This window comes from Molossus molossus, unplaced genomic scaffold (assembly GCF_014108415.1).
Source record: "Molossus molossus isolate mMolMol1 unplaced genomic scaffold, mMolMol1.p scaffold_m16_p_13, whole genome shotgun sequence".
Classification (NCBI taxonomy): Eukaryota; Metazoa; Chordata; class Mammalia; order Chiroptera; family Molossidae; genus Molossus; species Molossus molossus.
The window spans coordinates 26731877-26981335 of NW_023425348.1; the positions used below are offsets into that span (position 1 = coordinate 26731877).

Genomic DNA, 249459 nt, shown 5'->3' on the forward strand with positions numbered 1-249459 from the left:
GCCGCGTGAGGACACAGTGAGAAGGCCTTCCACAGGCCAGGAGGATGGTCCGCACCAGGAACTAAACTGCCAGCCCCTTGATCTGGGTCTTCCCAGCCTCCAGAACGGTAAGAAAATAACTTTCTGTTGTTTAAGCCATCAGACTGTGGTCACTTGTTGTGGCAGCCTGAGCTGACTGCGACCAGGACAAAGGTGGGAGTGGAGCACCTGGCTGGGGACAGGGCCCAGCTCAGCCGCTGCCTTCCTCCTGGCCTGCGTGAGCCTGGCCTGGGTTTTCTTAGCAGCTGCAGGGACTGGTCACTATGGCAACAGCACTGCAGGCTGGGGCTGAGGCCTGGGTGCAGACTCCCCGATCCCTGCCAGGATCATCATGCACCAGGCAGACTGTGGCATTCAGGCCTGCAACCGATCTCAGGTGTCCTCCTGCTTCCTCACCAACCCATTCCAGACCCTTGCTATAGAACCACCCAGAGCCTCACTCTCTTGGGCTTTAGAGCCAAAGAGAAACAGTGTGTGTTTGGGATCAAAGCGGTTGCACGCCCAATCAGCAACTTTCAATCCCTGCCTTTTCTCCCCAGATCGAGCTGACAACCTTGAATGTGGGTTTGGCATGTTGCCAGATGACAACATCTGTTCCATGGAAAAGACAGTGTCCCTCTCTGTCACCACAAGGGCAAGCTTTGCTCCTCAGCCCTGCCAGTCAGGCAGATCCCCACACTAAGGCAGGGATGCAAGTGGGCCAGAAAGGTTGTTACCATATTTACTTTAAAGAGGAAAGGTTATGGGAACCTGGTAAAAACAGTTCTCATTCATAGTCAATGTTGAGTTCATGCAAAAAATATCAGAGAGGTTCCGTTGTCTCAGGTGCTCCTTGCAAAACAAGCAGAAGCTCATTTCCACCCCACTTCCCAGGGCTGGCCTGGCCCGTCCTGCGCTCTCCAGGGAGTCAAGGGTCATGGGGTCAAGGGAACAGATGGTGACACAGACTTGAGGTGCAGGAAAGGAATTTCTTGTCCCAAGGGCTTCTTCTTCCCCACCAACACCCGAGCCAGAGCCAATGAAGTCAAACCGCAGTAACAGAATTGATTCCCAGTAGAGAAAAGAGAAATTCAGACAAAAATGAGGTCTTTCTAGAGTTCCAGCCACGTAGTGTGGAGGAGCTTTTCTGTCCACTTTAAGAAGCCACGGGGTAGATTGGCAGGAGCACTAGTCTGGAGTTGGGGAAACTGGATTGTTCCAGATTGGTGCCACCTCAGGTGGGAACGTCACAGTCTCCTCATGTAGTAAATGGAGAAAATGTCCTGTTCTGCCTTTTTCACAGGGGCTAGGATGGTGATCCAAGTAGAGAATATGTATGCAGAGGGTCTCTGTGGGCAGGTGATAGAAACAAACGGGCTTTAAGCACGTTGAAAAACAGATGGTGGTAAATCTGGGAGCAGGAGGCGAAGCTCGCCCTGAGCAGGCAGCAGTTGGATCAGAGCACGCGATCTGCCCTCCACGTTCTCTCCTGTGGCTCACGGTTCCTGGAGTCAGCGCGGGCTTGCAGCCCCGCGGAGAATCTGAATCCGTCTCTTCACAGAACTAATTTACTGACCAGGTCGGACCAACCGCTCTCCGTTCTGTGAACTGAGTCAGTCAAGCTGGATTTGGGGCAGAATTGAATCGATGAGCCTGGGCTCATCTGACACAGCCCCAGGGGTAGAGAAAAGCCAGGAACCTGGTAGCTAAGCCAGATTTAAAGGCAGTCATTCTGCGTGCACAGTGCGGAAGGGACCACTAGCTACTACCAGCCTAATAATAATAGCTGTTTGCTATTGTTTGTTGCATCTCACATATGCCAGGTGCTGTGCAAAGTTCTTTGCAAATATTACTCCTTTTAACTTTCTGAACACCCTGTGAAGTAGCTATTGCCATTTTACCTATGAGAAAACCTGAGCTCAGAGAGGTGAGGTAACGTGTCCAGACTCACACAGGTGAGAGAGCTGGAACTCAAATCCAGGTACATTAGACTGAGTGCTTAACCACTGTGCAGCAATTCCCACCCTGGAGGGGCATCAGATTCACCTGTATGGCTTGTTGGAACATGAACTCTAGGCCCCATACCCACCGTGTCTGAGTCAGGAGGTCTGGGGAGGGTCTGAGAATTGGCATTTCTACCAGGTTCCTCGGGGATGCAGCTGGCCGTGGGGAGCGGCCTTGGAGAACTGCCTACTGCGGCTCCTCCAGCAAGCACCTGCGCAGCGGCATGCTGGCCAGCCAGGGGAAGCCCACCTGGTGTGCACACGGCTGCGGAGAGGCCACACCTGCCCTCAACACGCTTCCCGGCAGTGAATTTCCTCGTGCAGGAGCCTCAGCGAGACACGGGAAACAGGGGCTCTCGTCTAGAAAACTGTTTGCCAGTCTTCTCTCAGTTCCTCACCTACCTGACTCATGATCTGTTCGAAATAGTCATTAACTTTAGATGTGCCAGAATCTGGAAGGATCTCTTGCAGAATCTCAGAACCAGAAGGGACCGCAGGGGTCTTCGTGCCGAATCCTCTCTGGGGTGTCAATGGAGCCTGCACAGTAGGATGGCGTAGGAAGAGGCCAGGTGGTCGGCGTCATGGTAGAAGACAGTTCGGTGAGCTCTCCCGTTCCTCCCTGTGCAGACGAGCGGGCTGCTCCCGGCTGTTCCCACCACGCTCAGCCCTCTCCCGCAAAACGCTTGGATTCCCTTCTGTCTCCTGCGGTGGGTTAACTGTTGCCTACCTGCAAAGAAATATGTCCACAGTCTAACCCCTGCATTAAGGTCATAGATATAACACTGCAGTCAAAACCAACCCTGTCTAAAAACAGTGAGTACTCCAAACAACGGTTCCTCTACTTTGTGGTTTTCTGAAATACCAGCAGACATTAATAATATAATTTTTCCCTGAAAAGGACAAGAAACACTGTCAGTCTTTATATGGTCTTCAGACAGACAGACAGACAGACACACACACACACACACACACACATGCACACACACACACTCTGATCGAGGACTTTGCTTCTGTTCTGGGGTCTTCTTCATCCTGACACCACCAGGGAAGCTCACTGTCCCCGTGGGCAGGCCATCCGGCGCTGGCTCACATCTCTGTCACCTCACCGTTCACCTTCACCCCCTTCACTCCATGGCCACACCAAGACCTTGTTGCTACCTGGGACTCTTCTGCAACAGAAATGTAACAGCTTGTAGTTGTGAAATGCCACACAGTAATCTCTCACCCCAACCTCCATCCTTCCTGAATTTTCACTTTCTTGCCTGTAATCTCCCTGTCCACTATTCCTTCATTCTCCCCACCTCCATCTGTCAGCCTGTCTTCACCTCTTCCACTCCGTAGTGTTGGTCTGTGTGCCATCACTACTTTCTTGTTACATTTCCAACACTTTTACCCCACCGACACTGTTTTTGTACTCACCTGGCAAAACTTCATCTGGGCATGATTTCAGCCCATCTGATGTCTCTTCTTGCTCTTAGACTTCAAAAAGAATGCAATACAGCAGAAAAAGACAAATATCACATGATCTCACTTATTTGTGGAATATAATGAACTAAACAAACTGATGAGTAAAATTAACCCAGAGACATAGAGGTGGGGTACAGACTGACAAGCCTCAGAGGAGGGAGGGTTGGGGGAAGAAGAGATAAACCACAGGACTTACATGCATGTATGCATGACCAATGAACACAGACAACAAAGCTGGGGATAGGGTGGGGGGGAAAGGGGAGGAGGGTGTCAATGGGGGAAAAACGAGAAACACCTGTAACAAAAACAAATTAATAATACAAGTTAAAAAAAAAAAAGAATGGCAATAGACCATACAGTCAGGGGCCGACTGTGGTCACTGCCAGTGAATACAAGGTCTCCACATTCATAGGGTCTCTGCCATCTGGGAAGCCTTGAACAGGTCCCTCGTCAGCAGCTCCGTGCCGGGCCACAGCTATCACATCCAAAATCTTGGTGCAGATGACAAGGTCACCCCTTCCTCTGGGCTATGCAGAACTCAGAGCTGGGTGCAGGGCAGGGAGCGCTTTGGGAACATCTTTGTAAAATTCAAAACTACACAGACACACTTGCTCTGCCTTTTTGGTTCCTTCCAGTAGCTGTTCTAGAACTTTCCTCTGGCCATCACGCCCACTGGACACCTTGCCGTTACTTGAGAGAGAAAGTAAAGACCATCAAGGGGATCTCCATAAATCTCTGGTCCCCATTCTTTTCTTTTTTTTTAAAAAAAATATGTATTTTAATTTATATTTTAAAGGAGAGAGAGAGAGAGAGAGAGAAACATCAATTGGCTGCCTCCTGCATGCTTCCCACCGGGGATTGAGCCTGCAACCCAGGCATGTGCCCCAACCGGGAATCAAACTGGGACCCCTCAGTCTATGGGACGACGGTCAATCCACTGAGCCACACCAGCCAGGCTGGTCCCCATTCTTAACAAACTTGTCTATATATACATACATACACAACCCCTTCTTTTCCTTCCTCTGTTCTTTAAAGAAATTCCTCTCCTTCCTATTCCATAAGACAAATCCTTCTCATTGCGATTCCGTTCTCCCCCTTTTTCCTCTTAATACTCCTTCCACTTCTTGTCTCTCCCTCCCTGTACCTTCTGATCAGGACTGAAATATGTTCAAGCCTCTCTCATGAAAACAAACAAACCCTTGCCCAATAGTATAGTCAGCTTAGGTCCGGCTCTTCTGCTCTCCTTTTCTTTAGCCAATACAGTAAAATTAGTGTTATACATTGTTTGCAAACAAGAACAGAATAGTGCAATGCCCACCCATGTCCGTATTTACCCAGATTCAACATATCGCCGCATTTCCAGCCAGGTTTGTTGAATAAGTGGGGGGTACTGATATCCCTGTCCACCTGTGACCCCAAGGTCCGGGTTTCCCCCTTACCACCCCACTGAAATTGCTTCCAGGTATTTCTACTGACCTGACAGCCAAATCTAGTTGGTAGTTTTCAGTCTGTAGCTTCCTGTTGACCACTTTGCCCTTTGATTTTCTCTCCTTCCTGGCTTATACGTCCCATTTCCTCCTGGGTTTGCTGCTACTGCTCAGTTTCCTTTTAGCTCAGCTTGCTCCTTGAATGTCCCATTGGACCCTCTCTTCAGCTTCCTCTTCTCACTCTTCACTTATGCCTTTCCTGACACTCACCCCTATCCCTCGGAATTGCCTGGCTCATTATTGGCACTTGGAATAAACTATAAATTCCTTAAGGTAGGGGACTCTATTTTTATTGATGCATTACCAGGACCCACCTTAGTCTCTAGCTCAAAGATCCGACAAAGGGATGTTGAATGAATGCACTCTTGTCCTTTAATACAATGTCAAGAGAACCTCCAGCAGCGTCACCTCACTGACATGTCTGTGGTTCCTCCAGCCTGGCCACGAGGGGGTGCAAACAGAACAGCTCTTTATGCCCTGCTAATCGGGGCACGAATAGGGAAAATTCCAGGGAGTTCTGTAGCCTCAGTTCAGCCCAGTTTTCAGTCTCCCAAAATAGCAAAAGCCATGCATGCCAGTGGAATGGGTCTGTGTTTTAGACCCTTGGCCTATTCCTGTTCCCGAAGTCACAGAGGCCAAGGAGCCACAGTAAGGTCTGCAGGTGGGGAGGAAGAAGCAGCATTGAGGGCAGAGATTTCCCACAAATACCGAGTAACCGAATGGTACTGTTATTCCATCGGTGAATTTTCAGGCTCGGAGAACTCCCTGGGAACCCAGTTGGTCTGGTCCCAGGTCAGCTGGTCTCTCTGTAGAGCCAGAGGTATGGATCGCTGCCCCACCAACTATTAAATTGCCAGTTTTCCTGCAGACCTGCATTGTGAGGTCCAGACCAGTCGGTCTCCAGCTGATGACAGGGCTCCACATTTGGTCCTGGGACATAAAACTGGAAGTCAAGTGGGAAGTTACTAAGCTACAGCACATAATAAAAATAACTGCCATCCTGGTGGGGTTGGCTCAGCGGTTGGAGCGTCAGCTCACGGACCAGTGAGTTGTGGGTTCAATTCCAGTCAAGGGCATGTACCTGGGTTGAGGTTGGTCCTCAGCCCTGGTTGGGGTCGTGTGGGAGGCAACCAATCCATGTGTCTCTTTCATGTCGGTGCTTTTCTCTCTCTCTCTCTCTCTCCCCCTCCCTCCCTCCCTTCTACGCTATCTGAAGATAAATGGAAAAATATCCTTGGGTGAGGAATTAAAAAAATGACAAATTTGAAGCACCTCTGAAAAGTAAACATTTAAAACATTTTTTTAAAAAGAAAAGAAAAGAACTGCCACTTACCGAGTACCTACTGTGTGCCCGGCGCTGACCAGGCTCTTTGCCAGCACTCTCTTTGGCATCTCGTCGTTCCGCGGTCACGGGGCTCCACAGCGAGGCGCGGGCACTGTTCCCACTTCAGGAGAAAGCTCGGCCCAGAGAGCATTTTGTCGGGGGCCCACAGATTAGGGAGTCAGGTATGACCCTGCACTGTCTGCCTCTCACATCTGGGCTTCCTTTGTACTACAGCTGCCCCAACGGTGTTTGTCCCCCACGGCCACATGGCTCTGTGGCCCAGGTCCTGACTCTTTGGCGGGAAAGAGCTTTGACACGATCTCATGTCTGCCACCTCTGGAAACTACAAACACTCAGAGCTTTGGTTTCTTCATCTGTTGACCGGGGCCGGGGATACCTGCCCCTGATACTCTACGTAGTTTTGTGAGAATCCAAAGGCATTTTGAAAAGTACAACACGGAGCCCTGGCTGGTTTGGCCGGTTTGGCTCAGAGGTTGGAGCATCGGCCTGCAGTCCTGAGAGACCCGGGTTCGGTTCCCGCTAAGGGCATGTACCTCGGTTGCAGTTTGTCCCCGGCCCTGGTTGGTTGTGCGGGTAGCAGCCACTCGATGTGTCCCTTTCACGTCGATGTTTCTCTCTCTCTCTCTCTCTTTCTCTCTCTGTTTCTCTCTCTCCCTCCCACTCTACCTGTACAAAAAATGGAAAAACGTTTTCGGGTGAGGATTACAAAAAAAAAAAAAAAGAAAAGTAGGACACGGAGACACATGCCCAGGCCAGGGGTATTGTTAGCGACACGGTGCTCAGAGGAAAGCTGAATTTCTTTGCGTGGAAAGATTTTAAGGTGACCTTTAAGCACGGCTCTTAGTTCACAGTAGTTTCGAACGTTTTCATTCAGACGTTTGAAAGCACAGATGGATCCAGAGAGAAACATTTGCAGGCACAGTGCCCAGAAAGAGCCGAGGAGGAGGACTCCAAGCTCCCTTGAGTAGCGGGGTCGGGGTCAGAAAGTTGACCCCAATGTCCTTTGCCACCAGCTCCTCCCCAGACTCAGGAAATCCTTGCCATTCCTGGGGTCCTTTCCCACATCCCCTGGGTGGGGGCAGGGGCTCTCTTCTGGCCTCTTGAATTGGGGGGGAGAGATGGAGGGATGGAGGAGGCCCTGTGTGCGGAGAGCCTGCCTCCGGGGGAGCGGGGGAGCTGTGGGGGAGGAGAGCGAGGGGGCCCATCTGCTGCTCTTTTGCTGTATCGGGCTGGGTGCTCCATGTATCCTCTATCACATGCCATGTAGGAGGCCCCAGGAAGAACCTGTCCCTGTTTCCACTTCAGAACCGAGGAGGCTGGGAGCCGGGCGTAATTTGAGATGGATTACATAGCTTGGATGTGGGGGAGCTGGACTCAGAACCCAAGTCTGGTTGACTCCACAGTCACAGCACCTCTTTCTCCGGGGCTCTCTGCACGTTCATGGCGGGATGTGCGAACCAGCGCTGCCCGTGCTGCATGGCGCCCCCTCCTGGTAACACCCTGAACGCCAGGCGAACTCTCCATGCCCCACGCTCTGGCTCTGGACTCTTCAGTCTCGTTTTCTGTCTTTCCTCTTTTGAAGATCAGGCCCAGTCACACGGTTCCTGAACTCAGCAAGCTGTCTCCTCACCTTGGCTCAGAAGGCTCCCTCTGCTGGAATTCCCGTCCAGCCCCCCCCCCCACAGTGTTCCCCACTCCACCGCACCCCACATCCCAGTGGCCTGCCAACTATCTACTGTTGAAAGATGACCTGAGGCATGGTACATATTTAAGAGTCTATGTGAGCGTGTATGGATGTGAATCCAGAAGTGGTTTGGAATGCTCTGCCGACAGCAACTGGGGAGAGACTTTTGTAGAGAAAAGGTGGAAGCAAGTGAGGGAATTGGTGATGGACTGCAGCCCAAAGCCCAGTCCGCGTTTGAGCTTGGTTTCCGTAGGTGTCAATTTCATAACCTTGAGGCATTTACAGGCTTAGCTTTGGCTTACTTGCTCGGCTGCCACCGCATTGGAGCGACCTCAGTCTGAAGGCCTGTTACCATTTAACACTGCTCGTCTCTGAGGACTCATCCAAGGTTGCCACCTCCCTGATGCCTGCCCTGACCCCTACTATCCACCCAAGGTGGGATGTATCCTTTCCTCCTTTCAGCTCCCACTGTGACCTGTACAGATTTCCATTCTTCTTCTTTTTCTTTTTGTATGGGTTTTTCTTTCCCATCAGATTATAATCCCTTCAGGACAGGGACCATACCATGTATTATTCATTTTGGAATTTCCACAGTGCCTGGGACTTAGTAAGTGCCATTTTAATGTTAAAATATATCTGAGTGCCCAAATACTATAGTAATACATTTTCATGGTAAAAATTCCAAGCAATAAGGATAATGAAAAGGTCCTCTTTGACCTTAATGCAACTGCACTACCCTTCCCAGTAATCAGTTTGGTGTGCACACTTCCAGGCCTTCCCCTGGGTCCTCATATACCTATGAACACGGAGAAATATGTAATTTTGAAGAGGTAAATAGAAATAGGATTATGTTATTAATTGTTCTACAACTGGTGATTTTCCACTTAAAAATATCTTCCAAACATCTTAACAAGTCAGTATGTATAAATCTACCCAATTCATTTTATTTATTATTATTATTATTATTTTTAATCCTCACCCGATGATATGTTTTCATTTATTTTTAGAGAGAGAGATATGAGAGAGAAACAGACCAGTTGCCTTCTGTACACTCCCCAGCCTAGGATCAAACCCACAACCTAGGTATGTGCCCTGACTGGGAATCGAACCTGCAACCATTTTGGTGTACGGGAGGACGCTCCAGCTAGGGCCCAATCCATTTTCATTGCCAGTATTCCATAGCATAAAGGTACCATAGTTGATTTAGCTGGTTCTCTATTAATGGACATTGATGTGGTTTTCAATATTTTTCTATTATGAGGAATACTGCAATGAATATCCATACTGGGCATGCCTCTCAGAGTGCATGGTTGAGTATTTCTCTATGTCAGTGTATCTCAACCAAACTGTACATTGGGCTCACCTGGAGAGCTTTTAAAAAATAAACACAGGCCCTGGCCGGTTTGGCTCAGCGGTTAGAGCGTCGGCCTGCGGTCCAGAGAGACCCGGGTTCGGTTCCCGCTAAGGGCACATACCTCGGTTGCAGTTTGTCCCCGGCCCTGGTCGGTCATGCGGGTGGCAGCCACTCGATGTGTCCCTTCACGTTGATGTTTCTCTCTCTCTCTCTCTCTGTTCCTCTCTCTCCCTCCCACTCTACCTGAACAAAAAATGGAAAAATGTCCTCGGGTGAGGATTAAATAAATAAATAAATAAATAAAATAAACACAGATGCAAAAACCTCCAACAAAATATAAGCAAATCAAATCCAACACAATGTATCAGAAAAGTGATATACCACAACTAAGTAATATGCAAAGCTGGTTCAACATTCCAAAATCAATTCCTATAATCCATCACATCACAAGTGAAAGAAGAAAATCATATTAATAGTTGCAGAAAAAAAAATTGACAAAATCCAAGACCCATTCATGATTAAAAGGTCTCAGAAAATGGTTAGGGAGGGAGCCTCCTCAACCTGGCAAAGAATATCCACCAAAAACCTACAGCTAACATCACACTTAATAACGAGAAGCTATGATCAGAAACAAGGCAAGGATGTCCCCTCTGACTACTCCCTTTAACAATGTATGGGAAGTCCTAACTAATTCAATAAAGCAGGAAAAAATAATAAAAGCTATATAGACTGGCAAGGGAGAAATAAAACTGTCTTTGTTCACAGTTGACATAATTGTCTGCGTAGAAAATTCCAAAGAATCAACAACAAAACCTCCTGAAACTAATAAGTGATTATAGCAGGCTTGCAGAACACAAAGTCAGTTGCTTCTCTATATACCAGCAATGAACGGTTGGAATTTAAAATTAAAAACACATTGACCAAAAGAGATCCAGAGTCATGGAAGCAGGGAACAGACTAACAAACCTCAGGGGAAGGGAGGTGGGAGGGGTGGGAAGAGATAAACCAAAGAACTCGTCTGCATATATGCACAACCAATGACACAGACGTTAGTCTGGGGAGAGCAGGAGAAGGGGTGAGAGCGGAAAGGAGGAGGGTCAATGGGGGAAAAGAGGGGCATCTGTATTACTTTCAACAATAAAAATAAATAAACAAAAAAATAAATGAATTTTTTAAAAAAAACCATAACACTATTTACATTAGCAACAACAAAAAAAATGAAACAGTTACAAACCTTATAAAATTTGTATAAAGGTTGTATGAGGAGAACTACATATGATTTCTATGATAGAAGTCAAAGAACTAAATAAATGGAAGAACATTCCATATTTAAAGATAGGAAGACTCCATAATGTCAAAACAATGTCAGTACTTTCCAATTGGATCTATAGATTCAATGCAATTTCAATCAAAATTTTAGCAAGTTATTTGTGGATATCAACAAATTGCTTCTAAAGTTTACACTGAAAGGGGAAAGACTGAGACTAGTCAACACAGTGTTGAAGAACGAAGTTGAAGGACTCACACTACCCTACTTTAAGACTTAAAAGGTACAGTAAGCAAGACAGTGTGGTATTGGTGAAAGAATAGATGAATAGATCAATGGAACAAAATAGAGAGGCCAGAAATACAGCAACCTAAATATAGTCAAGTAACCTATCAGTGCCTCAGAAGAAAAAAAAACACATATAGCCCTGGCCAGTGTGGCTCAGTTGGCTGAGTGTCACCCCATGCATCGAGAGGTCACTGGTTCAATTCCTGGTCAGGGCACATGCCCAGTCTGTGGGCTCAAACCCCAGTAGGGAGCATGCAGGAGGCAGTCAATCGATGTTTCTCTCTCATTGATATTTTTCTCTCTCTCTATTTCTTCCTTTCTCTCCCTCTAAAATCAATAAAAACATATTTTAAAATACCTATACATATAAAAAGAAATAAATATATTCAACTAGCCTTTGAGAAAGAAGCCAGGGCAATTCAATAGAAAAAAGATAATCCTTTTAACAAATGGTGCTGAAAAAATTAGATACTCACATGCAAAAAAAAAAAAAAAGAAAGAAAGAAAGAAATGAATCTAGACATAGACTTTACATCTTTCACAAAAATTGACTCAAAATGGATCATAGAGCTAAATGTAAAATGCAAAACAATAGCCCGGCTAGTGTGGCTCAGTGGTTGAGCATCGACTCATGCACCAAGAGGTTACTGGTTTGATTCCTGGTCAGGGCACATGCCCAGGTTGTGGGCCTGATCCCCAGTGTGGGGCATGCAGGAGGCAGCCAGTCAATGTTCTCTCTCATCGATGTTTCTATCTTTCTCTCTTTCTTCCTCTCTCTCCAAAATCAATAAAGAAAAGATTTAAAAAATTCAAAACTATAAAACTTCTAGAAGATAACATAGGAGAAAATCTAGGTGATCTTGGGTTTGGCAATGGCTTTTAGATACAACACCACAATCCATGAAGCACAATCCACGAAGAAAAAAATTGATAAGTCGGACTTCACTGAAATTTAAAACTTCTGCTCTAAACACTATTAAGAGAATAAAAATACAAGAGCAGACTGGGAAAAAATTCTCTGCAAAACACACATCTGATAAAGAACTATTATCCAAAATACACAAAGAACTCTTAAAACTCAAAATTAAAAAATAATCTAATTTTAAAATGTCCAAAAAATTTAAACAGACACCTCACCAAAGAAGACATACAGATGGCAAATAAACATAAAAAAAATCCACAAAAAACAACAAAAATACCCCTCAATATCCTATGTCATTAGGGAATTGCATATTAAAACAACATAGCACTACAGACCTATTACAATGGCTAAAATCCAAAACACTGGCAACAGCAGATGCTTGTAAGGATGTGACACAGCAGAAACTCCTTCATGGCTGGCGCGCGTGCAAAATGGCAGAGCCGCTCCAGAAGAGAATTTGGCAGTTTTCTACAAAGCTAAATATAAGCTTACCATATGATCTGGCAACATCATCTCTAAATATTTACCCAAATAAGTTGGAAACATATCCACACAAAACCTGCACGTGAATGTTCATAGCAGCTTTAAGCTTGGAAGGAACCACGGTGTCCTTCAATAGATGTAACAAAGTGTGGTACATCCATACAATAGTATGATTCCAATTTTATGACTTTGTTGTTGTCGTCATTGTCCGATAGCCTGGGGACTGGGGCCCGGGCAAACTGCTCGACCATTATCTCGCTTACTCAACCTTAACCCCCCCCCCTCCCAGGAACTGTTTGCCCCAGGCTTATCCTCAGAACTATTTGCCCTCAAACCCATACCCAGATATAGACTCACATCCTGCTGCGATAAAGACCCTCATGCGTAAACCCGCAGGGCCAAACCCTAACGAAAAAATTCCAACCGCAACAGGCAGATACAAGAATCACAAACCCCAGTATCGGGCGCGGCTTCTAGGACTCAACCCCCGGAGTCTGTGAACCCGCCCGGAGTGTACCCAATAAAGCCTGATCTGGTTATTCGGCTGTTTGGCTCTCCAGTCTCCTCTCATCTTTTCGGAGGTGCCCCCGATTCCTTACAGTCATCGCCATCATCATTATCATCAACACATTTGCCGTCCCAGGCCGAGTTCACAGTGCACCTTCACACCAGTGATCTAATCTGATCCTCACAAGGATCCCACAGTGCAGGCTGGGCAGAGGTCTTGATCCCAGTTTACAGACAGGGAAGCTGTGATTGGGAGATTGCACTGCTGAGGTCACACAGCTGGTAACAAAAACACATCTTTCATCCTAGACCTTATACCTCACTGCCTTCAGTCCAGCCTCTTGGGCCTTGATTGGAGCTCAGACCATGGTGGCAGGGGTACAGGGCTCTGTGGTCATGGAACTTGTGTCGTCTTGGAAAGGAGTTCGGGAGAGAGTCTAGCAAGTGGACTCAGCAGCTCCTGTTCTCACTGGCCCTGGATCAGCTCTGTCCTCCCTGGACCCTTCCTTCCATCTGTCCGGGTTGCAGACATTGGTGCTCACAGCGTGCAGAGACAGGGCAGCAGGGTGCTTATTACATATTCACTGAGAGCACATCAGCAGATTCCTTCTTTGTTTGTCTGGAGGAGGCAGGTCAAGATGTGCCAACTTGTGCCCTATCAGTCCTCGGGGCTGGATTCACTGGCCACAGAGATACCTACTCCCAGAAAGCAGAAAGAGGATTTTCTTTAGGTAGGAGAATGCCCTTGAGATATCCACAAATGAATGCAAAGGCAATTTGCTAAGGAAATGTGCAGAGGGTGGCAAAGGAGAAAGAGGTGAGAGACTTGCTCTTGCTAGCCTCTGGTCACCTTGACAACAACAGCATCTTAAAAGAAGCATCCTTGATCATTTTAGGTCAGAGGGTTTTGTTTGTTTATTTGTTTGTTTTTGTCTTTAAAAAAAACCAAAAAACCCAACATATTAAGACATGCCAGATTCCAGCTTCATCTTTAGTTCTGGAATATATCAATGGAAGTGTGAGTCTGTACCCCAGCTCAGTGCCCTGGCATAGTCTTGGGGACAAAGGTGGATCTGAGCCTGGAAACCTGCTTTGCAAACAGTTGAGCATGTTGGCAGGAACTGAAGGAGCCATACCTTGAGAGCTCACGAAAGCGAGACGGGAGGGAGGGCCTGGCCTGTCCGGAAGAACTAGTTGGACTAAACCATCAGCAGGTGTGTGTGGGGGGGTCCTCACAGCAGTGGACAAGGATGCAGCAGCTGCAGGGGACCTGTGGTAGGCTGAATAATGCTCCCCTAAAGATGTTCATGCCCTAGTCCCTGGAATTTATGAATATGTTACCTTGGCCAAAGGGACTTTGCAGATGTGATTCGGTTAAGGATCTTGAGATAGGGGAGATTATCCCAGATTATCGTGGTGGCACAGTGTAGTCACCAGGGTCCTTGTAAGAGGACGGCAGGAGGACCAGAGTCAGAGAAGGTTGTGTGGCAATGGAAGCAGAGGAATATGAAGAAATATGACAACAAAAGCAGGGCCCTTGCGCCAAGGAAGTCAAGCAACTTCTATAAGATGGAAAAGACAAGAACGTGGATTCTTCCCTAGCGGCTCCAGGAGGAATGCAGCCCCGTCAGCACCTGGAGGTTAGACTTCTGACCTCCAGGCCTGTAAGAGAATAAACAGGTGATGTTCTTAAGCCATGAAATTGGTGGTCGTTTGTCACAGTGGCTTTGGGAAACCCATGAAGAACTGATTTTCAATAGTGGCACCAGCCATTCTCATGGAAGCAAAGGGACCAGAAAACAAGGGCTCACCAGTGAATGGCCAGCGTCACTAAACCTCAGTGCACTTGCCATTTCAGAGCAAGACAGGGACCTTAGAGTGAGTACCGTGTGCTGCTACCGGGAGAGAGCCAACGTGATGCAAACACTATAATACAAGGTCAGAGCAGTTCATATCCTGAGACAGGAACAACAGAGCATCATTGAGAGGATCCTGGACTTGATGGGCTGTTTCTTATTCTAATGAGTGAAATCATATGGTTTTCATCCTTTTCCATCTGATTTATTTCACCTAGCATGATCATCTCAAGATCTATCCATGTCGAAAACGGCAATATTTCATCTTTGTATAATTCTCAGGGCCAACAAACCACCATTAGTGGGAATGTATGGAGGGTGTACCAACAGCGTGCCAAATACCAAGCCTTAGGAACACCCTTCTCTACAACTGGTGAGGCAAGTGGCTGGAGCTGTGCACACCCACGTCTGCCCTTCGGTTGTCCTGTTCCTGGGTCACCTCACCAGTCCTGATCCCATTCTGGTACACTTCCGTCCGAGTGTGGAGGACTTCCGTGAGCCACAGGGGACCTGCTGATGCAGTTTGAGTCTCAGGATGCCCAACGATTTGCAGCTCTGCTGATGCTTTCAACGATAGTCGTCCCAAAATGAGTTCTTGTTTGCAACTGCACAGAGTTCTACATTAAAAGAGAATGTTGGAGATGTCTTTAATCATCCTAGTGCCTCGCCCGAAGCCTGGACCGGGATAGGCCCTCCATAAGTATTCACTGAATGGATGAACTATGCTTCTGAAAAACGCTGACAAATATTCTCACCAAAGTGTCTGCTGCAGTTAGCGTGGAAGTTTCCTGGACTTCTGGTCACTGCCCCGTTTCTCAGAAGCCTTTTTTCTTTTGGGGGGTGGGGGGCATCAAATGTTCTTAAATGCAGCAGCGGGAGTTAGAAAAACTGTTTTTTTTCCCACAAGATGTAGCTTTGTCTCCATTTTTCAGGCTCACTGTTTCATCTTCACTGCATGGGGATCTCAAATGTAGTTTAAACCTGGGAAGACCCTATAAAAACATAACTGTTTTTTGCAAGTTAACAAGCTGGTAGAGGTTTAAAGCAAAAGGAGCCCTGTTACTCTCTAGGCCTCATTTTCCATAAATATAACTTTTTAAATGAGTTCAATGTAACCAAATTGTGTTTGAAAGAAACAAAGAAAGCAGAAGCACAAGATCAAGAACGTTTTTGAACAATTCACTCAGCAGCTGTTGGATGCTAGGAGTCTCTTACTCCTGCGGGCGGCAGACCCCAGCTACCCCAGGGAAAGAGCCAGAGGTGGGTCACATAGGCTCAGCCTCCTTATTTGCTGTGGCTGAAGGATGTCACATTTAATTTTTTTTTTCTTTATTGCTTTTAGAGAGAGAAGGAGGGAAAGGGAGAGAGAGATAGACACATCGATGAGAGGGAACATTGATTGCCTGCTTCCTGCACACCCCCACTGGGGATCAGGCCCACAACCTGGGCATGTGCCCTGACCAGGAATCAAACCAGTGATCTCTTGGTGCATGGGTCGACGCTCAACCACTGAGCCACACCTGCCAGGCAGTATGTTAGTATTTAGCATATACAAAGCCTACCCAACCCATCTCCCTAACTGAAATCATCCACCATCCAGAGGCCACAGGGATCCTTCTAAAATATGGGTCTGATCTTGGGTCCCGAAACACCACTCTCTTCCAGTTTTCCTTCTCGTCTCCATCGAAGCCTCAACTTTCTCATTCAGTTCTTCCCATGGAGTTCCTTCTTTAATATTTACTCCACATGTTCTCCCCCAACTACCTCAAGCACACCTCAAGTTTTAATTCCCACCTACAAACAAACGAACAACATAGTTATGTCTCCAGCCCAGATGTCTCCTCTGATTTCTAGGTGTATTTATTCAATTGCTTCTTTGATGTCTTCACTTAAACATTTCAGTGGCATCTCAAACTCAACCTGGTCAAAATGAACACAAGTTCCCTTGTTTTTCTGCAGTGTTACTTGTCTCAGCAAATGCCCTGCCAACTGTCCAGCTGTGCAAGCCAGACCCAGCTGACATCTCCAACACGGTCCTCTCTTCCTCCAGCCCATGTCCATCTAGCACCAAGATTTCTCTCCATCTCTGTCACTGCTGTCTAGAGCAACCGTCCACAATCGGTCACCTGGACTACTACAATAGCCTTTCAACAGATTTCCTTGATCTCTTGGATTCTCCTTCCAAATCAGCCCCCTTCCCCTGTAAATTGCAGATCTGATTACGTCACCCCCTCCTAACAACCTAAAAACATCAATGGCGTTTTTCAGGATTCCCACACTCTTCTGAAGATAAAGATAACCTAGAAAATATTTTAAAACAGTTTCTGGGGGCCCAGTGCAGATCGATTGAGTTGGATTTTCCAGGGGAGATGCTCAGTAAGCTGTGTATCCAGTGAGCATTCCTGTGACGCCTACCCTCAGGCCAGTTGGAGAGAGGAGGCTGTAACAACCATGTGATCTGCAGTGCCCATGGCCCGTGTCATGCCCACCTCTTTGGAGAAGCCGGTGCCTTGGGCTACAACTAAACTGGACTTCCCCGGGTTCCCAGAACTCTCCAGAGAGCCTTCCTCCCTTCCCCCACTCTCTCTGATCAAGCTTAGGTAGGAAACCCAAATGAATGGCAGAGATGACTGTCCCACCAACTAGGACAGCATCTTGCCCCACCTGCCCCACCCCATCACCCTCTTTCTTTGTGGCCCAGAGAGCTCAGTTCAGATGCCCCTCTCCTTGCCTCCTGGTCGGCGGAACCTCAGTCACCCAGAGTGACTGTTGAAAGAGCTCTCTCATTTTTTCTTTCCTCCTGGGCACTGTTATGTGAGGAAACACAAGAGCCTTTTCCCTTGTTGGGGTAGGGCCCAAGGAATGGCTTCCCCCAGGAGAAGGCTCTCAGCAATGAAGATGACCAGACGGGGCTCGCTCTGGGGGCTGAGGGTTTGTGCAAGAAGAAAGCCACGTCTGCCGGACGTGAGAGTTGGTGAGATTCTAGCATCTTTGTAACTTCCCCGGGTTTGCTTGTCTAACAGCCAGCATGGTGTATAATGTGTGATTAAGCTCTGGATTCAGATCAACTGGGTTGGGAGCCCAGCTCTACCACTTACTAGCAGTGTGAGGTTCCCTACCTCTTCCATACCTCTGTTTCTGCAGCTGTAAAATGGGGGTGCTGGTGCGTTTAGCACATAGGGGTGTTATGAGGATGAGCTGTTTCACTTAGAACTCCTGAAACAGTGACTGGCTCAGAGTAAGTGCTGTTTAAATTTCATTATTACTACTATTGGGCCCTGTTTTCCCATGATTAGCATAACCATCAAGAGCATAAACAGCCTTGGCCAGTTTGGCTCAGCGGTTAGAGCGTCGGCCAATGGACCAGAGAGGCCCAGGTTCAGTTCCCGCTAAGGGCATGTATCTCAGTTGCAGTTTGTCCCCAGCCCCGGTTGGGGTTGCATGGGTGGCAACCAATCGGTGTGTATCTCTCACATCAATGTCAATGTTTCTCTCTCTCTCTCTCTTCCTCTCTCCCTCCCACTCTATCTGAAGATAAATGCAAAAATGTCCTCGGATGAAGATTTAAAAAAAAAAAAGCATGAACAAAGAGGGGAAACTGGGGTACACCGAGACTCGACAGAATCCACCTTGTCTGGTGGAGAAGAGAGTGAAGAGCAGAGGTGGTAGCCAGAGGATTGAAGAAGAAATGTGAGTTCCTGAAATGGCCAGGGAGTGGGGCCTGGGGCGGACTGGGGGTTCTGGGGGGCACTGGGGGAGCAGGCTAGGCAGCCGTCCTGGAGGGCTCAGAGCATCTGTCAGACTTGGATTTAAATGCCTGAGCAGATAAGTATAGACTGTGCTCAGTTTTATTTTATAAAACAGAAATAAGATTAATACATACCCCATTGGTAGCTGTTACGGAAAAAAGACCCCCAGACCGGAACATGCAGAGGCCATGTATTCAAGGGAGCCCGTCACCACCAGCTGAGCTTGGCGGAGACTCGAGGCAGGCGGGGAGCAGGAAAGCTCCAGCGTGGACGAAGGGGGCTCAGGTGTACCCCGACTGGAGGTCCTTGGCCTGGGCACGCTGGAGGTGGGCTAGCCAGAAGCAGGGCATCCTGTGCGGTCGGTTAGGGAAGCACACTTGGCTTTCTCTGGTTGGTTCTAGGTTGAGATGAGGGCAGAATGAGGGAGGCTGTCAGTTATTGACCAAGTCCAGACAGCGCTGGGCTGACTGCGCAGAGACTGGTTTGGCTTCCTGGGCCGACGCTGCAGGCGTGGGTCGCAGTCCTACTTTACAGATGTCTGCCATCATCCATTTGTATATTTAATCTCTCATTATTAATAGTAAATTGTAACAGAAGTTAAGATATATTTATAATTATCGACGACAACTTCTATTGCTATTAAAGTGCTCAACAGACTGCTTGGCACATTCGTGTGTACTAAATCTTGGAGAAAGAGATAAAACCAAGTGAAATAAGTTTTTGAGGATCTACAACTGCGAACCATATAAATCAAACATTAGTGAAATGGTGCTTAGTGGGTTTCATATCAGAGTAGGATGAGCTCCGAGATGCAAGGATGCCACAAGGAGTGTGGTGCCTCTGGTTGCACGAGCCTTTTATTTGATTGTCAGTGTTTCTCAGCGGGCGGAGCCCCGTCCCATCTGTCCTCACCCCGTCCCACAGCAGCCGGCCTAGCAGATGCTCAGGGAGCATGCCTCTGTGCCCTAACCCTTGGCCAGCAGGGGCTCTGCCCCACCCTGTCTTTCCACCTGCCGCGGGAGGCAGCGGGCCTGGTCCCTCCAGTTACAGCCCAAGTGACACTGCACAAACCATCTCACTCTGAGTTTCCTTCTCTGTGGGATCATGATTCTTGCTCAGCCCACTTCCCTGGCTTTGTAGTGAGGATAAAGCAAATTAATGTGCACGAGAGCACTTTGTAAACTACACATTACCTGACTTCCCTGTGCTTTCTGAGACTAAATGCCTAGCCTGCTGTGTCTCTGTCTAGGAAGCGAGATGTTGGGCCAGGGAGGGCCAATTCTGAGAATTACAGGAAAGGTATAAACGAGGTCGAGGTCACAGGTGAAATCGGCCCAGGCACCAGTGAACTCTCCAGGAATGGAACGTCAGCCATAGACCAACATGGTAGAATCTGGGAACTTTAGAGGTGGGCGGGACCTTCCTTGCAAGTCCTCCCGTGTACTCACTCTTTGGGCATTCCTGACAGGTGGCTGCAGACTTCCCTAGGGGCACCTCCCACGATGGAGAGCTCTTTCTCTTTAGGGGGTGCTCTGACTAGCAGAAAGCTCCTCTTTAGGGTGTAGCCAAATCTGTTTCTCTGTTAGTCCACGCTTGGGCCCCCAGGCTCCCTTCTGGAGTGGCCAAGGAGGGGTGGACATTCTTCACCACATGGCAGGTAGTTCAGCAAAGCGATTATGCTCAGGAAGGTGCGTGACCGGGAGGAGCAGCGACATGGTAACACCTGGAGCTGCTGTGGACAGAGGAATGCCTGGTAAGGCTGCCCCTGGGCCACAGTTGCCATGTTCCCCACAGGAGGGAATCCATTTCAAGCCCACAGCTGGCCCAGAACAATTACACTTCCCGACCAAAAACGAGGAGAACAGTCAGCGCATAACCAGAGCACAGGCTCAGGGAGAGACATCATTTGCCATGAGCAGAAATCAGGAGCTCTATGCCAAGGGGATCAGAGGGAAGAACATATCCTTATCGACACAGGTAATCTTTGCTACAAAAAATAAATTCTGACCAATAACAGATGCAAACTTACCAGAGTAACAGGGCTGTTACAGGGAGGGCAGCCCAGAGCACCCTGGGGTGGGGAGGGGCAGAACTCAGAGGGGAGGATCCACAGACCTGTCCAAAGAGTCAACGGGACCTGGAATGAACATGAGGGTGGTGTTCACAGTCGTTCCGTTGCTTGAGCAGCTGTACAGGACAGGGGCTGGTTTCAGCCTTCATGTTCCCTACGCTCTGCCTGCACCCATGCCCTGTGGACAGATTCTGGGCAGGTCCCCGGCCTGGCTGCTCATCTGAGGCATTAGCAGTCCAGCCTAGTCCTGTGGAAAACCCCATTCCATCAGATTTCAAAGGTTCCATCTGGTGATTTAGAGAAAATTCAGAGGAACGTGTTGAACACACACTTTGGGCACACAATCAGAAAAAATCTAGACTCCAAGGAAATGATATCGAACAAAAAGTAAATTGCAGGAGTGGGGGGTGGGTGGGTGGGGGGAAGGGATGGAAGGGGAACCTATAGATTAAAAGAGACTTAAAATACGTCAGCCTGTCACAGTGCATGGAGATCGCTCGGATCCTGATTCAAACCAACTGTAAAAAGTAAACATTTGTTACATTTCTGAGAGAAGCGGAAGTCTGACCACTGCCTGTTTGATAGCAAGAAACTGTGAAGTTTCTTTAGGTGACATTAGCACTGTGGCTGTATTTTTAAAAATATTTTTACCTTTTGCCCGGGGTGTGGCTCAGTGGATTGAGTGTTGTCTGGTGGACTGAGAGGCCACAGTTGGATTCCCAGTCAGGGCACAAGACAGATCCCCAGTAGGGGGCGTGCAGGAGGCAGCCGATCCATGTTTCTCACATCAATATTTCTATCTCTCTCTCCCTCCCCCTCTTTAAAAAAAAAATCAATAAAAACATATAAAATTTATAATTTTAGGGACACATTCTAAAATACTGTAGATTAAATGACATAATGTCTGGGATTTGCTCCAAAATAGAAGAGAAAAGGGAAACGGCTGAGGACGTGGATGAAGTACGATGGGTGGTGAGTGGTGAATGTGGGGCCCCGGGGGCCCTGCCCGCTCCCTCGGGGGGCCACCAGCCGGTCTACACTCCAGGTGGAGAGGCGTCGTCCTCGGGAGGCCCCTTCATCAAGGGCTCCCGGGAGACCCACACTCTGGGGGCACAGCGTCCTGTCCCCACCCCTCTGAGCCCTCCTGTCCTCACCTGCCACCCTGCTGTCGCACCTGGAGGCCGCCGCACACATTCTGTACCTTGTCTGTGAGGGCACCGTCCAGGCGCTCAGGATGAGTTCCAGACCCATTCGCGTGGCTCACAAGGCCCCTAAAACTTTTCCAATTTCAGCTCTGCGCAGGGCCCCCGCCCTCCCCCGAGCCCGGCCTGCGGCTCCTCCACCCGATCCCCCTGCTCACCAACCCCACCTCCCCGCAGTCTGTCCCGGGTGAGACGTTGCCCATTGTAGGGAGCAGCCCTCCGAGGTGACATGACACTGGGCGACTCCGATGCCCCTTCAAGGGAAGTCTGGCCCCTGGGGCGGGGGCGGGGGGATGATTTGGCCGCAGCTTCGGTCAGCTCCACACGCAGCATCTGAGCCAGGCAGGGGCAGGGAAGGCCCCGTGGTGTCGCCTGGGACAGTTGTCTTCTCTCCAGAGCCGCACGCCTGGGGGGCTGAGGCTCGGTAGGGACTGCATTACATTTCGATTTCTTCTGCGGTCTGATTCTGCCCCCACCTTCCTTTCACAGGTGTTGATCCTACTAAACATCTCACACCCCAAACTCCATCTCAGCATCTTCTTCTGAAAACCGGACCTGCAATCCCATCCTCTCCCACACCTCCTCTGCCGACTCTGGGTAAATGCCTCTACTCGACAATCGGACAGCACACCCCTTTTCCTCATGTCATCCCCCCGCTTTCTACTAGTCTAACAATTGTCTGCGGGCTCACTTTGGTGGGCTCGGGACCCAGTACGATTCCCGGCACATGACTGACATCCAGTTAGCAGAGACCCCAGGGAGCAGGGATTGGAACGCAGTACCAGAATCCTGCTGTTTATCAAGATTTACAAATGAATTAATGAGTGCCCCCTGCCCCTCTGAGATATTCCAAGGCTTGGCCTAGAAAGCCATTGTTAATGGAACGAAAGTATCAGTATTTCAGAACCACGCGAGACTTTATTATTATTTTTTAATTGAACTGATGGGGGTGATATAGGTTTCATGTGAGAAAGCACACTTCTTTAAATAGCTGGATTATTAAGATGACCATGCTAGAATGAGGTATACGATGGGTCTAGCCATTCACTGGATCTATTACTAAATAACTGTCACCTGTGAAAGACATTTGGGGACACCATCCTACAGATACATTCAAAGGAAAGTTTTTTAACTACTCACAAAAGCGGAATGCTGACTGGAAACTGGTGTTCCCTGGGGCGTGCAGGGCCTGGGGAATGGTATATATAGTAAGCCTTCCAGCTCTTACTGCCTTAAATAGCCACGGGCCTCTCTGGGGCCACGTCAGGCCCATTTTTCATAAGAAATCTGCAGCCAGAAAGAGGCTGCCTGGATTCTCTTTCTCAGTAGCTGTGAGATAATCAGCTCAGAGAGGAAAAACCTATTTCTCCATCTCTCTCTGCTCTCCTCTCTCTTTTCTATGTCATCCTCCCCCTACAGGCAGATTTGCCAAATCTCTATAGAGCAAAAATAATAATGCAACCAAGTCCAAGCTCACAGGCTCGCCACACCACAGTGCGCCGGGTGCCGAGGAGCTGGCCAGGAGGCGGCTTTATTTGGAAAGCCAGCAAAGCAGGAAGATGGCAGGCTAGTGTCCCAAAGAACTATCTTAAGAAAGTACAGAATCCAGCCTTCTTTTGTGTCAAGGGAAAGGGAAAAAGAGAGGGGCAAGAGATGAGTGATGACCACAGACATCTGGGCACCATCAGGGGTTCGAGGAAGATTGTAAAACTTCTGTGTTCTTAGTTTGTTGACCCTAGTTGATGTGAGTCTAGTCACAAGGTTTCTTTTCTGCAAATACCTAATAAACAGTCATTATTTTCATACATACTTCCCTTATCTCCTAAGGAGAGGCACTTTCTGCTAAGGGGCTATTTTTGTAAAACTCAGTCTGCAAGCAGAATTTCTCTAATGATTAGCATGTCTGTGTGCAAGACTGAGCAGAAGCTACTAACCTGAAGGCTATGGGAACAAAGCAGACTGAACAAGATGGGGTCAGAGAGGCCGAGCCTTCACTCTGTTACAGTGATAATCATACCTGACATTTATTGAGTACTCAGTATGGTCCAAGCCTGTGCCGGAAACTTGACGAGCCTCATCTGAGTAATCAGGTTGCAAGTTGCCAACAGCAACCCCAGGAGACAAATGTTATCCCCAAACAGATGCATGAGGCTGAAACTTGAGAGACTAAGTTGCCCAAAGCTTGTGGGAACATCAAAATCAAGGTCTAAATCCAGGTCTCTCTGACCCCATAGCCCACCCTCTGAGCCACAAATGACAGCACAGTACAAAGACAATGACTGACTGAGGCGATCTCAGGGTCTAGAGGGAAGGCCTGGAGCAGCCGTTCATGGCCTGTGCTCTGCTGTGTCAGCAAAGACCCAGCCATAAAGGTCAGGGAGCCTACCTCCTGTGACTTTCTGAAATGTGCTAAATGCATTAAAAGTTCCTGGATCCATTCCAATGTGGATGTGTTGGAGGGGAGGGTGTTTCTGCACCCACCAAGCAATTCTTGGAACACCAGCTGGGTGTCCTATAATTTAACTCAATTCTGACACTGCCTACCCAGAGAAAGCATCAGATTCTATCCAGTTTGAGGTCAGTGCTTTAAGACTGTCTTCCCCACCTGCCCTGCCTCACTTCAGACACGTGTCACTAGTCCAGGTTGTTACCTGCGCTTCTGACCAACTGGCTATAAATCAGAGGTTCCCACAAGCCCCTCCTTGGGTTTGATTAATTTATGAACAGTCCACAGAACTCAGGACACCTGTTTGATCACTAAATTACTGATGACCACAAAGGATTTTAAAGGATATGAATGAACAGCCAGATGAACAAAGGAGCACCTGTGCTCATGGAGCTGGGGGTCCAGCACGTGGAAGCATTCTCGTTCCCCAACGTGGACATTCTCTGAGCCGCCTCCTCTTGGGTTTTATGGAGGCTTCATTGCATACACATGATTAACTCATCAGCTGTGGGTGATCAATTCAACCTCCAGCCCCTCTCCCCTCCCTGGAGGTGGGGGTTGGGGGGGTTGGCGGTGGGACTGAAAGGTCCAATCCTCTATTCACGGTTGGTTTCCCTGGCAACCATCCCCACCCCCATCCTTAGGCACTTTCTAAGCCATAGCATTAACATAAACCCGTTTGTGGTAAAAAGGGGCTTGTTATGAATAACAAGACTCATTTCTTTTCTTTGGTTCTAATTTCAGGAATTGAGAAGAGACCAAGTATAGCAAAAGATGCTCCCATGGTTCCTTCCACTTAGGAAATTGCAAGCATTTTGGAAGCTGTGAGCCAGGAACAGTGGGAAAAAACTGAATATACATGAGAAATATATTTTGGTCATCCGAAATAGCAGTATCGCCTGCATCTAGGAGCAAGAGCAGCTCCATGAGAGTAGTGAGAGCTGGTACAACACAACGGAAAAGAGTTTCCGTTCCTAGTTCAAATTCTAGCTCAGCGTTCCTGGCTGTGTGTCCTCAGGTGAGTGAACTAAGCTCTCCGGTCTTGCCTCAGAGTAAGTGGAAAATGGTTTTGTAGGGCTGAGAGAATTAAATCATTTAGGTAATTAATTAATGCCTGTAAATTATACCCAGGTGATTGTGATCCAAGCATCTTCCTTCACTCAAATGTTTTCTTCCCCAAGGAGCAGAGAACTGGGAAATGTAAAGGTTAGTTTTCAAATCAACTTGCTGGATTTCAGGGCTGTCCGGTAGAACTTTCTATGATGAGAGAGATGTCGAGAGCCGAGCTCTCTCATATGGTAGCCACACGTGATGACTGAGCACTTGAAATGTGGCTAATGAGGCTGAGGAACTAAATTTTTAATTTAATTTAATTTAATAATTTTTTTTATCCTCCTCCGAGGATATTTTTCAATTTCTCTGTAGACAGATTAGGAGGGAGGGAAAGAGAGAGAGCAAGAGACAGAGAGAAACATTGATGCGAGAGGGACACATCAACTGGTTGCCTCCCGTGCAACCCCGACCAGGGCTGGGGACAAAACGTAACCTAGCTACGTGCCCTTGGCCAGAATTGAACCTGGGTCTCATTGGTCCGCAGGCCGACACTCTAACTGCTAAGCCAAACCAGCCAGGGCTTAATTTCATTTTAATTGATTTAAATGCAAATAGTCGCACATGGCTAGTGGCCTCTGTATTGGGTAGCCTATCAAAACCATCAATGTGTTCATTTATGGATGCAGTTTATAAAGAGCTTTCAGCTCTCTTGCTCCTTACTGTCTCTTTGATCCTGTGGGAGACAGGTACCACGCACTATTAATCTCATTTCACGGTAAGGAAACTGGTTCAGAGAGGTGCCCCAGCTAATGACTGGACCAGGCTCCTGGGCTCCTGAACAATCTGAGGAAGATGATGTTCTTGCCCTCCAGACATCAGGGGATGACTGCCAGGCCCAAACCATGCCTCACCTCATTGCCATGACTGTATAAAGGGTTAGACAGATGCCAGGAGCTGGCATTAGAGTAGCAGAATTTGCGAGTTGGGATCCAAGAGAGAGAAGGGTGGCCATTCCCTCGGTGGGCCGCTAGAGGGAGTTATTGACAGAGTAGCAAGCTCTGACACTAGGTCTTTTCCTTCAGTTAGATGCTGTTTGAAGGTGGAAGAAAACGGCCAACTTCTTGGTGATATTTCCATGTCATATACAGGCACTGGCTCCAAATATCTTTCCCTGAGGTCAGAGTGCACTAATTAGATTCCATGGTTTGGCAGTGGTGTGGGTTTTGTTTGTTTTTTACCTAGTTATTCAGAGGCAGATTTCCAAAGGCTCACTAGGCCTTGCCAGTCATTTTCTGCAAGTAGGCTTGAACAGGAGAAAGAAAGAATAGGTGTAATGGGAAGGGGAGAAGGTGGGGGTGCAGGAGGACTTGTAGAAGGTATAGGTCACTGAAAGGGAGGGGCAGAGGAAACTGAAGACACGACGCAATTCCCAGCCCAGTTCTTCTACTGTGACAAGAAAAACACATAGGACTTTAAACAGGTTCTTTGTCCTTCCTGTGGCCGAGTGGGAAGGCAGGAAGGGTTGCACATCCTCCTGGGACAAGGCCCTGGTCTCTGAGTGTTAATATTTCCATCGCATCCTAAGAGGAAAATCTCTCCCCCTTGGTCTTAAGTGAGATCTCTTTCCAACCTGTGAATAAGTTGGTCGGGGACAACACTGTCGCCATTCTATTGGAAGCTGAGCCTCGAAGAGCCTGGTGAGCTGCCCAGATCACTCAGCTAGATCACCCGAGAGGGCAGAACCAGTGTAGGGGCAGGGCTCTGCCACTTAGCCTGAACAGTACGGTTGCACACTATCTAGTTGCAGGAGGTTTACAATCAATTTGTCAGCAAATGGCAATGGCAAATGGTGACCAAATGTCTTGAGGGAGGGTTGCCTTTCTTCTGATTTGTGAAAGGTACCATCTGAGTCCTCAGACGCCCTGGCTGGCTGCAGCCCACTGTTCTGTCCACGAGGAGTTGGAGTTGTGATGGACTGATCAGCAGCCCAGAGGATCAGCCTTGAGGGCTGCTCCTACTCAGTTGGCCTCCTCATGTACTTTTGCTCAGGCTAATTCCAAAATCTACTGAACACCTACTAAATTCCAGCCTGGACCTGGGGTAGGGATAGAGGCTGGAGCTCGAGGGACATGACCATTAGTAAAGAAGAATTTGAAAAAAAGACAGAAAGTTAAAAGAAAAAAAAATGTATTCCCTATTGACCAGGAAAGGAGCAGAAGCAACAGATAAAAAAACATGGATTCTGGAGCCAGCCAGACAGGCTGCCAAAACCAGGCTCCATCATTTACTAGCTGGCTGACAGGCAGTACGTTCCTTGGCTTCTCTGAGCCTCGGTTTCTCCATCTGTAAGTGGTGGTGGAGGGTTACACTGGTTCACAGATTGTGAGGATTAAACAAAATAGCACACATAGAGGCTTGGCACGGTGCCAGGCAGTCAGGGTCCCACCAAGTGTACCTACCACACTGCTGTTGACATCAGGTCAGCAGTCAGAGAGATGGACCAGAGGGCTAGGCCAGGAATGTGGAAGTTGTAGGCCAGAAACCCTTTGCAGTCCTGGTTGCAGCCCTAGGAGCCTGGGCCACTGCAGAAAGTGAGCCTCGTTCTCACCAGGGCCCATGCAGCCATCCCGCCCAGATCCTGAACAGGAAGGATGCTGGGGGAGCCCCTCTGTCCTGAGCACCGGTGCCCTGCACATTCCTCTGAGCAAGCATGCCAGGCACTGACTGTTTTTCAAGGTTGTATTTGCAGCCCTGGCCGGTTTGGCTCAGCGGTTAGAGCATCGGCCTGCGGTCCGGAGAGACCCGGGTTCGGTTCCCGCTAAGGGCACGTACTTCGGTTGCAGTTTGTCCCCAGCCCTGGTTGGTCGTGCGGTGGCAGCCACTCGATGTGTCCCTTTCACATCGATGTTTCTCTCTCTCTGTCTCTTCCTCTCTCTCCCTCCCACTCTATCTGTACAAAAAAATGGAAAAATGTCCTCGGGTGAGGATAAAAAAAAAAAAAAAGGTTGTATTTGCAGTAAGCACCCTTGAGGGATGAGGTGACGTCTCAATGACCCAGAGCAGGCTTGCTTACTTGTCTATAAAAGGGGCGCTTCCTCCAGCCCGGTGAATCTCAGGTGTGACACAGACGCACTGCGCAGACAGCATCGCCCTGCCCCTTCGCCCTGTCCTGTGTGACTTGGGGGCAAGGGAAGCTGGTGCCCATAGGATGCTCACTGTACTTTCCGTGCTGTGAAGAACCAAGTCCTTCATCTCTGACCAGGAGTGTCCTGTCTTCTCCCAGCATCCACGAAACAGGACCAGGCCAGCTGAGTACTTTGGAAGCAGGTAAAACCCCTCATCCAGGCTTTGGGAGCCTTCTGGATGGAGGGAGGAGCTGTGGGGCTTTATCATTTAGAAATTTCTTATTCTTATTTATTATGTAATTAATTTATTTTTGTTACAGGTGTTTCTCCTTTCCCCCCCCACTGACACCCTCCTCCCATTTCCGCCCCCCACCCCTAGCATTACTGTCTTTGTCCATTGGTCATGCTTATATGCATAAGTTCTTTGGTTTATCTCTTCCCTCTAGACACTTCTTAGTTTTGAAGCTGCATCTGACTATCGAACACATTAGGGGCTAGGGAAGAGAAACAAAGCAAATAGAAATTTATCAACACACCTGTCCCCTTTGCCCTCAGCACGGTCTTGGATGGGCCTTATGAGTCCAGCAGGCAGATGAGTTGGATGGGGTGGCAACTGCCGGCTGTGTCCTGGAGGTGGGCGTGGGGGTGGGTTCTCGGAGAGGGAGTGGGCGAGGGCAGCACGGGCGAAGGCTTTCTTGACTGTGGAGGGTGGAGCCTCCTGCAGCCTCTCTGGCCTCCCAGGAACAGGGCTGAGGCCCAGTGACTCCAGTTTCAAGGGATTTGAAGATTGTCCTATGCCATCAATCTTCAGCATCACTGAAGAGCCGAAGCTGGGAATTTCAAGTCACAACGGTCAAGGTGTCTGGTTTTCATTTCCTGAGCCATTTGCCGTGTGTGGACGTGGCTGTCCGCCCCCTGGTGGAACGATGGGGAACGACAGGCAGTTGTCGGTGGACAGCCCCGCTCTGCTCCTGCGTGCAGGGGGCTAGCAGGGCCCACGGGCTTCTGAAGCGGGAGCCGTGTCTTCTGTGAGAGCGGAGTCGGCAGGAGGCGTGTGAAACCCCCACTTGAAATGCACTCTGAGGGGTAAGGGATGACTTCTTGTCACACAATTCCCACCAGGAAGGCTGTGTTTTATTTATTTATTTATTTATTTATTTTTATTATTATTATTATTATTATTATTATTATTTTTAATCCTCGCCCGAGGATATTTTTCCATGTATCTTAGAGTGTGAGGGGGAGAGAGAGACATTGATGCGGGGGGACACACTGACTGGTTGCCCCCCGCACCCCGGCTGAGCCGCAGCTGAGGCACGTGCCCTTGGCCGGATCAAGCCCACGACTCAGTGGTCTGCGGGCCGACGCTCTAACCGCTGGGCAAGCCGGCCAGGGCGGAAGGCTATTTTAAATCCAGCCATATCTTAGTCTTCGATGTTGAATTTTGTTTTCCAAAAAGGGAAGGAGCAAAACGCAGATTTAGCTGCCAGAACACGTGCGGAGTTGGTAATGGAGACAGAGCGAGGGCGTTCTCGAATTTGGGGCCATCGGAGGGTGCCAGCTGGCCTTCCAGTGGGGTCCACGGTGACCGCACATGACAGTCTGATTTGCAGACTTCGGAAGGAAGGCCTCAGGAAGCCACAGTCCGTGTTTTCTAACTGCCCTACGGTGGGACACGGGAGGCCAGCCCGGCTGAGCCGAAGCCTCTGGCGTTCCCATAACTCAGGACTCTGAGAGGTGAGGGGCCGGAAGAACCCAGATCTCCAGCTGTGGCCAGAGGAGAGATGTTTTGGCTCACATAACCAAACTGCCACCTCGCCAGGACAGGGGTGCCCTGGGCCAGGGGCACAAGGACCGTGCAGGAGCTCAGCCAGGGCACCTCCCCGCTCCTCTCTGCCCACTTCCGCCTCAACCCTGCTTCCCCAGCTCGGGCACCTGCCCAGCGGACCCCAGCTCTGCTCCAGAGCAGACTGCAGCCTGTGCAGGCCAAGGTCTGCCTGGAGGAGACGCAGGATGCCGGGCACCTGTGACTGGCGGTGCAACACCGACCCCTGCGCCATCTGAGGTGAAGAGGACCATCCCCGAGGAGCAAGCCTGGGTCTGTCAGGAGCAGACAGGATTGTGGCCTGTACATGGAGGGCAGCTCCCATCTAATCATGTGGTCGGAGTCCCAGAAGGAGGGCGGGGTGGCGGGGAGGTGCTGGGACGGTGGGTGTCCCCCGCAGTGTGTAAGCCAAGGAGCAGGGCTGTCCTGGAGCTCTGGGGTCTTGGCTCTCTCCATTCTTCCCCAAGTAGCCGAGGAAGCTTTTATGCAGCGTGCAAGTCCTGCTCGGAGCTCTGGCCCCCTTCATCCTGGGTGCGGCTGAGGCCTGGCCGTCACCTGCCTGCTGGTCTGAGGAGAAGCCTGTCTGTGCAGCTTTAGCAGCAGCAGGATGATACTCCACCCAGTGTGACAGAGACTGGAAAGGGCTGGGGAAAATGGGCCTCATTCACCGTTTAAGGCAGGTCCCTCCCCTTCTGTAAACCTGTAGGAGCCCCCCCCCTCACAGCACAGTGAGTTTGGTCAACAACCGCAGGTGGCTCCTCCTTTTTTGTCTGTGACCAAGCCTCCCACCCTCACCAGGGCACCCCTGGGTTTGGGGTCAGCTCCTGCACTTTCTAGCATCCGCGAAGTTGCACAGTGTCTGCAAACTCCCCCCTCCCCATTTCACTGGTTGGTTTATGCCTCGCAGGTGGCTGGGCAGATGAACCCCCCTCCACCCCAGCCAGGAACATGTAAACAGTTGCTCCCTGGCCCTCTGCGGAGAACAGCGCAAATCCCTGGACTGTGAGAACTCCGGGTCGTCTGCCAGCCAATCCCAAGGAGCCATGGGCAGCAGCCCCCGCTCATAACAACAGCGCTGGTCCATCAGGCCTTTCTCCGTGCCCGCCCTGAACACTGCCCAGGCTGTCTCGTACCCCCGCTGGGAACCTCTGCGAGACGGGGCTGTGCCCGCAGCGGGTAGGTAAGGGCACAGAGCCTGAAAGTGAAGTAACTGGCCCAAGCTCACACAGCTAGTAACAGTGGAGCTGCTTCCCCTCTCCATCGGTTTGACTCCAGAGGGAGGCCTTCCCAAGGACTCCATGGCCGGCGGTGCCCCTGAGAGGGGAGGCCATTGCCCATCTGTTCATGTGTCACGCTGCTGGATGCGACAAGATTCATGGCAGAGAGGAGGGGTCCCCTTGGGGGTGAGGTCCTCTCCTTGCGTTTGAGCCCAACAACAACAGCGACACCTGTCCCATAGGGTTGTTGTGAATACAAGTCACAGGTGCCCAGGAAGTGCTGGCACGTGGCGAGTGGTCAGTGACTGTGAGCTCTGACTCCCTGGTATTTGCAATGACGGTCACAGAAATGCTTGTTATATAGCGTCTATTACGTCGATACCACATGATCCAACTGGTCAGCAAGCTCTGTTGGTTCAGCCTCTTATTCAGCGCATAAACCGCCCGCCCCTTTTGGTGGTGACAACATTCTGGGGCAGAACAATGACCTTTGAATTCTCGGTCTCATCCTTTCCTTCCCATGGCTGGAGTGGAAGTGGGGAGCAGGAAAGTGGGTCCCAGGCCTGCACAGGGAACCCAGCTCTGTCTCTGGGTGGTGTGTCATTTTAGGGGACCCCTTGACATCTCCAAGCCTCAATTACCCGGCGTATAAAAGATGGGCACAATACTACCTACTTTATTTGACGTAGAGGGAGAATGAAATTAACAAGTGTCCGTTAAACTTTGGATACTGGGTTTGGCACATGCCCAGTGGGGCAGATCTTATTCTCCAAAGTGATCACAGCACTGGCAGTATTTCCGGTCCCTTGTGCTCTCTTCTAGAATCTTTCTGTTTCCCCTGGAAAGATCCTTGTAAACCTTGATGAATAGAGGCATAGTCCAGATGTGGCAGAAGTGACATTGCTGAGGCCAGGTCATCTAAAAGGTAACACATCTTTGGTGCGGCTCTCTCTCTCTCCCCCCCCCCCTCCCACTCTCCATGTGCCTTTGACACCCTGGAGCTGTCACGCTGGAGAGACCACACAAGTGGAGAGACTCGCTCCCCATTGTGGTAGCCCCTGGCCCCCCAGCTGAGCCAAGCAGAGATTAATTACCCCCACTGAGCTCTGCCCAAACTGCAGAATTCTGAGCAAAATAAATGGTCGCTTTGTGCTGCTAAGTTTCGGGGGGATCACTGTTACATGGCCAATGCCACGATGTCCCTTCCAAACAGTGCACACTCGGTGCAGCTCTCAGTTATCTTTCCAGAAACAGTACTGACCAGACCACATTCTCGCCTACTATACCTGTTCCAGCTCTCAGCATCCCGTGGCCCCAGGGCAAAGGCCGTGCTTTGCACAGCAGCGCAGGGACCCAGAGAGCCATGCAGCCTCCTCTCCACCTGCCCCTGCAGACCAGAGCCGGGGTCCTGAGCATGGCCTGGTCTGTGCCCGCTGTCCCCTTGGCCCTCCAACCTCAGTGCTGTCTCCCCTCTCAGTCATCAAGTTCAACTCACATGGCACCTGCTTTCTCCTTCCCCCCTCCTTTAGACTCACAGGACAATCTGTGCAACCCGTAATTTTGATTTATTATACATGGTATTGTGGGCCCTTCTGGTTTTTTCACCCAGAACATGAGCTTGGAGGGGAAGGGCAGGTACAGCATCTTATTTATCTTTACACCCCTCATTTAGCACAATACGAGTGTGCTGAACCAGTGTGTGTGTGTGTGTGTGTGTGTGTGTTACATTTAAGCGTGTCCTGGGTGTGAATTATTTACATCATGAGCTATTCGTGAGGCTGTGCCCGTTCTTCACATACTGAGAATCCTCAAGAACCAGCTGCTCTGTGTAGTCTCCACCAGACTGGTGAGTGGCATTTCTCCAACCCAGTATCTCAAGTGCAAGGGGACCTGTGTTTGCCACCAACCCTGTTAGCCCTGGGACAGGTCCCCGTGTCTGTGTTCACCTGCCATGCTGCTGCCATGGCCATTCTCACCTCCGCCCTGTGTAATGTCACAGGTCTGAGGCTATCAGAGGAAGAGTCCAGACACCTTCTGCCGCGACCTCACAGTACTGGGCCGACCCTCCTGGCTCTGCCGCTGGGAGGAACCCGGGCACCTCAGTCCAGGGCGGTGCTTTGTGGCATCTCTCGGCTTAGACACACAGGTCAGACGCGAGGCTGTGATCTGCATCACACCCACCACTTCTCAGTGTGCCACCCCCAAGCAGGGGAAGGTGAGGCGCTCTGGAACGACCCAGTGCCCACAGAGCATCAGTACAGATGCCGACTCTGCCCCAAGCACTTAAGAGGGCTGTGTGGCTCAGTGGTTGAGCGTCGACCCACGCACCAAGAGGTCGCCGGTTTGATTCCCAGTCAGGACACATGCCCAGGTTGTGGGCCAGATCCCAGTAGGGGGCATGCAGAGGCAGCAGAATGTTTCTCTCTCATCAATGTTTTTATCTCTCTCTCCCTCTTTCTTCCACTCTCCCTAAAAATCAATAAAGAAAAATAATTTTTTAAAATAATGCTTGCATAAACATTCTGTTTATCTTTTTTTTTTTTTTTTTTTTAAAGAGGGCTGCAGGACAGCCAGCTCCAATCCGGCTCTCCAGGCGTTTCCCCACAAGATGGGAAGGTGCCTCGGGTTTCCGTCCTGGTTGCTCCCACCTGCATGAAAACAATGGTAGCTGTCCCTAGTCCATGTCCACAGCGTTGGAGACATACTCAGGCTCTCTAGAAAAGAGGCACAGGGCGAGGGATGTTACTAAGCAGAGGTTTCACATTTATCGGCCCCTCACCGCGCACCCAGGATCCCTCTCCAGGAAATAGATGTGGTGGCATCTTTGGCTTGTTCGTTACAGAAGCCCCAACCCAGACAGCTTTCACCTGTCCCTTGGGGCAGAATGGCCCCCCCTGAGAGGCACCCAGGGCGCAGTGGCTGCCTCTGTGCCTGCTGCTGGTTGAGGATACCGCCCGGTGCACACGCCGCGAGCTGTGCCGGGTCCCTGCCCGAGTTTGTCAATTCGCTGGGAAAACGTGGGAAAGGGGATTTTTGTTTACTGAGATATAAATGATGATATAGTATATAAACTATTGACATCTGAGATTTTAAACTAACGTTTTTTAATTAAAACATTTTAATTGTTGACATTTAAAATTTTTAAATAAAGATACTTTAGTTTACTGATTCCAACTACCTTTCTTTGTAGTGAAATCATATTGATGAAGGAAATAGCCCCTCGAGAGAAGAGGGTAGGAGACTCCCGGGTCCGGTGCAGAGCCCGTCGGTGCCCTGGAGAGGCTGGGACCGGGCAACAGCTGGCCGCGGCAGGGGCAGGGCTCCCAGAGACAGTGGGCGGCGAAGTCACACTGCACTCTCTACAGGTGTCCCAACTGTAGGACTGCCCCCTGCAAACATGGGCGGAGCCTGTCTGTTCTCACCAGGGCTGGGTGTCAACACTGCCACCTTGGGGCTGGTGACTGCAGCACATGGCTGGGCACCACCAGCCAAACTGTCTCCAAATGCTGAGGGGTGGGGTCTTAGATCTGTCCAGGGACCCTGGTGTACATGCCCCAACAAGGACGAGACAGGAGCAAATTGTTTCCCGCACGCATCTTGTGACCTTGGTTTGTCCTAAACATGGAGGCTGCGTGGGAGAGTGGGAAACCCTGGCGTTTAGTCAGCTAAGCGTGGGCTCAAATAAGTGGGGACTGGGGATCATTTGCTTAATCTCTCTGCATCTCTGTGCACTTGCTGAGGACCAAATGCAGTGATTCATGTAAAATGCCCGGCACACAGTAGGTGTGCAGTTCCTCTCGGTCCCTCCTCCCCTTCTTTCAGGGCAGGAGTGACCCAAGCAATCTAACTGCTGGCTTCCCTCCAGCATCTAAAGTGTGCTGGGCACATAACTGATTTTCAGTAATAATCTGATAAGTGATTCACAAACTGGGCTTCTGTTTACGGGCTGTTCCTAAAGCTAAATATTTGTGAAAGTCCCATAGACACCCTGCAAAATGAAAGTGCTAGGGACGAGGGGAAGGTCAATGCCGTCAGCAGCCCGGACGGAGTCAGACTAGGACTGCGTTGGATTATGCCAGGAAAATGTGTTCTTCTCTGGGCCAAAGGCTAGGAGGTTGGATGGAAAATCAGCCCCTCAGTTAGGGAGCTGACAGGTTTTCTGGATAGACACAGGGCAGGCCAGGCCAGGCTGGGGCTGAGCCACCAGCTGGACCATGGCACTGTCAAGCCCTCAGGATCCCAATGCCACCATGACATTAATTACCAATTCGTGCTTGGACGGGCAGCTGGAAATGTCACGATGCACTGGAACAGCTTGGGAACAGCGCTCGGCCAAGCCTGACATGCACGACAACCTGTGGCCTCTTTCTGAGCAGAAAAACCCAACACCTCCCAGGCTCCCCATGGTCTTAGCTCTCAACTCCTGGGAAAATGCTGTGGAGAAGCACTTCACATCCTGGATCTCAACCAGCTCCCCTCCTCCGTACAAAGAAACACTTAGAGAAGACAAGACAGTAAGATAGATCCACCAGGAGAGAAAGCTCCCTAGGATCTATTGTTGACTGAAACACGCAGGTTGTATGAAATACCTTCTTTTTTAAACTAATATTCATGCATACACATCTGTATACCTATGTATTTGGTTATATACGCTTGGTAACAATTAATAGGGATTTAGAGGGAGCGGCTTCTATTTTGTACACTTCTTTATCATGTTTTTTGTTTTATAACAAATGTATATGACTTGCATGTTTTAAAATAAGATTTTATTTTAGCTTCCCTTAAAACAGCTTGGGATAAATCACATGTAGCTCAAATTTTAATGAGCATCTATTCTGGGTGCGAGACGGTGTTCCTTCCCCTGACAGATGAGCTGACAGACACGTGTGTGGAGTTCACTGTGACAGGAGGCAGCCCGAGGCAAGGTCAGGGATAGACAGCGTGATGCTCGGGGCTGTCACTGGCGGAGGGCCTACTATGTGCAGGCACATTACAAGTCTTCTGTCACTAAATCCCCAGGGTGACTCATTCAGTCATCAGGTACTCCAACCCCTTCGGTGTCGATCAGGTCCAATCAAGCTTTTCATTCGACTGAACACAAAGGCATCTCTGAACCACAGTTCTGTGGTCTTGTGTTGTGTCTGAGAAGCAAGAGGGGCCCAGCCTGAGAGCGGGCCCTGTGCCGCGGCCTGCCTGTCGGTGCCCTCGCCCTCCAGGTGCAGCCTGTGTCGATGCGCAGTCAAGCTGCCCTAAACTCCTCTCTATCGTACAAATAAACCAGAGCTGTCATCCGGTCTGTCCGTCCAGGACAGGCCTTCTGCTGGAACTACCCCATTTCCAAAAGAGCCTCAAAAATGTTATTTTTTTCCAATTAGCCATTTGCCTAGCAATTCTCTTTATAAGTATTAAAAACAAAAGCAAGCAAACGAGCCATTAAACATGAAAACTAAGGCGAGTCACAGGCCGCAGTAGAGCAGTGGAGCCCGGACCCAGAGCCGAGCTGGCCTGGGTGGGCGGAGCGGGGTGCACCGCTTCTCCTGAGGCTCTCCCCCTCACCTGAAACTCAGGGGGGAGCATGCACGGCAACACCCACCGAGGGCTGTTCCGGGAAGCATCATTCAAAGCCAGCTCAATAAAGGTGAGGCCCTGCCTTCCTCCAGCAGAGGGCAAAACCCATCTGGATGCCATGTCATGCAGTACCAGTTTCTAGCAATGGGCCCTGGCTCACATCAAGACCTTGGGAGGAGCCCGTTTGACAAATCCACACAGCCGGGAGGGCCTCCTTCCGGGCTCCATGCGGGGAGTTTTGAAGGTGGCAGACTGGTCAGGAGAGCGCCGGCTCACCTGGACATGGAATCGATGTCTGCTGGCCAGCAACACGGCAAGAAAGGAGGCACATGGGATACACCCGTCAAGCTTGATGAAAGGGCGACGGAAACAATGAGACAGCAACATTCTTTATTGACAGAGATATTTTATTTCGCCATCCTAGAGCATTTTATTTTTTAAAGACAGGAATTCCAGAGCGCCTCATTCATTTCTCGCTTGGACCTCACTGCCCCCGAGGAAGAGCCAGGCAATCCAAAAGGCACTGTCACCCTGTGGTTCACAGGCCTTGGGACAGAGGCCAGCATCCCTTCAGGGAACAACCACGTTACCACTTGGAAGAACTGCACTGAACGGCTGGGGCCTCGACTCCTCTCCCAGGGCGTCCAAGGAGCCAAGAGAAAGGCCAGAGCACAGGGCACCTCCCACAGCTCCAAGCGCTGGGTCAGGGCCGGGAGATGGCAGGGGCACCTGCTCGGAAGGGTCCTCAGCTGAGCCCGAAAGGCAGTGAGGTCTTCCTGGAGCAGTCCTGGGAGGAGGAGGCTGGGGAGCTGCAAAGTTCGTCCTTCATGCTACACGAGTCCCGTCTGCACGCGTGCAGAGGGCTGGGTCCCTGCCGAGAATCCTCTGGGGAGAAGGCAGGACAGGTAAGAACCCGAGCAGACAGGAGCGTGGGCTCTGCTCTCCCAGCGCCCTCCCACCCTTCACTGCAAGTGCACAGGCTCTGCGTCCTGGCTCAGACACCTCTTACATTGCTCTCTCCGCGGACAGGCATGCTCCGAGAATAAACAGGGCACCTCCTCCTCCCCGAGAGTCCCCTCGAGGGGTCACTGGCCCCCGAGGAGCCTTCCCTTGAAGCCTCTCACAGGGTTTATTCTGTTCTGCTGCTTCCGTTACTGAGGCTCCCGCCTGAATTTGATCAGTTTACTATGTGACTCCTTTCTGCTACCCCATTTCCTGTGACCCTAAGATGCTAACCAGCCAATTCAGCCTTCCATATCCACCTTGGGGTGCAGACAGGTCAGACTCCAGCCCAGACTCTGGGCCCAGGATGCTAAGGTTAATTCCTGAGTGACGTGGTCACCAGCAGGCTCTGAGCCCAGGAACCCCAAAAGAGGACGCTCAGGTGAGATTAACGGGACACATCTCCCCAGGCCCAGCCTCCCTCATTTCCTGCCCTTGTCTGTGGGGAGCCAGGAGTGGGTGGGCAGCAGGGTCCCGTGGCCTGGAAGACTCCTTCCTTCTGGGGATCAAGAGCATGTGTTGATGGAAGCGAGGCCCACAAGGGGGCGCTGGCTGCCTCTGGAAGCAACGCAGCAGGCGAGGCTGCCCACCCGCCAGTCACCGGATGAAATGCAAGTCGCAAACACAGAGCACCCAGCGTGCAAGTTCTTCGGAAAAGAAGAGAGCAGGCATGAGGGAGAAGAGTCACTTCACCCATTTATTATGTACAATAGTAAGGCACACGTTTAAGCAGCAAAGAATAGGAAAATCTTTGGCTGACCAACAGTATCAGTATTTTCTGGGGCACACACCATGTTCTTGGACTCCCCCACTCTGTACACAGACCCATCGGGCTGTGCAGCCCTGTACACCCACTTCAGTACAGACCAGCAGACTAACACGCCCAAGTGTCGCACCAGTCCCACCAGAGTCCGCTGCAGAGCACAGCACGCTGCCACCAAGCACAGCGGCGCTGCTGGTGGAAAGGGCGGGGCACCGGGCGGGGCACGGGGCAGCCCAGGTCCCCTCAGGCACCTGCCCTCTCCACAGAACTTCAGACTCTGTGAGCGCCTGTGGAGGGGAGGCGGTCCCACTGTCACTCCTCAGGAGGGAAAAAACACCTCGATTCAAAGAAAACCACCGTGGATAAATTTGCTTACATTCTGTTTTGTAATAAATACTTACAGGTAGGTGTCTATATGCGAACAGAATCTAGGCAAAATCACAGGTAAACACACCACTGGGCATCAAAACTTCTGGAGCTGATACAAGAAAATGCTGTATATGGGCTTCATTATATTGAGAACGATATTTTAATTCTGTAACAAAGCAAAGTTTCATAACAAGCACCTCACTCAGAGCATAACATGACACTAACATGCGCTAAGTATAACACAGCTTCACGGGGCACCTACTGGAGTTTAAACTAACGACTATGCACTTACATGTGTGTGTATGCAGAAGGGACACATGAGGCATGGCAAGAGTGAACCCGCTGGAGGTTACACGTACGGATGACACTGTCCAGCTTAGTGGTGGTCACTGTGAGAGGCTCATGGAGTCCAAAGATTTGCTCCAAGGAACATCTTAGGGTTCCGTTTCTTTTTTAAAGCTAAAATGGTGTGACTCACCCTAATCACACATCTTTATTTATCTAACTGAGCAAATGACTTGGGATTATTTCCAAACCAAAGTCCATCTTCAAAGGATGAAGATTCCTCCTGTCTAAGGATAGTCAGATGAACCTACCCGGCCCCAAAGGCCATTCCAGTACAGGTGTTTGCAAAAAGTCTCTACTTGGGCAGCGTGGCAGTGACCAGCACGGTCTCCCAGAGGGTCACCTTCTGAGGAAGGCGAGGTGAGATGAAGCACTTGGATGTTCTGGAGCTTAAGAAAAAAGCTCGACACACAACCTTATCGTCATGCCTCACACGTGTGCACCTACACAGACACATCTTTATATACCATCAAATTACTAAACGAGAATAGGGTTTGCTACTTAAGAGAAAAAAAACTGCTGATTAGTTCCAGAAGAAATCCATCGACTGAAATGCTGACCTCGACTGCATCCCAGCTAGTCAGCTTCTGACTTCTTAATTACTCTGCCCGTCTCCCGCGGAGCCACACATCAGAGACAAATCCATTAGACACTCCTCACACTGAGGGAAGACACTTTAAACACACTCATGAGTTAACCGGAAAAGAGAAAAGACCGACATTTCTCAAGCACAGACCAGGACTGCGTCAGGTTTGGGGAAGTGAGGAAGCCCACTGTGGGCCGGATGCTCGCGGATGGCTTGCAGCCTTTGCCATCTGAGAACAGTCACGGGCTCCCGCTGACCAGGACCACGGTGCTCTCGCTCAGGAGTGCATGGTGGCTCAGAGCACAGCAATGCACTCCGCTGTCGCCGGTGCCGACACGGAGCAGGAGCAGGAGCAGAGCAGGAGCAGGTTTTGGAAAACACACCTCTGCCCCGCAGAGCTCCTCACATATATAAGCTCTCTGCCGGGAAACCTTTTAAACCCCAATCTATTCTTCACTCTTTTTTTGTTTGGTACGTGCCCCTAGTGGGAAGCGAACCCGGGACCCTCTGGTCCGCAGGCTGACACTCCAACCGCTGAGCCAAACTTGCCAGGGCCTATTCTTCACTCTTCCTGGGAACCCAGCCTCACCTGCCATCTGTGTTCACATCAGTCTCCAGGGCTCAGACGGCTGCTGCCCAGGGAGAGCTCATCAGTCCATCAGCAAAGGTGCCTCAGCCGGGCGTCATGAGGATACGGGTGGCCGAGGGCAAAGCCAGGGAGAAGGAATAGGACCTATGGGCTTGACTGCAGGGGGCATCCTGACAGCCTCCCCGAGCAACAGAACCACCAGGCTGTTCAAGTTCACAGCTTATCTGCAACAACTGTCTGGTATCCGACCCAAGCCCTGTGCAGTCAAGTTCACACATGAGCCCGAAGAACGAGGCCCCACCCCTCTCTGGCCTCCGAGCAGAGCCTTGGGCGGGACGTGGCAGCCCTGTCCTGCGTGCCTGCTTGGAACAGGCTCGACTCAACGCCATCAATAGCTCCCAACCTCTGGGAAGCAGAAGAAAAGCAGAGAAGAAAACGCACATGCACTGAAATTAGTGGCTGGAATCCGGCAGCACCTCCTAGTCCATGGAACACCGGGGCAGCACACAGAAGCTGCCACAGCACACTCACTGAGGAAGCAGAATACTCTGGAGGTCTTCACCCCAAGCCAGAGCCTTTCCCCTGCGTGCTGAGAGGACCTGTGGGTTCCACCATCAGACTCCACCGGGAATCCCAAGGGCGGGCCTCTGGACAACGCACCAGTGTTTCTGAGATGGGCTCTGAGCCACACCTACAATGGAACACAAGGGTTTCCCCCACGCCCGGTGTTCATGGGTAATTCTAGGAGCTCTGGGCCTAGTCCTATTTCTTAGCTCCTGAGTGGGGCAGCTGTGCGTGCACACACACAAATCAGACAGGGAGAGTGTGTGCCAAGAGGCGGCACCGATCGCTATTATCCCCAACCAGAGGCGTCCACCCTGGCGAAGGCGCAGGTCCTCGCCAAACCCATGGTTCGGATCCCGGCTTCTCCTGCTGTGAGGCTTTGGAAAGGGACTTCATCTCCCCAAGGCTCCGTTTCCTCCTGCGAAGTTAGAATAGACCTGCTCCTGCTCTCGGGTGGATGAGTCCTCACTGCAAGGCACTTTCCATAGTGCCACCTACAGTCGACACTAAAAACCACAGCGACTGTTATTTCTCTGAAAATCAGATGAGATAATGTATTGCAAACTGCCCAAGATGCAGAGCGGGTGCTCAGGACAGGCAACCTCATTCTCTCACATGCAAGCAAGGCTTCGAGAAAGCTGCGAAGAGGAGGTGGCCGGGCCCTGGCTTGGCAGGAACTCGCCCATGAAAAAGTTTGCAAAGCTACAGATCCCTTTCCTTATGGAAGAGTCTTCACAGGCTAGAAGAAGGTCGATGAAGACCGTAGCAGGACCGGAACATGGTGATGACGTGGTTGCGGATGCAGTGAACACACCCGGCAACTCGGGGACGGAGGAGAGCCTGCCAGCCGGGAGCCAGGGCGCCAAGGAAGTGTGCTAGAGCACGAAGACGAGGTCGGGGGGGCTGCGCTGGGCTCCCTCCCACCCACTTCCAGGGGAGACAGCCCAAGCTTGGGGTGGCTCAGACATGGGAGGGTGTGGGGGGCTGGCAGAGGTGACTTGCTGTCCTATCTCTAGATACCCTTTCCTTCCCGGTGCGTCCCCAACATTAATCATGTTCAAAACATCATTAAGAGAGTTAGATGTCATCTACTGAATCTCAGCACCTTCAACAGTGATGAGAACAGAGAATGGAATGGGGACCCTCTGCCCCATGCCCAGCCACCCTTTCCTCCCTGCCCTCCCCCCATGCACCAGGGCCTGTGGCGTGCCCCTCGCCCCCAGAGCCTCCGGCTTCCCAGGCTGCACGATAGTCGGTGATGCTTAACCCGGGACCGAAGGAGGCAACAAGCGAGCACAAAGCTTGGAGTCCCCGCGGAGCAGCCTGGAGTCCCTTCCCGCTTCCTTCGTCACACTGGACAGCTGGGGCCCCTGGTTTCCTCCTCCCCTTCGGCCTACGTTTCTCTCACCCTTCAACCCGCTCAATTTGGGGAGGCTGTACCTCTACCCAGGTTACACTCTAAAGACCAATCCTAAAATAAGCAGCCGAGCAGAGTTCCCGAGTGGTGGTGTCCCCAGGCTTCCCTGAGGTGGTCTCAGAGCCAGGGCTCCCTGTCTTCCCTGCAGTGAGCGGGGAACGTGACCTGGAATAACAGCACCCAGCCGCGCTGGAGGGGAACACATCGCCCCAGCAGAGCAGCGGACAGGGAGCACCCAGCTCTGCGCAAGAGCTGATGTGCGAGAGCAGAGAGCCGGGGCCGCGATCGTGACGCGGACGTCACACCGACCGTGGACCTTCGCTCGTCAAAGCTGACCTAGTTCACAGTCAGAATGGGATTAGCAGCTTCCACCCAGCAACTCAGAGGGGCAGGCAGCCGGCAGCCGGCCTGTGGCTTTGCCCACTGGCCACGATGAAACAGCAGGAACGGTGACAGTCCAGACACTGCTCTCATACATCCCAGACCTACGCTGCCATGTTTTATGTAAAAATGAAAAAAGGAAAAAAAAGGAGTAAAACTAAAAAGAAGGAAGCAAAGACAGAGGTGAAGTCAGGGAAGTTAGGGAGGGTGAGCACCAAGATCATACTGCTCCCATTCCGTTTGGAAATACTGCCGAGTCCACAACAGCTAGGCAGCCCCAGAACCCCCTGGAAAATCCACAGCAAGCAGGTAATCAGATGAGGACATTTCAAATTCCATCACCCCAGACATCTCATCTCGTTGTCACACCCACACACATTCACAGGACACCCCCGATGGCACAGGTGGTTTTACATGATACCCAGACGGGCGATCAGATTTCTAGGAGCTTCTTCTTACACAAAAAGATGCTAAAAGGCAAGGAGAATGGGGGTATCGAAGGAAAATCCACGTTCAGGTTTATCTGTTTATAACTAGAAAATAGGTGTCCAGAGCCCCTCCCCATGAGATACAATTTCGGCACAATGAAAGAATTTCATTTCCCGTTTCTTCTGTTTCCAAGCCGACAAGCACCGTCTGTCTCTTTTCCACCACACGCGGTACAAATCCATAGCGTCCGCTTCCTCTTCATTCACGTAGGTCTCCTGATTTTTTAAAACATTTATAAAAAGTGTTCTCACTAATCTGAACTCTAGCAGTTCGAATCACTCCTGATTTTCCATCTACAACCTTCCCAATCGTTCTGCTCCCTCTCCGCCACCTCGTTCACTTGTCCTGCTGCACCTTCGAGAGGAACGCCGGTGTCAGATGAGAACTTCCATCATCTCCCCGTCGGGGAACTCGGGCTTGTGGAGCAAGCTGCTGACGCGGCCTTTGTGGTCAGGCGGCTTCCCATGGCCCGGAGAGTTCTCTGCAAACACAAGGCAGTGTCAGCAGCCCGCCCCCAGCAGGCGTCTCTCACACGGAACCGTTTCCAATACCCCACTCACACTGATGTGTGTACGAAAGGCCACCTAACCCGGCCTGCTGAGCCTAGCACATTCCCTGCCTCCTTGGAAAGTGCCTTCTGGAAATTAAATCTCAGAAAAAGACCCTTCTGTATATACTTGTCTGTTTTGTAGGATGAAAATAAAAAACTCCCTTGAAACAGTTAATTTATGCCCCCAACAACCCCAGCCCCTCCCAGGAATTCCTGGAGAGTGACCCCCACGACTAAGCTTAGTCCCCATGACAAAGCCAAGCCTGTCCCTTCCCCTGATGCTTCTGGACTCATCACAAGCTGTCTTCTCTTGCCCGTTTTCAAGTGACCCGTCAGTTCTGGCCTGAGCGAGGGGCCAGAGTCCCCTCCTCTGCAGTTAAACCTGCCTTCTCCTTAACAAATCCTTAAGAAGTGAGACCATGCCCTGGCTGGTTTGGCTCGGCGGTTGGAGCGTCGACCCGTGGACCAGAGAGTCCTGGGTTCGGTTCCCATTAAGAGCACGTACCTCATTTGCAGTTTGTCCCCAGCCCCAGTTGGGGTCGGGGGGGTGGGGTGGCGACCACTTGATGTGTCTCTCACATTGATGTTTCTCTCTCTCTCCCTCCCTCCACTCTATCTGAAGATAAATGTAAAAATGTCCTCAGGTGAGGATAAAAAAATTTTAAAAAAAAAGGAAGTAAGGCCATATCTGTGCGCTCCAGGCCTTGGTGCACCTGGTGCGGGGACCAGCTCCCCAACCTCCTCTGGAGCACACCCGTGGCCTCCCCTTGCAGGGAAGGGCTGGTCACAGAGCAGACTTTAGGAGGGGACCTCAGGGTGTGTACTCCTTCAAATGGAAATAAATTAGGAGTGTCTACACACATTTTACTCCTGTAAGAGCACACACAGCCTGCGTGCATTAGGGAAACCATAATCATAAAAACCCCACAAAGTGAGAGCTGACTGGTGATCCGCTCCCTCCGCAGCTCAGCAAAAGGCTCCCTCCCAGGCCAGACAGCTCCAGGGTGTTTTCTAGTGTAAAAGGAGATCCAGACGTACCCAGTTTCTCTGCTGTCCCTTTGGCCGCTGGGTGTTTCAGGACCGGGCTGTTGGAAGGGGTCGCGCTCAGCCGGCCACGACTGGGCAAGGAGGCCATGTTGGGCCAGAAGAGTTCAGTGCTCTTGTCCGTCTGGGTGCTGCTGTCCTTGCTGCCCGTCTTGGCGTGGGCGCTGCTGGCCGATGAGGCGGGCACCGGCGGGGCCAGGGCTGCGGCGGGAGCTGCGGGCAGGGCGGGGGTGGAGGTGTGCTCATGGTGCTCCTTCCCCAGCAGCAGCCCTGGGGAGGGAAGGGAGCTGTTTCAATGCCATTTTTTAAAACAAAACAACAAATCCGAGTCTTGGAGATAATTTCCTTCTTGAACTTTCAACAATAAAGATAATTTAAAAATATTTCCCTCTTGACTGAGGATTGTTTTATGCATTTACAAGCATTTATTATGTGCCTGATAGGTTGATAAGCACAGGAAGTTTAAACAAGGAAAATACCTCGTCCCCTCCCTGAACATTTCAGTTGTTTTTTAGGAGTTGTGAAGTAAACTTGTTATAATCGAATGTGATAAGTAGTAGGATAAATTATTCTCAAGTGGCATGAGGGGCGTAACGGCCAGTGTTGAGGGCTGGGGGCCCTCCTGCAAGACTTTCTAGAGTCGAAGCTTGCTCTTTCTAACATGCCGCGGGACGGCCGGCATTGGGCTGTGGTCGTGTGACGACCCCTGCACCAAGAGGTCGCCAGTTCGAGTCCTGGGCAGGGCACATGCCCCAGGTTTCGGGCCAATCCCCAGTGGGGGTATGTAGGAGGCAGCCGATCAATGTTCTCTCTCATCGATGTTTCTATCTCTCTCTCCCTCTCCCTTCCTCTCTCTCTAAAATCAATAAAGGAAACTATTTTTTTAAAAAGAAAAATTAAAGGTTTCCCTGGTTCTAGACATGGCCCTCCTGGCCTGCTGTGCTTCTGAATGGCCCACACTCCGATGGTCTCTCGCAGCGCCAGGCTCAAATACAACCTAGTTCCCAGGTGAGAATGACACCGAGGTGAGCACCTACTTCCTGCAAGAGCCCCCCCCCCCCCAGCGGAGAGCCACGCCCCGAGAAGTAGGGGACCAGCTGGGCTCCTGGAAGGAGCCACTGGGCAGGCAGGGGGCGGGGGAAGGGTGAGGGGGGCCTGCGGGGCGGGGCCTTCCCTCTTCCTCAGCGCCTTCCTGCAGAGCCAGACAGGAGAGCCACTTTTCATTTGTATTTATTTTTATTTTTTGCTAATCCTCACCTGAGGATATTTTTTCCATTGATTTTTAGAGAGAGTGGAATGGAGGGAGGGAAAGGGGAGAGAGAGAGAGAGAGAGAGAGAGAGAGAGAGAGAGAGAGAGAGAAACATCCACATAAGAGAGACAGACTGGTTGCCTCCCACACTTTCCCTGACCAGGGCTGGGGATCGAACCTGCAACCCTTTGGTGTGTGGGCCAATCCTCTAACCACCAGGCAACATCAGCCAGGGCACAACTTTTTAGCTTTAAATAATGAAATGTGGCGCCCATTCAGAAAAGCGTGAGCACTCAGAAACCATGGCCAGCACAATCCACTGTTCATGTATCTGAACCAGCCAGCAATTCATAAAGTATCCTCACCAGGGCTGTTGCAAGGTGCCCATTCATAACCCAACACAGAGCAATTCTGTTGGTCTGTAACTGCTTTTTAAATGTAATGTGCCTGTTGGTGACTTGGATGTAGTGTTAAAAGAAGATCTGGGCCTGAGACTCTGAGTCTCTGACGAGCTCCCAGGTAAGGCCGGCGATGTGGCTCACAGACCACAGTTCTAGTGGCCAGGCCCTCTGGCTGGGTGCTTTGCACACTATGCCACGGCTAAGAAGTGGTGGAAGTGGGATGCAAGCCCAGCTGTGCCTGACTTCAAGCCAACCTATGTTCTTCCCACCTAATCAGCTGCCTGTCAAAACGCTGCAGTCTGATAAGGATGTTGTGGAACTGTCGCCAGCCAGGCATCTCACTCTGGAGCCCCCAAGCCATCAGGAAGGTATACCCTGTCACTTCAACCTCCTTCCAGAGCCCGAGGCAGAGGGTGTGGGGACACGGTGGGAACTGGGCGCTGGCCCGTGAAGGTGCCTCTGCCTGGCCTCTCAGAGAGCCCCTCTGTTTTAGTGACACGTGGGCACCGATGACAATGCCTGTGGTGGGGGAATACAGTGCGGAGAACCCGGCGGTTTTTCCTGCAGCCTGGGTCTGGCTCCCAGGCGGTGTGGACATGCCAGATGCTAGGGGACACTGCCACAGACACCAGAAAAAGGGCTGAACGTCACAACCTGGCCGAGCACACTCAGACTCCTGGACTCCCAGGCGCTCTAACGGGGGAGTGGGGCTCAGCGTCCTGGGGAGGGCCTTTGATGATCCCAGCTGCTCTGCATGCACAGAGGCTTTGAAGTGCACTTCCTTGGAAGGCTGAGGCTGCCGAAGTGACCTGTGGAAGCACTTCAAACAGAGATTCGGGCTGGGTGCCTTTGATCCTCGACTCTGTCAGGTTCATACCGGAAGCTCTTATCCCCTTTGGCACGAAGCAGCCGGGCTCCTCTGGGGTTCTGTGCTGACAAAAACTGGCTCTTGGCTCTGGATAAGCAAAACACACTCTGACCCAGGGACATGCATCAAAGGCGGGCCAGATCCTGGAGCTGCCAGTGTGTGGGGAGAGGGGCCAGGGGAGGGGAGGGACGTGTGTCTGAGAACGCTGCCTGCTTCCTCTCCAGATTCAGTGAGCCGTCAGCAGGCCGGCCGCCCCAGGAGACCCATTCGGGGCTAACACCACATCTGCACAATTCTCCAAATTCTGTCTGTGCAACAAGACAAGAACCACGACCACCAACCTCTCACGCCCAAGCCACTTCTTCCAAAGTGAGTCCACCCCCCTCTCTCACCTCGCCCTCACCACGGCCCAGGGCCATGTGTCCGCCCCCCTCTCTCACCTGGCCTTGACCACGGCCCAGGGCCATGCGTCTGCCCCCTCTCTCACCTGGCCCTCACCACAGCCCAGGGCCATGCGTCTGCCCCCTCTCTCACCTGGCCTTGACCACGGCCCAGGGCCATGCGTCTGCCCCCTCTCTCACCTGGCCCTCACCACAGCCCAGGGCCATGCGTCTGCCCCCCTCTCTCACCTCGCCCTCACCACAGCCCAGGGCCATGCGTCTGCCCCCCTCTCTCACCTGGCCCTCACCACGGCCCAGGGCCATGCGTCCGCCCCCTCTCTCACCTCGCCCTCACCACGGCCCAGGGCCATGCGTCTGCCCCCTCTCTCACCTGGCCCTCACCACAGCCCAGGGCCATGCGTCTGCCCCCTCTCTCACCTGGCCCTCACCACGGCCCAGGGCCATGTGTCCGCCCCCCTCTCTCACCTGGCCCTGACCACGGCCCAGGGCCATGCGTCTGCCCCCTCTCTCACCTGGCCCTCACCACAGCCCAGGGCCATGCGTCTGCCCCCTCTCTCACCTGGCCCTCACCACGGCCCAGGGCCATGCGTCTGCCCCCTCTCTCACCTGGCCCTCACCACAGCCCAGGGCCATGCGTCTGCCCCCTCTCTCACCTGGCCCTCACCACAGCCCAGGGCCATGCGTCTGCCCCCCTCTCTCACCTGGCCCTCACCACGGCCCAGGGCCATGTGTCCGCCCCCCTCTCTCACCTGGCCCTGACCACGGCCCAGGGCCATGCGTCTGCCCCCTCTCTCACCTGGCCCTCACCACAGCCCAGGGCCATGCGTCTGCCCCCTCTCTCACCTGGCCCTCACCACGGCCCAGGGCCATGTGTCCGCCCCCCTCTCTCACCTGGCCCTGACCACGGCCAGGGCCATGCGTCTGCCCCCTCTCCTCACCTGGCCTCACCACAGCCCAGGGCCATGCGTCTGCCCCCTCTCTCACCTGGCCCTCACCACAGCCCAGGGCCATGCGTCTGCCCCCTCTCTCACCTGGCCCTCACCACGGCCCAGGGCCATGCGTCCGCCCCCTCTCTCACCTCGCCCTCACCACAGCCCAGGGCCATGCTCTGCCCCCTCTCTCACCTGGCCCTCACCACGGCCCAGGGCCATGTGTCCGCCCCCTCTCTCACCTGGCCCTGACCACGGCCCGGGCCATGCGTCTGCCCCCTCTCTCACCTGCCCTCACCACAGGCCCAGGGCCATGCGTCTGCCCCCTCTCTCACCTGGCCCTCACCACGGCCCAGGGCCATGCGTCTGCCCCCTCTCTCACCTGGCCCTCACCACGGCCCAGGGCCATGCGTCTGCCCCCTCTCTCACCTGGCCCTCACCACAGGCCCAGGGCCATGCGTCTGCCCCCTCTCTCACCTGGCCCTCACACAGGCCCAGGGCCATGCGTCTGCCCCCCTCTCTCACCTGGCCCTCACCGCGGCCCAGGGCCATGCGTCTGCCCCCCTCTCTCACCTCGCCCTCACCACGGCCCAGGGCCATGCGTCTGCCCCCTCTCTCACCTGACCCTCACCACAGCCCAGGGCCATGCGTCTGCCCCCCTCTCTCACCTGGCCCTCACCGCGGCCCAGGGCCATGCGTCTGCCCCCCTCTCTCACCTCGCCCTCACCGTGGCCCAGGGCCATGCGTCTGCCCCCCTCTCTCACCTCGCCCTCGCCACGGCCCAGGGCCATGTGTCCGCCCCCCTCTCTCACCTGGCCTTGACCACGGCCCAGGGCCATGCGTCTGCCCCCTCTCTCACCTGGCCCTCACCACAGCCCAGGGCCATGCGTCTGCCCCCTCTCTCACCTGGCCCTCACCACGGCCCAGGGCCATGTGTCCGCCCCCCTCTCTCACCTGGCCCTGACCACGGCCCAGGGCCATGCGTCTGCCCCCTCTCTCACCTGGCCCTCACCACAGCCCAGGGCCATGCGTCTGCCCCCTCTCTCACCTGGCCTTGACCACGGCCCAGGGCCATGCGTCTGCCCCCTCTCTCACCTGGCCCTCACCACAGCCCAGGGCCATGCGTCTGCCCCCTCTCTCACCTGGCCCTCACCACAGCCCAGGGCCATGCGTCTGCCCCCCTCTCTCACCTCGCCCTCACCGCGGCCCAGGGCCATGCGTCTGCCCCCTCTCTCACCTCGCCCTCACCGCGGCCCAGGGCCATGCGTCTGCCCCCCCTCTCTCACCTCGCCCTCACCACGGCCCAGGGCCATGCGTCTGCCCCCCTCTCTCACCTCGCCCTCACCGCGGCCCAGGGCCATGCGTCTGCCCCCCTCTCTCACCTCGCCCTCACCGCGGCCCAGGGCCATGCGTCTGCCCCCCTCTCTCACCTCGCCCTCACCGCGGCCCAGGGCCATGCGTCTGCCCCCCTCTCTCACCTCGCCCTCGCCACGGCCCAGGGCCATGCGTCTGCCCCCCTCTCTCACCTTGCCCTCGCCACGGCCCAGGGGCCACAGGACAGACACTGCCTTCATTTTGAGGCTCAGAAGCAGAGGTGGAACAGTCTTACGGCTGGTCTGGGGCAGGGCTTTTCCTATAAGAACACTTTATGTTGTCAGGGTCAGTCACTTTCACTTTCAACGATGATGATAATACATGAGTCAACCCATGGCTAATAGCCAACCTGGTGGTATAGCCTCTGTTTCCACATAGCTCGTTCAATTTTCACCACCCAAGTGTGATGACTGACCCTCCCCATTTCACCGAAGAGTAAACTGAGACGAGTCAGCAGCATGTCTGTGTCCCACGGGGGACAGAGCCAGACACCACAGAAGTGTCAGGACTGTCCACCAGATGAGGCTGCCTCTCAGTGCCTCCCAGACGCGACCCTGGAGGAGGCGTGGGCTCACCTATGCTCCCCTTCCAGGTCCTCTCTTCCTTCCTCTCCTCAGCCAGCTGGCTGCTGGTGAGCGAGGTCTGGCGGGAGTGTGTCCCGGTGGCCGCGGCAATGGAAGGGACGGAGCGGGCCGGCCGCAGGCTGGACGAGTCCGTCTTCCCGGCATCTTTACGGGATCGCTGCTGAAGGACCTTAATCATAGCATCCTTCTCTATGATTTTGGCATGGAGATTTTTAATGCTGTGTAACAAAACCAAACAAAACTCAGAATCATTCGCCATTTGACTAGGAAAACTCAAACTGTTTTTCTCTCAGGCTGCCCCAGGGACTTCGATTAGAATTCAGGATGGAGAATGAAGTGCGGTCAAGTCCTCAAACATCTGTAATCTGCAAACTGTGTAAGATGGGTCTTTTGGCCCTGGCCAGTGTGGTTCAGTGGTTAGAGCATCAGCCCATGGACTGAAGGGTCACAGGTTCGATCCCTGGCCCTGATTGAGGTCATGTGGGAGGCAACCAGTCAATGTGTCTCTCTCACATCAATGTTTCTCTCTCTCTTTCCCTCCCTCTCTTCCACTCTCTTAAAAATAAATGGAAAGCCCTGGCCAGTTTGGCTCAGCGGTTAGAGCGTCGGCCTGCGGTCCGGAGAGACCCGGGTTCGGTTCCCGCTAAGGGCACGTACCTCGGTTGCAGTTTGTCCCCGGCCCTGGTTGGTCGTGCGGGTGGCAGCCACTTGATGTGTCCCTTCACGTCGATGTTTCTCACTCTCTCTCCCTTCCTCTCTCTCCCTCCCACTCTATCTGTACAAAAAATGGAAAAATATCCTCGGGTGAGGAAAAAATAAATAAATAAATAAATAAATAAATGGAAAAATATCCTCCGGTGAGGATTAACAACAACAAAGATGGATCTTTTGTAGTAGATCGAAAGATCTACTGGCCCCTCGGAGACTCTGGGACTGCCTGGGAACCCGGGGACACAGGGTGGAATGACTGCAGCCCCGGAGCGGGGGCTCGGGGGCCAGCTCAGAGGCTCCAGGACCCCTGGCTCTCGGCGGGGGAGCAGCAGGAAGCACGGGAACTCTGGGCCCTCACGCAGGATCGGCTTTCCACAAAGTCAATTTCAATTAGAAGATGAACAGATTTTCTGGGAGAGGATAATTTTTCCATCCAAAGCCAAAAATAAGAATCAGAAAACACTTGAGTTTTCAGACTCGGAGAGTAACTCGCTGAGCCTCTCAGCTGTGCAGAGCAGGGAGCTGGAGTGAGCACATGCTGGTCTTTGGGGTCTTGAGCTGCGTGGCCAGGGCGGGGGCCGGTGTCGCAGCCGCACACACGGCTGTCCCTTACGTGTATTCCATGTCCTGACACCTCCTGGTGGCCTGCACCACCTCCTCCTCCTCCTGCCAGAGGTGGGCCTCCAGAGAGCCCTCGCCGTAGCTGCCGTTCCTCGAGTGGTTGATGATCGTGGTGTCCCTGGCAACACAGGACACACAGAGGGTGATGCGGACGCTCACGGGAGGCGTGCGAGGCACCACAGGAAACATCTCTCCACAAACGCCGTCACGCTCTTTCCCTCCTAAATCCCGGCCAATTCTCTCCCTCAACTTGATAGAATTAAGACTGTATCTAAGAAAAACAAAATAAAATCCAAAAGTAACAATTCCCTGCCCCTTCAACAAATGACACTGTATATTAAGCTATGTACACGCTATGAATACGGACACTGTGACTTGTAGATACTATTATTATATTTGTTAGTGTTTCTTTTTCACACTTACTTATCCTTTCTGACTTTCTCAGTCAGAGTTCAGGTTTCATTTCTACTCCTCACCTACAGAGCAGCTATTTCAGTACTTTACAGTAAAATGGAGAGTTAGTAAGTACTAGAAACTGATCCCGGTCCTCTGGGACACAGAGGTTCCAGCTGAATTCTTCCCTCATATTTGCATCCTAGCTCAGTCACTTCTCGTCTATGGGCCCCGGCCTGGGATTCAGGTCCACTCAGAGTGACGCCACCCTGCCCTTGGGAAGTCCAGTGCAGGGGGTGGTGTACAGGGAGCGACACACACAGGCAGACTGAGATGCAGCAGAGCTGCGAGCAGGGGTCTGATGGAGAACAACTGGTCAAGGAGAACTCTCCCTGCCACTGGCTGTGGCAGTGTAATCTCTCGTAGTTACAACGGCTGGTAAAAACAAGGCAACTGCACCATCTACGTGATCGAAGCAATGTTGGGCTGCAAGGCACTGATGTCTCTGATCAGTGAATACTACATGAATAAGTAATGGCCCTAGCCAGGGGGCTCGTTGGCTGGAGCATGGTCCTGTACACCAAAAGGTTATGGGTTTGATCCCCAGTCGGGGTGTGTAAGGAAGGCAACCAATCGATCTTTCTCTCACATTTATGTCTCTCTCTCCCCTCTCTCCATGTCCTCAGGTGAGGATTAAAAAAAAAAAGCTACTTCTTTAAAATAAAATCAATAAAAACATATCCTCAGGTGAGAATTAAAAATAATTACTAAGAAATGATCTAGCCAAATATTTCATATTCCATTGCTACAGTAATATTTAAAAGTGCACAGCTCTTTTCTAGAACACTCAAAAACAGCAAAAAAAAAAAGTTCTATTTTACCCTTTTTAACAATAGCTCTCAATGAAGGAGCATTTCTTTCATGCTGGTGACTGGTTAAAGCAGGTCACAATGGCATCCCGTTTAGTTCTCATAGCAACTTGTGCAGGTGACTTTGCAAGGACACCCAGTTAGCGAAGAGGGAAATGAACTCTAATCCAGATATTTATTAACTCCCCAATGTCCACAACCCTCATGCACACTCCGGAAGTTTCCTGCATTTTTATGAAGAAGGCCTTGGCAAAGATGCACATAGACAAAATAAACCAGCGGAGTGGGCACATGTGAGAACGTGGCTTAAGTGCAAGTTGTGGCTGAAAGTAAGTCCCGAAGCCCAGTAATGCAGAAAACAAGTAAAATGCTTTAAACATACTGGCAAAAAAACATAAATTCACTCTATGGAGCACAAAAAACATCAATACAGGAATTGGTGGCTGCAGAAACATTGTTCAACCCATTCACTTTTGGAGAATTCATGCATTTACAGAAACCAATTTAAAAAATCACGTTACACTGCCAAGTAAGGACAGCAGGCACAATAAGACAAAAACGACCTAGAAGGATAATACAAAAGGTTCTCAAAAAAAATATTACATTGCTTTGAAATCTGTAAAAAGTTTCAAAACCGTAAAAAATAGGCCAACCTCTCAAATTTCTGATCGATGGTGCCAAATGCACCAAGATGGCAAAATCAGCTGGTGTACAAAAATTGTTTCCTTTGTTTAAAAAGCACTGCTTATAAACATGAAGCATTCATCAGTGGCTGAAAAGACACAAAACGAATGACTAGAAATGCTCATTTTTACCAATACATATGCAGCCATTTAGCATCTAGACAAGAGCTCAGAATTTTGACCTTTCTCAAAAATCTTTCTTTCAACAGAAAAGCAATGTTGAAATTACAGAGGTTTTCTTTGAAAAGAACATTAAGATTGGAGCTAAAAACCTGATTTTTCATGAGACAGTGGGAAGGAGTAGTCAGAAGGGGGAGGGCAGTTTTCCACAGAATTATTAGATGCTCAATAAGCACTTGTGGAGCCCTAGCCAGCTTGGCTCAGCGGTTAGAACGTCGGCCCGCAGACCAGAGAGTCCCGGGTTCGGTTCCCGCTAAGGGCATGTACCTCGGTTGCAGTTTGTCCCTGGCCCCGGTTGGGGTCGTGTGGGTGGCAACCAGTCGATGTGTCTCTCTCACAGCGATGCCCCCCCACCCCCTTCCTGCTCTATCTGAAGATAAATGCAAAAAAATGTCCTCGGGTGAGAATAAAAAAATAAAATAAAATAAAATAAAAGTAAATAAATAAACACTCGTGGAAGCAAAGGGCGAGGGAGGAGTGGTGGACAGGGCCTCGTCCCACCCGTCCTGTTCTCTGAGGGCAGAAACGGTGCCCTCGCATGAAGGATGGCGAACAAGGCTGGCCTAGCAGAGTGTGAATGGCTGCTGGTCTGTCCGGTTCTACTCACGCCACCACCACCTCCCTCCCATGCCCCTCGCCCCTGCTCCCTGTCAAGCTCTCCTGCTGCAGACCTGTTCAATCCCCTACTTCTGATTTTACATTCCAGTCCCGCTGGTCCTCTCAGGGCCCAGGATCCCGAACATGCACCTGATCTGATAAACCAATAGCTGCCGACACAACAAGGACACACAGGCCCCTGGGTCGTGCTTCCAAAGTAGCACCTCTACACTGGGACTGGGCTTCTGTGTCCTCAGACAGTGAACCGGGTCTGGTTCTCTGCTTGCAACCAGCCAAGAATTCTAATTTCCACTTCAGAAATGACATTCCACTTCAGAGCGACATTCAGAAAGGCTTTTGCAGAATCAGAGAAGCTGGGAAGCCTTGAGTGTGGAAGTCCTGCGTCCGTCCCTCTGCAGTGTTCTCTCGTGACTCCTCACAGGGCCGCCCAATGCCACGCCCTTCCTAGACCAAAGCTGGCAAAGAAGGCCACCCCCTTTGTGACTTTACGATGGTTTGTTCTCGTCCTCAGGATAGACAGGTGATCTACTTTATCACCTTACAAAGCAAATAGTTGAAAATAAAAATGTTTCAATTATGTAAATATCCAGAAATAATTTCCAAGGGCTTCAGTGTTCTCACCCTTACGGTACAAAACTGAATGGAGGCTGCGACTTCTCCAGTGCTCCCACCACGACCGCAGCTGCCACACACAGTGCACGTCGCAAACATCACTCCCACTCCCAGAGGCTCTCTCGGATGGGTGCCGCGGGCGGTTTCCCCTCAGAGCACAGACGTGCAGAAACAACACCAAGCACGTCCCCAAATGGCCATCTGCGCAAGAGTCTGCAGGCCTCTCCCGGCGCAAGTGTGCCGTGGCACCCAGAGGAGGCTTCTACGCCCACATGGGTGGCACTGCTCGCTCCAAGTTCCCAGCAGCAGGGGAGCGTGCTGCTAGCGATTCTTCCAGGGCCCACCAATGGCTTGCAAAGCATCCCGTCTCTACCCCAATGGGCCTTCTCTTCCTCATTAAAGAAGTAACACACCCCAAGAGACGTGGGACTGTCTCGCCCAGTGTTGTGGATGCACCTTGGAAATTTGAGGATCGCCTCCAAACAGACTGACCCTGATCTTAGTGAATTCCAAACAACTCCGAATTAAATGCCCCATATAACTTACGGGCCCAAAGCAAGCTGGTGGGGGGGGGGGAGCGGCAGCGAGAGCCCGGCTGGGGGAACGCGCAGCCGCGCCAGCGATCAAGGGACGGCCTGCTCACTCAGACAACAGGAGAGTCACGGGATTCTTTTGTGAATTACTGAACACACTGAGCCAATTCTGAAAAGAAGAATAAGGTTGTGCAGCTACTAGAAGGAAAGAAAGCAGCAGAGGTCATAACAGACAGCAGCACAAAACAACGTCAAGCCAAGTGAACTCCGGCTTGAAGTCAGACAAGTTTCACTTCGACGCGCGGTCCCACCGCCGGTGAGCAGTGGGATCTGGAATAAACCGCGGCCCCTCTCTAAGCCTCATCTGTGCACCTGCCAAAATGAGGATAATATAGTTCCTCCTCTCAGGGCTGTTACGAGGATCAACCATTCATCCTGCCTGGCCTGTGCCATGCACCGCTGCTGAAGACCACTGTGCGGATGCACTTGACGTAACCGAATGAAACCCCCTTGCTGGCCTCCGGGCTGGTCTCACCTCTCGACTGCGGCGGTGGCTGCGGCGTTCATGGCGAAGTGCCGGATGGTGCTCTCCTCCAGATACTTCTGCTCCCACTTAGTCATGTCGGCCTCCAGGGCCAGGATGCGCTCCTCCTTCTCCCTCACGAGTTCCATGAGGGCCGGGGCGTTGTATTCCGGCATGCTGGCTGGCGGGCCGTTTCCATGTTTCTGGAGAAGTGGGAGAGAAAACATCTTGATGCTGAACGGGGGCTAAAAGTAGACCACACAAACCGTGTCTGCAGGGTTCCACCCGTGGCACACACGTGGTCCACCCAGACCCTCGGCACATTCACACATCATCATCACACTCCTGCCCTCTCCAGTATGGATGACCAAACCCAGAGGATCCTAACACCAAGCCACCCACCTACTGAATCCTCTAGTAGACAATATTATCCCAGTTTTATAGATGAAAATACTAAGCTCCTGCGAGGTTAAATGAGCTGCTCCGTGTCTCTGAGCTATAGCAGAGTCAGGATTCAAAGCCGGGTCTGTCTGTCCACACAGCTCTGAATGACAAGCAGCAGCTTGTCCCATGTCCTGCAGTTAACTCACACCAAAAGCAAGAACAGAGCTAAGTCTTGGCCTCCGGGTCTAGGCCACTTTCTCCAGAGTTCATGGAAATGATTCAGCTGTTTGTTTTCCCCGGGGCTGGGGGTTAAAATGCAAAGGGGCCAAGGAACTGGGAGTGAGAAGCCCTAACGTGTGCTCTTCTGGCTGCAATGGTCTCACTTGGGAAGCAGAGAAATTAATACCTGCCCCACTTAGAAGCCTGAGAATCAACTAAATTAAGCATATGAAAGCATTTAATAAACTTGAAAGAGCTTCACAAAGTAAAGTGCTACCAGAAATCCTCTCAGCCCTTTCTTTGCACCCGTGTCTGTAAGACAGGAAATAAAGCGAACGTGTTATCTGGACTGCTCACAAGTGGAAGACCTTCACATTTCAGACCCCCCAGCTCAGGCGTACCACCTCCTCTGAACAGCATGCCTGGGAGGATGATGGGGTTTGAAGAAGTTCTGACTTTAGGGAGAATGACTTCATCCCAGCTGTTCTATGTCCCCTCATATTCTCCAGTAGTCACAAATTTTAGATGCAGAATTGGTTGCAAGGTGAGAGGTTTACCCTGAACCACAGAAACTACCTAGGACAATAGCTGGGCATTTGAGCTGCCCTGATGGAAACTAATCCTACCAGAGGAAAGAGAGCAAATGGGCCCATGGGCTTTTGTAAACCATATGTTTGCATTCAATTTTTTAAAAAATTTTCTTTATTGATTTTAGAGAGAGAGACAGAAACATCGATGAGAGAGAACATCGACTGGCCGCCTCCTACATGCCCCCCACTGGGGATTGGGCCCACAACCTGGGCATGTGCCCTGACCAGGAATCGAACCGGTGACCTCTTGGTGCATGGGTCAACGCTCAATCACCAAGCCACACCAGCCGGGCTGCCTTCAATTTTTTTAAAGCTACAAATACAAATGATTCCAGGATCTTGCCAGTGACCAACATTTAATCAAGAATAGAGGGAAGGCACACACCTGTCCTCATCAACCTATACAGGAAGTTACTGACTCCCCGCTAGCACCTGGCCTCAGGCAGGAGGACGTCAGGTCCATCAAGATGGACTTAGAAACGGTCCAAGAAAAAGATCCCACAGCCTCGATAAGCTGCCATCCACACTGTTCGATTTCTATCTAAATCCTAACGTTGCCACCTCAGCTGGCTTATTTTTGCAGAATCCTTTTGACCTCACATGAAATCATGACAGTTCTTCATGGAGCACCCAGTTCAGGTCATTAAGAACTATTAAATAAAAGCATGAATTTCAACACTCCAGCACACAGACACAGCAAGCTCTAACAGGTAAGCATGCCAGCCAGAAAAGCAGGCTGGGGCCGGGCAGGCCAGCTTCTGCTGCCCGTTCAGTTGGTCAACAAATATTTACTGAACAGATACCATGTGCTGGGGTTAGCACAGTGAACACTTTTCTGTCACCTTTTTTTTTTTTAGTGGGACTGGAAAAGCTGGAGTAAGGAAGGAATTTAGGAGCGGGTACCAAGGACGCCCTAGGCCTTCAAGTGACTCTGAAGGTTATGATGATGATAAGAACAGCAATGATAGTTATTCTTTCTCAATCCATCACTAAGTGCCAGGCACTGTGTAAGCACTCTGTGCAGATTTTCTGGCTTGTAATTACAAGTATAAGGTAAGCATAATTTATTTGCCCCATTTTAGAGACAAGGAAGTTGAGGCTCAGAAAACGTACTTACCTAAGAGTACTTTTCTAGTAGGAGAAGCAGGCAGAAGGCAACCTTGGTCGGTCTAACCCCAGAGTCATGCTGTGAATCAAGTCACAATTCCATGCCACTCGGCTCGACTCCAACCTACCCCCCTGCGGGTTCCGGGGCACCTGGCAGGACGAACGCAGCTCGCTTGGGGCTCTGGGTTAGGGTCTGGCTGGAGAAGTCGGCTGTGTCCTGCGTCAGTCCAAGGGCAGAGCCCCTGCGTGGGGTGTTGATTGAGTAAGTGCCCTGAGCTACACTCTCAACAGCCTTCGCAAAGTGGCTTGCTGAGGGGATGTGACCAGGAGCTCTGCTACAGTGACCTCAGTGTGACCGTCCTGCAGGCACACGCACGCGCTGCTGCAGAGGGCACGGGAGGAGGCCGCCCGGAGCCCCCGGGGCACCCTGCCCGGAAAGGCTGAGCTTCTCAGGTGACCCACGCTCTCCAGGGGACCGGGGTGGACTCCGGTCCTCCTGCTGAGGGCCAGCAGGCCTGGGCTCCCCACATCAGTCCACGGGCTCCCGTAGGAGTCTGACCAAACTTCACAGCATCTATCACATGGAACCAGTGAGAAACTCAGGGTTCTTGGGTGAACGTATTTGTAAAATAATTTTACCTTTTTTGGTTAAAGAATGTACATCCACTGGCAAAATGATAGAATAAAGAGGTAATAAAGGAAAAAATAAAAAATAATACTCATCTTTTTAATGAGTAGGCAGAACAACAGGGAAATTCTTATCATAGGAGACAGATTAACACACTCATTTAGAAAAATTATAATATTATTTTTAGAGAGATGCCGAGTTAAACACTTCTGTGTAACTGTAAAGACTGTCTCCCCTCTTTTGGGTCTCATGTCAGCCATAAACAGCTGGGGTTCTGCTGTCGGCCCCCCAAACTAAGTCCAAAATGCAAGCGGAGTCCTTTCCCGGGAGGGCCTCAGTTCTGGGTCCTCGGGCCCCGAGGTACGCTAAGTCCGCCAGCCGCCTGTGTGCGCAGCAGGGACGTCGTTCCCGCCGCTGTGAGGACCTCAGGGCGTGAGTGTGAGGCTCTGAGTGTGCACACTGTGAATGGGCCCCTGTGGCGACAGATATTTCGAATAGTTCTAACTTAATATTTCTTCTCGGTACACAGCAAGGATAACGGAGTCTGGTTTCACAGCCCTTGAAACAGAAGGTCCCAGGGTAAGTCATCTCCCTGCGGGGGTGGTGACACAGGACTGGGAGCACACATCCTGTCCTGTGCTAGCACTGAGAGGGCCTGCTTTGTGAGCCGAGGTCCTATCACCAGTGCCAGGGCGGAGAAGCCTGGCCTCCAGCTGGGGAGGCTCCGCTCAGTCACGGACGGCAGGGAACAGCTGGAGGGCGGACCACAGTGCCAGGGAGGTGGCACAGGGTGGAAGGAGAAGTCCAGAGACGGACTCACCCTTCCTGACGAGCCATCAGCGCAGCCCCGAGGATGGGCGGCCCAGTGGATTTCCTACCGTTCTGGGCAATCTCACTGACACCTCCTTCTCCAGCCAGTCCACACGCCCGGCGGGGGCCGCGGGCGCCTGCCATGAGCAAGGCTGGGCTGGCCCGCGTGTACGCTTTCAAGTGTTTTCAAGTGTTTCAACCACAACCACTGTGCCCTCTCCAGCAGATAATTCCACGGAGCTGTCTCGCATTCCCCTGGTTCCCGACACAAGGCACACCCTTCATCAGCTGCAGAGAGGGCTCTGCCCACCACCCTGGCCGATGGCACACGAGCCGGGCGCTCTCTGGAGCCAGGAGTCTGACCGGCCAGGGTGGATCCCAGTCCGGCCACAGAGCCATCCTTGCTGAGGTGCGCGGGTCTGGGCTGGGTGTTCTACTCTGAGCTTATTCGTAGCTGAGTTACATTAACATCTGTTACCAGGATAAAGACGAGGCCGAAGGATTATGGCCGACATTGTCCTCCGGGACAGTCCTGAACGCCTTCCTCTCCTTCACCTCCGTAGACGCACTGATGATCAGTCCTACTATCTCACCTCCTGCGGGCTCCCCCACGGTCTCCACTGTCACTACAGCCTGCAGGACAGGAACAGCCTTCGGGCAGGCCTCCCTCACTTAGCCATCTGCCCCTCCAGACCGCCCCGCACCACCAGAGGGCTCTTTCCTCAACCCTTTGTACCATAGTCCTCTCCAGCTTGAAAACCCTAGTCGTTGGCTCAGTTGATTACAGCAAAAAGTCCAGTCTCTCAACCTGACCAAACGCCGTCCACAGCTGCCCCCCCCCCCACCAGGGCCTCACTGGGCACTCTCCCCAACCAGCTGCGCCCAGCGTCCCGCACCTGCCTCTCTCCTTTACACACACTTCCTCCACCTCAGGTGTTCTTCCCCAGAACTCCCAACAAGCTCATCTTCAAAGTCCACTCAGATGTCCTCCTTTGTGAAGCTGTTGAAAGCCACAGTCCCTGACACCCAGCCCCCAGGGTCACCACGTTCTGTAGGATGTCCAGGGGACTACCTGGTTCCTCCGGGGCCGCTGTTGGTCCTCTGGGACAGGAGTTTCCTTGTCCTCCCATCCTCAGTGCAGACAGCAGAGCCTGGTGCACTCTGCTGTCTGCGGCCCCTCCCCGCCCCTCACCTGCTGGGTTCTCAGGGCATCCAGCTCTCTCTCCAGCCAGGTCCGAAGTCTCCGCTCCATCTGCTCTCGCTTCTCACATGCGGACTGCAGCTGGGTCAGGGCCTGCTGCAGCTTCTCCACCTTCTCGACATAGGCTTGCTTCTCTCGCAACTGCGCAGAGGAGAGAGACGAGCGCAGAAGTGAGACCAGTGCTTCTCAACATGGGGTGGAGGTGGAGGCCAGATTACCTAGAGACTCGACTTACACTACCAGTGTATGTACCCTCCCCACTCCTGCCGCTCACGTGTGCTGGGACAGGCAGAAAGGGTTTGGACGCGGCCACCAGTCACACCTAACCTCGGGGATGCTGGGGATTGAAGACCCTACTGGAGCACCTGCCTTAGTTATTTGTAGTAGAGCTAAGCTCAATCCTTGGTTACTACTTAGTAATTACTGCATTTGCTGGGGTTGGAAATGGGGTTCGGAGTTTTTAGTGTCATGAGGAAATGCTTATTCTATAATGTTAACTGAAAAAATTCAGAATAAAAAAAATTATATAATTATCACAACTCTATCTATGAAAGAAAAAAGACTAAAAGGAAATACTTAAAAGCATTAACCATGTTGACCTATATGGCTGAAGAGTCATTTCTCATCTTTATTCTCTTCTGTATTTTTCAAATTTTCCATAATATTATAAATTACAATTACGAGAGAATTGTGCGTGTGTTTATATGCATGTGTAGCCATGTGTATGTGTAGGTTTCTTATTCTAGATATTTGTGGAGTAACTTTCTCTAAAGGTTTGAGCCTTTACAGACAAGCAGCCCTGAAGAGGCAGGAAGGGCACAGTGAACCCTCAACACGATCACCGAGGAGACGGAAATGAAGGTGAAAATGATTCATGTAAATGTCACTTCCAGTGTGGACCGAGAATCCCGAAGCACAACTCAAATTCCTACCCTCGGACTTCGCTTTCTACCAGCTGGGTGTCTGGGCCATGGTCATGAGTCCTAGGTACACTCCTAACTTTCTGGGAAGTGGCTGGTGCCCAAAATCAGGCCAAGGCACTTACTTATCTGGTCCTGAGTGGGAAGCCACTGGGTGCTTTTCCCTGTCATTCTGCGTCCGGGTGCGCACATGCCCTGGGGGTGGCTCGGATGCTGGGTCAACCCGTGACTCACTGGCAAGTGGGGACCTGCTCGTGAGCTGAGAGCCTGCCGTGCAGAATGGTGCTGCCTTAGCAGGCTGCACTGTCGTGGCTGTACCTGTACCCTAGCCAAAGCCACTGGAATAAAATGGGGGTGCTTCTGATCTTTGGCCGAGGGGTGGGAAAAACAGCAACATCACAGCCTTTTTTATACCCCATCTCGGGATTAATGTTCATCTGGCTCTTCCATGCATTGTGCTTTTGATGGCTTGATTCAATTTGATAGGCACCCGAGGACCCGCTAACTGCAGGCCTGTTCTAAGCACCTCTTCTGGTCGAATATCTCGTGAGCACTATTCATATACCACTTAACATGTCCTCGACTGTATGCAATGTTCTAAGTGTAGGCACTAAGAGAATTTTGGTCCCCGCTGGGCAGAGTGCACTGTGTGTCCCCAATGCCCGGGACAGTACCTAGCATCCAGTAGGTACTCAATAAATACTTAGTAAATGGTTGAATGAGCATTATACCTAATCAGCTGCAAGATTCTTCATTTATCTTTGTATCGCCCTTAAGTCTAGCAAGGAGTATATTATGATGAAGATTAATAATAATAATTATATCAGCCAACTGTCATGCCACGCTTTGTGCTTTATATGTAGTATATAAAGTATCGCACATATGTAGTATTGCATTTAATCCTCCCAATAACAGTGAAAGGCGAACTACTTTATTATCTCCATTTAAGAGATGAGGAAACTGAGGACTACGGAGGTTAAGTGACTGCTGAAGGTCACACAGCTGATACATCCGTCCTGGGGTCACAGTTCTAACTCACAGTGGTCTGGCTCCAGAGTCCAGACTCTTACCCATCCTGGGGAGTTATGGTAAACACATGACATGAGCCATCTGGACTGAATGAGGCCCTTCAAAAGGAACTTTTAATAAAAACAAGGACTGGAAGTCAGACACATGACACATTTCGGAGAGGCTCCACACAATCTAAGACCTTATAAAATATAATGACAAGAGAAGACCCACAATGGTGGTCACAGGAACCTGTCTCGAAGGAGTTCACAGCTTTTACTTTCATAGAAATATTACAACAAAAAGATTAAAAATCTTATAACTTTCCTTCCTTTTACACACAGAGAAAGGGCCTTGAAATAAGTGATTTCAGTTATAACAATAATACGGGGTCCTGGCCTCGAAGCAGATCCCCGTCCTGCAAGGGCAAAGGTCACTTTCTGTGGCACATGTCCTATGTGATGAGTTCCTCAGTGGTGACAAGGAGGACCCTCTGGGCTGTAGCCCCGCGACGGCTCATGTGCTCCTACACGGGACTTACGGTGTTTAAAAGACTTCTCAAGACAAGCCCTTGTAGACTGAAAAACTTCCCCTTTAGCTGCTTTAACCTGGAAGCTGAAGTTTGCTGAGACGCTGAGTCACCCGGCACCAGAGGTGTTTGCTGCAGGAACAGCTTTTCATTTCCAGCCACAGCAGCGACAGCTGGATCATAACAGGACTGATCTCTGCACGCAGGACACGGCGACGCGCTCTGCAGACCATCTGGGCCGTGCGTCTCCCAGACGTAGGGCTCCTTCCCACATGGCTCCGCCGGCCTGGCCAGCCCTCCCCTCCCTTCCTGACACTGCCTACAGCCTGAATCCCCTGCCTTGGCCTCAGAAGTGCTCATTCCACTTCCACACTCAGGCTTAAAGGAAAAATCTCCCTCACAGAACAATTTAAAGGGTTAACTGCGTCAGAAACTACTAAATCCATAATGCGTAAGTGGGACCAAACTTTCCTGGATTTGGGGGTGTGGCGGGGTTACCGCATGGCTGAGGCAACTTGCAAAAATTGGAGACAGGTTTGCTAAATGCCAACCCTACCCTACCCGCATCAGAGGACTTTTGCCATTTTTAATGCAATCAAGGTCCAGTCCAAAGACAGAGCAATGGAACTATTTTTAAAAAACGGTTGGTCTCTTTTCTGCACAGGCACCAGTGGTTGCCAGTTCCTTCCAGCCCTTCCAACCAGCGGGCTGCAGGCGGGGTGAGAGGTGAAGGTGTTCGTGTGTGCCTTTCATACTTGGCCTGGCTCGGGGTGGGATCGACTCTGTGTTCCTTCACTTTATTTGGGAGGTCTCCTACCATCCCTCCCCCTGCCTCGGCCCCTTGGAGTTGGCTCTGGTCAACGATGCTGGGTGAGAAATGGAAATGGAGCCCTCAGAGCTCTGCCCCCCCCTCCACTCACCAGCCCTCCCACCGCCTCACCTCCTCTTCCAGCTTGATGACCCTGGCCTGGGCATTGCTCAGAGCCTGGTCCAGGATTTCAATGTGCCTCCGGTGGTCCTCGCTCGCGGTCCTCACTGCCGCTAACTCCATTTCTAACTTCTCCTTTTCCTTCAAGAATTCTTTGTCTAGAAGGCAGACAAGAACAAAACTACACGTATCAGAAAATGTTCACCCTCTGGGCTCACTGCCAGTCTACATCTGGCAAAGATTAAAAGTAAAAAGCATGAACAGAGTAGAGGGTCGAATTACTGCTTTTGCTCCCTCTTAAGAGTTGTGGTGTGCGAGGTAAGGATTTTCTCAAAAAGCACTGTTACCTCCAGACACACTCAGTTCCAGAGAGGAGCCAGCGCCCCGCAGTCCCAACCACTCTCTTCTGCACGTTGACTCCGATGCTGCAAATGACCTTCTTCCACATGATTTCACTTTAAGCTCACAGCCTCCCCTGCTTCCATCCTCCAGACCAGCGATGAAAGGACAGGCGACACCAGCAACAGTACTAATGTTCTCATTCTCAGGAAAATGAACCAAGGTGCAGAAGGGTAAGCTCTTGGTCTGGGGCCACGCAGCAGAAGGGAGCTTCCACCCAGGTCCCCCATTCTGCCTGGATCCCCTTCCCATAGGACTTCGCCCCACATTTTCTCCTACCTCTGTTCAAGAAAGAAAAGAGACACTGCTTTGGATTTAGGAAAATGGCTTTCCCCTCGCTGACAGTGTCACTGCTGGTGAGCATGTCTCTGCACATGAAGCCAGGCCGCCCTGTGTCCCACCTCCGCATCACCTCCCCGGAGGCCACCATGCCCAGCACCTCCGCCTCACCCTCCCCGAGGGCGCCCTGTGCCCCACCTCCGTTATCACCTCCCAGAGGCCGCCCTGTACCCCACCTCTGTATCACCTCCCCAGAGGCCGCCCTGTGCCCCACCTCTGCCTGCCCCCCCCAGGCCGCCTGTGCCCCACCTCTGCATCACCCCCCCAGGCCGCCTGTGCCCCCACTCCGCATCACCCCCCCCCCCGTTCCCCGGAGGCGGCCTTTGCCCCACCTCCGCATCACCCCCCCCAGGCTGCCCTGTGCCCCACCTCCGCATCACCACCACCCCTCCGCATCACCCCCCCCTCCGCATCACCACCCCCTTTACCCCGGAGGCCGCCTGTGCCCGGCACCTCCGCATCACCCTCCCGGAGACGTCCTAGCTCCCACTTTACAAGGCAGGCGAGGCTGACAGTGTCACGGGGTCAGTATCATTTAGTGAGAACATTTTTCCTGTTACAAACTCAATAGGTTTTATTTTTTAAATAAATTAGAATAGTTAGACACACTGTTTATAAAACTTGAGTGGACTTCATGTCTAAGACTAGGGACTGGTTGAAGAAATCACCGTGAGCTCTATCATAAGACAGGCAGGATGCCACCATAAAATAAGTGAATCTCAGAAACATGAGAAAACCCTCTTCATCACTGAAAAAAGGTGGTTACAAATCCCGATGCACACTACTCCGTGTGCTTAGAAAACAGAGCATATAATGACAGCAGCGGCGGCGGCGGCAAGGGCCAGGCATGGATTTCTGTGTGCTCACACCACGTGAATGTCTCTACCGGTGACCTCCATCCTCCTATCACCCCACGCCGAGCGCCAGTCTGGAAGGACACCAGCGTGTGACAGTGGTTTCATTCACTCACGATTTCCCGCTACAGTCATTCATTAATTTAACAACAGACAACGACAGTAAGGACCAGCCCAGTGGGCACTGTCGCGTAGAAAAAAGCAGTGCTTTAGGGGCAGAAAATGTGAAAGCAGGACCGGAGAATGAAAAGGACGCTTCAAGGCTGCAAATGCCCTGTTCTCAAACACACAGTGTGAGCCGGAAGAGATCACAGGAAACATCACCACCCCCTATGCTTAGTGGGTAAGAAAAGGAAAGCCCAGGAGCGAAGGCACTTGTCCAAGGTCCCCCGCCAGCTGGGGCAGAGCCAAGGCAGAACCCAGGTCCTCCGACGTCCCCCTGCACCGCCCTTGCCCTGCGAGGCTGTCCGTGGGATCAGAGTGCAACGGGACAGCTTCGGAACGCACAGCGGCTGTGCTTCCTGAAACAGCAGCATCCCCGGGAAACAAAATCCTGACCCAGAACAGAGCATTGCCCTTGGGCTCTTCTTGCTCCGCTGCAATGTCCAACGACCCTCCCCACTTCTCCCTCTCGGTGGCATTTGAAATGCTGCCTCTGAAACTCCCTTCCCAGTCCATGGGGAACAGGCTCTGGGCCCCACCATCCACAGCCCCGAACAGCCCAGGGCACTTCTCTCTGTGCATCACTGACAGTCGAGCCCAGCTCCCTGGGCTTGGACAACATCTCAGTGGGCATGGTGCCCACTGGCACCCAGAAATTATTCAGCAGGCAGGCCTGGGAATGAGTCAGTGCATCTCAGAGCTTCTACCTGCCTATCAACGTGAGATAAGAGTTCTCTCTGTTGAGGGCAGCCAAGGACACACTGATTTTGACCAGAAGCAATAAAATGATAGACCGAGCCTAAGACTAGAAGCCACAACCAGGGCTTCTTGTAGTTTGCAAACTGATGATCACGATCAATACTGTGTCATGAAGAAGCTATTTTGATTTCTGAATTAACAAAGACCCCTCCCCTGCAACACAACACACACACACACACACACACACACACACACCCCAGCAGTTGCTATTTCCTCGATAGGCAGTATCACTTGTGGTTAAAGAGTGGACTGCAGCATCAGGAAGGACTGGATATCTAGGACTTCAGCTGTTGGGGTCATCATTGATTCCTTGAGCCTACAACATTGCCTGGCTCAACAAATATTGAATGAATGACTTTCTACCATGTGTCAAGTTCATGCCAACTGTACAATGGCAACTCTTGTCAGACGTTAAGGTTGGGCGTTCGGTGTCCAGCCTTTGTTATACCGCTGTCTACTCCACCTGTGAGGCCACCACGCACCGGGTGGCTGTACAGGCCATGGGCATGCCCCGTTCCCTTCTCTGCCCAGGCTACGGAACCTCGAGTGTACACTCCAGGACAAAGACGTGGGTAAGGGGTGAGGACTCCATAGGATCCGAGGCCTCTGGAATTCATGGATCAAAACACTAAATCTGGTGACTTCAGACTTCAGACTGAACAGTATCACTTTGTATCATTCACCCTGGCTCAGAACAACTTGTCCACTGACAGGAAGTAGTGTTCTCAGTAATAAAGTTTTAAAAACAAACATTCGTGATAATAATAACTAAACCCACTCATGTTTGTTGAATGACTGTATTCCAAAACGGTGACATATTATTCCCTTTGTATCATCATTTCCTTTAAGTTGGCTGTACGAGGTGGGCACGTTACTCTCTCATTCCCAGCCGAGGACAATGATGCTACGGATAAGTAACGTGCGCACAGGAGTGAGGCTCACCGATGGCAGCGCCAGAACCTGCACTGGCATCTCAGCGTGTCCACACGCCTGCCTCTGCACCGCCTCCCCAGCAAGAGCGCAGAGATGAAGAATTGCCCGACGGACGCAGACAGAACAGCAGAGCTCCATTGTCATGCAGCTCATTACTGCACGGAGTTCAGGATGTCACGGGCCACAGCATATTTCTCAAAATACAGCAATCATACCCACATGTGTATCCTTTTGCAAATGTCCATTAATTAAGCTTCCAGCACGTGGACACGTCACAGAGCACTGGTTAGAAGCACGGATCTAGAATCAAGCTGCCTGGTGCAGACCCAGCTCTACTACTTAGGTTTTGTGACTCTGGAAGTAAAAGCACTTGTTTGTGCTTCAGTTTCCTTGCCTTTATACTGAGGGTCACAACAGAACCTACTTCAAAATGCACACAGTAAGTGCCCAGTAAATGCCAACTATGATAACGCTGTGGTTACTGTTAGGAAGTGCGACAGTTTCTGGGACGACAGTTTCTGGGACGACCAGGGCACAGCATTCTGCACTCACCTGGGTGGGAAGCGAGGCAAGGACTAGGCAGAGGGAGTGTGACGAGTTGCTCTAAGAGGTGTTTGCACGGGATACTGTGAGAACACAGAGGGGGGGATATCAAGGCAGGGAGCCCACAGATGGGGTACCTGTGCCCCTTTGACTCCCTGGAGACTTGGGGCCTGAGTTATGTCAGAGCCATTTTAAAAAGTCATCTCTTTCCCTGGCCAGTTTGGCTCAGTGGTAAGAGCGTCTGCCCGCGGACCCATGAGTCTCAGATTCGGTTCCTCCGGTCAAGGGCATGTACCTCGTTTTCGATTCGTCCCCGGCCCTGGTTGGGGTCGTGTGGGAGGCAGCCACTTGACGTGTCCCTTGACATCAATGTTTCTCTCTCTCTCTCTCTCTCTCTGTTCCTCTCTCTCCCTCCCACTCCATCTGAACAAAAAAAGGAAAAATGTCCTCGGATGAGGATAAAAAAATAAATAAAAAGTCATCTCTTGGGAGATGCCAAGGGAGAATCCCATGAGTAAATCCACCTCATAGGACAGTCGTTTATTATTAGCTAAGCCCCTTGGGAGGGATCTCAAGAAAGACCAGCCTCACTCTGAAGTTTTGGTTGGGCTCCAATGTATATACTGAGAATTCCTAGGCCAGCTGACACAGGGAACTCTCGCCCAGCACGGTCTGTTTACTCAGATGGATTACCCCGGCCTGCGTGGAGCAGGGAGCAGTTCAGCCCGGTGGCTCTGGTCCGTTTACAGGGATGCCGCCTGCGCATACACTGGGTACTCTGGAAACCACAGCCATGGCACCGGCTCCGCACCAGGCCGCATGGCTCACCGTGGACACGTGGCTTCACCTCTGTGCTTCCAGCTCCTTGGGCGGAACCAGTGAGATGGACTTTGCAGGACTGTTGAGAGGATTCAAGGGACTCTGCAAAACACCTGCCACCGGGCGTGCTCAGTGGTTAGAACATCCGCCCGCGGACCAGTGAGTCACGGGTTCTGGTCAAGGGCACGTACCTCGGTTGTGGTTTGTCCCCGGCCCTGGTCAGGGTCATGCGGGAGGCAACCAGTCAATGTGTCTCTCTCGAATCAAGTTTCTCCCTCTCTCTCCCTCCCTCCCTCCCATTCTATCTGTACAAAGTTGGGAAAAAAAAAAGCGATACTTAAATAACAAGAGCTAACATATATTACTGGGGGCTTACTACGTCCCAGCACTGTGCCTTGAACTTTGCAACCAAACTGCATTTATTCCTCAGGACAACTCCATTCGACAACCGATAACGCTGAAGTGTAAGGAGCTACAACCCTGCACAAGGTCAAATGGTAGCGGTGCCTCTCCCCATAGGTTAGTCTCTTTGCCTGAGGAAAGAGCGAAATGGATGGAGACTAGAACTGGGCCCAGTAATTCAAAGGTGCTCCCTTTGCATTTGGCCTCCCCTTGGCCAGTTGTGGGTAAGGTCCAATGTGGACAGTCTGTTGAAACTGTTTCTGCAACTACTGACTGAGCACTGAGCCTAACTGCTGGCTGAAGACATGGGATGGGGGCCCTGGTAACCTCCAGGCATGTGTGGGGCTGACAAGGCACCAAATGCTGTGCTGCTAGGTTTTATTGATTGATTGATTTTAGAGAGGAAGGGAGAGGTGGAGAGAGAGAGAGAAACATTGATGAGAGAGAACACTGATCGGCCGCCTCCTGCATGCCCCACACTGGGGACCGGGCCCACCATCTGGACATGTGCCCTGACCGGGAATTGAACTAGTGACCTCTTGGTGCATTGGGTTGACGCTCAACCACTGAGCCACACTGGCCGGGCATCGCTGCAGGTTTTTAATTCAGTGTTCCAATTTACAGCTGGAGCTCATGAGCTGAGCAAAGCTTTAATCTGGCCCTTCTCAAGGAGAAATCAATTTCTAGGCCTTTCCTCCTATAACAGGCTTTTGATGAGTTTTCCCTGAAGCTGGAGAGACAGAGGAGCCCAGCTGCTGGGATTGACCAAACGGTGACTAATTCCCTGGAATGTTTGAAAGGTAAAAAAGATAGGTCTTCCTCTCCCTCTTCTGTTCTTTCAGCTGGAACCAAGGTTCGACCCTTTAACCGGCCAGTTCTTTGTGGGTTTATATCTATCCTGGATTGCGTGTGCCTGTGTGCACACACGCGCCTGTGTACACATAAACACAGACTAAGCTAATTCTGTTCAAGCTCTAACTCCCATATGCTCACACAGCATGGAACAAGTAGCCCATTTTGGCATCTGTTCTGCAGTTATTTCTCCGACACTTCTCAAGGAGGGTACTTGTTGGTCGGACACGGGGGAAAGGAGCCATGTGGCAGAATTAAGGGAAGAGGAGGCAGGTACGAGCTAACAAACCTCTAAAATGCCAATGACTAGACGTCTCACTTTGATGGATGAGACTGATATTAGGAGTATAATCTCTGGGCCTCTCTGAGTGAAGAGAGTTTAAAGGATGTAGCCAGAGAAGAGGGAGTCTGGAGAGTCTGAGGGGCTGACAGTGCCCGGGCCATCTGTGTGCAGCCGCAGAGTCCCCACTAGCCCTGGGGTTCCCTGGGAGAGGGCTTGCCAGAGACAACAGCTTCCAAGTCTGCAGATCTATACGGAGCAGATAGCGCTCACAATGTCTGCTCAGACAACACTTTTGAAGAGCTACCCACCGCAGCCCCCTTCCACAGGGCTGAGTCTGGCGGGCAGCCGTGTCTGCACTGCAAAGCCCTTCTCATCTGCCCCTGCCCAGGATTCCCTTTTAACAGCAGCAAACCTGAAGGGCCATGTGACCCCAGCCAGGCCGATCAGAGTCTCGTCTGAGACCGCAAGTAGGGGCCTGGGAGGGGCAGTGATGAAACAGGCACCTGCTCTCAGGCCAGCAGCCCTACCCCAGCATGTGCTTTGGAGAAACAGAGAAAGTGGTACCGGAGAACATGAAAACTCAAGCAGGTGGATGGAGAACAGTGCACGAGAGTCCATGGTTAGAAGGAGAGGGGAAAATAGAGACACACACAAATAGAACCCTAAATACAAACTGCACCTAGATTCTCAGACATGCCAACCCTGGCCCCCAGCCCTTGCGAGACCTGCCGGCCTGTGCAGCTGGGGACCCACCACACACCTGTGTACTGCTGCAAAAAGAGTCCTTATATTTGGGCTTAAGCTAGCTCAAGCGGGCTTCCCCTTTTGTAATGAAAACATTGGTAGGACACTCTTCATTTTTCTTTACACCTCTACTCACTTCCCCACCAAGAGGACTTGGTGGTTTGGTAAAGGCTTAACATGATGCTGACCAACACTGATAGCCTTGATTCTGGTAAGTAGAAACTTCTCCACAATGCTGATGAATGGATTCTCTAAACATGTCCGCATACTTATTTGCTATATTATCCCTCCCTACAGTTTCTCCTCCTGTTCCTTCTCCCCCAGGCTCCTTCGGCCCTGAGTCCCCTGGCACCGCACCTTGTAACAGGGAACAGATGCTGGCCCGGAGCCCATTCCCCGGGGCAGCTACAATCTACCGGGTGCCTGAGGAGCCAGGTCCAATTGGACAATCTTGTTGACACCAAAAGTAATTTCTTCTTTTCTGAGGTTGTGGGAAGTCAATAGGAAGGTATTTCATTTACTTCACTATTTGCGAAACTATTCTGGTTCGTTCTGCCTCAACGACATTCCACACTCGAGAGCTCATTCTTCACTTCTGCGCTCACCCCCCACCCCAGTTTGAGAGTCGAACCGATGAACCCAGAAAGAGAACCCCAAACTGTAACCCAAACCGAGCACTGTTGACGCGTGTAAGAGTGGTCTGCTCACGTGAGGCTTGTGATGCAATCGACGTGGAAGACGGCCGACCTTCAGAAGCCACGCTCGAACTCAGCAGTGAAGGTAATCGACACAAAGCCGACCCCTACGCCTCTCGCTTGGCTTTCTGTCTTTTTAACATTTGCTGATAAAGTTTCTCAGGTGAGGAACCTTGTTGTCTCCCGAAAGGGTCTTCAGCTCTACCCAGTCCCTGTGGCCACTGCAGGTTGCCATGGTTCTGCCAGGCGACTGGAATACAGGTTGAGAGTGGGTGGCTGCATGAGCTCAACAAACACAGGAGCACTCCGGGAAGGCCTGTCTTAGATGGCTGGGAGAGAGAACGGTTTGTAAGCGAATTCTGTAAGAAGCAAAATGAAGAAGAGGAGTTCGAACCAAACCGAGTCCTGCAGAGCCCTGGGGGAGAGAGAGAAGGAAGGGGAGAGGAAGAGATGCCAGGGCCAAGTATGAAGGAGGGGAGCTAAAAAATGCACCCATCTCAACCAAAACTGTTTTTCGGCTTTTGTGCATTTTACATTTTGGGCTTCCAAGTGAGCTTTCTTTCAAACAACCATTCTGAGTTTCAAAACCACTGGTCCAGACATAACAAAAAGACACAAAGATTTCTGGAGATGGCTGTTGTTAAAACGAAGGTGAGAAATCCCCTCTGGAGAGATGAACCCATATGGAAAGTAAGACAAGGTCTGAAATGTGAAAGATTTAATCAAACCTCGTTGCCCAAATTTAACAGGAAAACAGACAATTTCCCTTTTACATAGTATCATGGCAGCAAAACCACTCTAAAGAACTAATTCGTTTCCAAGGCCTGCCCCAATGGCTACACACTCATGAAGTTTTTCCGATTCCTCTAAAACAGATCTCTCCTGTGTGGGAGGAGCCGCACACAGACTTTGGGGTGGGGTGGGGGGCAGTACTTCTCTGACAAGTGCTGGCCATGCTCTGCCTTGTAGTCCAGGCACAGAGGCAGAGTGGGTGTCCCATCCTTCCTCACAGTGTCTACACCCTCCTCTCTCGGTAGGGCTGCAAAAATCTAAGATAGCAGAAGTGTTTCATATATGAAGAGATACAACAAGTTTAGGCAACAGCTTATGGAATAAGAGGATGCTACTGATACATGATCAAATGCTAACACAGTCTTTAAAATAAAAATTTTAAGTGACAGTTTTCAGATACTTATCATCAGAAAGTAACTAAGCCTAACCACCAAATCTTCTATTGATCTACCGGAAGAAAACAATACATTTTGGTCTTCACATACATATTATATTATATTATATTATATTATATTATATTATATTATATTCTTGTTACTTTATATAATTTACCTATTGCTTTTTAGTATCTAAAAGAGAGTTTGTTTGTAGCACCAAAAGCAAAATATTGGTACAATATTTATTTGAATATTAGTACAAGTTCTCTTGAATATAGTAATTTTTCTCTAATCTAGTCATGTCTCCTATTGCATTTTATTTCTAGAAACTGTACTCACACACTGAGGTACAGATGAGGTTTTTTTAACCTTCATAATTTTTTTACAGGTGCAGCTTGCAGATTTGATTGAATGAACATACACCCATTCATCCAGTTCAGGTTCTCCACGTACTGTTCAACTTTCCACTTTCTTTTCTTTTTTTACTTACAATAAAAATGTTCTGCTACTTCCATATCACTGCTGACAGCTTAATAACAAATTAGGCAATGAATTAATAGTGCTACGTAAACATGGGATGCACGGCAGACTTGGCTTTGACTACACACATTTTTGTGCATCAATCAGAAACCAAACCTGAGCCCTGGCCAGTTTGGCTCAGCGGATAGAGCGTCGGCCTGTGGTCCGGAGAGACCCGGGATCGGTTCCCGCTAAGGGCACGTACTTCGGTTGCAGTTTGTCCCCGGCCCTGGTTGGTCGTGCGGGTGGCAGCCACTCGATGTGTCCCTTCACGTCGATGTTTCTCTCTCTCTCCCTTCCTCTCTCTCCCTCCCACTCTATCTGTACAAAAAATGGAAAAATATCCTCGGGTGAGGATAAAAAATAAATAAAATAAAATAAAAGAAACCAAACCTGAAGACTTTGTAAATTTTCTGTAAAGTCCTTGTTTGCCTTCTCTTTTCTATAGAAAGATGTACCACAGACATGTCTACTTCCAGGAATGACAAAGTTAGACCCTACCAGGCGATTCAGTTCCCCATGCAGACAAGAGGTATAAAATCTAGACAAAATACAAACAGCGACGACCTGAAGGCAGCGACAAGTGACCCTGGGCTGACAGATGCAGGTCAGAGCCAGCTCCCGTGGAGAGAACGCCACAGCTCTGCAGGTGTCCGCCTTGTCCGCGGTGGCTGTTCCATGTCATCACACTGCACACTGACAACGTGGACCTTTATTTTATTGTATGTAAATGCAGGTATACATATTATTTTAGGTATTTATACCTAAATAAATATCTAGATGTTTATAGGCATATATTACTAGTGGTATATTATATACCTAGATTTGTTTTAATTAGGGCGTTATTGTAATATGTATATGTAAAACTGTGATTTTTAAATGGATGGCTTAACACCAAAACCTGGCCTACAGATAAAAGTTCACGCTGGGGGAATTGTTATGTGTGTGTAAAATAGTGGTTCACTTTGGGCTGATCAGGGAGAAAGCAGTGTGTTGCCTGCAATGATATTACTCCCTTTCTCTAACTTCTGCAATGCCTCCCACTATCATTTCTGTCACCAGCTTTGAACAGATCCTTCCCCGACACACACACACTCTTTTTTTCTACCAAACTAGTCTTTGTAAGCAAAAAAGAAAATTAGTAGCAGATGCAAGCTTATATTTAATGGTCTAAGACCAAATTTCCTGGACTTAAAACAAACACTTTGTCCCCTCAAAGTTCTCGGATTCCATTAAGATACAGCCATCTGCCCTCACTACAATTTGTGAACCAAAAATAGTTTAAAAAATGAACTTAAGACGCGACACCATAGAGTTACTCATTGCATTCTGCTTATTTTTTACTTTTATCATCCAGAGAACAAAAGGTTTAATTCCATAGACATTTTGAGAAGACATTTCTTTAAGACTCTAAACTCTATTCTGGTCTCAACAGTTGTTTGTTTTTATATCTGAAGAGATACACTAGATTATCAAACAAGGCCTTTTATTATACTTGGCCCTGGTTCAAAGACAGATGCAGAAATCAGAAGGACAAATCGTGAATCCCAGGAGTTAAACTCACCTGAGAAGACCTGGATACATTATTATTAAGTCACAATGCTGGGCTAAATAATTTGCATCCAAAGAAGACATGTCGTAGAAAAATTACTTATATTCACATACTGCCCCAGATACTTCTAGGAGTAAAAATGTAAAATTTTTCATCACCCCCCGAGCCAACAGAGATGACCTTGGAGAAGGGAAGGAAAAGAAAGTCCCAACTGTCATTGTGGTTTACCCACTAAACAGCTAAGGTTTTGGGCTAAACCATTGGATCGTGGTTGGTTGCACTTTTGTTGTCAGTGAAACATGGAGGCCATGCTCAATAAGTTTAAAACCACTAGGAGTCCAGCGCTGCCCCCTCTCACATTCCACATCTCCCCACCTCCCCGGTACATAAACAGTGGCTCCCCTGCAGCTCAGTGTGACTCTGGGCTCCAGAGTCAGATGACCCGGGTTCAAAACCTGTGTGCTCCACTCACCGGCTTGCACGACAGCGGACAAGTTACTCAACCTCCCTGTGCCTCAGCGTCGTGGCCTGTTAAATGCCTGCAATAGAGACGACGCACCTAGAGGCTGGCTTAGTGCTTGGCCCACAGTAAGTGCTCAGTTAGTGCTGGCAGCCGTCCCTGTTGTAAAATGACCACACCCAGGCCGGCCTGAACCAGGACCTGAAGCGGAGCGAACAGGAGCAAACCTGCCACCTGCAACTCCACCTGAGGACAAACTTTTAACCACCAGATCAGTAGCCTCCAGAGAAACTGCCTTCCCAGCGGCAGTCAAATGGCCTTTTATTGTTTCACTTTACCTCTCCTTTTAAAATTTATTTTTATTGTTGAATGTATTACAGATGTTCCCCCTTTTTTTTTTTTTACCCCATTGGCCCTCTCCTCCCCACTCCTGTCCCCCTCCTGCCTTCCCCACCCTATGGTCTGTGTCCTCCGGTTATGCATATATGCATGTAAGTTCCAAATGGCCTCTTAATGAGCTCCGGTTCAGAGGACACATGCATTGCTAGAGACCAGACTTGTGACCTTTAATAAGGTCCTCTCCAACCCTGGTATTTGAGATCTGCAGACCTCATCACACAGCTGGGTGCTTCTGGCAAGATGTATGGCACTGCTCAGAGAGGCACCCCGAAGACCTCACTAGCCAGGCTTAGCTGCGACTAACCCCAGGCTAGGCCTGTCCAACCCTAGCTTCCATCATTAGCCAATTCTGGATGGAAAAGTAACTAAGGTTTGTGACTACATTTGTTTCTGTTTACCTAAAATGAACATTGTCATGCGCACCTGAGTACGGCTTCGGTAAAAGATGGCCCTGAAACTCTCCCAGGAAAGAATAACAACTGCATCCTAATTTATAAATTAGGGCAATTTACAAGAGAAGAGCTCAAGAGCTTCTGGAGTTCTTTCTTTTCCACCTTCCTTATGCTGGGCTCCCTCTTCCCTTCCCTTCCATGACTGGGACAGAGGTCAGCAAGCCATGGCCTGCGGGCCAAATCCAGCCCACAGCCTGATTTTGTAAATAAAGTTTCCCTGAAACTCAGTCCTTCCCATTTGTTTATAGATCATCTCCGGCGGCTTTTGACCGCAGGGACACGAGTTGAATAGTTGTGGCCAAAAATTATTTAGCATCTGGCACTTTACAGAGAACTTTTGCTGATACGTAGCCTAGAACACAGCTAGTTCACAAGAAGTAGCCAATAGCTATTGAATAAACAATAATGACCATCATGCCATTCAATAGCCGACAAATATTTATTAAATGCCTGTGCCAGGTGCTGCCAGGTTCTGGAGACACAATGATGTGGGACAAGCAGGTGAGGGTGACAAGCAGGGCCTCTGCCCTCGAGCTGGAGACAGTCCAGGCAGGGAAGACAGAACATGAACATCCCCACAATTACTTCTTCGCAGCTGTGATGAGTTTTTAAAAAGGAAAAGGAACAGGGTGTTGGGGGATTATAGCAAAGGAAGACCTGACCCCACCTCAGGACTTCCCTGAGCAGCTGCCATTTCATTTCAGCTGAGACCTGGGCGTGGGCTTCCTGGTTCCGCACGGTCAGGGAAAGTGAGGGATCCCTGATGCCACATGAAATGCGAAGGAATTTCAGCTCGCTCTTCCATCCGTGCTCACTCCATCCATCCAGCTCGCCACGCAGCGAGAGGGACGGGCACTACAATCAAGTTTGACACTTGACTTCTCCATCTCAAACAGGAACGCCAAGCAAGGAAATAAATAAGTCACATTCACTTGCTAGAGACCAGACACCAACACATGACCAGGTGACCGTTCTCTAATCAGCTCCGGTTCTTTAAGCACAAAAAATCAGCCTGAGTCATGCTGATATTCACACTTTGGGGAGAAGATTTGATTGGACATAAACAGGTGCCCTGGAGCTCGGGTGCTCTTCTGGTCGTCGTGTGGGTTTGAAGCTTCTCAGTGCTACCTGTCAAGATTGAACAAGTGGCTTAGAATTCACATGCTCTGCTTCCCAAAACACGGACCATTCTCCTGCTCTGAAAACTGGCAGGTCCTTCCGGAGAAGGTGAGTGCTAAAATAGAGGAATGAGCCCTGGCTGGTTTGGCTCAACGGTTAGAGTGTGGACCTGCGGTCCTGAGAGACCCGGGTTCGGTTCCCGCTAAGGGCACGTATCTCGGTTGCAGTTTGTCCCCAGCCCTGGTCGGTCGTGCGGGTGGCAGCCACTCGATGTGTTCCTTTCACATCGATGTTTCTCTCTCTCTCTCTGTTCCTCTCTCTTCCTCCCACTCTCCCTGAACAAAAAAATGGGAAAATGTCCTCGGGTGAGGATAAAAAAAAAAAAAAATTAAAATTAAATGAGGGAAGAAGGCAGGAAGAAGTGTTGCAGAATAAATGTATTTTATAAAGTCTTCTTCACACTTCCTATCACTGGCTCTTCCTCAGAGCACTGTTGGCTGAAGTAGGAGATGCACTCCCGTTTCCTCAGAGGACATGGAGGTGCAGGGAGATGAGGCATCTGCCTTCAGGTCATGAGCACGCCAGTGAGCGCCCAGGAATGAGAAGATGCAGCACCTGATCCAAACTTGTTTGCTTGAGGCCGTGCCTGCAAAACCTTTCACTTCTTAGAAGTGCACAGTCCTGCTAAATGTAGGGGTCACCTGGCTGGTGCTCGCACTGACCAGTGGATCATGTCAGACCCCACAGAACCCCCTGGGCAAAGGGGAAGGAATTGTCCATGAAGTTTGCCAAGGTGGCATCATTTAAATCAAAAAAAATATTTTGCCCTAAATTAGCTGATTTACTTAAAGATGACCACCACATTTATTTATTCATTTATTTAAAATATGTTTTTATTGATTTTTTTTGGAGCGGAAGGGGGAGCGAAACATGGATGTGAGAAACATCAATCGGCTGCCTCCTGTACGCCCCCACTGGGGAGTGAGCCCTGACCAGGAACTGACTGAGATCCCAGTTCAATGTCATTGCAATTTCTGCTTTGTCTTTCACACGAGCCTGTACAGAATACAAAAGCCAGAGAGATTTTCTTTTAGAAAGTTAATTTTAAACAACTATCAAAATGGAAAGGGAACCCACTGTATGGAAGAGCATCATTGCTAGTGATACATCAGATAAGGGGTTAATTTCCAAAATATATAGAGTGCTCATACAATTCAACAAAAGGAAGACAAAGAACCCAATTGAAAAATGGGCAAAGGACCTAAATAGACACCTCTACAAACGGGACATACAAATGGCCAAGAGACATATGAAAAAATGTTCAACATCACTAATCATCAGAGATGCAAATTAAAACAACAATGAGGTATCACCTCACACCTGTCAGAATGGCCGCCATCAACAAATCATCAAACAACAAGTGTTGGCGAGGGTGTGGAGAAAAGGGGACTGTAGTACACTGCTGGTGGGAATGCAGATTGATGCAGTCACTGAGGAAAACACTATGGTGTTACCTCAAAGAGTTAAAAATTAAACTGTCATTTGACCCAGTGATCCCACTTCTAGGAATATACCCTAAGAAGCCTGAAACACCAATCAGAAAGAATATATGTACCCCCATGTTCATAGCAGCTCTGGTTACAATAGCTAAGATCTGGAAACAGCCCAAGTGTCCATCAGTAGACGAATGGATAAAAAAGCTGTGGTACATATACACAGAAAGAAAGATCTCTTATCCTTTGAGACGACATGGAGGGACTTGGAGAGTATTATCCTAAGTGAAACAAGCCAATCAGAGAACGATAAATATCACATGATTTCACTTATTTGTGGAATATAACGAACAAAACAAACTGATGAATAAAACAGACCCAGAGACATAGAAGTAGGATACAGACTGAAAAACCTCAGAAGAGGGGGTGGGGGTGGGGAGGGAACAGATAAACCACAGAACTTATATGCATGTACGCATAACCAATGAACGCAGACAACAATGCTGCGGACGGGGTGGGGGTGGGGCATTGGGAGGAGGGTGTCAATGGGAGAAAAAGGAGAAACATCTGTAACAAAAATAAATTAATAAAAAACTTTTTTTAAAAAGTTAATTTTAGTCTCTTTACATTCTACATGAGACAGAAAATCAAAGCACCTAAAATAAGACTCAAGGGTAAGATGATGATTACAAGATACGTTGAGAATGGTAAATTACTATTATTTTTAAAACAAGGTGGTTCTACACATTTTTGTTGTTGTAAACTTTTAAACCCATGGGAATTATGAGAAAAATCAAAAGTATATATGAGTTCTGGCTCATTTATACCCATTACTCATCAATTTAAACGAATAACTGAATGTTCAAAAAACCTTTTGTTCTTAGAGAGAAATACTGTTTAACAGCCAGAATCTAACTCACACAGACTTAAGTGTAACCAAATATGCTGAACCAATACAGCCTACAGAACCCCGAAGGGGTGGCGGTAAGTTCTGGGCACCCCGGACACAAAGTGGTTTTACCCTGAAATAACACAAACGTGCCAGAGCTAATCAGCCCCTGCGCAACCCAAGAGCGTAACATGACCATCTCCACCCATCTCCTTTCCCCACATCTAATCATTTGTTTTTGGCTTTCTGGCCTCATGATGATGGAAATTCTGCAGAGTTATGAATTTTCAGAAAGAAATGATTAAAAAGTTTCACTTAGTGAGAAGACAGCGTTAAAAACGATGACAGACATTCCTAGGGCTCTGCTGCGTGTGTGTACGTGTGAGCCTGTATATCTGTGTGTGCGTGTGCATGTGCATGATGAATTAACAAAGAGAAAACCCAGCAATCTCAATAAATTAAACAAGGTAAAAGGACAAAGAAGCCCTAGTGTCACACAGCCATTCCAAACAGGATGTCTTGTTTTTCAGGAGCAATTTGGCTACAAAAATATTTGAAAAAACAACCAAGTAAAAGCAGAAAACAAACACAAAATTCTGAATTGCTCCAGTGCAAATAATGCAACACCGCGATGTGATCGAGAAAACAACTCGTCACAGTCATCAAAGTCCTAAGCACTTAACTCAGTGAGACGTCTAACACAGCACGATCATCACCCTGTTCAACGTCCCCTCAACCTGTACAGGTCAGTGGTGATCGCCCGGGCAGTCCGCAAGGCCTTCGTCAGGCTCCAGCCAAAGGGCAGAGTTCAGTCCCTACAGGAAAACTGCCCTGGACAGCAGGGGATGGAGAAATCAGGACTGGAAGGACCTTCCCCTTCCATGTACTAAGAGGGCGTTACAGAAGTCCCACGCACAGCTCGTACTGCAAGATGCCTTGGGCGTTCTCGGACCTGGCCTCCCAGCCTCCCCATGAACACCTAGCAAAACCACCAAACATGCTATTCTCTGCTTTCACCTTCCCTCGAACCTTTCCACTGGCCAAGGCGGTGTCAGAGGCTCCCAGCTGAGCCTTAGCTCCTTGCTCTGCGTTATCCAGAGAAATCACTCCTCTGCTTGGCAGCCGGCCTTTCTCCTAGCCAGATGCTAGCATTTCAAAAGACTCATTTGAAAAGAATGGCTCCTCTTGAGAGCACAAGTTTATAATTACGATTACAAGGCATTTGAAAAGTGCTCTAATAATAGAGTTTCAAAAGAATATATTGGTAATGGAACACATTAATAACTATGAAGGGAGGCAGTAATTCATGCCTGCCATTCTGTACCCACAGGCTAAAACCAGCCTGATGGAGCACCGCCCACCGCTGGCCTCCTGGGCATGTCTGCATGTATTGTTACTGTACCTGCTCACTTGGCCTCGGGCCCAAGTGCAAGAGGGCTCAACCTGTTCAAATTTGAACTCATTTTCTAATCCTTATTGGTTCCTTCTGCTTTTGATTGGGAAAGAGTGACCGGCCACCTAGCTGTTCTTGTCACACTCCTTTCTCTCTCTTTTACTGCCATTATTCAACTGGTCACCCAGTCCTACCAATTGTCACTTGCTTATTTTCCCCGACTTTCCATTCTATTTCTGTCTTAGTTCAGAACCTTTACCTCTCTTGCCCAGGTTCTAAAACATCTGTTCATAAGTCTCCTTGCCTCCAAGTTAGTTCCTAATGAATTAAAAAAAATTTTTTTTTTCTTTATTGATTTTTAGAGAGAGATAAAAATAAAAACATCGATGAGAAAGAACATCAACTGGCCACCTCCTGCATGCCCCTCACTGGGGATTGGGCCCACAACCTGGGCATGTGTCCTGACCGGGAATCGAACCGGGAACCTCTTGGTGCATGGGTCGATGCTCAACCACTGAGCCACACCAGCCGGGCCCTAATGAATTTTTCATCTACTGTTCCTTTCTAACTAGCTTCTAAAATATAAGGCTTGCAAACAATAAAATCATAAACATATATGAAAAAACACAAGTGTATATTTTTATAATCTTGGAGCAGGAGACATTTCTAAGCATAACCTAAAACCTAGAAGGCATAAATATAGTTACTAAAGAAAAACCTTCTGTAAACTAAAGGACCCTAAAATCAAAGGTAAACCAACAATGGGGAAACATCTGCCACATGGATGGCAAGGGACATGCCAAGTTCCTTAATATGTAAGGAGTTCTTACAGCTCACTAAGAAAAAAAACGATCTATACATTCAAAATAACATCTCCAGTCCATCTCTTGCCCATACCAGGAGAGGAAAAGCTAATGCAAATATTTACAAAGTGTGACGATGGCAGAGTGCCCTGTAAAGACCAGGTATTAAAAAATTGATTAGACAGCACTGTTAGCAAATCTGCTTCCAATGCCCTGCCTAGATTCAATGCCATCACATGTCAACAATGAGATACCGGTGAGCCGTTGAAAATGCCTTTGGAACACAGTGGAGCACGCTCGTACGGAACAGATCTTTGCCTGCATTATTAATGTTTTAGCTGTGAGCCAGAAGGTTAAGTCTTCAGGAACATTTCTGAACTCACACAACACCAAACCCTACCATTCCATCAGCACAGCCTGAGCTAGGAGGCTAGAACAAATGCCCATCAGATGAAATGAACTAGGGGAACTAAGTGAGAAAACAATATCCCCTGACAAGAAGGCAAAGAATCAACAGAGCGATGCTGCTGACATAAATGCCACAAAGACACCGACTCCACCCAGGCAGCTGACCATCCGACCCCAGGTACTAAATGCAGAGAGTACAGGTGATTCATTTTCCAGATGAGGTGGCAAATCTGCTGCACCCTTAGGAAGAATAAACTCTGTTAGGAAAGCAAACAATTCAAGATGCTGAGGTAGCTTTTTATGTGAATCTGCAGCGCAGGCCACTTCACCTACTGCAAGATGACCAAGGATGTAAGGCAAGAGCCCTGGATGGTATAGGTGTCCATTTGCTAAAACAGCATTGTAACGGAAGTGGAGACTAATGGAGTGCAATCATGAGTAAATTTGAGGAAAACAAGGGAGCTTCACCCAACCAAACAGCACTGGAAATCTGAAGTTTTAACCAATTATTTCCCAGCCTTGAAAACGTAGAGCTGTACTGAAGGACCCTAGTATCAGAACACCACCAATCTAGAACAGCTGGTCAGTTTCTGAATAAATGACATTGTTGTTCGAACTGTCTTTTGTTCGTAAGCACTTAAATCACAGTGTTGTTGAGTTTATGACAGAGAAATGAATTCAATTTTCTAAACAGCTCTAAAAAAGGAAAGTTGTGTTTTTTACATTTCTGACCTGTACAATGAATTTGCAGAAATTCTGACCCTGACTGATCGTTTCTCAAAACCCACTTGATCCTATCATTTGCTTTTGGTGAAATTAATACAATATTCTCTCAGTAAATCTGGAGGCATAGGAAACCAGTGTTCATTTTATTCGGGGCAGACATGGGCCCAGTGGTTTTCGGCAACGGGCATGTCATATGGAGATCTATGATGTGATTATAGGTGGCCCAGGTCAGAAGGTCAGAAAACATATTACTGAAATAATACTTAACAACTTGGGCTTTTTCTCTGGCAGACCTAGAAGGCACAATAACTTATATCCTAAATTAAAAACCAAAGAGCACACAGCACAAAATCTACTTAAAATGAACATGATTCTTTTCTCAGGCCTCCGGTTTTTAAAAATACCAACTTTGGGATGGATAAACGTGGCGACTCACTCTGGGAAGCATAAAGGCCCTCCACAGCTCTGTCTTCGTGCCCATCATACTCCCTGCTGGACAGCTGCCTGTTAGCAGTCTCCAGGCGATCTGTGCACAAAGAGAAAATGATGATGAAGAAATGCATACAGATCTAAGTCATCATCAACCAAGAAACGACACGGGAGCGGAGAGCTGGGTATGAAAAATGCTCAGGCTGGAGCCCCAAACTGAGCAACTTTGGGGGCAGAACAATACATTCCGAGATGTCAGAAGTCTTCAGGTGACACACTGTGCCTTAAGTGATGGAATGCCAAGGCACCACAAGCAGGTGCAGCTAAGAACAGGTTCTTAGAAAAAAATGCTTGGCGGTCTATGAGCAAACCTCTGATTTGAAGTCCTTGCAAAGGGGTTGACTCTCCTTGGCTGCAAACCCAGCCCTCGTCTAACCCTGACCATGAGCCCTCTGTTTTAGCCTGTGACTGCTACCTGTATCTTGGAACCAAGAAAAAATTAAAACAACAATTAAATAAATACAAAAAACAAAACAAAACAAGCCTGGCCAATGTGGCTCAATGGATTGAGCATCACCCCATGGACTGAGAAGTCCCGGTTTGATTCCTGGTCAGGGCACATGCCCAGGTTACAGGCTTGATCACCGCTGGGGGGCATGCGGGAGGCAGTCAATCGAAGTCTTTCTTTCACATCAATGTTTCTATCTCTCTCTCCCTTCTTCTCACTCTAAAAAAAAATCAATAAAAATCGTATTTTTTAGAAAAAATCAAAATGGCCTAATGGATGAAGATTGTATACAGTTCTACATTTGCAAATCACTTGGTAAATCTCCATTTAGTCAGTTAAATAATTCAGCTTAACCAGTCTTCATTTAATGTATAAGATAAAAGGCTTGCAGTAATAGAAAAAGTAGGATCGGGCTACTAAAGAATACATACGAGGCAACTGAAAACTGGTTTGGCGACCAAAAGTGAAGCTGTTTTATGGGTTAAATCATTCTGTGTGTTGGAGGTGACCAAGGCCCTGCAGCAGGTGGCTTCTAGCTTTGGGGAATATATATATCTGTGGGCCTTTATTTTCCCCAAGGGGATACCTGTCTAGCTCTGTCTTCTGTACTATACCAAGCAGGTGCTGAGTGTTGGCTTTCTAAGTGTGCTACCAAGTGACTCGGCTTGATGTGGGAAGGGCTGTGCATCCAACACCGGTCTTTTCAATGTTCTCACTCACACAGTCAAGAGTCACAGGTAAGTACTTTTCAAGCAAGAAGAAGCTGCACACACAGTCCCTCAATTCTCACTCAGGCTGTCTTTTCCCAGGCTCAGCGCTGCAACCTACCACCTACCTACACAGCAGAAAAGAGCAACTCTGCTCCTTCAGTGCCCTTTCCCCCCGTGGCTGGAACTTCTACGGTTATCTAACACAATCTGGACCTGAAGTCACGGGGGCTGGGGGCAGAGAGAACGTGAACGGAACGCCACGTGCCTCGGAGGTCTCTGTTGAAGTCATGAAGTCTTCGGATCTCGCCCTCCAGCTTGTTTCTCATCGCCTTGTCCAGTGACTCTCGCTTGGTGGTAGACTTGACCAGACTCTCGTAGGCTTCCGAGATTCTCTGAAGTTCTTTTTCAAACTAAAAGAAAGAAGAGGCATGAAAGTGGGACTCTGGCATCACATCGGTGCCTTAGTTACACAAACCCTCTGACCTTCGGAGTGTGAAGGCTGTACCTTCAATGCGGCCTTTTCTGCATCTAAAGACTCAGGTCTCCCGAGTTGTGCAACCAAACACCCCCACCCCCGTCGGCCTTCTAAGGGCCATGTTAGGACCCTGGAAATAGCAGGCTCACAAGTCTGGTTGGACATCTGATGTCACCTTGGAAAAAATCAGAAAGGGGTGAATTTAAACGTAACTTAAGCCTCTTATATTTTGTATGGCAATTTATAACTATTATTATTATTATCCTCATTCAACATAAGAAACAATATTAAAATGCAAAACAACTAAAGGACCACAACTGGAGCCCAAATTTCCAGACTCCAAGAACAGTGTTCTTTCGGAGAACTCCCTACCCCCCCAAGGAACATAAAACCCACTTGCAAAGACAGTCCTTTGCTTAGCATTTTAACCCTTTTTCTATGAAACTATCTACATAAAGGACTAATGGACTTGAATCTGATTATAAACAAATGTACAACAGAAAACCTCTTTGTATGAAGGAACTGAAAAATATGGTATTCAAACCATTTTTTGGTTGTTTTTCTCTTTTTGTATTTAACAAATCAAGAGCTGTAACTGGGAGAGTGTTTAATCTACAGCATATATAAATCTGTAATAAGTAGCTGTAACTGTGATAACAGGAGTCTAACATATAGTGTGTGTTTAATTTTTTTTTTCCTTTATTGATTTGAGAGAGAGAGAGAGAGAGAGAGAGAGAGAGAGAGAGAAACATCGATGAGAGAGAAGATCGACTGGCCACCTCCTGCATGCCCCCCACTGGGGATTTGGCCCACAACCTGGGCATGTGCCCTGACCGGGAATTGAAACGATGACCTCTTGGTGCGTGGGTTGATGTTCAACCACTGAGCCACACCAGCTGGGCCATATAGTATGTTTTTGAAGTACTTATTAATAAATCCCATTTTAGCGTTATGTAACATTAATGCAGGAGGAAGGATAAAGAGCATTTGCAAACATGCAACCTTGATGAACTGCTAAAAGTCTGAATCAGAGGCAAGGCAGGCAGGGTTGAGAGCACTAGTACCCCTCACTGGGCACCAAGAGACCTGCACCAGGCCTTTGGTCTCCACAGGAGAGTTATGTCACCATGAGCCAGGCACCCCAATTGCCCCAAAGTTCCCTGCTGAGGCTCCTATATATGAAACATATCCTGCCCTAGCCAGTGTGGCTCAGTTGGTTCGGCATCATCCCTTACACCAAAAGGTGTTGGTTTGATTCCCAGTCAGGGCACATGCTCAGGTTTCAGGCTCAATCCCCAGCAGAGGGCATGCAGGAGGCCGCCTATAGATGTTCTGCTTTCATATTGATGCTTCTCTCTTCTCCTTTCCTCTGTCTCTAAAATTAATAAACTATTCTTAAAAAAAAAAAAAAAGACTGCTCATAAATAAATAAATAAAACAAACCTATCCTAACAGGTGTCTACTGTATGCTCACTATGTGTCTGGGTACCATGGATACAGAGATAAGTGAGACAGTTTCTGGTTGTTAGGACTCAACATGTAGAGTCGGCCTGCACCCAGGCACACCCACTGCTCCGCTGCAACGTGATAGGGGTGTGGCGGTGTGCGGCCACGGCAGCCAAGAGAAAGTCGTTTTGCAGGGATGAGAGGAGTTCCTTAGGTTTCAGAGAAAACACCTTGAAAATGAATCTTGAAGAATGACTAGGTTTTCGCCAAGCAGAAAAGACCAAAGGGCTTTGGCATCCTAGGCAAAGACAGACCGTAAGCCAAGACGAAGCAGTGAAGGAAAACGCGTGTCACAGACATGTCAGGTGGTCCAGGGGATGAGCGCAAGGGCCAAGTGGCAGGAGCAGGGCCAAGTGGCAGGGCTTTGTGGGCACGGGAGAAGTGTGGGGAGGACACGCCACCATATAAGCAGAAGGGCAGCGTGATCTTAGCTGGGGTCTCACAGAGATCAACCAAAGGGTGGGGTTGGAGAGTGGGGGTGGGGAGACAAGGCAGGAGAAAAGAAGTCCAAGTAAGAAGCTAATGTAAATGGTTCAATGACAAAGAGGAAACTAGGATAATAAAAGGGTAAATTCCAAAGACCCTAAGGAGCAGAATCAACAGGTTATGTGCTTGTAGCTACCAAGAGAGAAAGGGCAACAGTCTTAGTTCAGGAGAAGGTACTTCCTGTGAGAAAGTAGCTGTAGACAGATTAGTGTCCTTCATTGTGGCCAGAGGACAAAAAAATGACTACATGTAGGAAGATGCAGATTTTGGTTCAACATAGGAATTCCCTACCTACATTTTCCAGAAGTATACTATGCCCAGTAGTGAGCTTCTCATCCCTGGAAGCATTCAAGTAAAAAATGAATGACCTCCTTTCAGGGACATGAAGCAAAGATTCCCAAGCGGTGGAAAATTGGACTAGAATCATTTTCAGATTTTTAAGTTCAAAAATCTGATGTCTAATTGCACACTCCTTCAGAACGAGAGCCACACCCTCTTCTTCAAATCCCTCCTGTCTGGAGCATCTTAAGTCCTCCCTGAAGTTCGTTAAAGACAAACGGCTGGACAGACTGGCTTTGATATAAAACCCACTGGGGCAGTTCAGAGCCTGAGTGTGATCTTATGAAGAGAATACTGGGTTTGCCTTCACAACGCCCATCCTCCAGCCCAGAGGTCAGGAAGCTCCAGGCCAGGTCGTTGGGAGCCCGTGAACGCACGGCGAAGCACCCATGGTCCCAGGGACAGAACTGTGAGCAGAGCGGAAAGCCCAGCCGCCATGAAGCGAGTGGGCAGAGAAGGGCCCTGAGAAAGTCTCAGCCATTCTAAGCTCTGGATATTGGCGTTTTCCCTGAACACCTTCCTATGCACAGTTCAGGGACCCATAGGACCCAGGACAGGGCTGCCGTCCAAGTCACAGGCTGCCAGATCGGAGCCACCGCTGTCATTCTGACAAGACAGGGTCTTCACTACAGCAGGCCTCGGGTGCCCGGCCACGCCTTCAAGCCCTTTCCCTCCAAGCGTCCACCTACGCCCTGATGGCTTCTGAGGCCAACCCACGCATCGCCCACAGTCTGGTCCTGCTGGAAGTGCCATCCGTTAATGTTTCAGGGAAACTGGGAGGAAAGAGAAATAAATGAGTGGCCAAAAGGAAATGCTGAAAAAACAACCACTAACTGTGATCATTCCAACACTAACAGTGATAATCAGCACCCGCGCCCCTGGACCAGGGCCTCCCACCCCGGCGGTGCTCTGGCAGTCTCAGAGTCCAGCGTCCTTCCTGCCGTGTCCCTGGCACAGTGTGCCCGGCTAAGCCCTGCAATCAAACGTCTTCTAGTTTCGGTTCTACCCTTACAATGACGCTCTCCGAGCGCTCTCAGAACACGAGGGTCCCAGACCAGATGTGACTGCTGGCACAGGGCGGCCCCGGGGTCCTCATCACGGAGAAGCAAAGCTGTCACCTCCCCTGACAGTCCTCTGCCCAGACCTGAGGCATAAGCAGCTGCTGAGAGACAACTGAGCGGTGAGGCTGGCCGAGGTCGACTCGGGCGCACAGCCTGAGATGCTGTCAGAGTCCGCGGCTCCTCTGCCTGGTCTTAGTGGAGAACAGCTAGAGAACTTGACGGTACAGCGAGCCGTTGTCAAATCTGAGTCTTCAAGCCGACAATTCCAGGGTGACATATGACAGGTCAATGAAATGTAGTATCTATAGAACCACTTATGATATTCAAGGAGTTTGGGGTTCCAGAAGGCAAACAGCTTTTGAATTTTCTCATTTTTCAGAAGTCATCAAAATCCTTTTTGCCATTAAGAATCATCCCCTGTGCAGGGAAATTACATCACTGGGAGATGGATTTTGTGTTTCAAAATAGTAATGTGGGCCCTGGCCAGGTGGCTCATTTGAGTAGAGCGTCATCCCAATATACTAAGGTTTTGGGTTCGATTCCTGGTCTGGGCACATACAAGAATGGACCAATGAATGTATAAATAAGTAGAACAACAGATCCATCTCTCTCTCTCTATCCCCTGCCTCTAAAAAATCAATAATAATCATAATAATCACAAATAGAAGTGTGCATCAAAATCAAGAAAGAGATGCATGCTACAGGTCAATAATGCATACACTATTAAATAAGTCAACGAAGAACAACAAAACCTCTCAACCTCTGCTCCCTCCATGTAACTGTTCAAATATATCCATGTGAAAAGACTCGGAACCAAGCTCTGCCCTCAGGTGGGTCTGCATAACTGCTGGCTGTGTCCGCCACAGAGCCAGCCCTATTAGGGAGAAGAATGAGCTACTTATTTCCCAGAAGTGCTGAGCTGGCCCTTTCCAATTTCCAGACCGTACCTGGAAAGACGCTGCCCGGGGAGGTGTCGGAGGCAAGCTCGGGCCTGAGTGGGACTTACAGCCCAGGCCGGGAGACAGCAGGCTTGCTTCCCACCTCCTAAGGGTGTGACTGAGTGGGAGTGAGACAGCAATCTTTAGGCAGCCCGTTGTTTCTGGCTCTCATTTTTTTCCTCTCCAATGAAGGCAGCCCGGGCCCTCTGAGCCAAGCCTGGTCTTGACTCGGGGGAGCTCCAGACCATTCCAGTGGAAGCTGGGCACCAACATGCTGGGGCACATTCTGTCTGTGCACATGTTTATCATCAAACCCACTGCTCCCAGCTGCTTACCACCAGCCTCAAAAACACAGAGTTGCTGACTGCTCTGAAACCCTGACCCGCAGAGAGAACAGGCTTTCCCTGAGAGATCAGTATAAACAGTGAGCACTAAATGTCCAGGCAGGAGCACTACTGCCATACAGAACCAAACAGCGCTGCTCCTGTCATCAGGCAGGGCTTAACTTCCACCCTTCCTCTTTACCAAGCCCTTGACTGTCCAGGGCACAGCCAGGCACTTAGCCTTCCGCCACACACGCCTCCTTGCCTGCAGAAGGGAAACTCCGGTGCCCTGTGGCTCTGCTGCCTTAAACGCCTATGACCTTGGTCCTCCTCTGTCGTCTGTTCTACCTGCAGCATTTCAAGTGCTGACACACGGGTCATCATGAAATCACTGCCTGGAATGTTCACTCCTGCTGGCTTGTTTTCCTATTGACTCTGGCTCTTCACATAAAGCCCTAAGGAGGAAGGCTGCCATACATTCTAATATTCCCACGATAACTACACGGGCTGGAACTACACGAGCATAGAGACAATGCACAGTAACTCTACCCTCAGCGTTGAGACAATGCTGCTTTTGCAGAGACCAGCTAATGAAACAGCACGACAGTCACAGGGCTCCTGAGAGCCCCAGATTTAAAGGCAAACCTGTCTCTCGAAACTCACTGCCCCATGCTCCTCTCAGTGTTCCCTCTTCCGCACTGTCCACCTGGGGAAATGCTTCTTGGCCTCTGAGTCTCAGGTCCAGGACCACCTCCGCGGTAGCTACTGTAGCCCCCGAAGTTCTACTGCAGGCATCAGCATCGGGAGCTCTCCCCTTCCGGGCTGTAAGCTCCTCCAGCGGGCACCATGCCATGTTTATTTTTTGTGTCCTTAGAGCCTTGCACAGCATCAGGCATAAAAAGGGATCTAGTTAACCATTGGCAAGTGGGCCAGTGAATCAAACCCCATGAGCAGGTAAAGAATTCCGTCCCTTCGAAAGAACCCCTCCCTCCCCTTCCCTTGGGAAGTCACATACCTTGTGGAGCTTGTCGGCATTGTCGTAGTAACCCTGCAGTTCCTGGTGAAGCACGCGGTTCTCCTCGGTTAGTATCTCCACCATCTGCTGGGCTCGCTCCACAATCGCAAACGCATCTGGACCGAGCTGCTGGCTGGGGGAGGCGGCGGGCGGGGGCTGGGGAGCGGCCAGGGTCACTGGCAGTGGAAGCGGCAAGGAGGTGGGGTGCAGAGGCCCGCTGACGGAGGAGTTCTGGGAGGACATCGGGCTGTGCTGCTGCACTGTTGACGGGAAAGGAAGTTGGCATGGGCGGCTGCAAGGGAACAGGAGACCAGGAATTAGACCCCAGGGAAACGGCGGAGGAGGAAGAAAGGCCCAATATACGCACCGTGGACTTCCACGACCAGAGGTCATCGATGAACTTTCCAGTGCGGGCTGAGGACACACAGCAGGTTCAGTCCTCATTCCACAGACATTTACTGCCCCCCTCGGAATCAGCACTGTTCTGGTCATGGGGTACAGTGAACAAGACAGAGAAGGCCCCTGTCCTCATGAGGCTTACATTCTTAGGGAGCGAGACGGGCAAGCCGTCAGACAATAAACAAAGCCGGGTATCGAGAAGTAAGGCGTCCTCTCCGAAAACAGAGCAGTGACGTGACCGTAAACGAACAGTGGCTGGTTCACACTGAGAGGTCAAGGAAGGAGCCTGTGCTTGAGTTGAGTCTGAATGTCAGACGAGTGGTTGGGGAGGGAGGAGAGAAGTGGGGAAAGGCGTCTTCCAGGTAGGGGGATCGGCCAGTGCTCGGGCTAAAGCAGGACTTAGCGTGGGCAAGACCGAGCAGGGGAAAGCAATCGGGTACATGCACACCAGCAAAAGCGGTGACAGCAAGACCAGAGGAATGGACAAGGGTCTTTGCAAGCCGAGGCCAGCCCTTCCCTTAGGGTGTAAGCCAAGGCCGGAGGAGAAGCCGCCTTCACCCCGACTTCTGTACAGATGGTGCACTCGGTGGCATAAATGGACAAAAGGTGACACTGAGGACGCCCAGGTGTGGTCTAGGTGGGAACCGACGAAGGCTCACGGGGCAGGAGCAGAAGAGAAATATGGATGGATTTGGGATATGTTCGATATATAGATCATGGGTGGGGGAAAGACAGTGAGGAAAATTAAAAAAAGAAAAAAAAACGACTCCTAGATTTTGGGCTCCACATAAGTGGATGGGGTGCCACTGAATGAAATGGTGAAGTCCGGGAGAAGGAACTAATTTTTGGTGTTTTATGTGCTGGGTGAGGCGGTGTGGAAATCAAGTCTAGTTTTAGCCATGTGAAAAGAACACAGAGAGGTGTCCCTTGATTGTTCAAATCCCAGGTCTAGCTCCTACATTTAAATCATGAATTTCCACCTCCTGTCTCCACTCCCTAACAACCCCCTCCTCATTCCTGCTAACCTGTTTCATAAGAACCAGTGTATTTTCTTTTAGCCTCAGCTGAGGCCGTGTAACAACCTGTACAGGTGTAAACATTTAGCAAAGACAGTCTCAATACCTCGCGCCCCAATCCCAGCTGTCTCTCTTCTGCAGGGTCTTGAGAAAACAAGATTTCTTGTTGACCCTTCAACCTTTAGGTCTCAGTCTGGGAACAGGGGTACTAAGAATTATCAGCAACCCCCAAATCATCAACATTGTCTCAGAGGGCTGAGTCCTCTGGAGATCCAGCTCCTTCCAATCAGTAACAGTTTTCCTGTGTCCCCTGCGGGCACTTGTGGCCATCCATAGGCGAAGCTCTCAGGGCTCCCCCATTTTCCCCAGGGGTCACCTGGCCTTGTATTTTCAAGGATACTTGCTAGAATGTTTTGGACCCTGTCAGCCTCCGAATCTCTCATTTCAAGCAGTTCTTGTGGTCAGGATTCCTCTGAATGCTGACTCCTGGCAGCTAAATGTCAAATTCTGGAGACAATTTGACAAGGGTCGCCCTAGCCCTCCCTACGTGGACACACAGACATTCACAGAGGTGACCACAGAATAAACCCGGCAGACCCTAACAGAGTAACCGACCAAAGGCCTTGCTTTGGTAGTGAACTAACAGCAGAGGCTCCACCTGGGTTGGGGAGACATCTGCCGACCAGATTTCCTCGTGCCTTCAATCCAGGAGCGCTTCCCCTCCAGCGAAAAGGGCTGGGATCTAAGTTCCCCAAGGCAGGGTGACCCATGGAGCTCAGTGTGATCCTTGACTCTACGTGAGCTTCACCTTCCGGTCATCCTCAGGTTTCAGAAAGGAATGCTGCCACCGGGGAGATGTAACCCACCCCTCGCCCTCGCTCTCCACACGCTTACAGGGACCTGCCATCTCTTTTTTTTTTATTATTATTTTTTTTATCCTCACCCGAGGACATTTTTTGTTCAGGTACAGTGGGAGGAAGAGAGAGAGAGAGAGAGAGAGAGAGAGAGAGAGAGAGAGAGAGAGAGAGAAACATCGATGTGAAAGGGACACATCGAGTGGCTGCCACCCGCACGACCGACCAGGGCCGGGGACAAACTGCAACCAAGGTACACGCCCTTAGCGGGAACCGAACCCGGGTCTCTCGGGACCGCAGGCCGACGCTCCAACCGCTGAGCCAAACCGGCCAGGGCGGGACCTGCCATCTCTTTAGAAATAAAACGTCTGTGCACGTTGAAGGATCGGGGCCCTTCCACACTGAAGTGTGTGTGGCGTGTGTCAGCCCGTGTGTACGAGGAGGTCTGTGTGTAAGGTCCAACTCTATTCCAAGCGCGAAATGCCCCCGAGAGCCATTTCACCCCAGATCCCAGGTTCTCCTATCAGGCATGAACCCACAAAAACCACAGATCTGTTACTGAATAAGTGCATTCCCGAAGGCTGGCTAAATCCTACCGTGCATTTGTCATGGAAAGAGGTTACCTTGGCAAAAGGCAAAATAACCACAAACTACACTGCCTCGTTCAAAGGCAGACACCCATTCCCACCTCTTAGGTGTTCCCTTCACACTGCGTCCAACGCGAGGGATAAACGGGGTGGTCTCCTGGGAGCCGAGGGCCCTCATGAGCCCACAGTCCTGTTTTCTGAAGCACCAGCGCTGCCCTCTGACCCACGCAGCTTCAATAAATTCAGCCTTTACTGAACCCTGGGATCTGGAACTCACTGATGGTCACTGATGGGCTTATCCTCTCAGTTATCTTTCTCTTATATGACAAAAAGGAAGTGCTTTGTTAATGCCGGCCTAAGTCATCCGTGAGTGGCAATGCAGAAACAGGCTGCTGCCAAGCTTAAGGGGCAGGAAAGAACAGGCTTTTCCAAACTGGGAAGTCTTCTATGAAACAGAGCACCCTGCCTCACAGATAGCTCGGTTAACATTCGGTCAAGTCCACATTACAATGGATGTTGGGCAGGCAAGAGAGCCAGCCCCTGTTCCGTGGCCCCACTACTCAGCCAAGCTTTGGGCTTAGAGTAAATGAGAGGGAAAGAGTGTTGGGAAAGAATAGAAAAATTTCGCACAAGATCATTCCAGTGCTATGAAACAACCTGCCCCCAGAGAGTACGCTATTGATCAGTCACCACTGGAGTATTTCATAGTAACGGGGACACAGAGAAATGGGGGAAAGGGGATGGAACCATCATTTATTGGGAAACTACCTGCAAACGGAATTCCACGCTATCATTGTCTATTCGTGGGCCTATTTCCCCTGTTAGACTGTGAAGTCAGAGAGCTAGCTTATCTGATATCATGTGTCTCAGTTTCCCGGGGCTATTTGCCATTTAATTCATCGTTACAGGACTGAAGGAGTTAATATGTATAAAGCCAGGCATAAAGTAAACACTGGACAAATGTTAGCTATTAATCACCATTACTACATTATCGTTTGTGTCCCACAGCCCCAGTACAGGGCCTAGCGCTGAGTGTGGCGCTCATGAGAAGTTCAAGAAACGCTGTCTGTTATGGCTAACACTTCCTGGGCACTTACGACAGTCCAGCCCGTGTGGCATGCACTGCTGCACGCATCGTCTCATACGGACCTAATCGACTGCCTCACAAAATGTTCAGATGAGAAAAACAAGGCACAGGATGGTAACTTGCGAAATACGTACGTGTAACAGAGATACTAGGAACATAAAGGAGATCCCAGCCCGGTTTGATTCCAGGTCCCCCCATGCAGCTCACCATTTCCTTGTACTGGTGAAAGCAGAGAGCAGGCAGCCCCTTTGGTCCTCTGTGCCTGGGTTCCTGTGGCCCAGTCTGAGCCTCCACCATGCCCATGATTCACACCCTAATACCTGAGGCTGCAGCAGCCTCAGGGAAATATGAAGATGGAAACCTGCTGAGTTGTTCCCTTTGCTGCTTCTATTCAACGTTATTATATTCACAGGTTAAGGTCTTCTCTACAGAGAACATTCAACCGACATTTATTGAGGGTCTGTGTTATCTGCCGGGCACCACATTTCATCACCTTGCTTAATCCTTATAAAAACGGAGGCAGGTAGCCCTGGCCAGTGTGGCTCTGTTGGTTGGAGCATCATCCCACACACCAAAAGGTGGTGGGTTCAATTCCTGGTCAAGGCATGTGTGGGAGGCCACCCATGGATGTTGCTCTCTCATTGGGATGTTTTTCTTTCTCTCTTTCTCTCTCTTCTCCCCACTTTTTCTAAAATCACTTTAAAAAACAAAAACAAAACTGAGGCAGGTACCACCAACACATTCTGCTCCTTTTCTCGAGGAATGCAGTGAGCCTGGGAACACCAAAGAAAGTGACCTTTTTCCATCTGCCATCAAACTGGCCAGTTATTTAAATACACGTGAGCAGGACTGAAAAAGCCTCTTCTCCCCAAACCCACAGTGATGTATTAAAAACAAGAATCACAGCATTTAAAGAACCACACCTAAGAGACAAATAGGGTCATACGGAGAAGCCCTGTAGGCTGGTCCCCACCGTCAGTGACTTGGACCATGCTGCACACACCAGCCCCAGCATGTGCACCCATTTCTCTCCTCCAGACTCACAGCCTTGCTGCTCCACACCCCTGGCACTCTCCCACCACCGGCCTTATTCTCGAGTTTTTATTTAAATGTAATACTTAATTTTTCAAAGATGTGTGTCTTTTCTCCCTGTTTACGAGGATAGAAAATTATGACTTACACTAAGTTGATGCCCATTAAATTGTTGTCAGTTGATTTGGTTCCAAGCCCAAGAGCAAGTCAGGAAACTATATATGCTTGGTGCACTTCCAAAGAATGGCTAAACCTTCCACATTGTATCATTAAGAAAGAGACTTCTGCTATTTAGAATCTCAAACCATGACAGTTGCCAATATGATAATACGGCTCCTGCCACTGCCCTTCTTCTCATATATTTGGTGTCACAAAATGCAGCCCCAAACCAGAGTGATTATGTTACTTAGATATAGGGAAACAAGGTCATCATGACAGCTAATCAGCAGTCCATGTGCTCCTGCTCCTGTCTGCATACAACAAGCCTTCACACACAAGCTTATTTAAACTTATGTACGTACATTATACCTGTATGTAAATGTTCCGTGCATAACACTACATCCACTGCACTATTTAATTCTCACAAGCTTGGGCACACACTGCTCTCATGTCATATATTATTGTCCTATTTTTAAAAATATGTTTTTATTGATTTTTTGGAGAGACAGGAAGGGAGAAGGAGAGAGAGAAACATCGATTGGCTGCCTCCTGCATACCCCTTCCTGGGAGGGGACCCCCAAACTGGAGCATGTGCCCTAACAGGGAATCGAACCAGCGACCTCTAGGCATATGGGATGACACTCAACCCACTGAGCCACATGGAGCAGAGCTATTGCCCTATTTTAAAAGTATGAAACTAAGGCTCAGGAGATTCACAAACCAGTGGTCCCACAGTCTTTACAAAGCAAAAACATGGGCTTTTACTAGGGGTTTTGAACCCACACTTCACCACACCAGGGCTTTCTCCCCACGTCGGTACAGGCCAGCACTGTTCCTTAATATGGGGCCTCTTTTTTTCTGGTTCTGCTTCTTTCTAGCCATGTAACCACATTAGCATCTGCCTCACAGAGCTGTAAGCACTAAATGAGGCGATGCACATAAAGCATGGCACACAGTGTCTATCTTTAGGAAAGGATTTCATAACCGTTAGCCTCTGTTGTCTTAGCACACATTGCTAATGGGTATCAGGAAAAAGGCAAGAAACACCGCCCTTGGTTATCCCTTCCTCTGCAGACACTGTGTGGAGGGATCACAGTCTCAAACCCTAGAGCCTCGCCAAGGAAGCACAGCCTCCTTGAGCACCTGAGACTCTTCCACTCACAGCGTCCTCTCGCAATGCAATGCAGAGCCAGGGCGCAGCTGAAGGTGACGTCTGTACTCTCTCGTCCTTCTAGGCCTATGCTATCCAAACAGTAGCCGTGAGCCACAAGCAGCCACCAAACACCCGAAATGTGGCTAGTCTGTCGAGATGTGCAGGAAGTGTAAAATACACATCAATATGTAAATACATAGTACAAATGTAAAGTATCTAATTAATAGTTTTTTTATGTTTATTGCCTATTGAAGTGATAATATCTTGGATATACTGGGTTAAATACAACATGTTTTTAAAAATGTTTTTATTTATTTATTTTTTCTTTATTAATTTTAAAGAGAGAGGGAGGAGAGAGAGAGAAACATCAATAGAGAACACTGATTGGCCGCCTCTTGCATGCCCCCCACTGGGGATTTGGCCCACAACCTGGGCATGTGCCCTGACCGGGAATCGAACCGGCGACCTCCTGATGCTTGGGATTGATGCTCAACCACTGAGCTACACCAGCCAGGCAAAAATGTTTTTAAATGAGTTAACTAAAGTGTTTTAAAATTAATTTCACCTGTTTCTTTTAACTTTTTTAAAATGTGTCTGCTAGAACATTTTTAATTAGCCATGTGGCTCACATTTATTTCTTTTAGACAGCACTGTTCTAGACCATACTCTCCGTGTACCAAAGGCCGCATCTGCAGGACAATCCCAGAATTCAGTGAGCAGCAGAGCAATTCACGCAAACACACCAGCAGTCCCCCGCCATTGCTCCCAGATCCCCACGCATCAGTGGTGATCAGTACTATTAAACTAGATGTTTATCTACAATTAGGTCATCACACTAACATTTGATAAATATGGCTTGAGCGATTGACAAATTTTTCAAGACATGACAGGAAAAGAAATATCAATGAATAAACAAATGAAGGATGTGATCCAGTAATTTGAAAGAAGAAATGCAAGCAGCTAAATACATTTTCCAAAGGAAAATTATTAACAGAGAAATAAAACCAAAACAACTTTGTTCAGTTTACCAACATGACCAATTCAGTTCAACAAGCTTTTGCTGAACCCCTAGACAAAGGTTTCTTTTTAAATTCTCAGGATATGGTACATATTAGGATTTCACCTGTGTAAAAAGTAATGCATAGAAAAATGCCTAGAAGAAACTACAGCAAGAGTTCAGAGTGACTATCTCCAGATGGTGGGAATACGGATTTCTTTTTGGTCTTTCATCCTTTTCTATTCTGTATGTAGTTTCTACAAGGAACATTTATGGCCATTTGAAAAAACATTTTATTATCCAAGTAATACATACATATTATAGAAAAAAATGAAAAGTAAAGATAAGCCAATAAAGCACTGCTATTATAATCAGAGAAAAGTAAACAAAGTGAAATAAAATAATTTTAAAATAAGATAAAATAATAAAAGGCTTCTTGGCTATGAAGAGGTTCAAATTTCAAGACTTTTCACTCTTGAGGTAACAATACCTCATATTGACATAGCGCTTTCCAATTTACAGTATCTCTTATACTTTTCCGAATCTCAAAGTAACATAATGAGAAGAGTATTTTAACAGTGGTTATCTTTGGATAATGGGACTGTAGGCAATTTCTATTTTTCTTCTTTTGCTTTTTTATGGGGGGGGGTAGAAATTATCTGTACTTCTAAATGTTTTTTTTATAATGAACAAGTTTTATTTATGTAAGAAAAAATCTATTCATTGTAAATATGTTTCTATAGAATATTTTTCTTGTGAGACAGAGAGGAAGGGAGAGATAGAAACATCAATGTGAGAAACATCCACTGGCTGCCTCCTGCACGCCCCCTACTGGGGATCGAGCCCTCAACCCAGGCATGTGCCCTGACCTGGAATCAAACTGGGACCTCTCAGTCAATGGGACAATCCACTGAGCAACAGTGGCTGGGCGAAAATCTACTCATTTTTAGGAAAAATCAGTTGCAGATAAGGAAATTGAGGCTCAGAGAACTTTTGCAATTTGTCACAAAGTGTAAGCCAAAACTCAAACCCCCTTGAATCTCATTTCCCCGAACCCACAGCTTCCCAGTTGGTTCCCTTTGGTTGTGCAGACACCGTAAGACAGACAAATGTTCACATTAAGGCTCGACTCCTGTGTAAACTACGCTCATAATTATTGCTATGCAGGATGGGTCTAGATAATCCTCTTGTTTGGAGAAGCCACTCATTTAATTCATTACAGCTGGAATTGTGTTAGGTTTCCTGAGAAAGTAACCTGAACTTGACCCGAGCCTTCTGAAATTCCCATACTGCAGAACTGCTTCTCAGGATAAACAGGGCATTTTACTTGGCTCGCCCAGCTATAATTCAGCTTAAAACTTGGAGAAACTCCTGAGTTCTAATGCTGGGATTCAAAACACATGTTTAGCTGGTGGAATTTAAACAAGGCTCCGTGGCCTCATTTTTGTTAAGGACAATGCACAGTGTTTAATCCAATAGCCGTCGGTCTGTCTGGCTTACCTTTTGGCCCCACACAGCGATTGATTTTCACAACTATATGAACTGCAAATCATAATTCACTTTGGAAACATACACGTACTCCAAAAACTCTCCTTCCTCCTCCAGCCATTTCTGACCCAAATAAGATGGGACCACCGAACATTCGTTCTTATGCTCCAGCACAACCCAAACCTCACGCCGCCAAGAGGGCAGCCGGCTCCCTATGCTCGTTCTCGTCTGAATCTACGTTCTGGCTGTGCTGTGGACTGACATGGGTTTCTTGGGGAGAGGCGTCCTCTCTGACTTGTCACATGTCCTCCTGGGCTCCAGCCCCCTTTTTCCCTTCCTCCTCCCTGGACTGTCATTTGGCATGTTCCCAAGAGAATGTTAGTAACTTTGATGCCATCTTAAAGTAACCAAACCAGGAGCTTTTCTTGGGGGAAATGCACAGTGCATTTTTATAAAGAAAAATATGAGTGATCTGGGGGATTGGTCGCACCACAGGTTCCCCCCACTGATGCAGGAAACTGCGAGCCCCTGCAGGGATGGGAAGGACGCTGGAGGAGCCCACGGCGGGCGATGAAGTGAACTGAGCAAGAGCACACTGCGGAAGGAAGCCCATGCACCTCTGCCTCTGACATCACCTCATAAGATGTTTTTGTTTTTTAATCAGCTTAGGGCAGAAGGGCATTTCATGCTTTTAAAAGTATCCATCTACACGCTAGAAATCAAATTCATATGCTCATGCGTGAATACAATATTAATAATAAACAGTTACCACTCTTCTCTCTGCCTCCAGCCAGTGAGCAAATCAAACCCCCAATGCTGAACGGGCAAGATTCAGCCCAGATACAGGGCAAAAAGGCAACGGAGAAGCTCAAAGAGGGGAAAAATGCTCTTTTTACCAACAGGATTGACTTTCCCTAAACTCACACTGCCTGAAACATAAAAATTAATAATTCAAATAGTGCGTATCTTCCATAATTAAAAGAGACTAAGGCAAAAACAGTCTGAGGCAAGAAGCAATACTCTCCCAAGTCCCTACTTCCAAATGAAAGCAAACCCAAGACAGACTGAAGCTCACAACCTGGAGCCACCAGCAAGGCTGAGCTGGTGCCACAGCCTCCAGGAAGTCTGGAGAGAAAGGCGGTATGGAGGACTCTCCTCCTAGAGTCTGGGATGCTTCACCAGTACTCTGGTCCTCCTGAAAACACCAGAGGTGGGCAGAGCACAGGCAGAACATCAGGTGCGATACATAAACCTGATTAGAGATTCACCAGATGATGCCACCAAGTAAAAATGTCCATCTGCGTCCACTGCGACATACAGGAGACACACGAGCAACGGTGTAAACACATGGGAGGCCGGTGTGACACACATCCGGGCTGCACCCTGGCTCCTGCACGTCCCCTGGTGCCCGGGACTAGGTTACGATAATCTCTCTCCCTAAGCCTAAGGTTTATCATCTGTAAAAATAGGGATATTAACAGTATGTGAAGATTAAGGATAGCCCACACAAAGTGCCTGGCACACTGCAGGCACTGGAAGGTGCGGTCCTCCTGCGAACACCACCTGTGCTCCATCGTCACCTGCAAAGGGCGGAAATGGGATTCTAGAAACTGGAAAGGCAGAACAAGTCTCAGAGAACAGTTTTAATTTACTCCGAATCCATCACATGTACATGAATCATACGAACACAAAATGTGAAGAACCAATTTTCAAGATAAAAAAATCTAACTACTAAAATATACCCTCCCCAAATTTAAGCTAGAGGATCACTGCAAATTAAAATAAGGAATTAATACTAATTAGAAAAGCGTTTCTAATTATGACCTAATGTTGGTCAAAGTACAGCGAAGCAGGTACTGTAATATTTTGACAAAGTTATCCAGCATCAGAAGTCTTTTATTAAATGTTCACTACTATTTGCTTAATAATTTCACTTCTAAATAGTGATTCAGAAAGAACAAAACCCAAAATATTTGTATGCATGACAAGTTCACAACATTATTTATTAAATGATGTAAATTATATACTTTATGAAATGCAGCAATAAAAGGATGGTTATGGAAACACTGTGTGAAAAATGATGTGATAAAATACTATCTAAAAAAAGCTAAGATACTAAACTCAATATAATCTAGGATTATAATGTGAAAAAGTTAATTTGTACAGGAAAAAGGTTAACAGTGGTCATATTAAGAAAGTAGGATATTTTAAGTAATTTTTTAGCATCTTCAGTTTCCACTTTGGAAATACAGGCAGATTTTTTGGGAAAATAAACATGCATTTGACTAATGTACTCCAAACTGCTTCGCTAAAGGTCAGGGGTCCACCAGCGCTCACTCATGCCCTCGCTTCCATTAACAGAACGGACGGCATAAGCCAAGTCACTGCGTCTTGGAAGTGCTGTTTTCACAAGAGGAGTCAGACTCTACATCCAAACGCTTGTCCTTTGTTTTTTAGGCACAATTCCCCGTAGAACAACCTGTCCCATTCTTACTCTGTCTTCATTTCTACCCATTTCCACCTTCGGGCTACAGGAAAAGGAAGACGGGCAGGAACAAACTGGAGCCCTTGCCCACGGCTGGCTCATGTTCCCGGGACATCCCCACCAGCTACCTCGGTCCCTCCGCCTCCACCAGCCTCACTAGCTCACAACAGAAGCCGAGGCAGTGCACGAGGCCTTCACTAGAGGCCTCTCCACGGCATTTCCCACGAAAGGAGCCTAAAGGTTTACAATCATCTCCCACGCATCTCCATCTTGAGCAGATCAGAGCAGGTGAGAATGAATGTTCACAACATACTGAGCCGGTGTCTGCAGCCCCAGGCAAGGAGATGGACTCTGATCTCACCCAGAGGCCTCCCCTCGTCCAGGAGTCTATGATGTACTGACCCACAGCCTGCAGCTTTCTAAACCATCACCATTAACGACAAACGGGTAACTCTTCAAGCACAAGAGAACATGTCAGGGAAACTGGAGAGTCCTGCTCATCTTTTAGGGCCAAGATAACTGATCCTCACTCACTGCTGAGTTTCAGATCCCACCGTTGGAGCTCAGGCAACAGCGAATGTGTCTGAAGCAGGACTGGTGTGGACGTAACTTTGTTTACCCTGTCAGCCCAGGGCTGCACCGCCTGAGCCGTGCTGGCGAGCCGGGGCCAGGCTCACAAAGGGGCCTTGTAGTTCTGGGGCCCAGCCTCAATGGCCCGTCTGTTACGTCTCCTGGGACATTTTGATGTCATGTCAATCCAGCTGCCAAGTCTGGCAACTGGCTCAAATCCCTCATACATTTCTTCTTCTCTCTGACGTCACAAATTTGAAACAAATGACACTTTCCATAAATAAAGGGGTAGATTTCCAAGAAGCTCTTCCCTCCTCCCTTTACTACACTCCCCACCTTATATCACACCTACTGCCAAGTGACAACAAGCAAGACAATCCAAGTCACGCACTGCCATTTAACAAACAGTAAAGCCAAAGGGAAGGAAGGAGTCTTCCCCGGGGGTATTTTCACCTTCTGCCAAGCTCTAGAGCAGTGGTTCTCACCCTTCCTAATGCCGTGACCCTTTAATACAGTTCCTCATGTTGTGATGACTCCCAACCATAAAATTATTTTCGTTGCTACTTCATAACTGTAATTTTGCTACTGTTATGTCCTAGGCGACCCCTGTGAAAGGGTCGTTCGACCCCCAAAAGGGTCGCGACCCACAGGTTGAGAACTGCTGCTCTAGAGATAGAATTAAACATTCAGGGAAAAATTTGAAAGATCACAAACAAACTGTGCTACCATTCCTTGGGATAAAACCCCAAGGACTATTTCAAACAACTGTGGCAAACCAATGTGGTACAAATACTGGAGATTCGAAGACTATTTTTTTTTCCTCTTCAAAGCTGATAGTTTTTTAGTTGAAATTTCTCCTTTGGCTTAAGGAACTGTAAAAGGGTAAGAACAGGAGCCCCTGGAGCCCCGTCCTGGATTCCCAGTGGGGTCAGACTATGCCCACTGTAGGAAGGAATCCTGCTGCCTGTCAGAAGTCTGAATGTTGGTACCCTGCTTCAAAGCTGGCATTCCCAACCTGGCAGGGGGCAATGTGTCAGCGGCTGGGCAGTGCGTGGGTGGCAGGCAGCTCTCCCTCTCTCTCTGCCAAGGCTCAGTCACTCCCTTTGCAGACAGACAACCAAGGTATGCCCTGCACACACCGCTGGGGTCACATGGAGAAGCCTCAGCACATTCGGTTTAGAGAAAGATAAATAAAGCCCTTTGTGAGAATGAAGACATACCCAATAAACAGGCAGTGACCACAGTCTTCTCTTCTCATGCTCCATGCTGTCCCCAAGCAAAGTTAGCAACAGCTAAATGATGGCAAATCCCCAATTTATCTCCTGAGAGCTCAATTTCCAGTTGCCTTATTCTTCAACTTCCATATCTAGGCAATCACTAAATCCTGTTAGTTCTACTTCCCTACCTCTCTTAGAATTTCATGCTCCCCTGTACCGTGGCCTCAAAGCTACGCCACCATCATCAATTCCCATCTGGACGACTGAAACTGTCCCTCAAGGTCCTCACGGCCTCCAGTCTCCCTTTCCTCCAATTCACCCTGACTGTCCATGAACTCAACCTTATATTAAACATCAACACAATCTCTACTTAAAAATAATTGTTTATGGATAAATTCTAAACTCCTTACTAGGACACTTCCATGTCCAAACACATCTTGTGCCACTTCTTACACACCCTGTCCCACCAGCTCCGCAGTACCGCAGTTCATTCCAGACAAAACCTCCTGAACGGTTTGTCTGAAGAAATGGCACTGGCCCTGCATAGCACATCCTGCAGCTTCGCCTCTACCCCACAACTCTTACTTATCCTTGAAGCCCCAGCTCCAATGCCACCTCCTCTGCGGAGGTCCCCCACGCCCTCCAGCTGTGAGTCACCGCGGCGCCCCCTGCACACGCCCGCCTAACCGCACGCTGCGCTGCCAGGATGTGTTCACATGCCCGTCTCCCCCGAGCAATGCTGCAAGGCCTGGAGAGCGAGGGCCACGTCTGCATCTCTGAACCCGGGACAGGGCTGCACAGCACAACACTCAGTGAGTGCTGCTGACTCCATCAACCGGTCAGAAGAGGAATCAGGGTGACGGAGGGAAAGGACTCGGACGAGCAGGATACTTGAGCCGAGCTCCAGCTGCCTCAGAGTGTGTACTGTGGACATTTATTAATCTCTCCAGGCTTTAGCTTGTCATCTGTTGAATAAAGGGATGGGATGATATAATTTCTACGGTCCCTTTAACTCCTCCATCCGAGCATTCAGACTACATTTTCCTTTAAAACCTACAATGAAGAAAGACTCTATAAAACCCTGCAGTAATATGTTCCAGGAGTTTGGATGCTGTCCACAGAGCCAGCCAGGAAAATTCCTGCTCTGTCTGGCCACCAGGCAGAGGTCCCAAGGACGGCCAACAACTGAGGCTCCTCCCTTAGACTCATAAATCCCCAACTGCCCTCTGTTCTGTTCCACTCTACCTATTTCGGCCAAAAAGCGGCTTATTAAATATTATGCATACGGAAAAAAACTAAAGACAAAGCCTAACGTGCCTTAAAAATAACAAATGCTAAAACCACGATTGCTGGATTTTGAAAAGCCGAGTGAAAGGTCTAGGCTGGATAATCACCTCGTGACCCCGTACTCTGGGGGTGGCTGGTACCTCAGGACGGCCACTTCTGTTCTCGCAGGCTGAGGAGCAGGGTAAGGCTTGACCATCTCATGGAGCATCCCAGGGTGCTGGTCGCTGTAGAAAAGTCCATGCTCCTGGGTCTTGCTGACTGGGGACATCATTTGCTTGGCCTTGAAGGGGTACTCGGGTGGAGGACCCCGGGGGTCCAGCACTTTACCTGCAGGCTGGGCGGGGGAGGGTCCCCCTCCTGCCTTGAACCCCTTGCCATTCCCTGAGCCAGGGAGGTGTTGCTTAACACCATTCCTCTCCAACGACAGCTGCATGATCCTCTCGCTGAGAGAGCGGACATGGCCCTGCTTAAGTTCTTTCAGCGCCTCGTCCTTATGCGCCTGCCCACTGTTGGCACGGTTCACCGTGGGCCTCCCCTCAGTCCGGGACTTCTGACTGGTGCCCCCAGCCATGTAGTAACCATGACCTACAGCCCCCTGCTGCTGCTGCTGCTGCTGCTGCTGCCCCCTGAAGAACTGCGACTGCGCTTTGGCCTCCTCGTAAGTAGGCAGCTCCTCGTTGTTCTGCTGAGGCTGCGTGGACCGGACCTGTTTCTCCATCACCGTATTGTCCACCTGGTGTTCTTGACCCTGCGGTTCCTGGCGTGCCGACTGGTAGACCATTTGTGGGTCTTCTTGAGCGAGGTTTTCCGTGGAAGAAAAGTTGTTTGTAGGGTGGGCTGGTCCTGCACTCCCTGTGGCCTGGTGCTGAATGGCCAGCAAGTTCATGTTCTCGGTCGGGGTGCCATACCGCAGTTGTTCCTGGATCAGCCGCTGTAATACTGTTCCAGCTGCCGCATCCTCGGAACCTCTCATTTCCACCTCTGAGATCCTCAGGAAGTTCGGGGCGTGGAAGTTACCAAGAGGATCCTCAACTACAAGACAAACATAGGAAAAAGAAGTCAGACTGCTCCACAGGAATACAGGTCTATAAGTATGTGGTAAATAATTACCATTCTAACCGCAGTCGCATGTACCAAGGTTTCAAATCCACCCCGTGTACCCTGCACTTTCTCATGGAAGTGTCTCCAGGACTCTCCTGTCCCTCGCCTCCTGCTCCCTCCTTCCACCCCTCCCTTTCCTTTCATCTCCCCACTTAACATGCCATGTCTTTCCCATCTTAAAAAAACAAAAAAAAACAAGCGAAAACCAAACCAAACAAAAAGAAACCACCTTTTCATGGCCCTCCATATACCTCTAACTGCCACCCTGCCTGCCCTTCCTCCTCTTTCCAGGGCTGTCTCCACTTTCCAAGTGCTCCGCGCACTGCCCTCCCTCCTGCTCTGATTATGACCGAGCCCCGGAGAGTTTTCCAGCTCTCACATTACACAGCTAACCCTTCCGAAGCATCTGGCATGTTCATCACCCACTTCTTGAAATGCTCTCCCAACTCGGCATCCAGGCCCTGGCTCCGGTCTCTGCCCACTCCTTCCCTGACTCCCTTTCTCTACCTGCCCCTTAAATTCTGGGGTTCCCCCAGCTCTGCCCTGAGTGCTCTTCCACCCTCACCCAACAGAATCTCCTGGGTCATCACAACCACAGCTCAGCTTCAACCACTGATCCATGACCCTCAAATCTACAACCGCCAGCCGTTGGCCCATGAGTCCTTCAAACTCAACATGTCTTCCTCACCCGAAAGGCTTACTCACCCAACCCCCGTATCCCCGCCTTGTCTAATTTCTGCCAAGCCAGAAACCTGGGGGTTTTCCAAAATCTCTTCCTCTCTCTTACCCCCCCAATCTAGTCAGTCAATTCTACCTCCAAAATATCTCTCCCAACTCTCCTCTCTATCCCCGTGCCCGTCTCCAAGTTGGCTATTAATAACCACAGTACAACCACAAGAACCATTTTAAAAGTGCATATGCTCTGCCATTGCACTAAATTCTCTCCATATATTCATTTGTTCCATATGCAATCACACGAGGCAGATATTAATCCCCCCAAATTTACAGATAAGAAGAGGTTTAGAAAAGGTAAATCACAGAGATCACAGAGGTAGGAAGAGACCGAGCCAGAATCTGACTCATTCCACAACAAAACCTGTGTTCATCCCCCACTTACAAGCCCTCGGTATCTCATATCCAAACCATTCATTCCAACAGTCTGTTCATCTATTTCTCCGACACTAGTCTCATTCCCATTTCCAAACCCACCCTGCAGACCACAACCAACCTTCCACACTACCCTGCAAGACTGTTCAAAAAGGAAAACCTAATCACATCACTCCTCTGCACAAAATGCCTCAATAATTAATTACAGGTTGAAACTGACATTCTGTCGCGTGGTGAAGCAGGTGCTGCCTTACCTATCCGGCAACATTTCATGCCAGCATCACCCCACCTTCCCTGGCAAACCTCTTGGAGTTTAAGCTCCAACAAGACCTAAGAACATATAGTTCCCGGACATGCTGGCTCTCTGGCCTCTAGGCCTTTGCTCACATTCATCCTCTGCCTAGAAAGAGGCATCTCACCATGTCCGCCTGAGCAATCCCTAGACATGCTTCATGGGAAGCTCCAGAGCTACCTTCTGAGGAAACCCTTGGCTGCAGCAGCCCAGCAGGCTTGAGCCCTCCTTCTCGAATGTCCCCACTCCATTGGCATCTATCTCAGTAGAGCAGTTATCACAGGAGAGGGCAATTATCTATTTCCACAGACTCTAAACTCCTCAAAGGTAAGGATCATGCCTTCTTATCTGGGTCTACCTAGCACACAACCCAGTGAGGGAGATCAAACATTTAATCAGTAAAAAAATCCACATGCGCTCCATGAAATATAAAATCTAGCCCTGGCCAGGTGGCTCAGTTAGTTGGAGCATTGTCGCATTCACCAAAAGGTTGTGGGTTCAATCCCCCGTCAGAACACATACCTAGGTTGCAGGTTCAACCCCCGGTGGGGCGTGTACAGAAGGCAACAGATTACTGTTTCTCTCTCATATCAATGTTTCTCTCTCTCTCTCTCCCCCTTCCTCTCGCTCTAAAAATCAATGAAAGCATATCCTTGGGTAAATATTTAAATATATATATATAATATAATTTACCCCTATATCACAACAGTACTAGTAATAGTAAGTAGGATATTGAGGATATCATGTCGCATTTATGATACTAAAATTTCTACCACTTGCTACTGGCATGACGCTGAGGAAATCCTTGACTCTGCTAGTTCAACAGCCTCACCTGTGAACGAGGAAGACGAACTGGATCGTCTCTCAGCAGCCTTCAGTTCTACAATCCCATGCAATGATGGCTCTGTGTTTCCATATACACACAGAACATGTCATTTCCCCCAAAGCCTCTTTCTTCCCAAGGTTGCCTTTTTTTAACCTATAAATGGCATCCTCATATGAGTCATCCTGAGAGAAATTTCATTTTTACTTTTGACCCTTCATCTCCTCTGCTGCCTACGTTTACTCAACTGCCCAGCTAGTTTTCTTAGTCCAAGAAAATAAAGGTGCTGTAACATGCTTACAAGATATATAAATATACATATGCTCATATACATGAATATGTACAAAGACACCTGTCATTAGGTTTCCTGTGTTTTATTGACAAGGGCTGTCAAGGATTATATACCACTTATTCTCTTTGATACTAAAATACGAGAAAAGGTGACAGCAGATGCCATTTTGTGTCCTTACAACAGCAAAGACTTCGACCCCAGCTTCCCTGCCCTCAGCCAGCCCTGGTTCTGGCTCTCCTTCCCAGTTGCTTAGATGTCCTGAATAGTCTCTTCATATCTCTAGCTTCAGCCTCTTCTCTGTTCAATCCACACCGTATTTATTATCTGTCTTCTTCTACTAGATTTCAAGCACCAGGGGGTGGAGAGTTTTATTGTTAATCCACATGCTGCACCCCCAGTGCCGAGGGTGCAATGAGCCACACAAGGCCTGCAGGAAATAATGGTGGAGGAAATTAAGGAACTTTACAGATGGGTTCCTGCAGCTCAACTCTGATCTTATCACTCTCCCTCTCTCCCCAAAAACACACCTCTGTGACCCCAGGCACGTTACTAGGCTTCTCTGAGTCTCTCTCCTCTGTAAAATGGGCAGACTTCATGTCTGCCTCACAGGACTGCATATGGAGTGAATTCAAACTTATTCCTCACCTTCAGAGGATGTACACTACAACTGAAATATAAATCCAGAGTTCAACAGTAAAAGTTTTATTTTATTTATTTATTTTGTGTTAATCCTAACCTGAGGATTTTTTCCCACTAATTCTTTTAGATATAGTGAGAGGGAGGGAGAGAGGGAGACAGAGAGAGAGAGAGAGAGAGAGAGAGAGAGAAAGAGAAACATCAATGTGAGAGAGACACATCAATTGGTTGCCTCCTACACGACCCCAACCTGGACTGGGGACGAAACTTGCAACCCAAGTACGTGCCCTTGACCGGGAATTGAACCCGCAACCCTTCAGTCTGCAGGCCAACATTCTAACCACTGAGCGAAACCATCCAGGGAAGTAAAATATTTTAAACAGTAAAGATAGATCACTGAAGGTCCACATAAGATGAATTGCCAAATAATCATAATAAGTGATGAACAATCCAAGGAAAGAGCGATCATGTGGGTTGAACTGGGCCGTCATTCACTCAACAAAAATGGACTGAAAACCTATTATAATCAGACATCCTGACAGAGGCTGGAGGCAAGAGAGTAAAAAGGACAGTACTCACCCTCGGGATGACTGATCTGAAAGGCTTAATGAACAAGCAAATTCAAATAAAAGTCAACATTTTTTAATAAAATGAAAAAATTCTATTAAATTAAAAATGCGCCCTGGCTGGTGTGGCGCAATGGTCAGTGTCAGCCCAAACACCGAAGGGTTGTAGGTTCAATTCCCAGTCAAGGGCATGTACCTAGGTTGCAGGTTTGATCCCCGCCCTGGTCAGGGCACATGCGGGAAGCAACCAGTCAATGTGTCTCTCACATCGATGTCTCTCCCTCCCTCCCTCTTTCCCTTCCACTCTCTCTCAAAAAAAAAAAGAAAAGAAAAAAATCAATGAAAAAAATATCCTCGGGTGAGGATTTTTAAAAAAAATGTATTTGCAGAGGAGAATAATGTTTTTGGATGAATAATAAAAGAAATGGGGTCTCATCAGGCATGAAAACTACTAAATTCTCTTTTCATAAGTATATTCAGACGCTGAGATCCTTCCCTAAAGTGGTTTTAAAAATTCCCTCATCGTTTTACCAATCTCAAAAGCCCTCAAAAATAGGCAGGAAGTTTTTACAAAGGAGGCAGTTCCCTCCCTGCTATAGTTTTTAATTTCTTCTGAACTTCTGAGTTATTTGCAAAAAGATGAAAATGAAGCAGAAAAAGAAAAAGGAAAGAGTACAAAAAGTATTTAGGAATTAGAGAAAAATCGGGGAATAAATAGTATAATTCTGAAGTTCCTACATACCTAAGAAAGTCACAAATTATAGTGAAATAGTCTATTAACACCACAGCACAAACATTAAAAATAAGGCACCCGCCAATAAAGAGAAAACCAATAATCCCATATGCTGATTTTTCCAAATAAGCATAGAGTAAAAAGCCATGCAAGGGCTAAAAATGAAACACAGGATCATTGTGTTTCCAGCACAAGTGCTAGCGAAAGAACTTACCAACTTTCTCCCTGATGGTGCCGCCGGCCTCCACCGTCAAAGCAGACGCTTCATGCCTCCCAGAGTAGAGCGAAAAGTCTGGGAAAAAGTAGTTGGGGTCTTCCAGAATCTGGATGGCACTGCTGGGACTGTAGCAGGCAGGAGGGGGACCTGCGAGGGGGAAGAGCGAAGGGTCTATCAGCGCCAAGTTCTCCCCTCCTCCCCGTGTGACTCACAAGCGCCCATAAGGCATTCTCCCACATTTCCACGCGCGGTGGGCGCTCTGCCTTTTTGATTCATAAAATTCCAAAGTTACTATTCAGAATTACCATTAGTTCAGCCACCCACCAAAATGACCCACGAAGTCAAAATAACAATCTTCGAAACACACTGAGCGGAGGCACAGACACTTTCATACAACCCACACAGCAGCAGCACCACCACCACCACCAAGAACCAAGTCCTCCCGGACACTGGGTAAGTCACAAAGTTGCAAACAGGCAAGGAGGGGGACAGGAAACAGAGTGAAGAGGCCAGAAAAGGCACACGCAGATGGGAAGAGCCGCTAACTCACCGAATGCATGAAAGATACCGAGAGGGGTGGTCACTCCGCCAGACCACGTGCTGGCAGGATTGTGCCCCAGCCGAGCAAAGGCACTCAGCCCTACGCTAAGGTTTCTGGAGCCTCATGTGGCAGCGTGGAGCCAGGCTCATGGGTCCTGGCCCTCTGCCAACCACTGGCCTTTCAGCTCCAGTTTATCTGCTTCGCACACGAACCAGAGTGTGCTTCCTGCTCTGAACGTGACACTGTGTTCACTCCACAGTCACTGCACACGAGATACCACACGGCAACACTGATACCACACACACAACATCGTGGGGACGCTCAGCAGGACGGGTCTGGCGGTCTTCTGTCCCTGCACTGATTGCTCTGTGTGGGCACCCAGTTTAAAGCTCTTCTTGGCAAAGTCACTTCGTTTACTCTGGGGAAACAGCCATGCTATCTTTTAAAATTAAAGTCCTTGCCTAAAAGATAATTCCATTACAAGAAAAATAATGCTTCTCAGCAGTCACTTCAAACTGGTCCTTTGAAATGTCTTGCTAGGTTTGTTATCTACCCATTTCCCACAAGGCCAACGCTGGTAGTAAATAACTAATTATTCTGAGGCCACAGATGGGAATTTACTCATCATCTTTCTGAGTTCCTTTACCTCATGAAATATTTGTATGTGTGCTCACATGTATCATTGGCATGTTTGGACTAGAGAGAGAAAAGAGTTTTACACCTAGAATATTTATCCTACAAAAATAAATGATGTCATTGTGACTTTCATCTTAAAGATGAGTATAAACCAACTGTGAATGACATAGTATATGACGGTTAGCCCAAACGGGGGAAAAGGGGGGGGGGCATCTGTAATATTTTCAACAATAAAGATAAAATAAAATAAAAGTACAGTTCTAATGCGTACGGCTAGCATCTGTCAGAGTTCTCTTTTTGGCCAACCTGCGAGGACTACCCTGGAAAGAAACTCAGTCTCTTTCTGGGCCTTGTCCTCTACGTCTATAAATCTAAAAGTCTAGGGCTAAATTAGGAATTACAGTGGCCTAGATCCAAAGGCAGATCCTGACCTGGCTTCTACTTCAGGCAGATGGAAAATGTTGGTGGAAAACTGGAGAGGGGCAAGGTACAACTTGGCCATACGTTAGCTCTCCGGGTACGTGGCCCGTGCAGTTACCCTTACAAAGCTCCTCCCATGACTCAGGTGTGCAGCCAAAGCGAGAAGCCCTGTGCCAGCGGAGAACAGCACACACAGGCGAAACAAGATGCAGAGCACATTTTGGCACTCAAGTCCACTCCCCACCGCATCATTGCACTTCAAGAAGAGGAAGTGTGATTTTTTTTTTTTTACCATAGATCTGGGTCAGGAATGGCATGTACCTGCACATTGCAACTCTGGGCAATACTAGTCACACGACTAAGAATTCTAAGTGGTGACAGAGCACAAACTGCTAATAAAATTGAGACCTAAAGAGAGTATGAGTGTGTGTGTGTGTGTGTACACAGATGTACACTTTTAATACGGAGCCCAGTTAAGAACGTAGTGCTAGGCCACTCCCAGCCACGACAATGTACCCTGGTTCTCCACACCCCGAGCAAGAGCCTGGGGAAACCACTCCCACCCACCAGCTGCCCCTGTGAGCCTTACTCAGGCCCAGGGATTAGAAATGGTATGGTTCCTTTTTTTTTAAATCCTCACCCGAGGACATGCTTAGAGAGCTGAAGAGGGAGAGACAGAGAGAGATAGAAATGTGAGAGAAAAACATCAATGGCTTGCCTTCCATTCGTGATCCAACTTGGGATCGAACCCACAACCCAGGCTTATGCTCTGACCAGGAATCAAGCCGGCACCCTTTCAGTTATGATGTTCAACCGACTGAACCACTCTGGCCGGCCGGGCAATGCTCTTCAAAGGAGTCCATGGCCACTCGGACTCTGCTGGCTCAACAGTGTGTAATACATGCATGTGTTGTCTCTGGGGACTTCATAAAGACTATTTCCATGTAAGCTCCTCTGAACTTAGTAACCTGCAGTCGCCTGTTTCTTCAAACCAGCACCTTGTCTAAGGATGATGGCTCCCACAGCTTCAGTCTGCGTGGGGAGAGTGGCAAAAGCAATGGACCACAAGCTAAGACAGCAGAGAGTCAGCGCTCTGTGGGGTCTCCCCGAGGAAGGGGCGCGTGCCCCAGGGTCCAGCCCTGCAGGAAAGCTGAGATCTGTAGGTACTGCACTTAACATAGGGGAAAATTCGGAAATTCTAGTTGGAGGGTTCAACATTCCTGACCTATACTGACGATGACCCTTGTCACCCAGAATGGTTCCTTTTTCTTTATAAAATCCGTATGTCACTTGTCAACAAGAAGAATCTTTGCTTCTCTCTGAGCGTAACTGCTTCTGGCTTGCTTCTAAAGCACGGAAGACTTCCTTCCCCTTACGGTCTCATGCTGTTACTTTCTTTGTTAAGTGTCCAGAGGCCTTTAGGTAATGTGACCCTGAACGAGACTTTATTTTCCTTACTCAACAGTAGCAGTAACAAAGGGCCTCACTGTTGCAGAAAAAATGAATTAAGGCAAAACGCAGTGAGTTTTCTGGGGGTATCAAGGGGCACAACATGAACCCTGGTGACCTGCTCATCGGCTTCACCTCCACCATAACTGGTTACTTCCCTAAAAGCAGATCCTGAATCTGAACAGGCCAACATAACAGTCTCAGAAGTCTCCTTTTGGTGTGTTTACACCTAAACTGTCATCCAACACTATCATCCGATGGCCGGGAAGTCACCTGTCCTCAAGTTCCACTGCCAGCATCCCACTGGCTTGCATGTAACCATTCTGGCTAGAGCTTCAGGTTCCAATTTTGTTTGGTTTTCAAGACTGACGCCTCCTTTAGATGTCATCAGTCTGTCTCGCTGGTGTCCCATGATCATGTCACCCTCGTTCTCCAAATCCCAGCTCAGAATGTCCTCCTCTAGCTTCACAGTCCCCTCCACAGCTACTGTAAAGTTCTCTCCAGCCCATTTATCTCTTCAGTGTGCCATTACTCCTCTCCCTACATGGCCCTTCCTTCCCTCATCTGCCACAGCAGTTATGATCAGAAGCACACAACTTAGCACTTAAACATCTGCCTTGTCCTCTGCAGTAATCACTTCATGCAGGCTGGTGCTGCGGTCCTGGGAAAGCTTGAAGACAGGCACTGCGTGCACCTGCTGCTTTCTGCAGGCAGTGCACGGGGTGTATGCTCTCTTACTATTTGCTTCCTGACTGACAGAGAACATGGCATTGACCTCTGGGATGGTCTCACTACAAGCAAGTGGAAAGACAAGGTCAAGGATCCCTCCAAAACCTCTCTGAGAGCTCCCACCAATGATTCCTTGCACCATGCGGTGAGTTCCCTGAGATGAAGTGAACTTGCTCTCCCCTTTGCAGCGGACAGAGGTCTGCAGGCCACAGGCCCATGTCGTGCCCCTTGACACCCCCAGAAAACTCACTTCCTTTTGCCTTAATTCATACAAAACACCCCAGGTGTTATTTCACCAACATACACAACATTTGCCCAACTCCATGTAAACCCAAACCTCCTAACATGGTTACAATTTCACTTTCTAGATTAGAATAACCTCCTACGACTTTAAAACAGAGATTTCGACCACAGCAAAGAAAAAAGGTTCTGCAGCTTCTCCTTCCCTTTCAAAGAACTAAAGAATTTGCTAAGTGTGCCAACAGCCTCAAAATTAAATATAAGCACCAAGCCTTCTGATTCTGGCAGGTTTTTCTGGGGACTGGAATGCTCTGCTCAGGGAGACAGATGCCCTACAAGCAAGGTCTAGGAGGGGCCTGGAGAATCCATGACTGGTACCTGAAAAATAAGGGCTGGTCTGTTCCCAAGCCCTCACGTGAAACCAAGCTAGCTCCTGTGTGTCAGCCGATGCCCACTCCAGGAAGCTGAGGCCCGAGAACACAGACAGGTCAGGTCATGGCGCCCTCCTCCATGAACACCTGCATGCAGCCAGCATATTTTAAGAAAGGCAACAGGAAGCTCCACCACTAAACTGAGAGCACACGCTGGAATATGCTTCCTCACTCCCTTGCCCCAAGGAACCAATATTTGAAACCCAAGATGGGGATGGGCAGGGGAGTGAGTGGGGGAGGGTTTCCAAGATTCCCACCCCCTACATGGTACGATCTTCCTGGACACCACACCTGAATTCTGATCCTTGGGCCAATCCATCTAGTGTAGGAAACAAGTAAAATAAACACACCAACACCTCTTCAGGCTCTCTCAGAGCAGAATGCTGACTCTCCCGGTGTCTCCTGGTGGACAGCTTTATCTGAAGTTGTGTGAAGCTCAACTGTGTAAGGCTTACACATCTCTGAGATGCTATCAATGTGAATCAAAATGCAGAACGTATGCTTAACCTTTAAAGGAAGAACAGTTCAACAGGGCACTGTATGCTAGGAACTACGAATACAAAGGAATGAGTAAGACTGTTGTTGGCCTTCGGATGTTTAGATTGGGTTCTGCGGACCAACGTGCGCCCAAGTTTCAATGCGGAGTAAGCGCTCTGTTAGAGGGTCACGATGCTTTGGAGGCCCAGCAGTAGTGATTCATTACCACCTGTTGAATGAGGGAGGTGATATGGAGCTGAAATGACAAGGAAAAAGAGACACGTGAGCTGAACTGGAGGATGTATGCTAACCTGCTGTGGGCGAGGGGAGGGTGCTGGTGGAAGGATCAGCCCAGCATGGTGAGGGAGAAGCATAGGAACTGAGTCATGAGAGTGTTTCATCTCCTGAAGGAAGGGAGAGTTCAGTGTAGCTTGGATATGGGTAAGGAGGAGGATGAATCCAGTATTTAAGGGAGCCTTTAAGAAGCATTGGTCTGGCCAGTGTGGCTGAGCGTCGACCCATGAACCAAGAGGTCGCCAGTTCAATTCCCGGTCAGGACACATGCCCAGGTTGTGAGCCTGATCCCCAGTGGGGGGCGTGCAGGAGGCAGCCAGTCGATGTTCTCTCTCATCGATGTTTCTTTCTCTCTCCCTCTCCCTTCCTCTCTCTCTAAAATCAATAAAGGAAAAAAAAAAAAAAAAAAAGAAGCATTAGTGGTACATTATTTTCATAACACTCTTATAGAACTGGAAAATAATTTAGAAATTAGGTAGTCCAACTTCCAACTACTACCTACCACATTCCTGATAGTCCATTACCTCTAAATACTTCTGGTGTTAGGAAACCCTGCACTCGCTGAGTAAGCCTTGGGGTGGGTTCTGCCTCTCGTTACAGAAGCCAAAACGTCCCTCCCTGTTCCAGCAGTCAGGACGACCTGGGCTCAGTCAGCTGGGTGTTCCACCTGAAGACACTGAATCTTGAGGAAATGACACAGACAAAGGGTGCTGATGCATTGTCTGTGGTAACACTGTGACCAGGAGTCCAGGCCAGCAACGATGTTCACGGTGACCCCGTCCTCACAACAGAGTGGCCTACCCGAGCCGGGCTCCCAGTGCATCTTCACACAGGTTCCTGCCCATTTCCTGGGCCTTCCCATTAATTTCTGAGCCGCCCAATAACCTCCCAACGAATTCCTGCTTTGCTTAAGTTAACCAAAGTCACTCTGTGCTGCTTACAATCAAGAACTTGTGACAGATATACTTACATTTAAAAAGTATTACATTTGCCCTGGCCGGTTTGGCTCAGCGGTTAGAGCGTCGGCCTGCGGTCCTGAGAGACCCGGGTTCGGTTCCCGCTAAGGGCATGTACCTTGGTTGCAGTTTGTCCCCGGCCCTGGTTGGTCGTGCGGGTGGCAGCCACTCGATGTGTCCCTTCACGTCGATGTTTCTCACTCTCTCTCCCTTCCTCTCTCTCCCTCCCATTCTATCTGTACCAAAAATGGAAAAAATATCCTCGGGTGAGGATAAAAAATAAAAAAAAAAATAAAAAGTATTACATTTTCTTATTCCCATGCTAAGAACACAGCATTGTTTTTGTGTTAAGCACTACATGACAGCAGCACAATCTGCCTTGAATTATAGTAACTCATGTCTATTGCCTTTGCACAAACCCTAGGGAAATCCTGGCAGCTGTCCCAAAGTTTCCTCCATCTGGAAGGCCTTTCTCCCCTTATGAGGGAAGGAAACTCTTGCTTTGGCACACACTAAATGCTGAGACACATACGCTGTCTCTGATCATCCTCTGAAGCTCTGCTCTAGCACCACTTCCTCCAGGAAGTCCTCTACCCTTCCTCCCCTAATATATATACCACTCCCCTTCCAATAGGCCACTCATCTGGCTCCCCCCTTATTCTATGCATATCTATGCCAAATATATTAAACTGCCTATGTCTTTAGGTTTTTTCCTTCCCCACATTAAGTTGATTATCAGCAAGGACCATGTCTTATTCATCTTTGTATTCCAGTTTCTAGCAGAAATAAGACCATAATTAATGTTCACAATGATTCAATGAATCATGTGTGCTGAGGTTCACAGTACTTAGCAGTTTCTAGCACAAAATGGGCATGCAATAAATATTTATCAATGGAGCTAAGATACATTTTTAAATAACCAGTTATAAACATAACCTTAATTCTACAGAGCTTAAATCAAAGATGAGTTTGTCTCTTTCAAATTTCTCAGGAGGCCAAGGCTGGTAAAAGCTCCTGGGGGGTGGAGGTGGGGGCCATCTAGTGCTAAAACAGGTTAATTACAAGTGGACGACCATCGGGTTCCTGCAGGGGCTTTTGCACATGATGTTAAAAGTAACCTCACAGGGATTTTGTTGCTTAACACAAACTCACATTTACAGAAATGTGCTGTTTTGTCATACTCAGCCTGCACAACTCTACCCAGGGCTGTGCCCTCCATGTAGCTTGGCTCCTGCTTCCTTCCCAGGTCTGGGAGCAGGAGCGGAGCCTGGAGACCTGGGGGGGAGGGGGGCATGCACTCCTTCCCATGAAACAAAAAGAGTCTTATCAGTCCCACCAATCGCAGAGTCATGGGGAATACACAGAGTATCCATAATAAAAAAACTGATCTACAAAGAGGTAATTTTTAAACTTGGATCTTAACATGACATCCAAAAGTTACTTAATATCTTGACTCAAATTATACATAATAATATCAAAATTCATATTTCATGTTGATATATTTGGTAATTAAATTACCCAGAACTGGAAGTACCTACACACCAGATACTCTTTTCCTCGGGTAAGTTTTCTTAAAGCCACTTTATTGAGGTATGATTGACATGTAACAAGCGGTACAGATTTAATGTACACAACTCGATGAGTCTGGGGGTAAAAGTATTAACTAGTGAACTCATCGCCACCAGCAAGACCACAGACATATCCATCACCTCCCAAGGTTTCCTCCCACCCTGCTCATTATTTGTGTGTGTTTGTGGTAAAAACACTTAATGTAAGACCTACCTTCTTAGCAAATTTTAAGTATACAATAATCAAGTATTGTTAGCTATAGCACTGTGCTGTATAGGAGATCTCTAAGAATCATTCACTCAGATAAGTTTTAATAAATAAGCCCTATATTGATTAAATAACTGAAATTTAAATAATCTTTAAACCTATTTGCTTATACCTATCTCAGGACCAAACAGGTACTGTTTTGGGTGATGTTCACACGGAGAAAGAAAAAGAATTATTAGTGTGTAAGCTCCATTGCTTAAACATGTTTCTACCATTGTATGCAGACAGCAAGTACTTAATATTTTTTGAGCAAAGGAAAACAAACTGGATGAAAAGCCTTGAGATAAACCCAGGACATAAAGTGACAACGTGAATGCGTAGTTACGCCCCGCCAGGCCCCACTCTCGCCCACACTGAGGGAGGAGCAGGTCAGCCACTCTGGCCTGCCCCGACTCCTCCAGCTTTCCGGGTCCCATCAGCGCCTGTTGTCACAGCTAAGTGACAGCGCCATGCCTGTCAGGCAGCAGCGTTTCTCAGGGACTCTCAAGACACAAGTAGGTTTCTTCTCATCACACTCATCCACTTCCTAAGTCAATATCGGCTCCTAAATAAACTACATCATTTAAAGCAACCAATATGCCCCAAGAAACTAAACATCCTATTAGCAGCAAGAGTATATAATCAATAATAGCAGGAGCTACCCTTTACTGAGGGCCTAGAAAGCGCAGGGATGATATGAAGTATCGTTAGTTATCACCCCTATTCCCAGTTTGCGGACACGGATGCATTCCCAGTTTGTGGACACGGATGCATTCCCAGTTTGTGGACACGGATGCATTCCCAGTTTGTGGATGAGGAATGCTCAGAGTCACAGTACTAGCCAGCAGCACAGCCCCTCCAACACGGCTCTTTCTACTGTGCCTTCCAAAGAGCCCTCCAGCACCCCTCAGTTACACCTAAATCCTCTTCCCCTGCCTAATCTCTTACATTAATATTAGGAGAGTTTTAATGCAATGCTCTTGCTAGTGGATAACGGGGAAGGAGACTGGCAACGTTTCCTTCCCTGCATAAACAAGGCAGAGAAAAAGCCACAACTATTTAATTTGTGTCATTTCTCATAAAAACTTAGACTAATAATAGCACACTCCCTGCCAATCACCAAACCAGAACACCAAGGCAAACCCCTCCTCAGCCCTTCCATGTGGCTGCCTATTATTTTCACGACGGAGTCTCCACTTCAGGAACGAATCCCAAACCTGTGGTTTGTGCCTGCCACTCATGGAAGGTGTTAAAAATGTCACTTCCAAGCCCCCACGCCAGACCTGTAATATTGGGATCTCCACAAATGTGGACCAGAAATGACTTTTTCAGGCCCGGTTCGCAGCTGATCCGAATACAGAGCTGGATGGGGAAGCCTGTGCCTCTTACACTGCGCATGCACCCTGCAAGGTTGTGCTGAACTGAAATCTGGTACATAGATCCCAGCTTATGCCAAAATGTGTGGGACTTGATGAATCTACATAATGGTGAATAAGTAAAGGAGACGTTTTCTAAAACCAACCAACCAACCAATCTGCACTGACTCCTTTGATGAAGTGAGGAATCCTTTGTGTAAATGTGTAACTTTTGAATAAATTCATATTTGAAGTCAATAGTTTTAGTGCCTTCTATTTCATAATTGCTAACCTGAATGGCTGGTAAGGGACTATGGCTTTTTCAGTTGCAAGTAAAATATTGTTACAGATATAAAAACAGTGATTATATCTAAAACAACATCTAATTCAATATGAGAAAAAAGCCTGTAGAGCTGCCTACTGCATATGATAAATGCTCGCTAGATCTGAAACTCAAAAATCACACGGCCAGCTACCCGTGATGTAAGACAAGCAGCTCTCTAACTACAGGGAAGGAAGGCATAGAGAGTAACATTATCGAGCAGGGCATGATACACACACTTTATCTCAGGAAATCCTTGTTATCTCTAAGAAACAAACAGGTTTCATTATCTCCTTTTTACCTAAACAAAAACCGGAGTGAACACACAGCTCACGGCTACAAGGTTGAGATGCAAATTCAATTTGGACTATTCCAAAGTACTCCACAGAATTTTAGTGACATTTTTAAACACCTAAATATTTGTGATGGTATCTGGGTTCCTTATAACTCCTATGGGTTACTAAGGGTGATGGGTCTGTGAATGATCTGCAGCAAAATGCAGAATTACTAACTCATTCATCCATTCACTCATTCATTCCACACAGGTATATGATATCGAGCATCTGCCATGAGCCAGATAGTTCATGGTATGGGGACTCAAATCTAACAGGCTAGTGAGGGACGTGTAAGGCAGACACGTGCCGAACACTGACACAGCTAGGCTCCAGGTCACGTGGAATGGCAAGCTGGGACACCAGTGTCGGCGCCCACCTCAGAGCACACACTAGGTCTAGAACTGTGCATCTTACCTCTTTCCCCTCCCTGGCCTGCTTGGTTTGGCTCATAGAAACCCTTTTAAAAGAATCTGTCAGGATCTCCAGAGTTTCTCTCTAGCTCCAGAAGAATGCATAGCATAGCGTTCACTATGAACCCCAGGGTAAGAACCCCTAATTTATCATCAGCCATGGTGCTGAGAGGGCGCACAGAGGGAAAGATGCTGCAAAATAACGTTTTCTGGTGGAAAAATCAACTGGGGAACTTGGAAAGGGGCAAATAAAAGTAACCAAATACTGTTGAGAGCTTTCTATGTGAAAGGCACTATTCTGAGTAATTCACATTAACTCATTTAATCCTCATAATACTCTATGAGGATTCTCCTCATTTCTCAGATGAGAAAACTAAGGCACTGAGTCACCTGCCCAAAGTCACATAATTAGTAAGGGATTCAAGCCCAGGATTCAAGCCAGTGTGGCTTCAGAGTCTGTGGCCTTTACCAGTACACCAGCGGTGCTCAAACTGTTTGTCACAGGACCCTTTTCACCATTACAAATTACTGAGGACCCAATGAGCTTCCGTTCATATGGGCCACATCTACTGACATTTACTGTATTAAAGATTAAAACTGAGAAACATTAAAATATATGTTAATTTGTTTAAAATAACAGTAATGACCTATTGTAAGTCATATCAAACATTTTTATGAAAACTCATTCCTAAAATAAAAAACAGTGAGAATACTGTTTTATAATTTCACAAATTTATGTCTGGCTCAATAGAACACAACTGGGTTCTCATATTTGCTTCTGCTGTCAATCTATTCTATATGATTTTTAAAGTAGATGAAAATCTGACTTCATTCAAATATGTAGTTGACAAAAGAAAGTATTTTAATAGCTGTCTCAGATCATTGTGACTGTTCTTTGAAACCACCAAACCTCAACAAGTATCAACTACTTAAAGGTAGTTGGAATGTGAAATATAAAACCATATCAGTGACCTTGTCATGGATCCACCTCTATATAGTCTATTACATTAAAATCTATCGGCCCAGCCCGGCCGGTGTGGCTCAGTGGTTGAGCATGGACCCATGCGCCATGACGAGGTCACCGGTTCAATTCCCAGTCAGGGCACATGCCTAGGTTGTGGGCCCGATCCCCAGTGGAGGGCATGCAGGAGGCGGCCAATCAATGTTCTCTCTCATTGATGTTTCTATCTCTCTCTCCCTCTCTCTCTAAAATCAATAAAGAAAAAATATTTAAAAAAACAAAAACAAAAACCTATCGGCCCACCTTCCACTTTGAAGGGAGCTTTATTTACCCATGCAGGATTTTGTAGCATCCTGCATTGATCATGTAGGAAAAACTGATTCTCTGCATTATGCAAATCCTCCATACATGGAAACAGTTCAAGTATGTAATATCAACAAAATCACATCGATTAACATACCATGGGTGGCCACCATCAGAAAAGTCTATGTAGAACCGAGAAGCTCTCAGGCCAACAGTGGCAAACATGCGTTTTCCAAAAATCTAATTAAAAGCTTCATTTTTATCATTGGCAACGTATTCTATCCATTGATTTTCTTGAAGTGGCAGGCTCCCTTTATTCATTTTTTAGCAAAAATCTACCAAATACCCAATTCGGAATAGCCAGAGTCCGTCATTCTTCGAAGAGAAAACGGTGTTCCACGAAAGAGGTAAGCTCACAACGCAGTCCCTCACACGCTCTCCCTGGGCTGCAGCAGAGGTACTCCGCGTGTACACAAGATATCGCGGGACGTACGTGAGGTCTGAGACTTGATCAAATTAATTATCGTACTGCTTCTACAAGAGCAGGGTGTGAACCCGGCGTCTGACACTGTGCTGGTGAGGCTTGGTCTGTGCGAAGGAGCTGCAGCTCACCCAGCACCGCCTGGCACCGTAGTACCACCACCAACAGTGTGAAGAAGACACGCGTGTCCTAGCACCACTATGATGATAGCTGTTAGGTCTCAGAAACCTTCAGGGTTCTACAGACCACACTCTAAGAAACACTGCTCTGGACAGCCTCTTCCACGGGGAAGGGCACAAAATATATGAAACTTACGAAGAACTTTTAAGATGAAAATGGCTGCAAACCAGTTATATTGGAGTCACCTCCCCACCCAGGTAAAGGAAGATGCCCACAGCCCCCCGGGAAGCTGGTGAAACTTGAGGATGGCACACAGAGGCCCTCTGTGGTAAAGCACAGCTTGAATGCTATTTGTCAGATGTTTGGACTCTGCTGATTAAGGAAAATGCAGCTAGAGAGAGAGAGAGAGCAGCCCCTCCACAAAACACCTGCACAGGAATGCATCTTGCCCTTGAGGAATTTTTATAAAAAGGAATACAAACCTGCAATGATATTTCACTAACAAAAAGTCTCCACGAGATTACTTTTAGGAGATGGGAGACATGAAACTGTAATAACTTGCCCAGCAAGAAGTCAGGCAATCCCTGGACAAAGGGAAGGATGCTAAGACATGATGGCTTTAGAGAAAAGAGAATGATGCTGTCAAGCCAAATGACTGGACTATTAGAAAGATTTAAAGAATAAAAAAGAGGAGAAAATATGCTAAATGGGGGTGTGTGTCATGCCTTTTTGTTTTGGCAAATCTGCTTCTGGAACAATGTAAGAATCCAGGGTCGACCATTTATGAGCTTTGTGGACTTGAGTAAATGTGTTAACTTTAGGACCTACTACATACGGCACCTTATGAAGGTTAAGTGAGACAATAATAAGTGCTCAGTAAATTCTAGCTTCTTTTTATGAGAATGGGGAAATGGAACAGGAATCACTGCTAAGAAAATTCACTTCCAAGAGAGGATCAAATCAGTGAGCTTTTAAAAAATAGCGAGATGCTCAAGCAGATCAGAGATGAAGGCTTTTAGAGTTTTTTAGGTCAGACTGTTCAGCTGACTGACAAACTAGACCAAAATTACACTTTCAGTTTTCCAAGAATTTGAATTGAGGAAAGTCTTAAATACACAATTTATCTGAAAATAAGCTTTGTGTTGTGATCCTACTGGAATAACAAAATAAGAAGTAAATAAATAAAAGAATACATGGTGTTATCCCAAGGCTCTTCAAAACTCCTAACTTGTCTGGCCACCCTTGGCACTCAGGTTTAGGGTTAGGTAGGCCTCGAGAAGGTATCAGAACTCTAACCTTAATATCCTCAGCTGCCAGAAGGCTCCGCCTTCAAACAGAAGGACAACAAGTAGTTACTGGGAGTTGGAGGAGAGGCTCTGCATTACAAGTAAAAAAAATCCTCTCCTCTCCTTGGCACCTTTGTTCCATAACTTTCATTCCATCTGTAGTATAACAGGATGAAGGTCAAGGTGTGAACTCTAAATCTCTTCTCTGCTGTGGTGACTCGCTCCCTTTCACTGACAATGGAGGAGAAACTGACCCTTTACTACCAAAAGTGGGAGAAAGCTTAGTCCTTCAGGATCATAACATATGTGGCCATTTAAAGACCATTTTCACCCCCTAGTGAGTCTTATAATGGCCTGGCCAATAAGATAAAAAATTAAAAGAATAAAAACAGCTGGCCTCACTTTAAGACAGAGATCATCACCAGTTGACTGGAAGACCCATTAGAACATTTTTCTAGTATCCAGTGCAACAGATAACTGAATAATTCGGGGGGAGGGGGGTCTGAATCATGTGACCAGAACACAATGTAACATTTCTGGAGATTCTGAATCTTAGGTCTGAATCAGCATGAAAATCATCAACATAAGCATCTGTTTCACTGCTGTATGGATGAGCTTTAACTTTGTTGGTTTGTTTTTTAATGGAGAGCTGCAGTGGATAAACAAAACGACTAGCCTGACGCTATGAGGAAGCCAAGCCACATGGAAAGGCCACTTGCAGGCTCTCAGTCGGCAGACCTGGCCTTCCAGGCATCCCGGCTCTGGTGCCAGGCAGGTGACTAAAGAAGCCTCCAGACGATCCAATCCCAAACCATCCAGTCCACTCCAACCTCCTTCCCACCTGAAGTCCCCGGTACGGGGGCAGAAACAAGCCATCTCTCCCAGACCCACAGACGCTGTAAGGTAATAACAAAACGGCTGTTTGAAGCTACTCGGATTGGAAGCCCTTTGTAACACAGCAACAGGAACTGGAACAATGATGATAGCGAACATGGAACAATGATGACAGTGAACACACAGCTCTTTCAATGCATCAGATATTGTTCTTAGCACTTTACATGGTTTAAACTCACATAATACATGTGATCCTTATAGTGATCTTTTGAAATAGGTAATACTGTTAACTCTACTTGACATATGAGGAAACTGCTTGACAGAGAAGTTAAGTAATTTGCTCAAGAATATAAAGCCAGTGGTGAATGGCACAGATGAGAAGTGAATCCAGGTTTTGGCTCTGGGGTCTTAACCATTAAGCTCCACAGAACACATCACAACCAGCCCATTAGGCCCACGTCACATGATCCGAAGGACCACATTAAGTCATACTTACTCAATTTAAAGAGATTTCTAGAATGAGACACCTCCACACTTGTAGTAATTCTTTGGTTGCATATATGATCTCCAAATCCTCCCAAGCTCCCGGAGGGGACACTTCCATACTTCTAGAAGTCATGATCTCTGTGATTTAAAACCATTGCCTCTTAATCAGTTCAGAGGCAGAATACTTGAAAGGCAGTTATAAATCATTTCTTGGCCTTCTCAGAGCAGACTAAACCAGTTCATTTGCCTTCTGTGTTCTAACATCTTAATTCATTACATCCCCTTTAAAATATAAACTCCACAGGAGCAAAGGACATATACCCCACATGTAGTCCAGCGCCAGGCAGATGACAGACCTTCAAATGGAGGGGAAAAGTCAGTTAGGGAAACTGTATCCTCTTTTTGCATTCTCGTCAAATTCTCCGTCTCCGCACTGACTTGTACAGTCCAGAGTTACTCATTCAACAGATTCTTACTGAGCAGTGATTGCTTCTGTACCCAAATGTCTGCTTGATTTATATTCTGTCCAAAAATAAGAAATGTCATGCTCCCTAATATTCAAACATGTACCTTCCTTAAGACAGTGAAAATATTTCAAATAAATTCAATTAGAATGTTTTTGATTGCTGCCTAAATAAACTATTAAATTTAATACTACAAAATCTGTCCACCTTATGACCAAGCTTAATTACACATAAACCATTTTATATTCCTAAACTAAAAAAGTGATCTTAGTTACTTAATACATGCTATTAAAATATAAATATTTGCTTTTTTTTTTTTCCTTTTTCCCCCATCCAAATTCCTGGAATGTATTTTGGAGAAAGTTGAAGGTAAGAAACTCCAAAATTTTGGAAAATTTTTTCTCTAAACCCAGGACTAAGATAATCCCTATGATAAAGTAGACCTTTTTAGACCTTATATTCTTAACTTTTAAAAAATATGTTTTTATTGATTTCAGAGAGTAAGGGAGGGAGAGAGAGATAGAAACATCTATAAGAAACATTGATCGACTGCCTCCCGCACGCCCTACTGGGCATGTGCCCCTACAGAGAATCGAACCTTGACCTCCTGGTGCATGGGATGATGCTCGACCACCGAGCCACACCAGCAGGCCTTAATTTTTTGATGAGTATTTTAAAAGATAAAATCCAAAAGTTAGCTAAAGTAATTGTATTCATTTTCAGGCCACCACCACTCATTGTTGCTCTACGGGCCAGTCACTACCAAGGGAAGGTAGGTACAAGGGGATTATGTCTTTTAACAATCTTCCTGCTTATTAACTGGCACTCCCACTACCTTCAAGGTGCGTGATGCTCTTTACACTACTTTCCCAGGCGTCTTAACTTAAGCTTATTGTGATTTCAGAAGACATTTCTTTCCCTCTTCTAGATGAAGGAGCATTGGACCACCTCTCTTTTCAGAAACTAGACCGGTGTTACGTGTTCCGCAATGATCACTGTATCCACTAGTTTCCATAATTCTGAAAAAGCACATTTCCTAGTCACTTTTTCTGTTCTTCCTCATTTTTCTCCTCCATTCCTCCAAAAAGATCCCAGGCAAGCAATCTTGTCTGCCCTTACATCTTTCAACCTCTTCTGACATGACCAGGAAGAGATGAGCAATCCGCCTAGTTGCAGTGATGTTTAGGGACTCGTTCCGCAGGACACAGGGCCTTACAGAGAATTTCACATTCTCTTCTTTCCCCACATCCCCAGAGAGGGCTCGTTCTTAAGAAACTTGGTTCTCAGAGCCCTTCACAATAAAGCTCAAGTTAGGAAGCGCCTGCCTCACACCTGCTTTGGGGGGTCACACCATCCACAGTAGCCCTTACAGCGGAGAAGCAGCAGCTGAGTGAGATGCCTTCCTCCCTGGCACAGGGCCACAGGGCGTGGGCAAGGCCCCACCTCGCACGGAGGAAGCAAAGCGAGCCTGGAGGGCAAGATATCTATCATCCTTGCCTGGCTCTGCTGGCTCTGAAAAGGGTGGAGGAAAGGAAGGAAAAACAGAAGGCCAGAGCAGAGAAGAGGTGTGAAGACCTGTTACAGGGCTGGGAGAAGACCAGGAGATGGGCTGGGTTGTAGGGACACACAAAGGAAGGGAAAGCAGGCAAGCGGTCCTTTGGAAGTCAACTGCGAGGACCTGGTGACTGACTGGATGTGGGGCAAGTGAGGAAAGGAACTTGACAGTTTACAGAACACTTGCAATGGAGGCAACTGCTCGGGTGATGCAGGGTGGAACGGTGTCTGGCAAGCCCAAACTGGCGAGATGAACATGGCCAGCCCCTGCCTCTCCTTGACAAAGGCTGGTTCACCAGGGGGACAGACCCAAAGTGGGGGAGTCCAGGCTGGCCTCAGGGCCTCTCCGGGAACAGGACCTCTTACTGCTAAATCCACCCTAGCACTTCTGTTTGCTTCTCCCAAGGGCCAGATCTATGGGAGAGTCCCATGAACTAAACCAAAGCCTCAAACATCACTAGAAACAGTAGATACTTCTTGATAACAGTCTGTAATCCGGGAAACTCCACCCCAGCATAACTCAAATGCCTGCTGACCCACCTTCCAAATGAAACGAGCCTCCAAAACCAGAAGTGATAAAATGAGGTGCACGCTGAGAGAGCGGGCACCCTCTGGCATTCTTCCCCAGCAGGTCCACACCCGACTTCCAAGGGAGAGTGAAGAGATCTATTTCACTCACAATGTGCCCCCGTCCCATCACATGAGACCCAGTGATGCTGCCACCAGACTAACAGGGCTGGTATCTCTCTAGAACAGCACTGGCCAATGGAACTTGCTGCGATGATGGAAATGGCTATTAAGTACTTGAACTGTGGCTGGTATGACAGAGGACCTGAATTTTTAGTTTTAATCTTAATTAATTTAAATACCACATCTGGCCAGTGGTTATAGTGAACAGAGTAGGGCTAGAACTAAAAATTAAATAGATGGAGGTCAGATCACATCTGCTCTAAGCTGCCAGAAAGGAAAAAAAAAAAAAATGGACAGAATTCTATTTTTCGACTGCAAGGAAGCTGACTCTTGACAGTCCAGCATCTGCTCAGGCTATTTTCCAGCACTAAGCTCTTCTCTCTTTTGTCATTACTACAACTACCCACCCATATGCCTCAAAAACATGTTTGGAAGGCAATCTGAGCCCCCAGCCCAATGGCCCGTCCAACAACCTTCTCCACAATTTCTACCTAGATTTTAGTCTCCCCGCAGCAATGAAACTCAGCATCAGGGAGGCAAGTCCATCCCCAAATCCCTTGGGACACTCCCAAAGGCAAATCGAGATTCCTACAAAATAATAAAAACAAATTTTGCACCATGCTTTACCCCTTACATAGTCCTTTCACATGATACCTCGTCTAAGTCCCACAGTCACCTTAGGATAGAAGAATTCAGTAAACACATGTATTTTATCAAGGTGAAGTGACTAGCCAAGGCAATGTTGGCATGTGGCAGCCATACACCCTAACTTGGCATGTCTTCCAAGTAATGAGCAGTCATAAGACAACTGAGAAAAGAAAAAATTGGGGCTGGGAAGGGGGAAGGCAGAAAAGAGGATTAGAAGAGAGAATAGTTATGTGCGTCAACTAGTAACTTGAAAAATCCATCCAGTTCCATCTCAATCATTAATATGAGCAGACTCAACTTCAAAGAGTTAGCACCTCAGCCTGGGTCCTCTTGCTCTAAAACAGCGGTTCTTCAAGTATGGTCTCCAGAGCAGCAGCGCCACTTAAATCTGTTACAAAGGCAAATTCTCAGGCCCCATCCAAGACTTACTGAAACAGAAACACTGGGGGTGGGGCTCAGCAGTCTGTACGTAAATAAGCCCTCCCTATAATTCTGAGGTTCACCCACATCTGAGAACCACTGCTGGAGAATTGTACATCCCAGGCCTAATCCATTTCCTCTATGAAACAAACAACTTGGTCAACAAGGGAAAGGAAAGGGAGCTGCCGGTTGGGAAGTTTGGGACATGTCCCCGTGACATTAGTCCTGGCTTACTCTATCTCGGGTAGTAAACCCTGAACTGGTTCCCAACAGCAGGGACACCTCCTGCCATCTTCTGTGGTTAGGGCAGGAGGAAATTGTTCTTTATTCAGAAAATCTTGGTTTATAGGTGGGGAAAAGGCATATTTCATAGGCAGTACTAGATTGGGAATAGAGTATCCTCGCTTCTAACCTCATTCAGTAAGTATTTGGTACATGACACAGTGTTCCCAACTGTGAGAAGGTAAGCTCTGTGAGCAAGAACTAGGATTCCAGCTTCTCAGAAAAGGAGACATACGGGAATACACATGACATTATCAAACCATTAGTCTCTCTGTTATTTTAATAATAAAAATTAGTAGTGGTAGTAGTAGTATAGCAGGCGTTTTGTTTTTAACGTTTTCAATGTGCCCAGCACTGCGCTAAGTGCTATATATGCATTACTTCATTTCACCCTCTTGCAACTTCATGAGGTCAGAACTATTATTATTGTCTCCATTTTATCCATGAGCCTTCAGCAAATCAAATTCCCTGAGGTTACACAGCAAGGAAGAGGCAGGACCAGGAGGCAAATCAGGTCTGCTTTTTCCTAAACAATCCAAAAGTACACACACACACAAAATCTCCTTTTACATTTTAATACATATCAAAACTTTAAATCTAGTCAACCTTATTCATACTCTTTATGCATTTTTTAAGCTATTATGCCACATACTATTTTTTTTAAAGTCATCAGCCACTCAGTTTACCCCAAGTTCTTCAGCATGTACTCAAGAACCAGGGTAACCCACACGGAAGAATCCGTGGCAATAAAGATATCCAAAAACTCCAAAAACTGGATCAAAGGCAAGAAGCAGTTTTATTCGCACTGTGCTCAGGCAGCATGCCCAGGGAAGCCCTCCCTGACCACCTGGACCAAAGCAAGCCCTCTCTGCTCAGTGCTCATCACGCAGTCTCTATTATGGTACTGAACACATGGGAATGTCCACACACAACCCCACTAATCAGTGAGCTCCCGAGAGTAGGAACTATGCATGATTCATCCGTGCGCTTCCAGTGCTCTGAATGCGTAAGAAACACTTACTAGATCAATAGCAAGACATACAAATTCTTAAGAGGGTCAAAGTGAACTACAGTTTGACTATAAAATATAAAACTTAGAAGAAAACATAGGAGAAAAATCTTTGGGATATAGGCCTAGGCAAAATGTCCTTAGATATAACACCAAAAACATAATCCACAAAAGAAAAATGAAATCAATACACTGGACTTTATCAAAATTAAAAACTTTTATTCCTGAAAAATATTATGTTAGAAGGACAAAAAGATAAACTACACACTGAAAAAATAAATATGTGGAAGCCACATACCTGACAAAGGATTCATACCTAAAGCATATAAAGAACTCTCAAAGCTCAATAGTGAAAAAAATAACAATCCAGTTAGAACATGAGCAAAACACAGAGCAGACATTCCACCGAAGAGGATATACAGATAGCAAACAAGCACGTGAAAAGATGTCCAACATCATTAGCCACTAGGGACTGTAAATGAAAACCATGATAAGACTAGAACACTTATTGGAGCAGCTAGAATAATACACAAATGCAGGTGAGAAGGCAAAGGAACTGGGCCTCGAATACATTGCTCGTGGGAATGTAAAATAATACAGATAATTCTGGAAAAAGAGTTTGGTAGTTTCTTTAAAAGCTAAACATACACTTACCATACAAAATCAAACAATCACACTCCTGGGCATTTATCTAATATTAAGAACCCAAAACTGGAAAGAACCTGAATGTCCTTCAATAGGTGAATGGTTGGCTTGTGGTACGTCCATACCATGAAATACTCCTCAGCAATAAGGAGTGAACTCCTGAAAATGCAACAGCTGAGTTGGCTCTAAAGCGTATTGGGCTTAGAGAAAAAGCCAATCTTAAAAGGTCACATACCACATGACTTTATTTATATAACATTCTCAAAATTATAAAAATGGAGAACAGGCTAGAGGTTACCAGGGTTTAGAGATGGAGGGTGGGAGGGAAAGGGGACGGATGTTACTACAAAGGGATGGCACCAGGGAGATCCTTCAGGTGACGGAATAGCTCTGTATCTCGACTGTGGTGGTGGCTAAAGGAATCTACATGTGTGAAAAATCTGCACAGAAGTACACACACACAAACACAAACATGTGCATGTTAAACTGGGGAAATCTGAATATGCTCTGGGGATCGTACAATGTCAATTTCCTGGTTCTGCTATTACACACTGTTACCAATTGGGGAAACTGGGTAAAGAATACATGGGGACCGCCCTGGCTGGTTTGGCTCAGCGGTTGGAGCATCGGCCTGCGGTCCAGAGAGACCCGGGTTCGGTTCCCGCTAAGGGCACGTACTTCGGTTGCAGTTTGTCCCCGGCCCTGGTTGGTCGTGCGGGTGGCAGCCACTCGATGTGTCCCTTTCACGTCGATGTTTCTCTCTCTCTCTCTCCCTCCCACTCTATCTGTACAAAAAATGGAAAAATGTCCTCGGGTGAGGATAAGAAAAATAAAATAAAATAAAATAAAATAAAAAAATAAAAAAAAAAAGAATACATGGGGACCTATACCGATTTTGCTTTTCCCATAAAGCTATAATTATTTCAAAATAAAAAAAAAGTTTTACGTTAGAGTGAAGGCAGGTGGGAAGGTTGGGAAGAGATAAACCAAAGAACTGATATGCATAACCAATGGACACAGACCATAGCTTGGGGAAAGCAGGAGCAGAGTGGGAGTGGGAGGAGGGGGCTAATGGGGGGAAGGGGAGACATCTGTAATACTTTCAACAATAAAGCTTAAAAAATGTTTTAAATAAAATAAATAATAAAAATTTTAAAAAGTGAACTATAGGCATTTTACTTAAAAACAAAACATACACAGAAGCGAGGTGTATATGGCTGTACTGACAGCTAGCGAGGTCCCAAACACAGACTTAAACGTGCACAGTAGGACTATGTGACTTCATTTGTTTTAAAAAGTTAAATCCAATTCTCCAGAGTTTTAACAGAGATCTATTTCCTACCACCTTAGAGCAGCAATTTTCAACCTTTTTTTTTTTTAATCTCATGGCATACATAAACTAAATACTAAAATTCTGTGGCACACCAAAAATTATATTTTTTGCCGATCTGACAGAAAAAAAATAAGTATCGTTTTGATTCATTCACACCAGGCGGCTCTTGTTATGTTGGCTGTTGTCATTTTTTATTTGACAACCTAAGGAAAGAGATCAGTGCTGCCCCTGACTAAGAAGTCAGTACTGCATGTTTTAAGGTTTTTTTGCAGCACACGGGTTGAAAATAGCTGCCTTACAGCTATTCACCATCCCCCTCATAAAAGGCAAAACAATGAGTGATGCATGAGCTCCTTTGGGAGTCCAGGAGTCCTGTCCTAAGTGCTTGGAATGAACATACCCTAAGGTTTCACAAGAAGGGAGGCCAAGGGCCTCCCAAGTTAGAGAACTCAGCATGGTGCCAACACACAAGCAAGCCCAGGCACAGCTTCCTGCCAGCAAAAGTAATGCACTGACCTACCCACAATGGCCAAGATTTAAATTTTGTCTTTCCTCCAAGACAAAACAAAGTCAAACTAACAAAATAATTTTTTTAACTGCTAAGCAAACAAACAAAAACTTCATCAACTTCATAGTATTTCCAACACATCTTATAATCAAATATGTCCTCTTATTTGACCTCCAAACTACTCCTTGCTTTTCAAATATTGTATTGCCTGGTGATACTAGGCCATAGAACCTACCAAAATTATTGGAAAAAATAGGAGGAGACCAATTATTCAGAACACTAGAGAATTTCCTGACCTGAGCTTCCACAGGCACTGAAAATGCCAACAGCCACATTGGGTGGGTGGGGGGGGGGGGGGGTGATACTTTGGGGAATTTTGCACATCAGAAATAATAACAGGTCTTACAAAGTTATTTCCTTTTAATTTATGGGCCTGGAAAGTCTTTCATATTTTTACAATTTTCACTAGTAATTCCCTTGTTTCAGTCATTATTTTTTTCTTCTACTACATTATATATAGTAGTCCACGGTTTTGCTTTCCGAGGTTTTAGTAACCCCAGGTCAACCCAAATCTAAAAATATTAAATGGAAATTTTCAGATTTGAACAATTCATAAGTTTAAAATTTCGTGATGTTCTGAGCAGCATTATAAAATCTCATGCCATCCCACTCCATCCCGCCCAGGACGTGAATCACCTCTTTGTCCAGTGTATTCCTGCTCATTAGTCACTTAGCTGGTTCAGTTATCAAACGGACTGTCGCTCCTGGTATTGCAAGCTTGTGTTCAGGCAACCCTTATTTTACTTAATAATGGCCCAAAGCCATTCACATTACTTTTGTTATAGCATATTGTTATAACTGTTTTTATTTTATTATTAATTATTGTTCATCTCTTACTGTGCCTAATTTATAAATTAAACTTTACCATAAAGATATACAGGGTGTCCCGAAAAATGTATATAGGGTGTCTGTAGATTCTATTACATTTTGAAAATGAGATATAGTTTAACAGCTCTGGCCAGTTTGGCTCAGCGGTTAGAGCGTTGGCCCGAGGACCAAAGAGTCGTGGGTTCGATTCCAGTCAAGGGCATGAACCTCAGTTACGGTTTGTCCCCTGGTCAGGGTCGTGCGGGAGGCAACCAGTCCATATATCCCTCTCATGTTGATGCTTCTCTTTCTCTCTCTCCGCTCCCCCCCCCCCAATCTGGGGATAAATGGAAACATACCCTCGGGTAAGGATTAAAAAATAATAATAATATATTTTAATAAACACTGGCTTTATAATTATTCAAAGTTGTGTATACATATTTTGGGAACCCTGGTATATAGGAAAAAGCACAGTAACCATAGGGTCCAGAACTATCTCAGTCTCAGGCATCCACTGGGGGATAACGGGGCAGTACTGTAGTACTTTATCATTTTCAAAGCACTTTCACAAATTACTAAGAAAAAACACAGCATTGGTACCTAGGGACTGTACTTTTCAACAGAACTCTCACCAGCCAGACTGCCATCTCATTTCAATTAGTTCAGCCATCTTTCCCCAGGCCCCGGGTCCATACTTCTCCACAAGGGTAGACATTAAAAAAAAAAAAGCAGAGCCCTACTGACAGATGCCTCTAGACAAACTGGCCAAGGGCAGACACTCTCAAGTCTAACCAGCAGTGTGCCTGCCCATAAAATCACTCACATTCCTATATTCATGTGCTTTTCTTAACGACAGCACTTTAAAATCTCATTTAACTGAAAGTCCTCCATTAGCTTCCATGAAAAGATATATTTTTAAATGCTTTGATCTCCACATGCCCTTCCATACATTAGTTTCTTCACCCTCCATCTGCACAGAACCTGGAAGACCAAGACTTCCGTGCATTTGAAAAAGAATGGGAAAGGGGACTGGACTTTAAAAGTGCAGCACTTTTTCTCCCTTCTATCCACTTGCAGAGGTTACAAGGGTTTCTTATTTATCTTATAAATGTATCTCTCCAAAAAGTAAACACTACCCTATCACACTTCACCAGGGAGAGTAGAGGCATCTGTAAAGCCTTCTATTCTATGTCCTACCCCTTTTCATTCTGGTCAAATCAGTGGCTTCCAATCCTTTATTCCTCTATAAAACAGTTCAAAGTATATTTAAATACTGTTCCCATACCATTCCCATAAGGAGCAATCATACTAAAAGCACTAGAATGCTCAGAGCAATGTGATGGGAAATCAATTTCACATTGGCCTAGATTCTTCAAAAACTTGCAATCTAGAGAGACCCCTAATTGTTAACCTCGGTCTGACAACCACAGAGAGCTTCCAGGATCCAGAAGTGGTGGGCACCAGAAGTGGTGGGCAGCCAGAGGAAATCTGTCAGTTTGGCAGCAACCCACCGGGCAGTTTGGGAAGCAGAGAGCCATGACTGTTCAACATTTCAAGCCCTGACTTTTCACTTCCCGAAAAGGAAGGAAATTTTTTTTGGAATAGTAGCTATTAATATCCCTCCATTCTGGTTTTACTGCTTACTGCAAGTAACATTATTATTGTGTGGAGTCGTCTAAAACATCTTCGGGTATCACAAATGGCTCTCCACCCACCCCGTAACCCCCACCACCACCCAGAACTCCAGAAGCAGTACAAAAACTCGACTCCCATGATATGCCTAGGGAGAAGATTGTGGGCAACCGTGTCTGCACTGTTGGTGGACGGCGAGGGAGCTGAGGGACCGAGGGCCCAAAATGTTGGTCCAAACCACAAAGCCTCTGGAGGCCGCAGGATCAGGTCCCTGTCCACTGAAGCCCCAGTCCAGGTGATCTACATGCAAGCGTGGCATTTTCCAAAGCATTGCCACTTGGAGACAGTAAACCAGCTCCAAAACCAAAAGAGCAAAAACCTTATAACAAAAATGGAAAGGAAAGTCGAGTCTTCCCTGCCACCAATCACGATCCTAGACAGCAAGTCGTGTCGAGGCACGGGAGCTGCGGACCGGCTGGGGGCCGGGATTCTCAGGTTGGGGTTCTAAGGGGTAAACTGGGCATCTTCTCTGCCAGCTCGGTCCAAGAGGCGGAGGCCCTCGAGGTGGGCGCGCGCCAGGGTTCCTCAGTCAGCTCCTCAGCCTTGTCTTCCAGCCGGGCTGACCACGGGGCACGTTCGGCCCCTACCCAAGCGCAGGGCCTTGGCTGCACTGGGCTGTCATCGGCCAACGTGCCAATCTCTCTCCTGCCACAAACGTCACGTTCCAAGAAAAAACAGTTCCTCTTGGAAAGTTTAATTTTTTCCCCCCTGAAACCAGATTCTTTTAAAGGCAGCATTAACAGCAAGGGAGAGCTGGATGTAACTCCCCGGTTTCTGTCAAACTTGTCTGGGGAGAACAAAGGAGTAGAAGCTAATGCGACCCAAGCCTCGGCGTCCGGGGCGCGACCACTTCGTCGCCCCCATCAGCCAGGGCCAAGACTCTCCCGCCCGCAGGCAGGGTCCGGCCCAGAGCACCGCGGCCCGTCCGGAGGGCCGGTGTGTGCGCCTTTGTCTCTCGCGGAGGGAAGCGGCCACCCGCCACCCCCTTTCCGCCTCCTCCCTCGCATCGGGAGACCCGCGCGCCCGCGTCTTGGAGAGTGCAGCCGTACGGCAGGGCCCCTCCGGAAAGGCCAGCCCCGCATCGGGGGCGCGCCCGCACCCGGGGGTCCTGGGCCCGGCAGGCGGACGCAATTTCCCCGTCTTCGATGGGGCGTGGGGTAACACGGACGCGCCGGCACTGGGGGCCTACAGGGTGGCGCGGAAACGGAGTTCTGCTCTTAAGAAAGGAATAAGGGGAAAAATCTGGGTAAGAGAGCAAGATTCCGGTGGCGATCACTCCTGGCGCCGAATCGGCTGCCCGAGTCCCTCCAAGCCGAGCCTATCTCAGCACCGAACCCCCGAAGAGAGGCGCCCAGCCCCGAGCAGCAAGGGCGGGGAACACTGGACGGCTGGGTCCCTCCCCTGGGAGATCTGGAAGACTCGGAGGCGCATCCCGAGCGGGGACTGGTTACCTTTCACCGCAGACTCACAAGTTCCCCGGCGCAACTTTGCCCTCCACATGAGGCGATCATGGCTAGTTCAGTGCCGTGGTCGGAAAGGGCGGCCGCCAGGCAGCGCGCTGGGCATGGCGTGGGGCAGCGCTGGGAAGTGGCGCCCGACAATCAGCCCCATTCACACAGGAAGAGAAATGCCAGGGCTTCACCTCCAGCCCCAAACCCGACAACCACTGCTGGGTCCTAGAGCGTCCCGCGCGCTCCCGCCGCCGCCGCCGCGCCTCGCCGCCCGCGCTCCGGCTCCCGCCGCACGGGTCGGGGAGGGTCGACCGGGCTCGTCACTGTAACCCTACACTCCACCCCCGCCCCGGCGCCCGGCCGCTGGGCCCTAGAGCCCGTCTGCAGGCGCCCGCCACCCTCCCCAGGTCCGCGAGATCGCCTGCTGAAACTGCTGGAGCTCCAGCTGACACGTCTTCCAGAGTTAGGAAGGCGATAGCCGCCCTTGTTTTGTCCCCTGCCGCGGTTTAATTAATGTCAGACTTACCAGTTCCTCTTCCTTCGACTACCTCTTCCTTCCCCCCTGGCCAACTCCTGCAGAAATCGGTTTCCTGATCTGTCCTCTAAGTCCAGGTTAGGTTCTGTTTAGGATTTTTCTTAAGTGGAATTTCCAGGTGAAGAAAGGTGGCCATACACTTTTCTCTTTACATTCCCCAGACCCCAGTCACACCCTGAGATTGGACAACATGCTGCCACAATGTGCTCCGTTGACAAGCAGAGGGGCCCAAACATAGCTTGCAGCCTTACATATTAAATGTATTGGGAGAACTGTACATCCTGTGACCACAACCCCCCAAGCCCTTATCTGCCCGAGTGGAGGCAAAGAGAGTGACTCTGGGAAAATGATGCTGATTCTCCCACCTGTTAAACCAGGCCTTACTAAGTAACACTATTCGCCACCCCGTTACATTCAATATACTTGGCAGACCTCTGGAGCCCTGATCTGGAGACCAGGAAGCCCCCCCCACCATCAATTTCTCCATAGCTTTCAAGGGCCTGCCCCGCGGCTCAGAGGAAGAGGCCAGGTAATACTGCAGTTGCTGCGGAAGATGTTAATGGTAGAGCCAGTGTTCCTTTCCTCCCCTTGCCCTTTCACTAGACCAGGATCTTCAGGCATTTGGCCTGATTGCGACAATTACTAATTAGTCTGCCAGCAGTTTTTCCTCTCCAGTTAATCCTGGTGGATTGTGTGTCTTTCTGATTCAAGGCTATTCTTCTGATTCCCAGGATGGCTAGCCCAGGAACCTCACCTCTCAAGATAAAGCCCAAATACAGTAATTTAACAATTATTTACCAAATACCTACTCTATTTAAAACCAGCTATCCTAGTACTTGATAGCACACAAAAGCAGCTAAACCCTTCAGTGATTTATTATCTATTTAAGACAAGATATGCAAACAAAACAAGAAGGCAACGACATTGAGGGCTGGACATGCCTGGAAAAGGGCAGAGTTCTGACTGCAGGAGAAAGGAGAGCACTGAAGGGTGGTGGAGTTCAGATGCAGCTAGAATTTTAGCATAGACTGGGAAAGAAGTAATAGAAAAAGGAGGGAAAGAAGGAAGAAAACTAACATTTATTAATTGACCTCTATTAGATAACATACTATATCCTAGGAGACAATAGAATTTATCAGTTACAAGCACCCATGGGAACAAAACAGGCACGGATTGAGTGACAGTGCAACCACTCGCCATTTGTGTGACCTTGAGCAAGACACCTAGCTTCTCTAAACCTCAGTTTGCATGATGATGAAGCAGCAAGTCTCACAGGGTGGTTGTAAGGACTGGATAAAGTAACAAACGTAGAATACTTAGCACAATGCATATAAGCGCTCAACATATACTTGCTGTTATTATTTCAACCAACCCTCCAATAGCCCTGTAAGGCAGGAAGAGAGTCTGAGAAATGGTTACCGGAAGCAATGGCCTGTGAGGTTGGGTCAAAGGAGATGGAAGGGAAGAGATAGGTAGATACCAAATCTTTTATGATACCAAATACAATGATGAAAGATACCTAATCTTTGAAAGATTTTACTCTTTTCATGGACTAGATGGCTATCTGGGAGAAAGAACAAAGCCATCAAGTTAACTCAGATTTTGAACCTGGGTCATAGGGGGAATGGACCATCTTAGAAGAATGGGTCATTGGACCAATGACGGAAGAAGGAGGGCTGAGAGACTGAGAAGAAACTTGTCTGAGAAAGATGTTAAGAGACTTACTCTCCTCTGTGCAAGAGAAGATATGGAAGAAGAGCTTGGGTGAGAAGCTGAAAACAGAGGTAAAGAGAAAAAAAAATTGAAGCTATGAAGATGGGTTTACCTGGAGAATGCCCACAACAAAAAATTAGGGAAGGAAGGAGGAAGAAGAGAAAAAGGCTGGAGAAGTAGAGAGTTGGGCAGGTTTAAAGGCATGGAAGACGGAAGAAGTTTTTGGAATTTGGTCCCTCTCTCAAAAGCTACAGATTCCAAGACTTCTGATGAGGTGACAAGCACAGCTTGTGGGCTCAAGAATCTTCTGCTTCAGTTAGGTCCGCCTGGCCTAGACTCTTCAAATTGATGCCAAGTGATAACACAAGAGTCAAATGCATGGCAGCACCAGCAGAAAGAGCTGCTGGAGGCCAGTTTCACCCTCCATATACCTTAATTTCTTCAACTATTAATAATCATTACATCAAATATGGACAATGAATAATCTTCTACATCAATTACATCTGAATCTATTGTTCAGAAACTAAGGTCTGAGAAAAAGACTTTGGATCTGACTAGCAAGAGATCATCAATAACACTTTACAGTAATATTTGGTTGGAGATTCCAACGTATGGTAGAGGCCAAATAGACAATAAAAACTGAATGCAGTTTTACTAGCAGCCAGGGGAACCAGTCAGCATCTGTGTTTTCTTTGGAGCTGTACACTCACTCTAAAGGTCAGCATCCTTTCTAAAGTGACGCAGGTTGTCTTTTACTCACCCCTAGGGAAGTTAAGAAAGAGATGATGGAACAATTTCAGCACTCTTAGGGACAGCTAAGAGAACTGTCTCCAAACAGGGAAGGTACCGGGAGGTACCAGACAAGCACAGAGGCCGGGAGAAGAGCGAGGTAACAGGCATCCTGGTAGAGGAGAATGAACCTGGCCTTTAGAGTCAGTCCTGTGTTCTAATCCTGTCTCCACCTATTTCCAGCTATGGAGAGTAACCTAACAAGACCCTCAGCTTCCTCCTCTGTGAAATGGGAATAATTATACTTACCTCATGGCTTATTGTGAGGATTAAATTAAATAATACATGTCAAGTGCTAGACACATAATAGAAATTTAGTAAAATAAACCCTTCTCTTCTTCTCCAGTGATTTGAAATACCAAGGAATTTATTTATTTATTTATTTTTATCCTCCTCCGAGGATATTTTTCCATTTTTTGTACAGATAGAGTGGGAGGGAGAGAGAGGAAGGGAGAGAGAGTGAGAAACATCGATGTGAAGGGACACATCGAGTGGCTGCCACCCGCACGACCAACCAGGGCCGGGGACAAACTGCAACCGAAGTACGTGCCCTTAGCGGGAACCGAACCCGGGTCTCTCAGGACCGCAGGCCGACACTCTAACCGCTGAGCCAAACTGGCCAGGGCATGAATTTTATTTTCAATTAAAATATAAATCTCAACGCAGGCGCGGTGGCCAAGTGGTAAGGCGTCGGTCTCGTAAAATATAAATCTCCTTCCCCACTCACTCTTCTTCTCTGCACCCACCAAATGTGCCCCTTGAAGTCCTTATCAGCTATAATTTTGACTAAGAATGGGCCTGGGCTTGCTAGGAGGGAGACAGCAAATGGCAAAAGGAGGGTGGACAGGCATGACCACAAAAGAGAAGCCCGGGGCTGGGCAAACTACAATGAGCAGCCTTGATTAATATCTGTTGAATGAACGAGCCAATGACTGAATGCGGCCAGGCTGTCTGAATCAAAATGCTGTTTTGCTTCTAGAAACTGTAAGGTTATTATTTTTTTAATCCTCACCTGAGGACATTTTTTCATTTATCTTCCAATAGAGTGGGAGAGAGGGAGAGTGGGAGGAAGGGAGAGGGGGAGGGGGAGAGAAAGAGAAAAACATAGATGCGAAAGAGACACATCGACTGGTTGCCTCCCACATGACCTCTACCAGGGCCAGGACGAACCACAACCGAGGTACATGTCCTTGCCTGGAATCGAACCCATGACTCATCGGTGAGCGGGCCGACACTCTTAACTGCTGAGCCAAACCGACCAGGGCTGTAATGCTATTTTTAAAGGCCAAGTTCTGTAGTGCTTCATAAAGTGTGATTTATAAACCAAAGCATGTAAAATTGTGAATTCCTGATGTCCCCACCTCCACATTTTCGAGGTCCAGAACCTCTAAGGGTGGGGTCCTAGAATCCACTCTAAGTGGCAGCTAGCGCACTGAAGTTTGAGCGCCATGGACTAAGGTCTCCCACTGGCTCACTGGGGTTACAGTGCTCTTGCAATTCTCTCTCAGAAGCGTCTACTACGTCAGAACTTCATATGATACAGGTAAAGGTTGATGGCTGACATATTAGAGGTTAAAACAAAGCATTATGGGAACACAAAAGGGGGCAGTTTCCAAGAAATCCAGGTGCTAAGAGAAGGATATTACAGCAAAGACATGGGCGTGAAAAAGGAAAGTACAGACTTTTTCTTTGAATCTCTTCTTTTCTATTTTTTTGTTTTTTATTCTTCACCTGAGGATATTTCCCCACTATTATCAGATAGAGTGGGAGGGAGAGAGAGAGAGAAACATCAATGTGATAGAGCCACCTTGACTGGTTGCCTCCCGCACGACCCAGCCAGGGCCGAGATGAACTGCAACTGAGGTACATGCCCTTGACCGGAATCAAACCCACGACTCATTGGTCTGCGGGCCAATGCTCTAAATACTTAGCAACTGGCCAGGGCTGAATCTCTTCTTTTCATAAACACAAATGGTCACACCAACCCCAAATTTTATAAACCCCTGTATTACCACCAGGCTAGAAGATTTTTTCCAAGTTTTTCTTTCAGTCCTCTGTTTTACAAAGACAATAGTTGCATTTTTTTCCCTATTTGTTCTAAATATAAACTCATGTTCTCAAATAAGCTTTTCCACATGGCACATGCCTCCTCTGGAGATTCTGACACATGCTCTGCCCTCATCTTGTAAACTGTTGGCAGGAACAAAATTCAGGGAATGCTGGGAGCGCCTAGTGCAGAGGCTGCCAGGGAACAGTGCTGTGCCGAGGGGAAGGGCGAGGGACGAGCCTTTGCCAGCCAAGATGGACTGAGCATGGAAGACTGGCCAGTGAAGAAGAGGGCGATGTGAACGGCAAGTGGAAGGTACACAGGTGAGACACCTCTGCAGTTCTGGAAATGTCGGGTACCTTCGAGATGAGGAAACTGCTCCTAGGAGGATTTGAATGTGTTATAACAGAATAGATCATCTGGAAACCTTGCTCCATTTGAAACCTACCCAAGGACTCTCTGATTATGAAAATATTTCCCAACAAATATTTATTAAGTACCTCCTAAGGGCCAAGGTCTGTGCTACCAACCTACACATGCGTTTGGCTTGATTAGTAAGTTACAGATCGGCCTGTTTGTCTGGATGTTATTAGCTTCACACCCGTAATGACACACCGGTCTCTTCTTGCCTTGTGACTTTCTCCTGTGAGTTTATTACTAATATGCACTAAACACATAATTTGTTCCATGTAAAACACAAGAAACAGAGGATAGATATGATCTTGTCCAGGGAAAACGCACCTACACCAAATAGCTAGAGAGGAAGAGTGGAGACATTGGCCCCAAACAAACCCGAGGTCAGATCCTGATTGAAACTGGGTAGCTGTGAATATAAGAGCCTGGCATATAGCAGGTATTTAATAAATGACAATCATTCTAAGTATCATTTGCCACTATTACTATAAAAACCTTGGGAGTATTGAAAGCTTATACCTCTTGGTTGATTATTTTAGGGTTTCTCAGCTTTGGCACTGTTAACATTTAGGGCTGATAATGTTTTGTTGTGAAGAACTGCCCTGTGCACTGTAGGACGTTTAAGGACATCCCCGGCTTCTACCCACTAGAGGCCAGTAGCAATACCTCCACCCCAATCCAAGCCGTGGCAACTAACACACACCACCACAGATACTGCCAAATGTCTCTTACGGGGCAAAACTGGCTGGTTGAGAATCACTGAGTTAAGCTTCTAACCATATTGATCATTCCACTGAGTTGTTGGATGAATCCAATTGCATACTAATAGGAGGCAGCCTCAGTTTCATTTACCCTACAGTTATTATGCTATAACAGTTTCTTCATTTTCCTCTTTTCACAAACAAAAATCACGTTTTACTCTCTTATTTCCAAAGATGATATAAATACCCCCCTCCCCCCCAAAAAAACACTGGGATCAGACTGAGTTCCTAAAATGACAGCAACATAAAATCACTGTTGAAAACAAAGATTGCTGCAACAACTTAGGTCAGAATGTTCATACTTAAGATCCCCTGTGGTTGCCATTCTGCAAAGGATGCTTGGGTGTTTCATTCTGAAAACATGTCCTTTTTGTCCATAGCTAGAAAGAACAGTGAGAAGAATGGCCCCTCCACACCCATACAATGGTTCTAGTTCTTCTCTTCCCAGAATATGCACTAAATACCAGCATGTCCTGAACTTTAAATACCAACGACAGAGAAATAGGGAAGCTCTTGCTATTCCTAATGGCTTTGGCTCTTCTGGATGGTTTCATTCAGGAGAAAAATTTGTTTTACAGCATAAACTCAGAGTGAGGTGAGGTATTAAAATTTACATCTTTTTGTTTATTTATTTGAGAGAGAGAGTAAGGGTGAGGGGGAGAGAGATAGAAACATCGATGAGAGAGAACATCGATTGGCCGCCTCCAGCATGCTCCCCACTGAGGGTCTGGCCCACAACCAGGCATGTGTCCTGACTGGGAACTGAACTGGTGACCACTTGGTGCATGGGTTGATGCTCAACCACTGAGCCACACTGGCTGGGCTAAAGTTTACATCTTAACCAGTAAGTTATTTATCTAGAAATCAGAAAGTACTTATTGTGTGTGATACAGCCAGTATCACGTGATGCAGAGCAGTCTTCAGAAAAGTCCAAGATAGAGAGTGAAATAATTAGAAATGAACAGAAAAAAGTAAGTCCTAAGCAGAACTAACTGAAAGGATTCACAGGAAGCACAATACCGTTTGAGAGAATGTAGAGCTATGTGAGAGCGGCAATGGTTCACTCATTCATTCGAAGAATATTATCGATTACATTGAACGACAAGACACTCCACTAAAACATATCTAAGTAAATCTATCATTACAAATGTGTGTATGTGTGAAGAAGGAAAAGAGCAGGGAGCAATAGCAGAGCCTAACAAAGGAGAAGCCTAACGCAGACGGGGCATGAAGGGAAGGCTTCTCCAAGGCGATGGAAAAGGAAGGGAGCATTCAGCAGAGCAAACGGCATGTGCAAAGATCTCGAAGCAGGAAAGAGCTCCATGAGTGTGAGAACCTTAAAGGAGGCAAAGGGAGAGAGGACCCGCAGGTATCCGAGGATGCAAGGGCCCAGGAAGAATTGCTTAGCAATGTTACCAGTCTCCTTATCCAGTGTCTGGGGATTGTCCCATTCTATTTAACCTTTATAACATAAATTATATACAAATGAGTTTCAAACTATGTGGAAGAGAGAAAGGAAACATCAGAAAATGACCAATTTGGGGGTAAAAAAAAGGATAAAATGGAAATAACCACAGTCTATGTATGTGATCAGAATATTTATACAAACCCTGGCTGGTGTGGCTCAGTTGGTCGGGCTTCCTCTTATGCATCAAGAGGCTGCCTGTTCGATTCCCAGTCAGGATACATGCCCAGGTGATGGTTCCATCCATGGTAGGGGGCAGGCAGGAGGCAACCCATCAATGTATAGCTCTCACATGGATGTTTCTCTCTCTCTCTCTCTCTCTCTCTCTCTCTCTCTCTCTCCAACTCCCTCTCTCTCCCCCCCCTTCCTTCCTCTCTCTAAAAATCAATAAAAAATATATATATTTAAATATCTACACAAAAGACACAATCTCTCCAGAGGCTTCAACTGAGCCCTATTAGAAACAAGGGAAGACCCAGGACCCTCAGTGCTAGTAGGACAGTGGTTCTTAAACTTTAGCTGCATCGATCCAGCATTCACCCGAAGAGCTTGTTAAAACAGACTGCTGGGCCCCACCCCAGAGTTTCTGGTTCAGTTGGTCAGGGTGGGGCCCAAGTTCCCAGATGGTGCTAATGGGCCAGTCGCTGGATCACACTTTGAGAACCACTGGTGCAGCATGGTGAACCTATCTTTCTATGAACTCAGAATCCCAACCTAAGTACAGTAAAGGAATTGGCAAGAGATATTGTAGGAGGAGAATGATCAAAGCCCAGTTTTCAGTTTTGACCTAGCATGTACAGAGTAGTGTCTCCTCTGTACCAGGTGATTTCATACATTATCTCATTTTATTGGCACAAAGCACGCTGAATGTAGGTATCATCCCTGTTCTACACATGAGGAAAGAGTCTAGGTGAGGTATGTGAATTTCCATGGTCAGGTGACTCATGAGCCAGGATTCAGGCCCGTTCTAACACTGCATTGCCTCACAAGCAAGCAGTTCCCCTCCCAGCTCTCCTGGACAGGAGAGAGGCTCCCCCGACCCCGGGCTGGGTGAACCACTGCAAAGCAGGGTGAGGCCTGACCCTAGTGTAGTTAGTGGTGGATGGAGACAGTCTTCATAGACATCTGGGGGCTTCTAGGGACCTGAACTTTTACTAAGCACTGCCCTTCTTACGGAAGGGAGTAAGATCTATTAAGCCACCACAAAATCAGTAAGCTAGGCACAGAACATACATTATCTCTTTCTAAATGACCAGAGGTGGTTTCCAATCTGTAGGGTACAATTTGGTATCTTAAAACACAGGCTGAGAAGTCAGATGGGCCTGGGAACTCCCCTTCTGCCACTCAGACCAGCTTACTTACTTAACTTCAATAAATAAAGCTCAGGTTTCCCTCTTTTAATAAGTAGTAGTTAACAATAGTATCCGCCTTAAAGGCTGTGAGAAACTCATGAGTCAACAGCACGTAAAGCTCTCAGCACAGTGCTTAGCACAGAGCACATACACCATAATCATTAGCTATTAGTACTAACTACTTATCCATTTTCTTTCAAAATAGGGTCATGTTAGAGGACTTTTCATTACTGCTATGCTAGACAGTTTCTATTTGTTTACACATCTTGAGTGTTGGAATATTTAACTGGTTGACCCAGAAAATATGAATGATGGGCATCTCAATTCACTCCCCCAATTAAGAAAAATATTTCCAGATACTGTTATAGATGAGACAGGGGGAAAATGGTCTTGATTGCATATTTTAGGCACATTTAAAATAATTAAATAACCATAGCTAATGGGTATTGATTCACAGAGCAATGTTAATGTGGGTGGAGGATTGATATCAAGGGGTCTCATGGCCCCACTATGCCAAGCATTGTTTAAGTTCTATTGTGAGGTCATGTGCTCAGTTCTCAGAGCAGGATGGAAATGGATGAGAAACCAGAGCATATGAGAAAGATAACAAGCATGGAGAAGAGAAGATTAAGATACAATATGATAGCCATCTTCAGAAAGGAATGAGGAACAGAGGGACTTAGTCTGTGTTTGTTATGTAACACTCAAGAGCATTGTTTTTCAAACAGTAGTTGGCAACCCATCAGTGGAAATCAGTGAACAGGTTAACCAGCATTTTAAATAAGCAAAATAAAACAGAATAGGATATATCAGATGCATTCCATCTAATAAGGTCTCATTGCTATTCCATGAAACTTCAGTTTCAGTCGTACTTCCATTAAAATTTGTATGTGTGAGTCTAACTGTAAAATGTATCCTCATGTTGGGTCACGGTAAAAAATAAATAAATTAAAAGCTCTAGAACACAAATAGAACTGGGTGCAAGAACAGGAAATCAGGCTTCAGCTCCCTACAAAGACAGTGTTACTTACTTAAGTTAAGTGTCACTTATAAGAATGGTCACTGCAGAACACTAGACCAGGTTTTCTCAGGAGGGAGGTCCCCTGCCCCATTCACACAACCCAGCCCTCTGGTGACGATCTGACACAGGCTGAGTGACCATGTGCTATGGAAGAAGGGCACTGGGTGTTCACTAGAATGAAGACACTAAAATGCTCTGACTCTTCAAAACAGTGTAGATCAGACCTGAGCTTCTGTTACAAGGGAGAATAGAGAACATCAAAACCCAGAACCAGAACTCCTGTAGCCAGTCCAGGAGAAGGGAATGATCTGTTTCACCTATTACATAAAATGGAACAAACATCAAATCCCCGAAGTTGTTCAGGATTTCTGCTGTAAGAAGGGCTAATTTCCGCATCCATTTTCTAATCGAGGTGATAAAATAAAACACCCGCCAGCAATCGTATCTCACGGACGTAAGCACCTAGGTGGAGTCCAGTGGGGCCTGAGCCCTGCTTTACCACAGCTAACAAAGCAAGCCAAAATCCAGTGCAAGGACGGAGCATGCCCACATGCTGCTCCCACACCTAGGGCTGCCAGGTAAAACACCCAGCTGGATTTGAGTTTCAGATAAACAACAGAATTGTTTAGTATAGTATATCCCAAATGTTGCAGGGGACACATATATACTAAAAACAATCATTTGGTTTTTACCTGAAATTCAAATTTAACCGATCTCCAGTTTTTGTTTGCTAATTCTGACCCTAGACATGCGTTAGAAGATTCCTCAGTCTCGCATTTGGTGAAGAGCGTGGAATGTCAGCTCCAAGGAGCCAGCAGCAGTACAAACAGTGATGATGATGCCGAAGGAGTGAAATTTTCATGAGCCTTGTCCCGTTGAACCCCACTGAGCCCCACCTAAGGGCCTTTTACTGGTGGGACAGATTCCTTGAGCCATGAGGACATGCACAGCACTTGAGGAAGGAGTGAATGAGATGACAAGCCCACTTTGTAGTTTCAGGCTAACCCCCGACGTGTATGAGGGAGGAAAGTCCGTTTCATTCACTAGCACTCCGTTATTCAGCGCTCGCTTGCACGGACCCTTGAGGAGCAGCTGATGGTGGCTGCGGCCAGCTGTTCTAAGGCAGACATGATGCTGCTCATGCCCTGGACCTTTGTTCTTGCAGGTCACACTCTGAAGGACTGCTCTCCTCCAGGAAGCCTGCCTGGCCTCCCTGGACCTCCATGACTGAGTCAGGGTCCTCGTCTCCGGGGCCCTGTGTCCCCCTTGCGTACTTTCCTTACAGCACTCACCCTAACCATTGCGAGCACTCCAGGGAGCAGGGGCAGCAGGTGAACATCAAGGATGTAGTTCATAGCGGACGTTCAGAATCTGGAATCCCTCTTTCGAGTTTAGCGGGAAATGGCTTTTCAAGCCAAAAGGAAAACACGTTTTCTTAAAGGAAGAGATAGTCTAAATTCTCTGGCTGGTCAGCCACAAAGGGCCACAATAATAGACTTTTCTCTTTGGTTAGCAGTCAGCAAGTAGCAAGCCTCTGGGGGTAGAAAGAAAGGAGCCCTGGCAGGTTCCAAGTCCCAGCAGTGGGCAGACCATCATCATTCAGCCCCCTCGACCCTGAACTTTCCATAAGGCTCATTTCAGATAAGGTTCTGCACCCACGGGCCCTTTCTCTGTTTTCTTAAGAACCTGACGTTTCCATAAAACGACGACTGTTAAGCAGTGACCTGGATGCAGCTACAGGGTCTGTCCACTCTGAGAAGAGGTTGGAAATACATCTTGCCAGCTCTGCTGGGCGTGCGAAGGTCACAGGGACAGGAGAATTAGGCAGCAACAAACAGACACATTTTTGACATGAAGATAACCACATGCCCTAGTGAGAAGTGCCCCATCCTCCAATGCTCTAAAGGGGTGCGTTTCAGCCCGCAGCAGAGCAGCTAGACACGGCAAAACCACCACTGAACATCTGTTTCCCCGTTTTGCCAAGAACCATTCTTTCTAAATTCTTTTTATAATCTGACTTGTTCCATTTTCTGGCAGAGCGCCCCAGGAAGGCAAGCGCTGCTTTTCTGTCCATATTCCAGCAGAAGACAGGAAAAGGAAGGAGGGAGGTAGAGGAGGAAGAGAAGGAGACTGACACAGGGAACGAGACAGAAAGGGGGCGGGGAGAAAGAGACAGAAGGAAGAGGGGAGAAAAGAAGAAAGGGTAACATGGAGTGAGAGAGAAACAAGTGGTATCACAGCCCTGAGCAAAACTAATTTGAGAGAAACAAAAACAAACGGGATGTATTCCAGAATGGTCATCCAGGAAGAATGTGACCCAGAAACCAAAATCACAGTCCTCTTGAGCAGATCAAGCTGGTCATTTAAACTCTTTAGACTCTAGTGGTCCTTTAAAAAGAATGAAATACCATCATTTCTAGGTAATCATGATTATGTTTAAGACCCAGGAATAACTAGACACAGTCTTACATATTTCTAGTGAAAACTTCTCTTTGGCTAGGAAAATGCCCTTTCCATTTCTGTGTGTGTGTGTGTGTGTGTGTGTGTGTGTGTGTGTGTGTGTGTTTTATCCTACTATTCCTTATCTCCCTTGCTCTTCCTTTTTTTCTTTCCTTTTGATGCCGAGGTAGGTAAGCATTTAGCCCTCAGAATCTGTCATTTTTCCTTTCCTCCTTCACCCTCTCCCTGAAATAAAACTCCATCACATGGACAATGTGTAATATCACTTCACAGACACACATCTGGGGAGTGGGGATGAGTTTTACACCTGAGCCCGAGTCCACCGGCCCTCAGTTACGTGTTCAGATTTCTCTCCAGGCTTCCACGGACCTGCCCTAAATTATGCTGCTGCAAAGGTTGCATTTCCTTTAGAACCGCAGCTGTACCATCAGGAACCGTGAGGGGTTCCCTGTCCCCAGGTGCTCATGCTGTAAGGCAGAACAGGAAGAGCAGGAGTGAATGAAGGGAGCTAAGAGAAGTTTTTCTGGTTGTCACTTCAAATACTGTTATAGAAAATTCCTCTACAGCACATTGATCACTGCGTGATGGCCTAACAAATTATGTATATCTTCCAGTACCTGGCATTCATTTATTCGACAAGTATGTACTAAACAGCCATATACTGTACTGCCAGGCTCTGTGTTGGTTACTTTCACGTTGTTTTATTTAACCCACAACCAAATCTCCCTGGGAGGAGGGCCACTCGTCTGTTCTCCTCCCCAGGAAACTGAGATTGGCTCTGGAGCCAGAGATTATATTTTAAATCTAAACTTTGCCTCTGACTAGCTGTGTGACACTGGACAGATAATTTAACCTCTCTGAGCCTCTGTTTCCTCCTCCGTTAAGTGAAATTATTTCTCCTGCTTCACCGAGTTGTTCTGGGGATGAAATGAGCAGTATACCCAACAAGATCAATAAGGGAAGAAGCTGAGTTGCCCAGATTTAGGGAAGTATAACAATGGTGAACAATTCTGTGAATGTTTTGTTGCAGCCAGGAGGTCAGACCACACCCCTGCAGTAGGGTGAGGTTTCCTGTGAAGGGAACTGAATTTTCCACTGTCAATCATCCTGAGAAAAAGTTAAACTGGGGTGAAAATTCCTTCCCTCTCAGAAGCTGTATTCTGGGGCTGTGGGGGGAGGAAGGCAGGAGAAATAACTTCTAAGGGTAGTGAGATCTGGGGTGGATCCAGGGGCGAGGTGCCCGGCCTTGGCTGTTTGGAGGCTGGCTCAGAGCTGGCCATGGTGCCATCCCGATCCCAGGCTCTCCGTAGGGTAGGCTCGTGCAGTATTAGAAGGACCTGGGTCCATCCTGAGGCTGGAAGAGTATAGAGGAGAGTAGTGTCCTCATCCCTGAGGCCAAGAGCGGGTAGGACGATGGGAAGCCAGTCGGACTCCCAGCAAGCGAATGCCAAGCCTCCGGGTTCCGGTGTGAGCAGAGCAGCAGTGATGGTCAGAGACATTCGGTCCCTGGTTTCTGGAGAGAGGACTCGGAGCAGTTATTGTGGTGTCCACTAGCCTCGGTACACGTATTTGAGTTTCGGCTTCCCTGGCGAAAGGCTAAAGCGGCCAGAACTGACTCTGGGAATGCAAACAAGCACCCCTGAGAATCCCTGGACATAAAACTGGGGGACAGCCTTAAAGAAAAACTTGATTTGTAGTAATATGGGCAGGCACATGCTCAGAAATCATTCTATTTTGGGATACTGATGTGGGTGACATGATTTAAACTCCAGACTGTTTACACATGTAAAGTGCCTGGCACCAAGTAGGTGCGTATTAAGTCATGGACCCTTTTCCTTACTCGTCCCCAGGTAAGGGGAGGGAAGAAGCTTTGGATATAGGATGTAGTTGACTTAGAATAGGTTTTTCATAACTCTTGAGTCTTGACATGTCCTCCCAACACGGGGTGGGGAAAAGGAGATGAATGGCAACATTTTTTTAACTTCTATGTTAAAAATGAAATCTTTCAGAAGGTTTGGACCATGCCTGAAGCTTCAGCGCACTTGCCTGGGGACATGGACACAGTCAACGTTCATCGATGGTGGTTTCATTTGCTCGTTCTATTCTCCCCCCACCGGGGCAGTCAGGGCTCTATATGAAAGGCTGACGAAGGGACAGCTGAGAGAAATGGGGTGAAGGGAAAACAAGTGATGACGAAGACCTGGGGTGAGCCACGGTGGGGAGCTGCTCCCCACCCAAGTTGGAAAGGGAGGTTCCGGAATCCAGCAAGAGCTGATGCCATAAGAGAGGGCGACTCTAGCGGAGATGTGGCCTAGAATAATCCAGCCCTGTTATCCCCCGGCCTGAAGGGAAGGGAGTAAGTCCCGAGACATCTTTCGTTCCACCCTCCCACATCCTGCCAGTGCCTGTCACTGGTCAAGCCCAACTGGAAGCCAGGTGACCCATTCCAAAAGGTAAGTTTCCAGGGCACAAAGCAGAGTGCTAAAGGGTGATGAGTGGGTCTCGAAGAGTATCAGAAAATAGCATGTGATTTTACAGACTCAGAAACAGAGACAGGGATTAAGGGACTTGCCCACGGTCGTAAAGCAAGTAAGAGGTGGGGCAAAATCAAACCCACATGCTCTTGACCACTAAACATGGTTGTAACACTTCATTTTTAAGAATAATAGAAGAATCTGGCTGGTGTGGCTCAGTGGTTGAACATCGATCCATGTACCAAGCGGTCGCCGGTTCAATTCCCAGTCAGGGGCCCGATCCCCAGTGAGAGGCATGCAGGAGGCGGCCAATCAGTGTTCTCTCTCATCGATGTTTCTATCTCTCTCTCCCTCTCACTTCCTCTCTCTAAAATCAATAAAGGAAAAAAAATTTTTTAAGAACAATAGAAGATAAACTGGATAAGCCAAAGAAATGAACAAAGGAGAGAGGGAGAGAGCTAGGTCCCAGGTCAAAGAATCAGTCCCCAAGGCAGCGGCACGGCGAGCAGAGGCCAGCCTTAGAGGTATGTAACTATGAAAGGACAGCGTCCTGGTGACTCCCTCACTCGCCTGTACAAGTGTCTACTGAAGATGTACCTGTGCCAGGCACTCTGTTGGCCGCTAGATTTACCAAGAAGAATGAGGGGGCCACAGTCAAGGGCAGTAGCTTACAACTCTGGCTACCCATTGTAATCACTTGAGGAGTGAGTTTTTAAAAAGTACACATGCTGATAAAACTAGTATTTGGGCTCTGGCCTGTGTTGCTCAGTGGTTAGAGCGTCAACCCGTGCACCAAAGGGTCTCCGGTTCAATTCCCAGTCAAGGGTACATACTTGGGTTGCAGGTTCAATCCCTGGCCCCAGTTGGAACATATGGGGGAGGCAACCAACCAATGTGTCTTTTTTACATCGATGTTTCTCTCTCTCTCCCTCCCTGCCTCCTTTCCATTCCATCTAAAAATCAATGGAAAAAATATCCTTAGATGAGGATTAACAACAAACACACACACACGCACACAAAACACTGATGTTTGGGTCTATACTCCAAGGATTCTGATATAGTTGGTCAGGGTTAGGACCTGGTCTCAGAACTTTTAATAGCTCCCCAGATTCTAATGTGCAGACTTGAAAATCACTAGCAGGACATGATGCATGGGCTCAGTGTCAAAGGAGGAAGAGGAGCAAGCCATAGGAGGGAGGGAGGAGGGGAAGGAAAGGTACCAAAAAAAGGGAACAATCTGAATTTAGAGACCTCCCCATTGTTCAATATGAGCAGAAGGTTATAGTGAGGGGGGTAATGCAGATGGTGGAGGTCCTCCTACACCAAACCAAACTTCTAGGTAGTGGGAAGTCGATCAATGCTATTAGACTGGGGCAGACGTGGTCACAGCTGGGTTTACCCCAACTCTCCATGCATTTTTTCTTACCTCCTGAGATGGCCATCACTTCTACCTGGGGATGGGACTACAGAGAGGCTTTGAAGAGGTGCGGGCTTTGCCTCCTTAGGAAACGGAGCTGCCCCAGGAGGGGAGCATATTTCTGGACTCTCTGCCATGGGCAGTCTTCAACCAGCACTCATCCAGAGGTGCACTCCGTTTCCTACTGTCTTAAAGAACAACAGCCCTTTTTCGGTAACTTAATTTCATTATGTGATCTTGCTACAATGCTGAGAATTAATTCCTCAGGGAACCAGTTGTAGTTCATTTGGAGACTGATACAAAAATCTGAAGGTGAAACAGACTATGGATCATGCCACAGAAAATGGTGGGACTGTCACCAAAGACTTCAGATGGAAAGCCATTCCATGTGCTGCTCCAGGGACAAACCACTAAATAATTCAATTGACCTGATCATCATGCCTAGCCTCTGTTTTTGGAGACTACGTCCGCTGCAGAGAAAACTGTAGAAATGAAGATGGTTTGGGTTACTAGGTGGGACAATTCATAAGAACTATCCCATCCTTCATGTATGGGAAATGAATATCTTTCAAGTAAATAAATAATAATAAAATAACAGCAACAAATAATTCCTGAATAGCTACCTATATAAAACACAGTGCTTTGCGTGTACCATTACAATATCCATGCAAGGTCTCCGAGTTGATGAGGCCGAGACAACTGAGGCTGAGAGCACTTTGGTCACCTGCCCAAGGTCACAACTAAGTTTTCATGATGTACCTTTAACTTTACCCTTCTATTCTAGTCAGTGGGTGAATCTGTGCTCCTTTGTGCTCCAGAAAGGATGACTGCTTGACTATCTCATCAGTGGCTATAAGAGGCACTTTTCCTGCAGTGTCTAAGAAAAGCACCAAAACCTATCATGATTCTTTCCATGGGAGAAATGCCAGCTCCCTCTGTGACCTGAATTGCATGGAAACAGCACAGTGTCATCCAGTGAGCTGCTCCGTCAGAGAGAGAATAACCCTTCTGAGATGCCATGCACCTAAACAGCATGGCACTGGAATGTAAATAATGAATAGTCAATGGTAATGGGCATCCTCTGGCTTTAGGCCCCTCGTAGCATATCAGGAGACTAGAACTGGATGACACCTTAGAGGTCACCTGACACAACGCCAGCTTTTCAACGATGAGAAAACAGGTTGGTTAACATATCTCCAAGGAAGATGGGGCAGAGTGAGAGGTAGAACCCTGGTCTCCGACTAGCAGACGTGTGTTTATCACCCTGGAAGCTCAGATACCCTGGTTCCTCCAACACTCTCATTTCCTCGTGAGAAACTGGACTTTTCCCACAGGGAAGCTGTAAAGAAAATAGGTTGTTTTCTTATTCTCTACCGATAATTTGAAGTGCTCCCCCTATTTGTCGGTGACTCAGCCGGGCAGTCCCATCAGTCCCAGACAGATATGGGAATGGAAGAGGGTCAAACACCTGGGCCCTTCTGGTACATAAATCATTCTATGAATGCAAATGATTTAGCAGTTAGACAGGTGGTTTCTCAGAGCAAGGAATGCCCATCTTACCAATGCTTATCGATGATTTAGAAGGACCAAACAGCTTCCGTCACACTGTGGAGTGCCAATGCTGGTGTCATTAATATGCAATTATACATGTCTGGAGCAGATCACTAAGAGTTTGCTTTCTAAATAAATCACTTCATGCAAAGCTATAGTTTAGATGTCATTTTCATTTCATAAAAGGATTCATCATAGTGTACCTTTAAAAGCTAGCTTTGTTCATGCTTTAATTTATGACTCCATTCAAAGAGATGTGATTGCCTCACAACTTGCCAGAAACACATCTTCTGGATAAAACAAGGTGCTTGTCTCTGCCTCAGAATGCCATCCTTGATCCACATCTACTTTGACTGCTTGGCTCCTAGAAATCAATGGAAGTCTTTGCTGAGATGGAATTTTACTTCGGGTAGTGTGGGACCTCATGAGGACTTACACCCAGGATTACAGTCTGACCAGAAATAAAGTACCCGAGGCTGAGAAGGGTACTGTGAATAAACATTTTTCAACAGTTGTCATTCCCGGTAGAAAGGCAAGATTTCTAGGCTGGTGATAAGAGAACAGAAAGAACAGGCTTTGACAGCCCAGACTGTTAGCAGCTAAAGTAAACCAGCATGAGAAAAAAAAAAGAAGAAGAAGAAAAAGAAAGGAAAGAAAGGGGGGGGGGGGGGACAAGACCACAACCACTAAGCCACCAAGTTAGACTGAGTGACAGAAATACATGGAGAAATCCTGACAATGCAAATCTCTTTATCATCTCACAGGAAGTCTGTTTTTGACAAGTGTTTCTGTTCACCCACCACAAATCTCCAGTTATGATGACAGGCATAGGAGGATGAAATGCCCTATTTTCAGACACCTACAGGCCAAACGAGGAATAGAAACCAGAAGGGATGCAGCTCCCAGGTCCTGGAATTTAATTACCGGATCGCCAGCTTTGGACCTGATTTCATTAAATTCAGGTAAAGGACCAGCCACACAGTGTCCTTCTCATGCAAGGTACATGGCTACGCAGAACCGGCCACTGCCGCGTCCTTCCAGCCAGGACGAGTCTGAAGGCTTACAGAGGCCCCAGGTCGGAAGTTTGCTGTGCAGGGCTCCGCCAAGCAGCACCCCTGCCCGGGGCTCCCGCCCTCTGCTCCCCCGGGGCCAGAGGACACTATCCCCGCCACCCCAGAGCACACCGAGAAAAAGCCAGCTCACCCCAGGAAGGGAACGTGCAGCCCGGGAGGCCCTTTCCCTCCACGCCTCCCGCTCATTTCGTCTCGGCGCCCCCGGACGGGCGGCCCGGCGGAATTCAGAGAGAAAGGCAAAGGGGGACTTACCTAACTCCTCCGGGTTGTAAGGCACGGGAGAAGCTTCCACGAACTCACTGTCTGGAGGAAGAAGAAAAACAAAACAAAAATAGGATCGTAACCATTCAGGGCGAATCAATGAAGCATCAGTTACGCGCAGGTCCCTAGAAAAGCGCGGTTTCTCTCCCAGCGATCAGAATCCGTGAACCCGGAGCCACGCGGGCTCCGGGACGCCCGGTCCACGAGGGATAAGAAATTGCCAAAGACACTCCGGGGACAGTTCGGCAGGGACCGAGCGTCTCCGGCAGGTGCGCGCCAACTTTCCGCAGGTGCGACCCGCGGCTGCCCGGGCCGAGCGCGGGCCGTGACCTCAGCCTCAGCCTCAGCCCGCCGAGCTCATCGCTGCATCTGCCGGGCCTCGCGCCGACTCCCCAGCGCCCAGAAGCCCCAAAGTTTTCCCGGAGGCGGGAGGGCGCTCGGTGGCAGCAGCGCCAGCTCCCGGCGCCCATCCAGCCGGGCGCCCCGGCTCCGTTGCTAGGCGACCGCGGCTGTCACGCTGGGCAGCAGCGCGCGCGCTTCCTCCCAACTCCGGGTTGGAGGGTGTCCTCTCCCACCCCTTGACCATTTGTTAAAAATTAGAGCATAACCAGTTCTAAAATGATTCCTGCTCTTTTGAATTGCGTCCGTCCTACTCCGATGCATGGGAAATCGTTTGTTCTGTGCTCGAGGGGAGAGACAGGATTTTTAGAGCTTGCATTATGTCTTGCCGCAAGGGAGGAGGAGCTTCGGGAGCTTCAAGTGCTCCCACTCCTTTTTCGTGTACCTGAATTCTAACTTAGGTCCAAACAATGTTTCTTCCCCTTAGGACACCACCTGGTTCAAGCAGAGAAGGTAATGTCTCCATTTCGCAGGTAGGGAAACTGAGCTTCGGAAGTTAGGTAACTTATGGATGACTGCACAGCACTGTGATGGGGCCTGCCTGCCTGCCTGCCTGCCTGCCTGTCTGTCTGTCTGAGGGGAGCAGAGCAGTGTTCCCTACTATATAAAGAGTTGAGCAGTTTCAAATACGTAATGTAGAAACAGAAGTTATGGTTTGAGGGTAAGAGTTGTACTAAAGTAATGCATGTCCGATGGTGGGAATCTCCCTCTCTGGGTCAGCCGCCTGAATAACTGAAGAGGTTGCATTATGCATTTTTCTCCTGGACTAACTGACTACCCTGCCTGGGAGGCCCCTGGGCTTTGGGGATGTGCTCCAGAGAGAGAGCCCCCACCCATGCAGGAGGAATTAAGAGGAAGGTAGAAGCAAACATGGAAAGTTGTTTCTCTTCTCTGTCCTTCTCATTGGAGACTGACAGTTGGAGTCAACAGTCTGGGCAACCTGTTGGGGGCCTCTGTAATCTCAAAGTGATCAGATCACCAGCTGCTGCAGCCTGAGGGCCCCCGGACCTGTGCCAATGTGCTCTGGTTCTGCAAATACTTAGCCATCTATGGTTTCTCCACTGTAAGCTTTCAGTTTACAAATTACCTTGGCGGGCAAATTACCTAGCCAGCATTGCGGATGGGGAAGCAGCCATTCCTGAGCTGCCTAGCCTATCTCCCCATCTCCTTTCTTCCCACTCCTGACAGTCCGAGCTCCCAAATCCAAGAAGTGAATGTGCTTGGGTGAATGTTTGCACACGTCACTCTTTCCCCTCCCATCTCCTAGAATCCTCCCATTTGTCCCCAGGGATTCATGGCTTGTCACCAGAAAAATCCCCAATATTCTCAGCTTCTTATCTGAATATTTCTTTTAAGTTCTCACTCTGATCAAAACCTGGCTATCTCTGAAAATAACAGACCATATTACCCTACTTACCACAGCCATCTACAAACTCTTGGGTTGTTCTACCTCGTTCCTTGAAGATGTTGGCATCTGGCTCACTGTCAGTTTCCCCAATACAATTCCCATGAACATTCTTATTTTCAAATCTACCTAATGGACCCTTCTCACATTCTGGTCTCTCAATTCTTCAACATCCTCTCCCTTCCTTGACCTCCAGCTGTCTCAGCTCTCTGCTCTCATAGTGGCATCATTCACAAATCTCAGTGCCGAGCGTTCCATTCTCCACCCACCACTTCCTACCTTTTCAGTTTATTCTCTTTGTTATCTTAATTAATGTCCCCTTGACCCTACTAGCTCCAATAACTTACGTGTCCCATGGCCTTTTCTCTGTTCTTTACTTTCTTCATGATCTTCCTTCTGCCTATATCCACCTTAGTTTCCAGGTTAATTATTATCAAACTGTACTAGCCAATGTTGAGGAGAATTCTGTATTATATAGTTAAATCAAATTGTCCAGTTTCATTATTATCATTTCTCTTTTATATACATACTCAAATCTATGTCCCCCTCTCTCCATATTACTTCCTTGAAAAAACCATAACCCTGATAAAGTCTAATTCTTTACCTTCTCTCTGCCAGCACCCAGAGAGACATAATGAGAGAAGCATGCTTCCTGGTCTTATTTTCAGCGTGTGACCACTAACCTCAGGTGGACCACAGTGCAGTCAGCAGTCACTCTACATGTGCCTGGTTTCCTTACTCTCCTGCTCTCTTGTTACTGTGGATGAACCGTCTGTGCTCCATCTAAGGCCAACTCCTCCATCGTGGATCAAAGCTTGTACCCTCCCATGTGACTTTTCCCCCTCCCAACCTAAATTACTGTTTTCCTCTGTTCTAGAGAATTCCCATCAGTATACAGACAGGCTACTTACTATGTTTCTATCTTAAAAAAAAAAAAAAAAAAAAAAAAGTCTTTTCTTGACTTCACCTCTCTCTCCAACTACTATTCTCAATTCTCAGCTGCCCTTTGCAACAAAATTCATCAAAGAATTGTCTACACTCATTTTATCTATTTCTTCCTTTTGCTCTTAGACAAACAAGCTTCTAGCTCACCACTCTTCCAAAGTACCTCTTGCTAAGGTCAAGATGGCCTTGCCATTGCCAGTTCCAATGGTCAGTTCTTGGTGCTAAGGGCAGCTTTTGACCCACTGATCCCATGAATGGATGGGCTCAGATGGACTTTCTGCAGGATCAGTCTCCTCCATTTCCCCATCACACTGAGAGGCAACTAGCATTTGTGTTCCAAGAGAGACAGTGTGCAGAAGGCTGTGGGGTCAGCCAGGCCTTGGTCCTAATACCAGCTCCACGATTAGCTAGTAATTTAATTTCTGCCAACCTGTTTTCTAAAAAAATAAAGATAATAATTATATCTAACCCATAAGGTTGTGGTCAGAGTACAATATACTAATTCATGTAGAGCTCCTGGAAGAAAGACTGTCACATTGTGAAGATCAAGATTACTTATTATTGGATGGCATATGCCTTTTACAGCTGAGTGAGCAGGCTCTTTAACAACTTTGAATTACTGAAAGGAGTCACAAACCACAGACTTTGCTTCAAATTAAAGCCAATGTTATACTGTCCCCACTTTTAGCCTGTGAGTTGGCTGGAAAGTTGGTTATATATTGCCCAGCCAGTGTGGCTCAGTGGTTGAGCATCGACCCATGCACCAGGAGGTCCCCGGTTTGATTCCCAGTCAGGGCACATGCCCGGGTTGTAGGCCTGATCCCCAGTGGGGGGCATACAGGAAGTGGCCAATTGATTTTCTCTCTCATCGATGTTTCTGTCTCTCTCTCCCTCTCTCTCTAAAATCAATAAAGAAGAAAGTAAATAAATAATAATAAAAAAAAAAAAGTTGGTTATATAGAGCTGGTACCAGCTATTCCCCATAGGAAGATCATTGCAAATGTTCCACCCAGCGATTAGGATTTGGAGCCTGCCCAGCTATTCTAACTCACCATGGACTCCCCCCCCCCCCAAACTGATGACTCATAAACTAAGAACTTTTCTTACAGCATTTTAGTTATTTGAATTTCCTAATCAACTGAAGGTTAATGAGAAAATATTCTTCTTGTTTCAATATTTGCTCTTGAAATTTTTTCTAAAATATATGATTCCAATTTTCTATCTTAGGAAGCAGAGCAAACAGTAATAATTCCTGTTAATGAAACAAACCTTTATGGGAAATTTGCCATGGTTCCAGGTACTGCTAGGCATTGCAGATACAAAGGTGATCAGAACAGGGTCCTGCCCTCAACTCTCTCACCTTCCAATAAGGGATTCCACATCAGAGGACCTGATTGGACCTCAGGGAGTATCCAAAGTGTCGAGCCACACTTGACTTTACTAAGCCTCTTATAAAGAAATGGTTCTGTTGGAGGGTCACTGAATTATAAAGGACAGTGCCTAATTTAAGTTTATTAGGGGGCAATCTCAGGGATGTTCTTAAGCCTCTCAGAGCCTCAGCTTTCTGACAATAATACTTAACTCATTGGATTGTCAGGGGACACCACACAGGTAGAGTTTGAGACAGACCAAGCATGGTGCCGGGCACACGGCAGATGCTCAGTCAGTGTTCCTTTCTCTCCCACGTAGCAAACGTGAGTCCCTCTTCTGACCGTCCTGGGAGGAAAGTGAGCTCCTGCGGCCATGGCCCCTGCAGACAGAAAGAGGGAGTCCTTCCTCCTATGTCTAGAGCAGTATTTAGGAGACAGTGGGGCATGTGGAGAGAAAGCAGCAAGAAGGAACTATTCCTGAGACTCAGGTTTTTCACAGAAACAGATTACACAGGAGGCTGATGCCTAATGTCCACTCGGACTATTGCCCTGCTCTATCATAAGTTGAATTGGTTTTTAGGAGCTGCACTGGGAACCCAACCCCTAGCTTTAATATTCATATATATAAAATATAAAATTATATCTATTATATTACAATATATAACAACATATAATTTTAATTTTCATTATATAAGCAAATAATATATGTTCAAGGTAAAGGAAAGAACATTGAATGCAGATGGTTATAAACTGGAAAATGGAAGTCCTCTTTCTCATTCTATCGCAGTCTCCACCTCCCAACTGAAACACTACCCACAGCTTCTTGTGTGTCCTGGTAGAGGTTTCTTTAGGCATATTCAAATGTGTATATAAATTTGTCAAATAAGCTGGACATCACATTCTAGATTTCAAATTAAAGAGAATACATTTTTAAATAAAAAACTGGTCCAACTTCAATGATAAGCTGGGGTGTGACTATTTTTTGACAAGAAAGTATACAAAAAGCCATAGGGGAAAAAAAAATCTTTTCAACTAGTAGAAAACAGTCAAATTTGGAACTAAATTTTGGCATTTAAAGGGTTATGGTTCAGTTATCTGGACAACCCAATCAGAACCCTCCTTCCTCGACAAATGAAGTATGATCATAGCGATATTAAACATATTCTGGATTCAAAGAAATTCTTAGCTTCATTTCCAGAGCCAAAAGCACACTCCAAGTGCTTTTGGAGGGAAGAGGTGTTCTTGGCCTAAGGTCCATCAGCAATGCCCTGCTTATAGTGCAGGGACTGGGAGGGCCATCGCCCCTGGCCGACCTCTGCTGCAGAGGCAGCAGGGACTGTCTTCATTACAGGCCATGCGTGGAGGAAAGACCACAGAGAGGGCCACTGTTGCTGTCCCCAGCCAGCCTTTCTGGGCTGCTTTGACTCCTGGGTCCTCAGGGCCTACACAGCTCCTTGGCCAGTAGAAAAGAGGATGAGATGAGTCTCACACAGACTCCAAGAAATGGGTGAAGGGATAAACGCCACATGGGAAGAAGGGTATTTTTTATACAAGGTATGGTATCATACCCTTTACAAATGTATAACAACAAGTTAGAATGGTAGCTAGAGGCCACTAGGATCTGTACACACCCTTCCCAAATCCAGCCCCTGGAAGGTCACCAATTTCAAACCTGAAAGACTGAAAGAAGTGAGCTGAGCCCTCTCTCTGCCTTACTCTCCTCTAGGGCATTGTCCTTTGCTCATCTTCTCTGCAGGTCGTTGCCGGACTCCTGGAGGTCCTTGCTGCTTAACAGCAGAACAAGTGGAGAAGCAATGCTCACTCTCCCCCCTCCTCTCCCTGGGGAGTGTGGGCAGGGCTGAGGGAGGAGGGGAGGGTGTGGCCTGGCTGCCTGAGCACAGCATGACTCCGGTCTGTCACCTTGTCTCTTATCTGCATCCTCTTAGGACAAGCCAACAGGGGACACCAAGGACAAATGTAAGCTCACCCATAAGGTTTCATCAAAAATAAATTTGTACTTAATTGGGTCATAGCATGAGCTCCAGGGCTAAATTAGTCAAAAGGAAATTTCTCCTTTTCTTAGGGTTTAATATATTTTTTCTTTTAGCACAACCCCACATTTTTATAATACTTGATGAAAGGCAGAAAAAAAAAAAAAAGTTGTTTGAGTTCCCTTAAAGGAAAATCAAGTCTCTGCCCTGGCCCAGTTTTGCTCAGTGGTTAGAGTGTCGGCCCACGGACCAAAGAGTCTCAGGTTCAATTCTAGTCAGGGGCACATACCTCAGTTGCGGTTTGGTCCGTGAGGGAGTCAACCAATCAATGTATCGATGCGTCTCTCTCACATCGATGTTTCTCTCTCTCTCTTTCTCTCTCTCTCTCTCCCCTTACCTCACACTATCTTAAGATAAATGGAAAAATATCCTCGGGTGAGGAGGAAGGGAAGGGAAGGGAAGGGAAGGGAAGGGAAGGGAAGGGAAGGGAAGGGAAGGGAAGGGAAGGGAAGGGAAGGGAAGGGAAGGGAAGGGAAGGGAAGGGAAGGGAAGGGAAGGGAAGGGAAGGGAAGGGAAGGGAAGGGAAGGGAAGGGAAGGGAAGGCCCTATAGGAAGAATAGTTAACTGTATGTCACCTAAAAAAGAAATCATTATCAATACAGGCCAAGAAATGATATGCTATTAAGTCTGACAGAAAGCCAAGGATTCATTTTGGTTAAAATGCTAAATACGTTTTCTGAAAACTTCAAATACCAATGCAGTAGTTGCTATTAGCAAAAGCAAGGTGTTTTATGAACTACATAAACAAATTGAATGCATCTAGCCCCCCAGGATTCCTGTTGCCAACTATGGAATAGAGATAAAGATTGAAAAGACTGCTCACTCAACATCACATCAAAGGAAATAAACTCTGGCTGAGCCAAGAAGCTACTGGAAGGTGTATGTGGACATGAATCAGAATAAAGAACCATTCCAAAAATACATACAGAAAAAGGTCCCTGCAGAGGAAAATCATACACTGCCAACTCACACTCAGATCTACTGAGCGAAATCAAACAACATACCCTGTGTTAAGATTAAGTGCAAAAGCATTTGCTGCAATTGAAATTTATGATTAAAGAAAAGAAATCCACAGGAGGAATGTGAGTTTCTGCTGACATACAGAGACCACTCTGATCTCGCATTTTTCACCTCATCATTCCAGACAGAGGCCTGAGAGGGAATCGCTTCTCTCGGGGACTGGAGATAGAGTCTTCTCGGCTGTACAAGGGCCTCTCTTCTTTCATATTAAAATGGTTTTCCAAGAAACTACATTCTTAGCAGTTAGCATATTATAGATGCTGGAGGGAGAAGCAGAAGCCTGGGTTCCAGCCCGAATCCTGCCACCAGTCTTCGATAAGTGTCCAAACCTATCCGGACTGTGATCTGCTCTATAAAATAAACAGACCTTTATGAAACTTGTTTAAACTGATGCCAATCAGAGATCCTGGATAACAGATTCCATTGTATTAGTCCTTTTACCATACCTGATGCAAAACAAATAGACGAAAAGGACCAAGCATCGCACAGAAAGGTAGAGATGCCCAGAGTGTTGCCTTTGAAACAGACAGAGGATTGAAATGGACAGAGCATAGCTCCGAGGTATGAAAACCTGAGTGTGAGTGTGAGCTCTGCTGGCTTTGTTGGAAGAGCTTGGCTTAGTTATCCTGTCACATTTCAGGACTCAGTTTCCTCGTCTGCAAAGTGGAGGTAATAACTACTTGACAAGAGTTCAATGAGGATTTCAATAAAATAAAGTAATATCCATGGCAGTGCTTGAAACACAAACTGCTCTGAGAAAGAGTTCCTTCCTTCCTTCCTGCCTTCCTGCCTTCCTGCCTTTCTGCCTTCCTGCCTGCCTGCCTGCCTGCCTTCCTGCCTTCCTTCCTGATGTGTTAAAACCCTACCTGACCTTGAGAGGCAGGCACCCAAAGGGAAATCTGCTCCTTCCTGGTTTTATAACCACAATGGGAAGAGCACCACTGACTTCTGAGATGCACCTGGCCCCCACTGCCAGGTTGTATTTCCCAGGCTTCCTGCCTCTCCCCTGAAGAAGAGCTTACGCAGGTTGAGTCCCCTGGCAAGAGTGGATAACAGCAGGAACCCCAAACAGCTGAGTGAGCATACCTATAATAGGGAAAGTGTTTTATAGATTCACTCAGAAGGGCTGCAGAGGCCTCCCCATCTGCACCAATCCCCATACTTATGATGTAGCAGCTGGCAAATCGAAGCAGCAGCCACATCAGCTTGCGATGCGACAATCAGAAACAATCTAGCCCAACACGGGCCCCCTTCTGTTTTGTGTGTCAGGCATTGCATATGATTTCACTTGGAAAATGTCTTCCAGACCTTTATAATAAGTTTGCAGAACCACTGGCCCAAGTCCTTGAGGGTATTTTTAGGAAAGCAGGAGGCTGGAGTGGTGGAGGGACTTTCCTCCAGAAGCTTCGTATCACCCCCAGACCTCCGGGATTCTCCCCAGGTAGTTTCCTGGAGGCTGTCCCATCTTCCTGGCAGCCTGAGATGCTCTGAGGATAATACAAAAGCAGATGTTGCGTGGATTTGCTCCAGCTCAAGGCCTATGACTCACCAGGATGACTGAGCCTCCCTGGCAGACAACGCCATTCTTGGAGGACTCCATGAAGCCAAGAAAAAAAACCCAAGACCTGGACACTTCCAGGACTTTCCCTAGGACTTCACTAGAAATGTCAACCTCATTCGCCCACATGAGGCCTCAGGGATGGAGCAGCTGGCCCCAGCCTGTGGGGGGCGAAGTGGGACTGGGGTAGGGGTGTGGAGAGGCTCTCAAGCAGGTAGGTCAAGGCGTCGGCAATGCACTCGCTGAGAAGCCACAGCAGGGTTTGGATGAGAATTTGCAACAGCCCTGCTCAGAGCTAGTTCTCTTTTCTACTGTGGCAATGAAAAGTAACTAGCGATAAAAATCTGTAACTGGCCCTGGCCAGTTTTGCTCAGTGGTTAGAGCATTGGCCTGTGGACTAGAGAGGCCCGGGTTTGGTTACCGTTGAGGGCATGTACCTTGGTTGCAATTTGTCCTTGGCCCTGGTTGGGGTTGTGTGGGTGGCAATCACTCGATGTGTCTTTCTCACATCAATGTTTCTCTCTCTCTCTCCCTCCTTCTCTCCCACCAGCTCTATCTGAAAATAAATGCAAAAATGTCCTCAGGTGAGGATAAAAAAAAAAAAATCTGTAACTTCCCAGCTGGTGTGGCTCAGTGGTTGAGCGTCGACCCATGCACCCAGAGGTCTCTGGTTTGATTCCCCGTCAGGGCACATGCCCAGGTTGTGGATCCAATCTTCAGTATGGGGCATGCAGGAGGCAGCTAATCAATGTTTTTTCTCATCGATGTTTCTACCTTTCTCTCCCTCTCCCTTCTTCTCTCTCTAAAAATCAATAAAGAAAAAAATTTTTTTAAAAATCTATAACTGACCAGCAGATGAGAAGGCAGAATAGGGAGTGTTGGAGGATTAATCGAGGGGCAAGAGCCTACAGTGATTTGGGATTAGGCAGACCTAGGCTTAAATCCCCATGCTGCCATTTTCCAGCCAAATGACTGTCCGTGCTCAAGTTTCTCCCCCTCCTCTGGCTCAGTTTCTTCATTCATAAAATTAGAATAAGGTGGTTGTGAGGATGAGTTGAGACGGTCTGTATCTACACAAAAAAGGCTTAGCATATGTCTGGTACAATGTATCTACTGAATCCTACAATTTTTATTTATAATTTGTCCAAATTTGCAATTTGTTTCTGAGTGTGAGTTCCCTTATCTCACTTCAACTTTTCACCAGGTTCCCATTTGGGTGCTCTACCTAGCCCTTTTACTGCCTGAGCCCTTGCCCTGAACTTCAGCCCATGCCTCTGAGAGCCACCCTGATACAACTACCCACAAGGAGTTTCAAATTTCAGCCACATCGATTCCTTGTTACGGTGCTTTACCCACATTCGGCAATACTACCTAAGCTCCATCATCACAGACTGACTGTCTCGGCGGGGGCCAGATATCCTGGTATCTGTTGCCCATGAGATCTAAGCTTCTCCATCAGCCCAATAAGCTCATTACTTACAAGAGCAATGTCTCCCCATCAGGCAGATCTAGGCACGGGTCTGGCTCCCCGTCTTCCTAGACTGCCATGCCCCAAAGATTGCAGATTCATGGCATGGTGGACTCATGGATGCTGGCAGTGCTGGGAACCGGTTACAGTAAGTTGTTTCTACGCAACCCTTTGTGACAGTGACCTCTAAGCCTTCTTTTAGTTCTAAAATTCTATGATGGATGATTCTGTTCCTAGGTTACAAAAACACTGGCCACACCTACTTTCTTTGTCTCCTCTCCTTCCATCTTTGGAGCACAAGTCTGCAGTCACTGAATGAAATGCATAGCTGTGCTGAAAGTTAGGTGACGTGCGGCAGTGGTGCCAGGAGCAGTTGTGCAACTAGTCAGTTGCCACCGTCTAAAAGGCTCTCAGTGAGAGCAGAGATATGCAAAGGATGTGGTCCTGCCCCTAGTTCACCTATTCACCCATTCATTCACTCTTCAAACCACCCGTCATCAAATATACATTGAGCATGTGACAGGCTACTTGGGAAAGGGATGCAAAGGAAAGCAGAACCAGACATCTGTCCCAAGAAGCTCACAGCTATCTAAAAGCACTGTGACACAGGAATCTGCCAGTTCTGTGGCAACACTGGAGACCTCGCATTCAGACCAGGACGGGGTGGGTGGGTGGCAGCAGCCGGAAGAGATCCTGGAGCAGATGACTTAAGCTGAAGCTTCAAGGATGAGTAGAAGCTGGTCAAGTGGCAGGCGCATAGTAATGGCAGCCTTTGCAAAGGCTGACAGGTGTGTGAAAGCTTGAAGTACTTAAGGGTCCACAGGCAGGTCAACACTGTGATGAGGAAGCGGTTTGTTTCTAGTCATTAGCAACAGGAGATGCATCTAGAGAGGCAGGCAGAAGTCAGATCAGGAAGGGCTGTGTGTTGAGCCGAGGAGGTTCAACTTTATTCCATGGGCTGTGACGAGATACTGGCCTAAGAACCTCTTTTAAAAAGTGGCTGGGCTGGAGTGTGACAGGGCACAGGGGTGAACAGCTGTTGGGTTTTGGCCGGACTGCATCCAAGCGTCTCTTCACAGTACTGACCTTCCCTTTGGAAAACATCCCACTGTGTGGAGCAGTGTTGGTTGAAAGATGTAGCTGGTGCACTGCAGAGACTCAGTCAATACTTGTTGCTGGATAAGTTACCCTATTTTAGAGATGGGGCACAGCAGAGAGAGTAGTCTGGTGACCCCTGTGTCTCCTTCTTCCTCTCCCTCTCCCTCTTGTATTCCCAGTGCTTGGCACATAGTAGATACTCAACATTTATCGAGTGAATGGATAAACAAACAAAAGAGAGGCATACCCTTACTAAAAACATCCTGTGAATGTGTTTACCTCAGTGGGCTTCGATCTCCCCATCCACAGACTGGCTCCTACCACCAAAGTAGATCTCCATTAATTTGGGGGGATGGGGAAAGTTGAACTCTTAAACCTGACAGAGGACCACAGCTCTGTGTCAGGGTTATAGTTCTTACATGTATGCTCCACTCCAGGACAGTAACAACATCCCCATCATTTAATGTGAGTTGCATTAATCAGATGCTAGGACAGGGAAAAAGAAGGGAAGGTGAGCTGACCTACTGTTTGTACTGATTACATTATCCTCAACCTTGATCCTTGCAGGGGAGAAGAGAGGAGAGGAGGGGAGGGGAGGGGAGGGAGAGGCGGAGAGGGGTGGGAAAGGGAGACAAGCAGGAGCACAATTCCTGACACAGATTAGGAACTCAAAGGTATGTGACTAATTTCCCAGCTGGCTAGGGCTCAGCAAATGACAGCTTACGTGACTCATGGTCCTTATCACAGCCCTGTGAGGTACACACTCTTACACTCATGTTAGAACTGAGGACATGACAGATTTTTCTCAAGGCCACATAGCTTGTAAGTAGAATACTTAGGATCTGAACCCAGGTCTGCCTGACTCCAAAGTCCAGGCCGTCTCCTCTCTACTGGCTACCTTTGAAATGACAAATGGCACTGGGCACCTGCTGAGCACAGCTGGGTTGACACAATGAGTGCAGGAGTTGATGAGTACCATGTGTATCAGGGACATTAAAAGCAGCCATACCCCCTCTGGTGTTGGCAAAATGATGAATTCCGGTATGAGACAACCAGGTTCCTTCCTCCAAAGGCCATTTTTCACCGAGGTCCATGCTTCTGGCAAGTATGTGCAGCTCTCACATCAAATAAAATCTCTAAAATAAATGATGAGCACAAAAAATGGACATGAATTAGTATTGATGCTCTCTTGGGAAGGGGGTCTTTCTTGAAGAAAAGTAGTCAGTTTCTAGTTTATTATGTTTATTTTTTTTAAATGTTTTTATTGATTTCAGAGAGAGAAAGGGAGAGGGAGAGATAGAAACATCAATGAGAGAAGATAAACATCTATTGTCTGCCTCCTCCACGCCCCCTACAGGGGATCGAGCCCACAACCCAGGCATGTGCCCTGACCAGGAATCCAATCAGTGACTTCCTGGTGCATGGGAAGATGCCTAACCAACCTAGCCACACTGGCTAGGCTATTATGTTTCTTTAATATGCAAAGATTGTTGTCAAGATATGGGTATGGCCTGAGTGTGAGATCTTCCAATGAGGCTGCTCAAGTCTGGGAGCCATTGTTTCTCTCTCCACCAGTTAGCAAATGTTTGTTAACTGAGCAACTATTACATGCCAGGCTTTGAGTAAGGAAGTTACTATTTAGTTCTGCATATTTTGTAAACTCCTAGAATTTCAGTGTCAGATACAGTGGAGTCTCAATTACATAAAAATAAATAGGTAAATATCAGATATGTCTGGAAAACAGACTGGAAAAAAAAATTTTTTTTATCCTCACCCGAGGACATTTTTTTGTGATATTTTGTTCAGATAGAGTGGGAGGGAGACAGAGAGAGAGAAACATCGACGTGAAAGGGACACATCGAGTGGTTGCCACCCACACAGCCCAACCAGGGCCAGGAAAAACTGCAACCGAGGTACGTGCCCTTAGCGGGAACTGAACCCGGGTCTCTCTGGGCCGCAGGCCGATGCTCCAACCGCTGAGCCAAACCGGTCAGGGCCAGACTGGAAAAATTTTTTTTCTTTTTTATCCTCACTCGAGGACATTTTTCCATTTTTTGTTCAGATAGAGTGGGAGGGAGAGAGAGAGAGAAACATTGACGTGAAAGGGACACATTGAGTGGCTGCCACTCGCACGACCAACCAGGGCCAGGGACAAACTGCAACCGAGGTACGCGCCCTTAGCAGGAACCAAACCCGGGTCTCTCTGGACCGCAGGCCGATGCTCTAACTGCTGAGCCAAACCGGCCAGGGCTGGAAAATTTTTTGAATTAAAAAGTTGTAAGTTGCCCTGGCCGGTTTGGCTCAGCAGCTGGAGCATCGGCCTGCGGACCAGAGAGTCCCAGATTCGGTTCCCGCTAGGGGCACGTACCAAAAAAAAAACAAAGTTGTAAGTAGCTATCATTGCATTGGAAATATGAATGCTTTTTATTTTCTTTGTAATTTTCTGTATTTTCCACAATGAACATGCATTCTTTTCATAGTCTAAGAATATATATAATAAATATTATTTTAAAGAAAAATTCCAGCGCCAAGAAGGACCATGGAGACTAATTTTGCATTTCTTCTCGAAAACTATGATAAAAAGCCACAGGTCATGAGGGCCCTTGGCTCTCCTAAAAAGGACACCTCCCTGGCTGCCCACAAGAAGTCCATCCTGGGGAATGTCTACCTATAAACTGTATCTGGGAAGGTACAACTCATGGCCAAACTTCTGCCCACATTATAAAGAGATCTTCCCGCCGCGCCGCGGTCGGCAGATCCTCAGGTGGACGTGGCTGAATAATTGGACATGACTGATAGACCTAATCAGTGAATGCTGCAAGTGGAGCACCCACATGGCAGAAATCCTGTTGGCCTCATTACGATGGGCAGCCATTATCATTTGTTGTAATCAGAGCACCTGGCTTGACTTGGGCTCCAGAATGCTGTTCAAAGTGGCCCTGCAGCCCTGGCCAGTTTGGCTCAGCGGTTAGAGCGTCGGCCTGCGGTCTGGAGAGACCCGGGTTCGGTTCCCGCTAAGGGCACGTACCTCGGTTGCAGTTTGTCCCCGGCCCTGGTTGGTCGTGCGGGTGGCAGCCACTCGATGTGTCCCTTCATGTCGATGTTTCTCTCTTTCTCGCCCTTCCTCTCTCTCCCTCCCACTCTATCTGTACAAAAAATGGAAAAAAATCCTCGGGTGAGGATAAAAAAAAAAAAAAAAAAAAAAAAAAAAAAAAGTGGCCCTGCAGCTCCTGCTGCCCGACTGCAGGCATGGCAGACTGACTGGATGTCTGGCCGTCTGCCTAGAGATGTAGTCCTCTTGGGGTTGCAACACACAACCAGAAGTCTCTAGTGTAATACCAGGAGGTACCAAAGCTTGTATAGTGCTTTACTGGGGACTGACTCACTCGGGATTTATGTTCAATCCAAACACCCAAAGTTTCAGAAGGAAATCCTAGACCACGGAGAAAACACTGGGCTCTTCAATAAATCCAGATTTTAGCCCTGACTCTGGCACTAACCGGGTGACTTTGGACAAGGCACTTACTCTCTGGACTTAATTTCTTCAAGGTTAAATGAAAGAGTTAGGACTAGATGTTGTCAAAAGCCTATTTAGTCTGTCAAGACTTGCAGCCTATAATAATATGCTTTTACATACAAAGGCAGCCTCTCCGCCCACATCAGTGGGCTGAGAAATATGTATCATTTATGTATTAGCAAACCGAGATATCAGCCTCAGCAATGAGAGGTGGCTGATTGAGGCCAGAGGTAGTCTGCCATTGGAAAAGAACATGTTCCCTGTCTAGAATAGAAAGCCAGTCTCAGGCATGATCACGCTGGTATCATCATTTAATCAAATGAACTAACTAATTAACATCTTGTATCTTCATCTATTATGAAATAACAGTAACAATAATACAACATCCTTAAAAAGCAACATTTATTTACTGTAGATTGGTCACTCGAAACCATTTCATTAATCCTTGCAGTATCCTTGAGAAGTGAGATTCTAAGAGCTGTGTTTGACAAAAATAGAGCTTTACTGATTAATTAGAGAGTGGTTTTCAACGTAGATTTCCCATCCTTCTTGGCCCAGTGGTCTAGGCACCCACTGGCCCTAGGAAACAGATTTGCAAAATGATATCTTCTGGATGTGTGAAGTTAGGCCTTCACATCCGGGCATTTTATTTTATTAATCTCAACGACATAGGTTCATGTTGAGTGTTTTATTAACTTCAACCTGCAAACCCCACAAATTTCTCTGTTGCCTGAATTTCACACCTCAGCTTGGGAAAGCCAAGCATAAAATGTGAAATGAAACTGCATCAAACACAAGCATTCCGAGGAAGACTTTGAGCAATCCCATCTGTCACTGAACTCTAACGCCATCTCTGTAGTCATAGGAAGTCCCAGAGTGGCTCAGGAAACTGGAGCCTAGAAAATATTTTCCAGGTCTGTGGCCATATAAAACAAGTGACCAGGGTTTTCTATAATGTGTTTAACCTTTATCCAAGTCAAAACTCTGTCAATGGCTAAGTCCATGAAGAAGAAACTAAAGGGAGAAAACATATTAATGCAACCATGGGACTAGAAAGCGAGGAAATACTTTTCTCTAAAGCAGCACACAGCAGTTCAAACAATCACATGTAAGATAAGGTTGGGGGCCTGAGCGGAAAAGCCTACTGAAAACTTAGTTGTAATTCTGTCTCTGAGAAGCACTTTGTGAATATGTTGCACTCCCACATTCATTGCAGCATTATTCACAGTAGCCAAGATATGGAAACAACCTAAGTGTCTTGTTAACAGATGAGTGGCTAAGATGTTACACCACACACACACACACACAGAGGAATATTATTCAGCCATGAGAAGGAAGGCAATCCTTCTCTCTGGGACAACAAAAATGGACCTGGAGGCCCTTACACTAAGTGAAACAAGCTAGACAGAGAAAGATAAATACTGCACGGTGTCACTTATATGTGGACTCTAAAAATAAGGGAAAGAAAACTCATAAAAACAGAGAATAGAAAAGTAGTTTCCAGGGGTTAGGAGGTGGAGGAACTAGGGAGAGAGTGGTAAAAGTGTACAAACTTTTGGCTATAAGATGAACAAGTTCTGAGGAGCTAATGTAGATATGGTGACTATAGTCAATAACACTGTATTGAATTACAACGGTAAGTTTTCAGTAGGCTTTTCCGCTCAGGCCCCCAACCTTATCTTACATGTGATTGTTTGAACTGCTGTGTGCTGCTTTAGAGAAAAGTATTTCCTCGCTTTCTAGTCCCATGGTTGCATTAATATGTTTTCTCCCTTTAGTTTCTTCTTCATGGACTTAGCCATTGACAGAGTTTTGACTTGGATAAAGGTTAAACACATTATAGAAAACCCTGGTCACTTGTTTTATATGGCCACAGACCTGGACAGTTGATAACACTGAATTTGTTAAAAGATTAGAACTTAAATGTGTTTACAAAAAAGATAATAAATAAGAGAGGTGAAGGATGTGTTAACTAGATGGGAAGAACCATCTCACTATATATACGTATATCAAATCACGATGTACACTTTAAATATCTTAAAATATTATTTGTCAAATATACCTCAATAAAGCTGAAAATAGAATAAATAAATAGCACTAATGGGGGGAATAGAGAGGGAGAGGAGAACTAAGACACTTGCATAGTTGGACACTAGGATCTATGGAATACTGGAATATTATGAATACATAATTGATATTTAATAAATATTGCTTGATTGAATGGATGAATAAATGATAATAGCCAATGGATAAGGATCTTAGTCAGATACTAGATACCATTAAGTTCCCAAAAGAGACCTGTCTGCCCTGAGAGAGTGGTGTGAACCCGATTGGATCACTGGACTTAAGGACGTTCAACTCTACGGCTCTCCGATGACCAGAACTCTCCTTAAACTAACATATCTTCCTCTCTTTTCAGAGCTGCCTCTGGAGCAAGCCATCGCCCAGCTGCCTGAGCCGGAAACTCGCCATCCCCGATTGGCTGACTGCATCTCACATCAATCAATCACTACACTTTGTCCATTCTAACTTTCAAATGTCTCAAGAATGCATCTGCTTCTCTCTGTTTTCATTGCCTCAGCCACTATCATCTCTCACTGAGATCCTGCAAAGACTTCGGTGGGGCTTTGGTCTCCCTTTCTTCCAACCCATTCTCCACACTTTGCTGTAGTAATATTTTTAAAGCACAAAGCTGATCACATCACTTAGTGATTGACATACTCCAATAATTCTTTATTCCCAGGAGACAGTCTGGACCACTTAACATGATGTCTAAGGTCCAACAATAACCAAGTATTTGCAATCCCTGAATTTGCCCCCCTGCTTGGTTTTTTGTACACCCTGCGATCCCTGGGGCTCTGACAAGATTGTTCTTCCTGCCTCACAATGCTAACTACAACTCACCATTCACAGTTCATCTCAGATATGGTCCTGTGTTCCCCTCGGCCTCCCCTGTGCTTATCCCATTACAGCATGTATCACATCATCCTATGACTGACTGTTACTATGTCGCTAGAGTTTAGTCCATAGTCTATGTACTGGAGATCAGAGATCCTTCCTTAGTTGTATTCCTAGCACTTATGCAGTGGGTGTCACCAGGTAAACACTCAGTATATGTTTGTTGAATACATGAATATAAGAGCAAACGTAGGTGCTTGGCACAGGCACACCTTGGTCTAACATATCCATTTGGAAAGTATTCTCTTTGCAACCTCACCCTCCTCCTCTGCTTCTGTGGAAATTTCTCCACCTAAAAATCACACCCTATCTGCCTCTGCTTCTCGACCTCATTCTGACCTTCTCAGCCTGTGTAACTTGCTGAGATCCTCCCACCTCTGCTCCCGCTTCAGTCTGCACGCCTGCTCCTCTGCCCAGCGTGCCACTAGGACCTCCTCAGACACCTCCTCGCTCCCCAAGCTCGGGACGAAGCTACACAGGAGACACCGGCCCACCGAATGCAGCTGAGTCCCCCCTCAACCTCTAATCAATACTTCCAGGGTCATTTCTGACCGAGGGGCTTGATTTAGGAATACAAATGCAGAAAAGACCTGGCCATGCTTTGATTCTGCCTTAACTGCCCTGATATAGTGCCGTCTGTAGAGAAATAATTAATTCACGACAAGTGCCATGTTTGGGGAATCAAAAGGCATATGCCATGATTTAGGGATTCGAGCAACCAAGGGTTCTAAGGAATATGAAAACCCTCACAGCAAGCAAGTCCACTTGCTGATAACTTATCTATAAATCAAGATATACATAAACATAGATATATATAATAAACAAAATGAATTCATTCTTTCATTTGATAAATATTTACTTAGTCTCTCCTACGTGCCAGTCACTTTGCTAAATGCTTGGGATATAAAGGGATAAATACTGCCCTTCATTCAAGGAGTTTTCAACCTTGGGGGGAGACACATATCTGGACATATCATTACAGAACAATGTGTAAGTGCAAGCATGAGGCATGCACAAGGTAAACCAAGGTTATGCAAACAATAGAATATGGAAGTTGGAAGGGATCTTAGGGCCTTCAGTCCAATCCTTGAATTATTCATGACTCCCCTATATGCCCACCCAGCCTACACTTAAATACTACCAGTGAGAAGGAGCTCACTTTCTCCCCAGGCAGCCTATTATACTTGTGAACACTTCGGTCAAGCAATTCATTTTTAAATTCTCAACAAAATATTGATATTCACCAACACTCGCCAGTGCTGCTGAGCGACTCTAGGACCTCCTGCCCCTTGTTCTGTCTTTCAAAAGCTCCTTGAAGGTGGGATACTGCTCCAGGAATATCAAGATTGTACCCCAGTTCTGATGCGCTTCAAGCCTTCCAGATCTGGACCTTCTGCAGTGAGTCAGGGATCAGGAGGAATGTTCCATCTTGGTTATGAGTAGAAGGGTGTAAATATATCTTGCCACACCCAGAAAACAAGCCAAACACCTAAAATGAATTTCTAGCTCAGATCTACATTATCTAGGCTCCAGGTGTCCTAGTCGCTTTGGATCCTAAAACGAAGAGTCACGGACTGGGTGGCTCGTAAACAACAGAAACTTATGTCACAGTTCTTGAGGCTGGAAAGTCCAAGATCAGGGTGCCAGCATGGTCAGGTTCTGGCCAGACCTCTCTTTTGGTTGCAGACAACTGGCTTCTCCTTGCACCCTTACATCAAAAAAGGAGAGTCGGAGAGCTCTCCGGGGTCCCTTTTAAAAGGACACTCGTCCTATTCATGAGCCCCCTCCCCCATGATCTAATTACCTGCCAAAGGCCCCTCCTCCTCCTCCCATCATATTGGGATTTAGGAGTTTAAGTTATGGATTTTGAGGAGACGCACATTCAGTCCACTGTATTAGGTCTAGCCTGTATCAGCAGAGAAACCCAATCACTGTGGCCTAGTGGACCACAGCAGAACAGAGGGCAGTCTCTTCTTGGGCTGCCCAAGGGCTCTGATGAGTTACAACTTCTAAACTTGGAAGGTTATTTTCCTTCCAGCTCCAGAGAGTCCAAGCATGCCACAATTTACATCTGGGCTCTTAATATTCAAGTGATAAATTTCAGCGGCGCTTACAACATGAAACTCTTAAGCTTGGTTGGAAGAGTAGAACTAAGTGCCCACTGTGAAAGAAAAGACCTCTTTCCATAAACAGAAGGACATGAAATGCTAGGGGCAGAGTCTTTCTATGTCTGAAATGGCCAATGTTTAGAAAGTTGACATGATTATTCTGAGCTTCTTATTTGTTTTGAAGAATTCTTAGCAGCTTTGTAGAATGGGAATGTTTGAGTCACTTGAAAAGTATTCTTTCAAATTGGCTTATCCAACTGGGCAGAGTATTTGTGAAGCTACCGTGGGATTTATTGACGTTAATATTTTAAATATTCCAATAAATAACTTATGCTACTCCTCTCTAAGGAGCTGTGGCAACAAGCCTATTTTTAGGAAACCCAATGAACTTATAAAATTATGAGGTTCTTTGCAGAATTATCAATGACACAGGCTTTTCTTTCCCAAGTTAGGCCACTGATACTTGTCACCTCCACCTTGACACTTTCCCAGGCAGTTATTTCCTTCTCCCTTTGTGCTTCGCAGGACTTTTGTATTCCACGAAGACATCTTTTCCCACTAATGTTCTCTTTACAAAGTGACGGTAGTATCCATTGGAAGGTGGTCTCCTCAGGACAGAGTCACATCTTATCCACCCTTCCTTTCCCACGCAGTGCCTGGCCAGACTTGGGGTTAGGCATCCTTACTGAATGAATGAGACTGGCGTACCTCCAGCAGAGAAACTTACATGGGTTTGTACCTGCAAACTTCACATAACTCAGGGTTAAATCAGCAATCATAACAAAAGTTTGTCGCCATATTCTGCCATCCAGACAGCACAATGCCCACATGCATGTGGATGAGCAAAGAAGGAGGAGGGCGCAGAAAAAATATATATAACTGGGTTCTCACCTGGCTTGTGATCATTTCTTAGTGACTCTGGACAAATCACTTCATCTCCTTGCAACTCAGTTTTTCTAGTGGGTGAAATAGGGCTTTTATGAAAGTCCTTTATTCCACATTTAACAAAGTTTTGTGAGTATCAAATGTCACCTGGAGAATCATCAAAACAGTGCACAATGCGTAGCACTATTATCATTCAGCAAATTTGCTCATAAATATCACCTGTTATGCAGCGCTGACTCACAATTTGAAATTGCCCAGCTTAGGAGGTGACAGCATATGGGAAACAATAGAAACGTAGTGGGTAAAAGCAAGGACTTTGGGGACAGATCTAGGTTTAAATCCTAGGTCCACCATTTCCTAGCAGTGATGTGAAAGCAAGGAATATCCTGTTGTTCAGCCTATCTGTCACGGGGGGGGGGGGGGGGTGGTGGATCATAGCACAGTCTTTGGTGGCATTATAAGGATAAACTGCAAAGATCTGTAATGTACCTAGCATAGACCCTGGCCAGTAATACAATTCAGTAAGTGGCAATAGCTGTTGTTTTTATTACCATCATTATTAACTCTTAAAGTAAATACAATTCTGGAAGTGAGAGCCCCATCTACAAAATTCCTTCCATGGGACAACAGGATGAACTGTGATGGGGCATTAAGAAGCAGCTACTTGGCCCTGGCCAGTTGCTTAATGGTTAGAGTGTCGACCCATGGACCAGAGAGTTGCAGGTTCGATTCCAGTCAAGGGCATGTACCTTGGTTGCAGTTTGTCCCTGGCCCTCGTCAGGGTCATGTGGGAGGCAACCAGTCCATGTGTCTCTCTCCCTTTGGTGTTTCTCTCTCTCTCTCTCTCTCTCTCTCTCTCTCTCTCTCCATCCCTTCCCTCCCACTCTGAAGATAAATGAAAAAAAAAAGCAGCAGCAGCCATTTGTCCCCAAAGGAAGGCTGCTGGCTAGAAAGGGACCTGTGAAAAGTGGCTGAGAGCACAAACACGAGAAGTTTGCTGTATGCCAGTCCTGGGAAGGAAGGGAGGGGACTAGGTGGGACAGAGTAACAAAGGCAAAGAGCAGTGAACATTTCGGTAAGGACTTGCTGAGGCAGAGCCGTAAACAAGGCGGCCTGTGAGTGGGCTGTTGGGAAACCACAGGAGAGGATCAAGTGGTTCTATTTGAGACAAGGAACTGGGTTGCAGCCTATGCAGCAAAGAGACAAAAAGCCAGAATAAGATAACCTGCCCCAGCTCTGATTATGAACCAAGAATAGGGTGTTGACGTGGGCCCCACAGCAAAGGGCTGCTGTTCACACGCAGACCTGACAAGCCACACCTGTGCAGGGAGGCATCTCAGAGCCACCATTTAACCCAGCTGTCCATTAGGAAGATAATATGAGCCCCATGAACATTTTAAAATAGCCACAGTAAAAAAAAAGTAATACAGGTGAAAGTCATTTTAATAATATTTTTTATTTAATCCGCTATATCCAAATACTATTTCAACACATAATCAATATAAAAATTGGTAATGAGAATGTTAGATTTTTTTTTCCCATGCCAGTACTTTAAAACCTGGTGCTCAGTAGGCACTTGGCACAGATCTATTCCCGGAGGAAAACAAATTCCATTCTCCTGACCTGTTAACACCTTTTAAAGGCCTAAATTCACAGAGCCAAAGCCCTCTGGAGGCGTCCAGAGTGCAAGGGCCACCTATCCATTCCTGACAGGTTTTCCTTTAGCATCTTTGCTTGAATTTAGGCAGTTTCACACCCCACTGCAAACCATTGCACTCCATCCAACATTCACGGAGGGCTGACGCAGTGGTCGGAGGGACAGGTCAGTTGTGGTGGATGTACTGTCCACTCTCCCACTCTCAGGGAAACTGTTCTACCCACACCTCCCGCCTGCAGTCCCAAGGCAGCCTCACGCACCCACTCTCCCGATGACCTCTGACCCAGCTGACCAAGAGTGGGCACATGACTCTGTGGACCATTCCACCCATCGATATAGTCACCTGGTCTGGAATCCCACCCACCAGGGACAGACCATGTGGACCAGCGAGGCCCCGCGATCCTCTGTCAGGATACAGAGGCAGAATCAGTCAGCCAAGGGGGAGAAGCATCAGAAGAAGACACACAAGAAGCAGAAAGAGCAGGAATAATATCGGGTCTCCAGTCAATCAGGCTTCTTCAGGTCCCTCTTCAAGCTATTTTCCAGATCAGCTCGCAAAAGCCACTTTAGTTTAACAAAGCATTTCTCTAGATGAAACAATGTTGAAAGCCTCCTCCGGGAAGGCCTCTGAATGACCCTGGTTCCCGGAGCTCTGCGGGGACCTTCCAATGCCAACCACATCGTGGGCTCCCGAGCCACAGCTGTTTCGCTGTTCCTGGTTCTCCGTGAGATTCCTCCCTCTCTTACCATCATGACTAGGCTACAAAAATCCCTTATGTCCTGAGGGAGCCCGTGCCTTTCAACAAAGGCCACCACAGAGATGGGAGCTTCCACACACATTCAAGCAAAGGTCTTGTCCACACGCCTCTCTAGACTTTGTGTGCACTCAGCCCCGTGCCAACACTTCGCCTGACAGACCTGATGGATCACTTTGGGCTGCATTCCTAAGTGATTATTCTGAAAAGACCTCAGCACAGTGGCCCTCTGGGGACTCTTCCCGGCCTCGCACCATCTACAGCAGTGGTTCCCAACCATGACTGCACATTGGAGCCACCTGGGGTAAATGTAAAGCACGCTGGTGCCCAGGCCCCCTTCCAGACATCGGAAAGCAGAGCCCCTGAGGGCAGGGCCCTGGCTATCTGCACTTCCTCAAAGCTCCCCAAGTAATTCCAATGTGCGAGCACAACTGAAATTGAGAAACACTGATATACAAAATATGCCTTTGTTACAGGCTTGGGTTTCTAGCAAAAAAATTATGTACTATTTTTTAATTACAAAAGAATTGCATATTTGTTTTTGAAAGAATATATACAAAATGGGGAATGATCCAAAATAAAAAGTAAGTCTCACTCATCAGTATATATATATGTACATATATATTTGCATTAGCATAGACAATTTTGGAAGGGCACACAAGAAACTATAATAGTTATCAGTAGGGAGTGAGGCTGATGGAGATTCTATTGATGAGTGTTTATTAATCAAAATGTTTTATTAATCTAAATGTTTCAAAACATTGCTTACTATCAAGAGATGGTGATTTTTGGAAAAAAATGTGTTTTCTCACACTTTGGTAGAAGAATAACTTGATATCACTTTTAAAATGTCTATTTGGCATATTTTCTAATATAAAATTCATGTCCTTTGATACAACAATTTCACTTCTTTTTTTTTTTTTATCCTCACTTGAGGACATTTTTGCATTTATGTTTAGATAAAGCAGGAGGGAGAGAGAGAGGAAGAGAGAGAGAGAGGAACATCGATGTGACATATCGACTGGCTGCCACCCACATGACCCCAACCGGGGCTGGGGACAAACTGCAACCGAGGTACATGCCCTTAGTGGGAATCAAACCCAGGGTTCTCTGGTCCGTGGGCAATGCTCTAACCACTTAGCCAACAATTTCACTTCTAAGTATTTGTTTTATAGACTACAATTGCAAAACAAGTGAGTATATATATATATATTTAAAGCATTCCTTGTAACAAAAAAGGGAAACACTTGAATGCTCCTCAATAAATAGCTAAATAAAATATAGTTACACTGTAAATCCTATGCAGCCATTAAAACAAATAAGGTGATTATAAGAACTGATATGAAAAGTTGTGATGATAATATGAATCATAAAAAAGAAGAAGCCAGGTGCAAAATGATTTATAAACAGGATCCAATTTATATAAAAGAAAGAAGTTCACACACACACACACACACACACACACACACACACTTCTAATCACACAGAGAAAGGGCTAGAAGGAATAACAAACTTAATACGCTAGGGAAAGAAGAGTGATTTCGGCTTGGGAGTATGATGAGGCTTTGAAGGAAGCATTCATTTAACGTCATATACTTTATGTTTTTAGATTTTGTACAATGCATAGTTATTATTTTTGTAATTTTTTAAATAATAAAAAGAAGAATTTTTTTCACTTTAAATTTGTGCTTCTAAATTTGGGAGCTTATTTTCTTTTATTATGTTTATCAGCCATTTGTATTTCTTCTGAATAGATTGTTCTTGTGTTTAGCCCATTTTTTACTCAATTTTTTTTTCTTGTTGAATGTACTATTTAAATTTTAAGAAAATATATTTTGCTGAATTACACAGATAATGCAAATAATTTTTTTAGTGTTTTTTTTTTTTTAAATCTTTATTGATTTTAGAGAGAGAGGAAGGAAGAGGGAGAGAGAGATAGAAACATCAATGAGAGAGAACTTTGACTGGCCTCCTCCTGCACACCCCTCACTGGAAATTTGGCCCACAACCTGGGCATGTGCCCTGACCGGGAGTTGAACCAGTGACCTCTTGGTGCAAGAGTCGATGCTCAGCCACTGAGCCACACTGGCCAAGCGCAAATAAATTTTTCCACATGTCATTTTTTATTTCATTTATACTGTTTTCATCAATATTTCATGTAATTGTATGTATCAGTCTTTTTCTGTATAGCTTCTGGGTTTGGTGCCATGCTTAAAAAGTTCTTTTCTATTTCAAGAAAATTTATCTATTTAAAATTACTTTTATTGCTTAATATTAATATGTTTTTATCAGTCTGGAATTGAGAGAGAGGGATCCAGCCTAACTTTCCTTTCCAAAGGGCAGTCTTTTCCCAGTACCACTAGGTCTAAATGCTATATCGCCGTGTTTGTTGGGCCTCTTTCTGGACTCTGCGCTTTTCCATCAGTCTCTCTAGTGTTCCAACAATATTTTAATTACTGTATATTGGAACATGCTGGAACATCTAGTAGGGCTAAACTTCCTTTCCCACGTTTCTTAAACACCAGCCCGACACTGCCCCCGCCCATTTTCTGGCTAGTCTCATTTTTTATTTTTGAAGTTTGGTAAGGGACAAGATATTATAGACTCTTTTCTCCCTGCTGATTTCCTCTAAATTTAACTAAATGCCCTGGAAATAACTCAACAGATAGTCATAAAAGGACCCCAAAAGATGGAAAAAAGAAGGCTGACTGGCTAGAGACCTCAGGACTGTAGATACCATGGTGATTTTCCTAGGTTTTCTTCTTGTCTACCATATATCCCATACTGGGCAACAGGGAGACCGACAACCCCAAACCAACAGGCATAGAATTAAAACAAATAAACAAAAACAAGCAAGAAAAGTCTTTTCTCTTTGGCCTGAGGACAGGGAAAGGGTGCCCCCAGCATAGACCTAGTGGACAGATACATCCCCTGACCCCCCAGGCAGGGCAGTGACAGGACCAAGAGACTCATCTCCTCCGGCTGCAGCTGAGCAGAGCAAGCTAACTCATTCCCGCCTCACACCTGCTGGAAAGACCTTCCCTAGTGTCAACATCAGCAGGAGCCCCACTCCGTCTTCACTGGCATCAAGAGGGGTCCCTCTCCCATACCTGAAACAGCAGGTAGGCCATTCTATCCTTGGGGACAGTATCAGCAGAGCCTGGGTGAGATCTATCACCTGCCCCACACCCCCAAGCATCCCAGAAGGCACTTGCGGTTATAAAGCCGGAGCCAAAATAGAATCAACAGAACAAGGTAACCCATGATACTATTGTAAGAGCTCCCACAACAAACTGTCGTTGGAACTAGAGCTTACAGAAGTAGGCGAGGGCCTATACTCCAAGTCTAAATAGGATGAGCACCTACAAAAATAAAATATTTAAGTAGGATCAAGAGTCTCCGAATGTAATATCCAAAATGCCCAAAGTACATTTGGAAATCACTCATCATACCAAGAACCAGGGAAAACACCACTGGAGTGCGAGAAGACGGCCACTTCCAGCACTGAGGCGAATCAGATGCTGGAATTATCTGACAAGGATTTTAAAGTAGCCATTATAAATGTGCTTCAGCAAATAGTTATGAAGTCTCTTGAAACAAATGAAAAAAATATAAAATCTCAGCAAAACAAAAAAAAAGTTATGAAAAAAAACAAATGAAAAATATAAATTTTAAATAGACAATAGCAGAGCTCTGGCTGGTTTTGCTCAGTGGTTGGAGCGTCAGTATGTGGACCAGAGAGTCCCGGGTTCGGTTCCTGCTGGGGGCATGTACAAATAAATAAATAAATAAATAGACAATAGAAGAAATGAAAAACTTACCAGATAGGAAAGAAATAAAAAAAGATAACAGTAGAAATAAATGAAACTGAAAACAAGAACACAATAGAGAAAATCAGTGAAACAATTAGCTGGTTATTATAGGAAAAGAAATCAATATGATCAATAAACCTCTAGCTAGATTGATAAAGGTAGAAAGAAAGAAGACATACTTTACCAACATCAGGAATGAAACTGTAGCCAGTAAAAGGATTTAAAAAATTAATGATAAATCTATGGACAACTCTGTAGTCTTGAATTCAAAAACTTCAAGAAAATAGCCTGATGCCTTGAAACCATAAACAATGAAAACTCAGCCAAGATAATCTGGATAGTCTAACATCTTCAAAGAGATTGAATTTATAATTTAAAAGCTCCTGAAAAAAGAAATCTCTTGGTCCAAATGATTTCACTGGAGCATGTAACCAAGTATTTAAAGAAAAATTAACATAAATTTTACACAATCACTTCAAAAAAATAGATGAGAAGGAATCACTTTATCTCATTTTATGAGGTCAGTATTACCCTGATATAAAAATCAAAGACAGTACAAAAAGGGAAAACTAAAAGTCAGTAGCTCTCATGAACTGAGATATAAGCATTCCCAATAAAATATCAGTAAATTAAATTTAGTAGTTCTTTATTAAAAAATGAATGATGTACCACAACCAAGTGAAACTTATTCTAGATATTCAAAGCTTGTTCAATATTTAAAAATAAACTCTAAAGATGAAAAATAATATGATCATATCAACTGATGCAGAAAAATCACTTAACAAAATCCCATACTCACTCATGATAAAAATTTTCAACAAATTAAGTATAGAAAGTTCCTCTGCTTGATCAAGAATATCTATAAAAAAACTCTACAGTTAACACTTTAATGATGAAGAAAGACTGAATGCTGTTCCTTTAAGACTGAGAACAAGGCAAAGATGTGTGTGCTCATCACTCTTATTCAACATAGTTTTGAAAGTTCTAGCAAGCACAATAAGACAAGAAAAGGAAATAAAAGTCATACAGATTGGAAAGTGAAAATTAAAACTATCTCTATTTTCACATGACATAATGGTCTATGAAGAAAATCCCAATGAATCTATAAGAAAACTAGAACTAATAAATGAGTTCAGCACAATTATAGGATTTAATATCAATACACAAAAAATCAATTGTATTTTGGGGAGATATTGATCGAAGGGTACAAACTTTCAGTTATAAGAAGAATAAATTCTGTAGAACTAATGTATAAAATGTGACTATTGTTAATAATAATATATTATATATTTAAAATTTGTTAAAAAAGATCTTGAGTAAGTTCTCTAAATGTTCTCAACACAAATATATACATATGGTAACTATGTGAGTTGATGGGTATGTTAATTAGCTCACTTATGATAATCATTTCATAATGTACATCTATATCAAAACAGCATGCTGTACACTTTAAATATATACAATGCTTACTTTTCAATCATATCTCAAAAAAGTTGGGGAATAAATATAAGAAAAAAAATAATTGTATTTCTGAAGTATACTAAATGTATACCTGAAAAATAAAATTTAACAATGCAATATCATTTCCAATTGTTCCAAATAAAATACTTAACTATAAATCTAACAAAATATGTGCAGAAACTTTGTGCTGAACATAACAAAATGCTGATGAAAGAAACCAAAGAAAACCTGAATAATGGCAGAAATTTTTCATGTTTGAGGACTGGAAGACTTCACATAGTAAAGATGTCACTTCTCTTTAAATTAAATTACATGTTTTACAGGATTCCTATCAAAATCCCAGCAAGGGCCTGGTTGCTGTGGCTCAGTGGATTGAGCATTGTCCCATGGACTGAGAGGTCCTGGTTCCATTCCTGGGCAGGGCACATGTCCAGGTTGTGGGCTTAATCCCCAGTAGGGGGCGTGCAGGAGGCAGCTGATCAGTGTTTCTCTCTCATCAATGTTTCTATCTCCCTCTCCCTTCCTCTCTCTCTAAAATATCAATAAAACATTTTTTTTTTAAATCCCAGCAAGGCTTTTGTAGGCATAGACAAGCATTTTATAACATTTATATGGAAAGTGAAAGGCCTGAGGATAGCCAAAGGAGTTTTGAGAAAGAACACCAACATGGGAGAATCTCTCTGCCTAAGGTATGGTTTATTACGTAGCTGCTGTAGGGCATACGATATAGTGATCTAGATGGTGTGGTATTGTCAGAGGGATAGGCACACAGATAAATGAGACGGAATGGAAAACCCAGAGATAGAATCATATAAATACACCCAATCTTTTTTTTTTTTTTTTTTTTTATCTTCACCCGAGGACATTCCTCCACTCTTTATTCAGATAGAGTGGGAGGGAGAGAGAGGAAGAGAGAGAGAGAGAGAAACATCGATGTGAAAGGGACACATCGAGTGGCTGCCACCCGCACGACCCAACCAACCGGGGACAAACTGCAACCAAGTACGTGCCCTTAGCGGGAACTGAACCAGGTTTCTCTGGACCGCAGGCTGATGCTCTAACCGCTGAGCCAAACCGGCCAGGGCCACCCAATCTATTTTTGACAAAGGTTCAAAACCAGTTCAGTGAAGAAGAGCTGGCCTTTTAAACAAACAGTGCCGGAGCAATTGGACAGGCAAAGGCAGGAGACTGACGTCAACCTAAACCTGACACTCCATGTAAAAATGATCTCAACATGGGTTACAGATTTAAATGTAAAACTGTAAAGTTTTTAGAAAAAAATAAAATAATAATCCATAAATGAATGACCTGATAAATTGGACTTTATCAAAATTTAAAGCTTTTGCTCAGTGGAAGATCTTACTTAGAGGATGAAGTGAAAATTTACAGAGTGGGAGAAAATATTTGTAAGCTACACATCTAAAAAGGATGCATATCTAGAGTACATATTTAAAAACTCACAAAACTCAACAGTCAAAAAACAAACAAACAATCCAATTAGGAAATGGGCAAAAGACAGTAATAGACATTTCACTGAAGAAGATATATAGATGGCAAATAAATATATGAAAAGATGGCCAACATCATAACCCACCAGGAAAATGCAAATTAAAATCATGAGATACCGCTACCCAGCTATCAAAATGGCTAAAATAAAAAACAGTGATAACAACAAATTGTGACAAGGATGCAGAGAACCTCCATTACTCATGCATTGCTGGGGGTAGTACAAAAGGAATGGCCACTCTGGAACATAGTTTGACACTTCATTTTAAAACTGGAAATGGACTTCATAAGTCCCAGATATTGTGCTCTTGAGCATTATCCCAGAGAAATGACAGTTTATGTTCATGAAGAAATTTGCATACAATTACATGCTTAAGTAGCTTTATTTATAATAGCCCCAAACTGGAAATTATCCAAATGTTTCCAATGGGTAAATAACTGAACAAACTATGGTATATCTATACCTGTGGAATACTACTCAGCAGTAAAAAAAACCAACAACTATCAATACATACTTGGATGGATCTCAAAAAAAGTATGCTAAGTGAAAAAAGTCAATCTCATGCATGTAAATACTACATGCATACTCCATTTATAAAACACTCCTGGAATAAAATTATATAGATGGACAACAGATTAATGATTTCAAAGTGTTAAGGATGGGAGTGGATACAAAAGGGCAGTAAAGAGCCTTGTGGTAACGAGTAGGTGCTCAATAAATACTTGATGAATGAATGAATGAGTAAAGTCACATAAACACTAATCCGTTATGTCCTTAAGTCACTCTAAGAGCATAAAGCTTTTTGAGAAGTTTTATTTCAAGATCAGAGAGGTCAATGCATTTTAAGTCCTCAAAAACCCTGAATCTAAAAATTTCTTGATATAGACCTATTTACACTCTGTCTGCAGGTATTCCCAGATCTGTTTATTCAAGCCTTCCCTGCTTATGTACTCAGACTGGTACTGTACGCATGACAATTGTAGACTGCTTGTTTTATAGGTGTTTTTATACTGCTTAGGTTTGTTTTCCTTCCCTATGTAAACTGCAAATTCCTTAAGAGAGTGCTCTTGTATTTCTTTGCCTCTTCTCCTTCCTACCATGCTGAAAGCAGATAATTACATATGCACATACACACAAATGCTTACAAGATATATGATGGTAAGAGATTATAAGCTTTAAAAGGGAAGGAAAGAAAGAAAGGAACTAAAAATTCTTATTGCTATGTTTCAGAGCCTTTCCTAAATGCTCACATTTAACTCTTATATATATGTATTCACCCAGTGAGGTAGGCATTATTATTTCTACTTCACAGTTCAGGAAAATGGTCTCAAAAAGACTCACCAGTCTGGTCAAGGCCACACTAGAAGTGGAGGAGCTGGGGTTCAAAGGTAGACCTGTGAGCTCCTTCGGCCACCTTCCCACAGCAACACATCTCCCGTCTCCCCCTACTCTCCCTGCTCCCTCCTTGAAGTATCTACAAGGGTCATAAAAATGCTGATATTCCTAAATCCCAGATAGGGAAACAAGTGTTTCAAGTTCTGCTCTTGTTAAAAACAAAAATGTCCTTTAAAACCTTGGGGAGATAAGAAACTTAAAATATGTTAGGAAGGGAGTAATCTGGTAGGAGGGACGTCAGCTAAAAGGTTATTGTAATAACTAAGGCAAAGAGCATTGGGAGGTTGGACCAAGGTGGCGGTGGAGGCAGGGAGAGATGTGAAAACTGTGAGCGACACTAAGGAGACAGAACCACCAGACTAGTGAATGACTGGACTGCAGGTGCTGATCAACCACTAGAGAATCATCCGGCTGCACCGGGAAGGGCAGACTAAAGAGAGGAAGCCGGGACAGGAGTTTTCCATAATCCTGGAAGAAGACGATAAGGGCTTATTAAACTAGGAAAATAGCCATGGAAATGAGAGAATGGATGGATTTGAGAGATAATATGGAGGCAGAATCTGCTGCATGTGTTGCCAAACTAGATGTGGGAAGGTGAGGACAAAAGAGGGGTCAAGGGTGAAGCCCAGAAGTCTGTTATGGATAACCAGATGTTTTCACTGAGCTGGGGGCACACAGGGGGAGCAGAGTTCAGGAAAGGATGAATTCTGGTGAGCCATGAGGTGAACGTGTCAACAGGCACTGGCAGCCAGTATGCAGTTGTGTTTATAACAAAACATGCATCTCTTATCTGATGAGATTCTCGCTCCTTCAGAGGTTAAAAATGAACGTACTGAATACTATGTGTAGTCGGGTTGTGTGTCAAGTAATAAAGGGCTTTTGCAATTCTCAATGTTTTCACTTCTTGGTGGTTCATCTCTCTCCAAAGCCATTTATTACCCTGTAGGTGCCTCCATCATAACCAAGATGCCTTTATTGAGCCTACCAAAGCTCATAAGAGATGTCTGATTCAATCAGCAACAGTGACTCACAGAACCCATTGAAAGTGTTGTAGGGAGATTTTAGTGGTTCCTTGGACCACAGAGCTGCCTGCACACACACACACACACACACACACACACACACCCCAAAACTCAGGCTCATTTTCTTAGAACTTAGGAGAGGCGGGAAGACATGTTTGCACACTTCTGCCCCACACAGCGGGATAGCCCTTGTTTACACAAGGTGCCTACATGTCAGGACAGGAAGTCGGGCCCTTTGTCTCCTGCAATATTCCGAGGAAGACGGGAAGCATTCACGCCAGTGATTGAGCAAATAAAGGCTCTCAGGAGAGCTGCTACTTTTCTGTGCATTAGCTTTAGTCATGAGACCCTCTGAGTTCTACCCAAAACACAAAGCCAGTTGTTAGGAAGGCAAGGGGGAGAAGAGAGTCCCAACCCCAAGGAAACCACCTGTAGGTGCTTGTTACACGATTCTTGGAATAGGCACGGAAACCCAGCTCAGATTAGATTTCCTTGCCCATGATGAGCACCTGCCTTTTTTGCACGCAGCAGAGTGGGGCTCTGCTCATCCAGCCCAGGGCCTGCCAGCTCACCAGGTAAACATGGAAGCCTGGGCGCCCATCATGCTCCCCACCCAATTGCGTGTCCCTTAACCTGACTCCAACTTTACCCAGAGCTCGCCTAAAACAACCCTCTCAAATCAAACTCTCCTGGGTGAAAACCCACGAAATAAGAGCTTCCTTACCTGAGAGAAGGTCCTGGTGACGGGCGGCAGAAAAAACCCCAAGCTCTAACAGAAGTGACAGGAACTCACAGGACGAATCTGTTGGTTGTAAAAGAAGAAAGGTGACTTCATCTCGGGTGCGTGGAGTTGAAAAGAGCGACGAGTGCTCCCTGGCCGAGCCAACTCTGCCTCCTCCGTGATGACTCCATCCAAATTATGCAGCCGCTGCCCAGACACGCTCAGCCTCCAGAAGGTAAATCTCTGGAATCTGACTAGCCCTGTTTTCAAAGAGCTTCAGAAAGTCCTGAAGCACCAATCGCCTGCCCCAGCACCAGGGACAGAAAAACCACGCACTGTTTCCCTAAGTCAGATCATTGTCTCCCAAGAATCCCACTGCTTGGAAAGCGGCTTCCAAAAAAGGAAAATATGTATTTAAATTCCTGAGAGGTAAAACTTTCGCAGGAAGGAGGGCAGAGAGAAAAAGCAAAGGTATTTCAGTCAGAATGAGGGACACTGAGGAGCTGGAAATGGTCACCTTGCTAAAGAGTGTTCAGAGCTGGTGAATTTTGAAGTGTACAAAGGTGACAGTTGACAGTCTGGACTTCGCCGAGGGGGGTGTATTCAGCTAAGCAAAGGGAATGAGTCACTTGGTGGAAAGAAAGTGTGATAGCCTTTCTAACGAAGGCAACCCATTTTCCTTTTCTTTTTTATTGAATATGGGACCACTCAACCAAATTGGGGTCATCTGTCACATTAATACATCAGCTCAAAACATGCTCACATTTCACCAAGAAGACTTAGATGTTTAAGGAAGGAATTTTCTCTTTTGTATGTTAGAGGTGAGGCTGGAACAATCAGCTTTGTAACATGGGATTTGAGGTCATTTCAAGTATCCAGTAGGCCAGGCACCTCTCCTTGCTTGGGCTAAACTTTGGGCAGGATGTCTGACTGTGGTGCCAAGGCAAGGAATGGTAATGGTGTGGCCTCTGTTGGAAATGGGGCCAAGGGTCGAGCTTACCAGACTACTGCTCTTTCCCTCTCACCCCTACTGCAGGGGACCGTAAGGGGACTTGGGGTCACGAGGCATGTGCTCAATTTCTTGCTGAGCTATTTTGGGACTCTGGGATCTTCTTGTGTCAAGCTTCACTCCAGAGTGAATAAAATAAGAAAAAATGTCCTTCTGTTTAGACAGAGATGTTCAGGCCCAATATTTAAAAAGGGGTTTTTGAAGTCAGAGATTTAAGAAATGTCAACGTGGCACTCCGGTGGGTAGCTCAGCTGGTTAGAGCGTTGTCCTGACACCAAAGCTGCAGGTTCCACCCGGGTCAGGGCACGTACAAGAATCAACCAATGAATGCATAAATAAGTGGAACAACAAACTGGTGTCTCTCTCTCTCACTCAAAATCAATCAATAAGTGAAAGAAAATATTTTTTAAAAATTAAAAAAAGAAAAAGAAATGTCAACATGGCTTACAAAAGGAACTTGCAAGTCTTCTGGTCGGGGTGTAAATAACAAGAACAGTAGAAGAGGAGCAGATTCATCAATGGGAAGATCATGAAAAGGGCAAGAGACATTTTTATTCGCTTCATCAGTCTTCTCAAAGCTTAGTACAGAGAGTGGTGCACAGTAGGTGCTCAGTAGGTAGAGAGTAGTGTCAGACAACCCCCTTCCAGTTCCAGATTTCTAGAAGAGATCTGTTGAGTCACCACCTAGTAAACAAGGCAGTTGCAGAGAGTATGAGCCGGTGGATCTGATGGAAATCAAGAGGAACTTGGCCATTTGTTTTGCCCCAGCCCTCAGGTTCATTGCCAAAGTTAGAATAGAGCAAAGAAAGCCAATTTCTTGACTCCCTAAGCCTCCCCTGTCTACCCCGTTCCCCTATATGTCAGCTAGACTCTAGTATCCTTTCCTAGGGCCAGGACTCCATTTAATGAACAATCTGCCAATTATCTCCAATTATCTTTTGTTCTCAACATTCTATCATAAAAATTTCAAACTCCAAGATACATTGAAAGACTTTTACAGTTAACACCATATACTCACCATATAGTTTCTTCGGTTGACATTTTACTATATTTGCTTTACCACATATTGATTCTCTGATCATTCCTCTATCCATCCAGCAGCACATTTAGTTTTGTTATTGTGTTTCATAGTAAATTGCAGATATTAATGATTTCCCCCAAATACTTCAATGTTATTAACCAGAGTTCAATATTTATTTACAAATATTTTTTCCTGTGTTCTTATGTCATTTCCCCTTTATACCAAGAATGTATGAGTTTTCATTGTTTTATATCCTTCTGATGACATTTGGTGTAGTAGTTATTTCAACACCGTTTGTTGAAAAGACTTTTCTTTTCCAGTTAAACTGCTATGACATCCTTGCAAAAATAAAGTAAATGTGTATGTGTGGATCTATTTCTGGGTTCTTTTTTTTTTATTATTATTATTATTTTTCTTTATTGATTTTATTTTTTATTTTATTTTTTTATCCTCACCCGAGGACATTTTTCCATTTTTTGTTCAGATAGAGCGGGAGGGAGAGAGAGGAAGAGAGAGAGAGAGAAACATCGATGTGAAGGGACACATCGAGTGGCTGCCACCCGCACGACCAACCAGGGCCGGGGACAAACTGCAACCGAGGTACGTGCCCTTAGCGGGAACCGAACCCGGGTCTCTCTGTACCGCAGGCTGACGCTCCAACCGCTGAGCCAAACCGGCCAGGGCTTTCTTTATTGATTTTAGAGAGAGAGGAAGGAAGAGGGAGAGAGAAATAGAAACATTGATGAGAGAGAACATCGATTGGCCACCTCCTGCATGCCCCACACTGAGGATCGGGCCCACAACCTGGGCATGTGCCCTGACCGGGAATTGAATTGGTGACCTCTTGGTGCATGGGTCGACACTCAACCATTGAGCCACACCAGCCAGGCTATTTCTGGGTTCTTTACTCTGTTCAGTCAATCTGTTTGTTGATCTTTGTATCAGTACCACACTGTCTTAATTACTGTAGTTTTAAGCTAAACCTTAAAGTCAAGGAGTGTAAGTCTACAACCTTGACTTTTTTTTAAGACTTCTTGAGTATTCTAAGTTCTCTGCATTTCTAAAGAAATTTTAGAATAAGCTTGTCAATTTTGATTAGAAAGCATAGAATTATGATTAGAATTGTACTAAATTCATAGATCAACTTGGTAAATGCCATCTTAACAACACTGAGTCTTTCGATCAACTAACTTGGTATATCTCCCCATTTACTTACATCTTTAATTTCTCTCAACATTGTTTTGTTGGTTTTCTCTTTGTCATTGATTTTCAGCACTTTGACCATGATGTCTAATTATTTTTATTTTTGTTTTTTACATTGATTTTCTTGATGTTTATTAAGGTTTTAGAATCCATAATATGTCTTTTATCAAATTTATGAATTTTCCACCCATTACTTATTCAAATACTTTTCTGTGTCATTCTTTCTCTCCTCTCTTCTTGGGCCTCTAATTACACACACACACACACACACACACACACACTTTTTGGTATTGCTGTAAATATCCATAAATCTCTGTATATTTATCAAATCTCTGTTTATCAGTTTGGATTATTTCTGCTGATCTACTAATTCACTGACATTTTTTTCTTTCATCTTCCTTGGGCTTTTAAGTACATCCATAGAATTTTTATTTCAGTTATTATTTGTTCTATTTTTTTAAATCTTCACCTGAGGATATGTTTTTATTTATTTTTGGGGGGGGAGAGAAAAAAAACATTGATGTGAGAGAGAAACATTAATCGTTACCTCCCGTATGCGCCCCAGCCAGGAATCAAACCCTCAACCTTTTTGGTGTATGGCATGACACTCCAACCAACCAAGCCACCTGGGCACATCTCAGCTATTTATTTTTTAGTTCTTATACTTTCATGTGGTTCTTTTTCATAGTCTCTATTTATCTGCCATAATTTTCTATGTTTTCATTCATTATGAACTTATTTATTTATTTATTTTTTACATACTTGAGCAAAGCTCTTAGAACTTCTTTAAAATTCTCATCTGCTAATTCCATCATTTAGATCATCTCAGAGTTGGTCTCTGTTGATTATCATTTCTCTTTAAAAAGAGTTATGTTTGCCCTGGCCGGTTTGGCTCAGGAATTAAAGTGTTAGCCTGCAGTACAGCGAGACCCGGGTTCGGTTCCTGCTAAGGGCATGTTTCTCAGTTGTGGTTTGTCCCTGGCCCTGGTTGGGTCGTGCTGGAGGCAGCCACTTGATGTGTCCCTTTCATGTCATTGTTTCTCTCTCTCTCTCTCTCTCTCTCTCTCTCTCTCTCTCTCTCTGACTGTCTCTCTCTCCCTCTCTCTCCCTCCCACTCTATCTGAACAAAAAAATGGAAAAATGTCCTCGGGTAAGGATAAAAAAAAAGAAATATGTTTTCCTGTTTTGTTGTATGTTGAATAATTTTGGAATATATCCTGGTCATTACAAATGATTATGTTGTAGAAAGTCTGGATTCTATTATGCAATTCTATTGACTTTTCTTTGTTCAGGTCTTTAAAGTGGCTGAACTCAACTGCAAAACACTGTGTTCCCTGTAGCAGCTGGAATCGCATTTCAGCTCTTTAGCTGAAGCTGAGATTCTTAAAGTCTGTCTCTTGCGTACGTGGTTCAGGAGTTGGCCAGAGGCGTGGGCAGAGTTTATCCACAGAGCATCGGGCTTGCCTTCTACTCTGCATACCACAGACAAGGCCCTGTTCCTAGGCTACAAGCTGTATCTCAGAAAACTTACTCCATTCTAGAGAGTTTTCTTTTCCAGGTTCTTCAATGGTTCTATCTCTCTGGTTCCCGTTTTATTCTCTCCCCAGTACCTTCAATTAATTGTTCTTATATTTTTGTCCAGAGCTTATAGTTGCTATTTATGAGAGGTATAGTCCCATAAGAGCTACTTGGCCATCTCAGAAGGCTTCAATGATCTTTTCAGTCATCTAACTTACTTTCAATAAGATAATTCTTAGTGCTTTCCTGGAATACTAGCTGTTTCATTTCAAGCACCACCTCAGATTGATTATAATTGGAAAAGAATACTGAGCTTCAAGAGAAAAGGGTAATATAATCAATGAGCAATTATTGTATCCTACATTGCTTTCTCACATGTCTGTCTTCCTTAGATACAGGAGGGTTAGGGCAAGCCAGATATTTGCCATTTTTAATTAGTTATTTACAAAACAATATATAATACTGAGTAGTTTGTACCTGATGGAACGTCTCCTTGAAGTCAGAGTACTCTATTTGCTTGTTTAATGGTTAATTTTCTTTTTTAAAGGTACACTTCACAAGAGTTGGGATTGTGCTTGTGACATTTACGCTTACATGTCCGGTGTCTATCATGTGGAAGCAGGAGGCTCTCAGTAAATATTTGGTGTCTGGTCAGGACCCATCCCAACCTGGTACAAGTTATCGCAGTGATCAATCCCCCAAAAAGCAGACTATTCAGGAGTACCTAATCCAGTTGAATTTTTGTTTTAGTTTTAAAATTATATAACCAATGTGGAGAAACAAATAGAACACAGATTAGCATGAATAAAATAAATCATGTCACCTCACTTTTTCCTCTCAGGCATAACCATTATTACAATTTTCTCACATACCTTTTTGTTATTCTTCAAGTTTTTATTCTCAACCTTTGGTGCATATTTGAAAAGTCGTGATGTTCATGCCACACCCAATTAAATCACATTCTCAGGGACTGAGACTCAGGCATCAGCATTTTTTAAACTTCCCAGGATGATGCCAATACAAATGACCCTTGAACGACATGGGCTTGAACTGTGCTGGTCCACTTTTACATGGACTTTTTTCAGTGAATACACTCAGCCCTTTCCTGTCCAAGGGTGTCACATTCACACATGCGCAGATTCAACCAACTGTGGATTGAAAACAAGATTTTGACCTTCTCAACCACATTTTTCCAACCACGGATTCCCAGCCTCAGATCAAAAACAGTATTTTCAAATGCCCAGCTGCGCATCGAAAATACTGTTTTGAGTCCACGGTTGGTCGGATGCCCACCATAGAGTCAAAAGTTACAAGCAGATTTTGTACAAGTTGCTGAGGGTCAACTGCATATGGTCCAGAGGACCTAAAAGATGTCGCGGCTGGGATTTTTTCAGATGTCATTTTCTGTCTCTGACATGACCCAGCCCTTGCCCTCCAGCGGAGTTCAGAGAAGGCAAGATTTGAAGCGATTAAATATGAAACAACTAGAAATAAAGAAGATAGCAAACATACATAGTCAAGTGCTAAACCACACGGGAGCTGGGAGTTGAGGGCCAGGACAGATGCACCTGAGTGCAGCCAAGGCTGACTCGCCGGGACTGCTTGCTCCTCGGTGAACCCTGCCAATTTCATTGAGTCTCCTCCCTCTGCAAAGCTTTTCTGCAGCAGGCTAGAGAAAGGGGCACAGAGACACATTAGAATGACGCTGATTTTTTTTGTTAAATGTCTGCTTGATTGAGTCTCCTGTTCTCTGTTTGTGGTTTTAATGCTCTTTTTAAATTCTACAGTTGACTTCAGAATTTGAGAAGACCACCCTCAACCAGAAAACTACTGCAGAATTATGCCATTAATGGCCAGGTGACCTGCCTGGCTGGTGTGGAACCCAGGTGAATTGGGCATAAACATCCATCACCAACCATTTCTCCAGTTTGTCTCAGGGGAGCTGATCAGCAATAAAGCACTGAGCCTAGTTTTTCACCCAGGTGGCACAGCAGAAGCTCCCAGAAGACTGTAAATACCTATTCTTAATTAGGCCCTGCCCCAGAACAGTTACCTTAGAACCTCTGGGTGATGTGTTCAAGCACTGGTATTTTTGTCAAAGTGATACCGTTATAATAACCTGGTTATCATTTAACAGGAAAGGAACAAAGGGGAGACTAGATAATAGAGGCATACAATTTACACCACTGTGCCAGAAAGCTGCAATTTAACACTCTCCAGGTCTGTTTGCTGCAAATCTCTAGGGGAAGGGACTGGATTATAGACCCATGCCTAGCAAGGTTTGGGTGGCATGGAATGATGCTTACCTGTCAATCATACCTGGAAACAGGTAATTGGCCAGAATAGGCGTGGCCACTGCTAGGGCACGAAATCTGAGATATTTAAACTCCTGAACAAAAGGAGTTCTCTCTCAGCCCTCTTGCTCTCTTGGGACTCCTGTTGCAGGGGGCACACTCCCTTGCATTCACCCATATGGCTTATGGTCATGTGGGATCCACATAGTGGACTAAGGGCCTGAATCTAGCCTGATGCTCTGCCAGACTCAACTCCACCATGGAATGGAAACTCTGGACACTGGCCCTGCTTCTAGCTCTACTGAACCCGCAGCTGCATATTTTCCAGGATTGGTTTAAGGAAACTGGGACTTTGCAGACAGAGGAATGTAACTCTATGCAAATAAAAATCACTCATTCTTCCATGCGAGTCTTAGAAAGTTATTTTTCTCAGAATATTGCAAGAACCCCATCCTGAGTAGTGACAGAGAAATTCCACCCACTCAATTATCTGGTAACAGATGTGCCCCAGGAAATTAGGATATGACTCAGGGTAAGAAATATCGGTGAGGCAACTTGATGGTCCATCCTCCTGGGCTGTGGGTGGATTTGAAAGGTCCCTTCTTGCTACTCATGAAGGCAGCACAGAGGAAAGTGCCAGGCGTTATGCTAAATAGGCTATGGTTTGAATCCCTGCTTTGCCATTTACTGGCTAAGTGACTGAACATATCTGTCATTTCATTTAGTTAACAGTAAAAGAAACAAAATAATAGAACCTACCACCGAGACTCAATGAGACGCCACATATAAAGCAACCGGCACTCGGTGTGTACCTGGAGACATCCTCTCCCTTCCCTCCCGCAGCCCACTCCCACCCTACCTTAGCTTGCAGTAAGAGCCCTGGGCAGCTCCAGCTTGGTTTTGTGCTTGTTCTCCTTGATCTGCCTGTGACCATGACATCAGTCTGGATTTGCAGCCCTGGACCCTGAATCTGCCATTTTGATCTCAGCTTCTGAGCGCTATCCGGCTCTTCTTTCCTGCCCTGCAGGTTTTGGGCCCAGTTTCCATCACCTGTTTCTGTTGCTCAGCTCTAAGCCCTACTGGGCCAGTTTCTAAAAGTAACTGGCCCCCTGTTGCTCCAGCTCCAGCTGAGTTTTAGCACCAGGAGGGGGTGGGGCTAATTTTAGACTTGTCCTGGACTAACATCTGAGAAAAGGCGAGGCCAGGCAAGTCCAATCTGCCTCCTTCTATCTGGGGTGGAGTTTACAGAGGAAGGTTGGGGAGATTTTGCTAAAGGGTTTGTGTGTGTGGAGCCAGGCACCTTATATGGAAACATAATACATGAAACCATATGCCTTAAAATGAGCCTCAGGTGCTGTGCTGAGTGGGAGTAATAACAATGTAAATCAGAGTTTTTGATATGCTAATACTTGTACTCAGCTGGGGTGGGTTGTTAGCTGGCATCTACCCCAGGGACAGGACCAGGCAGGTGTGAGCAGAGCCCTGGGCCTGAGACCCTGCAGGGAAGAGGCTAATGAAGGGAAAAGATCAAAGAGGTTATTGATTTATTTGTGTTTTAGGGAGGAAATGAGATGGAGCAATGCAGTGACAGGAAGCTCTAACTGAGAGAAGCGGGGGATGGCACAGCGACCCCTAGAACAGCCTGGCCCCCAGCAGCCCCCAGCACAGCCTGGCCCCCAGCGGCCCCCAGAACAGCCTGGCCCCCAGCAGCCCCTAGAACAGCCTGGCCCCCAGCGGCCCCCAGCACAGCCTGGCCCCAGCAGCCCCTAGAACAGCCTGGCCCCCAGCGGCCCCCAGCACAGCCTGGCCCCAGCAGCCCCCAGCACAGCCTGGCCCCAGCGGCCCCCAGCACAGCCTGGCTCCCAGAGGCTCCCAGCACAGCCTGGCCCACAGTAGGGGTTGCCTGACTGTTCCTTGCATGAATGTGAAATGAAAGGCTCTGTGGTGGGGAAGAAGAGATGTTTTGGGGTGCTCTGTGAGTGTCTTGTGCATAGGCAAGAAGAGCAACCAGCTCAGAGCAAATCTGGCTTCAAAGGGCTGTCCAGGGACCCACGGCATCAGAAGAAATTTGTGACCTCTGGGTAAGAGGGAAATTCACACTTCTGTGCTTAGGCCTACAAAGTGGGGTTGAGGACTCACAGGGTGAAGAGATAAACAAGATAAAGAGTAATAGTAAAAAGAGTAGGGGCTACGGAGTGAGTCAAACTAGTTCCCCCATTCCACCACTTAATGCTGTGTGATCTTAAGCAAATTACTCGACTACTCTGAGGCACAGTTTCTCCATATATTTACTCAACATTCACTAACATATATTTATTAAAGATTCACCAACAATTTATTAGGCATCTATTTTATGTGTCAGACACTTGGATACTGTAGTGAACAGACAAGTTTCTTGCCCATGTGGATGAAAAGGGGCCACATACTAAACCTGGTAAGCTCAGGGGAGGCCTGTATGGTGGCCTTACAAACTCAGGAGACATTGGATGGTCTGAAATTAAACTTCCTAACTAAAGGCAAGTCACGGTGGGTAGTCATATCCTAGCCTAGTATGATCCTTGACAAAGGTCTGTCTTTATCTTAACTGAGCCTGTCTATTGTCTTCTTTGCATCTACCTTTACGGATACCTTCCCAGTGTCAGAGTAACCCCCTTTTACCAAATCCTTCAGGGAACAATCTGACCGCCAGATTGTGAGACCACAGACCTGGCATTGTTTTCTTGTTCCCTGCATACCATCTCTCTGTGTTATAGGCAGTCAAACAGACATGAGCAGAGCAAGGGCAATGGCCAGGAACAGAAACTCAGGAGGGCAGAAAGCCCGATGCCTAGCCTAGCAAGGAGCAAAATTGGAAAAAACGAAAACCTCGAAAACCTCGCCCCCAGGGTAACCTTTCCTCCCTTAGTTATGCGTTTTAGACCCTCTGACTTTTTCCTCCCTAAAGATAACATCTAGGCCTCAGTTGTATTTCAGCTCCAGGCCCAGAAAAGCAGCAAAACCAGACAAGTGAGCTGTGGCTCCCTCAGGACAGGCTGCATTGAATTATGACCCCCTGCCCTGGCTCCAACCAATCAGTGGAGGCCACGACTTGAAAGAGCACACCTGGAAAGCTGATAAATAGTCTATTGCGACCCTCCCCTGAAACCTCCCCTAAGATTTCCAAAAGACAAGAGAGAGATGAATACCCTGTGCACACCCTCTCCATGAGAGCATGCCCCAGCTATTCCCTTCCCCCTTCTTCCCTCTAATGGATCCCACAAGACTTGTGACCAGGGGAGCAATGGGCAATGACAGCTCATCCCAGGCTAAGCCCCTCAATCTTAGCCCCTCTGTCCCAAGAATCCCTTTTCTCTGACTCCCAGTGAGCCAAAGCGGCCCGGCCCAGGCTCTCCTGTTGCTTCTTCTACGCCCTTCCTCATTTCACTGTCCTCAGTGTGTTTTTGCTGCGGCCAATAAATTCTTGCTTGTTTCGGTGCACTTTGTCTTTTGATTGAAATCTGTCCTTCAAGAAGATAAGAACCGAGGTCTCGTCATCTCGCCAGTAACATATGTGCTGTAAATGTTGCTTGTAATTATTCTATACCTATCCATGTAAAAGAAGCATGTGTCTCTCAGTTTACTTTTTTTTTTATCCTCACCCAAGGACATTTTTCCATATTTTGTTCAGACAGAGTGGGAAAGAGAGAGAGAGAGAAACATCGATGTGAAAGGGACACATCGAGTGGTTGCCACCCGCAAGACCCAACCAGGGCTGAGGACGAACTGCAACCGAGGTACGTGCCCTTAGCAGGAACCGAACCCGGGTCTCTCCGGACTGCAGGCCGACGCTCTAACCGCTGAGCCAAACCAGCCAGGACTCTCAGTTTACTTTTTATCTAATCTCAGATATTTTCTTGCTTTGCTTTCTCCTGCCTCTCTAATCTATTACCAGTGGATTTCATGTAACCCCCTTACATCTTCTCCTTTGATTCTAATGTATAAAATAAGGTACAAAACTGCCATTTTCCAAATCCATTGAGAGTTTGTTTCCCGGAAATTGTCGTCAGTTTGACTCAAATAAACTCATAAAAATTCTCTTCAGGTTTGGACATTTCTTATATCGACATCAATATACATCTAACAATCTGGTAGGGAAGCAGATAGAAAAGAACAAAAGAAGAAGATAAAGGCAGATGACGGGTGAAGAAAGTCAACAGAATAACACGATGGAGGGGTGTTTGATAGGAAAAGTTTCTGTGAGAATATCACTGAATCTGAGCCCTGAATGGTGCGGGAACAGCTCTGCAGAACACTCCACGCAGAGGTAACAGCAAGCTCGAAGACCTCCAAATAGCAAAGAGCTTGACAGGTTTGAAGAGCAGAAAGGTGGCCAGTGTGGATGGAGGACAGTGAAACAAAAAGAGATTTGATATCATTAATAATCTAGTTATTATTAACCAGAAAGAAATAAAGAGAAGGCTAGATAATATAGGCATGTCTGTTATACAGCTTTGCCAGGAAGCTGCAGTTCACACTCTCCAGGTCTACTCCCCACAGACTGATGGGGGAAGACACTGGACAATGGCAGTTTAAACGCATGCCCAGTAAAGTCTGAGTGATGTGGGAAAATGCTTACCTGTCATTTACACCTGGGAACAAGTCACTGGCCAGAGTAGGTGTGGCCACTACAAGGGGAATCTGAGCTACTTAACCCCTGAACAAAGGAAGTTCCCTCTCTTGGTCTCTTCTGCCTCTCGGCTCTTAGCATTTGGCCCTCTTGCTCTCTTGGGACTCCTGTTGCAGGGGGAGCACTTCCTTGCATTCACCCATGTGACTCCCAGCCTTGTGGACTCCACCCAATGGACTGATGGACTAAATTTAGCCTAATGCCTGATGCTACATCAGACCCAGCTCTACCATGGAATAGAAAACTCGACACTGGCCCTGCGTCTAGTTCTGCTGAATTCCCAGCTACACCGTTTCCAGGACTGGACTCAGGGACCTGGGACTTTACAACCTGAGCAATGTAACACCACACAAAATAAAAATGACTCTCCTATGCGAGTCTTAGAAAATTCATTTTCTCAAGATATTGAAAGAGCCCCACTCCCACTAGTGGAGGAGAAAGTGGACCCACCTATTTCTCCAGTAACGGATAGACTGAGATGAAGGAAGAAAGAGGCAGGATTTTGTAAGAAGAGATAACTCCCTTCTCTTGGAGTGTGAGGTAGGCTGGGCAAGAGCCGCTCCTATGAACTATGAACTATGAACTATGAACTATGAACTATGAAGGATATAAGCCAGAGCAAACTCTGAGGGCAGAGGGGATGAAGAAACGCCTGTGAAACAGGTGCCATCAGGACCAGGATGCTTAGACTTCAGCCCAAATGTCAGCCTGGGCCCAAATAGGTTAGAAACCCTGCAAGAGAAAAAATATTTTCAATCCAGTCTAGGACCAAACCTTTTTTTTTTTTCATCCTCATCCGAGCACATTTTTCCATTTTTTGTTCAGATAGAGTGGGAGAAAGAGAGAGAGAGAGAAACATCCACGTGAAATGGACACATCGAGTGGCTGCCTCCTGCACGACCCAACCAGGGCCGGGGACAAACTGCAACCGAGGTACGTGCCCTTAGCGGGAACCGAACCCGGGTCTCTCTGGACCACAGGCCGACGCTCTAACCGCTGAGCCAAACCGGCCAGGGATTTATGTAATTCTAAATGAGCATCCCTGATAAAATGCCTAACTTAATTTTCTGAGCAATTTGAATAAGCTTTGTTCTAGGAATCTAATCACCCAATCCCCTACCTGCTGACTGTCAGTCAATTGTCTTAGTGTTTAGTCGGTTGTTTAACCAAACAATCTTGCTTTCCCTTTTTTTTGGAATCTTATCCCAGTAATGATCTAACCATTCTCTTCTGCTATAAAATGCCCCCACTGAGTGCAAATCTTTGGACTGGCCTAGTGGAGGCCTTTTTTCTTGCAGCAAGATTGTAATAAAACATTGACCTGTGCTTTCAACAGAATGTTCTGAAAAGTTGTCTGTAACACCCTGGAGTGGGTGGCCAATGGACATGAATGAGAAGCTGTCCTCAAGTTTTCTGTGAGTCCATGGGCCCCGTGCCCCCTGCGCTGCTGCTTGGGCACATGCCTGTGGGCACAGGCTCTCGCGTGGGAGTTCCGCCAGAATCCAGGCTCGAAAGCCCATTCAGTGAGGGGTAAGAAGAAGGCTGCTACGGGTTGAACTGTGACTCCACTCCCCCAGAAAAGACGCTGGAGCCCGAGCCCCCAGTACTCATAATAGAGTTCATTTGGAGATAGGGTCTTTGCAGAGGTAGTCAAGTTAAAAATGAGGTTATTAGGGTGGGTTCTAATCTAATATGACTGGATCTTTATAAAAAGGGGAAATTCTTAGACTAGAGGCAGACCCACACACGGCAAGAATGCCACGTGAAATGAAACTAGAGGTTAGGGTGATGCTTCTGCAGGCTAAGGAACAGCAAAGATTTTCAGCACATTACCAGAAGCCGGGGAGAAGTATGAAACAGAACCGCCCTCAGAAGGAATCAACTCTACTGATTCCTTGGCCTGGGACTTCCAGCCTCCAGAACTGTCAGACAACACATTTCTGTTGTTTAAGCCGCCCATCTGTGGTGCCCATTTATGGCAGCCCCAGGAAATGGATGCAAGGGCTTTAAGGGAATATTATAAAACATGGTTCTTAAAGCCTCCTTCAGCATTCCCAGCAAGGGGTAGTGCGGACTCTCGCACATTCCTGGTCCCAGCCTCTCTCTGCCCTGCTGGTTCTTTCCCCCTGTCTCCTCTATCCAACCCCTCACCCCCCATTTCCCTCATTATTCCACTACCTCTCTCTCAGAGAAAAGCAAATTTCACATCTTGCATCATGTATAAGGGTCTCACACCCATCTGAAACAGCTTATCAATTTTTTTTTCCCTCCTCACCCGAGGACAATTTGTGCATTATCTTCAGATAGAGCAAGAGGAAGAGAGAGGGAGAAACACTGATGTGAGAGAGACACACTGAGTGGTCGCCACCCACATGACCCCAGCCGAGGCCGGGGACGAACCGCAATGGAGGTACGTGTCTTAGTGGGAACCGAACCCGGGACTCTCCAGTCCACGGGTCAACACTCTAACCGCTGAGCAGAACCAGCCAGGGCTCAAATTTTACTTTTAAAGTAAATTTTTATGCAATGATAATATACGTCCACAAATCTTCAGAAAAAAAGTTGAAGTTCCGGCTTCCGCTGAGGCTGCCTCCCGGCCCTGCCTCTCACAGCGGGTCCTGGACACCTGTCCTGCCACAGCCCAACCCCCAGGTTCTCCTTTCGTTCGGAGCCGCCCTTTCCATTTCAGCCGCCCAAGGACAGGAGGCCGAAGATCTCGAAAAGGTGGTGTGGGAATTAAAGATCACTCTGTCTTTCAAGGGATGCTTTTCAGTTCCTGACTCCATGTTGACGTGGGAACAGGAAGTGCCTCTGGACTTTTGTCCCCTTTTATCCCTGTTAGAGGCTCCCACCTCACAAACTTCTAGAAGGGCGTGATTACCCTTCTCCCATAAAGGTTCTTTCCCTCAGCACGGGCCTGTGAGTTGATTAGAGTAGAAGACTGGGTTGCCCCATGGGCTGAGTGAAATTTGACACAGAGACAAACCTTGAGGGTTACCAAGCAAGGTGAAAATTGCATAGAATTTAAAATAGCATAGAAAATCTCTTACGAAGGTATCATTTGGGAGACTGAAATACTAGTTTTCAAAGTCCAACACGACAGTTACAACCTGCACAGAACTAAACTGCCATTCATCCAGCGGAGTGGCTGGCTTTTCGTGTGGACAGACACACGCGTACTTTCATTCCGGAGTCAACCCAGTGTGGCAGGCCGCTTGCCCTGGGGCCGACGGGGGGACCACGAGGCTCCCGTCTCACCTTCCTTCTGGAGCACGCCATCACGAAGCGGGGTGATTTATTAAGCAGAACTGCCCTCGGTATTTAAATGATTGTTTTTGCCCTTGTCGGTTTGGCTCAGCGGTTAGAGCGTCGGCCTGCAGACCAGAGAGTCCCAGGTTCGGTTCCCGCTAAGGGCACGTACCTCGGTTGCAGTTTGTCCCCGGCCCCGGTTGGGGTCGTGGGGTGCCAACCACTTGATGTGTCCCTTTCACATTGATGTTTGTCTCTCTCTCTTCCTCCCTCTCTCCCTCCCGCTCTATCTGAAGATACGTACAAAAAAATGTCCTCAGTTGAGGATTAAAAAATAAATAAATAAATAAATAAATAAATAAATGGTTGTCTTCCTCTTCTAACCCCTAAGTGCATATCGTTGAATTTGATTCATAATGAACCTTTATTATTTATAATAATTTAGATAAACCGTTACCATTTTAAAACTCATCCAGAATTTCTTCAGGTAAAAACCACCTTTAAGTGAAATATTTTTTTATCCTCACCTGAGGATATGTTTTTATTGATTTTTTTAGAGAGAGAAGAGAAACATCTCTGTAAGAGAGCAACACCCATCTCCTGTACACTCCACAACCAGAGATCGAACCCGCAACCTGGGCCCTGACCTGGGACTGACCTGGGACTCAAACCCACAATCTTCAGGTGCCCGGATGACGCTCCAACCACCGAGCCACCCTGCCAGGGCTGGTGGAATTTTATTTGAGGGGAAACGACTGCCTTTTTTCAGCAGCAGCTCCGTTGCATCAGATTAATTTGCAACAGGCCAAACTTCCCACTGACCAACAGACAAAGAACACAAAAGCTAGACTCGAAACGCGACTGAAGGCATTAGGGTGCTATGAAGGGAGCCAGGACTTGAGGGGCCAAGGTCTCTGAAGAGAGGGAACTCCTTGAGGTGAGGCTGACGTTCGAGGCTGTTTTCCCCTCACGGGATTTGCCAACTCGGTCAGTTTAGGATGAGAGACAAGGAAGCCAAGAATAAAGGGATCAAGAGAGGAGGGAGCACAGGAAGGGAATGTGACAGCCTGAGCTGCTTCTCGGCTCAAAGCATGTGTCGCTCCTTCGTGAGCAGCGCAGAGCCATCCAAGCAGCCGAGGGGAAGCCACCGCTCAGAGGCCGAGAACTTTCGCGACTTTACCAACCTCACCACGCTGAGGGGGGAAGCCAGGAAACTCCTCGGGCTTCCATTTGCCATTTCCTGAGCTATGTCCCAGAAATAAGGGTAAATTCGAAATAGACCCAGCATTGCAAAGACTGAAACGCAGCCTCAAATGAGTGCAATCCTATTGGACTGCCTTGGAGAAGTATTTGGGGCTGTAAACTCCCAGGAGGTCACTGTTGTCCGGTTTCAAAAATAAGCAGAGGCTCGGAGGCAGCTCAAGAAGGCAGCCCTGTGCAGAGATTCTGGAACTGCCGTGCCCTTCCCCTAGATCAGAGATATCTTGAGGCGTGGCCAGCAGTGCCTGTCCTGCGCTGGGAACCACTCTGAGTGCCCTACGCAAAAGGCGTTAAGGCGTGTCCTTGCCCTCAAGGTGCTCACCATCTACAGAGGAAGACCAACAAGCAAAGAAGTTGATAACCACTGAGTGACAAGTGCTATGAAAGAATTAATAGAATGTTCTGGGAACTTGGGGGAGGGGCACCTAACCTATCCTTGAGGGGTGTGGTGGTGTGGGGGTGGGAATAAAGCCAGAGAGGCTTCCTGGAGAAAATGAAATCTCAGCTGAGTCCAAAGAACTAGTAGGATTTTCCCGGTTGAAGAATGTGAAAGATGATAAAAGCAGTTGTTAAGAGAATAGATCCTAATAATTCTCATCACCCAGAAAATAATATTTTTTGTATCTATATAAGATGATGGATGTTAACTAAAGTTATTGTAATAATTATTTTACAATTGATGTAAGTCAAATCATCATGTTGTACACCTTAAACTTATACAGTGCTGTATGTCAATTATATCTCAGTGAAATAAAAACTATAAAAGCAGAGGGAATAAAATGTGCAAAGAGAGACATAGAGCATGGTTTGTCCAGCAAAAGCAAATAATTCTGTTTGATGAACATGCAAAGGACCACATGGGGGAGAATCAAGAACAGCTGGAGAGCCCTGGCCGGTTTGGCTCAGCGGTTAGAGCTTTGGCCTGCGGTCCTGAGAGACCCGGGTTCGGTTCCCGCTAAGGGCACGTACCTCGGTTGCAGTTTGTCCCTGGCCCTGGTTGGTTGTGCGGGTGGCAGCCATTCGATGTGTTCCTTTCACATCGATGTTTCTCTCTCTCTCTCTGTTCCTCTCTCTCCCTCCCACTCTACCTGAACAAAAAATGGAAAAATGTCCTCGGGTGAGGATAAAAAAAAAAGAACAGCTGGAGAGAGGGGCAGGACTCAGAGCATGGAGGGCCTCTTATACTAGGAGGTCAGGGGATCCTCAAGTCAGGTTCAGCAATTTCAATCGTCTACTTTAAATGGTGCATTGACCAAGGGCAGTGCTGCCTAGAACCACATCATTTTGTTTCTTCTGGGAACACTGGTCATCTCATATGTTGAGCTCTCACTGTCTAATTGTGTGCATGTCTTGATGAATAAACTGATCAATGAAGATGCAATATAGGGGGCATATCATAATGGCCTGGCTTGATATAGAGGCCTTAAAAGGGAACATATATGAAAGATATTGGGCAGTCAGCCCTGGCTGATTGTCCTTCATGAATGAGGGAGAGGGAGGAGTCAAGGATGATGCCTAGGTTTCTAGCGTGGGCAATTGAAATAATTATCTTATGACAATTATAATCTTGTGCCTATCTACCATCTAGAATGAAAGCATCTTAGATCAAGAAATTCAGAACCACAAGAATTTATTGCATACTGGCTTCTTGTCAGTTACCTCCATATCCCATTCATTTCCCACAACAATCCAAAGAGGTTGATATTTTCTTTTTTGCTATTTGGCAAATAAGAAAACTTTTAGATTCTCCTAATTTGCAAATGGATGACATAACACTCTGGGGTATAGCCTCGCTAGCTGGGGGCAGCTGGATGACTCAGTATTAAGCTTTTCCAGGAGGTTGTGCTTAGATTTGAACAGAAGCCTGCTTTGAGTTGGTTCTCAGATCCACCCAGTTCAGTGTGGCTCATGAAACTGGCCCTGCAAACCGTGCAATTAGTTGGTATTTCTAGGTCCTCTTACACTGGGAACCTTAGATGTTGTATAGATGGACCCTGTTCCAGTAGTTAAGGTGGGCCCAGCTCTGAGAATGGAACTCCGGGGATGTAAGGGGTTCTTAGCCTCTCCCCCTGTGGGTCCCATTCTGAGAGGCTCAGAAATATGACCTCTTGCCAGCCATTTAGTACTTCTGCTGAGCAGGCAAACTTGTGCTGAGACCAAGTAGTGTCAGCCGGGAGTGCAGGTGCTAGTCTCCGGAACGGGAACTGCTCTCAGCAGCATGGGGTGGGCAGGGGACCCCCGGCAGCAGAGCCTCTATCCTGCCTCTCTCCCTCCAGAAAGAGCTCACGGATATGCTACGTTGCATGCCTCTCTGAGAATACAGTGGCCCCTTCTCTTTCTATCCCTAAAATGGCAATCAGGGACATTTGGTCAGCACATCCCCATGACCCTTATGGCTTATTTCCTGCAAATTATCTTCAGACTCCTCTTGGATTTGTTTCCTCAGTTCCTGGGCCCAAGCTAGTCAGTGAACACGATACTACTAATCATCAGCATAATCACAGCTTAGAACTTGCAAAACACTTTCACTGAGATGATCTCATTTCGTCCTCACAACAGGCCTGTGAGATGGGCAGAGGAGGGTGTTATCCTTGCCCTTGGTTTACAGCTGGGGAAACTGAGGCTGGAGCTGTGAAGTGAAGCTGGCGAGTGGCTGCTCCAGGGCTAGTGCCGCCATCGTCGGATCCCTTTAGGACCTAGTGGAAGTGAACGTGGGCATACGGGCTCACAAAGGCTAAGGGACTCCTAGCCAAGGGGGAGCTGAGTAGGGGTTTTCTCAAGAGCTGCAGGGAGTTGAGTGTGTGTTGGGGGGAGCTGGGCTGCGGTGGTGCTGTGGGTGATTCCTTAGAAAAGGAGAACTTCTGAGCCATCCCCTGGTACCTAGGGCTCATTTCAGGAGCTGTCTGGGGCCTGCCTGAATCTGTCTGCACACGCCGACCACAGTCTCCTCTGCAGGTTAGAGGGCCAAGAATCTTCACCTACAGCTGTTGGGACAGGTCTGCACCCCTAATAGAGGTATGCCAGTCATCCTCTAATGCCATGCTGACAAGCCACTCTTGAAAATGACCCAACAGAGAGACTAGAAGTGGGTACCTGCCCATCTTTCTCACCCCTGGGAGCTTATTATATCGAGTCTAATGCACAATGGGCAAACTGAAGCACGTTTTCCTTAATAGGTGATGACTGCTCCCCACCTTCCCCATGTAAGTGTGTTTGGATAAAGCTTCTATGTCCATGTGAAGAATGCACATTTCTGTCTGCAGGCACAGTGCACGCCAGCGCCCTGCCCTGGGCCCCCAAAGCTCTCTGTGAGGTCTGTGTCTTACAAAGACAGCTCTCCTCCCCTTGGATTAAGTTAGCCCCATGCCCCTGAGCCTGTCTCTTTGTGTTCTCAGCATTCCAATAAATGGAAGGAAGAAAGGTAAGCAAAGAAAGGGGCAAGGGCCTCAGATCAGTTATGTTACCTTGTCAACAGGGGCAGCAATAGTTTTAGGTGGCAGAAACCTAGCATTGAATCCAGGTTCTGCCATTTACTTCTGTGATCACAACCAGTATCACCAAAATTTTGAGGTTGGTTTTCTTAGGTATAGAATGGGGATATTAACAAGTGCTGTGCCTGACTCAGAAAGATGTGATGAAGACCATATAAAATAAACAAGGCTAAGTGCCTTAGTGGGAGCCTGGCACTTGCTCTATCAGCAGTCCTGATCAAGAGGGCTACATTACCAATCCGTTTTGGTATGGAAGTTGGGAAAAGCAGAAAAGAAGCAGTGGGTTGATGGTCTTCCATTCAGTAAGATAGGCAAGCCTGGGGCATCAGACAGAAGAAAGTCTTATTCTGAAATGCATGCCCTTTTCTCTGGGCCTTGATTTTGCACAGGGACTGCCTGTTACATTTATGATCTTACTGAGCCTCATGCAGTTCTAGAAGGAGAAACCTTTAGCTGATGAGCTACACAGGAGTTAGGGAACAAGGCTGGGACTAAATCCCATGCCTCTGGGGTCCCATGCCTGTACCCTTTCCCCATATCAGCCACTTCGATGGGCAAGGAAATTTGGATTTGGGGATAGAGAAAGGAAGGCTGAGATTATGCTGGAGAATGGGTTACTTCAGGGAGATTGGGCCTGGAGGGAGGGAAACTGTAGCGGTACGTAACTAAGAACATAGCATAGGATGAGAGTCCCGGGTGTCTGAGCAGGAAACAGGAGAGCAAATGCAGAAATGCACTCATTCATTCATTAATTCACTCGCTCACTCATTCATTCTGATAGCCCTTCCAGACAAGTGGAAGCAGAAATGGTCAGAACCAGACTAGCAACTCAGGGGCCGGAGCAATTCACAGAGTGGGGTGGGGATGCAGGAAGGGGTGGGGAGGTCATTGGATCAACCCACAGAGGTAGTTAGAGGCATCAGGGTGGGTCTGCAATAATAACCAAAGCCAGACAGATGTGCAGCCAGTTCATCAACCTGAAGGACTGGTCAGAGAAAGATCTAGTTTCAAGGCCTCGGGACTAAAACTGGAGACTCCAGAGAAGAGTAAGAGGGTTTTAAAAGCTGGACTTGGGCATGAAGAAGGCAGCCTGGGCAGCTCCCTGAGTGTATGGTTTCTATGGTGAGGAGCTGGGGAGGTGAGGAGCCAGATAACAAGGACACCAAGTTAAAGCTTCAGATATATTCCTGGGACACTGGGAGCCACGAGAAGGTCTGTGAGGAAAGGGGATTGATTGGGGTTGCATTCTGAAAGAGCACTCTGGCTGCGGTACGGAGGACAAATGACAGGGGTCATTAGTGGGGAGGATGAGTAGTTAAAAGGCTGCTGAGGGCCTGAATGAATTCAGTGACAATGCCTATAGAAAGGAAAGGCATTAAAGAGGCAGAATCCATTGCATTTCGTGACAATTTAATATGGAATGACTCACGATGGGGAAGGAGATGTCAAGAACGACTTCCAGCCCTAGCTGGTGTGATTTGGCTGGTGGAGTGTTGTCCAGTGCACTGAAGGGTAGCCAGTTTGATTGCTGGTCAGGTCACATACCCAGGTTGTGGGTTCAATCTCCGGTCGGGGCGGATATGGGCACTGATTGATGTTTCACTCTTACATTGATGTTTCTCTCTTTCCCTCTCTCTCTAAAATCAATTTTTAAAAATAATATAAAGTTATTTTTTAAAAAGAATGATTTTCCCAGCTGGTGTGGCTCAGTGGATCGAGCATTGTCCCATGGACTGAGAAGTCCCAGTTAGTTTCCTGGTCGGGGCACATGCCTGGGTTTCAGGCTCGATCCCCAATAGGGGGCATGCAGGGGGCAGCCGATCCATGTTTCTCACATGGATGTTTCTGTCTCCCTCTTCCTTCCTCTCTTTCTGAAAAGTAAATTTAAAAGAAACATATTAAAAGAATAATAAAAAAAAAAGAATGACTTCCAGATTTACTGACCTGGAGACCAGAGAACTTAATTCAAGCTCCAGCTTTGCCATTATTTTCAAACTCTGAGACCCTAGGTCACCACTCCATGCTAGGCCTCAGTGTCTACCGCTCAGAACAGGGCAGTTGGCCTGGAGTAGCGCTTTTCTAATTACAGCCCTCAGCGCCGTCCTGCCGGCTGGCTGGCCTCAGACAGAGCCCTGGATTCAGATGTGGCTTGTGTCCTGGCTCTGCCTGTGACACAAGGAAAGACACAGTATTTCTCATCCTGGATCTTCTTTTGTATAAATGGAGGTAATTATTCATTTATTCAAGAAATAAACATTCTTGCCCTGGCCAGTTTGGCTCAGTGGTTGAGCGTCGGCCTGCGGACCAGAGAGTCCCGGGTTCGATTTCCGCTAGGGGCACGTACCACAAAAAAAAAGAAAGAAACATTCTAGATAAAAGATAAAAAGGATGAAATTGGTCTGTGCTTCAGGGGCTCATAGCCTAGGAGGAAAAAGAGATATATAAACAAACAATTAATTACAGAGGAATTTGGTGAGTGCCATAACGATATACTAAACTGTAATCAGAGAGAGGTGGCCCTAAGGAGGGAGGGACCAACAAGTGTGGGGACTGCATCTAGAGACAGGACAAGGGATGGCCAGACAGATCAAGGGAAAATGTGCTGCGGATTGAGAAAATGAGGCTCAGCCTTCCCTTGTCCATCCCCTCCTCCCACCTTTTTTTTCCCTCTTCCTAAACCTTATCTCTTCTGTTCTGCCTTCTAAATAGCAGTTCTCTTTCTCACCTGCAGGTGAGGCCCTGAGGGATTCTTCAATGAGCAAGACTTGGGATCAATGTCATATTCTTAAGACTCAGGCAACAAAGAAATCAGCAAGCCAATATAGAGGGGCAGATGCACCTATGGTGGACACCCTGGCATCAGAGACAGGCCTTATTCCACCTTCTTTTTTTTATTACTAAAAAAAAATTTTTTTCTTTATTGATTTTAGAGAAAGAGAGAGAGGAAGCTTCAGAGAGGGAGAGAGAGATAGAAACATCGATGAGAGAGAACATCCACTGGCCGCCTCCTGCATGCCCCCCACTGGGGATTTGACCCCACAACCTGGTCATGTGCCCTGACCGGGAATCAAACCGGTGACCTCTTGTTGCATGAGATGATGCTCAACCACTGAGCCACACCAGCTGGGTTTACTCCATCTTCTGTAAGCTAATATTGACATATGTAGATGATGTACTACAGGTTCTGGAGAGCAGCTGCTGCATTTAGTTCATAGTTATACCCCCAGTGCTTTACACCATGCCTGGTGTGTGGTAGGTGACTACTAATTGTGTGTTGAATGAATAAACCTTCACAGAATCTTTTGATCTCAAAGGGTCATGGCCTCATTTATTTTCCAGCCTCCAGGCAGGACTGCATCTCAACCACCACCCAGATTTCATGGCACCCACCCAAGAAATAGGCAGAGAAGTAGCAACCCCTCATATTTTTTTAACTTTCTTCTATTCAACAAGTACATATTGAGCACCGCCACTGTGCTAGTCTCTGGACCCAGAGATGAACAGAAATGTCACAGACCAGTTGCAGGACAGATACTGCTTCTCTTTTCTTTCTTTTTTTTTTTTTTCTTATTGATTTTTAGAGAGGAAGGGAGAGGGAGAGAGAGATAGAAACAAGGATGAGAGAGAACATCGATTGGTTGCCTCCTGTATGCCTCCACTGGAGATTTGGCCCACAACCTGGGCAGGTGCCCTGACCGGGAATCGAACCAGGGACCTCTTGGTGCATGGGTCGACGCTCAACCACTGAGCCACACCGGCCAGGTGATACTGCTTTTCTAATTGTCACACAACAGAGGCCCAAGGAGGGAGGGATTGGCTCTCCCTTAGGGATCTGTGTGGAAGATGCTTGAGCGGCATCTTGAGAAATGAGTAGGTGTTCTACCGGCGAGTAGGCTAGTGGGTCTAGGGGACAGCAGGGTAGCTGGGGGGGTGTTTAACATGAGAGATACCCACACGTACAATGTTTACAGCCCTGCTCCTCCGAGTGCAGATCCACAGTGAGATAAAGAACCCACCCCAGCACTGGTTCCTTCAGCAAGGAAGGCTTGCTATAAACAAACTGTCCTCTGGACTACACTGTGTGTTCAGTGACCATTGGTTTACATTCTGGCGCAAGCTCCTCTGTGGAATTAGTAACAAATGGTCTGCAGACAGGCAGCTGGTCGCAGACCACACCACAGCTTTGCAGTTTACCAAATGCTTGCACACAAGTTCAAGGGGTTTTTGCCCCTCAGGAAAAGTCTATGAGGCTGGCAGGGCAAGTATCATAATACTCGTTTCACAGGATGGAAGTTGAAACTCAGGGAGGTTAAGATTCATGTCACACAGCAAGCAAGCGTGAGGCTGGATGTCGAAGCCAGAGTCCTCTGCCTTCCACTCTGCCAGACTGCGAGGGGGCGCACCGCTGGCTTGCGAGGTGATGGCTTCACTAGCAAGTCCCAGGAACAAATGTCAGGGAGACAGTCTGGAATAAGTGGATGATGTGTGTGACCTCACATGGCATTTCTCATGTTCCTGTCTCATATTACTGTCATCTCATAAATAGAGGCAGGATGACTCTTCCTTTCCATCCACCCACCCTGGAGCCACCCCCCTGTCACCCCAGGAGAACTTCCTCCAGCTCAGCTCTCTGCTTGACATTTCACTACCTGAAAGGGCTTGGCATTGGCCCCTCGGGGAGATTATCTCATAGATACAACAGGCTCCTGCTCAAAATAGGATTAACTTTCCACAGATGCCATTCTGGGGCATGTTGCTGTTACACTGGCCAGGTGGGCCATGGCACTGTGGTTAGCTGCCCTGTCTTCCCTTGAAGCTCGGCTTTCTGGGCACAGCCTTGTTTGTTTGCATTTATCTTCAGATAGAGCAGGAGGGAGAGAGGGGGGAAGAGAGAGAGAGAGAGAATCATCAATGTGAGAGAGACACATCCAGTGGTTGCCACCCACACGGCCTCAACTGGGAGCCCAGGACAAACCACAACCGAGATACGTGCCCTTAGCAGGAACTGAACCCGGGACTCTCTGGTCCACGGGCCAACGCTCCAGCCGCTGAGCCAAACTGGCCAGGGATCCTTGTTTATTTTTCAAGTGAAGTATCCAAGAGCAAGTTGAGACAGCTACGGGGAAGGGCTAGGAAAGAAGGGAGCCTGCAGGCCTCAGGAACTTATGTGTGCAGTTATGGTCTGGCCATTCCTCCAACCAGCAGGCTAGTGGAGAAAGTTCCTGGGTCCAGGTCTGTGAAACCAGAGCAAATTGCCTGCGGAGGGTCACTGGCTCCAACACCCAGCACTCTGGAGCCATCACGTGTCCTGTTTGAAGGGGCTCCTTCAGGGAAAGAGTCTCAGGCCGGGCTTCTCCCACCTGCAGATCCTCTGCCGGGAAGCACTCTGGGCCCCCAGCCTTTAGCAGTTGAGTCCAGGACACCAGAGAGGTTCAAGAAGGGAATAATTGGCAGATTCTTGCTGTATGTGTCCTTCCTTCCCCGTGGCCTGGAGTCCCGTATTCTGAAATGGTACCACAATGGAGCAAGAAGAAGGATGGTATTCAGGAGTCTTCTTATTCCAGTAGCAACTCTCCTCTGATCCAGGGCAAACCCTTTAACCTCTCTGGGCCTCTGTTTTCTGCTGTACCAAATGGGGATGCTATTAACACTGTTACAGCTGCCTCAGGAACGAGAGATGCTCCAACCAGTGCCCAAAGGCTTTGGGGAGGCATCAGACTCCAGCTGTCCCTCTCCCTGGCCACAGTGCTTGCTACGTTATTTACCTCTCTCTCTTGTTTACTTAGATCCATTGGCCAGATACATTTTGATTTTTTTCTTTCTCTCTTGTCTTTAGAACAATCTTAAAAGATCGTCCCATACTGAGAAGTTGCTTTTTCAAAAAATTGAATTTATTGAGGTGACAATGGTTAACCTAATTATAAAAATTTCAGGTGCACAATTCTACAACACACCATCTGTCCACTGTACTGTGTATTCACCACCCCATCATCTTTTTTTTTTTCTTTATTGATATTAGAGAGATAGGAAGGGAGATAGAGAGAGATAGAAGCATTGATGAGAGAGAACATCGATTGACCGCCTCCTGCATGCCCCCCATTGGGGATTGGGCCCACAACCTGGGTATGTGCCCTGACTGGGAATCGAACCGGCAACCTCTTGTTGCATGGGTCAACGCTCAACTGCTGAGCCACACCAGCGGGGCACCACCCCACCATCTTCATCCAACTGTCAACATCTTGAAGTCTGAGTCCTCACTTTATTTGTTTTCACAGGAGTCACAGAATGATGGATATTTGCTACCAACAGAACCCCCACGACTCCAAAATATTTCTTTTGTATTTAACAAGAACTTAAATTAAGCTTACTGTGCCCCCGGCATTACCATGAGCACCAAACATGTATGAACTCCTGTAGTAAGTGCTATGGTTACACCCATTTCATGTTAAGCTCTGTGTCTGGAGCTCCCATCAGTCTCTTTCTCTTGGCAATTTTTCTCTTGGTTTTGATCCTTTTGGTTCTTGGTTCTGGATTCCTGTATGTCTGATGATATGGGATTAAATGCAAGTAATTCTGAATGGAAAATGGTAGAGATTCTCAATATGTTACTCGTGTCCAAAGGGGACTTCTGATTGTGAGGCAGCTCGGAGAGCAGATCAGGTTGATTGAGTCTGAGACGAAGCTGATTTGAAGTGTGCCTCATCTATGGTGACTGTGTTTCCAATTCATCTAGGCTCCTAGGGTGTTGCCTTTGCATGTGCGCATCAGGGTCCCTCCACCCCGGTGGGCCCTATTCCCAGTTTTAACTTCCCACACCTGCTCTGCTCAGCGTCTCAGCTCCTTCGTCACCACTTGCTGCTCAGCTTCTTGGCCTCTTAGCTGCTACTTAGAAATAAGCAAATACCTTAAGGGGCAAACTGGCTCCAAATGTTGGGCTAATTTTACTTTAACTTTCCTTTGGGATTTTGACCATGCAAGGCTTCACCTTCTTGTTCCTGATAATACCTTTCAAGAAGTTTATATATATAAATCCTGGCTGAGTAGCTCAATTGGTTTGAACATCATCCTTATATGCTAAGGTTGCAGGTTCGATCCCCAGTAAGTGATGTTTTTCACTCTGTCTCTTTCTCCCTCTCTCTCTCTCAAAATCAATAAGTAAAAAGAATTATATATAGTATATATAAGTAAATATATATATGCTCTCAAATAGATATATTTATTACATTTTAAGTGTATATATGTCTCTTTTTATAGTTCTGCTTTTATGGTCGTTCTTAGCAAGAGAGTTATTCTAATACAAGCTAGTTCACTGGAGTTGGAAAATAAAAGTTATCCCTATTTTATAATTGAGGAAACTGAGGCATAAGAATATTAAATAACTTGCCAAAGTACTATGTTTATGTGAAACATTAACTCATTTATTTAAAATTTTTTATTAAGCATCCACCAGGTATTAGACACTGTCTTGGGCACTGGGGACAGAAAATTAATAACCCAGTTCTTGTCTTCCAAGATGTCAGTGTGAAGTGATGTCACTTATAATTCAAGAGAGCCAGTGCCATTGCTGAGAGGTACAGTCGCTCCGGGGGTCAGGTAAGGTTTTATCACGCTGGCCTGTACCCCTTTCTCTGCAGAAACCCTCCTCTGAGTACACAGTGAGCTTCTTGAGGTCAGAGTCTTGGCTTATTCACGTCTCTACCCCCGGACCCAACACAGTGCCTGGAATAAGGCAGGTGTCCCATAAACACTCATCTGAGTTGAGCTAAATTAATTTTAAAATAGAGATGAAGGAAACTAGGAGAGGACGAAGGCGATAAGAAAATGGAGACTAATTTAGCCTGGCAACAGGAATGCCTGGTCCACCCACTCTACCAGCAACTCTGTGTGAACGTGGCAGGTCACTGCCCCTGTCTGGGCCTCAGCTTTCTCATCTGCAGATGGGCGAGGATGAGCTAAGTAACACCTAAGATCTTTTCGGTCATGTGTCCCTGTAGCTGAGTTAGACCCCACAGAGGACGAGTGACCGTGCCCACCCCACCGTGTTCTCCTGTGCCCTCTTGAGGCTGCAGTACTGGACCAGGTGGTCTGCCAGACAAAACCAGGGTGGCTGTTCCTAAGTCTATCTCTCCTATTTTCTCCCACGGAAAAACGTAAAGTGAAAAGGGCTTCTTAAGCCCACCCGGCAAATGCCAGAGTCTGGTGCAGGACAGGTCAGCCGGAGACAGGCGGAGTGTGAGAAAACATTCTCTAGGTCCTCTCCCCGGACGTGCTCTGGCCAGCCTGCTTTATCTCCATAGCACAGAACTTACCTTCCTAGTTAAGAAAACAGTGCTGTCTCTAAGCCGGCACAATGCTTGTCCCAGCTAGTGTGGGAAGAGAGCCAGTTCCCTCCCCCGTTTGGCTGAGTGGGACTCCTCTGTGCAGACACCATCTCTCCCAGCATCTGGACAGTCTCCCAGGCACCCAGAGGAGCGAGTGCACACAGACTCACGTCAGCTGCTGGGTGGAAGGGACCTGCACCCTCTGAGAGAGCATCTGTCTCCGAAAGGCTCTGTGGAGGCCGAGAAGTACAGGCATGAAAACAGCACGGGGCCCTGGCCAGTTTGGCTCAGCGGTTAGAGTGTCGGCCTGAGGACCAGAGTCCCGGGTTCGGTTCTCACTAGGGGCACGTACCTTGGTTGCAGTTTGTCCCCAACCGCGGATGGGGTCGTGTGGGTGGCAACTAGTCGATGTGTCTCTCTCACATCGATGTTTCTTTCTCTCTTCCCCCCTTCTCCCTCCCATTCTATCTGAAGATAAATGCAAAAAAAAATGTCCTCGGTGAGGATGAAGAAAAACAAAAAACAACAACACGGGGCAGTGTAGACATCCAGCCCGCCCACCTCCTTTGACTGGTGACTGACTGGGCCCAGAGAGGGCCGGTGGTCCTCCAGAGGCCACACCATTGATTCCTCGGGGAGGGGACAAGATTTAATGTCACAATAAGACGTGGGCCCTGTGGCTTGACTCCATTATTGAATCATGCAACCAACTTTCTAGGCTTTTTCATCACGTGTCCGGTGCAGGGAGCCCACCAGCCGCCCAGCCGTCCCGGGCCGAGCTTTCACGAAACCCCGCAGTCAGCTGGGGGAAGCGTTCGGCCCAATTCTGTATTTCCAAACATACAGCTCCAGGGGAGGGAGGAGAGGAGGCAGCCAGGGTTGTTTTCGTGAATTATGCAGTTACTGACCTAAATTTTATATTGGGGGAGAGAAAAAAGAGACAGAGAGAGAGAGGAAGAACTGCCACAGGAAACAATGACATGCTGGAGAAAGTGCTGAGATGAAATGCCCGGCTGGGATCCTTGAAAATGTTGTCTGTTTTAATTGGATGTGTCTTTCCAGAACTAGCTGGTGGCAGGCCCCTCACAGGCTCCGTTTAATCAGCGGAATTCACATTTCTCCACTGTGTCTTCACACAGAATAAAGTGCAATGGGGCAGGGGCCACGGCAGGGGGGTGGGGGAAGGATGTGATTCCAATTTGAAATATGATCATTGGGGACAAGGGTTTTATTGGAAATGGAGTTGCCAGGCTCCTTCTGCTTTATGCCTTAGTGAGCAGATTTTTCTAAGGAGCAAGAGACTGTTCTTTTCTCAGAGCAAGACCATAGGGTGATCTTCTGGCCCATTTTCTTCTTTTTTCCCCCGGATGTACATGTGTGCATGGGTGTCCTTCTTTTCTGAGGTTTCCGGCAGCAGAAGTCACTGTCTCCCAGCCCAAGGGACAGTATGGGGAAGAGATGGGGGGTGTTTGCGGCTAAGGGTGGAAAAGAGAAGCTGCAGGAGGGACCAGGCATGCGTGGGGCAGCCACTGGCCTGGGACTCATAGCAGGGGCCAGGCCTGTGCCCTCCTTGTTTAACCTCAGGATAGAGAATCTGACCAGAGGGGGCCCAGGATTGTCCCCAGCATTCACTCATTCATTCAACAAATGTCGGTTGTGCTAAGCTACTCATCGCTAAGCACTGAAACTCTCACCTGATAAGCCTTAAGGGCCCCATTTCTGGCCTAAGAGATCTAGGTCCCAAGCTCATCTTGGGACCATCCTGAAGGAGGTTCAAACACTGGGGAAGATCTCGGGACCAGCAGAGCTACCTGGAGCCTGTGGGATCCCAGCTGTGGGCTGCTATCCAAACCCGTGGACTACCCAGCATGCAGTGAGGCTCTAAGCTAGACCCACATCCTCAGAAAGCCTCAGAGCCATTTGAGACTGAGACAGAGGTAGAAACAGGTAAGAAACAAGAAACAGGAGGGGGGAGAGGACATGCAGTTAGGTACAGCGTCTCTAACCAACTGGCAGAGACTCTGTAGGTGGCAGCTTAATCTCTAAGGGGGAATTGATACGAACCCCTGGATTTCCCATTTCTGGTTCAAGAACACTCACACCTGATTCATTCAACAGTCACTTGATGAGCACCTACGGTGTTTCAGGACGCACCAGAGGAGGTAGCCCCTGCCCTTAGAGCTCACAGCATCGTCAGGGAGAGGTCATCACACCAACACATTTTTTCAAGTGCTTACCTCGAGCCAGCTTGCTCTGAGTGATGGGGATTCAGCCAAACGTGAAGGCCTCGGCATCCTATTGTGGGAAGGGGAAGCTGACAATAAACATCTATGTAAAAAAAAAATAACACATAAGAAACAAGAGAATGTCAAGTATTGATAAGTGGTAAGAAGAAAAAATAAGGTCATATGTTTGCGAGAGCAGCTGGGTAGGGACCGAGTTAGGGAGGAAAGTGGAGGAGAGCCGAGTGCTGAGAAGGAGCTGCCAGGAGCACACGGGTGGGATCGGGCTTGCGCGGGAGCCGGGACAAAGGCCAGCATGCAGCCTGCTCAGCATGTTTGAGGGGCGGCGAGGAGGCCAGAGTGGCTGGAGAAGAGTGAATAAAGGGGGGTGTGCAAGAATGATATGATAGTGCGAGGCAGTGGTCAGCTCATGGGAGCCTTGATTTTACTCTGTGTATGATTCCAAAGAGAAGTCAGGGATATATATCTACCCCTCCTGAAGCTGAGGCGGGAAGCTTCTACTTCTTGTCTGTTAGAATTCTTACTCTTGGAACCCGTGGTATGAGGAAACCCAAGCAGTCCCACAAAGAGGCCCACAGAGAGAGGAACATAGGATCTAGAACAAGAGTCCTGTCCGGTCAGTGTGGCTCCGTGGTTGAGCATCGACCCATGAACCATGAGGTCTCCGGTTCACTTCCCGGTAGGGGAACATGCCCAAGTTGTGGGCCCGATCCCCAGTGGGGGGCATGCAGGAGGCAGCCAGTAGATGTTCTCCCTCATCGATGTTTCTATCTCTCTCCCTCTCACTTCCTCTCTCTGTAAAATCAGTAAAGGAAAAAAAAATTTAGAACAAGAGTCTCAGCTGAGCTTCCAGACAATAGGCAGTATCAACCTGTCAGCCAGGTGAGTGGGCCATTCAAGAAGGGTGGATCCTTCACCCCAATCAAGCTGCCCAGCGGACCACACGTGGAGCAGAGAGACGTGTTATTCCCACAAGCCATACCCAAATTGCAGATCCATGAGCAAAATAAATGATTGTTGTTGTTTCAAGCCACTAAGCTCTGGAGTCTTTTGTTACGTAACAGCAGATAACCCAAACAGATGGGAAGCCAACAGAGCAGGGGTCAGCAAAATGTCGGCAGGGCCACCTCTCACTGATAGCTCTAGGAGACAATCTGTTCCAAGCCTTTTCTTAAAAAAATGTATTTAACTTCTCTTGTTGCTGGCAATCTGTGGCATTCCCTGGCTTGTAAACACAGAACCCAGGTCTTTGTGGTCACCGGGTCTGCCCTCTGTGTGGGTGTCTCCTCTTCCTATGAGGACACCAGTCTTATCGGATTAGGGCCCACCTACAGACCTCATCTTAACTAGATCATCTCTGCAAAGACCCTACTATTTCCAAATCAGGTCACACTCACAGGTCCTGGGGATTAGGATTTCAGCATGTACTTTTGGGAATCAGAATTCAACCCACAAAATGGGTCAACTTGTTTTGTTTTTTTATCCTCACCCGAGGACATTTTTCGATATTTTGTTCAGATAGAGTGGGAGGGAGAGAGAGAGAGAGAAACATCGATGTGAAAGGGACACACCAAGTGGTTGCCACCCACACGACCCAACCAGGGCTGGGGACAAACTGCAACCAAGGTACGTGCCCTTAGCGGGAACCGAACCTGGGTCTCTCCAGACCACAAGCCGACGCTCTAGCCACTGAGCCAAACCGGCCAGGGCAAAATGGGTCAACTTGGATAATCTGATAAAGGCCTTGGTCAATTCAGAAATTCATTCGTCTAAGCAGTTGCTGACCTGAAACACTGGTTCTTTGAATAAACTGATCAAACAAAATGATGACTGACTAGACATAATTTTAGTTTCACAACTGACATGATGATAAAAGAATGAAAATGCAAGAACAACAAAAATCTGATCCAGGTTAGATGAAATCCAGACTTACAAGATAGATAAACACAGGAGGGGCATTTTAATTTATGAAGATGTTTACTACTTAGGCATTGACCAACATTTACACAGCACATTGTACTTTGCAAGTCACTTTTATATATACTACCTTAGATCATCGCAACAAGCCGGTGACTTAGATACTGTTCACCCATTTTACTGAGAGGGTGGGAAGGCTCCCCCAGAGAAGGGAGGCCCAGGGCTCCTTGCAGCCCTGCAGACAACCAAGAACTCCAGCCAACCTCAAAATCCCTTCTCAAGGTCTTGTTAAGAGTGAACTTTCCTCATTTTACATATTGAATTTATGGAGTGTTGTTTTGTAGCTTGTTGGGAACGTAACAAACTTATCTCTGCACTAAATCACTACTAAGAATCAGATTCTTGCCCTGGCCGGTTTGGCTCAGTGGTTAGAGCATCGGACTGAGGTCCAGAGAGACCCGGGTTCGGTTCCCACTAAGGGCACGCGTATCTCGGTTGCAGTTTGTCCCCGGCCCTGGTTGGTCGTGCGGGCGGCAGCCACTCGATGTGTCCCTTTCACATTGATGTTTCTCTCTCTCTCTGTTCCTGTCTCTCCCTCCCACTCTACCAGAACAAAAAAGGAAAAATGTCCTTGGGTGAGGATAAAAAAAAAGGATCAGATTCTTGCCCTGGCCGGTTTGGCTCAGCGGTTAGAGCAATGACTTGCATTCCAGAGAGACCCGGGTTCAGTTCCCACTAAGGGCTCGTATCTCGGTTGCAGTTTGTCCCCGGACCTGGTTGGGTCGTGTGAGTGGCAACCACTCGATGTGTCCCTTTCACATCGATGTTTCTCTCTCTCTCTCCCTCCCACTCTATCTGAACAAAATATGGAAAAATGTCCTTGAGTGAGGATAAAAAAAATTTTTTTTAAAAGAATCAGATTCTTTAAGACAAAAAAAAAAAAAAAGCCTGGAGAATTTCCTTCGGAGCATGGTGAACTTAGTCCCCTCTCTGTCAAGGGTCTTGGTGACAGGCAGGCTGTATCTGTCCCCTCACCACCACCTAGCCTCGTCCTGTGGGTGCCCAGGCAATCACCGACTCCTTGCACTGTTCAAAGCAGCAGCCTGGTGATTTTCTACTGACATTTGACAGTAAAATTGATATTGGGCTGGTGTGTTTGCTCTGGTGGATGTAAAAGTGGTCCCATTTGGAAAATGGATTTCCTTAGGAAAGAAGCTTCCACTTGGGAAACCAGTATCACAAACAAGTTCCTGTAGTGATTATACTGCTCTTCATTTATTTCCCGTATTAACTTTTGCCTTCCTCTCTTCCACAAGGGCATTCACCACTCGTGACAGAGGTCCGGTGTCACTTCTGCTCTCTAAGAAGTGGACTTCCACTGGATCCCATTACGACGCTGGGCAAACACTTCGGGGCACTCAGTGTCTCCTAGTGTCTTCTAAGCGGGACATGTGTGTAGATCAAGCAGGGCAAAATCCCTGCTTCCTGATGGAGAGGAAGAGAGATAATGAGGCTACTAAGAAAGTAAATAATACGTAGTATATTAGTAGACAATGGGCTGGGTGAAGAAGGGCCTTAGAAGCCAATGTAAGGACTTTGGCTTCTACTCTAAGAAATATGGAGATTTTTGAACAAAGGAGGTCATTAGAGATTTTTATAAACAAAGGGACATGATTTGATTTGTGTTTTCAAAGGAGCATTCTGGCTGCTGTTTTGAGAGTAGATAGTGAGGGCTGGGGGTGAGTGACAAGAATAGAAGGAAGATCTCGTATAATCCAAGGGGCGGGTGAGTGGGCCAGGATGGTAGCAATGGAGGTGATGGGAAGCAGCCATGTTCCTAGGTCTATGTTGAAGTTATTGCTCTCAGAATTTTCCTGATAGAAAGAAAGAAATCAATGACGATGCCAAAGTTTTTGTCCTAAGTAACTAGAAGAATAGAGTTGTCATCAACTAAGATGTGAAAAACTAAACATGGGGCACATTGGAAGAAGATAAACATTTGGCGACATTTTTGTGTTCTTCTACATGATAGATGCCCAAGTAGTGATGTCTGGCAGGCATGGGGACATCGTGGTATGGAGTCAAGGGATTTGTCAGCGTAGAGCAGAAATTTAAAGTCAGGAGACTGAATATGACTATCAAGGAGGCTATAGCCCTGGCTGGTTTGCTCAGTGGTTAGAGCGTCGGCCTGTGAACCAGAGAGTCCTGGGCTTGGTTGCAGTTTGTCCCCGGCCCCGGTTAGGGTCGTGTGGGTGGCAACCACTCGATGTGTCTCTCTCACATCGATGTTTCTCTCTCTCTCTTCCTCCCGCTCTAGCTGAAGATAAATGCAAAAATGTCCTCGAGTGAGGATAAAAAAAAAAAGGAGGCTATAGATACAGAAGAGGATGGACCCGAGGGGCCTGGGCACTCTGACATTCAGAGGCTGAAGAGATGAGGAAGAACCAGCAAAGGAGACTGAGCAGGAGAACACAGTGGGCGGGAGGGGCACCAGCTGAGCGTGGTAGCCCAGAAACCCCACAGGAAGCACTTCCAGGAGGAACTGGGACCGACGCTGCCAAGTGCCACAGAAGTCTATGGACTGATTGACGTGCGGGCTTTGCAGTGTGAAGGCCCTAGTAGAGTAAGTAGATCTTTAACATTAAGTAGATCTTTAACTAAGTCTTATGTCCAGAAAATTTGTCATGAAACCTTCAAGAATCCTCAAATTTGTGAATTCTTCTCTAACATAATTTCCCCCCACTATTTAGTTTATTCAAAAGTTTTTAAAAGCCAAGAAAAATCACATTCTTAAATTTTTTTCAGTCTTTTGTTTTTCAATCCTCACCTGAGGATATTTTTTTCCATTTATTTTCAGAGAGAGTGAGAGGGAAGGTGGGAGGGAGAGAGGGAGAGAGAGAGAAACATCAATGTAAGAGAGACACATCGATTGGTTGCCTCCCAGGGACCACACCCTTGACTGGAATCAAACTCACAACTCTTTGGTCCATGGGTCAACACTCTAACTACTGAGCAAAACCGGCCAGGGCTCTTCAGAGTCTGTATCCCTTTTCAGCAACTTCAGAAATCACTGGTGCTTGTTGCATGTTCTCTGTTCCATTCTGTTGGATTTGTTTTGTTTTGTTTTTTTGGTATGTTCCCCTAGCGGGAACCGAACCCAGGACTCTTTGGTCCACAGGCCAACGCTCCAATCCCTGAGCCAAACCGGCCAGGGCGATTCTGTTGGTTTTGAACCTGGGTTTGATTCCTGACTTCACTTGCTAGCTGTGTAAACGTGGGAAAATTACTTTACTTAAGTCTCAATTTCCTTACTTATAAAATGGGAATTTTAATAAAAACTGGGAATTTTGTAAGAGTTCAATAAAATGTTTGCATAGCACTGAATAGATAATTTTGCCACTTGGGGTAAGCAGTGTTTTTCATCCCTATATAAGAATACATATCTGCCTACATGGTCATAAAGCACCTTCAGAGACCAATGCTGTGTAGTTGACTAGATTCTCTCAGTAGTGACCACTTTCTAGATACCTGCCACCTGGCATGTATAATACAAACTGGAGTCTCAGCCAAATCAGCACATTCTAGTGTCATGGATGTTCCAACTGCTTGATCACATTCAAACCCATGGAATTTAAAGCTGCAATTACTGATAAGCATCTACTGCACTGGGTAGAGTGGTTACGTGGAAGGAACCAGTAGGGAGAAGGGTGTTGTCATTAATTCTTCTTGAGTGGGTCTTCCTGGAAGACTGTTGTGTTCAATTTTGAAAATAAAAAGATATTTCAGTCCAAGGGCACAGCAGGTACAAGTATACAGTCTTTAAAGAGCATGGCTTTTGTTGGTAAATAGTTCAGTAAGAACAGAGCAAAGGGTGAACGGGTCAGGGTGGGGTGGGCAGTGAGTAATGAGTAAGAGTTGAGGCTGGAAAGGAAGACAGGGACCACATCAGCAAGGGCCCATTGGTTATGCTAAGGGGGTGAGTTTTCCCGACTGGAAATGAGTAGAGCTACCTAATTGCTTTATGTAGGAAGCAGCATGGCCAGATTTGCAATTTAGGGCTATCATTTGGATGGCCTAGAAAGTAGAGGACAGTGGGCCCGAAGGCTGCCGACCTCATTTCCGGCTCCCTCTGTGGGACATACGCCATTCCTCTTCCATGGCCATGGACATTATGCAAGCTTTCTTCTATTACATGTTTGAGAAAATATCTCAGTTTTAAATGTCATCACTCGATTCTCTTTCAACTATGTTGTTCCTGTTGTTGCCAGATACCCCTGAGATTACTGACATTATCCCAAGGGATTTCTTTGACTTTATTCGTTAGTATCCCAATGATTTCCCCAAGTCCTGAATAATGGCAGCAGTTTCTCCCAAGTCAGTGATACCACACAGAGTGATAAAGGACATGATGGATGCCTTCTCCCCACCAACCCTTCATCTTTTAGGTATGATGTGCCTGTCACTAGGATCCCTGGGTGAGGATCAAGACCTCCAAAAGAACTCTTCTTGGGGTTCAAAGAGTATAACCATTTTGAGATTATTCCTCTGGAATGGGGCTTTATGGGATGCCAAGAGCAATAGCTTTGGAATCAAGTGTGTGACGACTCAGGGCCCTGCCTCTCTGTCTGTGCATTCTGATACCTGCTCTTGGCCCGAGACAGGTAGGGCTGCTTCTCCCAGCCTGCTCCCACTGCCCTTCTTCAGCATGCTGTTGCTGGAAACAAAGATGCACCAAGCTTAGCCATGGCTTTAGATTCTCTGGACCTTCTACTGAAGGCCAGTTCTTCATTCATGCCCCTATCCTCTTCCCACTAAATCTCTTTCATAATTAGACAAACGCAAGGCCATCTCCAGAAACACCAACACCCAGCTCATAGTCCCTCCGCCGAGACCTTCTCTGACGACAGCAACATTGACTTCCCCGACATGGCCAAGCTTGCTGAGATTTGAGGCTTCCCAAGGCTACTATCTCCCCCAAACTTTCTGTTTCTACTGAACTTCTTATGAAAGTGCTACCTCAATTACATGCTTTTCCTACTCCTGGAGCCTTCCACACTTACATGGAGCAAAACTTCCCCCTCTGTCCTCTCTGCCTCTGGACAGGAGAGTGATTTTACAAAGTATTTTGCCAAGAACAATACCTGGCAAGTCACAAAATGTGTATTTGCCTGGCAAGCAGAATGGCTGGGAACTCACGCAGTAATGTAAACAATAGAGTCAGGCATATAATCTCCTCTGAGAGTCGGGGCCTGAGCCATCGGAGGAACTGACACAGTTTGCACATTTCCAGGTAAGTTTAATTTTTAAAAAAGGAAGAAAGAAGATAGTCTTTTTTTTTTTTTCGTCTTCTCAGAATGCTGTATCTGAAAGGCAGAACAGATGCAGCTGAAGGGGAACTCTGGCCGATGTTAAGATTAGGTGACTCATCTTGGTATTTTCCAGAGGTTCTTACTAATGTGTTCTGGAAAAATAAAATTGACAACAAATACAGCGAAGTGACATCATTAAAACCAGCAGCTTCACAAATTTTCAAACAGGTAAGTGATTAGTAACCGGCTTTACTGAGCAAGGGTTTTGAAGCTAATGGGAGAGAGAGAGAGGGAGGAGCTGAACATTACAAGATTTCTAGATGGGAACCTGGGCATTCTTACTTTTCAATTTTTTTTAAGCAGTTCCCAGCTGCTTACACCTGATCGCCACTTCATCCCTCCATGGTCCTCATCCTTCCATTGAATCCTACTGTCCTCCCCTCAAACTGGCCCCGGCCCCCTTCACCCCCTCCTCCGAAAGCACCCTGCTCTCCTTGACCTCTGAACCTGGGACACATCTGCTATACTCTGCACGCGGTTTCATAATTTATTTCTTCGCATGCCTGTCCTCTCCACTAGCCCACGAGATCTTCAACAGAGCTTCTGCCCTACGGTCTGGCACAGAGCTGACGCTCAGAGGATACTGGTGACCTTAAACTGAACTGAAAATTGGTGTGAGCTCTCAAATCTCTCACGGGGGTCTGCTCTGGCTGAGTCTCTCTGACAGCTGTTTCTCAAGCAGGTTGTTGTTCTTTTCTAACTGTTGACCATTGAGTTGTACATTTTAGATATAGGACAAAGAACTTTGGCTTTGCAGGTAAACGTCAAAGCAGTAATCTCACACGTCCTGAAGCTGCCATATTTCAGGCTAACCTATTCCAGGACGACTCTTAATTGTTCAGAATAAATGTTCTTCCTTATATTTTCTGAACCAGCAGTTAGGGGTTGCGTTCGGACCTGGGGACAGTGGGTCTTGCCATTTCGACCCTGCCAGCCACTGTCCCAGCCAGATGGCAATCTCCTTTATGAGAGTCCTCCCCCGCCCCCCGCCCCCATCCTAACGGCAGCTTAGCCGACCTAGACCTAACGGCTTCCTTCCTGGGCCTTTACTGTATGTCTCACCCACTAGTCTCTCGCATCACCTTGCTAAATGATTTGCACATAGTAGATACTCAAGTATTTTTTGATTTTTGAACATTAGGCTACGTCTTTTATGAGCCCTCATTTTCAAATTGAATTTATTTTTTCTATTCTTACTAATGAGAATGAAGAATTTTACATTCAGCACCAAAGAGTCAAAACATACCTCCCCCAAAACAAAGGACATACAGTTGCCTTTGAGTACAAGCCTATGACAATATTGTTGTTGACATTCATTGAATGTTTCCTCAGTGACAGGTACTTCGTTGGTGTTGAACGCATTGTCTTGCTTTTCATAATAACCTGTGAAGCAGAGGGGTCCGTCAGTTATCATTTGTGATACAGAAAGGGCGACTTAGATACTCAACATCATGCAGCTGAGAAATGAAAGAAGCAGGTTCTGAACCGACCGCAGATTCCGGAGTCCACGTGTTTTCCAATACAGCACTCCGCAAGACACGGCGAGACGCCGCACGTGAACCGAACAGCACCTCCATCTGTCACTCTCAACAGCGTCCTGTTCTTTCTACTCACAAGCTCTCCCTCTCCCCGACCTTTGAAGAGAAAACATAAGAACACTTTTTTAAAATGCTAAATAATTCTCCTGTCATTGTCAAAAGCAGCAGTCTCGGGCTTTTGAAACTGTAAGACTAAAGGGCTTAACCTCAACATGGTATTTTGAGCATTTTATGTAACAGAACATTTATCTATTCGTGTTACCTAACGAGTTATTTATTTTTCCTGCCTGGGGAGAAGTTCAATGTCTTCTTCAAAGAGTTTGATCAAACAGGTGAGCATCAAATGGAAACATTTTGCCTGCTTTCCTGGTACTGTGGGAATCCCTAACAATGGGATATTTGAGGAGCTTTTGAAGCTGAGTTGAAAAAAAAAATTTTTTTTTTTAAATAAAGTTGAGCTGATTCTAAGAGCTTTTGACTACACTGGGGCCCGGCTGGGCTTCCTTTGTGCTCCAGCTGCTGTGTAGAAGGGCCTGGCTTTTCCTCTGTTCTGCAGGATGGAAAGCAAACAGAAGAAACCTCAGCCTGGGAGATAACCAACATGGTGGGAAGAAGGAGCTCTTCAGGCCCCGTCTCCCCATCCCCATCACATTTTAACTAACTAATTATGTCTGTGGTGGTTGATATTTGGTGGCCATGCGTGCCCTGGTCATTGCCACATCCCCAGAGCACTGCACAGTGCGTGGCACCCGGGCGACCCATCGCGTGTCTCTGTGGAAGGAAGGAATGAATGAGTGAGGACTCACTGCGAGGAAGGACCTGGTTCTGCCACTCAGCTGTGTGATATTGAGCAGGTCATTTAACTTCTCTGGGCTTCGATTTCCTCATCTGTAAAACAGGGCTGATGCCAACTGCTTCCAGGCATGTGGAGAGAACCAACTGATAAAGGGAGCTTAAAGCAATTTGGAAACTGTAAAATATTACGTGGGTGTCATATTGTTACTCTTTTCCAATTGGGTTAGTTACTAGAAGATCTCAAGGCTGTTAGCTTCCATGTTTTCCGGAAACGTTCTGAATGGCCAGGGGCCTGCTGGGTGTTATAACATGTGGACTCGGGCCAGAGGGGGAGCGAGCTAGATGAAGAGGCATGGCAGTGAGTGAGTATTCTTCCTGCCAAGACATCGTGTCTATCTGGGTTTCCCAGAAAACCCTATGTCTGTGAAGGATGAGGAAAGCCCCAACAGAAAGTTTTGTGTTGATGTTTTTTGGCAGGGCCATTATAATTTCACATGGGTTTTAATCCTTGGGACCAGGCACTCCTACAAATCTCCGTCTCCCACCTTTCTGCGGATGCTGCAGTGGCTGAGATATTCTCTATGACCAGCTACCGAGTCCATGGCGAGCAGACCTGAGCAACGGTTTCCATAAGAGTTCAGTGAGGTAAAAGGCTGAAATAGGAATATAGCTAACTGACCTCCTAGGGTCCATCTGATCTGAAAACGTGCTGGGTGTTGTTTAAAGGAGAAAGGTGGACAAGGGGGACTTGAATGAGAAGCATCAACACAGCCATCCGTGTGCCTCTGTATTCGTTTTCTCTTTTGCTATATAACAAATTGCCACAAACCTAACAGCTTGAAACGTCCAAGCTTTGGTGCATCAGACGTTCAGGCATGGTGTAACAGTCCTCTGCTCGGGCCTCATGAAGACGTAATCGACGTGTCAGCCAGGCCTGGGCTCCTCTGAGGCTTGGGGTCCTCTTCCAAGCTCCCCTGGTTATTGGCAGAATCCAGCTTCCTGCAGCTGCAGGACATGTGCATGTTGTTTCTTCAAGGCCAGCAGGAACAATGAGTGTCTGATCTCTAGGCACCCCCCCTTTTTTAATACTCACCTGAGGACATGCTTGGGCAGGGGGCAGGAAACATGGATGTGAGAGAAAAATGTGGATCCGTTGCCTTCCGTATGTGCCCAAAACCCAGGTATGTGTCCTGACAGGAAATCAAACCCACAGCCTTTCAGTGCACAGGATGGCAATCAACTGAGCCACTCGGCTGGGATCCTCTAGGCTCTTTACAAGGGCTCACCTGATCGAGTCGGACCAGCCCAGGATAATCTCTTGTTTGATTACTTGAAGTCACCGATTAGGGAAAGCAAACTCCCTTCATTTTATTATATTCTGTGGGTCAGAAGCAGGTTACAGTTCCCTCCCACAACTAAATGGGCAAGGATTACACTATAACATGGATGCCAGAAATAGGACTCAGGGGCCCTCTTTAAATTCTACTGACCACACACTGCATTTGCTGAACTCCTACTGTGTGCATGTGTGTGTGTGTGTGTAAGCAGAACTAAACTTGCTCCAATGCACCCGCACCTAAGCAAATTTAGGGAGATTTGTTTTGAGAAAATAAAGATGTCTGTGGACCCGGGGTAACAATGCAGCTGGCTTGGGGTAACAGGAGTTAGGATGTGGAATTGTGCTGCATGTTTATAACCCCATAATTGATGATTGGTAAATTATTGTGCTACTCCATAATTGATGATTGGAAAGTCACTGTGTGCCCTCTAGCTGAACCTGTTTAGTCAAAATAACCTCAGTAAATTGGAACACTCCCTGAACCAAGAAATTGTTGGGAGCTGGCTATGTGTCTGACAGAGTCCACAGAGCCTGGAGGTCTTGAGTCAGAGACTCCACCTTCCCACAATCTCAAGGAGTTAGGCTTGCACTGTGTTTGTGCAGCTCGGGGCTAAGTGTGACCCAATGCACCTTGAAATATGTGAAATACCTGGGTGTTCCTGTTATCTGTAAGGCAAACTAATTCTATACAGCGTTGCTCTATCAAGAAGATCCTATTTTCTGTAAGGTATAAAAGGCATGTAATAAAGCATATCAGGGCTGATTCCGAAGACTCTGTCACAGGGGTGTTGGGAATCAGACGCCGGCCGGCTAATAAACGGCTCTTATTTGGACCTCAGTTCTCTAGTGGTCTTTCTTGGACTCTGTCGGGCCACAACATTTGGAGGCCCCAGGGCTGGTCTCCGAGAACTCGGGATCAGTCCACGGCCGGCTTTGCGCTCTATTTGGCTTTCATTTGGCTCTGGTGGTCTCTCGGTTCTCTCGTGCCACAACAGGATGTCACAGGGAAAGCAGTGTCTGTGAGTCTGCGTGTCTCTGTGTGCATTTGCTTTGATCACTGTCTCTCTTGTGGACCAACTCTCTCTGCTCTCCACTGATGCTTTGCAGCTGCCGCCACATGCTGTCATAGGTACAATCAGCCTCTCTCTCTGTCTCCCTCTCCTCGCCCCCAGTTCTAACTACGTGGAGGAGAAATCGTGCACCAGGTGCTCATCTCCAGTGCAGTCATCACTGGCCAAAGTGAGAAGGACACACGCTACAGCAAAGCTTCTAGCCGTGGTGACCATGCAAAGTGGGGGAAGATGGGAGTCGGCGAAAGAGGCTGTTTCCAAACACTGTCATCCTCCATGTCATCTTGTATGTGATTCAGCAGCGAGGCCGTCCAGTTACGGGTGGAGGGAGCACTGGCGTGTGTTCAATGCCACCCTCCCTACAAGGGTGCCATGGGCTGCATCAGCCGGGTCCCTGTCTCCAGCCAAAAATGACTGCTCCTGTCAAAATGAGTTTAAAACCATCCCCCATTCCCACAACACTTAGAAGCGTCCTCCCACAGAAAGAAGGCAGTGCTGCGGAGCACGCAGGGACAGGCGCAAGGCCGTTTGGGGGCACAGCACAGCAGCATCCTACAAGCCTTTCTGGAAATGGCTGAGAAAGAGAATGTTCGAGGAAATGCAGCGAGCAAAACGGCCTGGGGAAGCAAAAGCCCTGAAGGAGGAAGAGAATGTTCCGGCACAGACTGCACTGCTTACGTTCTGATAAGAACAGAGTGAGACGAAGGATGCCCAGACAGGGCCAGTAGCCTAAGCTCAGCCATGCTGCTGGAGGGCGCTTACCATTTCTGCCTGGGAGGGGGTGTCTTATAATCGCCTCCTGTCAATGTTCTTAGTGATGTGTGAACTGGATGTGGTTCTCACCCTCGGGCATGGCTGCATTACCATCAGATTCCCCTGTAGTCTTACATGGTTCAAAGTTAAAGAATCATTTCCCATGTTGGCAAATTTGTGTTAATGTGTGCACCTGGACAAGATGGTCTCTACTGACGGTCACAGCCGGGATTCTGACACTCAAAGTGTCCAAACCAGCCCCATGTCCTTAAAGACCTAGATTTCCGTGAGGCTGACTTTTATCTGGGTGTTCTACACGTTACAAAAACATTCTCAAAAGGGGGAATTCGACCTTGGTGGTGTTTCAGCCCCACTAGATTGGCGGTGTCTTGGTGACAGTCAAGGCCTCCTCATCTTCATCTTGTGGTGTCAGCACATACTAGGTCCTCAAAACATGTTTACTGAATAAAAAAAAATTACTTACAGTTTCCATGTCATATAATCACTGCAATTATATCTGAGATCTGTCCTGGTTGACAGTGACCCACTGGAATTGTGCTGTCCAATATAGTTGCCATGAGCCCCACCGAGCTTTTTAAATTTAAATTAATTCGAATTCAATAAAATTGAAAATTTCTTCATTGCAGTAGCCATTTTAAATGCACAATAAACACATGTGGCTAATGATACCAAACAGAAGTTTCCCATCATCACGGAAAGTGTTACGGGACGACACTGTTCTGAAAGGTGGAAACTTCATCAGCATCCTTCACTCTCCCTGTGAGTCTCAGACGCATCTTCATTTCTGCACGGGAGCCTTCACTGAGCTGGACTCTGTGCTCCCCGAGACTAAGGCAAATCTCTGTCTTAGATTCTGACTCATCGTACACCACACCCAAAAATCAACTCAAGATGGATTTAAAACTGAAATATAAGACCTGGAACTGTAAAACTCCTGGGAGAAAACTTCCTGCCATTGGCCTGGACAGTGATTTTATGGATATAACACCAAAAGCAAGGCAACCAAAAGAAAAATAAACAAATGGGACCGCAACAAACTAAAGGTTCTGCACAGCAAAGGAAATAGTCAACCTGTGAAAAAGGCAACCTGTGAACGGGAGAAAGTGTCTGCAATTCATAAATCTGGCTTGAAACCATACATAATCTGATAAGGGGATAATCTCCAAAATGTATAAGGAAATCCTACAACTCAATAGTAAAAACAAAACAAAACAAAATAATAACCCAATTAAAAAATGGGCTACTTGCCCTGGCCGGTTTGGCTCAGCTGTTAGAGTGTCGGCCCACGAACCAAAGAGTCTTGGGTTCGATTTCGATCAAGGGCATGTACCTTGGTTGCAGTTCGTCCCCGGCCCTGGTCGGGTCATGAGGGAAACAACCAGTTGATGTGGCTCTATCATGTCAAGGTTTCTCTCTGTCTCTCTCTCTATCTCTATATCTATATCTGTATCTATATATCTATAGATATATATATCTAAATATATATCTATAGATATATATATTTGTTTGTTTATTTATTTTTCCTTTGAGAGAGAGAAACATCAGTGAGCTTCTTCCTGCACACTGTCTACTGGGGATCGAGCCTACATGCCCCCCACTGGGAATGGAGCCCACAACTTGAGCACATGCCCTGACCAGGAATCCAACCAACGACCTTTTGGTGCACAGAAGGCCGCCCAACCAACCGAGCCACACCAGCCAGGGCACTATTCAGTCTTTTAAAAAAGGAAATTCTGGCCCTGGCCAGTTTGGCTCAGCGGTTAGAGCGTCGGCCTGCGGTCCGGAGAGACCCGGGTTCGGTTCCCGCTAAGGGCACGTACTTCGGTTGCAGTTTGTCCCCGGCCCTGGTGGGTCGTGCGGTTGGCAGCCACTCGATGTGTCCCTTCACGTCGATGTTTCTCTCTCTCTCTCTCCCTTCCTCTCTCTCCCTCCCACTCTATCTGTACAAAAAATGGAAAAATATCCTCGGGTGAGGATTAAAAAAAATAAAAAATAAAAAAAAAAGGAAATTCTGCAATATGAGACAACATGGATGAACTTTGAAGAAACTATGTTAATTAAAATAAGCCAGTCGCTAAAAGACAAATACTGCATGATTCCATTAACGTGAGTTATCTAAAATTGTCATATTGATGGAGGAAGTAAGCTGCTATTTTAGAAAAAGCAAGCACCCAGGAGATAACCAGACCCTTTTGCTTCCCAGAAGACAACCAGACCTTTTTGCTTCCTGCTTCTGTAAGCTGCTTACCGCTCTCACAGCTACAGAACGTCCGCCCAGCCCTCTATAAAGCTTAGGCACACTATACAACTCGGGGCCCAGAATTTGGAGACTGCCTCCTCTGGGTCCGCATGCGTGAATAAAGGAAGCTCTTCGCTTCCTCTGATGTTTGGTCTGCGTCTTTTTTGTAACAATATTTAGCCCCAGCCGGTTTGTCTCAGTGTTTGGAGCATTGGCCTTTGGATCAAAGAGTAGTGGGTTGGATTCCAGGCAAGGGCACATACCTTGGTTTTGGTTCAGTCCCAGCCTTGGTCAGGGTCACTCAGGAGGCAACCAATTGATGTGTCTCTCAAATCGATGTTTCTCTCTCCCTTTTCCCTTCTCATTGTATCTGAAGATAAATGGAAAAATATCCTCAGGTGAGGATTAAAAAATATATAAAATAAATAAAATAAAATTGTCATATTTATAGAATCAAAGAGTCGAACAGTGGTTGCTGGGGCTGGAGCAGGGAGGAGAAATGGGGAGTTACCAATCAAAAGGCACAAAGTTTCAATTAAGAAAACAAATAAGCTCTAGAGATCTGCTGTGCAACATTGTACCTATAGTAAAAAATCCTGTATTGTACACTTAAAAATTTGTTGGGGGTAGATCTCATGTTAAGTGTTCTTACTAAAATAAAATGAAAGAAAATAAAATAAAACTATTTCTGCTTTACTTTATGGCCTGTCCTTTGGGGCAGGGTCGACTGTGACAGCTCTGTACCTCCAGCATCTGGCTCAGCGGTGAGAGAGCAGAGATGCGCAGTCATCTTTGCTAAACAAAGCCAAATAGGGAGAGTAAATTGCTGGCTTGCAGCAGTGTCTCTGTGATGTGTCACATTGATGACAGTGTAGGGGCGAATGTTCCAGTCTGTCTCTAAAGGAGAGCAGGACTCCCGTGTGGCTCATCTGAGGGAGGTGGGGTGTGAGACAACTCACATAAAACACACACATGAGGGTCCTTAATTTTACCTAATGTCTACTCCTTCAAGGTATCCCAGGCCCTTAGGAAGTTTTTATACTTTTTGGCTTCTTCCTTCTCAAATTTGTACATCTCTAATATTTTTCTTTTGGTATAGTTATTTTTATTTGTTCCTACACCCTTTATTATATTGCATAATTTTTATATGGTATAATTTTAAAAAGCACAAACATTGCAGAGAAATCGCAAACAGCTTAGACCCTTGCATCAAGAAGGATCTGACAGGAACTGTATGGCAAAGGACAGAGCAGGTGTAGGAAAATCACAAGAGAGAGTGCTGTACCCCAAGGTTTCCGGAGCCCGAGCACCAGAACCGGACAAAAGAGGGCTTCCTGAAAGGAGCCCGCATTTCCACGGAGGGGAGGAAACTACAGAAGTGAATACCTGGAGTCCCTCTCTTCCCTCCCTCCCACCTCTGCCCTGTTCCCAGCTGGATGGAGCCAGGAGGTGAAGGAGAGCTGGGCAGCTGAGCAGGGAGGCCGGCCTCCTGGGGCACAGCAGGGTGAACAGTGGATCTGGAGGGTGATAAAGAATAACCCCCATAACCCTCCATCTGGAATTAACAAATGGCAACATATTGATATTTTTGCTTCTCATTAAAAAATAAATAGAACTTTACAGATAGAATTAGAAGTCTCTGTTGTTACCTCACCATTCTGTTTTAATTCCTCATCAGAGATTATTCATTTCCTGAATTTGGTGTATTTCCTTTCTTCCATTTATTTTTTTTTAATGGAAGTTTTTTAAAAATGGATTTTGAGAGAGAGAGAGAGAGAGAGAGAGAGAGAGAGATCTGCCTGTTGTTCACTTATTTATATATTCATTGGTTGTCTCTTGTATGTGCTCTGACCAGGGATCAAACCCTCAACCTTGGTGCATTGGGAAGATGCTCTAACCAAATGAACTACCTGGCCAGAGCCACGTTTTGTTTGTTTTTACTTTTATTCAATATGTATAAATAAACACTTGGTAGCATTATTTGGGTTTTTTAAGATTTTTATATAAATGTTTTCATGCTGTTTCTATAATTTTGTGACTTGCTTTTTTCATTCAATGGTATGTTTTGAAGATATTTGTATGTTAGTATATATTAATATATTTCATTCATCTTAACTCCTGCTGATGAATGTTTATATTGTTTCCTATATTCATAATTCAATGAGCAACTTTGCACCTAGCTCATAGGGTCTGAACATCATCAACTTTACTGGAAATTGCCAAATTACTCTCCAGAATGGTTGTACCAGTTTATATTCTTTTCCTTTTTTTTTTTTTTCTTTATTGATTTTAGAGAGAGAGAGAGAGAGAGAGGAAGGGAGAGAGAGAAACATGGAGAGAGAACATCAGTTGGCCGCCTCCTACATGCTCCTCACTGGGGATTGGACCCACAACCTGGGCATGCGCCCTGACCGGGAATCAAACTGGCGACCTCTTGGTGCATGGGTCAACACTCAACCACTGAGCCACACTGGCTGGGCTAATTTATATTCTTACTGGCAACACATGACAGTTCCTCACTTACTCTCAGTATCTCACATTTCAATGTGCCCACACAAGGGTGTGACCCATGTCATGTTGCTGGCATTTTCCTGATCACTGGTGAAGGTGAGCATTTTCTTCAGATATTTATTGGCTGTGTAGGTTTCCTCTTCTGCGAACTGCCTGTCCATATCCTTTGCCTATATTTTATTGAATTGTTTCAGCCTTTATGTATGTTCTAGATGTTAAATTATTGCATAAAATGTGACTTCAGCCTCAAAGAAAAAGCCAACCAAAGGTACGGAGATATTTGCTCAACTAAGGAATTTTTTCCCAAAGTACTAGACAGTAACAGGTAAATCTATAAAATTCAAAGGGAACCTCTACATTAAATTAGGGCTTGACTTCTCCACAGGGCTGCTGTCCTCTTCTCCCCTGCTTCCAGATGCATTACTTCATGAGATAAAATTGTTCTATTTCCAGGAAGGGTTCTTATTATGCAGGTTGCTTCTTCTTTCTATGGAGCATGGAGAGGGCCCGTGACACAGACTACCTTACTGGTGCTTGGCCACAAAATTCCACACTGGTTGATTAAGATTACGTTTCTAGGAGAAGTTGAAACTACAATTAGATCAGGTATTAAATCCAGGTTTGGTATCATGGGTTTTTAGCATGGCGGTGCCATGTCAGGAGTGTGGGTTGTTTTTCCCTGAACAAGGGCAGCAACCACAATTGCTTCATCCCTGAATTCCCAAGCCCAGCACATGCCTGGCACGGTGAACCAAACAGAACTCTGCTTGGAGAGCTAAGGAAAGGCCTTGCATTAGAAGAGTTATCTGCTTTGGATTGTGAATAATAAAGAGGAGTAACCTATGTCAGGCTCTCCTATGGAATTTTTTGTGAGGGAAAATATTCTATACACACACTTTCCAATACAGTAGCCATCACCTATGTGGCCTTTGAGTGCAGTACTTGAAATAGTGTGACCAAGGAACTGATTTTTTTTATTTCATTTAGTATCAATTACTTCAAATTTAAATTTCGAAGGTCGCCTGTGGCTAGCGGCTGCCATGTTGACCAGCATGACTCTAAGCATTGAGTAGCCCGCCCCACTGTGAACACTACTTACCAAATGCTAGGCCGGAACATACTTATACTTTCAGTTTCTCTGACCACTATCCAAGCCTAAAGCAATGTAGTAAGGAATAAAGTGAATATTACCATGCTTTCTGTGTGTGTTAGGTGCTGTTGAGTCAGCTGTGACTCCTGGCTACTCTATGAATGAGTGAGGGCCACCATATCCTGTCTTTTTTATTTTTATTTATTTATTTTTTTTCTTTTCTTTTCGTTTTTTATCTTTATTGTTGAATGTATTACAGATGTTACTCATTTTTCCCCCATTGACCCCCCTCCTCCCCACTCCCACCCCCCTCCCGCCTTTTCTCACACTATTGTCTATGTCCATTGGTTATGCATATAAGTTCTTTGGTTTATTTCTCCCCACCCCACAACCCCCTTCTCTTTGAGGTTTGTCAGTCTAGCAACCAATTCGTTCTTCTTAATCCCTTCATCTTTTTCATCCATTCCCCCAAACCCCCTCCCATCTGGCAAAATGTTCTCTGTATTTATGAGAATGTTTCTGTTCTGCCTGTTCATTTTGTTTGTAGATCCCATTGCCGATAGATATGTATTCATTGCCATTTTGTTTGTTCATACATTTTATCTTTTTCTTCAAAAAGACCCTTCAACATTTCATATAATAAGTTTGGTGGTGATGAACTCCTTTAACTTTTTCTTGTCTGGGAAACTCTAAATGACAGCTTTGCAGGATAGAGTAATCTTGGTTGTAGGTTCTTGCTTTTTATCACCCTGAATATTTCTTGCCACTCCCTTCTGGCCTGCAAAGTTTCTTTTGAGAAATCAGCTGACAGTCTTATGGGAACTCCCTTGTAGGTAACAAACTGCTTTTCTCTTGCTGCTTTTAAGATTCTCTCTTTGTCTTGAACCTTTTGCATTTTGATGATGATGTGTCTTGGTGTGGGTCTCTTGGGGTTCATCTTGTTTGGGACTCTGTGCTTCCTGGACTTGTATGTCTGTTTCCTTCACCAAGTTAGGAAAGTTTTCTGTCATTATTGTTTCAAACAGGTTTTCGATTTCTTGTTCTCTCTCTTCTCCTTCTGGCACCCCCAATATGTGAATGTTGGCAAGCTTGAAGTTGTCCTAGAGGCTCCTTACACTATCCTCATTTTTTTGGATTCCTTTTTCTTTTTGCTGTTCTGATTGGGTGTTTTTTTTTTTGTTGTTGTTTTTTTTTCTTCCTTGTGTTCCAAATCGATGGCTTGCTTTTTCGCTTTACCTACTCTACTGTTGAATCTGAATAAATTATTCTTTGTTTCAGTTAGTGCCTCCTTCATTTCTGACTGGTCCTTTTTTATGCTCTTGAGGCCCTCACTAAGTTCACTGAGGTTCTCACTAAGTTCATTGAGCATCCTTATAAGCAGTATTTTGAACTCAGTATCTGTTAGGTTGCTTATCTCCATTTCACTTAGTTCTTTTCTTGGGGTTTTGTTCTGTTCTTTCATTTGGGACCTGTTTCTTTGTTTCCTCATTTTGGCTGCCTCCCTGTGTTTGTTTCTGTGTATTACTTAACGAGCGGTATGGGGCTAGCTGAGACCAGATGCTGCTTATTTGATAGAATTTAGAAAAACCTGAAGCAGGATCCAAGACAGGCCAATACTATGGTTAAGCAACTGGCAACAGCTTGGGTGGGCCTGAAAGTTGGGTGGGACAGGGCCTCAGGGAATCACCAGGGCGGTGCCACCAGTGTGAGCCAGGTTGGTGGTGTCCCAGATATGGTGGCTGTCTGCCACCCCAGGGAAGGACTCACCAAAGGAACAAAGGCCTCTGACAGCACGTTTGTCCCAGAGAAAGCCCTTCTCCAGCCCTTGCTCCAATGCCAAAGAGCTTAGTTCGTCCCTGTATGTCTCCGGCGCCCCTCGAGCTGCTTCCCCTCCAAGCTTAGAGGGAGCAAGTCCAGTAAGTCTGTGTGCAGGTCCTTTAAGAGGAGCTGCCTGGGGCTCCAGGAGCCTCAGCCCCTCTGAGCCTCAGTTCCCACTGGTTTTTCCAGCCAGAAATGATGGGGATTCTCTTCCTGGCACTGGAACCCTGAGCGGGGCACCTGGTGTGGGACGGGGACCCCTCAGTCCTCAGGGAGGACCTTCTCAGCCAAGGAATCCTCCTGATTTTTATCGGCCACATGTAGGTGTGGGGCCAGCCTGTCCGCCTCTGCCCCTCCTACCAGTTTCCATGTGGCTGCTTCTTTAATTCCGTAGTTGTAGGTCTTACATTCAGCTTGATTTCAGGCGGTTTCAAATAATGGTTGTTCTGTAGTTTAGTTATAACTTTGATGTGGTTGTGGGAGGATGTGATACCGCTTTTACCTACGCTGCCATCTTGACCGGAAGTCTCCCATATCCTGTCTTAACAGCCCTGATCAGATCCTATAGACTAGAGCCTATGGCTCCTTTTATGCTCCACTCTACCGAGGTGAATAAGAGTCTTATCCCACCCATTGTAAAGCAACCAGGGATACCAGGGTTTAAAGACAATGCTGGTGTGCCCAACCAGTGTGGCTCAGTGGTTGAACATTGACCCACACACCAAGAGACTGCCGGTTTGATTCCTGGTCAGGGCACATGCCCAGGTTGTGGGCCTGATCCTCAGTGGGGGGCATGCAGGAGGTGGTCAATGGATGTTCTCTCTCGTCAGTGTTTCTCTCTCTCTCTCCCTTCCTCTCTCTCTAAGTCAATAAATTAAAAAATAATAATAATACTGGTGGACTTCTCAGAATCACCCCGTTTATTTAAAAGCAGCCCATCTATCTATCTATCCTTCTGTGTATTTATCCAAATCACATATATTGAGAGCCTACATATGCTCTCAGTGAGATCACAAAAACATGCAAGACAGCCAGAGAGTTAAATGTGCAAACAGCTAACAAATACTTTGCAAGGAGAGTACTGCTGAAGAAGTTGTGTGGGTGGCATGGTGAGGACACAGAGAGGGGAGATCCCTCCCCACAGATGGGGAGGTAAAGCTCAGTAGCAGAGCTGATGCTGAGTCTGAACAGTACCACCACCACCAAAAAGACAAACCAACAAACAAATGGGAGCTTGTTAAAAAATAACTTCTCAGGTTTCTTCCCTGGAAATTCCTAGTATAGAGCTTAGAAGGTTAGAGTGCACTTTTATTTAGCAAACACCCCAGGCACATCTAAGAAGCAGGTGTTGGGAGGATGGGGACATAATTCCCAGTGAGGAGCACGTTCCTGATATCTGACATGTGTCAATGTACCATATCTGCCACAGAATACATGGCAGGAGTTTGAAAAGTATACACTCTTTCCGAGATCAAAACTAATTAGAAAGTTGGAAAATAAAGAAAAATAAATGAATGAAAGAGAAAATGAGGCCACCTTGCAGACACCGTCGTACCGGAACCGCTCGAGCCTAGCCATGGTGAAGCCCATCGTGTACTTCGACATCGCCGTCGATGGTGATCCCTTGGGCCGTGTCACCTTCCAGCTGTTTGCGGACAAAGTTCCAAAGACAGCAGAAAACTTTCGTGTTCTGAGCACTGGGGAGAAAGGATTTGGTTATAAAGGTTCCTCCTTTCACAGAATTATTCCAGGATTTATGTGCCAGGGTGGTGACTTCACACCCCATAATGGCACAGGTGGCAAGTCGATCCGTGGGGAGAAACTTGATGATGAGAATTTCATCCTGAAGCACGTGGGTCCTGGCATCTTGTCCATGGCAAATGCTGGACCCAACACACACGGTTCCCAGTTTTTCATCTGCACTGCCAGCCTGAGTGGTTGGATGGCGAGCGCGTGGTCCTCGGCCAGGGGAAAGGCGGCAGGGGTATTGTGTAGCCATGGACCGCTATGGGTCCAGGAATGGCAAGACCAGCAAAAAGGTCGCCATTGCTGACTGTGGACAACTCTCATAAATTTGACTTGTGTTTTATCTTAACTACCAGACCATTCCTTCTGTAGCTCAGGAGAGCCACCCCTTCACCCCCATCTGCTTGGAATGTTCTATAATAGTCATGCTCTTGCCGCAGTTCGTTGAGTTCCATGTTTTCTTTACTCTTTCCAAGTCTAGCTGGATTGCAGAGATAAGTTTATGAATATGAAATAAAAACTAAACAATTGTCAAAAAAAAACAACAGAGAGAAAATGAAAACCACCCATAATCCCACCGTCCAGACCTAATCATTGTCTGATATTTTTCATATTTTGCTGTCTATTTCTTTACACACACACACACACACACACACACACACATGCACGCTTGGAATAATATCGTATCTATTCTGCTTTTTAAATACAGTTTTTAAATTTTGAATAATTTTAGATTGAAAAAAAAGTTGGAAAGGTGGTACGGAGAGTTCCCATACACTCCACTCTCCATTTTCTTATTACTGAAATCTTACATTAGTTTGACACTTACATTAGTTTAATATACAGATCTCAGTACAGTATTATTGACAAAAATCCATACCTTATTCAGACTTCCTTAGTCATTTCTTCATGTTCTTCTTCTGTTCCAGGAATACCATATTGCAGGCATCATGTCTCCTTCGGCTTTCCTTGGCTGTGACAATTTTTTTCGACTTTTCTTGTTTTTGATGACTTTGGCAGTTTTGAGGAGTGCTGGTCAGACATTTCATAGAATGTCCTTCACTTGGGATTTATCTGATTTTTTTTTTTTTTCATTTTTAGACTGGACTTTAAACATGCACATATCCTCAACCCAGAATTAATGGTTGTTATGATTTTTATAATATTTAATTTATTTTTAAAAATAAATAGAGCCCTGGACAGTTTGCTCAGTGTTTAGAGCATTGGCCTGCAGTTCGGAGAGACCCGGGTTCAGTTCCTGCTAAGGGCATGTACCTCGGTTGCAGTTTGTCCCCGGCCCTGGTTGGTCGTGCGAGTGGCAGCCACTCGATGTGTCCCTTTCACATCGATGTTTCTCTCTCTCTCTCTTCCTCTCTCTCCCTCCCACTCTACCTGAACAAAGAAATGGAAAAATGTCCTTGGGTGAGGATAAAAAAATAATAATAATAAAATAACAATGAAGAGAATTGGGGTGGGGCAGGAAGAGATAAACCAAATAACTTACATGCATGTATACACAACCAATGGACACAGACGATAGTGTGGGGAAAGGAGAGGGGTGGGAGAGAGGATGAGGGGGTCAGTGGGGGAAAATAAATAAAGAAAGAAATAACAAAGATAAAAAAAATAAAAACATATAATATTTTAATCTGAAAAAAATGAGTAGAGCCCGGTCAGTGTGGCTCAGTGGTTGAGCATCGACCCAGCACCAAGAGTTCTCCAGTTCGATTCCCAGTCAGGGCACATGCCCAGGTTGTGAGCCCAATCTCCCGTGGGGGGCATGCAGGAGGTGGCCAATCAATGTTCTCTCTCATTGATGTTTTTATCTCTCTCCCTCTCCCTTCCTCTCTCTCTAAAATCAATTAAAAAAAAATTTTTTTTTAAATGAATAGAACTGAAGTTTGCATCCCTTTATTCAGCCTCCCTGTCCACAGCCTCACAGGTGCAATCGTCTTGTTTAGTGTGTCATGTTTTATCTCCACCTTTACCTTTTAGATGTGTGTACGTGCACACCTATGCAAGCAGGAAGATACATGGTGTTTATGTGTACTTTAAACTTTTCCATGAATGGGAGTATACACACATCATTCTGTAACTTGATTTTTTTCACTCAACATTGTTTTCGAGACCCATTCACATAGATCTGCATAGACCTAGCCAGCTCATTTCTTTTGTCTGCTTTATTCTATAGTATAACTATAATATGACTATAAACATTCTATGTAGTATGAGCTTAGTATATCTTATCCATTCCCTCCTTGTACACACGTACAAGAGACTCTCCAAAGTATATACCTCAAGGTAGACTTGCTGGTTTATAGGGTCTGGGCCTTGTTTTCCCACATTCTCAGTGTTAGGAGACTTACATTTTTTCCAGACTTAAAGAAGTAAAATTTAGCCTGGCCAGTGTGGCTCAGTGGATTGAGCGCCGTCCCATGCATTGAGAGGTCCTGGTTCGATTCCCAGTGGGGTGCATGCCCGGGTTGCGGGCTTCATCCCCAAGCTTCATCCCCAGTGTGGAGTGCGCAGGAGGCAGCCGATCAGTCATGTTTCCATCTCTCTCTCCTATGTTCATTAGTCATTTGGTTCCTCTTACTACGAATTGATTGTTCCTTTTGGCCCATTTTTCTACTGAGTGTTTTTGTCTTTTTATTTCATTAAAGAAAAATATTTTGGGTAATAATCCTTTTCTTGTTGCATATGTTACAAATATATTGTTGCAGCCTGCTGTTTGTTATTTAGCATTACTGTTATCTCATTTGTCATCCAGAAGCTTACATTTTGACATAATCAAAGTTATCAGTCTTTCCCTGTATAATTTATGTTCTTTTTGTGTATTGTTTAAGAAGGCTTTCCCTACCTGAATATCATAAAAATATTCTCTATATTTTCTCCTGGTTGTTAAAATTTTTGTTTTTAATGATCATGAAATATCTTTTTGTTTTTCACTTAAAATGAAAATTAACTTTCTTTCTGTAAGAAGCCCAACTAACCAGTACCTTTAATAGGTTCAATCTCTCCACTGCTCAAGAATGCCAGCTCCATTAAATAAGCGTGCACATATGCAGGGACCTGCTTTTAGAATTTCTATCTGTTCAACTGATCTTTTATCATTGGCTCAGGCAAAGCTACACTGTTGTATTTATTTACCTTTATAATAAACTCTGATACCTGGTGGAATAAGCCCTCCTGTGTTACTAATCTTTTTCAGAATTGTATTGGATATATTCAGATGTTTATTCTACCACATGAATTTTACAAAAACTTTATAAGTTTTATGGAAAACCTTGTTAGATTTTCATTGACATTGCATGAAAGTTTTAGATTTATTTGGGAAAAGATAACCATCTTTACCATATTAAAGCTTTCTATATGTGAGCACAGTTTAGTTGTCTATTTTTAAATTACTTTTTATGTTTTCCAGTGCAGTTTAAAATTTTTTTAAACATCAAATTTCACAAAGTTTTTGTTTTATTTACTCATAGGCATCAAATTATTTTTATTGTTAAACTGTACTTTTAAAAATTTATTTGTGTAATACTAACTTATAGAAATATTATTTGTTTTTGAAAGTAGTTTTATATGCTCTACCTTGTTGAATTATTCTATTAGCTCTGTAAGACTTCCTGGACTTTCTAAATAAACAATCATACTATAAATAAATAATGATTATTTTGTCTCTTTATTTTTGATCTATGTATCTCCATTGCTCTATTAGCTAGAAGTTCTAACACAGTATTGATAATAGCTATATTATTATTATATGTAATATATAACATCTTATATAATATATTATATAATAATACATTATATGTGTTCTAATATATATAATGATATATTATTTCATTATTATAACCTAGTATTGATAATGTGGTAGTGTATGTCTTTGTCTTGTTCTTGATTTTAATGGAAAAACTTTTAGGCACATTATATATCATAAAATTTATTATAATATGATATCAATTTTGTTAGATGCCTTTTTTCAAGCCAAGGTTGTTCAAGTTTCCTTCTATTTATACTTTGTTAAGATTTGTTTTTTTGAATCACACATGAATATTAAATTTTTTTGAATGCTTGGTCCACACCCATTGCAGTGATCATGTGGACTGTGCCTTTAAATCTGCCAATGTAGTGAATACATGGATAGATTTTCTTAAGGTAAAATTTCTGTGCATTCCTGGAATAAACACACTAGCTCTTCTTTTGGGGGGGGGGTATTCTTTTTGTTGTTGTTGTTACAGATGTTTCTCCTTTTTTACCCCATTGACACCCTCCTCCCCATTCCCCCACCCCATCCCCGGCTTTGTTGTCCATGTCCATTGGTTATGCGAACATGCATATAAGTTCTGTGGTTTTTCTCTTCCCTCACACAACCACCCCCTCTTCTGAGGGTTGTCAGTCTGTACCCTACTTCCACATCTCTGGGTTTACCCTATTCCTCAAACAGTTATGTTCATTATATTCCACAAATAAGTGAGATCAGCCCTGGACAGTTTGGCTCAGCGGTTAGAGCGTCGGCCTGTGGTCCGGAAAGATCTGGGTTCGGTTCCCGCTAAGGGCACGTGCTTTGGTTGCAGTTTGTCCCCGGCCCTGTTTGGTCGTGCGGGTGGCAGCCACTCGATGTGTCCCTTCACGTCGATGTTTCTCTCTCTCTCTCCCTTCCTCTCTCTCCCTCCCACTCTATCTGTACAAAAAATGGAAAAATGTCCTCGGGTGAGGATAAAAATAAATAAATAAATAAGTGAGATCATGTGGTATTTGTCTTTTTCTGCTTGGCTTGTTTTGCTTAGGATAATACATTCCAGGTCCCTCCATGTCGTCTCAAAGGATAAAAGATCTTTCTTTCTTACAGCTGCATAGTACTCCATTGTGTATATGTACCACTGCTTTTTTATCCATTCCTCTACTGATGGCCACTTGGGCTGTTTCCAGATCTTAGCTATTGTAAATAGTGCTGCTATGAACATGGGGGTACATATATTCTTTCTGATTAGTGTTTCAGGCTTCTTAGGGTATATTCCTAGAAGTGAGATCACTGGGTCAAATGGAAGTTCAATTTTTAATTTTTTGAGGTAACACCATATTGTTTCCCATAGTGGCTGCACCAGTCTGCATTCCCTAGAGCAGTGTACTATAGTCCCCTTTTCTCCACACCCTCACCAACACCTGTTTGATGATTTGTTGATGGCCGCCTTTCTGACAGGTGTGAGGTGATACCTCATTGTTGTTTTAATTTGCATCTCTCTGATGATTAGTGATGTTGAGCATTTCTTCATATGTCTCTTGGCCATTTGTATGTCCTGTTTGGAGAGGTGTCTATTCAGCTCCTCTGCCCATTTTTTAATTGGGTTCTTTGTCTTCCTTTTGTGGAGTTGTATGAGTACTCTATATATTTTGGAAATTAACCCCTTATCTGATGTATCATTGGCAATGATGTTCTCCCATATAGTGGGTTGCCTTTCCATTTTGATGGTTGTTTCTTTTGCTGTGCAGCTTTTTAGTTTGATGTAGTCCCATGTGTTCATTTTTTCCTTTGTTTCTCTTGCCTTAGGTGATGTATCAGTGAAAATTCTGCTCCGTATGATGTCCGAAATTTTGTTGCCTACATTTTCTTCTAGGATTTTTATGGATTCATGGGTCACATTTAAGTATTTTATCCATTTTGAGTTTATATTTGTGTATGGTATAAATTGATGATCTAGTTTAATTTTTTTCCATGTAGCTGTCCAATTTTCCCAACACCATTTATTAAAGAGGCTGTCTTTACTCCACTATATGCTCTTGCCACCTTTGCCAAATATTAACTGAGCATAATGTCTTGTTCATTTCTGGGTTCTCTGTTCTATTCCACTGGTCTATATGCCTGTTCTTGTGCCAGAGCCAGGCTGTTCTGATTACAGTAGCTTTATAGTATAACCTGATATCTGGTATTGTGATCCCACCTACTTTGTTCTTCTTTTTCAAGATTGCTGTGGCTATTCGGGGTCTTTTTTGGATCCATATGAACTTTGGAAGTATTTGTTCTAATTCTGTGAAATATGTCATTGGTATTTTGATGGGGATTGCATTGAATCTATAGATTACTTTGGGTAATATGGACTTCTCTTTCATTTCTGATTTTGTGT

At 46.8% G+C, this 249459-nt stretch overlaps 1 protein-coding gene and 1 pseudogene across 3 annotated transcripts; one reads left to right on the forward strand and one right to left on the reverse strand.

Moving 5' to 3' along the window:
• Nucleotides 1–38560: 38560 nt before the first annotated feature.
• On the reverse strand, nucleotides 38561–198865 carry AMOTL1 (angiomotin like 1). Of its 3 annotated transcripts, none has more exons than XM_036258977.1 (16): nucleotides 198758–198865; nucleotides 190857–190934; nucleotides 170065–170191; nucleotides 157733–157783; nucleotides 111962–112111; nucleotides 106305–107229; nucleotides 91867–92158; nucleotides 85989–86133; nucleotides 84513–84602; nucleotides 64923–65068; nucleotides 61517–61666; nucleotides 56599–56789; nucleotides 52168–52293; nucleotides 50835–51061; nucleotides 45031–45306; nucleotides 38561–43923 (listed from the first exon to the last, which is right to left on the reverse strand). In XM_036258977.1, exons 3-16 carry the CDS (start codon nucleotides 170147–170149, stop codon nucleotides 43817–43819), a joined length of 2961 nt encoding a protein of 986 aa, XP_036114870.1. In that variant the 5' UTR covers nucleotides 170150–170191; nucleotides 190857–190934; nucleotides 198758–198865; the 3' UTR covers nucleotides 38561–43816. The 3 variants fall into 3 exon arrangements, with proteins under 3 accessions (XP_036114870.1, XP_036114871.1, XP_036114872.1); XM_036258978.1 differs by lacking the exon at nucleotides 198758–198865 and adding an exon at nucleotides 197117–197174; XM_036258979.1 differs by lacking the exons at nucleotides 157733–157783; nucleotides 170065–170191; nucleotides 190857–190934; nucleotides 198758–198865 and adding an exon at nucleotides 138409–138637 and having other exon boundaries at nucleotides 43470–43923.
• A 44299-nt stretch (nucleotides 198866–243164) lies between these two features.
• On the forward strand, nucleotides 243165–243711 carry LOC118629009 (annotated as a pseudogene).
• Nucleotides 243712–249459: the final 5748 nt, after the last annotated feature.

Bases quoted from the DNA above. Each gene is read 5' to 3' on its own strand.
- AMOTL1 (XM_036258977.1), bottom strand. From the start codon at position 170,149: ATGGACCTCGGTGAAAAATGGCCTTTGGAGGAAGGAACCTGGTTGTCT. The intron at 86,134-91,866 runs GTATGTGACTTC...TCTTTCTTTTAG, and splicing joins ATGCCGACAAGCTCCACAAG to TTTGAAAAAGAACTTCAGAG. The intron at 43,924-45,030 runs GTACGTCTGGAT...TTGTGTTTGCAG, and splicing joins AGGGACAGCAGAGAAACTGG to AGAACTCTCCGGGCCATGGG.